Source organism: Spermophilus citellus (assembly GCF_964194105.1).
Source record: "Spermophilus citellus genome assembly, chromosome: 9".
NCBI lineage: Eukaryota > Metazoa > Chordata > Mammalia > Rodentia > Sciuridae > Spermophilus > Spermophilus citellus.
This window is the reverse complement of record NC_138191.1, coordinates 135,304,255-135,548,047: the sequence shown is the minus strand read 5'-3', so window position 1 is coordinate 135,548,047 and position 243,793 is coordinate 135,304,255. Positions and strand designations below refer to the sequence as shown.

General features: G+C 52.1%; 11 protein-coding genes across 26 annotated transcripts; 5 read left to right on the top strand and 6 right to left on the bottom strand.

Annotated features, from left to right (window-relative positions):
* Nucleotides 1–13,693: 13,693 nt before the first annotated feature.
* HES2 (hes family bHLH transcription factor 2) lies at nt 13,694–14,705 on the bottom strand (the record flags this gene model as incomplete). The annotated part of the gene is made up of 4 exons (XM_081308774.1): nt 13,694–14,000; nt 14,104–14,203; nt 14,480–14,575; nt 14,661–14,705. The coding sequence occupies 4 exons, from the start codon at nt 14,703–14,705 to the stop codon at nt 13,738–13,740; spliced, it is 504 nt and encodes a 167-aa protein (XP_081164900.1). The 3' UTR covers nt 13,694–13,737.
* Nucleotides 14,706–19,543: 4,838 nt separating this feature from the next.
* On the top strand, nt 19,544–47,783 carry ESPN (espin; the record flags this gene model as incomplete). 4 transcript variants are annotated; one of them, XM_081308598.1, is made up of 14 exons in its annotated part: nt 19,544–19,837; nt 22,640–22,833; nt 31,599–31,785; nt 31,896–32,078; nt 32,226–32,357; nt 34,807–35,008; nt 35,913–36,184; nt 38,672–38,833; nt 38,924–39,122; nt 40,451–40,477; nt 41,608–41,753; nt 41,830–42,093; nt 46,363–46,442; nt 47,550–47,783. In XM_081308598.1, the coding sequence occupies 14 exons, from the start codon at nt 19,544–19,546 to the stop codon at nt 47,692–47,694; spliced, it is 2,487 nt and encodes an 828-aa protein (XP_081164724.1). In that variant the 3' UTR covers nt 47,695–47,783. The 4 variants fall into 4 exon arrangements, with proteins under 4 accessions (XP_081164724.1, XP_081164723.1, XP_081164725.1 ...); XM_081308597.1 differs by having other exon boundaries at nt 35,913–36,217; nt 38,606–38,833; XM_081308599.1 differs by lacking the exon at nt 40,451–40,477.
* A 1,297-nt stretch (nt 47,784–49,080) lies between these two features.
* On the bottom strand, nt 49,081–53,691 carry TNFRSF25 (TNF receptor superfamily member 25). 4 transcript variants are annotated; one of them, XM_081308201.1, is made up of 10 exons: nt 53,476–53,691; nt 52,905–53,019; nt 52,571–52,705; nt 52,078–52,239; nt 51,908–51,986; nt 50,958–51,013; nt 50,768–50,875; nt 50,521–50,558; nt 49,695–49,875; nt 49,081–49,485 (listed from the first exon to the last, which is right to left on the bottom strand). In XM_081308201.1, the coding sequence occupies exons 1-10, from the start codon at nt 53,515–53,517 to the stop codon at nt 49,157–49,159; spliced, it is 1,245 nt and encodes a 414-aa protein (XP_081164327.1). In that variant the 5' UTR covers nt 53,518–53,691; the 3' UTR covers nt 49,081–49,156. The 4 variants fall into 4 exon arrangements, with proteins under 4 accessions (XP_081164327.1, XP_081164326.1, XP_081164329.1 ...); XM_081308200.1 differs by having other exon boundaries at nt 52,905–53,691; XM_081308203.1 differs by lacking the exon at nt 52,571–52,705.
* Nucleotides 53,692–54,166: 475 nt separating this feature from the next.
* PLEKHG5 (pleckstrin homology and RhoGEF domain containing G5) lies at nt 54,167–99,757 on the bottom strand (the record flags this gene model as incomplete). Of its 5 annotated transcripts, none has more annotated exons than XM_081305463.1 (22): nt 85,996–86,275; nt 77,519–77,595; nt 63,799–63,928; nt 62,720–62,825; nt 62,330–62,390; nt 61,884–61,975; nt 61,365–61,501; nt 60,934–61,079; nt 60,234–60,443; nt 59,971–60,162; nt 59,526–59,621; nt 58,812–58,862; nt 58,565–58,714; nt 58,104–58,214; nt 57,857–58,006; nt 57,636–57,773; nt 57,373–57,492; nt 56,664–56,796; nt 56,457–56,572; nt 56,193–56,362; nt 55,058–55,822; nt 54,167–54,681 (listed from the first exon to the last, which is right to left on the bottom strand). In XM_081305463.1, the coding sequence occupies exons 1-22, from the start codon at nt 86,126–86,128 to the stop codon at nt 54,672–54,674; spliced, it is 3,294 nt and encodes a 1,097-aa protein (XP_081161589.1). In that variant the 5' UTR covers nt 86,129–86,275. The 5 variants fall into 5 exon arrangements, with proteins under 5 accessions (XP_081161589.1, XP_081161592.1, XP_081161590.1 ...); XM_081305466.1 differs by lacking the exon at nt 85,996–86,275 and adding an exon at nt 78,235–78,576 and having other exon boundaries at nt 54,168–54,681; XM_081305464.1 differs by lacking the exons at nt 77,519–77,595; nt 85,996–86,275 and adding an exon at nt 69,152–69,427 and having other exon boundaries at nt 54,168–54,681.
* Nucleotides 99,758–102,074: 2,317 nt separating this feature from the next.
* NOL9 (nucleolar protein 9) lies at nt 102,075–121,831 on the bottom strand. Of its 2 annotated transcripts, XM_081305468.1 has the most exons (12): nt 121,302–121,831; nt 120,482–120,701; nt 120,055–120,182; nt 117,861–117,996; nt 117,649–117,745; nt 116,884–116,981; nt 110,882–111,043; nt 108,763–109,060; nt 107,887–107,998; nt 106,094–106,271; nt 104,494–104,627; nt 102,075–103,693 (listed from the first exon to the last, which is right to left on the bottom strand). In XM_081305468.1, the coding sequence occupies exons 1-12, from the start codon at nt 121,800–121,802 to the stop codon at nt 103,547–103,549; spliced, it is 2,211 nt and encodes a 736-aa protein (XP_081161594.1). In that variant the 5' UTR covers nt 121,803–121,831; the 3' UTR covers nt 102,075–103,546. The 2 variants fall into 2 exon arrangements, with proteins under 2 accessions (XP_081161594.1, XP_081161595.1); XM_081305469.1 differs by lacking the exons at nt 102,075–103,693; nt 104,494–104,627 and adding an exon at nt 105,101–105,954.
* A 1,058-nt stretch (nt 121,832–122,889) lies between these two features.
* Nucleotides 122,890–131,458, top strand: TAS1R1 (taste 1 receptor member 1; the record flags this gene model as incomplete). The annotated part of the gene is made up of 6 exons (XM_081305654.1): nt 122,890–123,080; nt 125,602–125,908; nt 127,883–128,644; nt 128,993–129,205; nt 129,522–129,642; nt 130,527–131,458. 6 exons carry the CDS (start codon nt 122,890–122,892, stop codon nt 131,456–131,458), a joined length of 2,526 nt encoding a protein of 841 aa, XP_081161780.1.
* A 449-nt stretch (nt 131,459–131,907) lies between these two features.
* ZBTB48 (zinc finger and BTB domain containing 48) lies at nt 131,908–140,122 on the top strand. Its single transcript, XM_081305744.1, has 11 exons — nt 131,908–132,045; nt 132,546–133,238; nt 133,687–133,928; nt 136,706–136,817; nt 137,428–137,520; nt 137,922–138,008; nt 138,172–138,326; nt 138,842–138,978; nt 139,049–139,213; nt 139,608–139,696; nt 139,775–140,122. The coding sequence occupies exons 2-11, from the start codon at nt 132,549–132,551 to the stop codon at nt 140,069–140,071; spliced, it is 2,067 nt and encodes a 688-aa protein (XP_081161870.1). The 5' UTR covers nt 131,908–132,045; nt 132,546–132,548; the 3' UTR covers nt 140,072–140,122.
* A 3,082-nt stretch (nt 140,123–143,204) lies between these two features.
* Nucleotides 143,205–153,286, bottom strand: KLHL21 (kelch like family member 21). The gene is made up of 4 exons (XM_081305745.1): nt 152,013–153,286; nt 149,766–150,171; nt 146,242–146,314; nt 143,205–145,190 (listed from the first exon to the last, which is right to left on the bottom strand). Exons 1-4 carry the CDS (start codon nt 153,031–153,033, stop codon nt 144,897–144,899), a joined length of 1,794 nt encoding a protein of 597 aa, XP_081161871.1. The 5' UTR covers nt 153,034–153,286; the 3' UTR covers nt 143,205–144,896.
* Nucleotides 153,287–161,988: 8,702 nt separating this feature from the next.
* On the top strand, nt 161,989–169,882 carry PHF13 (PHD finger protein 13). Its single transcript, XM_081308728.1, has 4 exons — nt 161,989–162,362; nt 163,945–164,046; nt 165,812–166,346; nt 167,188–169,882. Exons 1-4 carry the CDS (start codon nt 162,324–162,326, stop codon nt 167,412–167,414), a joined length of 903 nt encoding a protein of 300 aa, XP_081164854.1. The 5' UTR covers nt 161,989–162,323; the 3' UTR covers nt 167,415–169,882.
* Nucleotides 169,883–170,744: 862 nt separating this feature from the next.
* On the top strand, nt 170,745–176,684 carry THAP3 (THAP domain containing 3). 3 transcript variants are annotated; one of them, XM_081307772.1, is made up of 5 exons: nt 170,745–170,890; nt 171,987–172,179; nt 175,100–175,162; nt 175,539–175,643; nt 175,951–176,684. In XM_081307772.1, the coding sequence occupies exons 1-5, from the start codon at nt 170,817–170,819 to the stop codon at nt 176,233–176,235; spliced, it is 720 nt and encodes a 239-aa protein (XP_081163898.1). In that variant the 5' UTR covers nt 170,745–170,816; the 3' UTR covers nt 176,236–176,684. The 3 variants fall into 3 exon arrangements, with proteins under 3 accessions (XP_081163898.1, XP_081163900.1, XP_081163899.1); XM_081307774.1 differs by having other exon boundaries at nt 176,069–176,200; XM_081307773.1 differs by lacking the exon at nt 175,100–175,162.
* A 320-nt stretch (nt 176,685–177,004) lies between these two features.
* Nucleotides 177,005–236,926, bottom strand: DNAJC11 (DnaJ heat shock protein family (Hsp40) member C11). Of its 3 annotated transcripts, XM_081307768.1 has the most exons (16): nt 236,681–236,922; nt 218,429–218,558; nt 216,244–216,317; nt 205,678–205,779; nt 192,542–192,670; nt 191,477–191,599; nt 190,506–190,579; nt 187,734–187,923; nt 186,719–186,804; nt 186,220–186,336; nt 181,849–182,004; nt 180,750–180,819; nt 179,645–179,702; nt 179,393–179,535; nt 178,763–178,892; nt 177,013–178,405 (listed from the first exon to the last, which is right to left on the bottom strand). In XM_081307768.1, exons 1-16 carry the CDS (start codon nt 236,750–236,752, stop codon nt 178,380–178,382), a joined length of 1,680 nt encoding a protein of 559 aa, XP_081163894.1. In that variant the 5' UTR covers nt 236,753–236,922; the 3' UTR covers nt 177,013–178,379. The 3 variants fall into 3 exon arrangements, with proteins under 3 accessions (XP_081163895.1, XP_081163896.1, XP_081163894.1); XM_081307769.1 differs by lacking the exons at nt 216,244–216,317; nt 218,429–218,558 and having other exon boundaries at nt 177,005–178,405; nt 236,681–236,926; XM_081307770.1 differs by lacking the exons at nt 216,244–216,317; nt 236,681–236,922 and having other exon boundaries at nt 177,007–178,405; nt 218,429–218,560.
* Nucleotides 236,927–243,793: the final 6,867 nt, after the last annotated feature.

Sequence of the window (243,793 nt, the reverse complement as noted above, 5' to 3'; positions counted from 1 at the left end):
ATAACATTCCAATTTTTATGGAATGATACTTATAAAATTGCTGATGGTGGAAAATTTTGGGAAAAAGGTTCTTACTTTCACTTTATATATTTTTGTACCATTATCACCTGGTCATTTATTTTAGTATTTTTTCATGTCAATGTTGAGTATAGAATATGAAACAATGGGAACTCATGCACAGATGGTGGGAATAAAGTCAGTATATCCACAATGGAGTTTTATTAAGCCACAAATAAAAATGAAATTATGACATTTGCAGGAAAATTGATGGAACTAGAAACCATCATGTTAAGCAAAATGAGTCAAACTCAGAAGGTTAAGGGTTGTATTGTTTTCTGTCATATGCAGAAGCTAGAAAGGAAAAAAGAAAAGTGGGGAGGATCTCCTAAAAATCACAGGGGATCAGTAGAGAAAAGGGACCAGGGGTGGGATATAGGGCAGGAGGGGAGGGTTGGGGTGTGAGATAGCCAGTGTGTCGTTCTACCATGTGCACAGACAACTATGTGACAGCAAACCCCATCAATATGTACAGCTACAATGCATCAGTAAAAACGTGGAGGGGAAATCAAAGAGATAAAATGCATAAGTTCATAATTCCGCGTGTTAATTGACCAATGCTTAAAAATATGTACTTTTATCTTGAACATAATAAAACATCATGAGGAGATTCTCAAAGTCAGTATATCCTCTTTGCAAAGCCGTTGAAAATAAATTACTAAAGTTAATAATAGCCACCCCATTTGATCTGCAATTCCACAATTAGGCATATGTACTATATATTTAATATTGATGCACCCAGATATGCTTTAAAAAGGGTTTCATAAAACACTGTAATAAGCCAGGCATAGTGACACAAGCCTATAATACCAGTGATTCTGGAGGCTGAGGCAGGAGGATCATAAGGTCAAGGCCAGCCTCAGCAACGTAGCAAGGCCTTAAGGAACTTAAAGAGACCATGTCTCAAAATAAAAAATAAAAAGGGTTGGGGTTGTGGCTCAGTGGTCAAGTACCCAAATAAAATACAAGCATCTGACAAATGGGTCTAAATGGGTCTATGGACCATTTTTTCCTTCATATTTTTAGGAAAACATGTAGTGATGCCTATGGTTAAGGGTCTTGGACAGGCTAAATCCTGCATTCCCATTCTGGATTCACCACCTATGTGGACAGGTCACCTACCCATTCTGTGTCCATGTGCTTCCTCAGTGGGAGGGTACACTGTTGGGGTAACTCACCAGATAAGGGGTGAGATGAAGTGAGGCTCTCTTAATGCCTCAGCGATTAGCATAACCCATTGAGACCTCACATGTGCCAGGAGAGTGCTCCACCACTGAGCTGCACCCCAGCTCAAGAAAGGTCATGTTTTAAACTGAAGACATGGTTCTTTTTTTTTTGGAGGGAGGGGGTTACTAGGGATAGAATTCAGGGGCACTCGGCCACTGAGCCTCGTCCCCAGCCCTATTTTGTATTTTATCTAGGGTCTCACTGAGTGCTTAGTACCTCTCTTGCTGAGGCTGGCTTTGAACTCCCAATTCTCCTACCTCAGCCTCCCAAGCCACTGGGATTATAGGCATGTGCCACAGGAGCTAAGGCAGGAGGATCACAAGTTCAAAGCCAGCCTCAGCAATTTAGCAAGGCCCTAAGCAACTCAGCAAGACTCTTTTAAATTAAAATATATATATATATATATATATTTTTACTTAGGGGGATGTGGCTCAGTGGTTAAGCTCCCCTGAGTACAAGCACAGGTAGTAGGGGGCAGTAGGGAAAAGTCCTGATGAATATGGGGCACGTGACCCAAGAATGATCAGCCTGGAGTTGAGCACTGTCGGGGTGACCCTCTCCTGGATGTGGGGTGAGGCAGAAGGCCTGTACTTAACAGGAAAACTCCAGGTCCTGAGAAGGGCTTCTGAGAGGGCAGAGGCCATCTCCAGCTTGCTGCTGCCCTGGTGTGGAGAGCAGGCCTTTGAGCACAGAGAGGGACATCCAGCCACCTGGGTCCATGTCCCATCAAGGTTACTTCTTGGGCAGCCTCAGCCAACAGGTGGGGTCAGGAGCCCTTCTGGACTAGTACCAACCAGAGAGGCGTGGCCCGGTGCAGGACCAGAGCCACACGGGGGACCATGTGGCCTTAGGTGAGCACTCAGTTGTCTGTACATTGGTTCCCTTGCTGGAAAAAAAATGGGGATCCCTATTACCTGCCCGTGGTTTATCACAAGGAGTACATAAGTTGATGTTCTAAAGTGCTTGGAGGGTGGACTGCATGGTATGTGAATTCGATCTCACGAAAATCTTGCCCCCAAAATTATATATCATACAAAAGAACGAGCCTGGAACAAGGCCTGGCACAGAGAAAAGACTCTGTGACCCCACTGGTGAATCCTGGCTGCCTTGAGGTCTGGAGGCTGCAGGGAGGGGTTGACCAAAGAATTCGGATGGCCTCAGTCCTGGAAGAAGACTGAGGCATTCAAGCTGAGACACAGGAGAGAAGGACACGGCAGGGTTTCACAGGGTCTCTCTGTGTTCCCGGGAGTCAGGCAGAGGATGCAGCCAGCAGAGAGGGGCCTGACCCCTCCGTCCACACGACTCATCTGGGGTTTCCAATGTAGTATCCAACTTCTGTGCTCCACCCCAGAGTTGACGGATGGTGGAGATGCTGCCCCCGAACTGAAAGGAAGGACTCTGAGCATGTTACCTGCAGGGAACAGATGTGAATGCTGCAAGGTAGCCCTCTGTTCCCAAAGGGACGACGGACACCTCGGAGCCCACACAAGCACTGCTGGGAGAAGAGACCCCAGACCTCCTGCTACCCGGCTGGTTCCTATCTTAATATTCAGAGTCACGTGCTCTGCCCCCAGCACAAACCACTTCAAAGACACCTAAAACTAATAAAAGATCCACTTGCAAGCAGCACCTGTAATCCAAGAGGAAAGGCCCAGAGTTAAATGGGTCATTACACGGAGGAGAAAAACACCCACTAGTGCAGAGCAAGCATAGAGACCCTTTCCATTTCCCAGAAGAGGCATTTAGAAGTCGTTTCATTGGCTTTAAGTAGGTCAGACTTTCAATCTGGAATCGCAGCCCTGGCACCTGCCAATTAATAGGGTTGGTGAGAGGAGAGCTTCCGAGGGCCTCTTGCCCTTGACACCGGGCTTCTGTGAACTGCAGGGCCCTGGGTATGTCTGTGGCCCTGTGGCGCCACCTAGGGGCAAAGTAAATTTCCACCTGCTCCATGCAGCTCCATGAAGCCCCTTCCTCCTTGGGAGCTCTTGCTGCTAAGCAGAAGAAACCTTCCCCTACTCACCTTCATGTGTTTGTTTGTTTTTGGCGGGGGGCAGAACTGTTGGTCAACCCCAGGGTCTCACGCATGCTGGACACTAGCTACACTCCCATCTGCCTTACTCGAATTTTTAGCAGGAACTCCACGATTCTGACATAAACCACAGAGACTAGGGCAACTCTACATTCCCCCCACATAAAATGATAAAAAGCGGGAGTCTGATTATGTTTTTCTTAAGGGACTTGCAGAACCGTGGCTCCATGCAGCACCTGATTACGGGCCCTTCACTTGAGCTAGAGGCGCTTCACTTGAGCTCCGGCCAGGGTGCTGAGAGCAAGCAGGCTGTGAAGAGCAAGCCCCACCTGGAGGCGACTGATACTCCCAACCAATGAAACCAGCTCGCTTCTGCTGTCCAGGGAGCCAGCCTGCTGACACCCTGCAGGAGCTGTGTCTCCCACAGTCAAGCCCCAGTGAAAGTCCCGCCTGCTTGTTCACATGCCCGACTTACTGTTTCCATGGTCATCGTCATCAGAAGATCCCATGTCCAGCATCATCTTGACTCGGTCGTTTCCATAACTGCAACCTCTCCAAAGTCTTAGTGGCTGAGGTGGCTGTCTTGACCACACCCACCACTCCCTCTGTGCCCAAGCTGCAGACGCCCTGGACTCTACCAAACCTCTCCACTGCCCAACCATCTCTCCTCCCCTCCACCCCTTTGTTCTCTCTTCTCACCTGCAGACTCCATAGCAGTCCCTGCATCATTCCTGGACATGTACCCTCGAGTCCCTGGGCCCACTCCCAGTTGGCACTATTGGGACAGTGAAACACAGCCTCCCCTCAGTCATCCAACTGAGCACTTATTCCATGCCTGCAGCCAACTGTGCAGCTGAAACTCAGCTGGAGAGAAGCACAAAGACTGCCTGGGCTGGGGCTGCAGCTCCAGGGTAGAGCGCTTGCCCAGCAGGCATGAGGCCCAGGGTTCCATCCACAGAACGGGGCCAGAAGCTGGGAACGGGAAAGATCTGCTCAGGCTAGACTCATATTTTAAACCCTTTTACCAAAGTACATCATACCCCAGAAAAGTGCACGCCTTACAGGCACTTTTGAAAGATTTTCATAAAGTGAACAGACACATGTAACTAGCTCCCAGTTTCTTAAACAGAACAGGTCCCCGGGGTACAGCTCAGTGGTAGGGCGCTTGCCTAGCTTGTGCAAGTTTCTGGACTCCGTCTCCAGCACTGAAAAAAAATTCAGAACCTTGGCAGCGCCGCTTGTCTTCATGCCTATCTCCCTGACCAAGCGGCTGCCCTCTGGCTGCCAGTGCTAGATTCATGTTGTCTGCTTTTAAAAACTTTTAGTAAATGGAATCATATTATATGTACTTTTTGTGTGTGTGCATACGGTACTGGGGATGAAACCCAGGGTGCTCTATCACTGAGCTCCACCTGCAGCCCTTTTTATTTCAAGACAAGGCTGGCCTCCAACTTGAGACCCTCCTCCCTCAGCCCCCCCCCCCCCCGAGTCACTGGAATCACAGGTGAGTGTCACTGCATCCTGCTCCATCCTCTGTTCCCTCTTCCTCTTCTGCTCCCTTTTGGGTTGTGTGTACATTCTGGCACCTTAGCTATACCTTACCACGTCTGCAGTTCCCACCGTGTCCCAGAGACCCTTTCAGGGGATCAAAATTATTTCATAATTACACTAAAATGCTATTAGCCTTTTTGATTCCTGTTCAGTGTGGTGACTTTCCAGCTGCAGGCTGATGTGTGGCAAAAATGTATAAAAGGAAATAACAATGCTCAGAAGATCTGTATGATATAAAATACCGGGAGCCAGTCTTTCCCAGATGATCGCTGCAAGATGCTACACTGTAGTCATGCATGGGTTAAATAACCATTTAAATGCCAGGTAGGGATTGGGGGAGAGAGCACTTGCCTAGTATGCAAGAGGCCCTGGGTTCTGGGCCCTAGATTTGATCCCCAACACCCCAAAGAAAATAAAAAGGCAAGGTAGATCAATGGAGTTTAATGTAATAGAGCATAAAATACAACAATACGGTTTCATATTCTGCTCTGCAACTAACCTTTGAGAAACTAGCACTTTCGAGGAACTGTGGCACACACCTGTAATCCCAGAGAGTCAGGGGGCCAGTAAGGAGGATCACAAGTTCAAGGTCAGCTGCAGCAACTTGCAAGACCCTGTCTCAAAATAAAATATTAAAAAAAATAAAGTAAAGTAAAGGGCTGGGGACATAGCTCAGTGGTAGGGTATTTACCTATCATGGCTGAGGCCCTGGGATCGTTCCAGTACTGCAGAAATCAAAAACAAGAAACTAGTACAACTTGAGCTCAGGTGTAGTTCAAAGAAAAATATCTGAAATTTACTGAAAATATTATTAAAATATTCTTTCCTTTCCCAATTTTATTAGGCCATTTTTCTTCATCTCTTTTACCAAAACAACCTGCCATAACACACATAGGGCAGAAGCAGATGTGAGAGCCAGCTGTCTCTCATCACTCCACATGGTAGAGATTTGCAAAACAATGCCATTCTTCCCAAATATTTTTGTTTTACTTTTTTAAATATTTATTTCTCTCTTTTTTTTTTAGTTGTAGTTGGACACAATACCTTTACTTTATTTATTTTTATGTGGTGCTGAAGATTGAACCCAGGGCCTTGCACGTGCTAGGTGAGCCACGGCCCCAGCCCCTATTTTTGTTTTATTAAATGTAATATAATAACAATTATTACTATTAGCTTTGGTGCTAGGAATTGAACTCAGAAGTGCTTTACCGCTGAGCTATGTCCCCATAGCAAGACAGGGTCTTGCTAAGTTCATTAGGGCCTCACCAAGTTGCTGAAGCTGGCTTTGAACTTGTGATCCTCCTGCCTCAGCCTCTAAGTCATGGAATTACAGGTGTGGACCAGTATACATGACTGTAATTATTTTTAAAGTCAAAATGTTATTTATGCTGACATATAATTATCGTTTTTCATGAGTCAGTATATTCAAAATGTATGTCTTGATTGTTAATCCAGTAAATAGAAATGAATACATCCCACCATAGGGGTCAGAAAGTGTTTCCAGGGCAGGGATGTAGCTCAGTGGCAGAGTGCTTACCCAGGGTATGGTTGGATCTGGAGGGTCCCCCAAAGGCTCACGTGTTAAAGGCTTGGCCCCCAATGCAGTGACATTCAGAGGTGGGGTTTGGGGGAAGTAACTGGATCATGAGGTCCTTATCAGTGGACTGTTGGAGGTGGTGGAAACTGGGAGATGGGTCCTTTAGGTCCTGGGAGCACTATATCTTGTCCTTGGTGTCCCTCTTTCTCTCTTTCCCCACTTCCCGTCCCAGTCCCCCATTCCTTTCCCTCACCCTCTCTCCTTGTCTCTAGCAGCCATGGAGCCAGCTGACCATGGGCGCAAACCTCTTAACTATGAGCTAAAATACATCTTTTCTCCTTTGATTTGGTTTTCTCAGATATTTTGTCATAGTGACAAAAATCTGACTAGTGCAACCAGCCTGTGTGAGGCCCTGAGTCTACCCCCTGTATCACATAGAAAGAGAGAAAGAAATGTTCTCCAGCAATGACTGACTGGTACTAAGCACTCATTCCTTGTGGTGCTCGTAACAAATGACCATGGAACTTGGGGACCCTCTTGCTTTGTGTGCCTCTTGTCTTCTGTGTCCTCTCCTCTCTGGTAAGGTCAACAGCCGTTGGACTGAGGGCCCACCTAATCTGGTACGACTGCATTTAATCATACATGCAGTATGATTATTATGGCTGGGTAATAGCTGCAGTCCTCACCCTGGCTGACTCTATTTCCCAATAGGATCACACCCTGAGGTTCCAGTGGGTGTGAATCTGGGGGATCACTATTCAACCCTTATGCCTGGTGCACTAGTAGACAGGAACGTCCTAAAGAGTGTGACGATCTGTCAGGAAGCACAAGAGGATGGGGAGGGAAACTGGATGGAAGGGGTAACACTGGAAGACCAATCACTAGAGGTCAGGTGCTCCACAGCGGAGTCAGGGCACGCTGGGCCCTGTGACAAACGGCAGGGCCATGTCCCCTGAGGAGCCGCAGGTTCTCTAGAACACCAGTGGGGCTAGATTCCGAGGTGCTGAGTCGAAGGGAGTGGGAATGCATTTGGACAGGGGCGAGTGCTCTGCTTTGGCACTGCCCTCCTGGGAGGCTGGCTCCTGCCCTCACTAAGTAAGGCCACCGGTAGGAGGAGGGCTGCAGGGCTCAGAGAGGGACCCCCACTGCTGAGGATGTGCTGTATGAACCTGGAAACCCCCTGCTGGGACTAGGTCCTGCGCGGGGCTGAAGGGCACCATTTGCCAAATTAGTAAGGATGGCATGGCAAAGGCTGGTGGCATCACCAAGAAGCAGGGAAGCAGCAGACAGTAAGAGATGCCGCTCTAGAATCAGGCTCTGTCGTGCTGCCTGGTGGACTCCAGAAATGCAGAGGCCCACAGCATGCCCAGCTGTCAGAGCCAGGGGTCAGAATTATTGCCAAGACAGAGTGGCAGAGGGTGAGGGAGACAGCAGAGAGGGCCCAGCACTTTTAAGGGCAAAATGGATGCACAGCCATGGGGGCACTCACTTCCTGGTCTGTGCAATTAAAAGACACAAAGAATGGAGGCTCCAGGGACGGCCACAATTGTGAAAAGCAATGACTGCTTCTCCAGGTTCCACACTCAAGACCAGTTTCAGACCCAGAACCCACCGATGGAAGGAAAGCTGGGTCCCCAAAAAGTCCTTGCAACCTGTAGCAAATGGGTACAGTAATGATTTCCAGGATCACAGGATCTAGGCTCTGAGCTCATGTCGATCCTGAGAAACCCAGAGTCTCATACTGGGACCCTCTTAGACCGGAGGCGTGTGGAGGCTGGGTAATAGCTGCAGTCCTCACCCTGGCTGACTCACAGGGCCACTCACTGGGTTCTAGCCACTGTGGTTGACTGGTCCCTGGCTGTAGAGCTGCCAGTCATCTTGATACTGGCCCAGCCCCACATCCGTTCTCTGACTTGTGGGATGATAATAGTAGAGATCAAGTGTAAATTCTAAATGCCCCACCGAGATAATCAATAGTAAATCAAAACAATCTATGATTCCAGGAGGGCCAGGCTTGGTGGCACTTCCTGTAATCCCAGTGACTTGGGAGGCTGAGGCAGGAGGATCACAAGTTTGAAGCCAGCCTGGGTAATACAATGAGTCCCTGTCTCAAAATAAAAATGAAAAATCGCTGTGGCAGCATGCCAGGGTTAAACCTCCAGGACCACAGGAAAAATAAAATTAAATCCCAGGGGATGGAAAAATTAATACCATCTTAAAAGACCTAAAAGATGTGTTATATTGTCATTTAATTGACCATTCAGATCCTACAATAGCCAGATAACTCCAGGAGGGCTTCAGCAGACTCAATCAAGTCAGAAGCCCATTGCAGGGAGGGGCTTTTATTTTTGGTGGCAAAATAAATGTAAACTAAAATTTGCCAGTGTCACCTTTTTTTCTTTCTTTCTTTTTCTTTTTTTTTTGGTACTGGGGATTGAACCCAGGGCACTTAACCACTGAGCCACATCCCTAGCCCTTTTATGTATTTTATTTTGTTTAAAGACAGTGTTAGGGTTAGGGCTGAGTTGCTTAGGGCCTCACTAAATTGCTGAGGCTGACCTTGACCTTGAGATCCTTCTGTCTCAGCCTCCTGAGCTGCAGGGATTCCAGGATGCACCATACCGCCCACTCATTGTCACCATCTTTAAGCGCCGGGTACAGTGGCATTGAGTACACCCCTCATTGTGCTGCCATCCATCTCCAGAACTCTTTCCCTCTTGCTAAGTGGAAACTCAGTTCCCTTAGTGGCAAGCTGTCGTCTCCACTCTGCCCGAGCCCCTCAACCCCGATTCTCAGGTGGATCTTTGCTAGGCAGGCTCGTCCGGCCTCAGGTGTGGTGTGTAGTCCCACTATTGACTCAGACACAGGACAAGAGAACCTCTGGAGAAGGGTGTGGAAATCTCAATTTATCAAGCTTACCAGATAGATAGGAAGGACAGGGAATTAGAGAAGCCAAAACATCACCTCAATGATGTGAGTGTGTGTGAATGCATGTCACAGCCTGTGGGGGCGAAGCCACAGGAAAGCAATTACCCTGGTACTGCTGTCTGAGAAGTCCAGTCAGTGTTGGGCAGAGGTGGGTTCACCCCAGAGCTGCTGAGGCTCAAACCTGGGGCCCCTCAGGAGCACAGACATGGAATAACAGATGTTCCGGGGCAGAGGGGAGACCCGGCACGACACCAGGAAGAATTCCTATGGAATTTTGGGTGTCTGGTAAATTGCTCAAAGAGAAACCAAACGGATGGGACGTGCATCTCCAAGTACCACACCCATTTTATATGACATGTTTCTTTCATTCTGAATATTCATTTTCACCCTTAGGAGTTTATAGCCATCAAAAGTCAGTCCCCTGGATCTGCCTTTGAGTTTTGAGGTCTGGGGTGGTTCTTGAATTTTTTCTTTTTTAAGTCTAGCCTCGAACTCCTGGGCTCATGAGAGCCTCCTGCTTCAGCCTCCCGACTGCTCAGGACTGCAGGTGCGCGCCACCCACAGGCTGGTTCTTTGTCCTATGTTCCCTGAGATTTATTAAAAATCCTAATATACCGAACACCAAGATGACCGGCTCTGCTCTGGGCTCACTCTCCACAACCGGAGCAGCAGCGAGCACGTATTCTGTTTGGAATTTTCTTGCTTTACCGCCGGACTCCTGGGCCAGGGAACCCCTCATTCACGCAACCGGGTTCTGCGATCGGCGGTCCGGCCCCTGCTCCCTGCTGCCCCCCAGTGGAACTCGGGCGGCAGCACCGCGCGCGCAGGGTGTGTCCTCCGGCGCCTTTCTCACGCTCCTAAAACCATTCTTCACGTTTTATTGGAGCTGCTCTAAGCGCCTGGGGCCTTGCCAGGGCCTCCGAGAACCCAGAGTGAAACTTGTTACTCACTGGGAACCCCCGTGGGTGGCTGCCTTCTCCCCCACATCACAGGCCCAGGCAGCTCTCCGAAAGGGCGGTTCAGCCTCAGGGACACGCTCCCTGAGGCACACTCTGCTCCCCAGACACAGCCACCTTCTAGGGACCCACATAAGAACTAAAGCGGGGCGCGGGGTGCAGCTCAGCGGCAGAACGCTGGCTTTGCCTGCACCAGGCCCAGGACTCCTTCCCCAGCTCCAGGGGAAATAAGCCCGTGGCTGGATCTGTTCTTCAGGACAGCTCTGGCAACCTGGTATGTTTCTGAAAAGTAAATTTGCAAAAATAAGTAACTAAATAAAAAGTGAAAAGTCAATACGGGGCTGGGGATGTGGCTCAAGCGGTAGCGCGCTCGCCTGGTGTGCGTGCGGCCCGGGTTCGATCCTCAGCACCACATACAAACAAAGATGTTGTGTCCGCTGATAACTAAAAATAAATATTAAAATTCTAAAAAAAAAAAAAAAAGTCAACACGGGCTTGATGTAGTGGGCTGTGCCTGGGCAGAGGCTTCCAGACCCCTGAGGAGGGCAAGACCACCCCTGGACCCTGGCCAAGACCACTGACCTTTTCCACTCTGCCAATCTAGCTGTGGCCATTAACTGATATAGGCGTTGTGCATGAGGTGAGAAGGCCCTCTTTGCCACTGTCACCTCCAGAGGGGAGATCCCAAAGGGAGGGCTTAGGGGATGCCACAAGGCCTTGGGTTCTCCCGATTTTCCAGCAGACTAGGTTCATTCTGCTCCTGTCCCAGGTGAACCAGCAGGAGACTGACCTGCAGGAGCCTCCATGCACAGGTTGGCAGCAAAACCTGTAAATGCCTGTGGGAGGATTTCTCCTTAGCAATCCACTCTTTAGCCTCACACCCATAGAGATGGGACTTGACCTCTCCCAACTACCTGGTGCCAGAGGAGCAGGTGGGGACCTGTCTCCTCAGGAGTACATGTTTCAGCAAGATGAGTTCCCAGACACCTCGGTGCTCTGACTGTCCTTGGGTCACAGAATCATTTCTCCCACTGGTTTTATGAGAGAGAGAGAGAGAGAGAGAGAGAGAGAGGGGCGCTGTTCCTTCAGATGAGATGTGGGGATCTTAAAATGCCCTGTGAGCTCCATGCTCCTCTGTGGGCAGTGGAGATAGATCCCAGTGATAAAGCCCCTGCTTAGCATGCACAAGGCCCTGGGTTCAACCCCCAGTACTGGGGGCGGGGAGGGGGGAAGCCATAGAAAGAGCCACTGCCTGCACACTTTTGGCCATCAGAGGGGTCCTGCAGCTAGAGAGTTGCCAGGAAGAGGTGCCTGCCTGCCTTATGGAGGAGGCTGTGGGGTCCCTGTGCACAAGCCCAGCTGAGAGCTCCAGCCCAGGCCTCCCTGACAGCTCCTGCTCATTCCTGCTAAGAACCTCTGGCTTCTGCCTCCGGCCCAGAACTTTTCGTGCCTTGGCATGCCAGTGCCCAGCTGACTGCCCAACTCAGGTCCCCCAGAGCACCTGACCCTGTGCGTCACTGGTCTATCCACTCTCACCCCCCTCCCCAACTGCTTGTCCTGCCACCAGAGGGGACCGATCCAGTGCAGGTCATAGAATTGGGAGCCAAGATAGGTGTTCAGATGCAAGAAGTGGCAACAGAGAGACTTCTGCCAATTCCCACCTGGTTTAAACCCATACTGAAAGTTTTTATTTCTGGAGACAAGAACCCTGTCCTCTGCAAGCCTGAAGCAAAGCTCTGCAGCCAAGGAGGAACCTGGAGCTCACAGGGTGGGCATGGGCCAGGGGTAACCTGCCCCTTATGCTTAAATGAACTCTGGAAAGTGGGCCACATTTGTCCTTCCAAGAAGCACTGGCCTTCATGGAATAAATATTTAAAAGTGAACCCAGGGCTAAGCAACTCAGTGAAACCCTGTCTCTAAATAAAAATACAAAATAGAGCTGGGAATGAGGCTCAGTGGCTACATTCAATCCCCAATATCCCCCCCCCCAAAAAAAAAGAGTGAGCCCAGGGGCCCAGGGTGGAAGTTAAGCGAAAACCCAGGCTGGGCAAGCTTTAGCACCCTGCACCCAATCACACCTCTGTTCACTAGTCCACCATGTTTATTGAGCACCACTCTACACCCAGTGCCCTGGACACTCGGCCCCAGCCCTGCCCTCTGGGAGTTTATAGTCTAGTCATGGCCCATTGAAGCCTTTGGGGGCACCTCACCCTGTTGTCTTGATGTTCATTTCTTTTTCCAGTAATGCCCACAGCTTTCCCTACATCCTGTCACCCAAACCAGTGCCCAGATCCTCATGGGCTGTGTGGCCTAGGCTGACTTAGTGACTGCCCTTTACCCATCAGTTTTGCCTTCTTCCTCTTGTGCCTAGGTCCCTAGCACAGGCTGTTGGTCTGGGGGCTGGGGGAGAACTCCCTATCTTCCAGCAATGCTCAGCAAGTCCCCCAGGAAATGACGAGAGTGACTGACAGTGGGCAGCAAGTCCTCCAACCCCCTCTGGGGCACCATTACTGGGATCCACAGGTCCCCCCTGGGGTCCTCCCAGCGAGCCTCCTGCCTTTCATAGGGAAGAAAGAAACTTGTTCTTAAGAACAATTTGATTCCAGTAACCAGTCCCCAGGAACTGTAGAGAAAGCAGGCAGGGGTCTCCTGTTCCCTAACACATGCCATCTCTTGAATTTCTGTCACCCTGTGGCATGGACCCTGTTCCACTCACACCGCACCACAGCTGTGCTGGGCTCAGGCCCTCCAGAGACAAACTTCCTTCTCATCGCACCCCTCTGTACACCCCAAAACCACCTTATGCTTGGGGAAATAAATCCTTCCAAGACCACCTTAGGAAGCCCTCACCCGCAGCCACACAAGTAACTGGGGAGGACAGCCTAGGAGTGGAGGTGACAGCTCTCCAGCCCTACATTTCCTTCACCTTTTTCTGATGCTCTGCGGAGCCATGGCAGTGACCAAAACCCCAAAGGCCATCACCCTAGATTTCCAAGCCCAGCTGGGCAGGAAGTAGGCCCAAGCAGGACTGGGCAGGCAGTGCTCAGTCTGAGCAGATGGCTGCACCTGGCCAGGTGAGCTCCTGGCCCAGGCCTTGGTCTGGTGCCAGCCCTATGGCAGGTGTATCACTCTCCAGGCAGTTTGTGGCTAGCGCAGTTCCAGAGCCAACTGGGACAGGGAGGGTTTGTTCCTCACCCTACAGCCACTTGCCCTTCTCCTATCTAGACATGTCTAACCTGGGGGTGAAGCAGGGCAACTCCCCTTATTTGTTCCGGCTGAATCCTTGAGGGATGCAGTCTTCCACACGGGTCACAAACATCCCATTCCACCTTCATCCCATTCCAGCTGGTCCCTCTTTATGGGAACAGTGGCCACCACCAAGAGCTTCGTTGCCCTGCCTGGGGCCTTCCAGTTCCCTTGCAGTCACCAGGGCCCCTGGACTGGCCAAGGGACTACCACGGCCGCCAGAGCCCAGGGCCACCGGGAGGTGCAGGTGGAGAGGGCGCAGGAGCCTGCGCAGGTGGTGGCGCTGGCGAGGGGGGCCCATCAGAGTCTCCAGCCCGCCAGCCATCAGGGGTAACGCTTGATGCCTTTCGATGAAGGTGCTCCAGCAGGCGCGCGCTTATGGTGGGCTCCAGGACGCCGCAGGCCGGCAGCACACGAGTCAGGCGCGCCACACAGGCACTGTAGCCTTCTTGGTAGCTGTCGCGTGGCGCTGCGGAGGGAGAGAGGCGTGAGACACCCAGGGTGAAAGGTGCGGAGCGCAGGGGTCTGGGCAAAGGGTGTGGTAGGCGGGGAGTGGGAGCAGGGTCACTCACGTGGCACTTCCGGGGAGTAGGGGGACGCAGGCAGCTCCTGCAGGAAGCGCACGGTCATTTCCAGAATGTCGGCCTTCTCCAACTTTGAGAAGCGCGAGTTCTGTCCCAGGCCGCGATGGAGAGGAACAGAGACCAACAAACAAAACAGATCTCTGACAGCAGCCACCAACAGCACTGCGCTCTAGCCGAGAGCTGAGCTTCAGGCGCGCCGTGGTCCTCGGTGGGTCGGCTCCTCAGTGCCTGTCCAGCCCAGGCTTGGCCTTGGGATCCCTCTAGCCTGTTCCTCAGGCAGGAGCACTGCCCGCCCTTGGCGCCCCGGGGCCCTCCACCTCCGCTTCCCGGTTCACTGAACCGCGACGAACCCCAGGGAACTCACCTCCCTGCCCAGCAGAGGCAGGATGAGCCCCTTGAGCTGGCTCAGGCTCTCATTGATGCGTGCGCGCCTGCGCTTCTCCAGCAGCGGCTTCAGGGTCTGTGGGCGCGAGGTTGAGCGCAGCGGCTGCGGTTAGGTGGGTGGCGGTGCCGGATCCCTCCCGCCTCCAGTCCCCAGTTCCTACCTTGCGCAGCTCTGCCGCATCCCCTGCCCGGCGAGGCAGTCCCATGCTCGGAGGAAAGTGGCGGTGGCTGCGGGTCCCGCGCGGGGGGAGACCTGGGTAGGCAGGAAGAGCCGAGACAGAGACCAAGACCGAAGTCCGGGGCGCGGCCCGGGCCCGCGCCAAAGAAGTGTGCTGCGCCTGCAGCCGGGTTTAAGTCGGCGGCGTCACCGCCCCGCCCCGCCACTCCCACCTCTCGCCTTTGTTCCTACTCAGGATAAGGTTAAAGGGGAACACGGTGGTGCCCCCGGGGATGCCGCTCCCGGCCTTCCAACCCAGCTGCGGCAGGGGTCACGGAATCCGTGGGCGTTATTGGGCTCATAACAGCGCTGACCCGGTGGGCAGAAAGGGCGGGTGAAGCCAGGCTTGCCCTGGCTCTGGCTGTGGGCCCTCTCCAACGCCGCCTTTTTTCATTCACGCCCCGCCGGAGGACTCAGAGAGTTCTATGAGCCGGGGCAGGGACCCAGAGGCTACAGGCGTGCCAAGGTCAGGGTCTCAGGGAGAGCCCACGAAGATTACTAGGAGACACTCCTGCCACCAGCTTCTCTGAGCTGGGCGGGGAAACTGAGGCTCCGAGAGAGGTAGCGTCTTGTCGTGGCCCTAGCTGTTGGGAACGACCAAGTCAGGACTAGCGCGCGGGAGGTTAGACTTCTCTATAAACTCCTCCGCGGCTCGCCGAGTCAGGGATCAGCTGGTTCCCCACCCTCGGTTTTGGATAGGGAAATTAAGCCTCAAAGGAGGCAACCCAGAAGCCCCTTGGAGCTCATTTTTATTTCACCAGGGCTCCAGATTCCCCACCCGCAGGACCGTCGGAGCTCACGTGACTAGCAGGCGGAGCGTCCTAGGTGCCGGTTCTCAGCCACCCTCCTCTGGGAGTGGGGGACCGGTGGCGCTCCAGGGCACGCCTCCGGGACGCGTGGCCGTTGCTGCTGCAAACTGGCAGGCGTCCCCCGCCCATCTGCTACGGGCTCCCTTCCCCCGATGGGCTGGCGGGGCAACGGCCACCCCTGCGGACCACAATGCAAACTGCGGGGCAGATTGTTGAACGCGCAGTTGGCAAAACCCACCAAGCCAAATCCAGGAGGAAGTGAGATGGGGCTAAGCCAAGGCAGGCTCTGTCCAGGGTGCTGGATGGACCCCTCCTTTCTCCAGCATAGCCCAGCCCCCACTTCTAGCCCAGGTCCCTTTCCATAGTGTTCCTCCAACAGGGCAAAAGAAGACCAGCTACCCATCAGGAAGGGGACCCGAAGCAGCCTGGCCAAAAGGAGCTAGGGCCACCCACTCCTGTGTGTACCAAGCAGAGGACCTCTGGTCACAATCCAGGAGTACTTTTCTGTGTGCTAAGCTCAGGGCCAAACTCTTTTCCCCCTAACTTCCGTGAATCCTCATAACAGTTCCAATTATGAGAATAAAACATTCAATACGTGTGTCCTAGCAAGGCTTGGGGGTGCCCTGTGCCTCACTCATGGTTGTTTAGATGCCTATGAGCCAGCCTCCTCTAAGGGAATTATTATTTAAGAGCTTTGCAGATCACTCCACTTACGCACCCCAGGCCATATACACTGATGGCCCACCCTGCACCAAAACCTGCATCACTGAGGAGAGACCGATACTGAGGAGAAGGCAGTTCGTCCTGAGACACCCTCCTTCAGGCCTAGGAACACTATTTGAGGACAGGGGGCAGAGGAACACACTCTTTTGCAATGCCAGTTACTCCTGAATTTAAGTCTCTCCCTCACCACTCCCCCATGACTATAAAGGACTTTGGCCAGGTCACTCACAGTTTGCTTCAACCACAGGATTGTGGGGTCTTGTTGCTTATTGGAAGGAGTCCTTTAGAACTGGAGCAACTTAGGTGCGACAGCTGGGTGGACAGGATGTAGGGTGCAGGCTTTAAGTGAGCTAGGGCCTCCTACAGGGCCATGGGGACACAATCCATCCTGGTCTCCACTCCTGGGAAGTACATTGACCCGTGGGTGGGGGACAGGCCTGAACTTAGCTTGAACAGTTTTTTCCCACCCACCAGCTGGGCCCTCTCACTCTCTGGATGGGGCCTGTGGTCACTGGGATCTGGGATCTCTTCCCAGCAGTTTCTGGATACCTGACAGCCTCACTACTGTCTGTCATGGTATGGCAGACATGGCATGTCTGTCTCAGATTCCATCAGAGAGATGAAAGGAGAGAGTCCTCAAGTTGACACTTAGAAGGTGGGAGGCAATGGGGTGCTCTGGCCAGAGAACTTCAAGTACCAAGGGAAGAAGAGCACAGCCAGGTCAGTGGAGAGTGGGCTTTGTCATTTCCCAGATTTTTTGCAGGGGGGGGGGGATTGAACTCAGGGAAACTTGACCACTGAGCCATATCCCCAGCCCTATTTTGTATTTTATTTAGAGACACAGCCTCACAGAGTTGCTTAGTGCCTCGCCATTGCTGAGGCTGGCTTTTTAAAAAAGTATTTATTTATTTATGTATTTTCTTTTTTATTTTTAGGTGGACACATTATTTTGTTTTTTTTTTTATGTGGTGCTGAGGATCGAACCCAGCGCCCTATGCATGCTAGGCAAGCGCTCCACCACTGAGCCACAACTCCAGCCCCCTGAGGCTGGCTTTGAACTTATATCCTCCTGTCTCAGCCTCCAGAGCCACTGGGATTACAGGTGTGTGCCACCATGCCTGGCCTCCCATATGCATCATCTTAGGAGAGATGACTTAAAACAAGCTCCTGGTGCCTCATTTTCCTCTGCTCTGAGATCAGGATAACAGCTATACTTCCTTCAGCCTCCCTGTGTGAATTAATATCCAGGTGAAGCTTGGAACAAACCTGATAAGTGGCAAGAGTTCCATGCATGTGTCATGTCTTGAGGGGCCTCTTTGGTGTTGCTAGAAAGGACCCAGCAGGCTCAGTGGATGTGGGGGGCCCAGAGAGGACAAAAAGGCCTGGCAGAAAGGGCCAGGCTCCCAGTCTGAGTGTATGCTGTGTCCTCAGGGAATCTGAGAAACAGGTTAAGGGGGGTGGGTGCTCATGCCTGGCATTTGTATAGATGTCACTAGCAGAGTGGGAGGGGCCAAGGGGCATCTGCCTTATTCAGAGGGATGGTAGCAGTGCATATAATAGATGAGGTGTCCATGGCTGGAGGAGGGCACCTTGGGGGTGGAGGACATGAATTGCAGGGATTTGTACTCATGAAGGAGTCACAGCGGAACATAACTCAAGAAAGGCAATTTAGTCCCTCGCTCGGGCTACTTGCTGGCTGAGGGGCACTGCCTCTCTGGGCATGCTGGAGGAGGGCAGTCCGAAGGCAGCGAGTGCATGGCTCTCGCCACAACAGACATAGTAGTGAGGCTGTCAGAAATCCAGAAACTGCTGGGAAGAGGTCCCAGATCCCAAGGACCACAGGCCCCATCCAGAGAGTGAGAGGGTCCAGCTGGGCTGAAGTCGTTGGAAACCCACCTGGCCAGGGCACAGTGGCTCTGGTTTTTAGGTCACCAGCGAGCTGCTGAAAGCCACCACGCCTGGCGCCATCAGGTGGCGGCCCCAGAGAATGGTATTGGAGGCAGCCGCAGAGATCAGAACGAAGACTTCAAGTGTTCCTGGAAGCAGCTTCATTCTACAGCTTATCCAGAGCCGCCTTGTGCCGGCAGGTGCCAGGCGCTGGGTGAAAGTCAGCAGCGGACAGGGGCTGGGCTCTCATGGGTCTCCGATGGGGGTGGGGTGAGGTGGGATGAGAAAGGAAGGGCACAGGCTGTATCAAGGTCGCTCGATATGCTTATTGCGCTTCTTACAGCTACGCAGCCCCCACTTTCTGGCATTTCTGCTCGGGTCCAGAGGTCCTTGCCTCCTCCAGCTCCCACAACCGGTTTCTAGCCACGCCCGCAGGGTTTGGCGCACATGCGCTCCGCCGCCCGCCCCCGGGCGCCTTCCTGCGTCCTAGCGCGGGGTCATGGCATCTTCCTTCTGGATGACGGCGCTGGTGCGTCTCCCGCTGGCCCCAGCCCTCACACCCCCACTTTCTCTTCTAGCTTGGCAGCCCCAGGCCTTCAAGCCCATGGTCGACAGCGGCCCTGGGAGATCTGAATCTGCGGTGTCCAGACCCACAGTTCTGAGCTCACTGGCCACGCCTGTCCTTTCCTCCTTCTCTCTCTCCCTCCCAGAGGACCTGAGGGCAGTGCGTAGGTCTGAAGGCAGAGCCCTCGAGGGCTTGGTGGGCCTGTTCCTACTTCAGGGCCTTTGTCCTTTCAGACCTCTCCCCTCCACCGGGAATGGATGTCCCTTTTCATCCCCCTAAACCTGGACACCTCCTTCAGATGGATCTCTCTCTGGCCGCTCAAGTCGCCCCGACAAATCACTTCCTATTACCCCCTTTTGCCTGTTCTAATGACACGTGTCATCCCCTGGAACTGCAATCGTCGCTGGCTTGTGTCTCCAGAGCCCACATAGTGGCCAAGTGGGCAGATGAATGACTTCCTTTGTGCCTGGACGGCTCTCGAATTCTAGCCCAGTTTTGCGGTCTTTTGGGGCCTCAGTTTTTACGTGAGGCAAATTAGGAAAGAAGCCCTGAATGCACCTGTTTCTGTCACCGGAGTGGTCCCCGCGGGCGGGGGACTCTGGGCAGCGGAGGCGGGGCGAAAAGGGGGCGGGGCGGGGGCGGGCCCGTGGCTTAAGCTGGGCGCCCGCGGGGTCCCCGCCCCAGAGTCAGCCGAGGCGGAGCGGAGCATTAAGCAGTGCAGATCCAGGGCCAAGCAGACAGCCGCTCCGCCTTCCGGGTCCGCACAGCCCCGACGGCCCAGCCACGCGCATGGCACCCCGGGAAACGCACTGAGCGCGGGGTCGCGGCGCCGCGGGTGGCACAATGGCCCTGGAGCAGGCACTGCAGGCGGCGCGGCAGGGAGATTTGGATGTGCTGAGGTCCCTGCATGCAGCCAACCTGCTGGGGCCCTCCCTGCGCGACCCCCTGGACGCCCTGCCTGTGCACCACGCGGCCCGCGCGGGCAAGCTGCACTGTCTGCGCTTCTTGGTGGAGGAGGCAGCCCTGCCCGCTGCCGCCCGCGCACGAAACGGCGCCACACCGGCCCACGACGCCGCAGCTACCGGCCACCTCGCCTGCCTGCAGTGGCTGCTCTCGCAGGGCGGCTGCAGGGTGCAGGTGGGTCCGCTGCTCCCCGAGCGGCTTGGGGATTCCTCCCCAGAGAGGGTTTCCTCCCAGCCCCCCTGGCGAGAGGGTAGGTGGGATTGGGTCCTCCTGGCTTAGCTGAACCTTCCAAAGAGCTTTCCTTCCAAAGAGCTGTGGATGGGGTGGTCTTCCGGGATTGAGTCCTTGGGCAGATGCCCTAGCAAGCCCTGGCCCCTCCCTGGAAGAGCAGTGGGTAGTATTGGAGAAACCGAGGAGAATTGGGCTCAGTGGGCCAGCGTTGCATGGGAGAGACACAGCGCTGATCCTGGAGTCCTGGGGGTGGGGCAAAGGGCTTGGATGGCAGAACCAGAAGCCCATGCCCTCCAGGATCCGATCTGGAGGTGGGGATGGGCAAAGTCCCACAGCTCACTTGACGCTGAGATGCAGAAGTCCCTAAGCCAGGGTGTGGGGCTAGGGTGATGGGACATGAGAATGGGGTCTCCACAGGACATCAGCACGTTCAGGCCTTCCAGCTAAGTTACTTCTCAGCTCCCTCTGGGTCTTTTTGTCCCTAGGCCCCAACTGGTCACTTTGAGGAGTGACCTCCCAGGGGAGTCCTGGCTGATGAGAAGAAGCTAGCCAGGTGAGGATCAGGGAGTTCTGAGCATAAGGGACAGGAAGTACCAAGCTCTCAGGTGTACATGTCCTTCTGCTGGAGAACAGCAAGGAGGGAGCCTGTGGAGTGGGCCGCAGAGGGACAGGCCACCAGGGCCAGGCCAGAGGGTCTCTGGGCTGAGGTGAAGAATTTGGATGATGTTCTGGTTGTGGGGGCAGCCAGTGGTGGGAGGGGCAGAATTGATTTTCCACTTATGAAGAACACTGGCTTAACTGCAGAGAGAAGGGAGGAGGCGGGGCCTCCTTTAAGCTGGTTTGTTATGCCCTAAGGAAGGCCAAACCCACCCTAGTCTCATGTCCTCAGAGGGCAAGGCCCCCCTTCCCATCCTTCCTGGAAGGTGGAGCAGCCCCTTATCTCCTGGCTGGCCCTGCTATCGAGGGTTCCTGGCCATGTGGCCTATGCCCACTCTTTTGGGAGGTGCCTGCCTCCCTGATCCTGGTGTGCAGGCTTGGCTGGAAGCCTCCCTCTCCTCCCTGATCCCAGTGTCCAGCTTGGCCGGAAGCCTCCCTTACCACTGCAGAGGAGGTGGAATGAGTGAGTGGCCTTGTGCCCAGTTTATCAAGTCTCCTGCCCTCCATCCCCAACATACTTGAGTGCTAGGGGTGGAAGTGGGAGGAGGGGATGACCTCGATCCCTGGTTCTGCCCATCCCACAAGATAAGCAGCTTAGGGTGTGGGCCACAGCACAGGAGAGGCCCGAGGCCTGGACAGCTCGTGGCACTCTCTGTACTGTGTCTGTACTGCCATTGCCACCCAGAAACCCTGAGCCATCAGGACCCCCTGGAGCGCCAGACCTTTAGTTCCCAGGGCCAGTGAAGAGGGCCAGCCCTTCTCAAAATCTGATATCAGGACGTCTTTCACCATGGTCCTACTTGGGCCACCTCTAGCCAGCTCTGTCCTGTGAACTCAGGGGACAGACTGAACCAGTCTCCTCACACCCACGGCATACGAGAGGGGCCTCAGCATCTTCCTCAGCTTCCTGTGGGCCATTTATTCTCTGCCCCACAATCCTCGCCACCTCCTTAAGGGGACAGCCAATCTGTTCCTCTCGTCCCATGACTTGGCAGTGCCCAGTGCTCCCCAGTCCCCTTGTCCTCCTTTCCTTTCAGGAGCCTCAGAGGTCCTCTTCCCATCGAGATTTACCTTCACCAAGGTCTCTGGCCAATTCCTCCTACCTTAGCCACATCTGTCCTTGCCCTTGTCATGGGCAAGGAGGGACGAGAGGCCTCACTTTCCTGATCCTAGTGGACTGCATCCACTAGGATATCTCACTGCTGCCCCAACCCCTTCCCTGCCCTGCCTGTTGTCCCAGGTGCCTGGTGTGTTGATTCTAGAGTGGTGCCCAGTTTTTCAAATGTGTCAGCCTCTGAGTCCAGACGCTCGAGTTCTTGCCTGGGTGCTGTGAGCAGCCCCTTCCCCCGAGAGACACACAGTGGATGTGTAGTATGGATGTTCTGGACCCAGAGGTTCTGGAGCTCCTGTGGGGGTCTTGCCCAGCCCCTCCTAGGGACCACCATAGCCCACATATACACTGCTGGCTGACTGCTCCATGGGACCAAGAACACAGCCTGTTCCCATGGCCCAGCCCAGAAGAGTCTGGGGTCAGTTCCTGTACTGAGGTTGGGCTGTCAGAGGTATGCCAAAGTGGAGGCCTCCATCCTGTGAAAGATTTGGGAAGCAGGGAGAAGGAGAGGGCGAGAGGGGATGCAGGGTGTTCCCCCCAATCCCAGTGCCATCCTGACACAGCCCAACATCCCCCCCTTCCTGGCCCTGCCTCAGCCAAGCAACACACTTGCTCATTCAGGCGTTCGGTTGTGTCAGGGCTTTGGCCTGGGCCTGGAGCCAGGACTCCTGCTGTCACTCCCGGGTGCCGTGTCCCGGGAGCTGTGTGGGGGTGTCACCGTTGCATCCTGCAGGCCTCTGAAGACCACAGTGCTATGGTCAAAGCAGGCCACTCAGTTTTCCAAAGACAGAAGCAGGATTCAAACTTTTGGGATCAGCTCTATCCCAAAAAACCTGTTGAGGGAGGCCTGACCACAGCACAAGGGAGGACAGAGAGGACAGTACTGCCCCCCAGGCCAGGGGGAGGCTGGCAGTGGCCCAAGCCCGTGGCAGGGGCAGATCCAGGCCAGAGAACTTGAACCACCTCTCCTCCCACAGGACAAAGACAATTCTGGTGCCACGGTCCTGCATCTGGCTGCCCGCTTCGGCCACCCTGAGGTGGTGAACTGGCTGCTGCGTTACGGCGGTGGGGAACCCACCATGGCCACAGACACGGGCGCCTTGCCTGTCCACTATGCCGCCGCCAAAGGAGACTTCCCCTCCCTGAGGCTTCTTGTCGGGCACTACCCTGAGTAAGGACCCCAACCCTTTTTTTTTTTTTTTTTTTTTTTTGGTGCTGGGGATGGAACCCAGGGCCTTGCACATGCCAGGCAAGTGCTCTACCAATGAGCTGCATCCCCAGGCCAGGTCCTCCCTCTGCCACGCCACTCATCTTCTCTGGGTGTGATGGCTTCCTTGGCCATCTCATCTACAAAGCCTGTCCCCCTTAGCCGCAGCAGCAACTGGATTTGGGAAGCTGGACGTGCAACCCGTGGTCACCTGCCTGTGTTCATTTAGCGGACTGTTGGAAAGGGGGAGGGGAAGGCAGGAGCACCTCCCCGACCCTCATTAGTCAGGCGGAGGGGCCTCGCCAGTACTCAGGCAGTTAGGGAAGCCGCCCCTCCTAGCCCCGGAGCCCAGGCCAAGTTATCCAGAGAGCACGTGCATTCCTGTGGCCCCTCACTCATTCCCACTGCCAGGGGGGACAAGGCTCCCAAACTCCCAGGGTCCCTGGATTGAGTGACTGGTCTGAGAAAGCAGCTGGGTGGTAAGCTGGGGAGCCCCGGGGTGGGGTGGGGTGGGGGCATGTGGAAGAAAGGGGGGCCCTGCAGAGCCAGAGTCACATGAGAAGCTGGGTGAGGGCAGGAACCAGTTCTCAGGTGCGCCCGAAGGGTAGGGGTCCTGGGGAAAGCCACAGGCCCTTCTGAGGGAGCAGGACACCAATGGGAAGGCGCCAGAGTGGTGATTCTGGCCAGTGACTTTTCTCTTCTGGTGGGTGCCTGGTCCAGGAGCCAAAAAGTGGCCCCAACCTCAGGAGGGGAACACCTATGAGGTAAAAGGGTCTGGCCCATTCATGAGGGTGCCTTCAGGGCCACTGGCCACCAGGGAGCAGGCCAGAGGCCAGCTTAGCCATGTGACAACACAACAAGGTGTCTGTAGCTGGCAGCCCGTTGGGCCCCGGGCATCCTGACATGGATGTGGAGTGGCTGGACTCCAGTGGTCCCCCACCCAGGACAGGAGGCTGAGCCTGGTTTCACTGTCCTAGAGGAGGACTTCTTATCTGGTTAGTGGGAGACCCAGCAGGATCTGCCTGGGATGAGCGTTCTCCTCGCAGTCATTTGGTGGCCACTCTGTGTCAGGTTTGGGTCAGGTCAAAGTCAGTGGAATTTAGAGTAAGAGGGCCCCAGAGACCCTTGAGTGCAGGGTCTCCCTGTATCATTCACAGGTTTTAGCCCAGACTCCGGTTAGACACTCCAGGTTGGGGCTCTGGGAAGCCACATCTGTGACATGATGCCCCCACCTCCACAGTTACGGTTCTGATGCATCCTCGCACCCCCTTGCTTCAAGCAGATGACACTAAGGTCCCAAGCAGGAAGGTCACGCAGCAAGGAAGTGTTTCTGCCCCTGCCAGCCTGCCCAGTACACCTGAGGTGCCCAGAGGGCCAGGCTGATCCTGGGGCCACCAGAACCTAGCAGTGTGAATTGAGAGGGCTCCAAGCCTGTCCCTGCAAGTACTGATGAGACCTGCTGTCCCCGGGCCCTCTGGGGGCTGGATCCCAGGCGTTGGGGAGACTGGCTGAGCCATGGAATACTCTTGTGGGCTTCAGGTCTTGAGGACCCTGATCCCCTCCCAAACCATGCCAGATCTGGGCATTACCGGGCTGTGGTGCCCAGCTCTGTAGCCAGATGCCTTGGGCTGGTGAGCTGCCAGCACCCCCAGGAGTCACCATGAATCTCAGGGAGGTGGACAGAGGGCTTGGGCTCTATTCCCTGCAGTGGTGTGTGACCTGGCTGATAAGGAGGTGCTTTTGTGTGGTTGCCAGGCTGGGCTCAGGCCGGAGGGGATGGCTGGCGATTGGGACTGGGGGTTGGTATACCCACGTAGGCTCCCGTCTTGGGGCTGGAGACTCTTGCTCCCCAGGGCTGGGGAAGGCAGAAGCTGGGTGACCCTGACCACAGGCCCAATTGAGGAGCCAGGCAGCCTGGATCTGAAGGCTGTGACTCTATGCTCTCGTGAGCCTCCTGGGCCTGCTGTGAAGGCCTTTGAATTATTCACGAGGGCTCAGCTCTCTTCCTGGGCCCATGAGCCTGTGAGGGAGGAAGGACACCCCGAACTAGCAGTGGAAATTTGATACTACGCAGGTAGGCCGTGGGCAGCTCTGGGCTGCGATGGTGACAAGGTGCAGGGGAGGGCTGGACAGCCTGTGGGAGGCCTGCTAACGCCTGAGATGGCAGAAAGGGCTTGAGTCTCTGGGAACATCCTGCACCAACCACTCTTCCTCTAATCTATCCCAGTTCATTGAGCCGGATCTTACCAGAGGCAGAGAGCTGGCCATGGTGACCTCAGGGGTGGGCTGCTAAGCCTCCCTCTGAGCTCCCGCTGAAAAGGAGCCCCTGAACCGGGGCCGGGCAGAGCTGACTAGGGCTGTCCCAGGCCCTGGGTCTCAGCTGGAGAGGGCTACTGACCCTCCTGGACAGGAACATGAGTGGCCAGTGAGGGGATGAGGTGTCTCGATCCCCAGCTGGGGCTGCCTGGGAAGGGGCAGGGAGCAGGTAGACCCCTGACCCCCAGGAACCACCCACTGTGCCTCCACCATGTCTGCTTCTGACATCCCTGGGGACTGACCAGTCAGAGAGAAGCTCCGGGCTCAGCCCAGAACTCAAGGCCTGAGCTTTGGAGAGAGGAGGGAGGCTCCAGGTTCTTCCCGTGGGGGCCCCTACCTGTCATGGTAAACTAAAGATCACTTGGCCCACAGATTCTCTACTCCAGCTCCCTGCAGGGGGCTCCTTCCCTCAGCCCTCCCCCAGACCAGAAACTGCTCCTGCCTGCCCAGTGCCTCCCGGGGCCTGGCACCAGGTGGTATTCTCTGAGCCTCTCACCCACTCTAGACAGTAGCTCCGTAATCAGTTCATTTTATAGACTCACTCAACTCATTCAAATAATATTCATTCATTTATTTTGGGTACTGGGGATTGAACCCAAGGGTGTTCTCCTCCTGAGCTACATCCCCAGCCCTTTTCTATTTTTTGTTTTATTTTATTTTTATTTTGTGAACCTCCTATCTCAGATTCCCAAGTTTCTGGGATTATAGGCATGTGCCATCACACCCAGTTTTAACTAATGTTTATTGAGCATCTGCTATGTGCTGGGCAATATTCTAAGTGCCAGAGATACATTAGTGAACCAGGCAGATGTCTCTGTTTCGTGGAGCCGGTAGACATAGACATGGTGCCTCCAAGAGGTTTATTGACCAACTGCAGGCACCACTGGTTTGCTGTGTGACCTTGGGCAAACTGCATCCCCCACTCCTGGTCCAGGTCCTAATCTCTCAGTGTTCCAAGTTTGCCAAGTACTTCCCTTGGTTCCTTCTTTAGTAAAATACCTCATGGAGGGCTGGGGTTGTGGCTCAGTGGCAGAGCACTTGCCTCGCACATGTGAGGCACTGTGTTTGATCCTCAGCAGCACATAAAAATAAATAAACAAAATAAATACCTGTATCCATCTCTAACTAAAAAAATATTAAAAAACAAAATGAGAAGAAAAAAAAAAAACCTCATGGAGCCTGGCTGCTCACAGAGCTTCAGGCAGCCCCTGGCGGGGATGGGTAGAAAGGGGCTTCATGAGAGGGGCTTCCCCAGAGACTCACCTCTTAGGGAGCCCCAGGGCCCGTGGCTCAGCCCTCCCTTTGTGAAGCCCGGAGCTTCTGCCTGGGCTGGGGTAGCCCCTTACCTGCTGGGCACTTGTTTCTGCCTCAGGCAGCAAGGACTCACTCATTCTTAATTACTACTCCCAGGCCTACTCTTGGTATTTGTGGAGGTCACCTGGGCAACAGGGCCTGGGGCAGGGCTTGTGCTACGTGGTCCCAACTGGAAAAGGCAGCAGCCAGCCTTGCCCCGACCCAGGTGGCGGCTCTGAGAAAGGAGGGCCAGGTGGGATCTGGGAAGCCCCCGAAGTGAGGCTTCTGTCTCCACCCACAGCTCCTGGTCCTGGCCTGTCACCTAACTGTGGTCTCCCCACCTTGATCCTGGCCCTGCCAGCCCAGCTCCATCTGTAGCCTTTGACGGTGCGGAGAGACCACTAGGCAATGGACAGGCTCCTGGCTCACCGATGGTGAAGGCCACGCCTTACAGTGGCCCGGGGGCCCTCCCACCTGGCCCTGTTCCCTCTCACCTCAACCCTCCTCCCCATAACTCATCCGTGCTCCTCCCCAGCCTCACTGCCCCTCCTGAGGGCTGGCACCCTCCAGCTGCGTGGGTGGGTCCCTCTCCTGAACCTCTCCAGAGAGCCCCTGCCTGCTTGGTCCCCCTTCAGGTCTTCACTGGGTGGCCACCTTCTCAGCCAGGCCAGCCCTGGGTCTGCTCACATGGTAACCCGCCCCCACAACACGCTCGTGGCCTGGCTCTTTGCCCCTAGGGCTCTGATCAGGAGCTGGCATCGTGTGCCACGTGCTCTGTGTGTTTCTCTGTCTGTCCCCTTACCAGGCAGTGAGTGCTTGTTGGATGGAGGAGTCTGGGGCCATCAGACTAAGGTCGCCCCTCTGACCTTAGATGAAACTCCCTTTCTGAGCCTCCATGTGCCCATCTGGCCATGCACTGTCTGTCCTACCAGGCTGAGCCCTCTAACCTTCCAGCCTGCCTGCACCGGTGGCTTTTGAGAAGCAGAGGACAGAGTCGGGAGCAGGCAGCCCGTTTGGATGTGCGTTCTTGCTGCTCCTGGGTGCTGGTCTGCCAGCCACTGCCCCAGGAGGTCAGAGCTCCAAGAGGCCAAGGGCTCTGCCGCTTTCACGGCTCTGCCTGTCCAGCAGGTAGAGCCCTGGAATCTGCGTCTACAGAAAGAACACAATAAAGTAAAGAAATTGGGAGGAAATTCTCTAGGTTGAGGGGGTTGGGAAGGCCTTTCCGAGGAGCTGGGAGTGGACACTGAGTTAGAAGCAGTCAGCCATGCCAAGCTCTGCCCTGAGGGTGTAGCCACAGCCCTGGCACAGAGGGCGGAGGCAGGGTCTGGCTAAATGGCAGGTCAGAAGGAAGGTCTGGAAGGCTGGAAGAGTTGCAGGGATGTGCTGGCCTCTGGAACTATTCCAAGCTTGTCGGGGATTAGGGTGTCAATGGACTGTTCTAGAATCTTCCTCAAAACAGGGCTGCGCTTCTTCCCTGAACCAAGCCTGATTTAGGCTCTTTTGCTATAAGCAGGGGGTGTGATGCAATGTAGAGCCCAGAAGGCTGCGTGACTATTCAGATCAGCTCCAGCCACAACAAGATCTGGTCCTTGGGGTGCCAGCCGCTTTCTGACCTCTCTCAGGGCAGGAGTCTTAAGCAGCTGGGAGGGCCACTGGACATTTTGCTCTTTGACCTGAGTCTGAATCCGTGGGGGGACTGATCACTCCTTGTTCCCTGGGCCAGCATGAACGGTAAGCTGGCACAAATTTGGACAGAGAATTCCAACAGACCCTTACAAGCTTTCTACATTTCTTTTGTGCAGTCAGAGGGTGGCTTGCTTAATAGTTACAGTTTGTCCAGATCATCTTTTTCCCCTAAGTGAAAAGAAAAGCATGGTTTATGTGATCACGACCAGGAAGCTTCCAACCTATGAAAAGGATTTGGCTCAGGGTCTTTGAAGACTCCAGAGTTTGAGATCAAGAAGGAGGGTGGAGCCTGATGTGATGGCCCTGCCTATAATCCCAGTGACTTGGGAGGCGGAGGCAGAAGGATTGCGAGTTCAAGGCCAACCTCAGAGATTTAGCAAGATGCTGTTTCAAATATTTTAAAAAGGTTGGGTGAGACTGGGAACAGTTCAATTCCCTGAGTTCGATTCCCAGTAGGAGAAGGAGAAAGAGGAGGAGGAGGGGAAGAGGGAGAAGAAGGAGAAGATGAAGAGAAAAAAGAAATGATGTCTAGCCTAAGCTGTGCTTGGCCTGGACACCCCATGATAGCTGTGAGTGCCCTTGGTGGCTGGTCCTCCTGGTATGAGGAGGCACATAGTGGCTACCACTTCACGGATGGGGTTTGGAAGGCAAAAGAAGGGATACTGTGACACAGCTTGTGGGGGATAGGACTCACACTAGGCCCTGGGCCTTCCTGTGGAGTCCCCATCATGTCCAGTCCCACTCAGAGCTGAGCTCACTGGCAGTGAGGCTCCTGAATGCCCAGCAGTGAGCTCTGAAGAGAAGGACAGTTGTTTATGCACAAAGAGGGAGACAGACAGAGAGGACGGCTGTGGACACTGCACAGCTGGAGTCCCCCTCCAGCTCTCTGACCTTGTGGGCCAGGCTCACAAGGTTGGCTCTGCCTGCTCCACCTCAAGTGATGGTAGCTCTCTAGGGCTCCTTTCCTCGTCAGTAGAAGGAGACTGATACTCCCAGCCATGAACGCATTGTGAGGACTAGATAAGAGAATGGGTGCATTGCAGTGCTCGGAACAAGTAATCATTCAATAAATAGTAGCTGCTGTCACTATTATTAACCACTTTTTTATTACCACTGTTATTCATTATTCTTTCCAAGCTGGAGTTCTCTTTTGTTCCTTATGCTTACCCATATTTTTGTAATTCTCCCCAGTGAGTGGGAGGGAGCCCATATTTCTCTTGCCTCCAGGTCAAGCAGGAAGAGAACTAGGCTAGTCCTCTAGGCACCCCTGTGGCCCATCACGCATATGTGCCCTATGTCCCGGGGTCTCCTGGGCAGGAGGTTCTGACTGCACCATAGAGATCATGGCTGAAATACTAATAATAATGGGGACAGGCTACCTGCCACAGGGGGTGTTGGGAGGGCAGAGCTCAACACAGATCTGGTCCCCTTCGTCATTTACACTGCCTTGTGCTGCCTCCTGTCCCAGAGAGGGCCCCAGGCCCCAAGACCCCAGCACTTGCCATGCCTTGGTTACAGGGTGAATAATTCAGGCTGCTGAGTGTCAGTCATGAAATATTAAACAGGCTGTTCCTGGCACACCAGCATGCGTATGTGTGGGGGCAATGCCGGCACTGGGGCGTAGAGGCCAGGGCAGCGGGCCAGCATGTTTCTGAGGAGAGGTGCATGGCTGGGCCTCTGGCTTGCCCTGTGCTGATTGGCAGGACCCTCTCTGCTCTCAACAGGGGGCGGGGGTGGGGTACAGAAGGACAGCCAGGCACAGCGCCTCCTCCCCTCAACTTATAAAGCACCACGCTCTGCTTTGGCCCCAGTATTAGCAGATCTGTGTCAGGGAAGCGGGGTTCCCAGGCCAGAGAGTGGTGCCCAGTGCAGGCTGCAGATGACCTGGGGACTCCAGGGACAGGGAAGTGGACAGAGAACAAGAAGTCTACTGGGAGGCATGTGTGAGAGAGAGGAGAGTGCACACATGGCTCCGTCACATTGAGGTGACAGGAAGGTGGGTGAATGAGCAGATAGAGGAGGAGGGAATGGCTTAGGGCATGAGCTGATGGACAGATGGACAGGCGACTGGATGAGAGGCTTGGGGGGTGTGGGTTGTGCATGTGATTGCCACTGTGGGTGTGTAGATACGGAGGGCAGTTGAGGGTAAGGATGTGAAGAAATGTGTTCCTAGGGCGCCAATGTCTACTCAGAGCCCGGCAGGATATAGCCCCTATCTTGAGCTTCTAGACTTGCAGAGAACAAGGGGGATCTGGGAGTAGATTGTGGCTCCACCTAGTGTCCCACTGCGGTAACTGCACTCTGGACTGACAACCCATCCATCAGCCTAGTGGCCAGGCCAGCTTCTGTGTTCCCTAGCAGCACGTCACCAGTGGGGCTGGCTCACTGTTCCCCAGTTAGGACAATGAGCTGGGTGGAGAAGCAAGGATGAAGGGCAGTGACAGCTGAAAGGTAAGCTGTAGTGGAAGCACCTGGGACATGGGGCCCCTCCCCCACTCTGTCTTTTCAGGACCTGCAAACTTACTGCAGGGGAGGCCCTGCATCCCAGATATGTGTTCCCATGCCACTTACCAGCTGAGTGGCCTGTGGCAACACATGGACCAAGCCTCAGTTGCCTTTCTGCAAAATGGGAATGACAGTGGGACTTAAGATGAACCTTCCTAGCTAAGCATGGTGGTGCACAACTGTAATCCCAGTTACTTGGGAGCATCAGACAGAGGGATTCCAAGTTCAAGGCCATCTTGGGCAATTTGATTAGCCCCTGTCTCAAAATTTGTAATAATAATAATAATAATGACTGGGAATGTAACTCAGTAGTAGAGCATTCCTGGGCTTAATCCTCAGTACTAAAAAAAAAAAGAAAGAAAGAAAGAGAGAGAGAGAGAAAGAAAGAAAGAAAGAAAGAAAGAAAACCACCACCACCACCTTGGTGCACAACAAAACCCAGGATGTCAATGAACTTCAAATTTGAGATAAATATTTTTTGGTATAAGTATGTTCCATGCAATATCTGGGATATGCTAACACATTATTGATATTTATCTGAAATTCAGATTTAAGTGGCATCCTGTGTTTCATCTGGCAACGCTAACCCTCTCTGACCTCCAAGAACTCCCTCCTCTGGGTTAGGCCTAGGCCAGAAGCCGTTATGGCTAACCAAGCATGACAGGCCATCCACGGAGCTGCCCCAGGGTAGGAGGGGTCCAGAGCAATGTAGGACATTGGTAAAGGTGGGACTGTTCCCTAAGAGCAGGATGTGCTGTCAGATGCTTTATAAAAATCAGGCTGCTGTGGGTGGGACCACAGCCAAGGGGACCAGGAGGCTGCTGTGGGACCTAGTCCAACCCACTCTCCCGGTCCTCCGGGGCTCCCAGGATTGAGGCAAGGACGACCGCAGGCACTGAGAGACCATGGTGGGTGTTGCATATTCGCAGGGGAGTGAATGCCCAAACCAAGAATGGTGCCACGCCCCTGTACCTGGCGTGCCAGGAGGGCCACCTGGAGGTGACGCAGTACCTGGTGCAGGAGTGCGGCGCGGACCCGCACGCGCGCGCCCACGATGGCATGACCCCACTGCACGCAGCAGCACAGATGGGCCACAGCTCGGTCATCGTGTGGCTGGTGAGCTGGTCACAGGAAGGGAGGGGGCCTGGGAATGGGCACGGGGCGGTGGCCCAGCCAGGAGGGGCCTGGTGCCCAGTCCCCGCCCTTTTCTCCGCCCCTCTCTCCAGGTGAGCTGCACCAACGTGAGCCTGTCGGAGCAGGACAAAGACGGCGCCACAGCCATGCACTTCGCCGCAAGCCGCGGCCACGCCAAAGTGCTCAGCTGGCTCCTGCTGCACGGCGGCGAGATCTCAGCCGACCTGTGGGGCGGGACCCCGCTGCACGACGCCGCAGAGAACGGCGAGCTGGAGGTCAGGGCGGCCCGAGAGGGGCGGGGCCTAGGGGCGGGCGGGGCCCGGGCGGGGCGCGCGCCCTCTGCTGGCGCCGCGCTCTCAGCACAGCCCCGCCCGGGCGCGGGGCGCCGGTCGCCGCCAGGTGCTCACCCCATGCCCCCGCAGTGCTGCCAGATCCTGGTAGTGAACGGCGCGGAGCTGGACGTCCGCGACCGTGACGGGTACACGGCCGCCGATCTGTCGGACTACAATGGCCACAGCCACTGCACCCGCTACCTGCGCACCGTGGAGAACCTGGTATGACCCGGGTACAGCCTTCGTTGTCATCTCATCCCGCCTCCCACCCCAGGGGTAGAGGTCTTACCCCTTCTACCAAGGAGGGAGCTGAAGTTCAGGGACGTGCATCCCCTTGCCCAAGGTGACACAAGGAGTACGTGTCCTTGACCACTGTCAGACCTACCTCTCAGCCCAGATCCACTGCCCACTGGGGAGCAAGGCACAGTGAGGTGCAAGAGGACAAAAGGTCAAAGGAAGGGAGACAGGGAGGACCAGAGTCATTCTGACAAGAGATAAGGCTAGGAGAGATCAGAAGACTCCAACCAGGGGCCAGCCAAGTTCATTCACCCACCCACATTATCAGCTCATTTAACTGACAGCCACCCTCTGAGGTAGGTAATGCTAGTGAATCCATGTCACAGGTGAGTAAACTGAATCTCCTGGAGACCCAAGGTCATGCAGACAGTAAGTGGTGGAGGACCACTCTTTCTTGACCACAATACCACATGCTGGTGCATTCCTAGTTGATTCATAACCGGACACTTATGTGACTCTTGTAAATTATTTTATTATGGTTGCTCAGCCATGAAGTAACCCACTGGGGCCTGGACTCAGGTGTGGATGTCACCAAGTCTAGGGCCCTGCCCATCTGCTTTCTTGGAGAAATGAGGTAGGAAGAGGGTGGACCTCACTGACATCTGCAGAAATAAGCTGATAGTTCCAGAAGACAGCCAGGCCATGATTGGGGCTTCCAAAAGAAGCCCAGAGGAGAGACAGTGGATGGTCCCTGGCCTGACTACCCCAGTCCTGGGGTCTGCAAAGAGTAGCAAGGCCCAGGATCAGAGACTGCAGGTAGACTAGAGGATGAATTCCCCCCTGGAAAGGAACTTGCAAAGAGTGTGGGTGGCCGTGCAGCTAGTGAGTACCTTGTCACTGGGGCCTACAAGCAGGGGTAGACACTGTCATGGGCCATTCTGCCCCAAAGGTGAGTTCCTTCCAGCTGAGAGAATCTGTCTCTGTTGTGGGGCTGTGGGCACAGCATCAGAGCCCAGGACCTTCCAGGACCCTCCAGTACCTCCTGAGAGTTTGCTCCACTGCTAGCAATAATTTATTGAATTTATTGAATTTTGACTCTGGAGGGCTGAGTGCTTGGCAGGTGTCAAGTTCATCTTATAGTAACTGTTGGCACATAAGACATTCTCTAGATATCATGCCATGCGTGGCACTTAACTTTTAAAGTCTTTTTTGGCCACCCACTGGGCAAGGAACACTGTACTTACCCATTTACAGACGAAGAAACAGGCACAGAAAAGACAAGTGAGTGTCCAAGGTTGCGAGGCTAATAAGTGGAGGGGAGTGATTTAAAGCCATTTTCTCAGGCTGCAAAGCCTGAGTCCCAGCCTCTTGTGTCTGTAGCCCATGGGGGTCAGGACCAGGTGCCCTTGGTGCCCACTAGTGTCAGCCAAGAAAAGGGTACCTTCAGGCTGTCCCCCAAAGCCATTATCCTGGGCTCCCCTTTGGCTCTTAGGATAGTCAGCAGAGGCTGAACCTCCTGAATGTGGGTGGGTGGGCAGGAGGGCCTGACACTCTCACCCAGGCAGGTCCAGCTACAACAGTGACAGATACAAGCCACCAAGAATGCTGGCCCAGAAAAGGCAAACACTCCCAAAGAGCCCCTAATTACAGAGCCAATGAGCGTGGCTGCCGAGCTGTTACCTGGTACCAGGCTGCCTCTCTTTCCCAGGGGGCCTGTGACACTTCTCAGGCAGGGAGGGGGCATGGGGCAGGGAGGAGTAGGTCTGGGCAGGAGACAGCAGAGAGAGCAGGCTTGCCGGCAGCAAGACAGCATGGGCAATGTAAGCAGGGCCCCCAGCCCAATCCCAGCCTGTGGTCAGAGGCACAGAGGGCGAGAGGGAGGGGGACAGGCTTGGGAGCCTGAGCAGGGGCTGCCCAGCCCAGCCCAGCTGGGCCACCAGGCCCCACCCTTCCCCACCCCCAGAGCCCCATCAGGAGACTGGCTGGGTTGATGCTGGGAGCTGACAGGTTGGGAAAGGAGAAACAGGGGTTTTCAGCAGGTAAGAGGAGACGGCTCTCCCTGTACCCCACCCCAAACCCCCTCCTGAAGAAACACGAGAGCCCAGGCCCTCTGCTGGTTGATAAGGGAAGGCTGGTGCATGGCAGTCTCCCTGGGGTGCAGCCCAGGGCCCCTTCCCTTTGTGGCTTCTAGCCTCCTGAGCAGGGAGGGGCCAGGATGGGAGTATCTCTGGAACCCGAGGTCCTGCTAGGGGGCTGGATTTGAATCTTAGCCTCAGAAGAACCCAAGACCCTTTTGCAATGGGGAAAGGATCTCAGAGAGGGAAGTGACTTGACTGAAGTCACACAGCAAGGGCATGCCTGAATGGGACCTGGCCCAGAAAGCACAGGTCTGTGGAGGAGGCTTGCCCTCACAGCCCTCCTGCCTTCTCCTCAGAGTGTGGAGCATCGAGTACTGTCCCAGGATTCGTCCACTGAGCTGGAGGCAAAGCAGCCTGACTCGGGCATGTCCTCACCCAACACCACCATGTCAGTCCAGCCACAGAACTTTGACCTCAGCTCGCCTGCCAGCACCCTCTCCAACTATGACTCCTGCTCTTCCAGCCACTCCAGCATCAAGGGCCAGCGCCCTCCTCCTCGTGGTGAGTGGGCTGGAGGGAGAGGGAGGAGGGAAAGCACACTGCCTAGGGCATCCTGCCCATGGTCCACCACAGGCGGCCCTTCCCCCAGAGGGGACGCCCAGGGTCCTGTGTGCCCACCATACAACCACATGTACATCCACATGTATTCCCCCCAAAACTCACATGCGCCTCACCCATGGTTTATTGTCCTTGCCTACCCACACTCAAAAGTCACATCTGTATGTCTGTAAACACAGTATACACATACATAGGAATGCTCAGGCACACAAGCAGAGTCGTGTGCACCTTACAGGTCTGCATGCACTTACACAAGGACTCACACCTGGGTTTTCACTGGAGAGACACATGCACACAGTGTCTACAGACCAACACAGACACATTCACAAATACAAAGAGTTGTGTGCACAAATGTGAAAGGCTCAAACATACACAATTGCAAAGTCAGACATGGGTCTACACACTGACCACACCCTGAATGTGAACATGGTCCACCTGCAGTGCCTGTTTCCTGTCACCAGGTGGTGGACTGCAGAGCTGACTAGGTGCCCCGTAAGGTTGGGTGTGGCCATCCAGACTCCTGCCACCTGCTCTGCCAGATCTTCCCTGAAGAGCTGCCTCTCCCCTGTCCAGGTGGCCCTGCCCTGCAGGCACACCTGGAGCCCAAAGCCCCCTGCTGCTTCCCCTCCAAACCTGAGCACATTGTCCTCCAACCTTAGTGCAGGGCTGGGGAGCAGGAACCATCCAGCACTGCCAGAGGCCACAGTGAGCCACATCTAATAGCACCCAGAGACTGCTTTGGTGCTAGAAACTAGTGGTTTCTAGGTGGTGGGGAGTCTGGCAAGTTCTGGGGGACAGCCTTTCTGCAAACTCCCACACCTGGCCTTCCCTGCTGCCTCCACAGGACTTTCCAGCGCAAGAGCCGCAGACATACAGAACTACATGGATATGGTGAACCCAGAGCTGGGCCTGTCTCAGGGCAAGATGGAGAGATCTGTACCCCTGCCACCGCCCCCCAGCTTCCCTCCACCGCCCCCACCCCCAGGCACCCAGCTGCCCCCTCCTCCACCGGGCTACCCAGCCCCCAACCCCCCTGTGGGGCTCCATGCAGCTGACATCTACATGCAGACCAAGAACAAGCTCCGCCACGTGGAGACAGAGCCACTCAAGAAGGAGGTAGTGAGCCCTCCCCCTGCCTGCCTCCCAGGAGTGGGACTGGCCTGGCTAGTAGACACAGGTGGGGTCCCTGGGTCCAGGGCATGTTCAAGAGTCAAAGCTCCTGATCATTTCCATGAGGGCTCAGGGCTGCACTAGGCACAGGGAGGTGAGTTAGACAAACACATTGCCCTCCATGCCAAGTTGGGGTGAAAACATCGGGCCCCAGATGGCTGTGCCTCACCAGGAGCTGGGTCTATGCTGCCTCTTGCATGGAGTGGCAGGTTTTCCCTGAGTTGACAGAGAACGGGTGCAGATTGCCCTCCACTAACATGCCCATGCCACAGCCATGGGCTCAGGTGAAGAATGGAACCCTAGATGTCTTCCAGGTGGAAGATGCCATGTCGTAGCTTGAGGGTGAGGGCCAGGAGGAGGGAGTGTCAGGTGAGTGAACACCAGCAGGAACCAGCACCCGCTGTCCAAGTGGCCAAGAAGCTGAGGTTGGCTCCTGCTGAGGTTTGAGCTTCTGTACTTTGGAGGAGCCAGTGCTGAGGTGGGCACCCTGGGGGGAGAAGCAAGCACCGTGATCTTAGGAGGGTGGTGTGAGGGAGGACACAGTGATTGTGAGTGGTCCAGGTCACCAGGGACTGCAGGGAAGCGGGCAAAGGTCCTGTCTGGGCAGCTCTGGGACTTGGGCAGGGAGGTTGAGGGGGCCCAGCTGGTCTGAGAGGTGGAAAAAAAAAAAAAACATGAGACCACAGGTGGCCAGGTGTGTGGTGGCAGCCCCCCAGGGTCCTGTCAGAGCCTAGACCTTGCAGTTCCCTCCCCAGCCTAAGGCAGGCCACTCCAGGATGAAGCTGAATAATCAGTTTGCACTGGTGGAACAGGTCACAAGGCCACTGTCACAGAAGCATGGGAGGGACATTGAGCTCCACAAGAACTCCAACTGCCACCCCCTCTATGCCACCCCAGGCCAAGCTCTAAAATCAGATTCCCCTTTCATCTCTGGAGGGAGCTCTAGTAGGCTCTGCTGGGGCTGCAAGTGGCCTGGGCCCAGTCAACTTTCACAGCCTGGGCTGGCACGTGAGCCCTGCCCAAAGCCTGGGACAGGTGGTCTGACCAGCACCCAGTCCCCATGCCTGAGCCAAGGGCCAGGACTGTGCCTTCCCACACCCCTCTGGGGTGTGTGCGTGCTGAGCTGCAGGAGTTGGGTCTGCTCCACAAAGAGACCTTTGTGTGCCTGCTGCGCCCTGCACGGGTGCCTGAGCTGCGGGAGAGAGCAGGGTCGTGCCTCTGGGGCTGCAGGGGGTGTGGAGGGGGCTGGCTGGCCCAGAAAACAAATCCAGCGTGTCGCGTTTCCTGCAACGTGAGCCTGGACGGGCGGGGTGCAGAGGGTCCGAGGCCACCTCGAGGACGCACAGCCTGGGAGGATGGGGCCCAGGGCAGCCCCCACCACCTCGGGTCCTTCTCCCGGAACTGGGCTTAGCTGGGGGCATCCGCAATGGGGCAGAAGGCTGAGTTGTCACCTGAGCCCGCCTTGCTGCCCCTGAAACCCGAGACTTGTGCGTGGGTGTTGGTGTAGTTTAAGAGGATGGCGATGGTTTCCAGATGCAGGAGGGAAAGGAGGGGACGCGACCCGGAACCCAGGAGCCAAATGAGACCGCCAGCGGTCAGACCCTCATCCTGTCTCTGGCAAATAAGAGGGGCCTGAAGGTCGGGGTGCCAGGACCGTGTTCAGGGAGAAAGGTCCAGGGGGCGGGGCCACACCTGGCCGGTGCGACGGGTGCAGCATACCCGCCAGGTGTGGAGGAGCAGTTGGGCTTCGGTGGCATCCCTGACTGCTGGGGGGGTTCGGCCTGGGATTGGCGGGTCCTAGGTGATGTCAGGCCGACAGAGCCCATAGGCCAGCCGCGACCGGGCGGGCGCGGGCCGGGCTGTAACCTGAGAGGAAGGATCAGGTAACGCAGGTGTCGGATCCTTGCTGCCCCCGCCGCCAGGTGCACAGCGGGGGCCACCGGCACAGTCGCAGGTAGGAACAAACTCGGAGCCTGTCGGCCGGGAACCCTGGGCAAGCAGGAATCTAACAGGGCACCGGCTCTGGGCAGGGCTCCCTAGGGGCCGAAACCCCCCTAGGACGCGAGGTTGGCTGTAGGGTGCGGCCCGGGCCACAGGGCCACTAAGCTGAGAGCTGCTATCCCTTCTCCGGCTCCCCCTGGCGTCAGGGCTGGGCCACCCCGCCCCTGGACCCGCCCCTTCTGGCCTCAGTGGGAGCCCCTGTGCCCTTGGCCTCCGCCCAGAACCCCTCCCTGTAGGGCCGGTCCAGGCTTCCCTTCCAACGAGGCCCCCTTGACCCTAGCCCCGTGTTGCCCTGAGAACAGGGGGTTCTAGGGACTCGGCGGCTGCACCACTCGACGGCTGCTGGCCGTGAGCCCGGGAGAGAAGAGCTGGGGAAGGGGGCGTTGCGGGGTGTTGGGGACAAGTGGTCAAAGCCCATCGGTCTTCCCGCAGCCGAGCTCCCGCGACCACCACAACGGGCTGCGGAGGCAGGACTCCGGCCGCAAGTCCCGGACCTTCATCAAGCAGCCCAGCACGGGGGACTACTACCGCCAGCTGGGCCGCTGCACCGGGGAGCCGCTGGCAGCACGCCCGGGCATGGCGCACAGCGAGGAGGTGCGCGCCCTCCAGCCCGCACCCGCCGGCCGCCCCGGATCCGGCCCTGCAGCCCGCGCCTCACTAGCCAGCTCCTCCGCTCCCCCGCAGGCGGCTCTGCTCCCGGGGAACCACGTGCAAAACGGCTGCACCGCGGACTCTAAGCCGTCCAGGGAGCTGCCGCCGCCGCCGCCGCCGCCGCCGCCACCCCTGCCTGAGGCCCAGAGCTCGCTGCCGCCTGCCCCACCTCTGCCCTTGGAGGGCGCGGGCTCCGGCTGCGGGCAGCGCCGCTCCTCGTCGTCCACCGGCAGTGAGTCGGGGAGGGTTGCGGGTGGGGGCGGCGCCAGCCCCAGAGGGGGAGGGAAATCTAGACACCGCCCCCTCCCCAGTGCGCCCGCGGGTCCGCCCTCGGTCCTCCCGCTTCTTCCCGAGGGCCCCCACCCCACTGAAGACTTGACCCAAAGCAAAGGCTGAGTTACCTTCCCTCCTGCCAGAGCGGGACTGGGAAGTGTGGCCTCAGGCAGGTCCCCTCTCCAGACCTCCTCCCTTCCTCTAAGGAAGTCTCTCAGCTCTGGTGGCTGGTGTTTCTGAGGAACCCGTTTTACGGGTAGCGATGAGTGGACTAGTTTCGGGAGGCAGGACTGCTCATAGGCGTTCTTCCTGCCCCTGTCCATCCTCAGTTCCCCTCCACCTCTCCTCTGGTTCTTCCAAACTAGCGCAGACTTGAGTCCTGTCACCTACCCCAGGAATTCTTCCTGGTCAGATTCCTCCGGGGCCCTGGCCCCTCATGTGTTCCCCTTCTCCCTCTGGCTATCCCCCTGGGCAGCGTGTGTGGGTAAGCACACGCTCTACCATGAGCTACAAGGGCTCCTGGGCATCCTTTATTAAGAACTACTGGTGACCAGGATTCCTATCCTCTCTTCTGTAGGATGGGGCACTGCTCTGCCTGACAGGCTTCCTGGAAGGTGCCCCCAACCCAGACCAGCAGGTTGGCTTCCTCACCCAGTTACTCACTCAGTGCAGGGACCACGTTCAGTGGTCCCATCCTAAGCTTCATCTCTGACTAGGAGTGTGGTTCATATGGAGCCCCAGTCCACACAGCGTGGGCCATGGGAGCATGTCACTACTGGCTGAGCCTCCAGAATGTCCCCAGCCCACCCTACCTCTGCAGTCAGCTCCTCCGTTCTTCTGCATCCTGCAGCAAGGACAAGGAGAAATGGGGACAGGGGTGTAGCTCAGCGGTAGAGCTCTTGACTAGCATGTGTGAGGCACTGGGTTTGACTCTGCACCACATATAAATAAATAAATATTTTTAAAAAAAGAAGAAGAAATAGACTTTGGGCTGCCCCCGACACCCCTCCTATCAGAGCCTGGGCTGGGTGCCCTAGCCCAAGCAAATGCCAAGGCGGAGGCCTTGTGAACAGACCAGGGCCAGTGGTGACCCTGTGCAGCACTCAGGGAACTGGACATACCACCCTTATGGGGCCCCAGAGTGGACTGAGCCAGGGTCACAGGACAGGAAAGCTCCTCCTCTCTTCTCGTCCCTCCTGCCCTCCGTGGTCCTCTTGCTGTCCCCATCTTACCCTGGCCCCCTCTCCCTCCTAACTTTGCTGTCACTTTTCTTCTCTCGGTTCCTAGAAGTGAGAGTCCTGAGGCACAGGAAGAGTGAGTAGCTGCGCGCGGTTCCTGGCTGAGACTGAGGCGAGGGTGGGGAGAAGTCTCACCAAGGAGAAACCAGACAGAACGGGCTGGGACTTGAGGAAAGGGCAGACCAGGGGCCAGTAGGCAAGGGGGGACCTCAATGTCACAGAGGGGGTCTTGCACCCCACACCAACCCTCATACCCCCACCACACCCACATATGTGCCAAATCATTCTGTGCCTGGCTGACAGTTTTGCAAAAAAAAAAAAAAAAAAAAGCAGACTGTATGCTTGTCTCTCTTTTCCTCTCCTTGTGATGCACTCTGGGATCCCCATCCCAGGCAGCCGAGAGCTTCTGGCCTGTTTTGTTCACCTCCACCCCCAGATGTGACCCCTTCCTCAGAGTTCCAAAATCCCCAATCCCCGTTCACCTCCACCAGCCACGTTGGAAAATGCAAACTCTGCCCAAGCATTTGCATGCCATCTGCCTGGCCCTTCTTCCTCAGTGCCCTCTCCCATGTCCTTAGTAAGCACCCCTTTCCAGGGTCCCCGGGAGCTGAGTAGTGTATTGCCATAAGTGTGCTTCCTGCTTGAGTCAGTGTATCTGCTCATCTGTGGGTGTGGGGACAGGGAGGGTGATCTGGCTAGGTGCCAGTACTCCAGGGTCCTGAGTCCTTAAGGCTGTGGAAGCCCCAGCTGACTCAGTCCAAAGGTCACTGGGCTTTGCTGATGCAGGGAGAGGGCTGGAGAGAGACTCCACCCTGGTGGGGCTGAGCCAGGGAACCTGGGACAAAGGTCGGGTGGCTGGCCCCAGTTAGTGTTTTGGAGCTGACCGGCAGTGGCTGGGCGGAGACATACCAGAGTCCCCAGGGCCAGTCCAACAGCCACCATGAACTCCCAGGGGCCTCCAGGCGGGGCCCCTACGCCCCGTGAGTAGGGCTGGGAGAATGGTGGGGCCACCATGGGCTGGGAGCTGAGGGCCCACTTCTGGGTGCCCTGAAAGCTGCTTGAGGTACCCTGGGATCTAGAGGGCTACCTCTGGCCCCAGGGAGGGCCCCACCTGTCCTGGTTTGGGATGGGGGCTGCAGAGAGAAAGGTGGAGGATGGTGGGATCACAATCCTGCCCCCAATCAGTGATTCTCCTCCTGTGGGCAGGCACCAAGTCTTTCAACATGATGTCCCCAACGGGTGACAACTCAGAGCTACTGGCTGAGATCAAGGCAGGCAAGAGCCTGAAGCCAACACCGCAGAGCAAGGGGCTGACCACAGTGTTCTCAGGCAGCCGGCAGCCAGCAACCCAGGTAGGAGACTGACAGGTGCCCCTGCCCTGGCTCCCCTTGCCTGCCCAACACTCAGCCCCACTGCTTCTTCTTGCAGCCTGACACACAGGTGCCTCCTGTGTCACCTGCCCCATCTCGGGCCCGGAGCCCCACTCCACCAGCCGTGGGGCCTCAGCCACTGCTCAATGGCAGCATAGTGCCCGCACCACCCGCCACCCCTGCGCCAGGTGTGCAGCTCAATGTGGAAACGCTCGTCCCCATACACGACGAGCAGGGCCGGCCCATCCCTGAGTGGAAGCGCCAAGTGATGGTGCGCAAGCTGATGGTGAAGATGCAGGAGGAGGAGGAGCAGAAGCGGAAGGTGGGTGGGGCAGGGTTCCCCAGAAAGCCTTGGGGTCTGCGTTCAGCCTACAGTCCATTCCCTGTGCCACCTCTCCACCTGAAGGGGCCCTTCAGCCTCAGACAGTGCCCAATGCCTTTGGAGGAAAATGAGGTTGCAGAACCCCCCAGAACTGGTCCCAGTCTCTCTGCCCCAGCAGCTTGTTCTTAGAAGAAAGATGGCAATGTTTACCAAGCTCTCCTGTGCCCTCCAATCACCTGGGACCTTGATATTCTGTTTCAGGTCATCTTGGGGGTGCTGAGATTCTGCATTTGTAACAAGCAACTAGGTATGGCTGATGATGACACTGTCCAAGGACCACACTGTGTGGTCTAGAGGGCTTTGGTCCCAGCCAAACTGACTTGGGCTCTGCTCAGCCCTGCCACTGTCCAGCTGCTGGCACTTAGCTTTGTCCAGTCTCAGTATGACATCTGTGAGATGGGCTAATTAACACTAGCTGATGATTACCATCATTCATGAAGCAAAAGTTCCCTGAGTGCCATCTACATGGCACACACACATGAAATCTGGGAATTTGTGGTGAATATACCAAGGCCTGCTTCCAAGGGAAGTGTGTGTGTGTGTGTGTGTGTGTGCACGCGCATATCAACAAGCAAATAAATGTCCCCAAGGAGACAAAACAGATGATGTGATAGAGTAACAACTGGGGATACAAAGCAGTGATCACATCTGGCACTGTGAGGCCTGGCCAGCTACCTGGAAGAGAATGGGCATTTTCCTGGAGCAGTGGGGAGCCTGGGGCTGGTGAGGCTGGCAGCTGCATCGTCATCCCTGTATGTGGGAAACTACAGTGGGTCAGGACGGATCAGGAGGCCTGTGGGGAGGTAAGGTCAGCCACCAGCATGGAAAAGCTGGCCACAGAGAGCTGATCAAGAGGTAGAGGAAAGTAAGGAATAAATGAGAAGCATCCCAAATATTGTGTTAGTCCAGTGGGGTGTAGGAAGGGGTGGGAGTCACAGTGGGAGCTGCAGTAGAATGGTGTGGTCTCTCATTCAGCATGTAAAACTTTTCCACCCGGATAGAGAGAGCATGGGACACAGGAGAGCCTGAGAAGCATCAGTGGGCTAGCATGAGAGGCTTCTCTGGAATGTGGCTTGAAACTAGGGTTTGGATGGGGTTGTGAAGGGCCTCCTTGCCTCTCAGCTTCAAGGCCTTTCGCATGTTCCTTGAGTGGTGTAATGAGCAGCCAAGCCAGGCATGGAGATCCTCTCTAGCGGCCTGCCCTCCCTGCCTTGCAACAGTGACCAGCGACCAGGTGTGCCCCCACCATCAACCAAAGTGGACACTGTCCAGAGCCAGGAGCCGAAGCCTTTATGCAGTGTAATAGCCCGCCAGCTAGGCGTGGCCCATCCCTGCAAATGCAAGCCATTACACCACCCAGGACATGCAAAAGGTTCCCCTGCGGGAGCTGGGCCAGAGGGAGACGCGCCTCCCTCCCCTCTCTTGTCTTCCCCGCCTTAGCTGACTTCTGCTAGCTCCTGCTGCTACCCCCCGGAGGGCTGGAGGTACTCTCAGGAGCACAACGCCATCCTTGGGCCCTTCGGGGAGCTTATGACTGAGGCGGACATCCTCCGCATTGAGCAGCAAATCGAGAACCTGCAGGTACTACACAAGGCTCAGAAGCTGGAAGCGCGCCTGGAACAGCTGGAGCTGGAGCTGGAGCAACTGCTGCCCATCTCAGCCGCCCTGTCGGCTCCACGCTTCACCATTGACCCCCGCCGCATGCACGGCCGCGCCGCCAGCCTGCCTGCCTGGTGCAGCAAGATCTCCACGCTGCTCAAGAGCATGGCCACGCTACTGGCTGCACTGGGCGGACGGCCCGCACACCTGGCGGAGCTGCTGACAGCCGAGACTGGCCAGCCGCTAGAGCCACTGCCTGATGCACCCTCAGGACCAGGGCCGCTTTGCTTGGGCCGCTCGCACTCTCTCAGCTGGTGCCGGGAGGCGGTGGCGCGCGAGATCCTCGAGTGCGGAGTTTCGGTGCAGCAACTCCGAGCCACCTATGAGCTGCGTGCCCAGGGCACAGCGTCCACCAGCTGCCAGCACCATAAGTTCCCGCAGCCGGCCAGCACCCCAGACCGTGAGCCCATCCTGGAGGAGGACTACGTGGCTGCCGGCTCCGAAGAGCAGAGCGCTGCGGTGGCAAACGGACTACTGGACTCTGAAGAGTCCTTGGGTACCTTGGGCCTGCCTGAGGTGCAGGACCCCCAGGTGGCACTGCCAGAGCCCAAGCAGATGGCGCACAGGCCGCCACTCTCCGCTGAGCTGCCTGGCGTCCAGGACTACATCGACATGCGCAAAGAGCGCATCGTCTACCTTTTCCTGGAGCATTGGCGCAAGTGGACCTTCCGGGGCCCTGGGCACCACACCCAGGTGCGTCTGCGCAAACTTCTGCCTCGCATTGTGGCAGCAGGCGCTGGTACTGTCCCAGATGAAGAGGGAGCCTCCCCGCTCCCGGAGGGCGACAATGAGGCCTACGGTCAGGATAAGCGATTGCGGCACTTGCTGAAGCAGAGGCAAGTGGTGGGCAAGTTGCTGGGTCACTGGCGGAGTCTGCTACAGCAAGTACCCGCACGGCAACCACGAGGCCCAGGCCTGGCGCATGGCCTGTACTGGCCCCAGCACTTCCTGCCACCCCTGGACGGTGGCGCCCCTCGACACTACGACAGCCTCACGCTGGACCTCTTCATGCTTGGCTACTTCCAGCTGCTAGAGATGGGCCTCAGCCGCGAGGAGCGCAAGTTCCGCCACTTGCTGTGTTATGAGATGTTCGACCGGCTGGGCAGCCACCCGTGGGAGCTCATCCGCCTCTTCCACCGCGTTGTGATTGAGGAGGTGGAGGCCGGCAGGCGCAGCTGGAGCGACGGCTTCGAGGACCTCAGGTGCCAGTTCTTTGGAGACAGCCCAGAGGCTGAGCCGGCCAGGGAAGAAGAGAAGGAAAAAGAGGAAGAGAAAGAAAAAGAGGAGGAGAAGGAGCCCCCCGAAGAGGCTGTGCCAGCTGACATGGAGGACCTGACAGAGGAGCAGCCAGAGGCCCCTGCCTCAGCACCACAGCCCCTTCCTGCCACCCATCCCCCCAACTCAGACCCATCTTGTCTCCCAGCCCCTGCTGAGGACCCTTTGGAGTTGGTGTCTGAGATGGGCGAGTTCAGCAATGAGGACATCTGTCGCTACATAGACCGTAGCTTCTCTTTCTGGAAAGAGAAGGAGGCAGAGATGTTTGACATCTGAGCAGTGAATTCAGAATTTACTCTTGAGCGTCTTAACATGGGTCTGGATACCTGCATGATGCCCTCCAGAAGCCAGAAGCCAGCAGGGGCTGGAAGAACCCAGGACCAGTGAAAAGCTGCCTGCTCAGGACCAGGCTGCCTCAGCCTTCAAGGTCTCCTCCAGACAGGATATGGGGCATTTGCCTGTATACGCAAGGCATGGCACTTGGCAAAGCTGGGTGTTCCCTCTAGCCCCATTGCTGAGCTCTGTGGGGAGCCAGGTAGCAGAATCAGTCTCTCAGAGAGTGAGGGATCATGGAACTATCTTGGGGCACTGTGGCTGTGTCTCTGGCTTTTCAATGGGTTTGCAGCTACCTCCTTGGCCACCTGTGGTGTTCTGTGTGATGTGTGATGTGTACAGACTCTCCTCTGTGACATCCAAGGAATAAAGCCCTTTGCTGTAAGCTGCCTGTGTTGGATGCCCCTCACATACAGTGTCATTGCAGCCCCACAATTGTGGAGCAGGTGTCCACTCCTTTGGGAAAAGGGCAAGCATGAGCCATAAGGTACCTCACAGGGGAACCAGGGACACTCTGAGTCCTTGAGCTAGCCAGGTGGTAGTGGTTGGTGTGGGGGGAGTCTTCTGTACAGAGATTCTGGATGATGGACCTGGTACAATACATCTACCTGCCCCCATGGTAAATCAGGCTCAGGCCTCTGGGGCCCAGCTATCCGTTCTCCATCTCAACTCTGATCTCTCTGGCACCACCTTTAGTTCTCTGGCCTGGGTCGTGGTGGGGGGTGGAGGGCATGTGGAGAATGGGGCAAGAGGCACCCTCTGAGGAGACTATCAGGCACCTTCATTCATTTATCTCTTAGATGGACATCAAAAGCATCTCTTCCTGTGACCACATCTGTGTTCTGTTGTCCCTGGATCCCTTCAGGTGCCCTGGGTTGGGGGTGCACCCCGCACCCTGTCTTTCCCAGCCACACTGATCCTGAAGCTTTATGGTTGTTTCAGGAGGAGGAGGAGGAGGCCCGGCTGGCCAGCCTGCCTGCCTGGAGGCGAGACCTCCTTCGGAAGAAGATGGAAGAGGAGAGGTGAGCTGGGGGTCAGGAGGAGGCTGACCTGGCTGTATGTCTTGACTGTCCTCTTCAGGTGGCAGAATCAACTAACAGTGTCTCTTTCTCCTTCCAGGGCACAGAAGCGGTAAGTGCAGGTCTGGCTTGGACCTGACACCCTTTCCACCCAGTTACAGTAACTTAGTCTTTTGCCCCTTCATCCAACACATATGCTGTCACTCAGTTCTTGTAGCATGACTACTCTGCTTCTAATAATGCCACTGGACCCCTTTCTCCCAGTAACTGCTCACCTGTCCCCCAAAGTCTAGCTCTCATGCTCTGATAACCTTGTTCCGAAATGAGCCAGTGCCCATCTTCCACTAACCCAGCCTTTCTACCCTACAGTTAGCCCAACCCCATGATCAATACCTTGATCACCTGCCACAAGTAATCTAGCCCAGTGCCGTCCATTAGACATACAATTTGAACTCTACATGTAATTTAAATATTTCTAGTGCCCACATTGAGAAAATAAAAAGGCACAGGTGAAATTCATTTTAATAAAATTTAACCCAAAACATCAAAAAATATATCAACATATAATCAATATGTCATTAATGAAGCGTTTTACACTCTTACTCATGCTTAGGGCCTAGCCTGTCAACAGAACAGGTTACCCTTATGTCTCTGTGTGTGTGGTACTGGAGAAGCACTACCACTGAGCCACTGAGCTACATCCCCAGTCCCCTACCCCTGTGCTCTAATAACCTATTCCTCATTCCCCAGCCTCTGCCTCTCAGTAATGGGGTGTCTAGATGCCCAGCCCCAACCTGCAATAATTCACATTGACAGCTCTGGACAACTGAGATCCTCGCCCCAGTCCTCTCCCCTTTAAACCCTGTAACTCCCCTCTTCACACAGTGCCACTCCTGACCCATCACCTTCCTTTCCAGTAACACCGAAGCCCATACTAACCCAACCACAGCCTCCCACTCATACAGCTTCTCTGTGGCCCAATTACCCAGTCTGCCCCCAGTCCAGTCCCTGTCCTTCATAGCCCACTCTTCCCACGCCCATCCTGGTGCCTGGTTCGCCCTAGTTTCTGGCCCCAGGCTTCACTGCGTTCTGCCCTCACCCCATCTGCAGAAAAGAGGAGGAACGGCAAAAGCAGGAGGAGATTCAGCGGGAGAAAGAGCAGTCGGAGAAGCTGCGGACACTGGGCTACGATGAGAGCAAGCTGGCGCCCTGGCAGCGACAGGTCATCCTGAAGAAGGGGGACATCCCTAAGTAATACTTCACGGCCCCCTGCCCACAGCCTCCAGAGCTCCAAGAGGTGGGGGTCCCCCAGCCCCCGCCCTACTTGGCCTGACGGTGCGGAAGGTCTGGGAGCCGTGCGGCCCTCCTCTTCCGCGCCAGAATCCTCCCTAACCCCCTTCCCTGGTCCCGCATCCCCAGCCCCGCCAACGCTGGAGCGCGCGCCGCCACAGTCGCCGGGGAAAAAGTGCCCAAGCTGCTGACGCAAAAAGATGCTGCTTCTTTGCATGCTGACTTACATATATTTGCATGTTCGTTGAATGTCAACGTGTGCAGAGCTCTCCCCAGCCCCGTGGGTGGCGACTGTTTTCCTGCGGGGCTCGAGCTCAGATGCAGCCCCCTCCCCCGCACCCCGGAACCTGGGTCACTGGCGCATCCTGGGCGGAGGCAGGCCCCGAGCTCGGGGAAGGGGTTTTCCTCCCTCCTCGACCCAGATCTGCACCCGGTCCAGGCCGCATTTCTCATCAACCCCGAGGGTTTCCTCTCAGTCATTTGTTTACCAGAAACCGGTGAAAACTGCCTGTTGGGGCAGAGCTGGGGGCGGAGTTGCTGCTTCCCGGGGCCCCACCTCCCTATAGTTAAGTCTGCGCCCCGTCCCCAGCCAGGCCCCTCGCTTCCCAGACCTTTTGGTGGAGTGAGTGGAGGGCGAGGAGCCCTGCACTTATGGCTCCAAGTGCTCCCCGCCCCATCCTGCCACCTCGCTCGCCCATTAAAGCTCTCTCCACCGCCTGGGGCTCACGTTTACTCTCACTCGCCGAAGCCACGACTTTCTCTCCTTCACCGAGTCAATGGGCCTGGGCGGACGTGGGAGGGGCAGGCTTGGGAGCGCAGAGCTGCACTGGTCTCCATCACGGGTCCCTGCACTTCGGACCCTGCTGGCAAGACTCCCAGCGCCTTTACACCCCGCGGAAGCGGAGCCCAAGCCACACTTAACATTCCCAGCCCCAGAGAATTATCCAGAAGCTGCTTTTCTTCAGGGATTTAATACCAAGGCCCCAGCGAAACTCAGACCAAGTCTCTCCCGACAGTCATTCATCCTTCTTCGCCTTAACCCGAGCTCTGCAGGTGAGCAGGGAGGAGGCTGGCTGGCGCTGCTTGCTACACAGGGCCATGCCACCAGCTGAATAAGTGACATAAAATGTCTACACGGGGGCTGGGGATGTGGCTCAAGCGGTAGCGCGCTCGCCTCGCATGCGTGCGGCCCGGGTTCGATCCTCAGCACCACATACCAACAAAGATGTTGTGTCCGCGGAGAACTAAAAAAATAAATATTAAAAGTTCTCTCTCTCTCTCACTCTCTCTCCTCTCTCACTCTCTCTCCTCTCTCACTCTCTCTTTAAAAAAAAAAGAAATTAAAAAAATGTCTATACGCATAAGTAACTGTACTTAAGGCTTCTGCAAGGGTCACCAGAATGTCAAAGTGGCCGGTGGGCCCTGTGTCACGCTCCGCGCTGCAGGCGGCTGCGGAGGTCCTCGGCGCAGCCATCCAGCCCCATGCGCTCTAGGGCCGCGAAGACTGCACCCAGACCCGCGGACTGCTGCTGGCGCCAGCGCTTGAGCATCTCATACTGCTGGTCCCGGAAGCGGCCAATTTCTACCTCCACCGCCTCAATCTCTGCCTCTCGCAGGCCCAGAGTGCGCACAAACTCCTTCCAGCGCCGCGCTGGGACAGCGTCCATCACGTCATATAGTTGCGGGCCAGGCTGGAGCACTGCAGCCGGCGAGCCTGCAGAGGGTGCTGGTGAGAGCGGGGGTGCCAGAGGAGGGCCTGGGATGGAGCCAGAGAGAGCCAATGTGGAATAAAGGCTGTGGTCACGATGGGATCAGGTGCTTTCAGGCCTCAGCAGGAGGCTTGCTAGATCTCCCCCACCCATCCCAGTCAGGGAACTGGAAGAGGTCAAGTGTGAAACCCTAAATTCCCATCTTAGACTTAAGAAAATGGACTCAAGCCTACCTAAGGCCACTGAGGTCTCTTACCAAGATCTCTGCTGGGCAGCTGGTCCCAGGACTGTGGCACCTGCTGGCAGGGCACTTCCTGGATCTGAGGGCAGTCAGGGGTCCAGCTGTTGTCTACCAACTGGACGGTGCAGACCTTCCCACTGCTGCCAGGGGGCACCAGAAGGGTGTGGGCACTTTCAGAGGCTGAGAGTTGGGTGGCCTGGAAACCAAGAGAGAACCTACGTCAGTCCTGTCTGCCTGGAAATGCCCCATTATTGCAGTCTCTAGCCAGTAGTGGACATTCCTTGCCATAAGCAATGCTGCTTGCCCCAGAGCCTCTGACCTCTTGGTATGGCCCAGCAGAAGAGCTATTACCTCTGCCTGGAATACCCTGCCCTGCTGCCATCTTCTTGTTCCCCCAACTCCTTGCCCAGGTGTACTCCTCCAGACCCAGTAGATAACCACTTGAGGGCCTCACCCACTGAAAACAGCTCTTAGCATTTTTTTTTTGTGTGTGTGTATGTGTGTGTGTGTGGTGGTATCAAGGATTGAACCCAAGGGCGCTTAGCCACTGAGCCATATCCCCAGCCCTTTTTATATTTGATTTAGACACAGGGTCACTAAGTTGCTTAGGGCCTAAGTTGCTAGACTGGCTTTGAACTTGTGATCCTCCTGCCTCAGCCTCCCTAGCCACTGGGATTACAGGCGTGTGCCACTGTGCCCCACTCCCTCAGCATATTTGCCTATTAGTTCCATCTTGTGCTGGATGCTGTGCCCCTGATGCCTAATGCCAGAGATCAGGACCTATCCTCCCAGTTCCAGAAAGCAAACTTCTTCCCAGTGTATACTGGGATGTGAAGCTTACCTGCAGTGGGGTCGGGGCCTCAGTCCCAGCTTTTTCTGCTGACAGAGATACAGAAGATCTGGTCAGCAATCAGACAAGGTCCCTGGACCTGGGTGCTGGTCCAGCTCCTCTTGAGTTCCTCCCCTCCCCGTACATATTCCCTGCCTTAGTTTCTCTACAGGGTTGAGTTGCCTCTAGAACAACCATCCTGACCCCAGGCCCCTGGAAATTGTATTTGGGTATGTGTGCTTTGTATGTGTGGACTTACCAGGAACCACTGGTTTGTGAGGCTGGCAGCGGTGGTAAGTATAGATCAGGGTGCCCCCAAGCAGGAACAGGACCACCAGGCCAGCCACAAGCACCTGTGCCCAGAACACTGAAAGAACAGCTGGTGGGTACTGGGTGGTAGCCCCTTCCCAGCCACCCCTTGGCCCATCCCAGTTCTCCCACTTGCATACTCTGCCTCCAGCCACAAACAGCAGCACAGGGCTCAGGACAGCTCCCCAGGATGCTCCTGTAAAGAGGGACTAGATGAGGAGGTACACACCAGCAGGGGCTACCAGGAGTGCCCCACAGCTTCCCAACCTGGAGACCTTGCCTTCCCCAGCTTCTCTTGTGAGCTTCACCCTGCTTGAGAATTTCCCCAAAGTACTGCTGAAATGTCACTTGTGTCCTTAAAGCAATAACAATCACTACTGTTTTTTAAAACTCTAGACTAGATTAAGGGTCACTAGAATGTCAATTGCATAAGAACAGGGATTTTTGCCTCTTTGGTTCCCTGTGTAGTCCTGACACCTAGAATAATATCTGGGAACTAATAGATGCTCAGTAAAAAGACTCGGTGGATAAATGAAGGTGGCTTTCCCCTGATCACAGCCCTGAGAAGAATCTACTGGCACCCGCTGATTAGATGGAAAACCTCAGATCAGAGAGACTATTTCTGTGAATTTGCCCAAGAACTAGCAGCAAATCCTGATTTAAAGCCCAAGCTTTTGTTTTTGGGTACCAGGGATTGAACTCAGGGGCACTCAACCACTGAGCCTAGACCAGTTTTGTATTTTATTAGAACAGGGTCTCACTGAGTTGCTTAGCACCTTGCTAAATTGCTGAGGCTGGCTTTGAACTCGCAATCCTTCTGCCTCCATCTCCCAAGCTGAACAGATCCATTCTTAATACTTGAATGGAAGAATTACTAAGAAAAATTCTGGCAGAAAGTGAAGATGTACCCCCTTATTTACCTGGCATAAGGTGAACTTAGACTCATGTACTGTCCTGTTTGTCTAAAGTGGGGGCCAAGCTCCCCCCTCCCTGTCCCTTCCTATCTCTAAACTAGCAGCACCTGTCCCCAAAAGCCTCCACCCCACTACCAGTCTCCCTCCCCTCTGGCCCAGGACAGCTAGGAAGTTACGTGGGGCAGGACACGCAGCCATTGCCATATTCATAGAAGCCAGGCAGGCAGGGCCCACAGTCAGCGTCTCTGCTGGAACCTGCAGTCCAAGAGATGGCATGGGTCAGCATGGGAGAGGAGGGGGCTAGAAGAAGGGGACATGGGGAAGAGAGCCCAGGAGGGGTACTCACAGGGCAGCTCTGTGTACAGGGCCTCACAGTCTGGGCAGCGGCGGCAGAGGAAGGGTGAATTTTCCCTACAAGGCTTGACGGAGCAGTCAATCAGCCAGCCAGGCTCACAGCCGCAGCGGGTGTCTGCCACTGCTGAACAGTTCTCCAAGGCCACCTGGAAGGCTGGCAGAGTGTAGGGAGATAGTGCAGGGATGGTCAGGGGCTCCTACAGAGAAGCCAGAGACCCCAGAAAAAAGACAGGGCTAGGCCAAAGAGAAGGGTGTGGGCTATCCCCAAAGGGAGAGAATTTTGCCCAACACAGCAGAACAGAGGCCAAAGCACATGGAGACAAGGTGACCAGGAAAAGAAAGGAGCAGAGGCATCCTGAGGGGGGATCAGGTTGGAGGGGTGTGGGGAGGGTGGGCACAGGGTCCTCACACCCAAAGGTTGGGTCCAAGCCAGCCACTTCCTTCAAAGACTACCCCCCACACACTGAGCACCAGACAGCCCTCACCCTCCTCATCACAGGCCTGGCAGCGGGTACACTGATCCTTAAAGTGGTTATCCCTGGCCAAGAAGGTGCCCTGGGGACAGGGAAGGCAGGTGGAGTTCCCACAGGGCTCTGTGCAAGGGGCCTTCATGTAGTGCCCTGTGGGACCCAGACAGGGGTCAGTCAAGGCACGGCTCAGCACCTCCCAGCTTGCTCCAGTCACTCCCTCCCTCCCTGCTGTCTCCCTACTTCCCTCCCAGCCCACCCCCAGCTGCGGCCCAGCCCCCCACCTCATCCCAACCCCGCCAGACCCTCACCTGCCCCCAGAATACCCTCTTTTCCCACTGCTGCCACTTACCCACAGGACAGCCCCTGCAACAGAAGGGACCATTCCTCTTCTGGAAGTCACGTGTGCAGTCACACCTGGGGCCAGGAAAGCTGCCCTGGACACCCAGCAGCAGCAGGAGGACAGCCTGGAGGATACGTGCTACTGACCCCCGTGTGGCTGCACCATGAGGGGGCCCCTCCTTGCCCAGTCTCCTCCATGTCAGAGGTCCCAGCATTTGCCCTCGGAGCGGCCCACCTCTCAGGCGCCTGGGCAGAAGGGGTGCCCATGGGTGGCGGTGGGACCAGCTTCCTTCCCCCCCCCCATCCCGTGCAGGGCCAAGTTCGGGAAGGGCAAGCCCGGGCCCCGCCTCACACCCTTCCCTCCACCAGGGCGGGAAGAGGCCGCCCCACCGGTGCTGAGGGTCGCCCGCGGGCCCCCAGACCCCTGCCTCCCCGGGCGCGGTGCTTCCTCCCAGCGGAAGGGCCCCGCCCCGCCCGAGCGGCTAACTAGGTCAGAGAGGGGCCGACGGCGCGGCCCCGCGCTCGAGGCGCCGGGGCTGGAGGGAGGCTCTCCGCTGACCCGGCCTGGCGTCCCCACTCACCGCAGCCACGGCTGCCACGCAGCCCCCGGGCCGCGGCTCCATGGCGGTCGCGCCGCGCTCGGCCCTCCGACGGGCGTGCGCGGCCCGGGGCTTCCCCGCTCCGCCCGCGCCGGCTGGGCCCGCCCCGCGCCCCGAGAGGAGCCCGCGGGGCGGGGCCGCAGTTCCCGGGAAGCGCCGGGGGACGCGTGCCGCCTGCCCCGGCCGCCCGCGGCCCCGGCTCACCTGAGCTGCCCGCCTCGACAGGCCGCCCCCGCCGCCCCCAGAACCGGCGCTAGGAGGTGGAGCCCCGGCAACTGTCTGCCGGTCTCTGGGCCGTGGAAGGGGTTGGGCCAAAAACACCAAAGAGACCCAGGTGGGAGACCCACCTTTCCCAGAAGACCTGGGTGTGGGTCTAGGTGATGACTCAGTCCTGCGTCCTAGGGAGCAGAGTCAGAGGTGGGCCACTTGCCCTGATTTAAGCTCACAGGCAGGGCCCAGGGCCAGGCCCTGAGACATCTCGGGAGGACTCTAATGGTAGGCTTCTTTCCTGGCTGTGGCAGGGAAGAGGCCTGGTCTCCAGGTGCTGCCACATGACACCCCACCCCAGTACTGCAAGGCTGCTTCCCACTGTATCTTCCACTGGGCCCCCACTGAGGCTGGAGGGGCACGGAGCACAGAGAGGAACTACGGGGAGCTCAAGTGTGCTCCAGGCAGGAAGGGGTGGGCTCCAGAAGCACAGGACTCTTTCCAGGGGAGTATATACAAGTCTTTATAAAAGAACAAAGCTCAATAAATATGCAGCTTTACACAGAGCCAACCCAAGCCTGAGGTGGCCAGCAGGACTGGGAAGGAGAGAAAGAGGGGGTTGGGGGCTAGGGTGCATCCCATTTGAGGACAGATGAGGGTGGCCATGGGAAGAGGAGCCTGGGAGCCCAGCCCAGAGGATTAGAGCTGGTAACTTCAGGAGTAAGGGACAAGGGACTTCCTGGGCAGGTGTGCGGAGAGGGTTCTATTGCCCAGGCCTGAGGCTCTGCTGAGCCCTCCTCCACTTCATCCAGTCCGACAAAGTGCAAATTGGCCCTGGGGTGGTAGCTGGGGTCCTGACTGACACTCCGGCTCATGCACACATGAGGCAGCAGGTGAAGCAGGTGCCGCACCCCCAGAAGCATGCTGTCTGCTGTCCCTTGGTCAGTGGCACCTTGGAAGCCTCCATCTGCTCAGACTTCCCTGCAAGGGTGGGGAGACAATTTCCTTGGCTGCTGCCATTTGGAGTGGCTCTAGTCACCCTCTCCCCCCACCACGATCCTTAATTCCCTTTACTGCTGCCTGCCGGAGACACCTACAGGCAGTGGGATTACGTGGCTTGCCCAGGCTCCTCCATGTCGGAGGCCCCAGCATTTGCCCTCGGAGCGGCCCACTTCAGTGGGACCAGCTCCTTCAGTGGAGGAGAGAGGCAGTGGGATTAAGTCTAAGGCTCCTCTCCGTCCCATCCCCAAATGCTGATGTTCCCAGTTATCATCACCATGCCCCTACCCACTACCAGAACTTAGTACAACAACAGCACACTAAGCCACCTGTCCCATACGCCAGCCAGGACACTCACGAGGCAGTGAGCGTGGAATTAAGCAGCAGGGTGGTCCTGATTCGGTAGAGCTGGGCCAGAGTCAACTTCCTGTGCTGGACAGAGATCCCTGGTGGGGGCTCAGGTTGGACCCTGGGAGAGGGTGGCTCTCTGTACCTCCTCCTGGCAGGGCCTGCAGGCTCCCCAGGTGGACAACTGGTTCTGTCCCCAGGCTCTGGAGGCTCAGGGCTGCTGCCAGGTATGCATGCTGCCTGGCGATCCCAGCCAGGTCCTTTCTGAGCAGAGCCCTGAGTCCTAGTGCCAGGAGCTCCAGTGGCCAGGCAGAGCTCTGACAAGCTGCGGCTGGGAGCTGGGGGTCCTCCACAGGTGGCAGCCCCAGACAGCAGCTGGAGGAGGCTGGCCTCAGATTTAGACTTGAGCAGGCGAGGCAGGCTGGGCAGCAGCTGGACAGGGGTGCGGCGGCGGAGGCGGGGCGAGGGTGGGGGTGAAGGAGTTTGTGATAACTCTGTGGGCTGGGGCACTGGCTCCACCGCAGGGGCTGGAGCTGAAAAATCTTGCAGGGAGGTGGGGGACAGGGTGCCATAGGCAGAGTCCATGGAGCAAGAGCGGCCATCCACTGGGCCCAGCGGCAGCAGTTCACTGGTGGGTGTGATCGATGAAGCAGTGGAGCTAAGAGAGGGCTCATCCGACTGGGAACTTAAGGGGCCACCATCAAACTCGGAGGACAGCATCTCCCCAGGTTCCACCACAACCATGGCCAGGGTCTCAGTGGAGCCATCTGAAGCACTGTGGGGCCAGGAGGAAGGTCAGCCCAACCAGAGGAAGCCTAGAAGGCCTGGAAAAGATCTCAAGGCTCAGAGCTCCTCAAGCTCCTGGGTCCACAACAGACAATAATGGATTCCAACACTCTTTTCTGGTCTAAGAATCCTCAGCACAGGGCTCCAGGCAGCCACCACTAATAGATCAAAGCTGACACTCAAATTAGAAACTGTTCTCCCTGCCTGGACCCTGGTGGGGACTGAGCTGCCTCCGACATCCCCTTCCTTGTTTACCACATGCGGCTCTTCAGAAGGGGCCATGGCTGGGTGTCAATGGCTGAGAGCATGAATCCTTGGCGGAGGCACATGGCCTGCTGTGTGGTCTTGGGCAAACTTACCAGTGCTGGGAGTTGAGGCTGTTGCTGCTCCTGCGCAGGATGGTCGGGGAGCTGGCAGCCGAAGTGCTGCTCTCACCTTCCTCCTCCTCTTCTTCTTCCTCCTCTTCCAGTCTCTGTAGAGGTTGCTGGTTGCCTGGGTGCTCCTGTGCGCGCAGCTGTTGCAGCTGGTTCTGCAGGTAGGAGAGAGTGGGCACAGGGGTAGAATGGACTGGGACCAGCAGCCTCCAGTCTGGCCTGCCTACCCTCACACCACTCTGCTCTCACCTGAGCATTGTAAATGGCATCCACCCAGCCTCGGCACAGGGCCTGGCCACTAGCCTGCAATGTGTAGGCCCCCACGGCACTGTGGAACTCGTTCAGGTAGATGAGGAGGAAGGAGCCTGGTCAGGAAAGACCCACATCAATGTTGGTCGAGATCAGAGCCCCTCCCATTCCAGCCCCAGCCCAGGAGCAGGGGCCAGTGCTCCTTACCAGGGTCCCGCAGCTCCCGGCACACAATCCTGTCCACCAGCAGTGGTGGCCTGATGACCTTGGTCCTCTCGGCCTTTTTCACTGCCTTGGTCACTAAGAGCAGATCAGTGAAGAGGAAGCAGTACACATCCATCTGGGGTGGGGGGGCAGGAGAAGGTCAGAGTCCTGGGCTTGCTGCAGTGGCACTGGGAAACTGCAGGATGCTGAGAGCAGTGGAGTTCACCGGGAGCACCAGGTTTATGTCGGATACCTCTGCACCCCACCCCCCGCCCCTGTGAATCTTTAAAATTCAGAGAAAGAGGATTTTCTCTGAGACACACATTTCTGAATTATTTCAACCAGTTTACCTTAAAGAGAAGAAAAGGAAGGTGATTTTCAAATCACAATGTGTAGACTCTCAGCTACCCAGTGCCTAAAGCCTGAGCAGCACAGTAAGCAAGGCCCTGGGCAGTTCCTGGCCTTTATAGACCATGCCCCTCCTGCCCACCTCTATGGCTATGACCCTGCTGTTTATGTGTAAAGAGTAAATTGCTTGCAGACCATCATCCATCACCATAGCTACAAAAATTGCTAGTTCCTGGGTCACCACTGAACTGACTATGCAGCTGAGAACCACTAGCTGCGGCCCATGAGGTCCCCAAGAAGGGTGGTCCACACCAAAGGGGCAAGGAGGGTGGGGCAGAGCAGGGGGTTGTGGCCCCTAAGTCACCTTGCTGTCCTTCCCCTCCTTCATCTTTAGGCTCCCCTCCAGCAGCAGCTGCCGTGTCTCTTCTGGGGAGGCACCAGGGATGGGTGCCGTCAAGTCCAGATGCAGAAATTCCTTCAGGAGCTGGGGATGGGGGTGTGGGTGTAGGGAAGGTTAGGATCTGAGTGCCCACCTCAGCTAGGAGGCCAGCATCACCCCCGGCTGCCATTTGGCCCTTCCTTCTTCCCAGCAGGACGCAGGCCCTTTCCCAAAGACACAGTGCCCACCTTGTCCACCTCGTCGTTGCTGCCCTCCACCACCTCATAGGCATCGATGCGGCTCACCACGGCTGCCAGCCGCTGCCGCTCCTGTCGCTGCCTCATGCATGTGTTCACGTGGTGGATGAAGCGCTCCACGGAGCTGATCTGGGGACAGGCAGTGTGGCTTCAGGCCCCGGGACAGGGAGGGACAAACAGTTGGAGGAGACCCCACCCACTGTTCGGGTTACCATGGTGGCGATGGCCTCCCGGTCGCGGGGCTCATCAGTCTTCCGCAGCACCGACTTGAGCAGCAGAGGGTATTTGGTGAGCCGCTGGTGGGGCTTGGCCAGCATGTCACTCAGCTTCAGCCGCTGGCACTGCTGGTGCTTCTCAGCCCACTGCAGCCAGAGGGGGCGGGACTCAAATCGGGCCCCGCCCAGCCAGCGGGAGCCCACGGCCCAGCCGCAGCACCCCCAGCGCCCCGCCCGCTCTCACCGTGATGTAGGCGCGGAACAGGTCGTTGTCCCGCAGCAGACCTCGCATGTACTCCATGCAGCCCTCCTCCTCCATGCAGTATCGGACGTACGGCTTGAACAGCGACCCGAACTGACCCAGGGGAGAACAACCACAGCACCTGTGACCCCGCGCTCCCTGTGGACCGGCCCAGGCCTCACAGTGCTTTCGGGACCACCCAGGGGGTGACAAGCTTATTATTCCAGGTGAAGAAACGGAGCCTCAGCGAGATTGACTACTGAGAGACTACCCTGGCCAGGTGCATGGGTGGATGGCCAAGGGGGGTTCAAATTCAAAAGCCCGACACATACTTCCCACAGGGGTCACCCGGGGTCACTGGTCAGAGGGAATTGAGGGCAACAAGGACACGGGATTAGGCCATGGAGTCTTGGATGCCCCAACCCTGCCTCAGTGGCCTCGCCTGCGTCCGACCCTGCGCGTACCATCTTGAAGCCTTTGAGGAAGTCCCCAGGCTGCAGCAGGGCCCGCGTGCGCCGCGCCTTCTCCAGCACCGGAGCCATCACACCGCGCCAAAATGCGCGGTGCAGCCGAGCGATCTCTGGGATGTTGCAGAACAGACGCTCCGCCTCCACCTGCGCAGGGTGGAAGGTGGGTCGGCCCCGCCCCACAATCCTGGCCCCGCCCCCTTCCCAGTACCTCCCCCGCCCCCGCTCCCAGGCCAGGCCATACCTCGCACAGCAGCCCAGACTCTTGCAGGTTCAGAAGGCAACACAGGAACAACTGTGGGGACAGGGGACACTGCAGCGGACCTGAAGCCCCACCCAGACTCAGGCTCCCTTCCACGAAAGCCAGAATCAGGGATAAGGAGAGAGCAGGAGCACCATTTGGTCTTCTCATTTGGGAGCTCCAAGGCCCCCCTGGCCCACCTGGGGGTCAACCTGCCCTCGCCCCACCTGGAGGAGAGCGGGGAGACTGGCCCTGCAGCATCCCCTGGATCCTCTCCTCTGCCCTGGCCCAGCCTCAGGTTTTGCCTTAGAGGGTGAATCCTCTTTCCAGGAAGACTTCTTGAACCCCCAGGCACAGGGCAGGCGCTCCCCTCCCTGAGCTGGAACCCCCACAGTGCCTATACATCCTGTCTCATGTAGGGTGTGGGCCCTGGCACCTGGCACATACCAGTGTTCAGAAGCAGCGTTGAAGGAGAGAATGAGGCCTCACCTGTGTTCACTCAGCTTAACCTGCCCAATCTGCCTGAAGCCCCCTCCCAGGTGCCTGTGGAATCACCTGTTCTTGGGGGGGGGGCAGCCCTTCTCTGATTTTCCTGTTTCCCTTTGTTGTTGGGTACCTGCTCTTTCTGCAAAACCCGATTCAGCTGAGAGTCCACCTAGAAAGAGACCAGGGCGGCAGGTAGGTGAGGTGGACGCTAGGATGGAGGCCCCCACTTACGTTGGTGATCACTCGCAGTTTCCTGATGTAGGAGGCCTCCGTGTGCAAGAGCTCCCACACTGCCTCCTGCTGGTGGCACTGCCGCCGGGTCAGCTTCTAAAGGGAGGGCAGGGCAAGTCAACTAGGAGCCCAGGGCTAGGCAGGGCAAGGTGGGGTGGGCAACCCTGCATGGAAGTCCTCGATTTCCTGATGGGGACACAGAGGTCCTGGAGGAGGCAGGCCACTCTCACCATCACATGGATCTTCACAATCAAGACACCCACGACTGGGTCTTCCTCTGCCACTAAAACAGCCAAGCCACGCACCATTTTCACACAGCTTATTTCCCCCAAAGTGGGGACAGCCTCTTGGGGCCATTTTATGGAAGATCCTGTCACTGGGTCCTCATAAGGGCTATCCCCCTTTCATACGCGAGGAGGGACGGGAAGGCTACAGCTGCACCCACCTCATGCCCTTCAATGAGCTCCCTCCAGCTGTCCTCCAGCCGGAGGCACGGGGTATCCTCATCCTCGTCCTCATCTACCTCTTCCTCCTCCCAGGAGTCGTGGTCAAAGCGCAGCCTCCGGGGCAGCCGGGGCAGCCCAAAAAGGCCATAGGCATGCAGCTTGCCCTCCAGCTGCTCCATCTTGTCCACCTCCTAGGAGGAGACCCACGGTCAGGGTCAGGGCCAGCAGCTGCCCTGCCCCTGGAGCCCACAGGGCCACATACCCTGCCAAAGGCGCTGGTGCTGGGGCTTGAGCTGAAGAAGCCACTGAAGCGACTGGCTGCCCGGTTCTTCCAGCTGTCACTGCCCCCACTGCTAGTGCCACTGCTGTTGCTACTGGGTAGAGAGCAGCTGGAGGGCATGGGGGGCTCTTGCCCCGGGATGCTGGACTCCCCCAGGAACTCTGACATGTTCTTGCGACGGCGGCCAGGTGCCTAGGGAGAGCACGGAGGTCAAGGCCAGCCTGACCCGCCTCTGTGACCCCACCTCACAGGGATTCCCAGGACCTCAGGCCAGCTTGGGATGTGGGAGGGTCTCTAAGCCTGGCCCTGGTGTCAGCTCTCCTGAAACCTGGACTTCTCAGGGCTGGAAGGTGCAGACAGATTCGCCCAACTGTCTTCCCCCAGCCACAAGCACAGAGCAGGTGGGAGGAAGAGTTATACACACACTCAAAGGAACCAACAAGTACTGCTCCAAATGGGGCCCGTGCCATGTGAGGTCTCATGAACACACACACTCTCCGACTCGCTGGGCAGCAGAAGACTCAGAGACAAGACCTGTCGCTAAATTCAGAGAGGAGCCCTAGGCTCACAGCTGGCTCCATCTTCCAGAAGGGGAAGTTAAACCCCAAGAGCGGACAGTGAGGGACCCAGAGTGACTTCCCTCTAAGCTGTCCTGCTCCCAGCGCTGACAGCCCCTCCTCACCAAAATGTCGAGGCTCTCCCGGCGGCTCTGGGGATCCACACGCTCCAGTGCGGGGGACCAGGCCCCGGCCGACCGCAGGATTGGCAGGCTCAGGGACTTGGAGTCCTTCACACCCTGCTCCACTTTGCCCTCATCCCCTGGCTTGGCTGGGGTGGTGTGGGGGCAGAAAGAGGTCTTCAGTGCCTGGGTCTGAGGGAGGTGAGGCCCCAGTCCTCTCTCCCCAGAGGATCTGAGCCCAGGCCCAGCTGCCCTCCTCCCACAGCCCCACCCTGACAGCACCCGCCACCAGCCCGGGCAGAGACACCTGTATGGTAATGAGCCTGCTCAGGGCCACAGCCAATGGGAAGCTGAGCCTGGAAAGGGCTCCCATCTCCGGGAGGAGGCACCACCAGGTCCTAGCAACCCGGCTACCTGTGAAGCCTGCTGCTCACCTTTGACCCGCAGGTAGTGTCCACCAAACCTGTAGGCCTCGAAGGTGAGGGACAGGGGCGTGTTGGACTGGTCGAGGTAGATATCCACTTTGCCCAGTGCAATGCCCTTTCTTTCGAACACGGGCAGCAGCACCTCCCTATCCCCAAGAGGGAAATGTGTGTGTTGGGACAATTTATGCAAGACCCCTCTCCACCCACCTCCCTATCAGAAAAGGGAGGCATGGGCAGAATCTGTCCCCAGGGAGCACACAGGCCAGCACACGCACGCCTTCACAGGTACGCTGGGACCAGGCCCTGCACACAGGATTGGAACGCAGATGCACAGACCCTGTCCTAGTCTCTTGCACAGGTATGTACATCCGCACAGGACTGCCCAGAGGTGGAGACTCACAGCCACCTCTCTCTCTCTCATACACACACACACACACACACACACACACACACAGACCTGGAGCCTCCAGCTAGGGAGGCCTCACTGGCCCCAGCCCCACTTCCTCCCCCAGCAACACTGAGCCCTACCCCAGCGACTTCTTCTTTAGAGCCGGCACGATCTCTGTCTCTATATCCACGTTTAGGTCAAATTTCAAGGTGAAGCACTCCTTGCTTGGGTCCTGTGATAACAGGGGTCTGTCAGCTTCTCCACTGCCAGCCCTCATCTCCTACCAGTCCCATCCCAGGAGGGAAACCCCAGCAGGCAGGTGAAGGCCAGGGGTCTCCCAGCCCTCCTCTGTCCCTGGGAGGCCACAAGTGCTCTCCTGCCCAAGGAGCTCCTGGAGAAACCTCAGCCAGAGCTAGGGGAGTACTGGCTGCAGGGTACAATGGCAAGGAAGGGGCACGCTCACTCCAGACCCCATCCCGCATCCTAGGGTTCAGAGTGGGGAGGCCCCGCCTAGGGGAAAGGAAAGGGCCTGGGAGGGGCAGGCCCTGTCTGGGCACCCCCTCTGCCAGCCCTGGGGGCTCCTCACATCTGTGTGTCTCCTCCTTGCTTTCTTCTTGGAGAGTCTCAGTCCTGTACTCTTCCGGTCCCTTCAGGGAAAAAGTGAAGGCAGATCTGGGAGGTGGGGGTGGGCCCTCACCAGGAGAGGATGTGAGTGGGGCCTTGGCAGGTCCCACATGGGACTGTGCGCCCTCTGGTGGCCAACACAGGCTCACACAATGCTACCCAGTCAGGCATGGGAGTAGGCTCCCAGACACCTTGCAGGCTGGCCCAGGCTGGGACAGGCTCCTCCAGGAACCAGGGTATCCACAGGGGTGGGAGGAGTTTGCCACTCGGCCCTTCTGAGAAAGGTGCCAAAGCAGCTGGTGCCTGGGGCTCTCCCCCATGGTCTCTGCTCTGCCCACCCCCCCTCACCTACCCCTTGCCATCTACAGAGCTTTCCTCCTCCTCCTCATCCAGGTCCACCGCAGGGCTGGTACGTGGGGGGCATGACCGGGTGGACACATTCCGGGCTAGGACAGAGCCTTTGAAGAAAAGGGGTAGAGGGTTGCACCTTCTCCCTCCCTGACCCCTCCTTAGTCCTTGAACTTGGCTACCTCCAGAGGGACAGTCTGTGACCCCTGGAATCCCTCACCAAGTTGCTAGGGTCCTTCAGGTCTTCAAGGAGATGGAGGGTTTGTGTGTGTGTGTGTGTGTGTGTGTGTGTGTGTGTGTGTGTACCAGGGATTGAACTCAGGGACACTCGACCACATCCTCAGCCCTATTTTGTATTTTATTTGGAGACAGGGTCTCACTGAGTTGCTTAGTGCCTTGCCATTGCTGAGGCTGGCTTTGAACTCGACATCCTCCTGCCTCAGCCTCCTGAGCTGCTGGGATTACAGGTGTGTACCTCCGTGCCTGGCAGAGATGGATTGTTCATTATCATCTATCCCTCAGACACAAAGAGGTACCCCAGGAGGACACCCCAGGTGCTGGGATCATTGCAGGCAGGGACCAAAGTCCATGGATCTTCCTTTCAGGCATCCCCTCACCGCGCTGCATAGACAACACCTGTGGTCATGTGGGAGGGAGAGCAGGGCCAGCACTGCTGCACAGGCCTGGGACGGCCTTCAGTGGCGGGGCGGGCAGGCCCTCTCAGCCAGAGGGGTTCCTTGTTTCCTACCACAGGTCCTCTGACCTGCCTCCACCCCACCTGCCTCTGCCTGGAGGGTCTGCCCGGAAGTCCCTGCCCTGAGGACCACAGAAGGAGAAGAAAGGGGACTTTCCCCAGCTGGTCTGGGCCACACAGCACTGGGAGACACAGGCCTGCCCTCGAGATGGGCACTGGCCCTGAAGGGTCTGTCTTGCTAAAACAAAAGAACTGCCACATATTTGGATTACAGATGACTCTCTTCCTCCTGATGACCCTGTCAAGGTTCCAAGGGTTACCAAAACACTGTCCCCACCCCAGAGCTGCCCAGGAACTCTCGGGGCCAGCAGGGGCCCTCTCCTGCTGACCTTGGGAGGGCAGGTCGAAGCGGACGTGCCCATCGTAGCGCACGGCGCTGTGGAATTTGCTGTCACAGGCCTCGCAGAGGTTGAGTGGCCCCTGGCGGTGCAGCTGCTGGCAGTCTGCGTGATGGCACACCTGCAGGTGGAGAAGGGGAGGGTGGGTCAGGGCTCCACGGGCAGGCGCAGGTGCCGCCCAGACCGTGGCAGTGCCCAGCTGTGGCTGGCCCTCTCACCCAGCCAGCCATTCCCACGAGCACCTGATGCTTTGCCCATGTTGATTCATTTGGCAAACCTTCCCCAAGCACCCGCCAGGTGCCCATTCCTAGGAAGGCAGAGAGAAGCAAGGCCTGCCCTGGAGGAGACCCCAAGCAACAAGCATGAGGCTGGGCAACCAGGGCCTCTCCCTGGGGCCCGGGCAGGAAGACCCTCAAGATGGAGCTTGGGAATGCTCTTTGGTTTGGCCAGTTTGGTGTTGGCGAAGCCCTCCACCCATCCTGCCTTCTGTCGTTAATTCTGAGGCCCTAACGGCACAGGGTAGAGCTGTGGAGCAGTCACCTGGAGGTGCTGTGGGCGTCACCTGGGGTCCACACACCACTGCTGCTGACTGGCACCTAGATTTACTGGGCCTGCCTCCTCCATCCTCCAGGGTGACTGTCATGTCTTCTCTGCCCTCTAACCTCCAATGGCCCAGCCTAACCTACTGTGGTCACTCTGCTTCCTGCTACTCCAGAAAAACAGAAGCCAGCAGCAGGAGACCCGCATGTCCGGTCCCTGCGTGACAGTCCCACTCCAGTCTCAGGCAGCCTTCCTCCAGGCCCTCCCCCAGGGATGCAGGGATGCTGCTCAGATTTGCCCTTCTCCTCCACAGCCAAGTGTCCCTCCACAACACAGGATCACAGTCTGGCACAGCACCACTGGGAGCCCTCCACCTCAGGAGCACTGCTGGACCCGGCCAGCCGCACTTCCCCGCCAGCCCCTGCTCCTTCCCTCCACAGCGCAACTGCACACCAGGTGTCTGTGTCCACACTCACCACAATCGCCACTTCCCAGTCCTTGCCTCCCATTCTGTTTCCTAGTTTTCATTTTTAAATATTTCAAACCTCATTGGGCACGGTGGCACATGCCTGTAATCCCAGTGACAAGGGACGCTGAGGCAGGAGGATCACAGTTCACTGCCAGCCTTAGCAACTTAGCAAGGCTCTAGCAACATGGGGAGACCCTGCATCAAAATAAAAAATTAAAGGGCTGGGATGTGGCTCAGTAGTTAAGCACCCCTGGGTTCAATCCCTGATACCATTTTTTTATGAGAGAGAGAGAGATAGAGAGAATTTTTATATATATATATTAGTTTTCAGCGGACACAACATCTTTGTTTGTATGCGGTGCTGAGGATAGAACCCAGGCCGCATGCATGCCAGGCGAGCGCGCTTGAGCCACATCCCCAGCTCCCCCCAAAAATTTTTTTTCAAGCCCACTGAAAGTTATAAGAATAATAGCACAATGGCATCCACACAAGTGTCAATCACTGTCACATCTGACTTCATGCTCATCACTCCTTGCTCTGATGCAGAAACATGGCATGGCCTGAGAATAAGAATTTTTCTTTTAAACAGGCTCTCACCATGCTGCCCCTGATGGTCTTGAACTTCTGCACTCAAGCAATTCTCCTGCCTGAGCTCCCCCAGTAGCTGGGGCTACAGCTGTACGCCACCCGGCAGCTCAGGGATGTTTCCCGCAAAACCCCATACAGTGGACACCCTTGAGAACCAGGCCCTGTACGGATACTCCTTCTGATTCCCTCAGGCTCTCTGCTGTCTAAGGTAGCTCCTTTGTGGGGCTTTCCTCACCCAGAGTCCAGATGAGGTCTGCTCAGGGCCACGCTGTCTCTTCACTCCTTTACCAGTGAATGCTCCAAGGGCTTTTGTTTTGTTTTGTTTTGGCAGGGAGGAGAAGGGGGTCTTTCATAACCTGACATTTGTAAGTGTCCAGCTAGTAGCCTGGCAGGAAGCCCCCTGTGGATTGGCCTGGCTGTCCCTAGATGGTGTCAGGCTGAGTGTCTGGATTGGGACTCTACTGACTCCGTGCTCCCTGACAATTGATCATTTGGGGATTTTTGTTGTTGTTGTTGCTGTTGTTTTGGTACTGGGGGTTGAACTCAGGGGCACTTGACGAGCAATAGCCTCGACCCTATTTTGTATTTTATTTAGAGACAGGGTCTCACCGAGTGGCTTACTGCCTCACTTCTGCTGAAGCTGGCTTTGAACTCACAATCCTCCTGCCTCAACCTCCCGAGCTGCTGAGATTACAGGCCACTGGGGATCTTACTGCATCCTCTAAAGTCCCTTTTCCTACCTGGCATGTTGACACATACCTACTACCCTAGCTACTTGGGAGGCCAAGGCAGGATCATCATAAGTTCAAGGCCAGCCTGGGTGACAAAGCCAGATCCTGTCTCATAAAACAGAAATAATTCAATAAATTTCTCGTGTTTTTTAAAAATATTTATTCTTAAGTTTTAGGTGAACACAATATCTTTATTTTACATTTAAGTGGTGCTGAAGATGGAACCCAGTGCCTCGGGCATGCTAGGCGAGCGCTCTACCACTGAGTCACAACCCCAGCCCCAAACTTCTCTTGTTCTAAAGCCAGATGTGCTAATTTGTTACAGCAGCTCCAGGAAACTAATACATTGGGCGAAAAATCTTGGGGTTACTCTGGACCTCCACCGAGTCAGTCTGAAAACTCTGTTGGCTGTATCTTTAGTTTCTATAACCTCAACACCCGCCGATGCCCCTGTCACTTAGCCAGATGGCATCAGTGGCCTCCCAACTCTTCTCCCTGGCCCTGTCCACCACTTCTCCATGGAGAGCCAGAGTGAACATGTGCAAAGAGGAGTCACATTCCATCCACTCTAAACCTTCCAATGGCTCCCATCTCACACCCACAAAAGCCAGACGTGCCCTGTCCTACACATCTGTCCTGGCTTGCTCTGCCCCACCTGCCGGCCTCCTGTCTGTGCTCTGACCTGGCATTTGCTGGTCCCCCAGATGGCAAAGCACATACCCCTGCCTCCTCTCCTGCAGATCTTCACTTGCAAAGCCACCTCCTGCCCTTCTGCCCCTGACCTTGCTCCGGTTCTCTCCTGACCATCTCCTTACTCTACTCTGTTGCCTCCACACCTACGCAACTGCACGTCTTCACCCATCTGACTCACAGCCCTCAACTACACTTGATTAATTTATTAATTGGGAAAGTGGAGAGGCACTGAAGAGTTTTTGGCTGGGGAGAGCCAGATCAGAGATTTCCAAGATAACAGACAGGGCAAAGGTGGCCTGGACAGCAGAGAAGCTGACCCCAGGAAGGAGATGGGAGGTTAAGAGGAGGTGGGAAAGGTTGAGGTCCACTGGTGATTCCATCCTCATGTGTCTGGGGCTACCCTGAGGGTCTTACATGTGTCACCCTCTCCTCCTGGGAGAGGGGGTTCTTAGACCTATTTTATCTAAGAGAAGAGTAAGGCTCAGAGAGATTAAGTCATTTACCTACAGTCACATAGCCAATGGAGTCAGGACTTGAAGCCAATGTATGTGACTCTAGATCCCAGATTTTAATCACACTCATACCATTTCAGGCATCTGAGAAGAGAGATGAGTGGAGGAGACAGGACACATGTCAGCCCTGGGGCCTTGTGGACAGGAGAAATTCATCTTCATTTGATGCTCATTGTTTGGCCCTATGTTCCTCGCTCCTCCATTACACAGAAAAGGGTACAGGGCACAGAAACGGTGATCACTGGGTGATCCTGCTTAAGGGGTCTACCTTTTGTGGAGCTGGGTCCTGGGTGGCAGCAATGGACACTATAACTCAGACTGCTGCTGGCAGCCCAAGTGCCAGATGACCCCACTCCTGTGCCCCTCACAAGTGGCTGTCAGGGCCTGAGGCAGGGGTGTGGGTCTCAGCCACTACAGCTGTTCCTGGCTCCTGCTTTAACTTACTGTCTCACTCACCCACCCCACCCCACCCCAGGCACTACTGCCAAAGCCTGGCTCTGCAGACTCGGGGCCCCAGGCTCCCAGCGTCTCCTCTTGATAAAGACACTACTCAGCCCCTCTTCCCAGGAGGTCCCCAGTCTCCCAGCTCAGCAGCCCCTGCACTGCACCCAGCCTGGGCAGCTAGCCTGGCACAGGCTCCCCCTCTAACCTCTTCCTAACCCTAGCAGCTTAGGTGCCAGTGTGGGTGGCACTGCAGGCCAACCAGGCCCCAGCCCCAAGGTGGGTGTGTGGGGGCAGGAGATGGCTGGCAAGTGCCTTGCTAGGTTGTAGGGTCCTGAGGAGGGTCCCTGGGATCCTTTCAGCCCAAGTCTCTGACTCTGTGCCACAATCATGTTTTTAAACCAATCCAATAAACAGCAGATTTCACACAAAGATCCACTCCTTAAAGCAGATTCAGTGTTCAACAAATATTTATTGAGCACCTACTATAAAGCACTGGGCTCCCTTGAGGGCCTGGAGAGTCACTCCCCAGCCCTGCAATGAGCTTTGGTGACCACCACCACCATGGCTGCAGCTACAATGCACCAAAACCTCACCCCTCCAGTCTTGTGGGCACCCCCAGGGTAATAAACACCAGCTACACCATGAAGCTCAAGACTAGGACCTGAGCCAGGTGTTTCCAGACTTAACCATGCAGATCTGGCTGAGGACCAAGCTGCAAGTTGCAGGAACACACACACAACCCTGCCAGGGAGAACCAGGAGCCCACTGAGGGGCTGAGGCTGGGGTGGGCAGAGCTCCTGTGGATCATTTCCCCTCCCCACTTCCTCACAGCCCATGTCCAAACCACAGGCCTCCCCAGCTCCAAAAAGGGCCAGGAGTCTCCCCAACATTTAAGCTGAGTTGCCTTGTCCTCCAAACCAGGTTCTTGGACCCTTCTCTCAGACATGGGTGCCCCTCCCCACCCTTCCTGCCTGCCCATCAACACCCCTCAGGTAGGCACCTCTGACAGCCCAGGAAGAGCCCCAGGTGGGGTGCAATAAGTTCCCAGGGGAGACCCCACCCCCTGCAAACCACGGAACGGGCAGGTCCCACACCTCCAAAGGTGAAGGCCTTCCTAATAGCAAGGGAGGTGGGAGGGTGGCGGGCCTGGGAGCACAGCCAAGGCCGCCCAGGGGCACCGGGAGCCAGGCTCCCCATCACCTAGGACTGGCCAGAGGCAGAAGGGAGGCCTGTGTGCCCAGGAGGGCGCGGGGCTGGGACCCGTCCAGGGCCCGGGAGGCAGGTGTGTCCGCACACAGGACGGGCACAAGGGGCCCGCTGGGCAGGGGGAGCCCTCCTGCTTGGGGACCGCCCCGCCCCCGCCCTACCTGGCCGACGCTGGCGCGGGCGCGACCCCCGACGCACAGGGACTCGGGCTCCCGGGAAGGCGGCGCGGGGCCCGGCCTGGAGGCCGCTCGGCGCCCGGAGACGCCGGGCCCTGTCCCCATGGCGGCCGGAGGAAGCGGCGGTCTGTGCCGGACGACGCGCGGAGCCCCGCTTCCTGCCATTGTGCGGCCGCGCCCGCCCCGGCCGAGCGCGACGCGGGGACGGGGCCGGGCCACCCCGCGGAGCTCGCGCACGGCCCCCCGCGCCCCCCGCCCTTGTCCCGGAGACGCCGCCCCCCGCCCAGCCAGGGCTCCCGGAGGGTCCGTGTCCGCGCGCAGCCGGGGACGCCCCTCCGCTCGGACCCCAGCCTCCCGCCGCCACATCCTGCGCTCAGAGGCCTTCCCGAGGGTCATCCCAGCCCCGCGCGCAGCGCTGGCCGAGCGCGGGGCCCCGGACCCCTGGGGGTGGCGCGGAGGGGCGGGCCGGGAGTAGGGGCGGCTGGGGGCTGCGGGCCCGCGGTCAGGAAAACCCACAGCCCAGCTCGGCTTTGCCAGAGGTCCCTCTGCTCCAGGCGGGGTCCCCACCGCCAGGGGGCGCGAGCAGAGCCTGGATGGGGTGCGGGGTTCCCACTAGGTGCCCATTGAGCGCTTTCACACTCAGTCCCAGGAAGCGGGTAGGCACTATTATCCCCACTCATCACATGGGGATGAAGTGACACAGAGACCTAAAAGGGTACTGGCAGGGCCGAAAACCAGACCTCAACTCCAGGCCTGTAATGGCCTCCTCGGGATACTCCTCAGTACCCAGTCAGGGCCACCCAGCCCACCCAATCCTAGACAGCTCCTCCTCCACCTGGATACATGCAGAGAGTGAGGAGCAAGGGTCTGTGAGATGGTTTGGAGGGGGCAGCCGTTTATCAGGGGCCAGGAGGCTTCAAGAGCCACCCCCACTCCCAAAGGCCAAGTCATCCATTGTCCACACCACAGGCAGATCTCTGTGTGTGTGTGTGTGTGTGTGTATACCTTCTTGGGGATTGAACCTAGGCCTTGCATGCGCCAGGCAAGCGGTCTACCTCTGAGCTACATCCTCAGCCTTTAAAAAAAATTTTTTTTTTCCCGTGGCTAGCTGGCTCACTGCTAAATTGTCCTGGAACTTACAACCCTTCTGCCTCAGCTTCCGGACTAGCTTGGATTACAGCCACTGTGCCCAGCCAGGCAGGTCTTTGGAAAATTGCTTAGAATAAAATCCCACCATGGCTTGGCTCCCACTTTGCCTCCTAGGTGGGCCCAGAGGATGGTCACCGTGGCTGGCCTTCCTGCTGGTGGTCCCTAACAATTCACCTAACTCCGGGCCTTCACCCTGCACGCTCCATCTAGAACTCCATGCACCCCTGATCTTCAAATGACTGGTGCCGGGCTCCAACTTAATGCTACCTCCCCAAGCCCCCACCCCCCCAAAAAAAAAAAAAAACTGGGGCAGTGGCTCAGTAGTAGTGTACTTGCCTGGCATGAATGAGGCACTGGGTTCGATTCTTAACACCACATGTAAATAAATAAAGTTCTATCAACAACTAAAAAAAATTTTTTTTTAAAGCAAAACTGTCACTTTCCTTTTCCCAGTCACCTGAAGTTGAATTCATTCCTTCCTAGCCTCTTTTTTTCCCCTGTGTACCAGGGATTGAACCCAAAGGTGCTTAACTACTGAGCAACATCCACAGCCTTTTTTTTTTCCCCTTTCTTTTAAATATTCTTTAATTGTCAATGCACCTTTATTTCATTTATTTATATGCGGTGCTGAGAATTGAACCCAGTGCCTCACACATGCTAGGCAAGCGCTCTACCACCGAGCCAAACCCCAGCCCCAATCCCCAGCCCTTTTTATTTTTGACACAGGATTTCCCTAAATTGCTTAGGGCCTTGCTAAATTGTTGAGGCTGACCTCAAACTTGCAATCTTCCTATCTTCAGCCTCCTGAGTCACTGGGATCACAGGCATGTGCTACTGCACACTAGGATGTCCTTGACAGAGGCCAGGATCGTGGCTAGCTGGCTCACTGTGTCCTCAGGTCTTCCCATGGTACTGACCCACAGGGGTGTTCTCCATGTAGATGAGATCAAAGAATGGATGAATGAAGGCAAAAGAAGGTTCTTCAGCCACAGCAGAACTTAGGGATAGGGTCATCTCAACCAGGATATCACTTTCTGACCATCAGTCAACACAGCGTCCCCCCTGCTAGACCAAAGGGTCTCTCCCTCCTCTTAGGATCTGTGACCTCTGGCCTGCTGGGCCTGGACAGGTAAATTTCCATTTCAAATTCTGGTGATCTTGCCCCAGCCCCTGGCCCCTGCCTCACAGGCAGACAGCTACCTTCCACTGAGCACTGCCAAGTGCCATCACACCTGTTCCAGGAGTTTGTGCAAAGCCCATTCCTCCTCTCAGAGACTCCAGGAAGAAGACACGTTACTACCCCAACTTGACAGAGGAATAAGCTAGGGAGAGTGTGTGGGACTTGCCCCAAGGTCAGCAGCACTTAAGTGGGGAAATGGGTACCTGAGCAGGCCCAGGAAGTCCTGGCCCCTGACTCCCTGGGGAGGGAGCCTCTCCCCAGCCCAGCCCAGGCCAGCCAGGGCTGGCTTGCTGAAACTGATACTCAGAAACCAGATGCTAAGGCTGAGGAATCCTGCTCTCCAAGGCATCCCCCGCCCCAGGCCATTCTCCCCTAGCACCAGCTCCTTGGCCCCCAAAAAGCAAAGGGCAACCCAGAGCATCCTGCCCCATGATGGTTGGGATCCAGCTGCTCAGGGGTGGGGACAAACAGCAGCTCCTCATTCCACCCACAGCAAACTAGCCTACAACCAAGAGCCGGGGCTCCCTGGTGGAGGGGTACCCCTGTCCGGGGGTTCTCCAGCAGCAATAAACTACCCTGGGAGCCTGCTGGCCCCAAGGCGCACCCACCACCTCAGAAATCCAAGGGTGGAGCCCACATGCACGGGCAGGCTGGCCAGGCAGGGCATCTGTCTTCACTGCACAAGGCCCACGGGCTCCTCCCTCCCCTCAGCCTGGGCCTCACTCTTTGTCCTCTGGGTCCCAACACCCATTCAGAGGCAGAACATTTACTAAGGCAGAAGGTGGGCCCAGAAGACCTCTCGGCAGGCTAGGCCACCCCACAGGCCCGGTCCTCTGGGGAGGTCCCGGCACAGAATGGAGGCTAAGGGAAGAGGAAGGGGCTGTGAACTCTTCTGCTGAACCCTGTGGAATGTGCCAGACCCCTGAGAGCAGCATGTGAGCACCTGGTACCCACTTCCCCAGGGCCACCCAGAAGGCTTCTTGAGAGGGAACTGAAAAAAGGATCTGGGGCCCACCTACCCTTCCCTTCCCACACTGGGCAGCAGTTTCCATGTGACCAGAACACAGGCCATTTTTCCAGAATTTACTACATAAGGGTGGCTGATAGATCCTGGGATGTCCCTGGCCAAGGGACAGGGACTAGGAATACACACCAGGGAACTGCCACACCAAGCCTGAGAAAGGTTATTGGGGAATTGTAGGGCCAAGGACCCTTTTGGCCCCCATTTTCCGGTCTTCCACAGGCCAAGGTCTCCCTTGGGTTCATGGATGCCCCTCCCATCTCCCCAAACTATCCCAGGTGCAGCCTCTTGCGCCCCCTGCTGGCTTCTAGAGGACTGACATGGGTCTTCCTGATGGAGCTGGGTAAGTGGCACAGGACTCAACCACCAGACAAGACTAGGCGGCCCCAGGATCCCCCACTGCGCCAACAAGGCCACAGTCCCACAGACTCCTCATGACCACACCACTGGGCCGACTACTGGAGTCGGTGGGGCAGGAGTGAGACCCTTCTGAACTCAAGTAAATGGAAATGGAGCCAGCGGGGGCCCTATTAGAACCTGGTGGGGCCCTAGACTTGGGATTCTGACCATTAACTCAGGGGATCATGGTGCCCAGACCCTCCCCCACCATCCAGGGAGATTCACCTAGAGACGCAGGTCACCTGCCTGTGGTTGGGGCTGGGCGAGGGTACCGGAGTGGCCACAGGACTAGGGACACAGACCCAGGGAAATCGCAGTAGGCCACAGGTAACGTCGGGGTGCACAGGAGCCCCAGGAAGGGCCAGGCGCCTGAACCCTGCCAGATGGTGGCAGGAGGCCGGCTTGGGGGAGTGGGTTGGAGGCACCGCTGTCCCAGAGGGGCCCAGCCCTTTACAGATCTCCGGAAAGTTAAGTCCCTGGTCATTAACCTGGACTTGCAGACAGATGCTCACCCGTGCAGGGGCGAGGGCTGGCGAAGGCAGCTGCCCTAACCAGCCAGAGGACTCCCCAGGGGCCCAGGCGAAGGGACCCACAGGCCAAACCAGGCTCCTTCTGCTCCATCAATGGCTGTTCTCTGACCTGTCCCTCCGCAGTGCCCCAGAAACGCAGTCCTTCTCGGGGGCCCTTCCTTTTTAACTGGCCCTCGCCTGGCATGGCTGGCAAGGGGGCCGTCAGTCCTTTGAAGTTCCGCTCTCCCTGCAGCCAGAGTTTAGAAAAACCAGGCTCAGGCCTGGGGGAAGGGCCCTCTCCCCGCACTGCTCCCAGGCGAGGGGGCGAGGCGGGGGCGGGGCGGGGCGAGACTCAGTCCCCAGCGTTTTCCTGCACTTTGAAGCCTCTGCCTTCCCTCTGGCCCCTTCCCAGTTCAGGACCTCAGGCTGCCAGGGCCCTCCTAGCACACGCTGACTCTTTGGGGCTGGACCCCAGAAGGGCAGCGGTCTCCTCTGTCCCTGCTTGATGAGCCGGGTGCCCCAGGCCTTCCTTTGTTCCCGTTCCCCAAAATTACCTAGGCAAAGCCCAGCCCCTTCAGAGGTAGATAAGACCACAGCCTGTCTACAGCTGCCGGGCATCTAGAGGGACCAGCCACTCCCAAAGCTCCCCAAACCTGGCTATTCCCAGGGGCACCTGGTCTTCTGTCTTTTCCTGGCAAAGCACTGTCGGGACAATACCCGTCCTGTGCGGCTTCTCTCGATGACCAGCCCACTCCTCCCCTCTGCCCAGAGCCCACTGGCCTTCATCTGACACCCCGTGGACCCCTCTCATCCCTGCCCTTGCCCTATTGTGCTGGAAGGGAACTCCCAGGCCTCTCGGTGCCACCTGCTTGAGTGTGCCTAGGGGCAGCCGCAGGCAATGCTGGAAACTCCTCCCCATATCAACCAGAACTAGTGCCCCACCACGACCCCCTTGGGAGCCAAGGAGGAAAAGTCACCTCCCTTGCCCCCTACTACTCCCTGGGAATGGGAACGCTGAAGGCCGGCAGACCAGGTAGAGCCTGGTAGTCGGGCACTCCATCCAGCTGTTGGGGTCCTCCATTATAACGTGGTGAAGGCATGGTCCCTCCTGCCTGGGTGGGAGGAGGCCTGGAGGTGCTCCTCTGGTGCCTCGTGGTGGGCACTGAACAACCATGGCTGCTAGGATCTTACCTTTGTGGGAGCACTATGCCCGACAGGGCCAACACCCTCAAGTCTTTTGTCCCTTCAAATGTGGTGACCCCAAAGTCTAGGGGTGACTCTCTCCCTTGCTGAGGATGAGCTCTGTGCTCACAATTGGTGCTCCGTGAATATCGATGGCATGCTCTATGCAAAGCCCTCTCTATGGGTCTCTCTTAATCCTCAACACAAAAGTTTGATGCCTGTTTCCAGATGAAACTGAGGCTCAGAGAGGTATAATGAAGTGCCCAGGGCCACACAGCTGCAGGGTGTAGGGCTGATCCTGGAGCTCACAGGTGTGACTTGCTGTACATATCTTCATCCTGGAGATGGGCAGGGACACCACTTTTCTCCTGGGGTCTCTGGAGCATGCAGGGTGCTCCTGGTCCAGCCTGCCTCCCTCTCCTCAAGTCCCTCCCCGTGGCCCCTGGCTTCACCTGCTATTTATGGCCCCCGGTCCCCATCCCCTACTCTTCTCGCTTTCCTTCACCTCTTTACCTCCTTTTCCCAGGAATCCAGTTGCTTCCCCCAGGAATCCCATCCTGGTTGCCCATCCCACCCCACTGTGAACTCCAGGGGCAGGAGGTAGGGGTGGGGCAGCTGATTCATCTGAGAAGTCCAGGCCCGCTGGAGAGTCCAACAGAACCTCCAGAGTCCCACCCTGTTTGCAGATGGCCCTTCCTGCGAGCCATTCCTTGAGTGGCTGGAGAGCGTTAAGAATGGTTCAAGCCTCCCTGTAGGTGAACTTGCTAGTCATGCTGTGCGGGTGGGCAGGTTCCTTCCCCTCTCTGGGCCCTGGTTTCCTCACAGGTACAAGGTAATAAGGGTGATGCTTCTTCCCTGAGTCTTTCATGAGATTCATACAACCAGTTCAAAGGCCTAACACCCTGCCTGGCTATAAATGTGCTGGGGCAGTAACAGGTTCTATGGTCAATGGTATTGATGTATATATTTATCTCTTGTACTGGGCATTAAACCCAGGGGTGTTCCACCACTGAGCAACATCCCCAGTCCTTTTTATTTTTTCATTTGAGACAGGGTCTCACCAAGTTGCTGAGGCTGGCCTTGAACTTTCAATCCTCCTACCTCAGCCTCCCAAGTAGCTGGGATTACAGGGGTGCACCACTGCACCCAAAATTATTCTTTGCTCTTCACAAAACCCCAGTGTCCCTGGCCTCCTTTCACCCTCCACCTGTGCATTTGTGGCAGCTCCCCCACCCCCTGTCCCCCCCTTCCACTCTGCCTATCCCTGTTCCTACTACCACCAGAGGCCCCATCCTCCAAGATGTCCTCCCAGACTGGCCCCCTGACTCTGATCACTCAGGCATCTCTCTTCTTGAAATCAGTCTGTACCAACTGGCTCATGGGGGTCGCAGAAGTGACAGGGCTCAGACTCCCCCTTTGCAGACTGGATGACCCTGTGGCTGCTGCTGCTGGGATCTAGAGGCTGCTGAGCCCCAGGTCCCTCCAAACATCTCTCTTCTCAGAGGCCTCATCTCTTCAGAGCCTGGGTCCTCCCACCCTTATCCCTGTCCACAGCCTCCTGGGGACCTGCCTTGGAAGCAGGGCCCAGGGGAGGAACTGGAACATTGTGCCTCTGCCCTATTGTCACCCCTGAGGTCAGGCAGAGGCCTCAGGGCTTTGGAGCCCTGGCAGGAGGTCTGCTGTGGGGAGCAGAGCCAGTGTGTTGCCAGGAGCCCCCATCTGGGGGAGAGGCAACCAGCCAACCCCAGAGCCCAGTGCCAGGCACCATCCCAGCCAGCAGATTGTATCTGACATCACAGCCGCCCCCGTGCCCGGTGACCACGGCAACTGGAGGCAACCCCCTCCTCTCCCCGCCCCCAGAACAGTCCTCCATGTTCCTTCTAACCGTGGTCCTCCTGTACAAGATGAATGTGCATGTGTCTGGTGGGGGGGTGGGGAGGGGAGGGTGGCAGGGGTGGCATTTCAGATTTCCTGCAGCTGGCAGGGCTAAGCTGCAGAGTAGTTAGGCACATGGGCTCTGGCATTACAGACCTAGGCACTGGGTTCAAGTCCCACTTTCCTGCTTGCTGACCATCTGTCCTTGGGTAGCCACTTCACCTCCCTGAGCCTCAGTCTCCCCATCTCTATGTGGGAATATGGTTAGAACCCATCTCAGAAGAGAAAATTCAGTGCGTCCTTAGAGTCTGGGCCCAACACAGTGGGTTGCAGCAATTATTACTATTGTCATCAAAACGTGGGAGGAGGGTGCCTAAAACATGGTTCAATGGCTGGCTCCATCTCTCATGAGCTATGAGGCTTGAGCCAATCCACAGGACCTCTCTGAACCTTGGTATCTTCATCTGCAAAACAGGGTTACAATACCTTCCTGCAGAGCTGCCACAGCAGTGCATAGGCACAGAAAGCATGTGGCGCAGAGCCCAGTGTGGGTAAGCAGAAGCACCCAGGCACTATGTTTGCTCTTACCCCTCTTCCTGGCCCCCTTTTCCCTGATTCACATTCTGCACCATCCTGAGCCCTCAAACTCCAAGACCAGTTGTCCCCCTCTTCCCTTTAGCATCCCCATGGCCACAGTCATGCTCATCAAGTCCCTTAGTGGTCACTGGAACAAAACTTGAGGACCACTTCTGTGACACAGGGCTACAGCCCCTCAGGTCGGCTGCAGGAACCCCAGTGCAGCCAAAGGCTGCTCTCTGTTCTTCAGAAGTCCCCCGACTCTGCTTTTCCTCAGCCAGGAGCAGCCCCTCTGCCCTATTAGCAGCCCCTGTGGCCCTACCACCTCTGAATCCAGAGGACAGTGCTGCCCAGCTGCCGTGCCCTTGCCAGGGCTCCATGGACATCCGGGGCTTGGATGAAAAGGGCAGTGTGAGCCCCGTCCCCTCTGCCCCAGTACCCCGGCTGTCCAGCCTCCCTACCTTGGCGGCCCGCCCCTTGTCCATGCAGGCCGGGTGCTGGCAGCGCAGTCCCTTCTCCTCGGCTGGGCTCTGGTCGTCTGGGGAGGAGGAGCAGAGGGCATCTGTCAGGCAGGGACACCCAGGCTCTCCTGGGCTTCTGTGGCCTCCCAACCAGGGGACTGGTGGGGCGGTCTCCTCTCTCCTCCCTTCAAAGGAGGTCAGTGTCCTTTTCTCTTTTAAATGCCAACTTATCTGCCTGGAATCTGTTTGCAGAGACCTTCTCTTGCTGCAGCTCCCCAGGGAAATTGTCCAGATTCCATGGGGAGAAATGTCTTTGGAAATAAGCTACTCCCTCCCTCTGTCCCACGAGTGGAGGGAGGGGGCAGCTCGGTGACCTCCGGGGCCCCAGTTCCACCGGATCCCAGCAGCGCTGGGGGGAGGGGCACTCCAGGGGTCCGAGATGCCCTCTCGCCCCGCCCTCCACATCACTCTCTCCAGGGATGGCCACCCCGCAGAGTCCTGGGGTGACCCCCTTTCCCTGCTGCCATCTCTGACCCTGAACTTGGCCCCTCCAAGCCGCCTCCCCTCCCGGGGGCCGGGGCGTCGCGGCGGAGGGGGCAGGGCCCGGCGGCAGGACGCAGGGGGAGGGGAGGCCCGCGCCACCCGCCGCCACCCGCCCGCGCCCCTGGCCCCTCGCCGGCCTGCGCGCGGGCCCCGGGCCTCCGCCCCGCACTCACCCATGGAGCCGGCGCCGCGCCGGGGCGCCGAGAGCGGGAGCCGAGCGGGACGAGCCGGAGGCCGAGCGCCTCGGCGGCGCTGGCGGGAGGCGGGGCGGGGCAGGTGGCGGCGGGAGGAGCCGCTGGGACCCGCACCGCGCCTCCCCGGAACCGCGGGGTGTGTCCAGGTGCCGTCCCGCCCACCCCGCTCCCGGCCGCTTCTCCAGGCCCGGAAGGGCCTGCGGGGGCGAGGAGCTGCACCCCGCGCTGCAGGCTGGACCCGCCCGCCCGGCCGCCCCCCGCGCCGCGGCCCAGGGAGAGGTGGGGTCGGCGCCCAGAGCAGCCGCTGCGGCCCCGCGCCTGTCCTGGGGTCTGCATCGTTAGAACTTTATTGGAGGGCAAATGCCAGGAGACCACAGCTCAACTCGTCCCCACAAAACTAACTTTCACAAAATAACCAGCACCCGGCCAAGCAGCGGAGCATCCCCGAGCCCCGGGAGGCCCCCACGTGCCAGCTGCTTCCCCAGGGGCGCCCCTGCTTCCCCAGGGGCGCCTCTAATTGCCGGGCTTAGTTTTGTCTGGTCTCCGACTTAAAGTGGAATCGCCAATCCTTGGAACCCTTTGCAGTACAGAAACAGCCTAGGAGAGGTGGCCAGGACTCCCAAAGGACACAGCCAGTGGTCCCGAGCCTGCGTGCCGCTAGCCCACCCCACCCTGTGCTTTGGTGCTAGGAGGCTCCAGGAAACAGACCTCAGAATAGAATGCCTGTTTCCACTGGGCCACCTCCAGCATCCAAAGCCCAGCATGGGGTGGGCTTCCCGGCCCTCTCCCCTGGAGACCTCTCACCTGCAGCAGGATGCTGCACAGATTCCCTATGTGGGCTGAGCCCTCAGGGATGACCAGGAGGACTCTTGGCAGAGGGAACTGTGGTGGGTCCTGGACCTTGAGGGCTCCCTGGAGGATCCCCTGAAAGGCTCCCTTGTGCCAAGCCCTGGGCTGAGTGCATGGAACCCACTGGTGACCTTGACTTAGGGAGTTTGCCATGGGCAGTAAAACAAGGTGGCCCCTTGGGAGCAGCACATCTGCGCTGCAGCAAGGAGGAGGCTCAAGGGGAAGGGGCTGTTTGGAGCATCTGCACCAAGAGCTGGCACAGGCTTTATGAGACCTGGGGGCTAGGAGGGAGGGAGGTGCCCAGGGTCCCTTTGCAGGATTCTTGTGCAGCTATTGTCTACTGTGACACTGGCAGTCCAGAGAAGAGACTAGCATCTTCCCATGGGCACTTGCAGGACACTCGTCAGCCTGGTCCATCCTCATACCCACACAGGATGGTCTTCCCTCCCAGAATCTCTGCTTCCTCAGCTTTCCAACAAACCAACAGGGAGGAGGCAGAGGCAGCCAAGGTGGGGACAGATGGCTCTGCATGGACCCTGACCAGGTCCTTGGGTTGGTTCAGTGGTCCGGCTGGTCCCAGCCCTGCCTGCCAGGAGGTAGGGGACCTGAGGGTGGATGGGCTTCAGGGCTCTCATTCTCTACAACCAGCAGCCCCGTCCTCGCCATCTGGGTTTCCACGGGGATCTCAAACCCTCAGCTAGCTCTGGGGAGTTTCCCACACACTGTACCGGGAAATGCCTACCCTTGGCTCCAGGAAGGTTCCAGGTCCCTGAGTCCTCAAAACCTGAGGTCAGGTCCTAGCCCTTCTGCCCCAAGACCTCAGAGTTCTGGCTCCATATTCTGTAGGCTCCAGGTCATCCTTCACCACTGGGGTCCACCTGCATCAGCAGCCCTCTGATTGCCCTCAGTAGCCACAGGGCTGAGGACGTGGGCTCTGGAGTTCTTTGTTACCATGCTTCCAGGTGCGGTCTACCTGTCTGAACCCTGGCCTCGTGGCCCTTAGCGTTAGTGTGATCGCGCTGGAGGCATACATCTGCATGCCAGAGCCACGCTCCGGGCTCTCTGTCCTAGCTCGCCAGAGGGACGTCTCTCCCAGCTCTGCTCCAAGGCTGTGACTTCCTGGGTCTCAGGAAAGCCTCTCTCTCCTGGTGACTGCAAATCCAGAAGAATCGGTGGAGACCCTGGCAGCTTTCGGGGCTTAGGACTGGGGGTGCGGGGACAGACTCCAGGACAGGCAATCCCCACCAGGGGCCAGCCACAAGCTCCTCTCCAGGCAATCTGCCCACCCACAGCCCTCACAGAAAGGGTGGGCCTGGTGTGGGGGACATATCATTCTAGGTGGTGTCATGCCCTGGACGTAGCCAGCTGGGCCAAGTGTGGCCACTCAGCCCAGCTTAGCCAATCAGATTTGCTCTCCTGAGAGTTGCAGGAGAGGCAGCAACCCCTATGGGGGCCTGAGGTCATGTAGAGTCACTTAGCAGATCTCCTTGTCATGTAGAGCAGGGACAAGGAGATCTGTTAAAGCAACCAGTCAGTGGAGAGGACCCCAGAGCAGAGCAGGAAGGCAGGAGGCAGGCTACAGGGCAGCTTCCCATGCAGAGCGCTCTACTGCATGCCTCAGTTCCCCAGGGACCCTTCCCTCTGACCCATCTGCTCCTCCACCTCAGCCAGGCCCCAGGCAGATCCCAAGCCTTTGCTGGCCCTCTCTCTGTCCCAGCTCAGTGCCACAGGCTGTTTACCTGGGCCTGAGACAGCCCAGCCGACCTCCTGGCTCCCTGGTATCCCCTAGCTGGGGAAGCCTGGGGTCCCTCAGCCAGGCACAAGAGCCCACTAGCCAGGACAGCCCTGCCCCCATCATAGTCATAGGACGCCTTTGGCTTCCTCCCCAACACACTCTCTACCAAAGCAGGCAGCAGTTAGCCCGCACACATGTTTTGTTTGGCTGAGCACAGTGTTTAAAAGAATTTGAATGGGTTGCCAATTTTGAGAAGTCAGGAGATTTTACATAAAAATCCAGATTTCTGGCTTCTCTTGACAAACCAGAGGAGCCTGGAGGCTCTGGAACCGTGTTCCTGAAGGCTCCAGTTCCTGAGCTGTGTCCATCCTCGACCAGCACAAAGCCAGCCACCAGCCGCCAGCCACAGTCTCCACCACTCCCTACAGTTCACACCACCCTGGAGACAGTTGAGTTTCTGACCCCAAACCAGCCCTTCTGGGATTTGTTCCTGAGGACACCCTCCCGTTGCTGACATCTCACCCTCTTTCCAGCCCCCAGTTGATGTTGCTTCCTTCTGGAAGGCTCCCTGTTGCAACATGTCCAAATCCCAGAGGCACCACCGCTCCACTCCCCCATCTTGGGAGAGGCCTTTGAACTGCCTTATCATTTTCAACTCAGATGGCTTCAGGGACAGGTGATGACCAGAGCTCTCACTTGCTGAGAGCTCTGCTTTCCATAGCTGGTCTCACGTCACCATCGCACCCAGACAGCAGTGTCCAACCCCAGATGGCAGCCACTGGCCACTGCCCCACATTGCCCTGGCAATGTGACTGGTCCAGAGAGTGCCCTTAGGCTGCATAAGTAGCACTCACACCTGACCCTGAGGACTTAGTATGGGGGAAACAAGGTAAAATAACTCACTGATTTTTTTTTTTTAAACAGTGATCACAAGTTGAAATGGAAACATGTGAAATGTTGGGTTAAGGGGCTGGGGTTATGGCTCAGCAGTAGAGCACTCGCCTAGCACGTGTGAGGCCCTGGGTTCCATCCTCAGCAACACATAAAAATAAATAAATAAAGGCATTGTGTCCAACTACAACTAAAAAATTTAAAAAAAAAAGAAATGTTGGGTTAAATAAAATACATTATTAAATTCATTTCGCCTGCTTGTTTTTAGTTCTTTTGTTTAATGTGGCTACTCAGAAAGTTAAAATAACAAAAGACCTACGGCAGAACTTTTCTGAACAATCATTGTCCCTATTCTATTCTTTTTTTTTTTTTTTGAGAATTTTTCAATATTTAGTTTTTAGTTATTGGCGGACACAACATCTTTATTTTATTTTTATGTGGTGCTGAGGATCGAACCCAGAGACCCGTGCGTGCCAGGCAAGCGCGCTACCGCTTGAGCCACATCCCCAGCCCCTAATTTTATTTTTGACAGTACCATCTCCTTGCATGTATTCTTAACTGCATCGCGCACATGATGTACATGGGACACACAGTGTTATTCCCCAAAATACCAAGGGGCTGTGCAGCGGATGGGCTCTTCCTCCCAGATGCTCTTTAATCGTTGGGCCCAAGATGCCACCATTGCTTTTCTTTCTTCTTCTGATGAAAACTCAGGAGCAAAAATATGGAGCACTTCACGAATTTGCGTGTCATCCTTGCACAGGGGCCATGCTAATCTTCTCTGTATCGTTCCAATTTTAGTATATGTGCTGCCGAAGCGAGCACCCTATTCTATTCTTTTATTGGTCCTGGGGGATGGAACCCAGGAAGCTCTACCACTGAGCTACATCCCAGCCCTTTTAATTTTTTTTTTTTTAGTTGTTGATTGTCCTTTATTTATTTATTTACTTATATGTGGTGCTGAGAATCAAACCCAGTGCCTCACACATGCTAGGCAAGCGCTCTACCAACTGAGCCACAACCCCATTATTTTTTTCTTTTGAGAAAGGGTCTCGCTAAGTTGTTGAGGCTGGCCTTGAACTTGGGCTTCTCCTGCCTCAGCCTCCCAAGTACCTGGATTACAGGTGTGCACCACTATTGCTGCCACCATTGTCCACATTTTATAACTGAGGATACTGAGTCTGTCTCGGAGGATAGAGAGAATTTCTGAAGGTCAAGCAGAGGTGACAGGCCTGGAACGGGATCCCAGCTCCATAACCCTCCAAGGCTGTGTCCCCAACCACCAGGCCACAGCACCCCCATGGTACCTGGCACAATAACATGAATCAATCCTGCCCTTCGTGACCTAAGTGCCCCCTTGCACCTGCCCTCACACTCTCCAGGGGCGCCCCTCTCCTGAGAGCATCCCACTCAGATGACCCTTCTGCTGGGAGAAGGCAGAGCCTCTCTGCCCACTGCCTCCCAACCCCAGGCCTGGCCACAGAAAGGCTGCCCCTCCCAGGAAGCAGCTGCAACCTTGAACGCCCCCTCCCACGTAAGCCCAGCCTTCCTGGGAGCCTTCCAAGCTCGGGCAGCTGCCTAGGCGCTGCTGGGGCTGGACCCCCTCACAAGTGGTCTGGGGAAGGGCAGAATTTGGCCTAAATCTGGTCAAATGACTGTTGGTCCTGGGACATTTGTCACTCCCTGTACCAGACTCTGGTTGGAGCATCCCAGGAGACCTGCGAAAGAAATGTGACCGTGGCCCCCTTTCCAAAGCACCATGGGGCAACTTAAAAGGTAGGGCAGCTAAGAGGAACCCTAGCTGGAGGAAGGGGCATGTGCCTCGGCCCTGAACCATGGCTGGTGGTGTTCCTTGGGGCCTGAGATCCTGACCCTGCCCTGTCCACCCACACCCCTCAGGCTCAGAAAGAAGAGGTGGGAGGACACATTCAGAATTCCTTCCTGGGGCCAGAGAAACTGTCCACACAGTTCCTGGAGCAGGCCTGGGGCCAGCCGGCCACTTCCTCTGGCTGAGGCTGCCGTGGGCGCCTGCCCATCTGTCTATCTGCCTGCCATGGCTTCCTCCCAAGGCTCCTCAGAGGAACCGAGAGTGGCCCATGGAAGAACAGAAGTGGGTTTGAAATTCCACCTCTGGACAGTCATGATTGACACAGGAGGCCCACTCCCATCGTGGGCTAGGCCAATGCGGTGGCCCAGCACCCTCCCTGTATGGGCCCAGGCCAGGGGCTGGCTGGCTGGCAGCAGAGGGCTGAGCCCACACAGACAGCTGCGTGCCCTGGCTCACCCACCCGGGATCTGCTCACGTGCTGTTACCCAAAGGCCCTGTGCCACCCAGGGCCTCTCTGCCAGCCTGGGGAGAACTGGGCATGGGCTCATATCAGTGGGCAGAGCCTCAGTCCTGGGGCTCAGACAAAAGATGTATCTGAGTGCCACCATTCACCCTCCTACCAAACTCTGCCAGAATAAAGGGGACACCAAGAAGGCCCTGCCTCGGAGGGTGGGCATGAAGATTCCAGGAGCCAGGGCTTAAAGAACCCACTCCGCAGGCCGGGCACGTGTGATCCAAGGGGCCCCAGAGCCAAAGATGGCAGTCACTGTGGAACCCCAGAGGCAGAAGGGATGGGGCTTCACAGAGGTAACTCCAGGCTACATCAGCAGTGGTGAGGACTCCCAGGCAGAAAATAAATAGGACAGCTGTGGGGAGGGAGGAGCTGCAGACTGCAACCTCCACCCCACGGGAGTGCAGTGTGCTGGGGGGCAAAGGGACATGGCTCCCAGGGGGCTCTCTGGCCTTAACTGGGATGGGTTGAATGAACTGAGGCAAGGCTCTGACCCGGTTGGAACCCCTGCCACCTTACCTGCCTCGGGCAGGCAGGAACCTGCCAAAGTAGCATAAGCAGACAGGGCTCCCACGACCTGCCCCAGCCCACCTCTCCCTCCAGGTGGCTTTCTGGACGAGGGACAGGGGAGTTTTGCCTTGGCATGGCCCACCGCCACACACTCCCTCTCCCCGTGCATAGCCCTGCATAGCCCTGCTCTCCTGCACACACCTCCAACGGTGCCCGAAGCTGGGAGGGTCCCAGTGGGCACCGCGCCTGTCCCTCCCTGCAAGCAGCCACATCCCCAGTCCACCACAGCCAGGGGTGAGTCTAACAAAGGCGCCTGTTGTTCTCCATTCTCCATTCTGGAAGCAGCGTTTCCCATCTCCCTGACCAGACCACCCCTACTTGGTCTGGGGACCCCCTCCCACTTGCAGCGTGGACTTCAGGCCTAACAATCACTCTCACCCCCTCTCGGGGTGGCCACAGGCCTCTGGGTTTGGGGAAGGGCCTACATCAGGCTGGGGAAGCTCCATCCTGGAGAGGCTCCTGCTCCTCTGGGCTTGCAGCCTGGAGGCCAGCGCCCAGCCTTAGCAGGAGGCCCTCGGAGAAGGGAGCCAAGGCCAGGCCCAGGTGCTGTGACCTGGTGGTCACTCTGCTCAGCCTCCGCGGGCCAGGCTTGGTTCCCCTCACTGTCCCAGAGCAGTGCCAACAACCAGGCCCACAGCTGGGACCAGTGCAGCTCAGCTGAACCAGGCTCAGCAGCAGTGACAATCACAGCTGGCATGGACCAGGCCCCTCCTCTCTGCCCCTGTCTGGTCAGACAGGGAGCTCTGGGGGGAGTGCCCTCAGCCCCTCCTGAGAATGGTGCAAACATCATCCCCGTTTTCTTCACACTGTCCTGGGAACAGCTGGGGTAGAATCCGACCCCAGGACCCCCACAGCCTTGCCCTGCCTTCCCTGTGAGGGGCTCAGTGTCACCATGCCTACATTTCTTCATCTGTAAAACGCAGATAATAGCAGAAATGCCCCACGTCCTGAGGCTGGACTCTGAACATTCCAGAAGGGCTCTTCCCACCACATAGCCCTGAGAGAACCCTGTGGTCTGATCTCCGAGGTGGGGTGGGCAGAGGCAGAGTCCAGTCCCGAACCCCAGAGCTGGCCACTGTTGCCACTGTCCTCCAGCTGCTAGTCCCAAGCCAGGGGCAGGGCCACAGGCCCAGTCAGACCACCTCAAGGAAGGAGAGCTCCTTGGGCTGCCCTCTGCCCTCGGGGTCTTCACGCTGGGGCCCCTCTCCCCTCATCAGCAGCTTCCAGGAGGGGCTCTGGCCACTGGGGGGGCTTGTACCATCCCAGCGACATGGGCGTGGTGAGTGGGCTGCAGCTCTGGCCAGCGGGACTGCCAGAGCCTCTTGGAAGTCCTCCTGGGATGTGACCCGCACCTACCCCCGAGGTCCTCGATGATGTCCAGGGTGGAGCTCCAGGAGAAACGCTCCACGGCCCCTAGCTCCAGTTCAGCCAGGTCTCCAGGCAGGGCCTCCAGCTCATAGGCACCCCGCTTCCTCCAGTAGAGAAACATGCTGGGGCCGGGGCTCCCTGCCTGACCTGCGCCCTCCAAGGCTGGTTGGCCCCAGGGACCTGAGTCCCTGAGGCCGGAAGCAGCAAGTGCTAGGCCGTGGAGGGGCCGCAGGGACCACTGGAGCTGGCCTCGGGCAGGCCAGCACAGCCCTCCCCAGGGAGGGGAGCATTCTGGGAGCGGCCGGGGGCCTTGCAGCTGACCAATGACCAGGGCCCCTGCCCCACACAAAGCGCCTTTCTTCCCCTCCCACAGACATTTTATAAATTTCGCCTTCCCGGCCCCCTTGGAGCCCCCGCTGAGGAGATGGGCTGGCCGTCTGGGACAGCACAAGCCAGGAAAAGAGTGCGATTGTTTCGTGGTCATTTTGCTAAGATAAGTTTTCAGAGGAGAAAAATGTGCTGCCCCAGGAGCAATTCCAGCTCCTCCCCTGACCTCTGACCTGTCAGCCCCAGCTGGCCCACAGGTCTCTCAGTGAGGAATGGAAGCACCTGTGGGGTGCCGGGGGATGCCCCCAGGCAGCACCCAGCTCCTTGCCAGGAAGCTCAGACAAGTCCCCAAGCTCTGCTGGGCCAAGTCCCCAAGGGGAGCTTTCAGGGGGTCAGGGGGCAGGAGCTTCTGGACAGGTCTTTCCTTCCAGCTGTCTGGGGGGCCTGGCTCTGCCCACTGGGCTCTTACCTCTCTGGGCTGGCCCCTCTTCACCAGGTTGCCCACCTGTCTGCCTCTCTCCTCAGACTGTCACCCACACCAATGGTGGTGTCATGCATGAAACCCTGGGTGGGCTGAGCCTGGGCAAAGGGACTCTGGCCTTGTTAGGGAGCCTCTGTGCATCCTCCACGGTGGATTTGAGGGCAGAAAAGGCTGGGGAAAGGCGGAAGGGCTGGGGTTACAGAGCCATCCACAAAATAAAAATGGTGAGAGAAGTGGAAGCCAACCAGCCACTGCCCCATCTATCCACGGGGTCTTGGGAAAATCACACATTTTTCAAGCTGAAAATAACAACCGAGAGCCTATACTAGGTCTTGGGTGCAGAGACTCCTACATCTATTCCAAGTGACCTTTGCCCTGCCCAATCATTGTGGCTCTCTCCTGGAGGGGGACAGTGTTCTGGTGGCAGAGGAGGACACCGAGGTTCAGCTTAAGGATAGAGCTCACGTTTGGACCCAGGACCATCTCACTTCAAAGCTGGCTTGAGGAACCGGAAAGCCATCTGAGGAGGAAGGCCAAGGGCTCAGAGAGCAGTGGAATGGCCCCTTGGAAATCCAGACTGGATGGGGCCAAGAGTGCCCTGCCCTGAGCTCCCACCAGCCTCTGCCCTGTTGCCAGCCTCTTCTGTATGACTTGGTGGGTGCATCTCCATCCGTCTACCCTGTACCCCAGCCTAGGTAGGGGCAGAGCAGAACAGAGCCAGCACCCCTCTGACCAGACACCTGGGTCACCGCAGGGCTGTGGTGGGGCTACGTTGGCAGGAGGGCCATCTAGGCAGACAGTGCACCCCCAGCTGAGGGATGAGGTGCCAGGAGGCGTCTGGGGTAACTGGAACCATACGCCTGCTACCCCCACCTTCAGCGGCACAGGGCCAGGAAGGACCAGCACAGCAACCTGGGAGCCTATGGAAGGTCAGGGTACCCCAGCTTGTGTTCAGCATGGAGGGTCAGACTGAGGCTTGGGGCACGAGGCCACCCACTGCCTGCCATCCACTGCCAGCAGAGGCCAGGGCTGCAGAAAGGGGAGGCGTCACCCAACCAGACCCCTCTTCGTGTGACAGGAGCCACACCTGGTTATGATTTCGGGACAACCAATCCCAGAGCAGCCCTGCCCCGGTGAGGGCCAAGGTTTCTTCCAGTGTCTCCTCAGCTTTGGCGTGGACACAAGGAGCACCCCTGAGAAGGCCCGACTCCCACGGGCCCGTTTGGGCCCAGATCCTGGAGCCTCCTGGGAGCAGGCCCTCTGGAGTGCTCGGTGCTGCAGAGAAGGGGGGGGGCAGGCCACACTCAGATCTGAGAGCCCCAGTCCCACCATGCTGGCAACCTCACCCCCTAATTTTCTGTCTCCAAACACGCCTCCTCCTCCCGCCTCCCTGCTGCCTCCATCTCCCGCTCTCGTCCCATCCAAGAAGGAGCCTCCCCACCTGGGAGGGCAGCAGGCAGCCTCTGTGGTCAGGGCTGGCTCCCCCAGCAGTGCTCAAGAACAGAGCTCAGTGACCCTCAGGAGAGGCAGTGGACCCTGGGGGGCTGCTGACCGACGTGGGGTAGCTCTGTATCCTTCTGACGGCTGGGCTGGGGCTTGTCTTGCCTCTGCTGTCCCTGGCCTGGTAATACTGACAACTGTGCTCTGCAGGGCCAGAGGCCACACTGACCGCAGCATACAGGTCTCACTGAATCCTCTCCTCTGTCATCCCTGTGACAAAGACAGAGACAATAAGGACACAGACCTGAAATTTGTCCCAGGCCACACAGTGCTAGGGCAAGGGGGAGCCATGGCTGAATCCCAGTGCCTGTCACACTCCAGAACTGGCCCTCACCCACTCTCAAGTGCATCTTGGGTCTCATCAGAATACAGCTGGGGAGATGGAGGCCCGAGAGCGGCAGCGGCTGCGGGCTGGAAGGTTGTCCTCCTGCAGCCCTGTCCTGCCTCTCCAACTCAGTCCTCTGGAAGCCCACAGGCTCTGGGAGGGAAGATCCCAGGGGACAGGGACCAACTGGCTCATGCCTGCCCCTGAGGCTGTCCTTCCGGGGCTGGAGGCCTCGCCCCAGCAGGGAGACCCCAGGGATTGCCTCTTATTTCCACTGAACATGGGCCAGGCTGGGGGAGCCGGAGGCAGGGGCTCCCTCTTCCAGTCCCTGGCAACAGTTGGGACATGGGGAGGGGTTGGGTCCTCTGCCAACCACAGCTGTTTCCTTGAAAGCAGAAGTACCTAGTGAGGGCACGGCAGGATCCTGCCGACTAAGGAACCAGAAGAGGAAGAGGAGCAGGTGGCACGAGCTGGCCAACGGCCCCCCCACACTCGCTGTCTCCCAGAAAGCTCCCACTGAGGAGAGACCTTGGCCCTGGCCCCCGTCCTGCCTGAGCTCACAGGCCAGGGCCCCCGGGACGTCCTTTCTCCTTTCAGCCATCTGGATGGCCCCTTTCCCACTGTGCTAGGCCCCAGGCCCCCCAGGGCAGCCCTGCTCAAGGTAAGAACTGGCTCAGAACTCTGCCTCTGCCCCACTAACTGGGAAGCCTTGCTGTGATGGGTCTTGAAGCTTCAGATTCTGCATCTGTGAAGTGGTTGGGAACCCCCTCATGTCAGCTCTGCGAGACCCTGAAGAGGGCTTTGAAAGCAGACTGGCAGAAGGCAAAGTCTCACCAGAAGGTGGTGAAGACTGGTGGGGATCCTGGCATCTTATCAAGCGGCCCCACCTTCCTAGGCAAGGCCCATTGACTGTTTGTGGTCCCCTGAAACCTCCAGGGGCAGGTGGCCGCATGCCTTCCTCCCCCTCTCAGTGTCTGAGGAAGCCTGTCTGGACCTCCAGGGCAGCTCAGAAGAGCCAGCTACCTGAGTGTTGGCGGGGGCCATGCCCAGCGCTAACCGCCCAGCTTGCGTGAGAGTCTGCTCCACAGGCTCCTTGCGGCTAGTGCCCCAGGCCAGGCTGCAGAGCTGCTAGGAATGGTGTCCTGCCAGAGCCCTGTCATACACCAGCCACCCGCCTCTGGCTCTCCTGCCTCTGTCCCTTTGGCCAGGCCCCCACAGGACCCCAAACAGATCCCCAGCTCCAGGTAAAGAGTGGAATCCACCTCTACATTCTGGAGACCTGTGCCAAGGGCACTCCAGGACTGACTCGCTGGTGACCCTGGTAGAGTCTGGGTGGGTGGAGGCCAACTCCATCCAGCAGGCAGTGTGCCCAGGCTCGGCACCTGCAGGAGGGGTCGAGAGCAGAGCCCTCCCCTCCAATTCATTCAGACGCTTGGGCCTCAGGCCTCAGTCAGCTTGTGGTCTCCTCAGTTTGGAAAACACAGGTAGAAACCTGGCCACAGCGCCTGGCCTTGAGCCAGCCCTTCCCTGCAGCCTCAACCATTCCCTGGCCCGGCCCCATCCCCTCCCTTCCAACAGCCTCCTTCCAGCCTCCAAAAGACCCATTCTAGCCCTGGATGTTGTTGAGGGTGGACAGACAGAGGGCAGCAAATGCCACCTCGGAGCACGGTCACTGACGCACTCAGTTTCTTTCTCTGTAAAATGGGGACAGTCCTGAGACACCTGACCAGGGCAATGAGAAATGAGGCCCCCACCTGGATCAGAGGAAGCCTGAGGATCTGAGAGGGGGGCCCTCATTCCTGCACTGCCCAGATACCTCTGCCAACCCCGGAACTGAGGCATGTGTGGTGGAGTGCAAGGGCCACAAGACCCAAGCTGGCAGGTCTGGGTGGGCTTCTCTGGACTTCTGGAGTGGGCACCACAAGCTGCCTAACTGCAGTGCCCCAGGTGGCACACCACACTGCAAGGTGTGACCATGTGGCCCAGCACCCCCGTTGGGAGAGGAGCAGGTGAGGGTCTTACAGGTAGGGAGCCAGAGCCAGGCCAGGCGGCCAGCCTTCTGCTCCTGAACAGTCCCATCTGTGTGTGCCCTCAGAAGCAGGGATTCCTGCTGGGCCAGAGACCCTGTCTGTCCTCTTTCTTTCTTTTAAACATCATTTCCACTCTTTTTAAAAATATTTTTTGAGCTGTAGTTGGACACAATACCTTTATTTTATTTTTATGTGGTGCTGAGGATCGAACCCAGCGCCTCACACGCAGGAGGCAAGTGCTCTACCACTGAGCCACAACCCCAGTCCCTGTCCTCTTTCTTGACTCCTAGCTGGGCACATGCCAGGGATACTAACATTTGCCGAATCAGTCCCTGGAACAAAAGCCTTTGAGTGGCATCTCCTTTAATTTGCCTAATGTTCCTTTAGTTGGGAGCCTATCACCCCATCCCATAGACCAGGAAGCTGAGGCTCAGAGGGACCTAGAGACTGCTCAGGTCAGCTGGGAGGGGGTGACGGGGCACTGCAGTTAGGCAGCTTGTGGTGGCAGAGGTATCTGGGCAGTGCAGGGATGAGGGCCCCCCTCTCAGATCCTCAGGCTTCCTCTGCTCCAGGTGGGGGCCTCATTTCTCATTGCCCTGGTCAGGTGTCTCAGGACTGTCCCCATTTTACAGAGGAGGAAACTGAGCTGGGACCACACAGTGGGTGGCCCATCCAATTTACCTCAGTGGCTGGAGGTCTACATAGCTGCAGGGTCCACCCCAGGCTCAGCCAATGGCCCTTCCTGCCCCTCCCTGATCACTTCCCTGACCCTGGAGGCCTCAGAGGCTCAGGTGGCTCCTCCCTTCCCTGGGTGCACCCCTGCCTTGGACTCTGGGGACACTTCAGGCTTCAAGAAACTTCCTGGCCTTTGAGTCCACTGGCCAAGGGCTTCAAGGAAGGTGGACCCCTCCTGACCACCTGACTGGGCATGGGGGTTGGGCAGCTGTACAACAGACCCCTCAGACCCAGGAGTTTCCCCAGAGGCAGTAGGGCAGGCAGGCAGTCACTGTCCAGGGCTGGCTTGACCATTGTCACCCACCCATCCACCCACTACAGCCTGGGGACAGGTGAAGCCTGGGGCAGGCTGACTGTGCTTCCAGAATATCTCCACTCCAGCTGCTGGCTGCCCTGGCCCAGGTTCAGGCTACCACTACCCTAGCCTCACTCTTGTCCACTCCAGAACCAGGCAGATCTCCTGGGCTCAAACCCCACCTCCCTCTGGCTACACCCTCTTGGGCAAGTTGCTTAACCTCACTGGGCCTCAGTTTCCTTATCGTACAGTAGAGGTACTCACAAGGCCACCTCAGAGTGACGCTGGGAATTGAGTGATTTAATACAGAAGGGCGACCTTTACACTCAAGGACACACATGGTGGAGGCTCCAAGGACAACAGACAATAATCACAGCAAGGTCAGAATGCAAATCTGAAAACATCTCAGCTTTGGTTTAAAACCTGCTCCTTGGGGCTGGGGATGTGGCTCAAGTGGTAGCATGCTTGCCTGGCATGCGTGCGGCCCGGGTTCGATCCTCAGCACCACATACCAACAAAGATGTTGTGTCCGCCGAGAACTAAAAAATAAATATTAAAAAAAAATTCTCTCTCTCTCTCTCTCTCCTTTCTCACTCTCTCTTTAAAAAAATAAAATAAAAATAAAAATTCTCTCTCCTCTCTCACTCTCTCTTAAAAAAAAAAACAACAAAAAAAAACCTGCTCCTAGCCAGGCGTGGTGGCGCACACCAGCAATCCTGGCTGTTCAGGAGGCCGAGACAAGAGGATCACAAGCTTGAGGCCAGTCTCTGCAACTTAACAAGATGCTATTTTAAAATAAAAAATAAAAAAAGGTTTGGGTGGGCTGGGGTTGTAGCTCAGTGGTAGAGCACTTGCCTGGCATATGTGAACCACTGGGTTAGATTCTTTTTTTTTTTTTTTTTAGAGGAGAGAGAGAGAGAGAGAGAATTTTAATATTTATTTTTTTTTTAGTTCTCGGCGGACACAACATCTTTGTTTGTATGTGGTGCTGAGGATCGAACCCGGGCCGCACGCATGCCAGGCGAGCGGCGCTACCGCTTGAGCCACATCCCCAGCCCTGGGTTAGATTCTTAGAACTGCATATAAATAAATTTAAAAAAAAGGTCCATTGACAACTTAAAAAAAATATATATATATATATAAGTTAAAAAATATATATAAATCTTTTATATATATATATAAAAGATTTGGGGATGTGGCTTAGTGATAGAGGGCCCCTGAGTGGAGACGATGGCTCCTCCCACCAGTCCCGAGAAGTCCTTGGGGTCCTATCCACTCCAGATGATGGTAAAGAGGGTTGTGCTTGCTCCATCTGGTGCAGGAGCCCCAGGAACGCAGATGGCTTCCTGCTCTCCTGAAAGTGGGGCCCAGGACCAGTCTGGCCTGGAGCTGATGCTTGTTGATTTGAGCTTGAATCTGTTCACAGTTAATGTCTCTGGCTGGGCTGACCTTCAGATTCCTCAAGGCTCGTCCAGCTGGGCTCTGCCCCACCCTGGTGGGTGACGGTAGCCGGGCTCCTGTGACCTCCAGGGCGGACTCTGGCCAGAGGGCATCTCACGGGCCTGGACACTGGCCTGGCCCGGTCTGGCCGCTTCCCCTGGAAGATCTAAGACCCAGCACTGGGGAGAAATCCTTGGGCACCAGAGAGCCCTCAGCTTGGGGTGGAGGAGAAGAGGAGAGTGGGGCCTGCTCCCCAGGAGGGCCACGTCCCAGGCTCGCTGCCAGCTTCCAGCCATGCAGATTTTCAAACCTGGCCAGACAGACTGAGAGCCTGGACCTCGGGAGGCCAATCCGTCCAAGGAACAAAGGCTTCTGGGCCAGGCTCCCAACCACAGAAGAGACTGTCCAGACTTAGGCCAGCTGGGATTTCAAACATCCTCACTGCTGGTGCCCTGGCCCTGCTGGTTGGAAACTGTCCTTGCTGTCCCCCAGATCTGCCCAGGAGAGACCCAGGATCCTCAGATAGGCCTTGTCTTCCTGTCGGCCCACAGAAGTCAAGGGCCCTCCTTGCCTCAAGCCCAGGACACAGGTCCAGCCTGTGGAGGCAGTTTCTGGGCAAGGCAGCTGCTGGGCCCCAGCCAGTCTTGGCATTGCAATGCAGGCAGCCCCCATGGCCTCAGCCAGACTCTGAGAGGTTCTGCCTGGGTCTGTTCATTTATATACCTCAAGGGATACAAAGGGGTTAGAGGGACAGAATGGGTCTTTGTGTGCACGCACGTGTGCTTGCACATTATTCTAGATATTGCTTCTCTGAGAGAGGTGACTTTGGCAGAGCCTGGAATGACATGAGGGAGCCAGCCATGCATATATCTGGGATAAGCACCGCAAGTTGCAAAATCGGCTTGTGCAAAGGCCCCGAGGCAGAGCTGTATATTGTGTTTGAATGCAGATGACCGATTGTTGCAGTCTGACCTGGACCAATAGGAATTCCAGAACACAGGATTTCAGTTAGAAAACCAGGGTGAGTTTTGGTCACCCTAAAGAAGGAAACACACAAAAAATAAAATAAGAGCCAGCACTGTGACACATGCCTGTAATCCCAGCAGATCAGGAGGCTGAGGCAGGAGGATCATGAATTCAAAGCCAGCCTCAGCAAAGGCGAGGCACTAAGACCCTGTTTCTAAATAAAATACAAAATAGGGGGCTGTGGCTCAGTCGTAGAGCCCTCGCCTAGCATGTGCAAGACCTTGGGTTCGAACCTCAGTACCACATATAAATAAATGTGTTGAGAGCCACAGTTTAGTCCGAATGATGCCTGGCATTTTGCTAGAGGGAACGGTTGAAAGGTGGGCGCCCGCTACTTTGAAGATCCCGGTGAGTTCTCCTGGGGTTCCGAGAGAATTGGGGTTCCCGAGAATTGGTGGAGGGAGTGTGTTCCCGGGAAGTGTGTGTAGAGTGCCAGTGAGAGTTCAGGAATAAAGAGTTGCTGTTTGGGGCTGGGGATGTGGCTCAAGCGGTAGCGCGCTCGCCTGGTGTGCGTGCGGCCAGGGTTCGATCCTCAGCACCACATACAAACAGAGATGTTGTGTCCGCCGAGAACTAAAAAAAAAAAATAAATAAATTTTTTTATTTATTAAAATAAAAAATAAAAGGCAGACTGCGGCACAAATGAAGTGAGAGTATTGGGTCCAGCTACAAATTAAAAATATATATATATAGATGGGAGGGGAGGGGAGGGGGGATAGTAGAGGATAGGAAAGGTAGCAGAATACAACAGTTACTAATATGGCATTATGTAAAAATGTAGATGTGTAACCGATGTGATTCTGCAATCTGTATTTGGGGTAAAAATGGGAGTTCATAACCCAGTTGAATCTAATGTATGAAATATGATATGTCAAGAACTTTGTAATGTTTTGAACAACCAATAAAAATATATATATATATATACACATATATTATAATATATATTTTTTAATTAAATACAAAATAGGGCTGGGGATGTGGCTCAGTGGTCGAGTGCCCCTGAGTTTAATCCCTGGTACCCACAATAAATAAATAAATAAATAAATAAGAGGAAACATGAGGCCCAAGTGACTGTAACAGAATATGCAAGGACAAAATTCAGTTAGAGGTGAGGGTACCAGGGCCGGTGAGGACTTTGACCTTTATTTGGAGCGAACGGAGAAGGGATGTGGTCTCGGATTGGACTCAGAGGTGCTGTGCCACTCAGCCTCATCCCTAAGCCTTTTTGTTTTTCGTTTGAGAGAGGGTCTCATTAAACGTTCCGGCTGTCCTTGACTGGTGATCCTCCTGCCTCCAAAGCAGCCAGCATTACAGGCACTCCCTCACGCCCAGCTCCGACTGAGATTTTCAAAGCCGCTATCACAGAAGTAATTATGGGTGGGAGCTTAGAGACGTGGGGAGGACTAAGTGGGCACAGAGGCTTTATGACCCTGCTGTGGCTCTGGGTTGGTTGGTCACAGAAAGCCTCTCTTCTGTCTTGTCCTAAGTTACGAACTTTAGTTCCTTCTCCTGAAGGTTTGGATGTAACACCAACCATGGCAGGAACTGGGCTAAACGCTTCAGACAGGTGACCGTTCAGTGAGGCCTCCGCTTCCCATGACGATGGATTAAGTGACTCAGACCCTCTTCCCACTTGGGACAACCAAAATGCTGAGTGGGAAAAAGTTTTTATTAAATATTAAAAATATCAACTCTGGGCTGGGGTTGTGGCTCACTGGTAGAGCGCTAGCCTAGCATGCGTGAGGCACTGGGTTTGATCCTCAGCACCACATAAATGTAAAATAAAGAGATTCTGCAACCTGTACACTCAGAAAATGAGAAATTATATCCCATCTGACTCAAATGAATGATATATCAAAGTCATTGTACTGTCATGTATAACTAATTAAAACAAATTAAAATAAATAAATAAATAAAAATAAAGACATTTTGTCCACATAAAACTAAAAAATAAATATTTTATATATATATATATCGGGCTGGGGATGTCTCTCAAGCGGTAGCGCACTCACCTGGCATGTGTGTGGCCCCGGGTTCGATCCTCAGCACCACATACAAACAAAGATGTTGTGTCCGCTGAAAACTAAATAATAAATATATATCAACTCTCCCAGCAAGCCAGAGACCCTGGGTTTAATCTCCAAGAGAAAAAGAGAAACCAGCCAACCCGGCTCAGAGAGATAAAGCCTGATGATTCCGCCTTCAAGGTGTTTATTCTGAAGAAAGTTGGGAGATTAGCTTTATTGTCCCCACTCCCCATACTGGGGACTAAACCCAGGGCCATTCTTCCACTAAGCTACATCCCCAGCCCTGTTTTGGGGGGGAGGGGTGAAGGGAAAGCGAGGAAGGAGAGACCAGGCAGAGATACCCAGGAGAGTCTGTCAGAGCTGACAAATAAAGGCCGGTTCTCTGTAGGAGAGAGAGGCAAAAAGGCTTGGGTGCCGCGACTTCTATGGGGCAGGCTCAGGAATCAGAGCCGAACGGGTCCTAATGAGGACAGTTAGGGGTTGGGGGTTGGTATGAGGGAAAGGTGGGCCTTTCTCAGAAAGGCCCTTCCTTGGGTGGGAAAGTGAAATTTTTTCCTTAAAATGGCTGCTGTCACTTAAGATGGCCCACTTAAGATGCTAAGCAAGGACCTTATGTTGAGGGTACTGGGGATTGAACTCAGGGGCACTGGACCACTGAGCCACGTCCCCACCCTATTTTGTATTTTATTTAGAGACAGGGTCTCACTGAGTTGCTTAGCACCCTTGCTAAGTTGTTGAGGCTGGCTTTGAACTGGTGACCCTTATGCTTCAGTCCTCTGAGACACTGGGATTACAGGCATGTGCCACCGCACCCAGCCCATCCCCAGACCTTTTAATCTCTATTTATTTATTTTTAATTTGGAGATAGGCTCTTTCTGAGTTGCTAAGGCTGACCTTGAACTGGTGGCCCTCCTGCCTCAGTCTCCCTAGTCACTAGGATTACAGGTATGGCCACCTATACCCTGAGGGATTTTTCCTTTAGATAGGCCTATGATTCCTTTAGATAGGCCTATAAAGCTCAAAGTTCATGGAACCACAGTTCTTAAATTTGGATTTAGGTCATCCTAGTCTATTGCAGAAGCATATAAAAATCTACCGATTGAGCCACATCCCCAGCCCCTGGGTTTGATTCTCAACACCACATATAAATAAATAAAACAAAGGTCCATTGAGACCTAAAAAATATTTTAAAAAGAAAGAAAGAAAGAAGAAAAGGGCTGGGGATGTGGCTCAGTGATTAAGTGCCCCAGGGTTCGATCCTCAGTATCAAATACAACAACAAAATATAATATTAACTGAAAAAGGCAATTTGGAAACATATTTTCTACCATTTTGTTTAAAATACTTTCCATATACACATATACATAGATATGTGTGTGATTCATAAAAAAAATCTCAACAAACTGGAAAAGGACATATTGTATTTATGTACTGTTTGAAAACATTTACAGTGAACATGATTACTTTTACAAGCAGAACAAAAAGTACATGTGTGTATTTATATTTATCTCTTAATTTGAAGGATTTAAAGCCACATGCACACACTGAAGAGGAGTAGGTGCCACTCACGAGGCAGGGACACTCCCAAGGCCTGTAGCCCCAATTCTGCCCACACCTGGACATGCTCTGCCTTTAGCAAGACAAGCCATGGGGGGCTGGGGATGTGGCTCAAGCGGTAGCGTGCTCGCCTGGCATGCATGCAGCCCGGGTTCGATCCTCAGCACCACATACAAAGATGTTGTGTCCGCCGATAAAATAAAAAAATAAATAAATATAAATTCTCTCTCTCTCCTCTCTCTCTCCCTCTCTCACTCTCTCTAAAAAAAAAAAAAAAAAAAAAAAAAAGACAAGCCATGGACCTGAAAGCGACTGGACATCGTAGGGCTCACGTGTCGATGTGACTAGCTGCCAACATGGATCACACAACTCAGTTGGTCTTCTGGACCCCCAGCAGGGCCCAGTCTGGACAGCCTGAGTTCTGCCTGTGGGTGAGACAAAGGGAGCACCAGAAGCTTGGACCCTGCCTGGGATGAGGGGCCCGTGTAGCACTGGGAGGGATTCTCTGCGATTGCTTCATAAATCTGTCTTGGCCATGCCACAGGGCAGGGGGCAGGGAAAGGTTGAAACAGAGGCTCTGATTTGGATACTAGAGGAGAAGTCAGTGGCCTGTGTGCCCCAGGCCCATCTCTCTTGGGCTGGGATCAGGTTGCTTCCCAGGCCAGGGCCCCAAACATGCATTGAAGGGATGCTATTGGATTCCAAGGACATGACTCCTGACCCTCACTCCCCAAATATGTCATGGCATATGTTGAAAGTGAACTTGGGGGCCCAATTTTAATGCACAAAATGTGACAGTCTGCAAAATGTGACAGATTGGAGGTTCTGAGGCACCTTCTCATTCTGCTTTCCAAATCAGAGCTGATAGCCGAGATTTGAAATTTCTGGGCTGGGAGGCCTTTGACCTCTATGCTCTGAAGTCATTGGTTAATGAGAACAAGCTGTTTCAGCCGGCAAAGCGTTTTTTTTTTTTTTTTTTTTTTTTGTGTGTGTGTGTGTGTGTGTGTGTGTGTGTAGTGCTGGGATGGAACCCAGGACCTCGCACAGGGTAGGCAAGCCCTCTACCACTGCACTGCACCCCCCAGCTCTACAGAGTAGTTTGTAAGGGTCTAGGCTAATTAAGCATGGGGTCTTGGTGGTCCCTTCAAGACCTGCACAGCTTCTGCTTCTTGCTCCACATCTTCAATCTTTCTTTCCAGACAAACCAAAGAGGGAGAAAATGCACTCACTGCTCCCGGGACGAAGGGTGAGCCAGTTTCGAGATGGTGGCCCATGTTTTGTCAAGACTGAGTTCATGCTTGACCTCCAGGATGGTAGCACTCTGCCTGGCCCTCCAACCACATGCCCACACCACAGGTCTCTCTGATCAGCCACTTGAGTCTCTGTCCCTCTGCGCATCGGCAGTCCTGGCTGTGAAGGACTTCTCCCAGCAGGAGCTCCAGTCTTAATTTCTCTAGCTGAATCTGTCTGCACAGAAAACCCCAGAGCCCTCAGCCCTGCCAATTTGCTTCCCTCCAACACTGGTCTCTTGGGCATTATATATTTAATGTACCGCTTCAGAACCATGGCTTGCACTTTCCATGTTGGTTTCTCCCCCTTGAACTTCCCATTGCCAAGCCCAGTCACCCCCGGAACAGAGCCTTCCCTTTTTCCTGGGAACACAGAGCCATGGAGGACTTAGTCCTGCGAACCCAAGTCTGCAGCAATCCCTCTGCTAGATTCCTTGGTGAGAAAGGCCTGAAAGTTGAGTGGCTTCTGCCAAGCAGGGACAGTCTTAGCCTGGTCACAGATCAGACTATGGGAGCTCCAAAGCAATAGAAAAAGCCAAGCCACATTCAGTAGAGCCACCAAGGTGGTGGCATCAGGGCCGGTAACCATGGCAACCTTGGGCTGCCCAGCTCAGCTCTATTTATGGATCTCAAGACTGCTTTACTCTGCACCTGGTGTGAGCGGACTAGGCCTGTGGCACAAGCCTCCTGCCCCTCCCTGGCAAAGGACTTCCTGAGAGGGTCCTGCAGGTCCCTCCCTGGCAAAAGTCTTCTTGAGGGGGGCCCTGCAGGTCACATGGGCCTCTCCTGCGGCAGAGATTGTCACTGTCTCCTTCTCTCGCCCGCCCAGCCTAGGAGGGGAGACTTATGAGCAGAACTCATGCTGCACCTCCACCAGCAGACCCGTGTTCACGTCTTGCTTTTTTTTCCCTTCGTGCTGGGAATTAAACCTAGGGGCACTTAACCACTGAGCCACATCCCCACCCCACCCCAACCCTTTTTTAAAGACAGGGTCTCACTTAAGTTGCTGAGGCTGGCTTTGAACTCATGATCCTCCTGCCTTAGGCTCCTGAGCTGCTTGGATTACAAGTATGCCCCCGCCCCCCGCCCATGCTGGGCTGCTGCTTGTTCTCTCCAGCGCTTTCCAAGGCAGCCCAGAAGTGATGTGGCTCCCTTAACTTACAAAGGGGCCCACACAGTAAGACTAAGATGAACCCCAGGCAATACTGACAGAAAGTGAGCACAGGAACCTGCTGGGTGGCGGAGAGTCTCCTGCTTTGGCACCCTAACTCATTAAGTTCCTTCCATTTTTTGCCACAGTACCTTATAGGCACTTAACTACCTGGAATAAAATGGCTTATTTACATAATAAAATCACACAGTTACATTCATGTTCTCAAAAATCTTTAATGACAGAGTTCATGTATAAATAGACGAGTTAGGTGGAAACCATCTGTAACAGGGCACAATTTCATAAGCGCACAGACGTGACACAGCAGCCTCTTGGGATCCAGGGTGCTACCTACGAGAAGGGGTTCTTCATCATCCTCCACAGGTGTAAATGGAGGCAAGCAGTGTCCGTATCCTTCAACACAACTGTGAGGGACATAATTCGGGGTCTGCTGCCTAGCTCATAACCTAGTCAGGCCACACACCAGGAGTTTGGACCATCTCTTGCATGCCAGAGACTGGGCTAGCCCCTATACCAGGACCTCACCTACTTCTCTCCCAGGAGCCCAGATGGAAACTACCCCAACCTCAAAGGAAGACCTGGTCACTCAACTCCTTCAAAAGGTACACTGCTCAGAGGCCTGGTGTAGTGGCACATGCCTGTAATCCTGCAGCTTGGGAGGCTGAGACAGGAGGATCATGAGTTCGAAGCCAGCCTCAGCAACAGCAAAGTGCTACACAACTCAGTGGTTGTGACCCCAAGTTCAATCCCCAGTACCCGCCCCCCCCCAAAAAAAGGTACACTGCTTGGAAGGAGTGGGGCTAGGATCCCAACCTACCATCAAAACGTGCTGCCTTAGTCACTATATCACCATGTAATCAAAAGGATAAACTAACCCCATCAGATGACTTTTTAAACCTCACCACCAGAGGCTGGGATGGTAGGTCTGTGGCACAGCATTTGCCTGGCAAGCACAAGGCCTGGGTGTGGTTCAGCACCGCCCCCCAAATCAGCAATGTGGTACAAGAGGGACCCCACATCCCTCAGTCTTCACCCCATTTAGCAGGCAGAAACTGAGTGTCCCCTGGGTTAAGTACCTGCCCATCAGAGGGGTCCAAGTAGAGAAGGCAAGATCCCTGAGCCTGTGTGGCCTGGCCTGCTCCAGCATGCCACCTCTGGCCACATACACACATAGCCAACCCCCAGGCACTCCTAAGGCCAGTCATACTGCCTTCTCCAGTGGCTTTTTAAAAAGTATTTAAGATGGCTGCAGAGGACACACTGATAAACTGATTCACAGGAAGTCTGACCTTAGAACAAATGGAAACAACTTGGACCATCTTTATTTATGAAGTAAGTCCTAGATTTTGAGAATCTTCTCAATTATTTTCACGTCTATTTTTCCCATGGATAGATTTTCGTAAAAGAACTGATTTTAAAACCATAAAACTGACATTTAACCAAAGGTTTTTTACTTCCCAAGTCATATTCATCTATAAGCATGTTCTACTGTGGAAATCACACTTAAGAAAATGGCCAAGGGCCTGGCAAAGATGCCTCCCCCCCCCCCAGAGCCCCTTGTTGCTGAATCTCCTCAGGCCTGCCCAATCAGAGGACCAAGTCCAATCTGACCCTTTCTGAGCACCCTGAAGGCCACTGACAATGAGATCACAGGAGGATGTCTCTATTGTGGTCTAAGCTGACTAAAGAGCCACCCCCAGAACCTCCAAATCCCTAGAGAGGCATGCCTGGGTCCCCTCAACGGCACCCCTCCCAGCCCCACCGCAGGCTGGCAGCGCCCCCTAGTGCTGACTTGGTTTCTTTATGGATGGGACTGACATTTCAAGGTCCACAATTAAAGGCTAAAAGCAAAGTTCCATCTTGAATTCTTTGCACTGACAACCCAGAAAGACACAACACAGCTGCCTTCAGATTAAGGTGAAGGCTAATAAGGGAGCCCTTCATGGGTCTGAGTATCCTGCCCCGAGGCGTCCTGTGCTTATCTGTGAGCCCTGCTACAGGCGTGCAGGTTGCCAGGGGCCACAAAGGCGTGACCACAGGACAAACACTGGAAGGGAGCTGGTGTCCCGCCTCTTGGACTGGGAGCTGGAATTCCTCACTGGTCCCCATGGCAGTCTGAAATGCTTCTTAGCACCCACCCCAGGGCAACAGGTGCAGGAACAAGCTGGTCCCACTTCTCAGAGGATGGGGACTGCCACCTCCAGGGAGAAGGGAATGTGATGACAGCCGCCCCAAGGGCAGGGTCGGAGTTGCTCCTAGGCAAGGTTTAGGTGCAACTGTCCCAGGCTGTGACTGGATCTCTTCACAAGAGCTGTGGGCCAAGGTTGGAGCTCGCCGTCTCTTTGACCTTCAAGAAGGTGAGGTGTCACTGGAAGCAGGTTTAGGTTTAAAGAGTCATCAGGAACTTTTTCAAATTTGAGGACAATTTGAGTGACGCCTCAGATTAAAAGGGCTCTTGATGCCAAATCTTTATCTATTAAAGCAACAGACCAAATACAGTCTTCTAACTTATGATCCACATGGCTGGGAGAAGTCTGAGGACGTTGACAAAGAGGAGACTCCCTGCCTGCACCTGCCCACCAAGGCCACAGGCACTCCCAACCTCAGGCTAGAGGTCCTGCCCATCAGTTTCCAACCTTCTTGGCGCGCAGGCTTGCCCCCAGTTTATCCTGATATTCCAATAACCAGATCCTAGAATAATTTTTTGAGGAACTGACCCAATTCTTCCCATTTTAATAGTGTACAAGCTTTTCCCCACTGCTTGCTTGATTTGTTTTTTGTGGCACTGGGCACTGAACACAGGAGTGCTCTACTGCTGAGCTACAGGCCCTGCCCTCCTTATTTGTTTCAATACTTTTTAGGTGTTGATAGACCTTTATTTATATGTGGTGCTGAGAATTGAACCAGGGCCTCACACATGCTAGGCAAGCGTTCTATCACTGAGCCACAACTCCAGCCCCCCCTTCTTAGTTTTTATTCTGAGACAGGGTGTCCCCTAACTTGCTGAGGCCGGCCTTGAGCTTGCAAACCTCCTGCCTCAGCCTCCTGAGTTGTTGGGGTTACAGGGGTGTGGCATGACTGGCTCATTGCCTTAAATTCCTTTAGAAAACACCAGACTGCAAGTATGATCAACCATACAAACATCAGGGCCATGTTCTAGGCCACGTAGCGTTGAGAGAGAAACTTGCAGCTTTTCAATATACAACCCTCACGAGTTCCACAGGAAACCTGTACGTAACGGCATCATCATTAGCCACAGAACCCACCAGGTCTGCTGGCATCAGGCTCCACACCAAGCCTCCTGGTACAAACTTCTCTTCCCTTGTTGAAATTTGTTTACTTTTTCTGATAGAATCTGGGTCTTCGATTCACTTGCCCTTCCTGTGTCTCATCGAACTCTCTTGCTCCAATTTTCCCTGATGCTCCAGGAAGTTTAAAATTATAATCTGTTGTGACGTAGGGAATCGTCCCTTCAGGTCCTCGCTGAAATGGAAACACAAAGAGAACACATGGAAACCTGTTCAGCCTGGGCCTCGAGAGTGTGCTCTCCGCACCTGGGAGCCAATGTGAGGAGAAGAGGGGTCTCAGCCTGGTGCTGCAGGCACTGCTCCCTCCCTCAGGGGCCTCACCACTCTCACTGATTTGTGGTACTGGGAACTGAACCCAGGGGTACTTTGCCACTGAGCTGCATCATTTTTATTTTGAGTCACAGTATTACTAAGTTGTCCAGGCTGGCCTTGGTACTTGCCATCCTCCTGCCTCAGCCTCCTGAGTGGCTGGGATTACAGATATGCACCACTATGCCTCTGGCTTCAAAAGGCCTCTTGAAGCCACAGGCCTACCTACAAATGTGCAAGTGCCTCCTTTCTGTTTGATTTGGCCCCCCAAACACACCAAACCCCAGAAGAGGAGGTGGGTATGCTATGCATTTGCATCCCTAAGCAGGTGAGAGCAAAGGAACACCCCAGCTCTATTGGCCTTTTGCTCCTATATTAACTGTGGGCTGCATAGATGCTGGGTGCCTCTGAAGACTGTTCACAAGAGGGACAGTCCTGCAGAGGCCACCACTGTGCTTCCCAGGACCCCTTCCTGTGGTAATGGCTCCACCCTGGGGCTTCTGACCACACACACCATGGCTGGCATCCCTGGGACTCTGAGGATAACATGACACTCTAATTGGCTCCACTCCCTAGAGAGCTGCCCCAAGTCAGCTGCTCACCCTCTGCCATGGCCCAATCAGGCTCCCTGCAGGGCTGCCCCAGGGTGGGGCAGGGAGGAGTTACCTGGCTCTTGAAGATGCACTGTGGAATAGAAATGACCCCCACCAGGAGACAGTTCACAGTTCTCAATTCTTCTGGGGGCACGGGGGTCAGGATGTGGTACAGCCGCTTCTCCATGTCAATGCCTCTACAGATCCCTTTAAGACAGTTCACAACACTAAAATCAGTCTTTCCAGAGACATCAAAGCTCCCTGCCACTAAAAATTGCAGAATGGGGCCAGGCACAGAGGCATATGCCTGTAATCCCAGCTACTCTGGAGACTGAAGTAGGAGGAGAGCAAGTTTGAGGCCAGCATGGGCAACTTAGTGAGACCTTGTCTCAGTTTAAAAAAATAAAAGGGTGGGGCTGGGACGTGGCTCAAGCGGTAGCGTGCTCGCCTGTCATGTACAGGGCGCTGGGTTTGATCCTCAGCACCACATAAAATAAAGACGTTGTGTCCGCCGAAAACTGAAAAATAAATATTAAAAAATTCTCTCTAAAAAAGATAAAAAATAAATAAAAGGGTAGGGGCAGTACTGCAGGTATTACTCAGTGGTAGAGCACTTGCCTAGCAAGTTTGAGGCTCTGGGTTCAATTCCCAATACCAGGGGGGAAAAAAAAAAAAAAAAAAAAACTGTAGAATGGCCTTGAAAACAAGTTTCAGTTTTAAGTGTATTAAGCTTTGAGAATACAAAGTGCAACTCAAAAACTCTGCACCTTTCCCTATTCAGCTGTTAGGAACCAAAATGAGCTACTGCAAAAGCCATGGACTATTGTAACCAAGCTGAGAGAAGCACCCTGAAGATGAGATAGGACTCTACCTTTCCCCATCACTGCTTTCTTCCCTGTACTTGGTACCAAACTGTATGATTTCTGTGGAAATGCTTTTGAGAAGTAATGCTGGACAGACCTAAAATGTACATTTAATTATTTAAGGATTTTGATAATTGTGGGTTACTTAGCCTTCCAAAACTCCATGCTGACATCATCAACCTCTGAGCTGGAGCATTCCATGAGGTGAAGATGGAGAAGGGGTGGTGGCATCACCTCTGCATTCAGGTCACCTGACTTTGGGGAGGGCTTGAAGAGAGGAACTAGGAGACTCCAGCTAAGCTTTCCCAAGAGCCCCTGTGGAAATGCAGTGCCTGGCTGGCATTGGGGAAAGATGGGCAGGAACCACACATATTTTGAAAATAGAAACCGTAAGAACCGCCAATGGACTGGAGGTGCCGGATGCGGTGAGGGGAGCCCAGGTAGGGCAAGGGGTCTGACTAACACCAGAGCCTCAGTTGGACAGAAGACCCCCATAGGGAGGTGTCTACTTGCAAAGGGGTTTGGAAGGCAGACTAGTCATGGTGGAAGTGTAGTGTGGGAGCAGTCAGTCCAAAGATGGAGAAGTCCCAGCAGTAGATGGGATGGCCTTGGGAAAGGTGTCCAGGGAGAGGGCCAGGTCAAGGCCAGTGGGAATTCTAGACACAGAGGAGCTGCGAGGAGAAGGAAAAAAATGCAATGTTTTTTCAGACCTCTTTAGCTGAGAGACAGCTACAATGTCAAGACCAATCATCTATGGCTGAAGTAGGACCTTTATAGCAAGGTTAGGGACAAGCTTTACTCTGAACTCACCAAACCCCAAACAGTCACAGATGGGAGTCTGTGCCAGCAGGATGGGCCCCCTTGTGTAGCCTCTGACATCATCCAGGATCTTGCAAAGGCCAACCCAGCTGGCATTCACAGCATACAGTATATGAGTGGGGGCGACATCAGCATGAGTAATCCGGAGGGCAACTGCATTGAAAGGGACCTGGAAAATAAATGTGAACGCTTCTATTAATTTTTATTTCAAAAAACTATTTTTAACTTTCACAAGCTGACTTGCCATCTACATCTGCCAAACTGCCACCAAAATAACAAATGAAGCACTAGCCAGTACTTGGCCATGGCTGCACGCTTTAATAAAGACCCTAACATACACACAGTGCTTGTGCAACCAGCACACCTGCTAGAAATCTAAACTGAATCCCCAGCACTTTCCTATCTACAGATACAAATAAATTCAAACTTGAAGATGTCCTAAATCAGTTAAAGCAGAGGGAGACTTCCAGCCAAGTGTAAGTAAGATCTATCCACTGAGTGTTCTGATGTAAGAAAGGGAGAAGCAATCCCGAGACAGGCTCCATACGCTTCCTAACCTAAACACAGTAGATGAAGTGGGATGGACCACATTCCTAGAGCACAAGATAAATGAAAAACATGCAACTTTCTAGGTAATTTCAAATTTTAAAGTAGAAAAGTTATTTTCTTACATGTATTATTTAGACTTCAAAAGTAAACCTGTTATCCTAGCTCTTTGGGAGGCTAAGGCAGGAGGACTACAAGTTCCAGGTCAGCCTCAGCAACCTAGGGAGACCCTGTCTCAAAATAAAAAATAAAAAAGGCCGGGGATGTGGCTCAGTGGTAAAGTGCCCCCGGGCTCAATCCCTAGTACCCACCCCCCCAAAAGAAAAGTAAATATAAAACAAAAAAGTGATAAAACTATTGGCAGGTAAGTTTCAAGTTCAGTTACAGAGTCATCTCCAAGCAAATAGATGACCCCATGAACAGAAACCCCATCAAACCACCTGCCTGTCTAGTGGAGAAGACTTGGAAGCCCACCCAGGTCTGCCAACACTCCCTGTGTGACCTTAGGCAGGGCCTCCACCTGGCTAAGCAGCTTTTGGAGCTATTAAGTGGGGACACTAAGGGCAATTTCCTCTCAGGCTACCATGTAACCACAGTCATTCCATGTGAGGGGCCCTGTAAAGGACCTGGCACAGAGCAGTTGCTCCAAAGCAGACAGGCCACTCAACAGAGTGGACTCTGGGCTCTCCAGGCATGTTTGGGCTTGAGGCCCACCTAAACTTGTACTAGGCTACTGTGGGCAAGCTAACTCAAAGTCCCTTGGTCTCACAATCTGTAAAATGGGGACAGGAACAGGAGTTAACACAGGCTTAAAACAAAGCAGAGCACAAAGCATTCCTTTAAGAAATGCTGCCTACAAGCCTTCTGTGATCTGACACTGCCCACACACAGCCACACACAGCTGACGAATGCAAGTGTTGGAACTGACACTGGATTAGGAATAACACAAGAACACCAGTACCAGGCATGGAGCTGTGAACGCCCAGCACCAAGCTGGCTGCAGGGGTAAAGTGCCAGCTTTGCTAACTTTCTGCTGGGTCCCCTAGTCTCTGTACACCTTAGTCTCTCCACCTGTGAAATAGAGATGATTATAGAACCTACATCACAGGTGGTTGTGAGGATTAAATGAGCCAAGAGTTAAGGGGTTAACTTAAATGAGTCAAGAGTTAAGGGTGCACAGCATGTAGGAAGTCACGAGAAAAATGAAACAGACAATTTCTCCCATGTGTCCCAAATACCTGATAGGGCGTCAGGCCATGTAAAGGACTGAGTGGTTTTGGCACTGGGGGCAGCAGCTGGCTAAGATAACCTAACACTGCCAGTTCTCGAAAAATTCTGTTATGTGACTCCCTGCAAAGGTAAATGAGAAGGATATAAGTAACTTCTTCCATATCCACTGTCCATGCAGAGACTCAAGTGTGATCACCACCTAGGTGGCTTTTCCACAACACGCTGAGCTGTGCTCTTCCAAGAAATGCCCTCCCTAGGGCTGGGGTGTTGCTCAGTGGTACAGCAATTGCCCAGCACAAATGAGACCCGGGGTTCAAGCCCAGCACCACACCCACAAAGACACCCCCACCTTTACATCCTCAGTCTTGCCTTGATACAGCCCTGCTAGAAAACATAAGCTTCAAGATTCTCCTTAAGCTAAAGCTACTGGCACAGAGCTGGAGGACATCAATGGATGTTTCAATTGAGAAAATAAGGATTCTCTTGGGCTGGGGATGTGGCTCAAGCGGTAGCGCGCTCGTCTGGCATGCGTGCGGCCCGGGTTCGATCCTCAGCACCACATACCAACAAAGATGCTGTGTCCGCCGAGAACTAAAAAATAAATATTAAAAATTCTCCCTCTCTCTCTTAAAAAAAAAAAAAAAAGAAAAGAAGGATTCTCCTTAGTAACTGCAAAACTATGATAGATTTGAAAATATTTTGCTTTTGTAATGCTGAAGATAGAATCCCACAGGCTCATGCACGCTAGGTAAATGCTCAACCACTAAGCCATACCCTCAGGCCAGATATGAAAAGTTTTTGTGGCCTTATCCTTCTAAGGAAGTGAAAACAAAATGCCTCATTCAATTAAAGGAAACAGCTCTTCAGCCAGATGGTTTACTTACCTATTCCTTGAAGATTTTCTGGGTGAAAATTCTGAATAAACACATATAAGTTTATGTCCAGTAAAAAGAACTGAACTCTCTTTATCTTCATCAGCAAATTCCAAATTATCTGCAAATTCTGGAAGTTCATAGCCACGGTTCCTAACTTTGGACTTGCTTTTTGTATACAAGCCATCCATGTCATCCACATAATCTGGGGTGAGGTTGGCCATCTGTTTACTCCGGGCAGAGCTGAGCTGAATGACGTGGGTGGGAGCCAGCAACCGGATCAGGTCAATGAGCAGCAGAAGCCCTTCGTCTGTGAGGAAGGAGATGATGTGAGCAGAGCTAGGGATTAGAGGGGAGCCTCATTCCAACCAGAAACAGAGACAGTCACCCTCAGGCAAAGAGACCATCAGCTTGCTGCTGAGCACAATGGTGTATGCCTGCAACCCCAGCGATCTGGGAGGCTGAGGCAGGAGGAAGGGAAGGGAAGTTCAAGGCCAGCTTATAGTGAGATGCCATCTCAAACTAAAAAGGGGTGGGGCTCAGTGGTAAAGGGCCCCTGAGTTCTATCCTAGTACCCCCCCCCCAAAAAAAACCCCAGAAAACAAAAAGATGGATAACTGGATATTTTTTTTATCTAGAATATATAAGGAGCTCAAGCAAAGAAAAAGAAAAATCCCCAGGTAATCTGATTACAAATAAGCAATAGTGGCTGGGGATGCAGCTTTAGAGTGGCTGCCGAGCATGTGTGAGGCCTTGGGTCCAATCCCAGTGCAGCCAAAACAAACTAAAAATGGGCAAAAGGGCTAGGGGTGTAGCTCAGTGGTACAGCAGCAGCATGAGTCTAGGGTCTAGTCCAACTACTGCAAAAAACAAAAACAAAACAACTACAACAACAAAACAAGCTAGGCATGATGGCACACGCCTCTAATCCCAGTGGTCAGGAGGCTTAGACAGGAGGATTGCAAGTTCAAATCCAGCTTCAGCAAAAGTGAGGTGCTAAGCAACTCAGGGAGATCCTGTCTCTAAATAAATACAAAACAGAGCTGAAGATGTGGCTCAGTGGCCCCGAAAATAAACAAAAAAATAATTAGACACTCCTCAAATGATATCCAAATGTCCAACAGGTGCAGATGGAAGAATGCATAACATTACCAGTTATCAGGGAAACGCAAACCAAAATCACAGTGAGACATCTCTTCTGACAGAACAGCTATTATCCAAACAACAAAAAAGGCAGGCAAGGTGGCACACACCTGTAATACCAACTACTCAGCTACTTGGAAGGCTGAGGCAGGAAGATCTCAAGTTCAAGGCCAGCCTGGGCTACTTAGTGAGTCCCTGTCTCAAAATAAAAAATAATAAAAAGGGTTGGGGATGCAGCTCAGTGGTAGAGCATGTCTGTGTTCAATCCCCAAACAAAAACAAAAACCTGCCAAAAATGCTGGCAAAGATATAGAAAAAAGGGAACCCTGACACACAGTTGGTGGGAATGCAAATTATAACAGCAGGGGCTCAGCTGGTGGAGTGCTGGCCTTCCATGCACAAGACCCTGGGTTCAACCCCCAGCACCACAAAAAAAAAAAAAAAAAAAAAAAGGCAATTCCTCAAAAAATAAGAACGCACACCTGTAATCCCAGTGGCTCAGGATGCTGAGGCAGAAGGATCACAAGGTCAAAGACAGCCTCAGAACTTAGTGAGACCCTGTCTCAAAATAAAAAATAAAAAGGTTGGGTATGCGGCTTAGTGGTTGAGGGCCTCTGGGTTCAATCCCCAATACCAAAAAGAAGAAAAGTTGACAGTGGAAAGGTGGTGACAAGAGGCTGAGGAGAAGAGGGAGGAAGGGACAAGGAAGGGCTCGTCAATAGGCATGTTCCCTCCATAGAACAAATGAATTCTGACCTTCTATTGCACAACAGGGTGACTATTAATAAGGACAACGTACCATGCATGTATTTCAAAAAAGCTGGAAGAAAAGCTATTAAAATGTTTTCAGCACAAAGAAACGCTGAGGTCTGGGGAGGCAGCTAGGCCACCCTGGCCTGCACGTGCACAGCATGTGCTCATCGAGCACCCACGGCACCCACACCCATGTGCTGCTCAGGCTGGTCACGCTCCCCGTGCCACTCATTACCTGCCACCCAGCCCATAGTGTTGATGATGAGCGGGCACTCTCTCTTATAAGAGCTGAACACGTATTTTATTATCTCAATATAATTCTCGTAGTTGTTCTCACAAGAAGGTTTCCCATAATATACCATCTTCTGTGGTGTCCTCTGGTGGGTGAATGGTGGTCCTGGAAGATGAAGAGCAGAGTAACAGGCCAGGTTAGGGACGCAGCTAGAGAGCAACCATCCAAAGCACACAACAGGAACAGCTGTGGTTCCATTTTTGGAAGAGTAAACTTTCATCTGAACCTGAAGACAGGCTCACTTTTACCATATAGTTATCAATGATGCCCTCCGTGGCCATTCCTTCACCCAGCTGCTGAACATCTGCTGCCTGCTGCCCTGGCTCCCCTCACTGAGATGCCCTGTGGGCAAAGAGAAGCCTTCCCTATGCCCAGGGATCCCCTCCTGAGAGGGTGAGGATGGACCCCCAGCAATGCTCCTGGATACACAGCTGACTGCTCTGTTCATAGTTCCCCAACTTTCACAACAGCCCTGCGGTGAGCAGTGGCAAGATCCCCACTTTTAGATGAGGAAACAGGAAGGGATGAAGAGACTGAAATCAGAGAGCCGGCGATGCCAAGCTGGGCGGGAACTCAGGCAGCTCAGCTCCAAAGCTCCACCACAATGCTCAACAGTCCAGCTCAGTCACTTTGTCTCCTCTGCTCAGGGACAGAGAGTATAGCCAATGAGGCCAGGGCCAGTATAGCCAGCCATCAGCTGGTGACCAGGAGCACATGGTGCCCAGGTCAGGACTAAGCCCTGGTTCACGTGGGTAATACAAGGCCACCTAGGACAGAGATTCTCCATCATGGCTGTGTAGCCATGATGCAAGAGCTGGGATTCAGCGGGTGAGGCCAGAGTGCTCACAGCCCCAGCTCGGGGGCACTGTGCAGTAGAAGATGAAGACACAGAGGGACTGAGTGTGACACACTGAGAGTAAGCGCAGCCAGGGTTCCTGCCACTAGAGGAAGAATCTGCAAATGTTAAAGGGGTGAGCCTACTGAGAATGAAGCCCGAGTGTCAGGCTGGAATCAGAATGCCAGGCATAAACTCATGGCTCTTCACACACACACACACACACACACACAACAGAGGTCTGTCTGTACATGTATGTACATGTATCCACCTAGAACATGTTGGGGGCTCAGACACACACACACCTATGTCCACTGGTGACAAGCAGAAGCAATGATGCCCCAGAGGCAAGGAGCAACCTGCCAGAAAGACTTTGGTTCCCTTTTTTTTTTTTTTGGTACCAGGGATTGAATCCAGGGGCACTCTACCTCTGAATTACACCTCTGGACTTTTTATTTTGAGAAGGATCTTGCGGGCTGGGGATGTGGCTCAAGCGGTAGCGCGCTCGCCTGGCATGCGTGCGGCCCGGGTTCGATCCTCAGCACCACATACCAACAAAGATGTTGTGTCCGCCGAGAATTAAGAAAAAATAAATAAATATTAAAATTCTCTCTCTCTGTCCCCCCCTCTCTCACTCTCTCTTTAAAAAAAAAAAAAAAAGAGAGAAGGATCTTGCTAAATTGCCAAGGCCAGCTTCAACATTGTAATCCTCCTGTCTTGATCTGCCAAGTCTCAGGAATTACAGTTGGCACCACTGTACCTGGCCAAACTCTGGTTTTCAAATACCAGTCTCCATTAAAAGGGTATAGGCCAGGCGTGATGGTGCATGTGTGTAATGCTAGCAGCTCAGGAGGCTGAGACAGGAGGATCAAAGAGTTCAAAGCCAGGGCTGAGATTGTCGCTCAGTGGTAGGGTGCTTGCCTAGCAAATGTGAGGCACTGGGTTCGATCCACATTAAAAGAATAAAGTATGGGGCTGGGGATGTGGCTCAAGCGGTAGCGCGCTCGCCTGGCATGCATGCGGCCCGGGTTCGATCCTCAGCACCACATACCAACAAAAATGTTGTGTCCGCCGAAAACTAGAAATAAATATTAAAAATTCTATCTCTCTCTCTCTCCTTCTCTCTCTTTAAAAAAAAAAATAAAAATAAAAATAAAAAATAAATATTAAAAATCCTCTCTCACTCTCTCTAAAAAAGAATAAAGTATGTCCATGTACAACTAAAAAATTGAAATAAAGAGTTCAAAGCCAGCCTCAGCAATAGCGAGACGCTAAGTAACTTAGTGAGACCCTGTCTCTACATAAAATACAAAATAGGGCTGAGGGATGTGCCTCAGTGGCCGAGTGCTCCTCAATTCAATCCCTGGTACCCCACCGCCCCCCCCAAAAAAAGGTATAGGAATTTTTGGTCCTCTCATTCTAAGCCTAGGATAGAGAAAAAAAAGCTCACCTCTGAGGGCTGGGGGTATGGCTCAATAGCTTACCAAGCTCAAGAAGATGGGTTCCACCCTATCATACGGTGTGGGGGGAGACACCCTGGAACATTTTGTTTTCCAAGAAAGTAAGGAATAGCTCAGAAAAGTATAGGACCAAGAGCTGGCCTAGAGTCAGCAGGGTGTGGAGCCTAGACTAGGGAGGCAGTCAGGTTGGCAGGGAGGGGGCGCTCCAGAACAAGTGAGTCCAAGGAGACAGCCAGAGATTAGGGAGGTTAGGGGCTGGGTTGTGGCCCAGTGGTAGAGCACTTGCCCAGCATGGGTGAGGTACTGGGTTCAATTCTTAGCATCACATATCAATTTCTTTTTTTTTTTTAATTGTAGATGGACACAATATCTTAAATATTTTATTTATTTACTTGTTTGTTTTTACGTGGTGCTGGGAAACTAACCCGGTGGTGCTTGAGAATGAACCCAGTGCCTCACAGATGTGAGGCAACTGCTCTACCACTGAGCTATAACTCCAGCCCCTCACAAATTAATTTCTAACAGACTTTCCCCCAGAAATGAAAAAGCTGATCTTCAAATTCATTTGGAATTACAAGGAACCTCCAAAGGCCAAAACAATCTTAAAAAGAATAAAGCTGGGGGTTGGGGTTGTGGCTTTGTGGTGGAGTGCTTGCCTAGCATGAACGAGGTGCTGGGTTTGATCCTCAGCACCACATAAAAATAAATAAAAGTATGATGTCTATCTACAACTAAAAAAAGTATATATTAAAAAAAAAAAGAATAAAGTTGACTCATACTTCTTGTCTACACAGCTCGGGGGGTCCTAGCTCTGATCATCAGGCACCCAACAGGAAAGGAGGAAGTGAGGCTGTCTCTACTTACAGCTGACTAGCTGACTTGACCTTATACACAGCCATGATCTTACATGTAGAAAACCTACAAGATTCCACCAAAAGGCACCATCAGAAAATAAATCCAATAATGTTGTGGGACACAGAATCAACATTAAAAAAAAAAAAAATCAATAGCATTTCTATGTGTTAATAAAAAACCATGTAGGGTCTGGGGATGAAGCTCAGTGGCAGATGGCTTGCTCTTGCTTTGCAGATATAGGCCCTGGGTTAGATCCTGGCACCAGAAAGGAAATTTTCTTAAATGGATAAAGGACCTGACCCAACTTCAAAACCTACTAGAAAGCTATAGTAATTAAAGCAGTGTAGCACTTGAAATAAGAACAGACATACAGACCAACAGAATAGAACTTATAAGCCTGAAATATATAGTCAGATGATCTTAGAGACTGTTCAGTGGTGGAAATCTGTAGACATACAAGAAACAACCAACCTGGACCTGTTCCTTATACTATGCAAATACGAATTCTAAGCATAACAAAGATTTTAGACTTGAGAGTCAGAATGAAAACATTCTTAGAAAACAAAAGCTTCATGACACTAGATTTGACAACTTCTAAATGCCATAGAAATAAAGAACCCGGGGCTGGGGATGTGGCTCAAGCGGTAGCGCGCTCGTCTGGCATGCGTGCGGCCCGGGTTCCATCCTCAGCACCACATACAAACAACAATGTTGTGTCCGCCGATAACTAAAAAATAAATATTGAAAAATTCAAAAAAAGGGCTGGGGTTGTGGCTCAAGCGGTAGCGCGCTTGCCTGGCATGCGTGCGGCCCGGGTTCGATCCTCAGCACCACATACCAACAAAGATGTTGTGTCCGCCGAGAACTAAAAAATAAATATTAAAAATTCTCTCTCTCTTTCCTCTCTCACTCTCTCTTTAAAAAAAAAAAAGAAATAAAGAACCCAATTGAAAAAATGCAATATTCAGCTGCCTGTAATATTCAGGGGGCACAGGAGGATCATGAGTTCGGAGCCAGCTTCAGCAACTCAGCAAGGCCCTGAAGAACTCAGTGAGACCGTCTCCAAATAAATAAAATACAAAAATAGACTGGGGATGTGGCTAAGTGGTTATAAGTGCCCCTGGGGTTCAAGCATTGGTTAAAAAAAAAAAAAGAAAGCTGTATTCAAGGACTTCAATAGACATGTACTCAAAGATATACAAATGGTCAGGAACAGTGGCACAAACCTCTCACCCCAGTAACTCTGGAGGCTGAGGCAAGAGGAATGCAAGCTCGAGGAGAGCCTCAGCAACTTAGTGAGGCTCTGTTTCAAAATAAAAAGGGTGGAGTCCAGGTGCAATGGCGCATACTTGTAACCCCAGTGGCTTGGGAGGCTGAGGCAGGAGGATCATAAGTTCAAAGTCAGTATTAACAATCCCTCAGCGGGCTGGGGATGTGGCTCAAGTGGTAGCGCGCTCGCCTGGCATGCGTGCGGCCCGGGTTCGATCCTCAGCACCACATACCAACGGGGGTGTTGTGTCCGCCGAGAACTAAGAAAAAATAAATAAATATTAAAAAAAAAAAAAAAAAAAAAAATCCCTCAGCACCTCAGTGAGACCCTACCTCTATTTCTAAATATATATACATTATATATATATATTTATATAATATATACATATATTTTTTTTAAGGGGCTGGGGTTGTGGCTCAGTGGTAGAGCGCTCGCCTAGCACAGGTAAGGCACTGGGTTTGATCCTCAGCACCACATAAAAATAAATAAATAAAAATAAAGGCACTGTGTCCACCTACAACTTAAAAGGGGGGGGGGGACTGGGGATGTGGCTCTGTGCTAAAGTGCCTCTAGGTTCAATCCCTGGTACTCCACCTCCCCCAAAATGATACGCAATTGGCTAATAAACACAAGATTAAATATAAAGTCACAAAAAAAGTGAAAGCAGAGCCTTGAACGGGAACCAGTGCCTCATGTTCCTAATGGCACTCTCCACAACAGCCAAAGCATGGAAACAACCCAAGCGTCCACCCACCAATGGCTGCATGGAAAAACTAGTAGAAAAACACGTGGAATGGAGTAATATTCAGTTGTAAAAAAGGATCTGAATTTTGATACACACGCCAACATGGAAGGACCCTGCAAACACAATGCTGAGCAAAATGAGCCAGACGACAGCAGGACAGGCACTGCAAGGCTCCACTCATACAGGGTCTGCAACAGGAGAATTCATGGACAGGAAGTAGAGGGAACCTATCAGAAACTAGGGGACAAGGGAGGAGGGGATTTCTGTTCAATGAGTATAGCATTTCACACTGAAATAATTAAAAAGTTTGATACACAGAGTTGAGGGTCACAAAACATTGTATATGGACTTTATGCCCCTGAATTATACATACCAATGGCTAAAATGATGAACACATTTGTATATTTTATTAAAATAAAGCAACAAGGAATTCCATACTGGATTCTGAACCAGGTAACTGGTGAATTCTGACTGAAATCTGCACTGCACCACTGTGCATTTCATGGTTTAGAGAGTTGTAGAAGGTCCCATAAAACATTAATATCAGGACAGGTGTGCTGATATTAATTTACACAAAGCAAAATAAGGAGCAATTCCACTTCCCAAACAGAAACTCGCCCTAGTGGGTGTGTGGAGGTTGGAGGTGTGGCTATGCAGAGACCTGGGTTTGGTGGAGTGCGCTCACTTTCTCTAGTCTATATGTAAGACTGAGTTTTGGGCAGGTATCATTATTTTTGAATTTTACGAAACCAAGACAATGAAGAATTACATAATACATACCCAGAACTGGTTCCGTAATATTAAGCAAAGAGATGCAACCCGGAGGAGTGAATTCGGTCTGGCCCAGGTCACATTCCAGATAGTCAAGGCAGGAAATACTGAAAATGTTTAAAAAGGAAAAGAAAGAAAATCTCAACTCGTTTTACTCTGTGGAAAGGAGAAATCAGATAGAGTTCCACATGATACAGTCGTAATGCACGCCACGCAGCAATTTCAGGCAGAATGCTCCAAGAGACAACCACCAAGCGCAGGCCTGCCAACAGTGACCTTGCACAGCAGATGTGCGACCTGGCCTCTTCACGATTCCATCTTCAAAACTACTCATCCCCACTCTGACTCTCGGCATCTGTACCTCAGCTCCACAAACATCCAGAGACCAAGTGCCCGCCCTCGCCAGTCACCCACAGGCCCTAGGGCAGTCCGAGCCCAGCCTGCAGCCTCAAGGTCACTGCATTCCCAGTGCATCACTGTCAGCAAGCAGCTCTGCACAGCCTTGTACAAATCTCCATAGAGAAGGCAGGACGAGGTTCCCACATACTGTTCCAATAAAAAATCCTGCCTAGGGCTGGGGATGTGGCTCAAGCGGTAGCGTGCTCGCCTGGCATGCGTGCGGCGCTGGGTTCGATCCTCAGCACCACATACAAATAAAGATGTTGTGTCTGCCGAGAACTAAAAAATAAATATTAAAAAAAAAATTCTCTCTCTCTTTAAAAAAAAAAAAAAAATCCTGCCTAAACTCTAGCAAGAGAATAAAGGCACTCTTACCTATTTAACAACTGGTTAATCAGGTATCTGTTAAATGTTGACTTTCCAACGTCCTGGGCGCCACAGACCAGAACAATAGGGCAGCCATCTGCTTCTTCTGGAGATGAAACACACAGGGCTGGAATTAGTAGTCTTCTTCAGTCCTTTAATCACAAGCAGGAGTCCTCTGAAGCTTCAGTGGACAACGCCCAAATTTACCAAAACATACTCACCAGAAGAAACGCTGACCAACTCCTCCAGGGCTGACAGGGCACTCACACTTAAATTAAGTGACCTTTTCTTTTTCTCTTTTCTGATGCCAACAGATTTCAAGGCAAAATATTCAGCATTAATCTGGAAAGTTGAAATCTGAAATATAACAATTTAAACTTTAAGAAACAGTGAAAACTATGTACATTTTTCATCATTTCTAAATTTAGAAATCCTAACACAGTTGTAAAATATGAAAGGTAAGTTTGGTCCCTCCCTTTCTCTCACCACCCCAAATCCAACCCCCCGCAAGCCCATCAACCCCTCCTGAAGCCGTCCGTGGTCGGCACCAAGGCCCCACAGCACATGCTAACTCCAGAACTGCCAGATCTCTGCAGAAGGCTCCTTAGAATACAAAAAGGACTGGAAACCTAAAAATGATCGTCATAGGAAAAATTCAACACAGGCCCACAGCCGTGAAACACGCTGGTGATAACATCAGTGGATGGGGAGGCTGAGGCAGGAGGACCATGAGTTCAAAGCCAGCCTCAGCAATTTAGCAAGGCCCTATCTTTACATAAAATATAAAAAGGGCTGGATATATGCTCAGTGGTTATATACCCCTGGGTTCAACCTGGGTATGGGAGAAATAAAAGAGAGCATAAGGAACAAAACAACAGTGGACGTTAAGTCCTGGGTGGGGAGCTGTAAATAAGTGAAAAACCAGTGCCCAATCCTAGTGATTCGGAACAGTCACTCCCCAGTGGCAGAGGCTTGGACACACGTCTTCCGGAGGCTCCACCAAGCTGCTGGATTCTACAGTGGATCAAAGCTCAATCACGAAAGGCCGCACTGCCCACTCCATGTAAACCTCCCCACCCAGTGACTACCCTCGTCCCATGTCCACTGTGGGAGAAGACATTTGTCAGTGGCCTTCTGACTGCCCCTGGCCCTCCCTGGACACCTATTCCAAATGGACTGTTCCTCCTCAGGCCAAGAGCCTGGTAGCCAGACCCTCCCAGTGGGGCGGAGGGGCTGATAGTTCTGGCTACTCTCTCACCCCCCCATCATCCCCACCTGCTGTGCAAGCATGGAGTTTTAAATTTTCATCTTTTTTGTTGTTTTTTGTGGTATTGGTGATTGAATCCAAGAGTCCTCTACCTCTGAGCTTCATCTTTACCCCTTTTCTTAATTAAATGAGATCAGGCCTTGCTAAATTGATCAAGATGGCCTTGAACTAGTGACTCTCTTGCCTCAGCAACCCTGATTTAAATTCCATCTCACCAAGAACAAAACTTTCCTGATCATACTTACCCTGCTTCACTCTCCCCCTTCTCTTTATAGTAAAGTCCTTTGAATCCCCTCTGCTGTCCAGTCCTAAATTTACAGTCCAACCTCTTCCCTCAATTCTGGCTCACATACTCCACTGCCCAGTTGGCATTTCCAGTTAGACGCCTCACAGGTGTCTCCAACCAGCATGCCCTGGCTGGTCACCACAGTGCCTGCCTCAGTCAGAAGCAACTCTACGTATCCAGATGCTGAGGCTAACAAGCCTGGTTCTACTCCATGATTCTTTTCTGTTTTGTTTTCAGTGCTAGAGATCAAACTCAGGCTCTCACACATATCAAGGACATGCTTGACCAATGAGGTACACTCCAGCCTCTGTGATTCTTCCTTACAACTCACATCCAGTCTGTCCACTAATCCTATGGGCTCTGATGTAGTTCAGTGGTAGATCATATGTCTAGCACATGAGAGGATTTAGGTTCAACCTCAGTACAGCAAAAAAAAAAAAAAAAAGAAAGAAAGAAAAAAATTCACAAATTAAACTCACTTCTGGCTCATGGGAGACATTTATAGTAATGGAACTTAACTTCAGAAGATTAATAACACAGCCAACAAAAATTTAGAGATGAGAAGGAGAGATGGGTGTGTAAATGATTTAAGTCATTCTTGCATTGTTTAGAGAAAGTAACCATTAACCAACTACAACTTGAAATGATGGCCTCTGCTGGATGATGAAACTGAGGAAGGGAGGAGAGACATTTCTCATGATAACCCTTTCTATACCGACAACTTTCTAACTATTGGCACACATGACATTCTGCAGGATCTACCACACTAACAGGACAGATCTTCAAGAGCATCCTACATAGTCATTTGATGTGACAACTTCGGTGCAAATAATTAACAAAACTCTGGATGAACTGGTTATACCTCTTGCGTGAAAATGTAAGATAAACCTGGATAGCTGGTTAGGAAGTTTACAGTGGAGTTTTTCACACGTTCTAGCATCACAATGGAACACAAAGGAGAAAAATTCTTCATTGCCCAACATCTGTCCTCTGTAAAGAGAAAAACAAACCACTGTAGAAGTAGCAATTCATCTAAATTCTCTGCTCATAAGGCAGCATCTCTTCAAACTGTAAACTTTTTGAGAGTTGGAATTATGGCTTCAGGCCTTGGCAATTATAATCATTTGAAAAATCGTGAAAAATAACAAAGTTAACTCTTCTAACTCCTAGGACCCTTGGGAGGGATTTAAAAAAAGTATTTAGCACAATATGGACACCATGGTAAGCAGCAAAAATCGTTAACTTTATGATACTAGGCCCTCAGTAAATTACCCAGTTCTTTTCATTACCCAAGTTAAGATGAGATCTGAGCAAAATCCGGGCTTCCTTTCTCATCTCCTTCTCTCTCTTCTCAGACATGGAGTAATGAACTGCATTAATGTTCAGGTACGCATGGGTATAGGTAGAGAAGATATCTTGGGCAGGCTGGCCTTGGCTGATGAGGAAACCAAACACCTCCACCTGGCCATAGAGGCAAGTCAAACGGCAGATCCCGCTAAAAGTAAAAGTCTAATGGGGAAGGGAAAAAATGCGGAAATGATTACTGACCCTCTTACTAATGATAGAGAAATTCTAAAATCTTAACTTGCCATTTACATATCAAAAGGCGGCTGATGTTTTACACAACAGAACACACAGTACAAGGTGCCCCCACATGCCTTATTATTATTATTACTATTATTTGCAGTTGTACATGGACAGAATGCCTTCATTTCCTTGCTTTGGTGGGATGCTATGCTCCCGCCCCCGGTCTTAACCTCAGGTCACGCTCCCCGGCGACTCCAGAGAAAGCCTGGGAATTCCACAACGCCAAGCAGAGGGCCCGCGCCGCGCTCAGCCAGCCTTCCACCCGCTCCAGGCACCCAGGTACCCTCCTCACCAGGCCACCGCCTGCTAAGCCTTTCTCGTTCCCGCCAGTGCCAGGTCTGAGTGGACCGGCAGCTCTCCTGCCCGATACCGGGAGGTCACCTGCTCCTCGGTGCGGAAGCACGTGCAGCAGAGGACGGTGACCGCTCAGAACCGGGTGGGAGCGCCAAACGCGATCGAGCACGACCCACCGGCACCCGCGGGCGCCCGGCCGCAGGGCCACCGGAGGGAGGCGCCACCCACCTGCTCCGCGGGCAACAGCATCAACGCGCGGCCCGGGCCCAGCTGCCGCACGGACCAGGCGGGGGGGTTCTGGGGGCCTATCGTGGAGACAGCCGATTCCGGCTCGGGGCCGGGCTCGGGCTCGGGCTCGGGGTCCGCGGCCTTCGGCCTCCGCGGCGCCGGCGCGCGCGAGCACTGGCCGGAGTCCTCGCGCCAGTCCGCGCCCGCCGCGTGGGCCTGCAGCAGGCGTCGTCGCAGGCGCCGCCGGCCGCTCCAGCGCAGGGTCCAGAGCCGGCGGCGGGGCCGGCGGCTGAGGATGAGCTGGGGCCGGGCCTTGCGGACCCGCAGCCAGGTAGAGCGGCTAGGGCCGCGCCGCACCGAGTCAGCCATGCCGTCCGTTCTGTGTCCGCCGCACGAGAATCTCGCGAGATCCCGTCGCTCCCTCCGCGGCCCTAGGGGCGGCCTGCTGGAGCGGCCTCGGGAGTGGCTGGCGCCCTCTGCCGACGACCTCCGGCAGAACATGAGGTGCCCCAAGGCCTCAGGAGAGGCTATTGCTGGCCTGGGGGCCTCTGTGGTCCCACAGTGGGCCCTATTTACATTATGCAAAAGTTCAACCCCGGGCCGGCTGGAGAGGGAAAGCCAGAAACCACCAGGTCTCCTCCGGAAATCCACCTGGGATTTATTTTTCCTTTAGAAAAAGCTCCAAGATTGGCATTTTAAACAAAGTCAGCCTTTTTGCATACCTTTTGTTTGCATGTATTTGTCTTTGGGCTGAAGGGACCAACCCTGGATAACAAGGCTGAACTATAATGATTCGGTCAGTGTCAGAAAATTGGGAACTGAGAATGGGCATGTCAATTCAAAGCCATATCTCAGTTGACTGAGGCACAGCTAAAGGATTCTAAAGCCTGCTGCTCGTCAGCTCAGTGGTGCACACCTGTACTTCCAGTTTTTGTCAGGCTAAGGCAGGAGGATCACCTGAGCCCAGGAGTCACAGCCCAGCCTAGACAACACAGCAAGACCCTGTTTCCAACCAAGCATGGTGGAGTACCCCTGTAATCCTAGGGGCCCCGGAGACTGAGGATCACGAGTTGAGTTCAAAGCCAGCCTCAGCAACTTAGTGAGGCCCTAAGCAACTTAACTATACCTTGTCTCAGAAGAAAAAAATTAAAGAGCTGGGGATATAGCTCAGTGGTGAAGCGCCCCTGGGTTCAATCCCCAGGACCCCCAAACAAAACAAAAACCCCCAACTCACTGATAGAAGCCCACAGCACTCAGGAACCGTGTTCCAGCTTCCCTGGTGCTCCCTTTCAGAGCCAGGTGAAGCCACAGGCACCAGAGCAAGGACAACACCCACATCGTCCAGAGGAGGGGTCACTGGGTGCTGCCTGGTTTGCATCCATGCCCTGGTCCTGCCCAGTTCCTGAGTGGGACCACAGGCCAGGAAAACCAAAAGAAGCACCCTAGCTTCTACAACTGGACTCCAGTCCCACCCCTTTCAGGAGCCTCAACTTGTGAAGTACCTGGACAACTGCCCTCTCTTCTATTTAAGGCAGGCTTTGGCAGACGCTGCTGCTTGCCATGCTGGGCACAGGGGCACCTGGCCAGTATGTCACCATGGGTGGCTCACCTGGCAGGCTTGCAACTCTCCATCGCCTGCTGCTGGGCTTTCAGCTGCCACAAGACCTGGTTCTCCCCTGACTTCAGCCTCCCAGGAGATTTCCTCCTTGCAGGCCTATTCCCTCTCCATACTGACTGTCTGCAGGTGAGACGCAGACCCCAGGTGACCCTGTGTGACAGGTAAGTGAGGGACCAGCAGAGCTGTCACTTAGTGTGACCTGTGGCTGCAGGGCCCTTCTACTGGCCTCTGGGCTACTCCTTGAGCTCCCACCCCCAGTCCCTCCCTCCACAGTTGCCACCTCCAAATGCTTCTGCCAGCTTCCATTTTGTGATGGATTCCTTTGTCCTTGCTGTTAGAGGGAGTCCATTCAAGTTTCCTGACTTTTCTCCCCGAGGGAGAAAGGACTGAGGCAGATGCCCCACACAAGAGCCTCCCTGGGATGGCCATCCAGGTAGAGAATGCTTACTACTTCTCTCTGAAAGAAGACAGCTGCTTGTGAACTGTCACAGGAGCCTGGGGAATGCCTCTGGTCTCCGCGGGAGGCTTGCACTTGAAACGCTCCTGACTGCTGGCCCAGGATGCAGGTTCTGAAATGTGGACCAGATCAGAACCTGCAGGCAGGAGCTAAGAAAAGAAGCCCAGACTGGGAGAGAGGCTGGGGGAGGACCCCAGGAAACTGGCTTCAGGTAATTGAAGGAGTTTGTGTGCAGGAAACAGTGGGCCTCCTCTGAGGAACTTGGAGTAGAAGGGATGCGAAAGATGGGGGAATCTTCTAGGAGGTCAGGATGCTGGAAAGCACAACAGGCTAGCATGCCCTTCAATCAGGGACCAACCACATCCTCAGCTTGTCCCTGTTGTGACAGCAGTTCCCAGAGTAGGGGCACAGAGGCTCACAGGCCCTCAGCAGTTTCCTAAGGTCCCTGAGAAGCACTAGTTAACTAGTTAACCAGGTGAAGCGGGTGTACTGGTTATTTATATATATGCATGTGTGTGTGTCTACCACGCGGCCTGCGCAGTGGTTTCATTAATGAGGTTCTAGGCATTAAGTTAGTTAGAAGAGATCAAAATAAAACACACAGACAGTACCTTATTTTACATTGCTAGGTCCGAGACGGCTCGCCTCCCTGGTTCCCGCCTCCAGCTGCCCAGGAGGGCAGCGAGGATTACTCTGGGCTAGCAGGAGAGAGAGAGAGCGAACACGCCAGGGAGTAGCCTTTTATTTGGGGGACAAGAGATTCAGGGGAGAATTCCATCCAATGAAGGTTGAGGGGGGGGCTGCACTCCAAGGTCAGGGCCAGTGATTGGGTCTCCGGGGTCAGTGGTCACGCACACCCCCACACGGATGGGCTCTCTCATCAGGAAAGGGTCGGGATAGCTCCGACACAGCCAGAGTGCCTCAGGCCCTTAACGGGAGTCACCCAATCACGTGTCAGAATGGCTCCCCACGTGTGTGTGTGTGTGTGTGTGTGTGTGTGTGTGTGTGTGTATTTGTAGATGGACACAATACCTTTATTCTGTTTATTTTTATGTGGTGCTGAGGATTGAACCCAGTGCCTCACATGTACAAAGCAAGCGCTCCACCACTGAGCCACAACCCCAGCCCCTGTGGTGGTTATTTTTACATGTCCGTTTGTCCAGCCCTGCTGCCCAATGTCAACCTGGGGTATGAGTTGTCTGATGTGTGCTCGGAGTCAGCCAACTTTTATGCCACATTGAACCTGTACTAGTTCAGGTGTTGCTGTGAATATTTTTTGGATGTGATTAACTTTTAAATCAACAGACTGAGTACAGCCAGGAATGGTGTACTCAGTACATGCCTGTAATCCCAGCTACTTGGGAGACTGAGGTAGGGGTTGTTAATTCAATTTAGCAAGACCTTATCTCAAAATAAAATTTAAAATAAGGAGGAGAGAGAGATGAAGCTCAGAGGTAGAGCACTTGCCTAGCATGGGCAAGACCCTGGTTTCCATCCGCACTATGGAAAAGAAAATAAAAAGAGACAGATGACCCTCCAAACCGTAGGTGGACCTCGTTTAATCAGTCGAAGACCTTATGAGACTGAGTCTTGGCTATATCCCCAGCCCCTGGCAAAGAAGGGAATTCTGCCTTTGAACTCAAGATTACATTATCAGCTCTTGCCAGAATATCCAACCTGGTGTCTTACCCTACAAATTTCTGGCTCACCATCCCCCATGATCATGAGAGAAGGTCCTTAAAGTGAACCTCTAGTACAGCAGGTTGCTCTGCTGCAGGACTCTGGACCTCTGATGCTCACATGCTTACCCAAGGTGGTGGGGCAGGCCACATTCTGTAAGTCCGGCCCTGCCTCTCCTCAGGCCTGCCAACACATCCTGAACTGTGTGTGCTGCTGGTCCCATGCTGAAGTTATATCAGTACAGGCCTGGGCAGATGACCTCAAAGGTTTTCTTTCTTTCTTTTTTGTTCTAGAGATTGAACTCAGGGACACTCAGCCACTGAGCCACATCCCCAGTCCTATTTTGTATTTTATTTAGAGGCAGGGTCTCCCTGAGCTGCTTAGTACCTCACTTTTTTGCTGAGGCTGGCTTTGAAATCATGATCCTCCTGCCTCAGCCTCCTGGCTCAGAGTTGTTTTCTACCCCACAAGCCTGGGACGCTAGGAGGCTGGTGGGTCTTAGAGGGACCTTGACCTTCTCAGCTCTCACTCTGCTTTCCCTGCAGGCCTGATAGCTTCAATGGCCATGGCTACCACCTCTTCCAGGCCATGAGGTTTGGTATTGAGGAGATAAACAACTCCACAGCCCTGCTGCCCAATGTCACCCTGGGGTATGAGCTGTATGATGTGTGCTCGGAGTCAGCCAACTTTTATGCCACATTGAACATGCTCTGCCTGCCGGGGACGTACCACATAGAGATCCAAGAAAACCTTTCCCACTACTCCCCCAAGGTGATGGCAATCATCGGGCCCGACAACACCAACTACGCTGTCACCACTGCCGCCATGCTGAGTCCCTTCCTGGTGCCCCTGGTAAGCAAGGTCCTCAGTGGTTTGGCAAAATCCAACCTGAGCTAGGACAAGTGGGTGGGAGTCGCTGCGCTCTCCAAGGCTAGTCCAGCCCTTGGGGATCTGGGGCTGGTCCCTGTTCTTTAGTCACACTGCAGAGGTCCCCACCTGCCCCAAAGCCCCCTTCCTTCCTCTCCAGGGGATGCTTCCAGATCCCCTGCCTTGGCCCTCTTGAAACCCATTCCCCTTGGGAACCGCTGCCATTTTGATGGCTCCCTCTTGGCTCCCCCCCACTGCCCTCTCTCCATCCAAAGGCTCCATCTCCTTCAGTGACAGCTGAAAACCTTTCCTTCCTGTGCATAACCTTCACATCCTCCTGGCTCCTGGCCTCTCCTCCTCCTGGCTCAGAGGTGGGGTGCTCCTCCGCTTGTTGGCACCAACTCCTGCTTGGGCCCATCAGTCTCCCACCCTGGGCTGTAGGCATGTGGGTCTCCCTTTGCCCTTCCAGGCTCTTCCTGTTCCTTCCCACTAGAACTCAGGCTGGGAGTGCTGCTCACTTGCTCCGCCCTCTTGTTTGCTGCTCTGCCTGTGGCCCAGAATTCTGCCCCACCACTCTTGTTCTTGCCATTAGGGAAGGCACCTTCTAGATTTCCAAAGCCAACGAGCACCTCTCAGTCCCCTGTCTTCTGACTTGCCCACAGACTCTGCCACTTACGCATTGACGGGTTCCATGTGGAATGCACCTCTCTCCTCACAAGAGACTTTTTTTTTTTTGGTATGAGGGATAGAATCCAGAGGTGCTTAACCACTGAGCTACATCCCTAGCCCCCCCTTTTTTTTTTAGAGAGAGGAGGGAGAGAGAGAATTTTTTTTTAATATTTATTATTTTTTAGTTCTCGGCGGACACAACATCTTTGTTGGTATGTGGTGCTGAGGATCCAACCCGGGCCGCACGCATGCCAGGCGAGCGCGCTTGAGCCACATCCCCAGCCCCCCAGCCCTTTTTTTATATTTTATTTTACTGAGTTGCTAAGTGCCTCACTAAGATGCTAAGCCTGGCTTTGAACTCTCAATCCTCCTGCCTCAGCCTCCTGAGCTGCTGGGCGCCACTGCACCCTGCTCTTCTCTTCTTGTAGCTTCAGCCCTGGCCCTGTAGGTCCCCCCAGGCCAAGATGCTCAGCTGTCCTACCCATTAGGGCTCCTCTGTCCCTGCCCTCCACTTTTCATCCATTGCCTCAGCAGCTGCATTCTCCCTTTCAAAACTGCCATGCCCAGCCCCCACTCTGCACTGCCCCAGCCTTCATTCAGACCATGACGACTCCTCACCTGGTCTTGGGGCTTTTCTAACACTTTTCTCACTGGAATTAGATTTGTTTACCTCAAACACTCTCAGGGTCTCCCCATGGCCTAGAGAATGAAGACCAAGGCCTCAGATCAAGAGTGAAGGCCTCTAGCCAGGCGCAGTGTCACATGCCTGTAATCCCAGCAGCTCAGGAGGCTGAGACAGGAGGATTGTGAGTTCAAAGCCAGCCTTAGTAGCGTTGAGGCGCTAAGCAACTCAGTGAGGCCCTGTCTCTAAATAAAATACAAAATAAGGCTGGGGATGTGGCTCAGTGGTCGAGTGCCCCTAATAAAAAAATTTAAAAAAAAAAAAAGAGTGAAGGCCTGCAGCCCTGCCTCACTCATGAAGAGGAGCCCTGGCCAGGCGGAAGCCCTTGTTGATGTCCAGCCACACCACACTATTCCCCTCCCTATAGGCAGGGTTCGTTCCCTGAGTTTGGGATGCAGGGCTCCTCCAGCTGGCCCTCCAGGCAGATTCCACTGCTCCCCAGCACCCCACTTCCCAATGGAACCTCCACAGTGGGTTCTCTGACTCCATGGGTCAAGCATGGCACTGCTGTTCTCCTTCCTCTTCATGTCCCCACACCCAGCACAGGGCTGGCACTGGGGGACCTCAGTTGAGGTCGCTGCTGATCTCACTGAATGGGACCCCCACAGATCAGCTACGAGGCCAGCAGCATGGTGCTCAGCTCGAAGTGGCAGTACCCCTCTTTTCTGCGTACCATCCCCAGTGACAAGTACCAAGTGGAGATTATGGTGCTGCTGCTACAGAAGTTCGGGTGGGTCTGGATCTCTCTGGTTGGCAGCTACGGTGACTACGGGCAGGGGGGAGTACAGGCACTGGAGGACCTGGCCACAAAGCGGGGCATCTGCATTGCCTTCAAAGGCATCATGTCTTCCTCTGCCCAAGAGGGCGACAAAGAGATGTGGAGCATGATGCGCCACCTGGCCCTAGCCAGGACAACCGTGGTGGTGGTTTTCTCCAGCCGGCAGCTAGCCAGGGTGTTCTTCAAGTCCGTGGTGCTGGCCAAACTGACTGGAAAGGTGTGGATCGCCTCAGAAGCCTGGGCCATCTCCACACATATCACCAACGTGCCTGGGATCCAGGGCATTGGGACAGTGCTGGGCGTGGCCATACAGCAGAGGCTTATCCCTGGCTTGAAGGAGTTTGAGGCGGCCTATGCCCGTGCTGACAAGGGAGCCCCCAGGTCCTGTTCTAAGGGCTCCTGGTGCAGCACAAATCAGCTCTGCAGAGAGTGCCAAACTTTCACAGAATACACGATGCCCAAGCTTGGGGCCTTCTCCATGAGTTCTGCCTACAACGTGTACCGGACAGTGTATGCTGCAGCCCACGGCCTCCACCAGCTCCTAGGCTGTGCCTCTGGAACCTGTTCCAGGGGCCAAGTCTACCCCTGGCAGGTAAGAGCCCAGCCCCAGGCCCCCTGTATCAGGGAGAAGAGCCAATCCTGAGACAGAGTAGGAACTCTTGGTCACCCCAAAATACAGTGACTTGAGGGGTGGTGTTCCCTTAGACAAATCCTCTCCTCTCTGAACCTTGCCTTCTGCAAGGTGCTAAAAAAAAGAAATCTCTGCAAAGGAATCCTTTGCTGGAGGCCTTCTCTGGGAGGGCTGGTGGGAAGGGCTCCAAGGAAGGGACAACAGGTGTTCCGGGGGTAGAATCACCGGGTTGGTAGACCCCTGGCACTTGCTTCTGGCAGTCTGTGTCTACGTGGTCTGCCATAGCTTTACAATCTCTGTTTGCTTTAGCTTTTGGAGAAGATCTATAAGGTGAATTTCCTTTTACATGAGGACACTGTGACATTTGATGACAATGGGGATCTTCTCAGCAGCTATAACATCATTGCTTGGGATTGGATTGGGTCCAATTGGACCTTCAGAGTCATTGGCTCCTTCACATGGTCTCCAGTTCGGCTGGACATAAATAAGACCAATATCCAGTGGCACGGAAAGAACAATCAGGTAATGGGGATGTGGTGGCTCACCAGGTAACTGCTTCATGGGGGCCAGGAGCTTGAAAGTGGCACTTACCCAGGGCAGGAAGCAGGCCCCTGGTAGCAGACTGCCATCATTCTACCCAGCCCTGCCAGGGATGCTGGCTTCATGTGCTAATAGACAGATGCTCACTGGGATGCCATAGGTTTACACCACCAGGGGCTCTGCCTGGGAATGATCTCCGAAGGCACAGGCATGGAGATTCTGCCTCTGTCTCACAAGTAAGCTGTCCTTTGACTTGGGCCCCTCCATGTGGCTACAGGACACCTGTGGCTTCTTACAGGTTCCCGCATCTGTGTGTACCAGAGACTGTGTTGAAGGGCACCATCGGTTGGTCATGGGTTTCCACCATTGTTGCTTTGAGTGTGTGCCCTGTGAGGCTGGGACCTTCCTCAACAAGAGTGGTGAGTGAACAAAGTGAGTGGGCCAGTGATCAGCACTCCCAGGGGCTATCCAGCAGGTAAAGAATCTCTCCCAGGCCCCGTGTGTACAGTCAGCCCCAGGATAGTCATGGGCTGCCAGTTAGGTGCAGGTTGACAGACACCTGCCTCCAGATTGAATTCTGATCAAGCAGACAGAAACAACAGAAGGAAACCTGTAGACCACGGTGTGTCCTCTATCAGAGAGCTCATGTCACATCTGCAGAGGAATCTTATCCTGAGTTCAACCTCTTCATCCCACCGGATGTAGCTACTGTTTTCTTTGTACTCTCCCATCCTATTTGTGAGAAGTCCCTTCTGTTGCCCATGCTGAACTCAGCCAGCTCCTAGACACCTGGTAGAATGTCTGCCGTGGGAGAGTGTACCACCCAGTGACACAAAGTGGAGGCCAGAGAGCAACTTATGTAGCTAAAGGCTCAGCCCAGAGCTGAACACTAGGGGCCACATTCTTCGCTTTTACTTCTCTGTGGTGATGTGGGGATGGGACACTATGCCTTCTGTCCCCAGAGAGTCAGGACTCAGAAATCACAGAGCAGAAGCCTAGGAAGTGGATTCGGCTAGTGGAAGTGCTGGAAAGAGATGACCACATCCTTCCTTTGGGGCTGGCTGCTCGTACTGGAGCTCAGCCTCACTGGCATGGGGGCAGAGCGACCAATGTAAGGCCCTCTGGGTTTGCAAACCCCTTTTTGGATCATGAGCCACCCAGAACTTATCCATGTTTCTCCAGAGTATGTAACTGACACAGACACTTTGAGGTCTCGCAGCATCTTGCGGACCTGCAAGCCTCCTTTCCCCAAACCTACTTTGTTCAACTGGCTCTCAGGAACCACCTTTGTTTTCCCTTCCAGACCTCTACAGATGCCAGCTTTGTGGGAAAGAAGAGTGGGCACCTGAGGGAAGCCAGACCTGCTTCCCACGCACAGTGGTGGTTTTGACTTGGCAGGAACCCATCTCTTGGGTGCTGCTAGCAGCTAATACATTGCTGCTGCTGCTGCTGGTTGGGACTGCTGGCCTGTTTGCCTGGCACCTAGATACCCCTGTGGTGAGGTCGGCTGGAGGTAGGCTATGCTTCCTCATGCTGGGCTCCCTGGCAGGAGGTAGCTGCAGCGTCTATGGCTTCTTTGGGGAACCCACGCTGCCCGCGTGCTTGCTGCGCCAGGCACTCTTTTCCCTGGGTTTTGCCATCTTCCTATCCTGCCTGACAGTTCGCTCCTTCCAACTGATCATTATCTTCAAGTTTTCCACCAAGGTGCCCAGGTTCTACCGTGCTTGGGTCCAACGTCATGGTGCTGGCCTGTTTGTGATGATCAGCTCAATGGCCCAGCTGCTCATCTGTCTAATCTGGCTTGTAGTGTGGACGCCACTGCCCACAAGGGAATATCAACGCTTTCCTCAGCTGGTGGTGCTTGAGTGCACAGAGAGCAACTCACTGGGCTTCCTGCTGGCTTTCACCTATAATGGCCTCCTCTCGGTCAGTGCTTTTGCCTGTAGCTATCTGGGCAAGGACTTGCCAGAAAACTACAACGAGGCCAAATGTGTCACCTTCAGCCAACTCCTTAACTTTGTATCCTGGATTACTTTTTTCACCGTGGCCAGCGTCTACCAGGGCAAGTACCTGCTCGTGGTCAATGTGCTGGCCTTTCTGACCTGCCTGAGCAGCGGATTCAGTGGTTACTTCCTCCCCAAGTGCTACGTGATCCTCTTTCGCCCAAACCTCAATAACACAGAGCACTTTCAGGCCTCCATCCAGGACTATACTAGGCGTTGCAGCCCCTCCTGAGCAGCGGGTCAGGCAGAGCCAGCTGGGGCGGGGCGGGGTGGGCTGTCAATCTATCCTGCCCTGAAAGCTGAAGTTGGTTAAGCTGGGTGGAGGGCCTGCAGTGTCCGGGAGACCTTTGGGCGTCTCAGTCTTGGCATGCGATGTGTCACCGCACGGGTGAACAGACCCCAGGCTCCCGGCTGCCAATAAAGAGGTGAAATGCGTGTTTACGTCCCCTTGGCGCATGCTGTCAGGAGAGGGTGGGGCCTCGCTGGTCCTAGTCTGAGCGCCTAGCAGTCCCGGCCAAGCGTGGCGTTGCCAAGCAACTCCGGAAGGTGGGCCCGTCGCTGGAAAACTTGGCTCGGCCACGCCCCCTACGTCCATTGGCGGCTCGCAGAGGCCCCGCCCTCAGGGCCGAGCTGAGAACCCTACGTCTCGGAGTCTTTCCACCCGGGCCGGCACGCCCTGACGTCACATCCGGCGCAGCGTCGGCGGCGTCTGCGCCCGGTGGGCAGGGCACGTTGGGCCGGGGCAGTTGGTCCGTGGGCTGTGGAAGGGAAGAGACGGAAGTGGGGCCGGTGCAGCGGGCGCAGGGAGGACCGGTCCGGGTGAGGAGGGCACGGGGCACGGGAGGGGGACTGCGGGCCGCCTTAGCCGCCGACGGTAGTGTGACCGCGGCCGCCATTCGCCCGCCGCTCGCGACCTGCGGGTGCGGCGTGAGCTCCGCTCACCTGTGCGCGGCCGCCGCCCTCCGCGGCTCGGGGTCCTCTGGCTGAGCCCCGCCGATCTGTTCGCACTCCTCTGCCGCCCCCTTCCTTCAAACTTCGTTATTCCCAGCCGCACCTCTCCACGACCCTGTCCTGTCCCCGCCATGCCCTGCCCGCACCATCCTCTGGCCAATCCAGTATGACCCCCTCTCCCTCCGCCCCCGGCTGTCAGTCCCTTCCTGTGCTCCGCGTGCACCCTTTAACCTTGACCTCGGCCCTTTTCCTGATTAGTGTGCATGAGTAGCGTCCATCCTCCCTTTTCCATCTTGTCAAAACGAGGGGCTTTCTCTTATTCTCGGTTGGGCTGGCCAGGGTGTCACTTCCGCCTTCTTCTCCTTCAGACCATGGACGGCTCCTTCGTTCAGCACAGTGTGAGGGTTCTGCAGGAGCTCAACAAGCAGCGGGAGAAGGGCCAGTACTGCGATGCCACCCTAGACGTGGGGGGCTTGGTGTTCAAAGCACACTGGAGTGTCCTCGCCTGTTGCAGCCACTTCTTCCAGAGCCTCTATGGGGATGGCCCAGGGGGCAGTGTTGTCCTCCCTGCTGGCTTCTCTGGGATCTTTGGCCTCCTGTTGGACTTTTTCTACACTGGTCACCTCGCCCTCACCTCAGGGAACCGGGATCAAGTGCTCCTGGCAGCCAGGGAGTTGCGAGTACCAGAGGCTGTGGAGCTGTGCCAGAGCTTCCAGCCCAAAACTTCAGTGGGACAGGCATCAGGTGGCCAGAGTGGGTTGGGGAAACCTGCCCCTCAGGATGTGAACAGCCACTTCAAGGAGCCAACAGACTTGGAGGAAGAGGAAATTACAAGGACTCTTGGCCTAGTCCCCAGGGATCAGGAGCCTAGAGGCAGTCGCAGCCCCCAGAGGTCCCAGCTCAGCTCCCCTATTCAGAATGAGAGCCCCTCCTTCCTTGCTGGAAAACTCAAGCAGGCTCTGAAGCCTTGTCCCTCAGATGACAAAGAGTCTGAGGACTGCAAAGTGCCCCCAAAGCCCTTTGAGGCTGAAGGTGCCCAGCTGCAGGGCGGGTGTAATGAGGTACTGTGCCCAGGGTGCTGGAACCAGGGAGGCAAAAGTTGGGGAAAAGATGGACAGTTCTGGGGTGCTCTGGACCCCAAAGTAGAATCTCTGTTTTAGTGGAACAGGCTTTCTCTGAACATAGGAAGCCAGTGACCTTAGCTGACCATTCTGTAAGTCACAGCTGTCTACGATTGCCAACTTCCTTGGGGGTGCAGTGGGCAGCATCAGGGTTATAGGTGTTTCCCTCAAGTAGTGAAATCTGGCCAGGCTTCTAGTGTCTTATAGAAACAGTCACTTCTCCCCATATCCAAGATTCAGATGTCTGCCCTGGGCTCCTGAAGGGACCAGTCCCTGATGAAAGGACTCATCTAGGTTGGGGTTTGGGATGGAACTAAAGCTGGGTCCCCACAACCCCTGCTGATTAATTTGGTGACCCCACCCCCTCCTGCTGCCTCTTCTACTCTAGTGGGAAGTGGTGGTTCAAGTTGAGGACGACGGGGATGGCGATTACGTTTCTGAGCCTGAGACTGTGCTGACCAGGAGGAAGTCAAACATAATCAGAAAGCCCTGTGCTGCAGAGCCAGCTCTGGGTACAGGTTCCCTAGCAGCCGAGCCCGCTGAGAACAGAAAAGGTACAGCGGTGCCGGTTGAATGCCCCACATGTCATAAAAAGTTCCTCAGCAAATATTATCTAAAAGTGCACAACAGGTAAACACTGTTTTTCTACTTTTTTTTCCTGTCTGCCATTCCCATGTTGGGGGAGGGGTCCTGTACTTCCCACTTGTGGGCTTTGTAGGGGCTGGGGGCTTTAGCTCAGACTAACATAGTGCCTGGTGTGGGCATACCTCTGTTTATCAGGGTGTGGGAACCTGGTTTGGGTCAGATTTTCCTCCCCCTTCTACTGTGTGTCTTTTGGTTAGAGATGGATTAGTAGACACCTTGTCAACAGGTTGTGCCCACTGTGGACTTTGACCTTCTCCTGGCTTCTGCTGTGGGGAATGGAAAATCCTGTGGACTCTAAGCTGAAACTAGGGCCTGACCTTAGCAATTTCTAAAGCCTGGCAGTGTGGGCTTTGGGCTAGGTGCTCATCTTGAGGATTGGTGCTATTTCCATTTCTGGGGACATTAGCTTTGAGGTGTAGAGCATAAAAGACCATTTGTCTAAAGCTGGAGTGTCCAGTAAGGTAACCAGCAGTCCCCTGGTCCATTTTTGTTTTTGTTTTATTTTTAATAAGTTGTAGATGGGCACATATCTTTATTTTATTTACTTATTTTGTGTGGTGCTGACGATCGAACCCAGTGCCTCACATGTGCTAGGCAAGCACTCTACCACTGAGCCACAACCCCAGCCCCTGTGAATCCATTTTAATTTAAAATTAGTTAATTCAGTTTCTCAGACACACTACCCCCATCTCAAGTGCTTGGTAGCCGTGTGGCTCCTGGCCGCCAAGCAGACAGCGCAGACATTCCACTGTCCTAGAGAGTCCTCTTGCACAGCGCTGCTCTGGAGCGCCTGCAAAGCCTCTGGGGATAGCAGGTAGGTGACAGGCTTTCCATTCCTGCCACTCTCCAGCCCAAGACATCACAGTGTGCTTTCTGAGCAAGCCAGGTTGTGTCACTTAAGTGTTCTCAGTCTGATACTCTGGGAAGTCACCGATGATCCTGGAGCTGGAGCTGGATCTGGGGTTGAGAGCTTTTGCTACCCCTGTGCTCGACCTCAGGGTGGTTACCACTAGTGGAACCTTTGGGTAATCCCAGTGTGTGGGGAACCCTGGGCCTGTGTGTCCTGCCCAGACACTTAGGCTGTCTGCTACTGAAAGATTCCAGTGCAGAACAGTCTCCATTCCTCTTTATCTCGGGGTGTATGTTGCTGGCTGGCCCTGAGAGCTGGGAGGGGAACAGTGCTTTCAGGAGGCCACTGCAGCAGGGCCTGAGGACCGCTGATAGTGTAGCAGGGGATGAGAGAATGGGCCTCTGGCGGGTTGTGAGGTAGCCCATGGGCTCTTTGGTCAGTGTTCATTAGTTCATTCCACAGACTGACTGACAGGGCTGGCATGTAGCTCTGCGGTGGAGCACCTGCCTAGCACAAGGCCCTGGGTTCAATCTCCAGCACTGCCCCCCCCAAAAAAACAAATTGCCAGATAGCTGACAAGACTTACGAGCACTCAGGATACACCAGTGGACTAAACAGAGGCCATTATTGAGGGCTTACCTTCTTGTAGGACAGTGCAGATGAAAGCATAAAAACCTAATGAGTAAATGTGTAGTGTGACAGTGGGTCCAGGGGCTGGGGTCAGGGTGGGGACAGTTGCTGTCTTAAATAACCATGGTCTGGGTGACTTACAGGGAAGGATTTAAAGAACAAAGATTTAAAGCAGCTAAGGAAGCCATCCATGGGAATAGCATTTGGGCAGGCACAGGAGCCTGCGAGAAGCTCTTGGTTAGGAGTGAGAATGGCAGGTTGAGGTGCTGAGAAGGGGTGAAGGGCGAAGGCCTTTCTCGGGGCTGAGTGGGAGACATCACAGCCAGGCTAACAAGGTACGGGGCAGACCAGCTCATGGAGGGCTACTAAGGCCACTTGTCTTTTTTTTTTTTTTAATATTTATTTTTTAGGTGTAGATGGACACAACCCAATGCCTTTATTTTTATGTGGTGCTGAGAATCGAACCCAGATCCCGCCCCTGCTAGGGGAGTGCTCTACTGCTGAGTCACAATCCCAGCCCCAGGCCACTTGTCTTTTTTTTTTTTTTTTTTTTTAAGAGAGAGAGAATTTTTTTAATATTTATTTTTTAGTTTTTGGCGGACACAACATCTTTGTTTATAGGTGGTGCTGAGGATCGAACCCGGGCTCACGCATGCCAGACAAGCACGCTACTGCTTGAGCCACATCCCCAGCCCCGAGGCCATTCATCTTAAAAGGGTTCCTCTGGCTTCTGAATTTAAACTTGCCTGGGAGGATGGTGTGGAGGGGAGGATGTGTGTTAGCTCACGCGGGGCTCAGATCTGCTGTTGGACTGTGTGGTAGCAGCGAGGTGCATGGTCCGATTTTGGCCACAGTTTTGAAGATGGAGCCCACAGAGGCTCTGGAAAGACAAGTATTCCTCCAGGTAGTCAGAACCCAGGGATACTACTGCCTCAGAAAGAAGACTGCTAGCCGTCAGCCTCTGTGGGACCACGTAGGGAGGCTGGCAGAGGTGGGGCTCAGGCTGGTTCCCAGCTGTGACCTCAAGCACAGAGCTCTGTGGGCTTATGGCCTGGGGTGCCTTCTCCTGAGAGCCTCTGTGCTGGAAGGGGATTTTTGGGCTTGTTCTCTGCGTGTTCACCAGCTGGGGTCTCAAAGGTCATGTGGTGAGCCATGGCCAGTCCCAGGACACATCTTCATCTCTGCTGTGCAGCTCTCATCAGTGGTGGTCAAAGAGGGCCTCCGGTGAGGGAGAGCTAGGAAACCCTCTCAGCCCCCACACCCCTGTGGCTTCTCCTGGCAGGAAACACACTGGGGAGAAACCCTTTGAGTGTCCCAAATGTGGGAAGTGTTACTTTCGGAAGGAGAACCTCTTGGAGCATGAAGCCCGGAATTGCATGAACCGCTCAGAACAGGTACTTGGGAGCTGACCCAGGTACTTGTGGGCAGGGGCACGCTGGCCCATGTCTTGGTGCTATCTGGGAAGGGCCCAAATAGGAGACCATCTCTGATGATGACTCTAAAAATAGCTGCAGGGTCCTTGGATGTCGTCAGGTCCACACTCTGGTACAAGTGGAATATAGGCCTCCAGGGAAGGAGGGACAACCCCTGAAAGGACATTTTGGGTTTACCTGCTGAGGCCCCTGGCCCAGCTCTACCCTCAGTTTTGGAGAAGGAACGGCTCCTGGGAAGGCCCTTCCGGCCACCTTGCCCACCCATCCCACAGTTGTCCCCTGTGGATGGGGTCTGGCTAACTGCTACGCTTATCCTCCCAGAGGCCTGTTGGTTGCAGCTGAGGCCAGGGACTGTGGGTGAGGTCGTCTGGTCCCTGCACCCAGCCTGTCTGGGCCTGAGGTGGGCAAGCCTTTCTCAGCACATGGTAGTTTGCAGTGCCCAGTGATGGTCAGGGCAGGTGGGTTACATGTTGCCCTCTCCCACCCTAGCATCCCCCACCCCAGGCAGAGGCTGCTGTCACAGGCAGAGGCTCCCCCTGATGCTGGCCCTGCTTGCCCCTCACACTGCCAGGTCTTCACATGCTCCGTGTGCCAGGAGACCTTTCGCCGGAGGATGGAGCTGCGGGTGCACATGGTGTCCCACACTGGGGAGATGCCTTACAAGGTCAGGCTCAGTCTGTTCCCAGAGCCGAGGGCCTGGGTGGGGTGGGTGCTGGCCCCAGGATCCTTCCTGCTGAGCCTTTGCCTGGTGCCCTTATCCTCCCAGAGGCCTACCCCTTGACATGGGTTCAGAAGCCTACCTTCTCTCCCCATCCACTGACCTCCATCTGTGGGTGGTGCCCCTGGCCACAGTCTCACCTCCAGGGTCTTTTTGTGCCTGTCTCTTTCCATAGGGGGCATGGCATGGGCAGCTCATGACAGCTTCCTTCCCCTCAAGCCATCTTTCACACCAGATCAGGGACCCTCCTTGATCTTGGACTGGGCCCTGTCCATATCATCCTACCCAATGGCCAGGGTTCCCTTGGTGCAGGCTGCCCTGGAGTTGACTGTGGGCCTGTTTTCCAGTGTTCCTCCTGCTCCCAGCAGTTCATGCAGAAGAAGGACTTGCAGAGCCACATGATCAAGCTGCACGGAGCCCCCAAGCCCCATGCAGTAAGTGTCAAGACAGGGCTGGGCCCAGCAGTCTCTGAGGTGGGATGAGCAGAAGCATGGCAGCTGTGGCCATACAAAGTTGGGGGGCCTGTGGGAATCCTAGGCAGCCCCATGCTGTTCTCACCTGGTCCTGGGCCCCTCTGCCTGTCCCCCTTCCCCACAGTGTCCTACCTGTGCCAAGTGCTTCCTGTCACGGACAGAGTTGCAGCTGCATGAGGCTTTCAAGCACCGTGGGGAGAAGTTATTTGTGTGCGAGGAGTGCGGGCACCGGGCCTCAAGCCGCAATGGACTGCAGATGCATATCAAGGCCAAGCACAGGTGTGGGTCAGCCCATCTTCTCCTGGGGTCTGGCCCTGCTGCCTGCAGCTGGGCCAGGAAGGTAGCATTTGCTTACATTCACAGGGATGTGTGTGCTTCTGCCCTGAGTCCAGTGCCTGCAGTCTTTCTGGGGTTGGGGACCTGTGGGACAAGCAAGAGCTTGCTAAGGTGCAGGAGCTGGGGAGGGGCTTCAGGCCAAGATGAGGCACTGTATCTCTTGGGGCAAATTTTTAGTTTCTTGTGACGCCCTGCTCCATAGACTCCTTTCTTTTCTTTCCTTTTTTTTTTTTTTTTGGTGCTGGGGATTGAACCCAGGGCCTTGGGCTTGCGAGACAAGCGCTCTACTAACTGAGCCACACCCCCAGCCCCTTCCATAGACTCCTTTCTGTTGGACAGTGGTGGTGTCCCTTTCCTGTACCACCCAAGCCCTCCTGCTCAGCATATCCTAGCTGGAGCAGGGTGAGGGGGGCCTCTTCCCTCTGTGATGGCCTTGCCTTGTCTCCCTACCCAAACAGGAATGAGCGGCCATATGTCTGCGAGCTCTGCAGCCACGCCTTCACTCAGAAGGCCAACCTCAACATGCACCTGCGCACGCACACGGGCGAGAAGCCCTTCCAGTGCCATCTATGTGGCAAGACCTTCCGCACCCAAGGTGAGGCAGGCCCATCACCTCCTTGTCTTGGGGCTAAGGCCAGTGCTGAGCCCCTGCCTTGTCCCCACAGCCAGCCTGGACAAGCACAACCGCACCCACACAGGTGAGAGGCCCTTCAGCTGTGAGTTCTGTGAGCAGCGCTTCACCGAGAAGGGGCCCCTCCTGAGGCACGTGGCCAGCCGCCACCAGGAGGGCCGGCCCCACTTCTGCCAGATCTGTGGCAAGACCTTCAAAGGTACTTGGGGGTGCCAAAGGCTGGGCCATCTGTTTCTTGCTGACCCAAGTGGGAGGGTGTCCATAGAGGTGGGGGGCGGCAGAGGCCTAGCGACGCTCCTGAGCTGCTGAGCCTCCCTGCCAGCAGACATCTTCTGTCTTCGAGTGCCTACCAGGGCGAGTGGAGCTGCTGACAGTGCAAGTCGGGCTGGGGCTCCCCAGGGGCCTGGTCAGTTGTGACCTCAGGGAGGTGTTGTAGAGCCTGGCGGGGCCTGGCCCCAAGTAGTGGGGGGACTCTTGCCCAGGGCCTCCTGCTGGGTTTCCTCCTGGGCCCTGGGATCCTGGCCTGCAATCTCAGGCATATCTCTGCCATGTTTCCCCGGCTCCTGATACCTGTGGCCCCGTCACTCCTGCAGCCGTGGAGCAGTTACGTGTGCACGTCAGACGGCACAAGGGAGTGAGGAAGTTCGAGTGCACTGAATGTGGCTACAAGTTCACCCGGCAGGTAGGTGGCAGGGGCGCCCAGTGTCACCTCTCCCTCCCCCAGGCTCTGCCCCCATCCCTGAGCTCTCACTCCCCGCAGGCCCACCTGCGCAGGCACATGGAAATCCACGATCGGGTGGAGAACTACAACCCACGGCAGCGCAAGCTCCGCAACCTGGTCATTGAGGATGAGAAGATGGTGGTGGTGGCCCTCCAGCCACCTGCAGAGCTGGAAGTGGGCTCGGCTGAGGTCATCGTGGAGTCGCTGGCCCAGGGCAGCCTGGCCTCCCAGCTCCCTGGCCAGAGACTGTGTGCAGAGGAGAGCTTTGCTGGCCCCGGTGTCCTGGAGCCCTCACTCATCATCACAGCTGCTGTTCCAGAGGACTGTGACACGTAGCCCACTTGTCTGCTTGGTCCCAGCCAATAAACCACGTGGCTTTGGACTGGATTGTTTTGGCCTGCCCAACTGTCTGTTTCCTGATGCCCTGGAGACAGTCAATGCTGCTTTCTTCACCTGTGCCCCTGCTGGTGCCCTGTCCCGTCCTCTGGACTTAGCAGCTTCCTCAGCTCCTCAGCTTAACAGGACATCATGGGGGCAGCCTTGGGTGCCAAACCCTTGGACTCGGTTTTTCCCACATCTGTCTTCTGCCCTTTATTTTTATTTTTTTATCCTGCCCTCTGTTCTTTCAGGATTTTAGAGCTGGTAGCATTGGCCAGAGTTGGTAGTGTTCCTGTTTTAGGGGTGACATCAGGTAGAATCCATTCCTAAACTTCTGTGGAGTAGTGGCCCATGATGACGGCCTCACTGGCTGGAGCCAAGATACTGGCCCAATTCAGGAGCATCCGAGCTTGCCTGGGGAACCTGAGGAAGGCCAGGCTCCTGGCTAAGCAGGCTCAGCCTGGCTGGCAGCGTACCAAGCTAGGAGGGCCCTAGCTTGGTCTAAGAGGCCTGGGTTATAAAAGAGGCCAGGTTCTGTAGCCATGGGGTGCTGAGAGCCATGGAGGACAAGCCCTCAGGTGCTCAAGTAGATGGCATGTGTTAAGTTTCTTCCCAACTCCTTTTTATAGCCCTGTGACCCTGGGCAAGTTACTGCTTCGTCTCCATCTTTTAATGGGATTAGTATCACGCTACATACTTCACAGAGGATCAAATGAGAGCTCACTGGATAATAAACCACTGCAGAATGTACCTGGGGGCTAGGGGATCTGCTTTCGAGATGTCTCACAGAGGTGCAGATGGGCTGGGTCCTCTCCACTGGCCACTTGGGCTATCACACAGCCTGGTGGCTGGGTGCCAAAAACATACATCCCAAAGGCCAAGGCCACAGGGTCCTTCATGCTCTAGCACTGGAAGTCACATGGCTTCACCTGTGTTCATTCTGTTGGTTAAGGCAGTCACCAGTCTGCTCCAAGACTGAAGAGGAGGGGACATGTACTCCCTGGCCACTTACAGGATGGGTGTCAAACAATCTGTGGACACCTTTATAAACTGCCCCACCTACAGAGTAGTCCGAATCAGAGGTCACTGGTTCAAATGCTCACGACCCCAGTGACCAGAGGTGGGCACTGCTGAAATCCCATCACAGGAAGATTCCTGGAACACAATCCTCTTGAGAGCCGGAGACTAGGGAAATGAGGTGCTGGGTTAGAACTCGGCAGTAGAGTGCTTTCCTGGCACGTGTGAGGCACTGGGGTTGATCCTCAGTGCCACGTAAACATAAAATAGGCTTCAAAAAAATTTGGGGTTGGGGTTGTGGCTCAGTGGTAGAGCACTTGCTTCACATGTGTTAGGCACTGGGTTTGATTTTCAGAACCACATATAAATGAATACAATAAAAGGTACATCAACAGCTAAAAAACATTTACAAAAAGTTTTAGATTCAAGACCTGGCTACCTTTATTTCTATTTTTGTACTTGGGATTGAATCCAGGGGCACTTTACCACTGACCTACATCCCAGCCCTCTTATGGCCTTGATATATTGCTGAGGTTGACCTTCAACCTGTGATTCTCCTGCCTCAGCCTCCTGAGTAGCTGGGATCACAGGCATGTGCCACTGTACTTGGCCCACTTCCCTTTTATTCCTCGACCATTGGGACCTCAGAATAAAGGTAGTATTCAAGTGTAGTAATTACACTCCAGGTCTGCCTCTTTCCTATGTAGGTTATAAACCGCTTCACATCTGTTCTGGAAAGGGGTGTGTTGGTGCACACCTGTAATCCTAGCAACTCGGGGAACTAAAGCAGGAGGATTTCAAGTTTGAGGCCAGCTTGGGCGATTTAGTGAGATTCTGTTTCCAAAAGGGCTGGAAAATAATAAATAAGCAAACAAACAAACAAATAAATAAATAAAAAGGGCTGGGGATAGAGCTCAGTGGTGGAGCGCTGGCCTGACATGTGTGAGGGCCTCTATTTTAAGGCTTCTGTCTTCCCAGGCCAAGTTATCCTGCAGAGAGGAACTGCCATTCTGCACTACCCAGGAGGGTGGAAGAGCTTTGGAACAGGAGGTGGCCAGTCCTGGAGATCAGAGATGAGTCACCCCTGCCCTCTGCCTTTCTTTGGCTTGATCTCCTGTGAACTGAAGTGGGAAGGGCCGGGAAGGCTCTGTAAAGGGCAGCCACCCCTCAGACCCCTGGCACTGGGACTCTCCCTCTGCTCCTGCTCTCTGCACTGCTGGCTTCAGTCCGGAGGTTCCCCAGAGCAGGATAAAGGCAACGACGCACCAAACATAGGAAACAGTTTTATTTCAAAAAGTATCGAAGGCATCCTAAAACCTTAGACAGGTTTCTCAACATTCATAAGCCTAGAGAACAGACAAAAATAAATAGCAAATTGTTCCCACCCCTGGGGCAGGACTGGAAGGAGGGTGTTCCTTACTGTGAGTCTCTTGAGTCATATAAATATAGAATATGTTCTAGATCAGCATTAAATACTAGTCACTTTACTTTTCATAACTTAACGTCTTATAGACAGAAAGGTTCTATACATGTAACACATGGGGACAGCCCCATAGCCAGGTGTCCCAGCCTCTGTCCCAAAGTCTGTGTAGAGACCTCTGGTGGGGACCACCCAGCCCAGAACCGTGACAAAGGGAAAGCAGGAACAGAGGGTCTGGTGCTGGACCCCCGCTGGGTCCACGGGTGGGAGGGGCCTGCTCCTCGTCACCACTCTTGGTCTTTCTCAACCCACACTCCTGATGGTGGACACCTGGCTATCTCTGGACCAGGCAGGAGAGGGACACAGACCAAGCCCCCTGTCTCCTGCACAGGAGCCCCAGACAACGGGGTAAGCCAGCCACCATGAAGCAGCAGTGAGCAGGAGTCGAGAGCTCTGCCTTGAAGGCTCCATCCCAGAAGATGACTTGCGACAGGAGTGGCCGTGTCTCCAGGCAGAGTGGACTGGGCACACTCTGGCACTGAGTACGTACTCGGGGCCTTCTCTGCTGACAGACAAGCCACCTCACATGGGAAGGACAACCCTTGGGCTCCTCAGCAGCCCCAGGGAAGCCAGGCGAGGGCCAGGGGGAGACAGCTCTAGAGCGGAGGAGGTGGGAGCTCAGTGAGGGGGTTACTTGGCTGGGGAAGAGGAGGCCAAGGCACGAAGCCAGCACAGAGCTTCAGGGGTGTGCTGCCTGCCTGGCAAGTGCTCAGTAATGACTGGTGGTGGCTTCCCATGGTCAGGAAGAGCTCTGAGCTGCGGCCACTCCAGCCAGGGGATTCCAGAACATAGCTTTCTAACCCAACATGAGGGCACCTGCAGCACGTGACACCGTACAAGGGAACAGGCAGGCCGGGCCAGACAGGGACTTCCCAGAAGCCCTGCCACCTGGCCAGCAAATGGTCTTCGGTACCACTCGCTAAGAGAAGGTGCCAAGGCTGTTCCTGGCAGGAACCTGCTGCACAGCCAGGCCACCAGGGAAAGGCAGCCCTGGAGCCTTGCTTCCTTCCACCTCCTGAGGGAGAGTCTTGATCCCCTTCCTACAAAGGGAGGGGAGTGACAGACCCAAGCACAGGCCATGGGGGCTACCTGAAGGGGCTCAATCCCCCAGTCCATGGAAACATATCACTTCCAACAGAAAAAACGGGGCCTTCCCAAGCTGTGGTGTTTCCCAGGAGCTCCTCAGGGGTCCAGGCGGCCCCCATTCCTGCAGAAGCTCTGGCCAAAAAATCCAAACAAAACTGACCAGGGACTGGGTCCATGGCTCAGTGGCAGAATACTTGCCTAGCATGCAAAGCCCTGATCTCAACACTGCAACCCCCACCCCAAAACAAACCCTGACCTTGTCTCTCGAATACCCGCCTCCCACTGCTTTTAACCGTCAAACTTGGAACCAACTGCTGAGGCCACGGTACCCAGGGCTTCCTTAGAAGCAAAAGGACCTGACTCAGGGCGAGCTAGGGCTTTGCAGCTGTCCATTCGGCCAGTGTCAGCAACAGATGCCCAGGGCCTCCCAGCAAGGAGCTACAACCTCGCACTGGGGGCTTCAGTCCACTTCTCCAGTTTCCCCTCCGCCAACCAGGACAAAGCCCTGGAGGAGGACACACAGGCCAGTGGAGCAGGGAGACCCCGCGTCTGTCCCACTGTATCCTTGGGAACAGCTCAGTGTGCTGCTCTGGACCCCTCTGGGCTCCTACTCTGACTCAGTCCCCAGACCCTGTGCTCACCTGGAGGCAGCCCACCTCCACTCTGGTGTGAGATCCCAGTAGGGGCGAGGAGCAGACCCCCTCTATCTGGGGAGGTGGCCCACTGGGACACCCAGCACCGGTCAGAGTGTGGGACCCTACTACAACCATCGTCTCCTGGTTTCTGATGCTACAGGCCCAGATAGGGCCTGCAGGAAGGCAGGGGCCATTCCCAGACCCTCACAGGAAGCCCCCTGGCCCTGTGCTCCCAGGGTGGGAGAAGCGGTGCAGGGAGTGTGTAGGCCGCACGGGTGAGTCGGAAGCCACGGGGTAGGGATGACCTCTGGGAGCCACAGGTGTGCCAGCAGGGTTCTTCCTGGACCATGGGAGGGGCATTCATGACGGGCCTTGGCCCCAGCAGCCGTGACTTGGGTTCCAAGTGCACAGAAATCCTCCAGGCAATGGATCCTGGCTTCAGTCAGTGCTCAAGAGCCCGTGCTCTGCCTGGTGAGACCACCCTGACTTGGGCACAAAGGAGGGGCTGCTACCCCTGCGAGGTGCTGGGTTCCCTGCACCAAGGCCCTCCCGGGCCAGGCCAGGGCTAGTGCAGTTCTTCAGGGTTCCGCAGTGGCCGAAATCGGCCCGCATCCACGTCATTGCTGCCACTGTCCAGGTCAAAGCCGCGCCCACCCAAAGGCGTCTGGGGCATGAATTGGCGGAAGATGCTGACGCTGCCATGCCAGAAGGTGGGCTCTGGGAGCCGGCCCACCACACTCCACGCCCGAGCCTCTGGGTCATATGCTTCCACCACGTCCGAGAGCTCAAATGTGTTGTCATACCCCCCGGACACGTACAGCTTCCCTCCCAGGACAGCCAGGCTGCCCCCTACGTGTACCTGTGGGCCAAGGGGGATGGGTGAGTGGAAGCTGGCAGCCCAGGCAGGGAAGACCCTCTACTTCATGCTCCCCTCTGCCAGGAAGGTATGGGGACCTGGGGAGATCAGCAGTGCCCCACCAGCCCCTCACCAGGGGTCGCTGGGCACTTCCTAGACGCAGTTCCAGGAGCTGTACTCGGCCAACTTCCCAGGAAACGCGGTTGGGACAGACCAATGCCCTTCCACACCTCAACTAGGAAATAGGGCTCCCAGGGTCACATGCAGTGACCTGGCCTGGCAGGTGGTCCTCTCCACAGTGGCCAGGGCAGCGGCCACAGCACTGCCTCCTGTGTACAGGTGGCAGGAGCACGTCCTCCGCTCTCTTCATCTGGGCAGCAGAACCTCTAGGGCCGGCCCTACTCTTCTTCCCATCTCTAAGACAGGGAAACTGGCTCATGTGGCTCACAGTGGCAGAGCCGGGACTTGACCCAAAGCCTGGACAATACCACTGAGCCTTCCCAGCACCAGAGTCTTAGTGCTTCTCTTCCTAACGAGCAGAGAAAGAAGGGACGCCTTGACCAGGAGTGGCAGCAGTCTGGGCGTCCCATTCAGAGTGCACAGCAGTTGTCCAATTAATGTATCCTAAGGTCGGCTCCTCAAGAACCAGCTGAGGGAGGCTCGGCCTCCAGAAGCCTCCTATCTGACCTCACCCTGCTCTAGCAGGGCTGCTGGCGCCCCATAAACACACCAAGCACTCCCTGCTCTGGGGCTTGTGCACCTGCTGTCCCTCTAAGGTGACCCTGTTTCCGTCCCTCACTTCCTTCTGCTCTTTGGCTCAGAGCAGGTACTCAGCAGGTCTAAAGGACGAACTCGGTAAAGGGTGGCCCTGGGATCTTATCTAACACCGGTCTCGGTGAGCCTCAAGTGCCAACAGCTTCTCTGAACTGGGATGGTTCCCAGAGAGGGCCGAGCCCCACCCACATGGCTGCTCCCCGATACTCATCCCAATGACACGCGGGTTGCAGACCCAGGACAGCCTGTGCTCACAATGCTGGCACCGCTTCAGAGTTACCTGATTCATAGACGGGATCTTGTCCCACTCGTTCTTTACTGGGTTGTACACGTCCACCTCGGCAGAGTCATCCCTGTGGAGGGAAGGAGGGGGCGGACAGCTGGTCAGAGCAAGGAGGAGGCTCCTAGGGTAGCAAGGGACAGAGTCCACAAGGCTCCTCTACTGAATTTCGTTCCCCATCCCACTCCTAGTACTGGACATGGAACTGAGGGTGCTCTACCACTGAGCCACATCCCCAACCCTTTTTATGACCATCTTGAGATGGTCTCACTAAGTTGCCTCAAACTTGCCATCCTCCTACCTCAGCCTTCTCTTTTGCTGAAGTTACAGGCATGTGCCACCTACCCAGCTGTGACTTGGAGTTGGTTTTTTTTTTTTTTGGGGGGGGTGTACTGAGGATTAAACTCAGGGGCACTCAACCACTGAGCCACACCCCCAGCCCAATTTTGTATTTTATTTAGAGACAGGATCTCACTGAGTAGCTTAGGGCCTTGCTTTTGCTGAGGCTGGCTTTGAACTCATGATCCTCCTGCCTCAGCCTCACGTGCTGCTGGCATTACAGGCTTGCACCATTGTGCCTGGACAACTTGGGAGTTTTTGATGCCATATGGCAGCTCTCTCAGTGGGAGACCCCATCCCCACTGTCTCAGAGAGTGATTTCAGGCTCCAAGGCTAGAACCCAGTCTTGCTCCCTAAACCCAGAGATCACACCCTGGGATACCTGCAGCCCTTTGGTGAGTCCTACCAGCCAGCAGAAAGCAGCTGCTACTCCCTTGTGACAGTCCTGGTAGGTTCCTTCAGATCTTTCTTTTTTAAAAATATTTTATTAGTTGTTGATGGACCTTTATTTATTTGTATGTGGTGCTGAGAACTGAACCCAGTGCCTCACACATGCCAGGCAGGCGCTCCACCACTGAGCCACCATCCCAGCCCCTCTTTCAGATCTTGAAGTTCCTTCCCACCCTGGGCTTCCCAACCACCCCACCCTGCCTCGGTCTCCTCACCCTCCCAATTCTGATCTGAGCCCCGCTTTGGGGAAGGCCTTCGCCTTCTGCCCTCAACATCACTGTGAGCCTGACCCTGTCTTATTCACTGCTGACTAAATCCTTGGTGCCCAGCTGGACCAAGACAGTCACGGAGATGAGGGCATCAACACCCTTCCTCCTGTTTGACACTCCTACAATCGAAGGTGTGAAAGCAAGGCCTTGGACAGCAAAGGTGGTGAGAAGAAAACCAGCAGCAGTAAGAACAGAGGTCAGGGGCTGGGCTGGGCTCAGCGGGAGAGCGCTGGCCTCACATGCACGAGGCCCCGGGTTCCATCCTCAGCACCACATAAAAATAAATAAAGATATCGTGCCCATCTACAACTAAAAAAATGTTAAGCAAACAAACAACAAAAACAAAAAAACAAAGGCTGGGGGTCAGCAAAAAGGCCAGACAGCAAATATTTTAGAGGATCAAGCTGTCACTGTCATGCAAAACCAGTCACAGAGGTTCTGAAACAGAAGGGCTGGCCGTGCTCCAGTTAAACGCTACAGAACAGAAACTTGAACTTCATACGGGTTTTCCTGTCTGGAAAGCAGGACACTTGTGTTGAGTCCTCCCCGCTACCCAACCATTTCAAAATGGGAACCCACTCAAGTTTGTGGGCCCTAGGACGATGGTCATTAAATATGGGGACCTGCTCAGCTGTCCCCACCTCTCACCCCCTTTTCCAGCAGAGACACAGGACCTGCAGACAGAAGGGGCTGGACTAGACGGGGCTCCCCGGCTCTTGCACTGCACCCTAACCAAGCAGCCACCTTTTACAGGACCGCTGCAGGACAGGAGCCACAGGGCAGAACCCCCTGGTCACAGAGGAGGGAGGAGGAGCCGCAGCCTCTACACAACACGGGCTGTCTCCGTGGGGATGGCAAGTGGCCCATAGGCACTACCCAGAGATAAGTGGCATTTTGGGCCAGGGGTTATATGGTCCACGAAGAGCCCAAGTGTATGAGCAGGGCGTTGGTGGGTGGGAGGAACAGGGCGCAGTCCCTGGGCCCCAGGTCTTGCCCCACACCCAGGTCCTTCTCTTTCTCCTTCCACAGCCTCTACTCAGGCCCAGGCCAGCTCCCAAGCCTCCTGGCAGGCCACTCCCCTGTTCCGCACCCTGGGGTCGGGGCTGAGGACTGCCACCTCCCACATGCCCCCAGCCTGAGTAAGAGCTGGCAGAGGCCACGCCCTCCCGGTTGCCACAGGAGTGGCCCAGCCAGGGGAAGGGGAAAGCGGGTGGGTCTCGGGAGAGAGTAGCACTTGGGTACTTCCAGTTCTAGGACCACAGGACAGAGAGGACATTCTCAAAGGCACTTGGCCTAGAACCACTGCCGAGGGGCTGAAGGGAAGTTTCTGGCATTCTGAGAGTTGTATTTATAGCCATCCCTACCCCCTCTTTGAAGACACTTCCAAGATGCCGGGGAGGGAGGAGGGTCAGGCAGTTTTATAACAGGACTAGACCTGGCTGAGATTCCAGGGCTTTCTCAGAGTAGGCCTTTGGCATATGTCGACGCAGGCCCCTGAGCCACTGTATGACCAGCAATGGACACCTTTCCCCTCTGTTGCTCACCTTGAACGAGAGTCTCCTGTTTCCAGGGTGAAGCAGACAGAGGCCAGTGCTGTTCAGGCCTTGGGCATTTACCCCCTGTTCAAAATCCCAGGGGGAAAGGGGGCAAAGGGGACTGTCACTCATGCTCCCTCCTTCCTTCCTGGTCCCACAGTTTCAGGTAGGCTCTAGGCCAGGAAAGGGAGCAGCAAATGCAGGAACGTACCCCATGTGTGCGTGCACACACACAGTACTGTGCGCATGCAGGGAGGCCATTCAGCGGCCAGGAGGGCCATCTGGCGTAACCAGTGGACAGAGCTGGTGATCTCGCTCACATGTGCTAGACTAGCAGATGCCCAGTGACCCAGTGACTGCCTGTCTCTGCTCTGAGCTGCCAGGGCTGCAGCTCTTTTTCTAAAAGAACCCAACTCACCACCCATTAAGAAAACCAGAGCTGGGTGCGGTGGTGCATGCCTGATTCCTAGCAGCTCGGGAGGCTGAGGCAGGAGGATTGCGGGTTCAAAGCTAGCTAGCCTCAGCAAAAAACGAGGCACTAAGTAACTCCGTGAGACCCTGTCTCTAAATAAAATACAAAACTGGGCTGGGGATGTGTCTCAGTGGTCGAGGGCCCCTAAGTTCAAACCCCAGTACCAAAAAGAAAAGAAAACCAGGCCAGGCATGGTGGCATACACCTGTAATCCCAGCAACTTTGGAAACTGAGGCAGGAGGATCGCAAGTTCAAGGCCAGCCTCAGTAACTTAATAAGACCCTAACTAACTTAGTGAGACCCTGTCTCAAAAAATTGTTAAGAAAGATCTGGGGGTGCAGCTCAGAGGGAGAGTGCTTGCCTAGCACACTCAGTCCCTAGTAGCGTGTAGTGCATGTGCACACACATGCACACGCACACATGCCAGACACACAGGGCATTGGGCATGTGGGGACTCACCTGACGAAGTACATGAGTCCATTCAGAGTCACAGTCTTAGGCGCAAAGGACCAGGGTGGGAGCTGACCGCAGTCCACCAGTGACCACAGGTCGGTGTCTGGATGGTAGCACTGCATCACCATAGTCTCCTTGCCCGCCAGGGAGCCGATGGCGTAGAGACGGCCACGGCAGGCCGTAGTGGAGCAGTTGTCCATGGGGTAGGTCATGGGCTGCAGGGCCTCCCAGGAGTCAGTGGTGTGGTCATAGCGCTCCGTGCTATCTGCAGCCACCACGTACAGCAGCCCATCCAGCACAGAGGAGCTGTGGTACTCCCGGGCCTTCAGCATGGGTGCTACCTCCGTCCACTCATTCACACTGGAGTTGTACCTCCACACACAGTCATAGAGCCGTGAGCCATCCGAACCGCCTGCCAGGACGCACAATGGGCAGATGGTCAGCTCACTCGGGGCGAGTCACCTACCTGTGCCTTCCTGAACTACCAGGGCCTCTCCCTGGAGAGGAATCAACCTCACTGGCCTTCACCCGAGAAATGCAAGTGGCCAAAGGTCAGAAGCTCTGGGCTTTGGTGGGGACCACTGCCACAGTGCACACCTAAGCCCTGGGGCACTCTGCTGAATATGCAGGCAGCCTCTGTCAGGACCCCCGACAGAATCACCCAACACCAACAGGTTATCTGGTACTTCTCCTGGGTGGCCACAGAGCATAGAGCTTGCTCACCAAATTCTACCCTTCCTGGGCACTCTCTAACCAGGGCTCTGCCAGAACAAGGTGAGAGGAAATCCAGGCTGTGAGCCAAAGACCTAACCAAAGATCATGCTATCAGGGCGCTTCAGGGTTCTGGTTTTGGGGCAGGTTACAGGGATGGGTTTCATTTGAAAAATTCATCAATCTGTACAAGTATGATGTATGCTCTTCTAAGGAATTCTGGGGACTGCCTCCCCTGGCCTCGGAGGCCGGTGCCACAGGCAGGGCAGGATTAGAGACACCTTCTGTTTCACAGCCCTGAGCTTTGGAAGGGAGAAGACATTCTTGTAAAGCTCCATCTGGGCCTGTACCTTCCTCCCAGGTGCTGTGGCAAAGGCAGCTGAAACTAGCTTCCTGGCCCCCAGGAAATTCCCAACTGCCAGGCCAGCTGAATGGAATGACCCAGCCACCTGCCTGAAACCCAAAGGATTAGCTGCTCAGCTGTGACATTTGTGGAAGGGCATGCAGAAGCTGGGGCAAGTCTGGCCAGTTCTTGGAGGGAGTTCTCTGCTCAAAGCCACATGTCAGACTTCAGAGGGGATGGAGATGGGTGGCAGTTGGGGACATGGTCCCCAAACAAAAAAGGGCCAACCTCAAATTGGAAAGAAGGATATATTCGAACAAATATCAACAGAGGGTCAGCTGGCTGCCAGACATAGGGCCAGAAAGCGTGGTCAGACCCCAGGACATCCCTGGGCTGGGGCATGGCTCAGAGTAAATTCTCTCCTGAACGTGCCAGGCTGGGGCACAGCCACCATGATAAACCAGCCAGAGCCTCCCTGCCTGATAACAGCCCAGAGGCCTGACCTAGTCATTTCTTTCCTTATATAGCAGTCACAGACCGCCCCTGCTTGCCCCACAGAAAGGGGTAGACTCCCTCCTGTTTGAAAAGGGATTCATCCTTAATAAAAAATGTGGTAAAAGCCCAGGACTGGGTCAGGCTGGGGCCCGCCCACCATGACTCGGCAGTGTTTTGGGGTTTGAGCCAAGTAACTGGAAGAAAACCTAACACGTGATGGTGTTTACAGTGGCAGGCCAGCTCAGCCTAAACACCATGTGACCCACAGCCCCGTGGCTAGGTGCAAGTCCCAAGAAACCTTGTCACTGGGGATAAAGCCAAGGAGTCAGGGGGCCCTGGTGGCACAGCAGGGCAGAAATGTCCTGGCTGGGGAGAATGGGCGCCTCACCAGGAGTTAGCCTCCTGTGTGTCCCCACATTCCTTGCAGAGAAAAAGAAAGCATTCATTGTGTGGGTGAATGGCCATCTCTTCAAACAGGAGGGAAGCACCTCCCGGGCCAGGCAGGCCCTACCGCACCAGGAACTGGGCCCACAAGCAGCTACTTGTCTCTGCTCACGTAAGGCGCACTTTTAGGTTGAAAGTAATTGGAGAAACGCAGTTGTCCAGGCTCTGGCTTGGACTCAGGTGGGCCCTCGAGTCCAGGTTCTGCGGCTGTCTCCTGGAAAGATGGTGGGCTTCCCCTGGTCAGCCCCCAGCGCACTCACCCGTCACATAGATGTCATTGCCCAGAGCCACGATGCTATAGCCCCCGCCCAGGTGGTCGGGGAACTCGGCCAAGTAGCGCCACTGGCCCGTCTGTGGGTTATAGCAGTCAACCGTGACCAGTTCGTCGCAATCCTGGTCACAGCCGCCCACAAGCACGAGGATCTCAGCAAGGCCGGTAGAGGGGCGCGGGCGCATGCGGGGACAGGGCCCGCGGTCGTGGCGGTCGTAGCGCGCCGCCTGGAAGTCGCGCGCCTCGCGTAGTAGGCGCAGGCAGGGCGGGCAGCGCGCCACCAGCGGCTCAGCCTCGACGTGCGCCAGCAGGTAGAAGCGGCGCACGAAGGGCAGGCGAACTGCCTCCAGCAGCTGTGGCCAGTGCGCGGCGCGGCGCGGTGGGTCCGCGCGCACCCAGCGCAGAGCCAGCTGGTAGGCCGCCTCCTCCTTGGGCACGCAAAGCCCGTCGTCGCGCAGGTAGCGCAGCAGGCGCGCCAGAGGCAACCGCTCCAGCTGCTCAGCACCCAGCTCGCCCACGTGGCGCAGGATGAAGCGCTGTGCCGCGCTCGCCAGCCCCGCGCAGCTGAAGGCCTCCGCGAAGTCCTGCATGTCCAGGCAGTTGGCCAGGTCGAGCTGCTGCTGCAGGAAGGTGCCGCACGCCTCCTTCACGGCCGGGAACTGCAGCAGGTCCGCAGCGCGCAGCAGCGGCTCGGCGTTGTCGCCGCTCACCGCCACGCGGCCCGTGTAGCTGAAGTCCAGCAGCAGCTGCAGCATGTCGGGTGGCACGCCGTGCAGGCGCACCCGCTCTGCGCGGCTCTCGCGCAGCTGCCCAGCGAACATGGCGCGGAAGTAGGGGCTGGCGGCCGCCAGCACGGCGCGGTGCGCTGGGAAGTCGCGCCCGCCCGCCGCCTCCAGGGTCACGTCCAGGAACTTGCGCTCTGCGCGGAGCTGGCTCAGGCCGCGCAGCAGGCTCAGGGCGTGTGCGGGGTCCGAGAAAGGCAGCACGGCCAAGGGCGCCGGCCGCTCCATGGCACCTTCACCTCGGGACTCTGGGATGCCGCGGCCGGGGCCTGCGGAGGGACGCGACGCGCTGGGCACCGCCGCTATAAGTACAGCCGGGCGCGGTGGCCTTAGTAGGCGGGGCTTGGGGGGCGGGACGCCGATTGCAACGCCCAGTTAACCCCTCCGGGTTCGGTACGCCTCCCGTCAGCAGCCCGCTGGCGGCGCGGGCTTGCCACCCCCGCGCCGCGCCCGCCCCCGGCCCTCCAGGCTGAGTCACCGCCGCCCGCGCCCGCTCCCTCTCTCCGCCCTTCCGGGGCTTCCTGCAGCCTCCCGCCGGCGCCGTGCCGGGATCGGCGGGCGGCAAGTGCTGGCCTCCTGCGGCGGCCTTGCGCGCGCGCGGGGGTTGCTGACCTCAGGGTCCTGCCCACCACCCACCCTGGCTGCGGAGCAAAATCCCGGAGGCGAGCTCGGCGCCCGGATTTGCGGCCACTCCTCTGACGCCCATTCCTAACTGCGCTTCCCGCGGGTCCCCGGGAGGCTTCGTTCCCAAGCCTTTTGTTGTTTTGTTTTCGTGAGTTCCAGTAGTTCCTAGGATCGCTAGTTAACTCCGTCAAAGGGCAGATTTAAAACGATAGGATTTATACAACTCAGGACCAAAGCACCAGCAAGCCTAAGGGTTTTAGGTGACTTTTTTTTTCTTGGCGCATTTGTAAATGACCCGGGGCCAGATTTCAGGAATGTGCTCCACCGAGTTCCTGCCTGAGTTTCAAACTCAGCAACGCAGCCCTGAACTGTAGGCAGCGGGGAGGAGTAGCTTTATTTTCCCAGGAGACTCTAGGCTCCAGAGTCGCCCTCCCAAGGGAGGGCCTCCTCAGCGAAGACGCCCTAGGGGTCCAGAGACAGCTCAAGGTCAGATGAGGGAAGTGCCTTAAACACCGCCTCACGGTCACCTGAGCGGTGGTGGGCAATGACAGAGAAAAGGATCTCCCTTATTTTAGTCACTTCCACAAATACAGTACCGCTTTGAACGGTAACCTAAAGGGGGGGGGATGACCCCTCCCTTGGAAACCTTTTCTTTAGTTTAAGGTATGCATGCTTGGTTTCAAGAGGACCCTATTCAGCCTCCAGTTCTGCGTTTTGCAGAGGAAATTTTGGATTTTTGTTTACCAGCCCCCAGCCCCGCTTGGTGGGCCTTAATGAACGCTTTCCTGCTGAAGGCAGCTGCGGGGGGGGCCCCCTTGAGCCCCAGAGCAGGCCAGGCACCCTGGAGCCATCTGTCAAACCTAACTGCCTGCTGGGTCAGCACAGCCTCTTCCTGAGGAGACTGTATTCCATCTCTGAAATGAGACCCTTAGGGTTTCCCTTCTATTCCGGAACCTCTGTCACTTTGCCCTAAGAATGCTTCTGGGTCTAAATTTCAGGTCAGGTCTGGAAGCTGAGGCCTAAGTGAAAAACCATTCAGGTGCCCTGGCAGCTGCCTGTTGCCCATAGAAGGACTGTTCACATAGCTTTTGAGGGCAGCACAGCATTCCTGGGCCCAGGAGCCCAGCCAATAGCTAACTTGCACAGAATTTGTGACAGTTTCCAGCAGCCAGGAAGTGGGATGTTTGAAGGGAAAAGAACAACAGTCCCTCTGGGTCAGCTCTTCCACCTTGCATCAGTCTAGTGATTACATCAGTGATCTGTGGTTGAGAATTGTTACAGTTCCTTTTGTTTGTTTGTTTTTACATTCCTAAACCTGAAGTTTTATTCAAATATTTGGTTATACAGTTTTGAAGATGAATGATGTACATATTTATTGAAATGGAAAGATGTTCATGCTATAGTGTCTGTGAAAAACATGAGATTACTTGTGGTATGATCCAATTTGCTATTTGTGTTCTTTTTTAAAAAAATATTTTTTTTAGTTGAACATAATACCTTTATTATATTTGTTCATTTTTATGTTGTGCCAGAGATTGAACCCAATGCCTCACACTTGCTAGGCAAGAGGCAAGAACTCTACCACGGAGCCACAACCCCAGCCCATATATGTGTTCTTGTACTAATGAAAAAATTGTAAAGGTAATTTTTTCTCAAGGTAGGTAGGTTTGTTATATTCTTTTTTTTTTTAATTTTTATTTTTTAGTTTTCGGCGTACACAACATCTTTGTTTGTATGTGGTGCTGAGGATCGGACCCGGGCTGCACGCATGCCAGGCAAGCGAGCTACCGCTTGAGCCACATCCCCAGCACAGGTTTGTTATATTCTTGCTTGGCTGCAATTTGTCTTTCTATACTAAATATACATTACCTGTGTATTAAAGAATACATGTTCATTTGTGTACAACCAGAGAAATGAAAAGTTGTACTCCAAAAAAATAAAGCTGCAATTAAAAAAAAAGAATACAAGTTCAAAATAAAATTAAAAATTCAGGGATGGGGCAGGGTGTAGTGGTGCACACCCGTAATTCCAGCTACTTGGGAAGGGTCAATTTGAGTCCAGCCTGGGCAAATTAGAAGGATCCGCTCTCAAAGTAAAATATAAAGGGCTGCGGGTACAGCTGAGTGGTAGAGCCTTTTCCTATAATGTGCCAAGATTTGGGTTCAATCTCCAGTGGGGGAGATTTTCAGTTTATCACTGAGCCATATTCTTTTTTTTTTTTTTTTTTTTTTTTTTTAAGATAGGGTCTTGCTAAGTTGCTAAATTGCTTGGAGCCTCACTGTTGCTGAGGCTGGCCTGAACTTTTCGATCCTCCTGTCTCAAGTCTTGGAATTGCTGGGATTGCAGGCATGTGCCACTGTGCCTGGCTAAAGAATCAGTTATTGAGGAAGAAAAAGCATATTTCTTGATTTCCAGGATCTGACACCTAACAGGCAAACGCTTGAAACCATGTATGTATGGAAGTCAGTAAAGGCACATGGTTAGAATAGAAAGGCACAGATTTAGACCTATCAGCTGTGTTTGGAATTCTGAATAGCCTACCAACCCAGGCATGCTATTTAATTCCTCTTTTTCCTGTCAGTTCCATGAGTTCAAAATGAGAATGTGAGAAATTTATTCACTATAGTGTGACAATACCACCAATATATTCAAGCTATATTAATTATAGAGAAATTTATAAGCAAACTATATTTATTAAAGTGATTTAAATTCCTGTGAGATCATACAACAGTGTCGTGTGGTGCAAATTCTATTGTTTGTGAGGAAGATTTTAAACTGCCAGATAAGCAGTAGTTTGTGGGCAATGCCTTTGTTTATAGATTAAACTTTAATCATGAAAATTCTACAAGTTCACATCTTCTTTTTTTAAATTTTATTTTATTTATTTGTTTATTTTAGAGAGAGAGAGAGAGAGAGAGAGAGAGAAAATTTTAATATTTATTGTTTAGTTTTTTTTTTCCAGTGTACACAATATCTTTGTTTGTATGTGGTGCTGAGGATCAAACCCGGGCCGCACACATGCCAGGTGAGCGTGCTACCACTTGAGCCACATCCCCAGCCCCATATTTAATTAAACATTTAAACTGTTAATTTTGGTGTTTGAATTTCAGTTTAGACAAACAGGACAAGGAGTGACTAAGATCATTTTAAAAGCTATTACCTTTTTCAGGGCTGGGGTTGTGGTTCAGCCGTAGAGCGTTTGCCTAGGCCCTGGGTTTGAGCCTCAACGACATGAAAATAAATAAATAAATAAGATAAAGGTATCATGTCCAACTATAACTAAAAAAATAAATATTAAAAAAGCTATTACCTTTTTACTTTTTGGCATTTCTTAAAATTTATTTTTTCTACCTGGGTTTGGTGGTACACCCCGTTAATCCCAGTGACTCAGAAGACTGAAGCAGGAGGATCACAAGTTCAAGGCTAGCCTCAGTAACTTAATGAGACCCTAAACAACTTAGTAAGACCCTGTCTCAAAATAAAAAATTATAAGGGCTGGGGGTGTTGTTTATTGGAAGAGTGACCCTGGATTCAATCCCTACTGGGGGGGGGGAATATATATATATATATATATATATATATATATATATATATGCATATATATATATACATACACACACACACATACACATACACACACACATACATACATACATACACACACACACAAAACAAACACACATATGTGTATATATTCCTTTTTTTGTTCCCTATTTTACATAAGTGTATTTAAGCACCCCAATGTAGAACTTGAAGTGGGCAGGCAGGTTAGGGACGTGACTTTGTGGTAGGACCTGATTTTTTTTAAATATTTTTTTTTAGTTGTAGATGGACATAATATCTTTATTTTTATTTATTTTTATTTTATGTGGTGCTGGGGATCAAACCCAGGGTCTCAAGCATTCGAGGCAAGCATTCTACTATGAGCCACAACCCCAGCCCAGGACCTGATTTTGATCCCCAGCACGAAAGAAAGAGAGGAAAGTTTCCAGGATTTATTTTCTCCATAAGAGTCATTTATCCCTACTCAGGACAGATGTGCCTCATGTATTAACAGCAGACACTGGAAAAAGTAATCAAACTGTTCTACCCTGCTACACCACCACCTGTGAAAGAGGTTGAGCTTCTCTAGTGGCACAGTGTGTGGGGGATTACATTGTTGTTTTGTGTGCTGGCTGTTGTCTTTCTCATTGTGAAAGGGAGAGCCAGATGAAGTCTTGCTGTGCAGGCAGGTAACTCCGGTCTCATTCATCTCCAGGGAGCACCCAAATCTGAACCAAAGACCCAGAACACAGGTGCTGGCTACATTTGGGTGTAGACCTCTCAGAGCTTGAACCCTGGCTGGCAAGCCACCAGGCCTGAGTCTCCAGGAGCACCGAGTCTTCTTAGCATGCTAGAAGTGGGGGCAGCCAAGTGGAAGGATTTGTCTTTCTCTCTGCCTCTAGTGGAGTTGGAAGTTGACCTTCCTGTCCCTAGCGCCATTTAAAAAAAAAAAAAAACTTTCAGTAGGAACACTCAGGAATATATAAGCCAGCATTTGGAGTCAGAAACCATTGTGCCTTTTCTCCTGTTACAAACCCTGAAATTTTTTTTTGATTCCTTAAGATGTGGCTTATCATAATGCTCTTAATCTTTTTCTTTAAGGAATGTCATAGTAATCTCTTAATTCATTGCATTTATATATGTAAATGAGATACTCTAAGACTTTAATCTGCACTTGCTGTAATCCTTATATTCTACCAGTAGGAACCATAACAAGAAATTCAATTGATGGGGCTGGGGTTGTGGCTCAGCGCTTGCCTAGCATGTGTGAGGCCCTAGGTTCAATCCTCAGCACCACATAAATTGATTAAAAAAAAGGTTTTGTGTCTGACTACAACAAAATAATAAATATATTTTGTAAAGAAATTCAATTGAGGGGCTGGGGATGTGGCTCAAGCGGTAGCGCGCTCGCCTGGCATGCGTGCGGTCCGGGTTCGATCCTCAGCACCACATACCAACAAAGATGTTGTGTCCGCCGAGAACTAAAAAATAAATATATATATATATAAATATATATAAAGAAATTCAATTGATTTCTCTGTTCATAGCAGTTTACATTTCTCTGTGAAAACCTGACAATACAAAGTCTAGAAATTGACTTAAAATCATTCACACACATATTGGTCCAGTTGTCAAGGCAGTAAAAGTTGAAGACAGTATGATTTTGAGGAAGTTTCACTTTTTTCTCATTTTCGGAAAATGGAAGTGAGTAAAGGCAGCTTAGGAATTGAGTACTAAGGGCAGGAAAAACCCATGAATATGCCAGGATAGGCTGGTGCAGGGGAGCTCACCTGTCATCCTAGCCCCTTGGGAGGCTGAGGCAGGAGAATCACACGTTTGAGGCTGGCCTTGGCAATACAGGAGGCCCTGTTTCAAGACAGAAAATAAAAGCTGCTGGGGATGTAGTACAGTGGTAGATTGCCTCTGGTTTCAACCCCCAGTTATGGGGGCCAGAGGATATACCATTTACCTGAACAAAAAAACTAACATCAGAAACATCAGAAAATTGTTCTGGGAAAAACACTCAAGTACACAGTTAAAAAGGGAAGCAGAAAGCATTCCTCAATGTTCCCCCAAATGAATGTAGTGGAGCCAGTGAGACTTAGGAAGGTGAAGCTATATTTGGTAACTCAATTAAAATAACTACATTCTCAAGTTACTAACTGGGAACCCAGGGTATTGTGAGTATTTTTAACTTGTCACAACCTGTGCTAATGTTGGCTTTTCCCCCCTCCTCTTTTCTAAGCAACTTCAATCATCTGAGAATTAGCATTCTGCAGCAGGCTTTTTTTTTTTTTTTTTTTTTTGTGTGTGTGTGTGTGTGTGTATTTTAATAGAAAACAAAGAATCATAGATTCCAAGGATCTGACTACTGGGGCTAATGCTCTTGAATTACTCAAGGAATTCTAGATTTGCCCCCTGGAGCCCAGGAGTAGTACAGTACACCTGAAAAATAAAGGAGATACAGCACAAACCCAGGCCTGTCACACTCTATAGAGCCCTGCATTCTATCTATCACTTTGTTACCCCACAAATACTTATTCACCATTGAAGTTGGGTCAATTACTGCTGCTATAGTCCTCTCCTCTTCTTCTTCTTCTTCTTTTTTTTTTTTTTTTTGTATTCTAAAAGGCTAAATTTCTAAGGGAAATTGAAGGGGAGACCAACAACAATAACAAAACCCTTCTCTACTAATGGAGTGGCAGGAAGAGAGACTAGTAAAGAACAGCACTCAGTATTGGCACCAAGAATCACTGCTGCGGGCTTGGGATGTGGCTCAAGTGGTATCGCGCTGGCTCGCCTGGCATGCGTGCGGCCCAGGTTCAATCCTCAGCACCACATACAAAGATGTTGTGTCTGCCGAAAACTAAAAAATAAATATTAAAAAATTCTCTCTCTCTCTCTAAAAAAAAAAAAAAAAAAAAAGAATCACTACTGCCAGGCGCATTGGGTCAGGGCCTGGAATCTGCTACTCAAGAGTAATCCTAGGCCGGGGCTGGTGGCATACACCTGTAATCCCAATGGCTCAGGAGGCTGAGGCAGGAGGATTATAAATTCAAAGCCAGCCTCAGCAAAAAGCAAGGTGCTAAGCAACTCAGTGAGACCCTGTCTCTAAATAAAATACAAAAAAGGGCTGGGGATGTGGCTCAGTGTTTGAGTGTCCTTGAATTTAATCCCTGGTACCAAAAAAAAAAAAAAAAAAAAAAGGAATACAGATGTAGCTTGGAACTAGAGTGCAAAGTGCTTGCCTACTGTGTGCTAACATGTACTGGGTACTGCAAACAACAATAATTACTGTTTACTAAGGCCCAAATTCAAGAAACACCTATTGCATTAAAGTGTTGAGTAGGAGGGGTTATCACTTGGAACTGGGGTTTTCCTTCCTTGTGGCAACCCTGGGGTCCTCTATAAAACCCTGCATTCTATCTTCAGGTTTTTTTTAAGGTGCTGGGGATTGAATTCAGGCACCCCAGCATGACAGGTGGAAGCTCTACTACCTTGCCACATCCCAGTTGGTTTCTTGACCTGTGTTGTATAAGACATAATGCTTATTATGTGTAATATTTACCATAGGGAATAAATCAGGTGTAACAAAACAAAAAAACCAATTCTCATGTTTCATTTGGATTTCGCTGTAATAATTATTCTTCTTGGTGTATCTTTTAAGCTACCAAAAGGATAATATCTTCAAAGTCCTTTTTTATTCAGGCAAAACAAGTTGCTCCTGGTGCCTCTGGGCAATACTGGCTAACCTCAGGACATTGGCTTTGGCCATAGAAATCAGATAGCATATTAAGTCTATGGTTAAATCATCTACATAAGACAACTCTATAAGTTGTTGAAGAGACAGGCTAAGTGCCCAGTCCTCCTTTTCATCTTAGTAATTTATCTGCGTATCATCATCCTGTAAAGCGCCTCAGTTTATCACCTCTGGGGAGCCCTCCTAAGGGCTGCCATACTGCACAGATAATAAAGCAACAATAAGAGTAAGCTACCATTTATTGAACCAGGCACTATGCTATAAAATTTATGCTTAGGAAGTTGAGGCTAGACGTATTTCTAAAGCAAGCCCATTCTCTTAATCACCAAACGTTTCCATTAGAATCATTTTAACCACAGAATTAGCAATAGCCATAGGTACAGCACACACGCCCTCTCAAATAATCTCATCTTCCTAGAGCGTTGAGGAGTTCCTTTTCTGATTTGGATTAAAATTTTTATGTCATTCCCTTTTAACAGTTCGTCTTCGAATCTATTAAATATGTCGTTAGGGGCTCATCTGCATTTTGTATATAAACACTTTTCCTTTCTACGATCCTTAGTGCTACAGAACGCCAGGCCTGCTCCTGGTCATTTCACGAGGGCAGTCCACGAAGTCAACCTTCAATATCCAAAGTTGTCCAGCACCTCGCGGTCGGTCCCGGACGTCGCCAGCTGCTCCGGCAGCCCGGCCAGTGCCGCGAAGGGCAGCGTCCAGCCGGGCCCCGCGCCGGTCCTCCCGGCAGGAACACGAGCCGGGAGGGCGAGGAGGCCGCGGCCCCAGGCAGCGCGAAGGGCAAAGCACAAAGCGCGCCTCGCGAGCCCCCGAGCGCCAGGGACGCGTCCGCGGAGTTCCGCCGGCTCCACAGTGCTAGCCGGCCCCGCAGGAGTCCCGCCCCGCCGTCCTGAATCGGCGGGCTCCGCCCGACGGCCGCAGCGGCCCGGCTCGCCCCGCCGTGCCTGGGACCCCCGCCCGCCGGGGCCACCCTGAGTCCTGCGGAGGAAGGGCCGCCCTCCGTCGGCGCCCCTCCCCCACCGACCCGCGACGCCAGTCCCCGCCCCCGCCCTGCTCCGCCCGCGCATCGGCGGCAGCCGCGCAGCCCCATGGGGCGTGGAGTCCCCCAGCGGCCTCTGCGCGCCGCGGAGTCGCTACACGGACTACGACTCCCACAGTGCCCCGCGCCGCCAGGGCCACGCCCCCGCCGCGGCGCCCGGACTACACTTCCCGGCAAGCCTCGCGGCACTCCCGCCCTCCCTCCCGAGACACGAGCCGAACTGGGCGTCAGGTCGGGGAGCCGGTCGGGTTCCCGCTCGCCGCCGCCGCCGCCGCCGCCCCCCGCAGCGCCTCTCCCGCCTCTCCGCCGCCCCGGCCGGGGAAGCTGCATCGCCCACTCTGCTTGGTCGTGTAGCCGCCAGTCCGTGAGCACCTAGTCCGAGGCACGACACGCCGAGCCCCCCGTCACCTCCTGCCGGGGCGACTCCTCCCGGGTCCCCCCTCGCCCTGCGCGGTCGCCGGAGCCCACGGCCGCGAGCGGTCCCACGGCCGCGGCCGGGCCTCTGCACCCCCGCAGCCGCCGCCCCCCACCCGGAACATGGACTCCGACTCCTGCGCCGCCGCCTTCCACCCGGAGGTGAGTGCGGGCTGCGCCCCGATCGCCCCCGGCCTCCTCTCGTCGATCCTGCGCCCCTCGGGGCAGGCGGACCCCCGGGAAGCCGCCCGAGCCGGCCCCCTCCCCCAGCTTTCCCTCGCCGCCCCCGGAGCCCAGCCCCCGCCCCCCGCCTGGGCCCTCGCTGGGTCGTCCCCGGACGCCCGCGTTCGCCCCGCACCCCTCCCGGGACGCCGCGCCTACCCCCGCCCCCAGGACGCCCCTCTGGCCTCGCAGAGCCGGGGGACCGGCTGCGCCCCCGCCCCTCTCCTCCCGCCCTGGGACGCGGCCGTCGCCGCCCGGGCCCCGCTGCCCGCGGCGGCGGCCCCTCCCCCCGCCGCCCCCCCCCCGTGGGGCTCGGGCCCCTCAGACCGGCTCGGCGCCGCCCGCCCGCCACCCCCTCCCGGCCGGCCGCGCCCCGCCCCCTGGCCCCGCGCGCCGCCCGCCGGCCCCCGCCCCCTCCGGCGCTCGGGGGCCGCGTCCTGCGGGGTCCCCCGCCCGGTCCTCCGCCAGCCCGCCCGCGCCGCGGGCCCGCCCCGCCTCGGCGCGGCCGCCCTCGGCCCCTGCGCGGACCCCCGCCCCGGTGCGGGTCCGCCGCCCGCGGTGGGGGAGGGGCGGCGCCGGGCGCCCGCGGGTCCGCGGTCCCCCAGCGCGGGCACCCCCGCCCGCGGGCTCTGCGCCCCCGTTCCCGCCCCGCGGCTGGGCCCCGCACCTTCCGGGCAGGCGCCGGCGGGGTCGCGCGGCCTCGGCCCCTGAGGGCGCGGCGCCCGCACTCGCGTCCCGGCTCGGAGCGAGGCCCCCGCCAAGTAAAGTTGTCCCTGAGTTTGCGGTCGCGCCGAGGCCTGGGGCGGGAGGCGGGGGCCGGCGGGGGGCGGCGGCCTGCCCGGAGCTGGAGGGCGCTCAACAAGTGGCTTGTTGGGCGCGCTCCCGCCGCCCCTGCCCCGCCGGCTGCAAGCAGGGTGCCGCGCTACCGGGAGGCCGGCGTCCCCTGGGTCCCCGGGGGCCCGTGTCCGGGTCCAGCCTTTCGGCGTGCAGCCGGAGTGTACCTGGTTCCCTGTCTGGGTTGCACCCGACCCTGAGGATTGTGGGGGGCTCCTGACTTACAGAAACTTGGTCCTCACCCGCCCTGGCGGAGCAGGGGTCAGCCTGGAGAGCAGGGCCAGATAAGTGTTGGTTTTCCAAGTCCCAGCACTCTAGTTACAGCAGTAGCAGTGGTTTACTTTCAAAATGGAAAACCTGTAGCAAAAAACATAGTTAGAGCTCCCGATATGTGCAGGAACCAGAAGATAAGGTCATAAAATGCCACATGAGCACCAAGAGGTCGACTTTCCTGCCACCTTTTATCTCTTAGTCAGATTCCCAGTGTTCTTGGCACAAAATCTTACCATTTTGGCTCTTCTGAAAACTGTTTTATTTCTTAACCTGAACTTACCTCTTCTGTTTTGTAGGCTGTAAATCCAGCAGTGTGTTTGTTAAGTGGTTGACAGTAGAAGCTCAGCTTCCTTGTCTGTCTGCAGTCCCACCTAGAAGCCTTTCTTTCCTTCACACTCCCTTTTCTCCCTAACAGGAGTACTCCCCGAGTTGCAAGAGGCGCAGGACTGTAGAGGACTTCAACAAGTTCTGCACCTTTGTCTTGGCCTATGCTGGATACATCCCTTACCCAAAGGAGGTAAATATGCAGGCATTTGAAGTTTGGCTCCCTGTGCAGTTGCACCCCAGCACTTGGTCCAAGTGCATTTGGAAGGGCTTGCTTGTAGTGATCTCAGGCAGTGGTCTGGTAGGGGTTCATTTCTTGGGAGTTTAGACCAGCCAGTGGGTGGTTGGTACCAGGGATTGAACCCAAGGGTGCTAAACCACTAAGCTACATCCCCAGCCCCCCTCCCTCGCCTCTTTTTTTTAAGTTGTAGATGAACACAAAACCTTTATGTGGTGCTGAGGATTGAACCCAGTGCTTCCCATGTGCTAAACAAACATTCTACCACTGAGCCCCATCCCCAGTCCTTTTAAAAATTTTTATTTTGAGGCAGGGTCTCACTAAGTTGCTTAGAGTCTTGCTAAGTTGTTGAGGCTGGCCTTGAACTTGTGATCCTCCTGCCTCAGCTTCCTGAGCTTCTGAGATTACAGGTGTGTGCCACCATGCAGAAAAGTGGTTCTTAAAGCTGTGGTAGAAAATATAGACTTGTATAGAAATGATTTAACAAACTTTCAAAATTTTTTGGAAATAATGTATTTGGGATCTGTCTGCTCTTAAGAATTTCTTGTCAGTATTTTCTCTTTACAGTGACTGGACACTGGTTTTGGCCCTTAAGGGTGAGAGGTCATTGAGGCAGACAGGGAAATACCTTGCCCTAGGACCCAGGGTCCACACTTGTCTCTCAGGCAGCCTCCTGGTGGCTGTGAATAGCACATAACGAAATCTTCAGAGACTCATCCCCCCCCAGATCCTATGTAAATGGAGAAAAGGACAGGATTGTGGGACAGAGCTACTGTGGTGCTCAAACTTCAGGGGCCTCATTCATATTATATTAAGCTACAAATAAAAGGATCTGGTATTTTCAGGAGGCAAAAATCATAGCATTGGTTTATTCTTTCCACTGGCTATATAGGTGGGTTATGTGTGCTCTGTACCACGTCGAATGTTGCCACTGTTTGCAGATAATATGCTTGAATGATCTGAATAACTGTAGAGTTTAGTTTGCTGCTTCAGGGCGGTAATTATTTACTTTGATTTTGTAATATTCTAGGATGTCTTCAGTTTCTTTAAGACTGTAGGAAATTCTCAAAACTAATTTATTTTTATTATTATTTTTTTTTAAAGAGAGTGAGAGGGGGGAGAGACAATTTTTAATATTTATTTTATTTTTTTAGTTCTCGGTGGACACAACATTTTGTTGGTATGTGGTGCTGAGGATTGAACCCGGGCCGCACGCATGCCAGGCGAGCGCGCTACCGCCTGAGCCACATCCCCAGCCCCCTCAAAACTAACTTAAATTCACTTAATTTAAAAAATACATCTCTTGGGAGGAAAATGGAAAGAGAGACCTTAAAAGAAAAAAAAAAAGGATATGAGAGTGTGTCTGCAGAGGTCCTTTCCTCAATTTTTAATTTTTCCCCTTGGGGCTGATATGCTAGGCAAGGCCTCTACCACTGAGCCACACCCTCAGCTCTTTCCCGGGGCATTTGAACATCAGCTCGCTCTGGGGCAGGGTCTGAGAGTTCAGCAAGGGCAGACCGTTCTTCCACCAGAGGCTCATGTTAAAGTACTAATCTGGTGTGTGCTTCTGAGAAGCGCCAAGGCTGAGGCTGTGCTCGCTCATTGCTGGAGGGGAGGCCCAACCTGGGTGATGGGTGAGCTGGGGGAGCTCTGCTGGGGGCTGGCTCTTGTCACTGGGGTCTCAGTAACCAGAATTTGTTTCCTTTACTTGTCTTTTCAGGAGCTCCCTCTGAGGAGCAGCCCCAGCCCTGCCAACAGCACTGCTGGCACCGTTGACAGTGATGGCTGGGACACTGGTTTCACTGACATCGCGTCCTCTGTGCCCTTGCCAGTGTCTGACCGCTGCTTCAGCCACCTGCAGCCCACCCTCTTACAGCGAGCCAAGCCCAGTAACTTCTTGCTGGACAGAAAGAAGACGGACAAGCTGAAGAAGAAGAAGAAGAGAAAGCGCAGGGACAGTGATGTGCCTGTGAAGGAGGGGTACAGAGGGGGACTGCTGAAGCTGGAAGCTGCAGATCCATATGTGGAGTCCCCCACAAGTCCTACCCTGCAGGGTATCCCTCAGGCTCCCAGCGACCCCTGCTCAGGCTGGGACTCCGACACTCCTTCAAGTGGCTCTTGTGCCACTGTGTCACCCGATCAGGTCAAAGAAATAAAAACTGAGGGCAAACGGACTATTGTCCGGCAAGGAAAGCAGGTGGTGTTCCGAGATGAGGACAGCACCGGCAACGATGAGGACATCATGGTGGATTCAGGTAGTGATCACAGAAGGGTAGAGACTCGTGGGCTGGTGGACAGAAGAGGGGTTGTTTTCTTCCTCCTCTTCTTTTTTTTTTTTTTTTCTTAAGATGGGTTGTTTTAGGGGCTGGGGATGTGGCTCAAGCGGTAGCGCGCTCGCCTGGCGTGCGTGAGACCTGGGTTCGATCCTCAGCACCACATACCAACAAAGATGTTGTGTCCGCCGAGAACTAAAAAATAAATATTAAAGATTCTCTCTCTCTCTCTCTCTCTCTCTCTCTCTCTCTCTCTCCTCTCTCACTTTCTCTTAAAAAAAAAAAAAAAGCAAAGATGGGTTGTTTTAGTAATCTTTTCCAATCAGAGGACCTGGGCCCTTCCTTGCAGTGTGGTTGCAGAGTGCCCATTGTCCTTGGGGGAGAAAGTGCAGGAAGGTGGGCAGAGATGCTTAGCAGTGTTGAAACAGCCCAGGTGCCACAGCAGATCTCAAGATGTAGAAATGGTCACTCCACAACTGAGTGCCCTCCTGATACACTTACTGCACATTCCTGTAGAGAGAATGGCATCATATGGAAGTTGGGCTTGTTTTGTGGGCTGGGTAGTGGGTTGCAGCCATGCGCAGCTGTTCTGCCTGTCAAACGATCAGTTCTTCTGGGGGAAAGTGGCTGTCAAAAGGGATCCCAGTGCCTCAGGAGACTGAGGCAGGGGGTCACAAGTTCCAGGATAACCTCAGCAATTTTGACCTTGTTTTAAAATAAAAAATGAAAAGGTCTGAGAACATAGCTCAGAGTTCCCCTGGATTCAGTTCCCAGTATCACCAAAAAAGTTTTCCCCTCTTCAAATGTGTTTCTTTCCTTCCAGATGATGATTCCTGGGACCTTGTCACCTGCTTCTGCATGAAGCCATTTGCTGGCCGCCCTATGATAGAGTGTAATGAGTGCCACACCTGGATTCACCTGTCCTGTGCGAAAATCCGGAAGTCCAATGTTCCAGAAGTGTTTGTCTGCCAAAAGTGCCGGGACTCCAAGTTTGACATCCGCCGTTCCAACCGTTCCCGAATGGGTTCCCGGAAGCTGTTCCTAGACTGACTGCGCTGGCGAGGAGACTCCAGGCGAGGGACTGGAAGGAATTGGAGCTCTGTGGCCCTCCCTCAGTTGAGCACAGAACTCCCAGCTCTGGTACAGGCAGATCCTGCCATTCAGGTGCCTAAGCAAAAGGACAGGCTGTTCGAGGTAGAAACTGTACATAGCCAGTGAGCGAATAAAATCTTTGTTGGCCAAAGCTGCTGCCAGAGCTGTGTTCTCTGCAGTGGAAGTGGACTAAACACCCAAGTATGGTGGGTTTGGTTCAGCTGAAAGTGAGGGTATGTGGTGGTTGTGAATTTTTGCTATCATTGTTAACAAATTCCCACTGTTGGAACAAGTGCTAGCTGTTATTCCTGCTTCCACTGTTGGGGAGAGGAGATGTTTGGTTTCCCCAGCCTGTAAACGAACAGCCATATGTGTACGTTTCTTCTTGAGTGTCAGTCTCTCACCGTAAGTGTCTGTACAGCAGCCATCCAAGTGTCCCCTTCCCTGTGGCCTGCACTCAATACCTGTTTCCATGGCCCCTGCCAGTCCAGGGAGCTGCTGCTGGCGTCTTCTGATGTCACCAAGAGGAGTTCTGGGGTGTCAGGTGAGCTTGTAATTCTTTGGTTTCCCCTGTTTGTTGAAGGGATTATATATGGTCACTGCTCTGTGGAAAGGGTTGCTTGGGGGGTGAGATAGCCCACATTCATAACTCGGTTTCCTGTTTTGCACGATGTGAAAAACCTGTCTTTGCACGATTCAGCCAAAAGTATTGGCCGATTTCTCGCCTGGTGCCCTTCCTTTCTCTCCAGTTGGTGTACAAGGCACCTCAGGTGGCCCAGGCAAGCTGTTTTCAAGCATGGGGAGTGCTTAGGTTTTCTAATCTCTTCCTCTCACTTATTCCAGTAGCAACCTAAACATTAGGCAATTGCTAGGACATGAATGGTGTTCCTTTAAATGATGGGGTACCGAAAAACAGGAGGTCTCTCTTGTGGGGGATTTAAGTATGCCCTTTGAGACAGGCTGGCCTGCTGGTTCCACCAGGGCAAGGTTAGAAGGACTTGAGTCCTTTTGGTTTGCATTGGTGAGTGAGTGAGTGGTACAGCAACACTGGTCTTTAGAAATATACTATTGAGGGCTGGGGCTATGGCTCAGTTGGTGGAGTGCTTGCCTTGCATGCACAAGGCCCTGGGTTCAATCCCCAGCACCACACACAAAAAAGAAAGAAATATACTGTTGAACTATGATGTGTTCCTCAGATCCCAGCGGGGGTCCTGGACTGGAGAGGCCCCTTTGTAGCCCAGATCTGGAGAAACTAAGCCCTGAAGCCCCTGCAAATTGTGCTCAAGGGCAGTATACCTGGTACACTGGTGGTTCTGGGGCTCAAGGAGAGAAGAGGCCTCAGTTTTCTCTGAAATCGACCTTACTCTTCAGTTCAAGTATATGTTCTCAAGAATGTTTTGTAAAGTGGTGGCTGTGTTCTCATTGCATTGTTTCTTGTAAGGCATGAAAAGGGAAGAACACCCAAGTTATATTTATTTGCATATTATTTGAAGCAAGATGGGCCCACAGTCTCCCTGATGGGAGTTTCCCTTCTCTGTGGCACATTTATGCCCAGGCCACCACCAGCCATTCCCCATGTTCACTCACTGAAGCACCAAGGGGTTGAAATGTTATTTGGCTAACCAGAGCCTTTTTTTTTTTTTTTTTTTTTTTGTGCTGATATCCTTCACACTTGTCCAGTCAACTGTCTTAGTTTTTAAAAGTCCTGTTGCTTATAATAAAGTATGAAAGTAGAGAGAAATAGCTTCTCAAACTCAGTTTACTGTGGAGATCCCAAGGGAGAGTTCTGCTGCAGAGAAATAGCTGGTTGAGAAACTTGCTATTGTCTGACTCTGACTGGGGCAAACATCTAGGACAAGTTGGGGAGGAATTTGCCAAAGATCTGCCCCATGATGATGCCTGTCCCCTATCTTCACCATGAGAATAACCAAAGTTCTAAGGTTTTTTTTTTTTTTTTTTTTTTAAACTCACAAGATTTTTTAAAGTGCATTTAAGAATATGTGTGGTTTTAGACTGGAACTGCCAACCCTGGTGATGGTTAATGTGTGCTAGAAGGTTTGATGCTTCTGGAACGTGTTTGATACTCATCTCAATTTATTTCCTTGATTTTGTTTGTGTTTTAACAAATCTATCTCTGGGTGGTGTCTGCAATGGTAGGCACAAACCTTGGTTTTTGGGATAGATTGAGCTGGGCAGCTGCAATCAGCTTCTTTATGCAAATTAGGCATGACCAATCTAGGGGCTCCTGGTTGATCACAAGTGAGGGGAGGGAAAGGTGTCACCCCCAAAGTAGGCCCCTCATGGGCTTTGGCCAGGCCAGACACTAAATAAACATCGTTTACATGGTTCTGTGTAATTATAAAGTTTATGTGTATAAAGCGAGCTGTTTCTGTGAAACTGTATATTTTGTAAATAAAGATCATTGCTACTTTGTGGGTCTGGTCTAGCTTCAGGTGTTTGTTCTGTGCCGAAGGATGGCAGTGCTTCTAACTGCCTCATGCCAGAATTACAGGGGGATTCTGGCGGATTAAAGCTGGAGTTGGCATTTTAGGAGTTTGAAAAAATGCCCACAGCCCTTAATACTCTCCCGCGCCCCCCCCCAACACACACTGCGGGGGGGGGGGGGGTCCTGTGTCACTGAGCCACATCCCCATCCCTTATTTTTTAGTTTGAGGACTTGCTAGGTTACGTTGGTGTGGAACTTGTGATCCTCCGGCCTCAGCCGGCGCCACGTGCCCATCTCCATAGCTTTACTAGTGAATCCCTCAGAGGGGAAGGCATCCCGAGCACCCTCGAAAGCTTTCTCGCTGTTTCTTGGTCAGACTGGCTTGCTGGACGCCAGGGAGGCTACCGAGGTTCCGCAAGCCCGGATGGAACCTCCCCTGGGTGCTCCTTTTGTCCCTTTATCCTGGGGAATCCCCAGTACCAAGTCTGCACTATCAGGCCAGCCGCTGGCCGGCTGGCCCCTCCAGTGACGTCAGATCCCAAGCCTACCACCTGAACGGAGACCCGCACAGCCGAGCGCACTGGGCTCGAGTCTGGTCCTACCGTCCAGGCTGTTGGCGGGCGAGAGCCTCGGAGGCCTAGGGCTTGGCCAGCTGGGGCTGCGCACCCGCCGGTGGGTGGCTGACTTTACGGGTGCGCTGGGGCCGGGGGCACCCCGATCTGGCGGCCCGGAGCCCGTCGACTCCTGGGGACAGCAGGAGCAGCGCGCCGGGCCGGGCTGGGCTGGCCTTGGCCCGCGGTGGCCTGCGGCCCCGCCCCGCCCGCGGCCCCGCCCCGCGCCGCCGCCCCGCCCTGCGCCCTGCGCCCCGCAGCCCCGCCGCCATCTTTGTTGGGGGCAGCGGGCTCGGCTCCGAGATGCCCAAGTCGTGCGCGGCCCGGCAGTGCTGCAACCGCTACAGCAACCGCAGGAAGCAGCTCACCTTCCACCGGTGAGGGCCGGGCGGGGCGCGGGAGCCGGGCTCGCAGGCCAGGGGCGCCGGCGGGGCCGTCACGGCCGTGGGGAGGGGCGGACCAGGAGGGGCCGCGCTGCTCTGCCTGCGCCGGGACCCCCCAGAGGGCCGCTTGCCCGGGACCTCCCCCCCCCCCCAGGGCCGCGGCGGGTCGCTGCGCTCCTGCCCAGCCGGCTCCCGACCCGTCTTTGGCGAGCAGGGATGGGAACCCTCGGGGCCGGGCGGCGGGCAGGGACCGCGCGGTCATGGGAGGATGGCGGGCATTTGAAGGGGTGCTGCAGCCCAGGACCCCTTTTCCAGCACGCCAGGGCCCCCTGCCCAGGAGAGCACTCCTCCAGGGCTCCGCCCTGCAGCGTCTCTAGAGGGTCGACGGCCTGTGCTCTCTGGCCATGGCACTGTTTAATGTTTCTATTGATGTATAACGTAGGTGTAGGAAAACGACACCTTCGTACACAGACCTGTTTTCATCTAGTGAAGGCTGCTGAATGAGCTGCTGCACCCCTTTCCAGTCGTCCTCCTCCCATCTGCCCTTGGGAATGTCCTGCCTTCTATCAGAATGGATTGATTTGGCCTGTTTTGAACTTTACAGAAATGGAATCGCAGCATGTATTTTTTCTGTCTTTGACTCAGGATTGTTTCAGAGTCATCCTTTGCCATGTGCAGAAGCTGTCCATTCCTTTTCTTTGCAGTATAGTATTCCATCAAATGTATATACCAGAGTTCATCTACCCTACAATTGAAGGGCATCTGGGTGGCACCAACTCCCACCCTCACCCTCCAACAAATACTCTGCTCTGGACAGTTTGCAAGAGACCTGTCTCCTGTCTCCTCACATGTGCTGGGCAAGTGCTCTACCACTGAGCTTCAGTCCCAGCCCCTCATTTGGGCTCTTTGACCATCTCTGTCCTCTCAGGTTTCCATTAACAATGCTGTTAGCAGCCATGCCAGACCCTTCCAGAAATTAGATGTGATCTAACAAAGTGAGATTATGAATTTCCAAAGCTGTACAATAAAGTACCCTGCAGTAGTGCTGAACTCAGCTTTGCCAGACCTCTCACCTCTGTCTGCACCTCAGGTTCCCATTCAGCCGGCCTGAGCTGCTGAAGGAATGGGTGTTGAACATCGGCCGGGCTGGCTTCAAGCCTAAGCAGCACACGGTCATCTGCTCCGAGCACTTCAGACCCGAATGCTTCAGTGCATTTGGAAACCGCAAAAACCTGAAGCACAATGCTGTGCCGACAGTGTTTGCCTTTCAGGACTCCACGCAGGTAGGGACATGCCGGTGGCCGCCTTTGGTCTCTTCAGATTCAGCCCAATGGGTTCCTCCAGCAGTTGGGGGTGGAGGTAGCATTTGCAGGAAAAGCAAAGGTCAAGAACTATTTGGGGGTGGTACTGTCAGGGCTCTGGACCCCAGAGGCTGGCACTGCTGGCTGTGATCTTTGCTTTAAAATAAGTTGTGTGGGGTGTATTGATGCACCCTTGTAATCCCAGTGACTCCAAGCTGAGGCCAGAGGACCACAAGTATGAAAACAGCCTGGGCAGCTTAGCAAGACCCTGTATCAACATGAAAAACAAAAATGGCGGGGATGTAGCTGAGTGGTAGAGTGCCCTTGGGTTCAATCCCAGTACCAAAAATATAAAAATAAAATCATGTAACGCTGGGCATGGTAGTGTGCACCTGCATTCAGGCTAGAGGATTGCTTGGGCCCAGGAGTTCGAGGCCGGCCTGGACAGCATAGCTTGTCTCTTAAAAACAAACCCAGCCTCTTCACCACAGTTGTTGTTGGAGCAGCTGACTGGCTGAGTTTGGTCATTTGCCTCTTGCTCTGCCTGGGTCTCCCTGGGCTGGGGACCATGCAGGGAAGATCTTCCTTCCCCTTGAGGCAGTAGGTTTGGTGCTGCAGACAGGCACAGTGCTCTTTGTCTTAGTAGCACCAGGACTGTGCAGTGTGCACCACTGAGCAGTCCTACTGTGTGCTGTGCCACGAACTGCTGGGCCTGCAGTGATGTGAGGGAGAGGAGCTGGGCCAGGGGAATGGAATGGTGTTGCAGGGGGAGCAGTAGAGGGGACTCAGGGACAGTGGGCAGAGCCTGGCAGTCAAAAAAATTTGGTCAGAGTTGGGAACAGTTTTTGGAGGGTCCCAGAAGCTGGGGAGAGGAGCTGGGCCTAGAGGATGGGAGCATGGACAAGCTATGGGGTTTTAGGATGTCTTAGCCAGCTCAGGTTGCTATAGCAGAGGACCTACCTAGCCTGGGTGGCTTGAAAGGCAGCATTTCTTTCTCAGAGTTCTGGAGGCTGCAAGTCCAAGACTTGCAGAGCTTGCAGGCCCCTGGAGCAGGTGGTTCCTGGACTCCCTGAGGTTTTTTTGGCATGGCTGTTTTCAGTGTATGCGTGAAGGAGTTACACTACTACAAGTTACAAGCAGATCTCAAATGGTTAAATTTTATAAGCTGTGAGGTTTTTGAACTTGAGACAAGGGACTCATTGCAGGGAGATCCTCACTCGAGCTTCAGTGAGCCACAAACAGTTAAAACCTTCAGCTGATCGCCCTTGGTCCAGTCTCTACCAGGAACTGGCACATGTTCTTGCGCTGGTCACCCAGCAAATGAATTACTTCTGCATCTTCTGGATGCTCAGTGGACAGTACCATTGCAGGCCAATTTCTTCTTCAACACCTCCACTAGTTTTTTATTGTCATCATCATCGATCCCTTGGACAGTGGTTAGGGTCTTCCTGCTGTCTCTGTTGATTTCTCATATGGATATAACCCTCGGGGCCAGCAAGAAGCAGGTCACCACCCTTACTTGCATTAGCTAAGGGGTCGAAAGAACAGAGGTCCTGGGTAGCGGACATAGGCTGCTATTCCTCTTCCTCCGTGGAAACTGCTAGGGGAAGGTGGGCAGTGGGGATAGAACATCTGGAAGCGAGGGGGCTCAAGGGTGAGGCTGCTAAGTCCTTGGCAGTGGCTTGAGTTTGATTTTGTGCAGGTGGAGTTTGACATTCCCATGGGACATGAAGGTAGACATGTCTTAGTGGGGACAGGAAGTTCAGGTTCTGCTTGGGAGGGAGTCCACAATAGCTGGACATGGCAGCCATGGAGACTGAGTTGACTCCTAAACTCTTAGGTGTGCCAAGGCCAGTGTATGGGGGCCCCTAGGGTGCACCTGCTTGAAGCGGGAAGGCAAAGTGGTGTGGGACAAACAGCAGGCCCTAGGCTGGCTGGTACTGGGAGCGAACGAGTGATGGGCCTGAGCTCAGGAGTGGGAAGCTTGCCCTGGCTCTGCCCTTCACGAGGCCTCCCCTGCCACCCCCACCCTTGCTGCTTCATCTCCAGGTCTGTCTGTCCCTCTTGCTGCTTCATCTCCAGGTCTGTCTGTCCCTCTTGCTGCTTCATCTCCAGGTCTGTCTGTCCCTCTTGCTGCTTCATCTCCAGGTCTGTCTGTCCCTCTTGCTGCTTCATCTCCAGGTCTGTCTGTCCCTCTTGCTGCTTCATCTCCAGGTCTGTCTGTCCCTCTTGCTGCTTCATCTCCAGGTCTGTCTGTCCCTCTTGCTGCTTCATCTCCAGGTCTGTCTGTACCCCTTTCTTGCCCTTGGTCTTCCTAGTGTGTACACCCACCGAACCATGGAAGGACCATGACGGCAGGGATAGGCTCAGTGCCGTACGCCCCGCACCCAGGGGTCTGCTCAGTGCATGCTTGTTAAGAGGTGGAGTCGTTTTATCATGTTCACACACGTGTGGAATGTTTGCCCCAGGAATAAGAGGTCAGTTACACAGCTGGCCAGGAGGATATGTGTGCTTCCTGCCCACATCAGATTGGTGAAGAGAAACTGGTTATGGTTCCTGCGGGCACGTCCGCTGGGCAGGGAGTGCAGATTGTGTCTGTGGTGCCAGGCTTTCCATTGTGAGCTGTCACACGGCAAACAACTACTAATGGCCAGATGGCAGCCCTGGGGCAGCACGTGTGTATTGTTAAGTCCTGGCTCTAAGGGACCTGTTTAGGGGCCTCCAGACCATGACTTGGGAACGTCTTTGGAGAAAGGGAGCACAGGCTGAGCAAGAGTGGTTGGGTGTGCCCTGCATCAGGCTGAACACTGGGGTCACAGGAGCCCAAGGCCTGGCTCCAAGGGACCTTAGTGACGGGGATCTCATCATGCCCTGGCTGCACCTGCTGTGTCCTGTCTTGCAGCCTGTGAGGGAGAACACAAACCGAGCCAGGGAGAGAGGAGATGCCGGCTCTCAGGGAGAGAAGGTGAGTCTGCGCTGGCTGTTCTTTGCTCATCTCAGTGACGCTGTGGCATCTACAGTGTGGGCAGCAGCTTCTTAATATGGCTGGCCTGCAGGGGTTTGTTCCATTTCCTCACAGCTAGAGTCTGGGTCACTTCATTTCTTGTGAAGGGAGAGCCATCCCTCTTTCTGTTCAGCGTGAGAGACCTTGGGGGGTTCCACGGCTGGTGCCCTGGTCTCAGGTTTGTGGCGTAAGAGGCAGGTTGTTTCTACTGTTGTGCAGGCCCTGTTGCCATCCCTGGCTATAGCTGCTTATGCAGGGATTGCTCAGGGACGGACGGTGGCAGCTATGGTGTCTGGTGTCTCCCTGCCTCGCCATCCTGCCTGCCTGCTGTTCCCAGGTCTGCCCTGAGGCAGGGGCCGAGGAGGAGGGCCCAAGGAAGAGCATGGACATTGCGCTGGAAGAGCTGCAGCTGCCCCCAAACACTGAAGGCCCCCTGCAGCAGGTAAGACATGGGTCCCCACAGAAGGCAGCGTGTGGTCAGTTGATCTTGGCATTTCATTTTGAACCTTGTTCCCCCCAATAAGAGAATGAGAGGAGCAGGATCAGTGGCCTTGATTTTAGAGCTTCCCAGTAAAGGTGACCAGCAGGACTGAGGTACACTGTGTATCGGCAGAGCAGTGGCAGGGCCCTGTTGGCAGGGCCGGAGCAGAACTGGACTGGCGATGGGTCACCGGTGGCCCCAACTGGGATAGTCTTCCTGCTGGGGACAATCTAGGCAGCTCATGGCTCTTGCTCAACTCTGTCCTTAGGTTTTGCCACAGAGATCAGAAGCAGCAGAGGCTCCTGGCTGGCCAGCCAGCCCCACTGAGCTGAAGAGGGCCCTCCCCATGCAGGCTTCTGACCACAGCTATGCCCTTTTGGATTTAGATGCCCTGAAAAAAAAACTCTTCTTCACTCTGAAAGAAAACGAAAAGCTCAGAAAGCGCTTGAAGGCCCAGAGGCTGGTGATGCAGAGGATGTCCAGCCGCCTCCGCACACACAGAGGGGGTCAGCAGGGACCCCAGGCCAGGCCACGGCCAGAGCAGCAGAGCTGAGCTGGAAACAGCACCCAGGGCAGGCAGTGATTTGGGGGCTCTGGTCATGGACACTTGGGTTTGCTGCTGACACTGAGGAAGGGGCCACCTGGTCTACTGAGAGGCCTCTGCCGGGGGAGCAGGGGCTGGGACCGATGTGAGCCAGAGCCACACCTGCTGGGGCACCAAAGTGCCAGGGTGAGGCTGGTTTCTGTGCAAGCATGGTTGGAACCCCAGCTTGAAGAACTGACCCGACAGTGTCACAGGCACTCCCCGAGGAAGGGAACCCACTCTGCCAGTGCCCCTCCTTTAGGGACGGCCTGTGGGGCCCTCCCGCCCCCATGCAGAGGGAGCGATGGCTGAGACCCGTGAGTGGGTCCCCTCTGTCATCCTGGACAGTAAACTGGGAGAAGTGCCTCCTTTCCACCTGGTGTTGGTGAACACCAGAATAAAGTGTCTTTCCACATGCAGTGTTCTCTCCTTCATTTCATTTTTTCTCCTGCTATCTTGTCTTTCCCTGCTGCTAAGAGGATCAACTTCCTGTTTCCCATTAAAGAATAGGCTGGGCGTACCTACCTGTGACTACAAAAAAAAAAGCTGTGACTTAGTTAATCAGATATCCTAGCTGAACTGACTTCCTAACTGGAGGCCAGTGTTTGATGTAGAAAACAGAACCACATCTTCAAGGCAAAGGGAAAGATAAGCTGTGGTGTAAAATGTGGCTCAACAGTGAAGAATCAGGACAAGAACCAGGCCTCTGGGGAAGAGGCAGCCACTTATTTATTTTTTGAACTCCTAAAAATGAACACACAGATCAATTAAAGAACTACCCTCAGCTCTCAGGACATCTTTATTGTGGGCAGAGTGCCCTTGAACAGCCCGCTTCAGACAGACAGCAGCAGTGCCCTGGGGACGGACCACCAGGCTGCGAGCTCAGGCTCATTCAGGGGGCAGCCACAAACTTCCCCTTTTAAAATTGAGATATTACAAAATTGGACAATCAAAACCACTTTTAAAAACTGGAGAGGGGTCATCAGCAGTTACCTAGATAACAGTGCTGGGGAGTGAAGCCTGATCTTAGCTGCAGGGGAGCTGGAGGCCAGAGTGACCTCAGCCTTCAGGGCCAGTGGTCATCACCACTGCCAAGGCAGCATCTGCTTGGAGGCCATGAGCAAGTGACCACTGCTGGCTCCAAGGCCCAGCTGACAAGTCTCTGATCACCGAGAGCTATTCACGGTGGCACACAGCAAGTGGGGCACACCAAAGGGTCTCAGCAGACACCCCAGAAGGAGCCGGGCTTGGGATAACAGTGCCACCTGCTGGGCACTCACCAGAGGCACAGGTGCTGGGGCCAGCCTTGGGGTCCCTGCCTCTGGTTGGGTGCGTAAGGCCCTTCTCATCTGCCTTTCCCGTGCAGACCTCCCCTAGTTCCAGCACCGAACTGTGGAGGGGAGCATGTGTCATAGGGTGAGATGGACACAGCTAGCTTCTGTCCACTGGTGGCAGGGCCTTTTCCCACAGGGACAGGCTCTGGGGATACATCAAGTTCCAAGCCAGGGGCAAGAGGAATGACTGAAGGAGCTCTGGGAGTGGGGAAAAAGAGACCAGTTTCCAAACCCATTTGTTCGCAGATAAAAAGCAGTTTTATAAACCCGCAGCCCTCTCCACATTCACTTGGTGACATTTCGGCAGAGGAAGGTGGCTTGTGGGGTGGCTGGGCAGATCCCTCACCTGGAGGCCTTGGCTATGGACGCCTCCTTCCTTCCCACATTGCCCACGTGCAGTGGGCACTTAAGGAGCAGCTGTCCCGTGTGAGGACAGAGTGGCCCACAAAGGCCTCCAGACCCCAGAGCTGCTGGATGCCAGGCTGCAGGTGTGCAGAGAACTGGGGTCTGGTACCGTGGGCCCTGCCCTCCAGGAACATGGTTCTTGGTAAAAGCCGTGGACCATGCTGTGGTCTGGCCTGTGTGGGGCCACCTCAGTCCTACCACCAGCACCCACAACGGTGGGCGACTGCGTGTCCCTTCACGTAATTGATGTGGTTCACCTTCTAGAGGAATAAAATAAAATAGAAACATCTGGGTCTGGGGCTTCCCTGCTTCCAAATTTGTAGACTCCCAGGAAAAGATTTTTGCAGCCTCTTCTTAGTTAGGTTCTGCAGCAGTTTATCCATCTGTGTCGATCCTGTGAGCTGAAAAGAGAGAGCCACCTCAGGCTAGAAGGGCATCCATTTCCATGCCTTCCTGGCTGAGGAGCGAGCAATGCTCAGGCCACAGATGGCCACAGCACAGACTGCCAGGACCTCATTGGTGCGCAGAAGTTTACTTTCACTCCCAGCCACTCATACTGCAGGTGCTGGTCAAGAGCTTACTCCCAATTTCACCTGTGAAAGGGCTGACACTGCTTCCTGGGGCACAAATCACAGGCTCTGGGCAAATCACGAGGCCAGGGTCCAGCTGCCCTCCCTGCTCCTAGGTGAACCCAGTGGGAAGGTGGCTGTCACCCTGATGTGCTACCCCACGTACAGGTGACTGGAGGGGCTACTCACACTGCTTTGGTATCCTAAGGGCCTCGCTGTCAGGGACCGTCACCTGGTGCAGCACACCTCGGAACTGGTAAAGCACTCTGAGGCTCTTCTCCTCCCCCACACACGGATCATAGAACCCTGGCAGGCCCGCCTGTAAAGAACCACGGTGAGTCTCGGAGTCTGCGCTGCCTCCCTCTCCCCTCACTGTGCACGTGGAAGGAGACGTGCACTCTGGAGGTGGAACCAGTGTGACTATCAGAACCGCTTGTCCCACAGAAGCCTGCCCCAGCAGAGCACCCCGCTTCCCCAGGAAGCGAGGTCTTTGGCCTGAGCTGATCTGCCCTGGAGTTCTGGAGAGCTCACACCCCAGGCTCCGAAGGCGACTCACATGTGCTCCAAGTGGCTTTGCCCTCTTTCTGGAGCACAGCAGAGGTGAACAACACAACTGCAGGGGAGTGTGTGTTCCATTTGCTGCCACTTGCTGAGCAAACAGATTCAAGAACAAACAAATGAAGATGGCCCACAGCTCCAGCACGGGCATTACTTGGTGCACGGAGCGGATGCTGGCAACACGAAAGCCACGGCAACCAGCTGGCCAGGCGAGGCCAGGGTGCTCTTCCTCTGGTGGGAGGCCAGGGCCTGGCACTGCACCTTGGAGGCCTCCGTGAGGATGAGCTTCGAGTCTTTCACCAGGCACTGCAGGGGCACAGTCACGTCGATCACCTTCACCTTCTCACTCTTCTTGCTCTTGTCATTGACAAATTTCCCGTACCAAGCGTTCACGACGATGAGCCCTGAGGACAGACCAGTCAGTGCAGGGACAGGCCTTCTCTGGATACTTCCCTTAGGATGTTTGAGATCCCTGGAACCCACCCCAGCCCAAGAGAGGACACGCCTACTCACCCATTCTGGACTCTTCGGCCTCGATTATCCTTCGGACAGATTCCTGCATCAACCGAACCTGCCAGGAAAGACGAGAAGCACATCAGAGCCCGCTGGGATTGCTCCCCTGAGCTGGTCAGTCCCAGGCAGGCAGTCCGTGTCCAGGCCAGCACAAGTGCTCAGGGTCTGTAAGGGAAGGAGCGGATGCCTTGGAGCTCAGCTCCCCACCAGCAAGGCTCTCAGCCCTAGAGTAGGTGGCTCGGGTAACTGGGAGCTGCCATGGCAGGACGCACACAATGACCCCAGTGGGAGCAACGGCACTCAGCTCCCTTCCCAGGGATCCTGGACGAGTGGGTAGACTACACTGTTGGCATTTACAGAGATTTCACCCAAGAAGTGAACTCCCAGTGCCTCTGGAGAAATGAAGCCCCTGTCCGTGTGGGGCACCATTTAGCTGGGCTGGACTGCACTTCCCCTGCGATGGCATGTGCTCCCCCAGCTGCACACACGGGCCCTGGCCTGCTCCAGGTGTCTGCCTGCTGCTGCTGATATCCTGTACATGCCAGCCCTCCTCTGACCACCAAGAACCCCCTGGTCCCCTGCCATTCATACAAGATATCTACTCCTTCATGTCCCAAAGAAGGCAGTACAAAATGGGAAGGAAAAGAGGAAATACCAGCTACTTTTGTGTGTGTGTGGCACTGGGGATTGAACCCAGGGGCTCTCTACTCTGAGCTACATCCTCAGCCCTGGTCTTGCTAAGTTGCTCAGGGAGGCCTTAAACTTGTGATCCTTCTGCCTCCCTCCTGAGTTGCTGGGATCACAGGCATGGGCCACTGCACCTGGCTCTGGCTATTTTTTAAAACCCCGTTACGCCTTTGGAGAGCTGTCGATATCTTCAGGACAGGGAACTAAGTCCCCAGGAGGGCATCCCACAGCAAGCATAAAGGCTACACAGTGAGGCTGCTGGGGAAAAGACCAAGGCTCCGAGTCCACTGCAGGGTGCAGTGCACCCTGAAGCCAACTTGACACACAGGCTAGAGAAGAGGGTCTTTCCTGTGTTCTGGGCTCTGTGTGGCAGGAGGCTCATCCGAGGGGGTGGGCCTGCTGGATGCTGAGCACTTACGGCCGCTTCTGCCTCTTGCTTCTTCTGCAGGATGTCTGTGGCAGTGCTCTCCCTCTGCTTCTCCAGTTCCCTTTTGTGAGAGAAGCACAAGCCACATGTGAGTGCGGTGCTGCTCCACAGTCCGTCCACAGGGGCCCTTGCTGGACCTGAGCCCAGCACACAGTCTGTGATCTCACTGGATTGCTGGTTCTGGTGCTTCAAGAAATATTTCCCAGGTAGTCTCAGGCGGGCCCGTGAGCTACAGGACTGTGCAGCCTTCCATTAGTTACTGTGTGGCCCTCGCTCCCTCCCCTCCTCCTCCAGGGCCTCAAGAGCCCACTGGCAGACTCCTTGGAAAGAAGACCTCACCTGGCAAGAATCTCAGGAGGTTCTGCCTGACTCTGGGCTTATTATACAGCACTTTGGGAGGAACAACTCGCACTGCTTTAGATACACAGAAACATAAAACCCACTTTCCTGTAGCAAAGCACAGGGACCTGGGGTCGGCATACTGCGTCCTGTTAGAGGACTTGACCCAGCACACTCATAGTTCCAAGCCGCAGGCCCCCAGGGGAACTGGGAACCTGGATGGTAGTAATCCAAGGCCAGAGGTGCCCAGAACAGAGGGGTCCTCTGTTCTACAGGTTTGCTAAGTCTGGGGCTCCATTAAACAACATTGTTAAAAAGTGCCACAGCCCACACCCCTGGGTTTCTGTGGGGATGTTCTATGAGTTCAGGTTTCATACCGTGCCGCGTGCCCCAGGAGATCACCCACACGGACCCTCCCAGTAAGTTCCTTCCTGTGACTTCCCAACTACAGTGAGCACATACATATCCCCTGCAGGAGAACAGAACCTGCTCCTCTTAAATGCTATGCCAGGAAAAGAAATGGCTAGAGGAAAAAGGAGAACTTTCTTTTTGGTCATGGTTTAGAGTACCGACTTTATACACCAACTCTAGCCCTTCCTGAAAGTAAGAATGACAAATCAAGGGGACAGTTCTGCTGCTGCTGGGTAGGGTTTACTGTAGACCTGTGAGGACCCAGATGCCATGCCAAGTACTTTATATGCGTTAACTAGTTTAGTTTTCCTAATAACCCCATGACATGTCTGAAACTCACTTTTCTTTCTGAGCCCTGAGGTATGGTTTGATGATCAGACGGTGCATAGCAAAGTAGATAATGAGAGGCCCCACAGTGGCATAGAACACGGCGCTGGGCAGCAGCTGGTCCGTCAGGTGGATAGGGAAGAAGTAGGTCTGACTGGCCCTGTTTAGCCTGGGGAGAAACAAAACCAAAACACCCAGGATAAGTCAGGTTTTCTGGTGAAGGCTGATGGGTCCCAGCCACAGGAAGCAGGCCTGAGGTACCACAGCACCAGTTCCAAGGATCCCAGTACCTACTGGCTTTACCCTCCCTCTGCTGGTTCCATTCCAATGGTTAGTTGCCAGATGTGACAGATGTGGCAGAAGAAGGGACTGTTAGGTGCGGACCTCAAGACGAAGCCCTAGAATTAACAATCAGAGCAACTGTCCCCTGTGGCTGTGCTGGGTCACAGGACCCAGAGGACAGGTGTCTTGGAGAGACATGTTCTAAGAAAGTCTGTGAAGATTTCAAGTTAGCGAATTAAGGAGGCTTTGCTCCCAGTGATGGCTGAGTAGTTTGGGCTAGATTGATGGTGCTAACGAGAACACCCATGAACTCAGCCACATGTTACAAAACAAAGGTGATCAGATCCATCCATTCTCCCATCCATCAGTCAAGAGTCTTGCTCTGTAGCCCAAGCTGGCCTTGAACTCCTGGGCTCAAACAATCCTTTTGCCTCAGCCTCCCCAGGTGCTACTACACTGGGCCTGTTTTTGTTTTACTTTAAACCAAAGCTTTGCTGAGCATTGTGGCTCATGCCTATAAACCCAGTGATTCAGGAGGCTGAGGCAGGAGGATTGCAAGTTCAAAGCCAGCCTCATTACCTTAATGAGGCCCTAAACAACTTAGTGAGACCCTGTCTCAAAATAAAAAATAAAGGGCTGGGGTTGTGGCTCAGAGGTAGAGTGAGCCTAGCATGCATGAGGCACTGGGTTGGATCCTCAGCACCACATAAAGTGAAATAAAGACATTGGGTCCACCTATAACTAAAAAATAAATGTATATATATATTTTTTGGGACTGGGGTTGTGGTTCAGTGGTAGAGCGCTTGCCTAGCATGTGTGAGGCACTGGGTTCGATTCTCAGCACCACATATAAATAAATAAAGGTTCATCAAAACTAATAAAATATAAATAAATAAATAAATAAATAAATAAATAAATAAGGCTGGGGTTGTGGCTCAGTGCTTACCCAGCATGTGTGAGAAACTGGGTTTGATTTTCAGCACCACATATAAATAAATAAAACCATAGTAATTCTCAACACTGGGGTTGGGGTTGTAGCTCAGTGGACATGTGAGGCACTGAGTTCAATCCTTATCACCATATAAAAATAAATAAAATAGAGGTATTGTGTAAAAATAAATAAATAAATAAAAATAAAAAAATAAAAATTCTCAACATTTTGTCATCTTGATTTAACTGGCATTTGTGAAACACTATATGTAACAACTACAGAACACACATTCATTTCAGCTGCACATGGTATATTCATCTGGATTAATGTTGGGCCATAAAACAACTCTCAATAGGACTGAGCTGGGCATAGCTGTCAACCAGCGACTTGGAGGCTGAGGCCTTATCTCTAAATAAAATATAAAAAAGAAGTGTGTGTGGGGGGGCTAGGGTTGTGGCTCAGTGGTAGAGTGCTTGCCTAGCATGTGTGGAGCAGTGGGTGTGATTCTCAGCACCATATAAAATTAAAAAAATAAGAAATGGATAGGGATGTTTCAGTGGTTAAGCGTTCCTGGGTTCAAACTCCAGGACCCAAAAGAAACAAACAAAACAAAACAGGGCTGGGGATATAGCTCAGCTGGTAGAGTGCTTGCCTAGCATGCACAAGGCCCTGGGTTTAATCCCTAGCAACACACACACACACACACACAAACACAAGAAATACAAAATGTGTAAGTAAGAGAAAATTAACCAGGTTCTTCCCAAAGATAAGTTCTTGCTATACTAAGAGAAAGTGGGGAGGACACACGTTAGGAAACAATAGGAAAGAGGGCTGCGTGCAGGTGACCAGAGGGAGAAGATGGGCTGTTAGCCTACTTCATGCTGTCAGATCTGACACCTGGATGAAATGGATGCACTCCTTGAGAAACACAGAATAACACAGTCAAGGTAAGATGAAACAAAAGGTACAAAGTCCTATATATTTACAAAAGTAATTGAATTAACTACCAAGAACCTTCCTACATAGAAAATTCAGACTGGGATGATCTTACTGGTGAATCTTTACCAAAAAGGAGGAGGAGATAACACCAATCTTATGCAAATTCTTTGAGAAAGCAGAGACGACATAATTCTAACTTACTTTATGAAGCTGGCACAACTGATCTTGAAACCTGACAAGTACATAATAAAAATGGAAAAACCATAGCCCAATACCCTTCACAGCATCCCTAGTAAGATGCAGTAAATCACAATGAGCAATGTATAAAGTGATTATCAGGATTACAGGGACTCCCTAGGAACATGGTGATGTTGGTTTAAAACTAAAACATTTATGTGATTCCTTCAATAAACAGAATATAAGAGCACACTTAGCAAAGACAGAAAATCTGCTTTGGTTGAAAATATGGTGCCTTCTGACAAAACTTTGGTTCATACAGGTGAGGCATCCCTAATATGAAAATCCAAAAAGTTCCAAAATCCCAAACTTTTTTCCCAAGTGGAAAGTTCCACACTGGCTTCATGTGCAAAAACAGTATATGAAATTACCTTCAGGCTATATGAATCAGATGCATATGAATCATACTTTGATCCCACTCCTTCTCATTAGGTCTATGCAAAGGTTCCAAAATCTGAAAAAATCCTAAGCATTTCAGATAAGGGATATTCAACCTCTATACCAATTCAGTTGGAACAATTTAGCTGGAAAAACTCAGATGAATGTAAATGTTTCTTTCCAAAAATATAGGGTTATACTCTTGGGGTGAGAACCCAATTTGGATATGTTAGATGTCATTCAGCATCTGCACAGGAGCAGTGTTGGAACAGACTAAATCACAGGCTACTCTGTCGGGCTTTTGTTTTTTTTGTGTGTGGGGTTCTAGGGATTGAACCAGGAGTGCTTTACCACTGAGCTATATCCCCAGTCTTTTTAATTTTTTTTTTAGCTGTAGCCAGACACAATACCTTTATTTTGTTTACTTTTATATAGTGCTGAGGATCAAATGCAGCGCCTCGAACATGTTAGGCGAGTGCTCTACCTCTGAGCCACAACCTTAGCCCCTATTTCCAGTCCTTTTTATTCTTTATTTTGAGACAGGGTCTTGCAAAGTTGTTGAGGCTGGCCTCAAATTTGTGATCCTTCTGCCTCAGCCTCCTGAGTTGCTGGATGAGCCCAGTTCCTTACATATACTTTAAATCATCTCTTGATTACCTACGATATCTAACACAATGTAAATGCTGTATAAATAATCATTACACTATACTGTATAGGGAATAATAACAAGAAATAAATCTACCCATGTTCAGTACAGTGCAATTTTTTTCCTCCAAATATTTTCCACCTGACATTGCATAAATCCATAGAACTGGAATTCCTCACTACAGAGGGCTCACTGTGAGTAGGAGCTAGAGATTTAGGAAGTGGTCCACACTTGGGCTCTTGAGGTGTGAGTCCTTGGTACATGAAGCCATGAGGCCAGAGGAGCCTACTTGACAGAGTACCCAGAGAGAGGACTGTGTTCCACGTGATGTCTCCAAGGAGAAGTTTGGGAGAAAAGGAGAATTTGCTGGTCAGAAAAACCAGAGAAAGAACACTATATCCCAGGATCCCAGGGCAGGGAGGGTGTACAGGAGCGTGGAGCAGCCATAGGCAGCAGCTGCAGAGACCAAGCAAGACGAGAAGAATTGCCCTCTGGTCTGCTGTAGGAGGGAGGGTCCCCATGCTGGCTGCTTCTGGAAAGGGCTTGGGAACAGCGCCCAACAGGAGGAGGTTAGAAGGAAAGCAAGCAAACTCAGACAACACTTCTGAAAATTAGAGTCAGGGTAGGGGCTGGCATGGGGAAAAGGGTGTTTGTGCTCATGGTGCATCCGGGGAGATGACAAGCTGATGCTGCAGGTGCTCGGGTGGTGCCACTCCATGCAGGAGCTGCAGGCAGCATCAGGCCGCCTAGCAGTCAGCCAGTACCTTCAGAGAAGGAGGCGCAGAGACCCAGACCTTCCTAACTCACTGTGAGACTTCTGCACTCCCTGACCTCTACTTATGCACCCAAGGCAGAAGTCAACCACATCTATAAAACTGCAAAGCAGAGGCTAGCTCATTTTGACTCAGGTTAGCCCAGCTGAGGGAAGCGGCCAAGTCTTCCCTGGCCAGAAAGACAGGAGTTCAACTTACTTGACTTTGAGAGAAACGCCCTGTGGGACTCCAACACTGACAGCAGCACCCAAGACGCTATGCCTGGAGATCTTCCTCTCGGCTCCGTACTCTACCACGGTCCCGAAGAAGCCTGCCCTGCAGGATGCAGAGGGCGGTGGTCAGTGCCCACGTCCCTCCAGCACTACCTGATGGGTAGCTACCATTTGAGAACAGAGACTGGGCCCCCATCCTGCCCCGCCACTACCCACAGGAGAAGATTCCTGACTGATGTTGAGTTGCTAATGGAACAGCATCAAGACACTGGGGAGGTTCTCCTGCAGAGCAGCCAGGGTACTCCAGGCTAGACCAAGGAGCAGCAAAGCCCTCCCCACGTGGCAGGAGGCACTCAAGGAGCATCATGGACAAAGAGGTCAGAGGTCACACCCTTCTGCCTGGGGCTCTGTCAACCCCCACCACTGGCTCTACTGAGACCCTCCTTAGAGCCTGAGGCTTCCCCAGTGGCCAGGTTGGGACTTACTTGAGGGACCCTTTCACACGTGTCTGGTCATCATCTTGGAACTTGTGCTGATAGCTGATCAGTGCAAAGGAGTGGGGGATCCCCAGCTGAGGAGACAGGGGACAGAAATGGACTCAGTGCTGGTTCTCATGGATCTGCACAAAGGTGGCATCTACCCTCGCAAGAGTAGCCGGGCGTCCACTTGCACAGGTCTTTATGTAGTCATGCAAGTAATATGAAAATTTATCAGCAGCCAGTATGGTCAGCAGTCTTGTAGTGACCGGTACATTCCAGAAACGCGCTGCCAGGTGACTGTTGTTCTGTGGACATTACTAGTGTATTCCTTCATCTGACAGTTAAGACCTCACTGAGACATTCTTACAGGGCCACTGACGTATGCGAGCTCCGTCACTGACTGAAATATTACATAGCATGTGACTAGAGGAGCTGGGAGAAGGGCTGGGATAGCTCAGCAAGCCCTTGTTGAACATGCACAAGGCGCTGGGTTCCATCCCAGCATCATAAAACCAAATCAAACCAGGAGACTTCACATAAAAAAAATCTAGTTTTCTGGCTTCTTTTGGGGAAAAAGAACAAAACAAAACAAAACAACACCCTTTCCCTCAATTTCTGGCAACACCAAGCCCATGTTGCTGGTAGCAGCAAGAGGTGTGAGCCAAGGAGCAGCTGCCCAGGGCGCCTCTTCCCTGGAGCCTCTGAGTGCACCCTTCTGCCTAGGGCTCTATCTGTCAATCATGGCTCCTGTCCTAATGCTGTGGGCTTCTGATGACGATGTCAAAATGCTATTTTGCTTTTTGATGATCTGAACAGGACCACATGGGCCACCTGAAAACAGAGTCCTTACGCCGGGAATTCTGAAAGAAGGTTCCTAAGTGTCTGCAGCCCTGCCCTGCAGGTCCCCTGGTGTTAGACGTGAGGAGGTGATCAGGGTGCAGGACTGAAGGGCACAGTGAGTGCACAGGAGAGGCAGTCCTTTGGAGCTGTGTCCTCAAGAGACTGCAATTCTTTGGCTCACCTGCAGGGCCACAGTGAAGTGGCTGGTCTTAGTGTCTCGGACGATGCTTGTGTTCATGGCTGACTGGATTCCCCATCGCCACTGCAGGTAGCCCACTGTGTTCTTGTCCAGGTTCCGAGCTAGGACAGTGGTAAGGCCAGGACGGATGCCACGGGATGAAAACTGCAGAGCACAGTTTGTCGTCACAAAGCTGGGGGGACACAGAAAGGGTCTGGATGACACCTGCTCTCAGCTGTTCTCTGTCATTTCCTAAGACCTCACTCATAATCACTCCGTGAATCCCTGGACCAGCTCCCAGCAAGGATGGTGGTGGACCACAGGACATGGGACGGAGGCATGGTGGAACCTTCTAGGACTTTGCCTAGCAACCTGCACTACCCTGTCCACCCTAACTTTAGACTGCTGTGTCCCCACACTAATGGACAGCAGTCCTGCTCCAGGTCAGTGACTGGAGGGTGCTCTCAGAGGCAGCCTGGGGCAATGTTTCTGAATGCTGCTGCACACTCACTGGAGCTGGCGCCTGTGCCAGGCACCTGGCTTACAGTGCAGGCCGGAGGGTGAGCAGTCTTCCCTAGGCCATGGATGTGTAGCAGAATCTTCCTGGGGCCCAGGCATCAGTATATTTTTAAAAAATGCCCAGGTGATCCTGGTGTACACCTGCATTGTGAACTCCTGACTTAAGCTACCGGAAAAGCCATCATCTGTGAACAGCTCTGAGGTTTGCTTCCAAGGCGGTACAGCCCCATCTTCTGGTTAAAAAAGGGTATTTCCCTAACTAGCAGGACTCAGAGCTTGGCTGCAGAGCTAGGATGTGAGCGGGGAAACAGCCCAGCACTCACTCTGGCCACTGACAGCAAGTCCTACCAGCATCACTCCCTTACCCACTGCTGAGGCTTCCTTTGGCCAAATGAGCCAAGAGCCCACTCTTCACTCTCCACAGGTCCCAACCCAGCCCTCCTGTCATTCTCAAGCCATGCTGAAGAAGGGCCACACATTTTTAAGCTTTAGCCACACTGGGTTAAGTGAGCAAGAAGAGAGAAGACAGAAAGTGATCTCTAGAATTCCAAGAGGAAGTGACTACTTTTTCTTGGGATAGGGTCTCACTCTGTTGTCCAAGCTGGCTTCCTGCCACGCCCTCTAGAGCTGGGATCACAGGTGCCTGCCACCACGGCCCACTTCACAACCTCTGACTGTGGCATGGACATGCAAATAACTTAAAGCATGGGGCAGGAAGTCTGTAGAGTGGACTTACCTTGTCTGGTCACTGTACAGTAATAAACTGGCACTCCTGTTTATAAACCATCCCCACTATTTATACACAAGTCACCCTTGTTCATAAATCAAGATTCTCAGTCTGATAAACTCTGGTGCTACAACACATTCTATTTCCAGACCTGTAAAAGCTGACAACCAGCCAGATTCCTGGTGACCACTTTGGATAGACACTTTGAGGCCAAACCAGAGCAAAATGATAAAAAAAAAATTTTCCTCAGTGATGTTTCTAAGTCTGTCTGAAGACTTACCTGAGGAGGCCTTGAAATAACTAGATTCCTAGTTCCCTCCTTCAGAGGACTGAATTCGGTTTTTCATCAGCACCGGGGTGACAATTCTAAACAGACAAGGTTAGGCCAACACTGCCATGCACATACAGGTAATCGCCCCACATCCTGGTTAATGGTTTCAGCCCTGTCCCCTTCGCAGACCTGTGAACCCAATTTTGGAGCAGTGGCCTGCAGGGTCTTGGTCCATCTTTTTTGTGGGTGTGTGGCTCTTGGGACTAAACCTTGGGAAGCTCTACCATTGAGCTAAGTTGCCTAGGTTGCCCAGGCTGGCCTTGAACTTTGACCCTCCTACCTCCATCTCCCAAGCCGCTAGAATAACAGGCATGGCTACTGGGCCTGGCCATGACCCCTCTATCTTGTGTTCTCTGCTTATACCACATGCCATGTGCTCCCGGGGGGCTCTTGCACCCAAGTTCTCTCACAACACTTCTTACTCTGTGTGCCAGCCTGATTCTTGGACCCGCCTTGCTCCCTATCTACAACACACTGACCAACCAGCCTGGCTAGCAGGATCTGAGTGATCCTGATAGGCCCAAAGACACACCCCAGAGGAAATGGAATAGCTTTCTCATCAACACCTGCTCTGCCCCAGGACACCTTCAGCTCTACTTTCCTCAGAGGAAAGAGATGTGATTTACCTCCCTCCCAAATCCTTGATCTGAGCTTGCAGAGATACCTGTGACCCCATCACATGGGAAAGGAGGACACTGTGCTGTTCTACAAGGGACAACGGTGCACAGTCCTAGGAGTATGACATTGCTGCAGCCACAGAGATAAAGAAAGCAGGGGCTGGGCAGAGCTCTGGCATATGTGAGTCCAACTGATTACCAGGCAGTTCAATATCTCCTGGGACAAAGAAATGACCCACATGTCGTAAGCATCTCAGACTGCTGACTTACAAAGGTATTTTTCATTGTCTTGTGGTTCTTAAAGGACCATGAGGTCAAAGGTGGGGAGACTTCTTAGCACAGAGGAGAGGCCTGGCTGGGGCTGGGGCCAGAATTAGCCTCCCACCCCCAATCTGGTGCCCTTTCCAACCTGCAGGCTGCCAGGCTGCATGTTGGTGCCAGGCCTCTGCCTCATGGTGCTCAATAACCTTGTAGGATGATGAATAAAAGAAGTCCAAATGACCTTGACCATGAGAACACACAGATTCTGGTCTTCTAAATGCAGACCACCAAAGAGTAGTTATCTCATCTCTTATATTTACCATCTTGGTGTGAGATTACGGAACAGCTTGAGACCAAATAAAGGCCCCTGGAGATCTCCAGCTCCAAATTCCAACTGTTTGAAAAAGAAAGAAATAATTAATTAATAATTAATTAATAGTGACCCAGGTCTCAAATGTGTACCCTGGTCAGAATTCTTTTGTTTGCTTCAATGTTCTTGCCAGGGCTCTAAATAGAGGGAGCACCAGGTTCATGCTGCTCTACCCTTACCCCTGCCCACTGGAGCTGATAGCTTCCCCAGGCCTGCCTGGAGGCCCAGGCAGCAGTAGGGGGTTCCTCAAAAATAACACTGCTGGCCTCAGACCCACCTCCTGCTCAGTCAGAATAGGAGAGCAGTCTGCTCCTCTTGACCCACTGATGTTCTGCTTTGGTCAGGTGTGCCACCACCCCTACGCCACGGTGCCAACTCCTTTACTCTGAAGTTCCTACAGGACTGGATGTGGGCCTCAGGGGTCTGATGTTAAAGCCCAACAGCAGTTCTCCGCTTGCAAGGCCTTAGAAGTCACAGCTAGCAGTGGCTGCCTCATGTACTCGCATAGGTGACTCTCAAGGCAAGTCTCAATGTCAATTTGATGCAGCTTAGGACTTGGCAGAGCTGGATGCTACATGATCAACTAGCAGTGGGCCAGGGCCCCAAGACAGGCATGGCCTACTGTCCCTGAAGGAATTGGGGTCAGCCCACAAGGACTGCTAGAAGGAAAGATGCTGAGCTTCTATAGAGGCTGGATTTCTGGAATTGGCATCTGAAGGACATCTTATCCTAGCTTTAAACTGTTCAGCAGACTGGCAGGACTCTTCAGATGGGACCAACATCTAAAAGTCTGATATCCAGTACCTGGCTTCACAACGACATGGTCACCCCCTGCCACTGTGAGGGTTAACTTTTAGAGGGCACATATTAAAAAATAAGGCTTGGCATGGACAATATGATCCAGCCTCATGGCAGTCTTACCTCTCCCCAGCCCTTTGCAGAGGTGACACGGCGAAGTGCGAAGTTAATGGAACCCCCACCATTGCCATTCTGAGTCGAGAGGCTTCCAGAGAGGATGGCTGTGTCTGTGGCCGTCAAAGGTGCCTAGAAAAAGACACTGGCTGTAACAAGTGAGCCCAAGCAACAGGAAGCGCAATGCCAGCAGTCTGATGACTCCTCTGTAGACACATGGCCAAAAGGCACAGAGACAGCAGGTCCGATGTGAAGAGCCCTGCGGCCACCTCAACCACTGCACTGTTATTCGAACTGCATGTGGCCATGAAGGTGAAATGTTTTGCAAAAGCTTAGTGGGGAAAATTGAAAAAACCACAGAAACCCAGGGTTAAATGCTGGGTCGTTAGTGTGCCCATGTGTAGAAGTGCACAGTGATTCTACATTGTGTCTCCCACTGTAGGCTACCTGAGCCTCTCCAGTACCTGTATGCCATCAGGTTCTGGAAGGGACTGAAAAACCTTTCAATAGCATGTGCGAAGGCACAAAGCTCTAGGAGAGGGCAAGTGTCCCTGTGTCAATCCATGTTGCAGGCTGATGTACTTGAGAATCAATAAAGAGCTAAGGAGGTGGAGACCTGCAGTAGTCCTCAGTGGAAAGGCCCGGCTTTGTCGTATCCAAATATTGGGCAAAGGTGACATTTCAGTGACCCCAGGGCTCAGGAGCAGAGATGCTATAACCTGCCAGCACATAATGGCATGTAAGAAAACCAGTTCTTAGAATTATCCACGGAGGTCTGCCTTCTCTCCTAAAATCATCAGGACCTTGGGCTTCTAGGTCTCCCAGACCATTAATGTCCCTGAGACCCTGCAGCCTGAAAGCCCCAGATTAGCACGAATGCTGGCTTATGTGTGGACAGAGCGGTAACAGACATGGCTGTGACTGCAGCTGGCTTTCCTTTAAAGTGGCTAATTGCATGCTTTCATAAATAAAGATGAGAAAACCCCAGGCAAACTCTCATTCCAGCTGCTGGGGGTGCTGTGCCTCATTAACTCAGGCCTGTGTGGTACCAAGAGAGGTGTTTGTGTGCTTTACCTCAATGGACTGGGATATGTGCATTTTATTGATTTCAATCTGTGGAAAGCCACTTCCAGATACATCTTCATACTCCTCATCATATCGATCAAAAAGGTCAGTGGCATCTACTCCAACGCTGATGGTTCCCTGGGGCAGAAAAATAAGCAGTCAGCATGAAGGGGTGGTATCTGTGGAATGAAGGGCAATTCAAGCACAAGCTCAGTTTAACTGAACTGGGCATCTGGCTTCACAGTCCCTGGGCTTGGGCATGACACTCCACCATGCAGCCACGCAAGTGTGAATGTCACAGTTTATAAACCACACAGCTGCAGGGTACCAGGGACTTCCAGAACTAGGAAGTAGTGTTGGACCAGGAGAACCAGTCTGCAGAGCAACTACATGCCAAAGACAAGTGTTAGTACAAGGAAAGCGAGGTTAGCTGGGCACAGAGGTGCACACCTGTACTCCCAGACACTCGGGTGGCCAAGGCAGGAGGATCACAAGTTCAAGGCCAACCTCAGCAACTTAGTGAGACCCTGTCTCAAAGTAAAAAAATTAAAAAGAGCTGGGAATTAAGCTCAGTGGTAAAGTCCCTGGTTCAAACCTCAGTACCAAAATCAAAACCAAACCAAACAAAAAGAAAAGAAAACTTCGTGAGTATGGCCTGACCTGAGCTTCAGAACAAAACGGGATTCCTGGATGCTTGGGACCACCTAGAAATTAGCTACTTGGATTAACCATTTTTTTCCTAAACACTCTTATACCATAGAACTACCTTAAAAACTCTTTTCTTTGGCAGATTTTAAAATTTCTCTGCCTTGGGCTGGGACTGTAGCTCAGTGGTAGAGTGCCCGGATTGCACGTGTGAGGCGCTGGGTTCAATCCTCAGCACCACATAAATAATAAAGATATTGTGTCCAACTACAAAAAAATAAAAAATATATATATTTTAAAAAATTGCACTGCCTTTTAAAGTAATTTGAAAATTAAGTTAGGAGGGGCTGGGGTTGTGGCTCAGTGGTGGAGTGCTCATCCAGTACATGTGAGGTACTGGGTTCAAACCTCAGCACCACATAAAAATGAAATAAAGATATTGTGTCCACCTACAACTAAAAATAAATATTAAAAAAAAAAGGTTATGAGAAACATAAGACCACATTCTCTCAAGAAATACTAAACTGACAGGCATGGTGGTGCCTTTCTGTAATCCCAGCAATTTGGGAGGCTAAAGCTAGAGAATTGCAAGTTCAAGGTCAGCCTCAGCAAATTAGCAAGACCCTGTCTCTAAATAAAAACTAAAAATGGCTGGGGATGTGGCTCAGTGGTTAAGCTCCTCTGGGTTCAATCCCTGGTACAAAAAAAACAAAAACAAAAACAAAAAACAACCCAACCAAAAACCAAAAAACTAAAATTTTGTTGACTGATAAAAATGCTCATTACTTAGAAAAATCAACAGTCATTATTTTCTTTCATAGTCCAAAGACTTTCCAAACAGGTATATATATTAATTAACCCATGTACAGAAACATGACCACACATATTTTTATTAAATTCTCTGCAGCCCATTTTTAAAAAGAACTTTACTAAGGTAAAATTTAATCTAATATAAACTGCACATATCTGAAGTGCATACTTGAAAGAGTTTTGACATATGAATACATTTGTGAAACCACATCTGAAACTTGAGACACAAGCCAGGTGTGGTGGCACACACCTGTAATCCTAGCAATTTAGGAAGATGAGGCAGGAAGATCACAAGTTTGAGGCCAGCCTTGGCAACTTAGCGAGGCTCTGTCTGGAAATTAAAAAAAAAAAAAAAAAGAAAAGAAAAGAAAAAGGAAACAGGATGTAGCTCACTGTACTGCTTATGTAGTAAATGCAAGGCCCTGGTATTAATCTCTAGTGCTATGAAAAGAAAAAAAAAGATAACAACAACAACAACAAAAAAAAAACAGATGCAGAACATTCCCATCACTCCAAAGGTAGCTGCTGACAGTGTTTTAATTTTAAACAGTGAAGAAAGGCACCCCTGAAAGGGGACGTGTGGACAAAGTCGTGAGAGGAGCGAGGGCCAGCCTCTGCGGGCAATTGTGCAGGAGCCAGAGGCTGCTGGGGCGAAGCCAGAGGGGAGGCACAGCTCAGACACAGGGAAAAATGTTTGTGTGTGTGGTACTGCGGATTCCTTACCACTGAGCTATACTTTCAGCACTTTTGATTTTGAGATAGGGTCTTGCTAAGTGGTCTAAGCTGGCCTCAGATGTGTGAGCCTCCTGAGTCACTGGGGTTATGGGTGTGCACCACTGCTCCTAGTTGCACCCCAAAGTTTGTAATGCAGAAGTGAAAAGAAAAAGCTGCTTCTGGGATGGTCCCAATTGGGACTTCACGAGCCACAGTGCTAGTCTCCTGTCAGTGCACAGACTCTTCAAGCAGAAACTCAGTCAATCCTGATAACCACTTGATTTCTGAGGGTGAAACACCTGACACCACACATGCTTCTGTGAACTTGGGGAAGAGGGTCCACACTGAATGTGAAACTGTTTCTGTGGGAGTGAAGGGCAAGGGAGGAAGCAGGGAGAGCAGGCAGGGAAGGACATGACTCAATCCTTCAGCTCAAGACAGCAGCACTGGGGAAACCAGTGACCTATGTGTGCATTTCCTAACTGGCCACCTCCTTCAACTCACGAGACCCAGCAATCTTCATTTGATTCTTTGGAGAAAGGCAATCATGTTGTATGCATTATTTCAATTTTTTTCTTTTGGTCCCAGGGATTGAACCCAGGGGTGCTTAACCACTGGGCCACATCCCCAGCCCTTTTTATATTTTATTTAGAGACACAGTCTTGCTGAGTTGCTTAGGGCCTTGCTAAGTTGCTGAGGCTACTTTGAACTCACAATCCTCCAGCCTTAGGCTCCTGAGCTGCTTGGATTTCGGTGTGTGCCACTACGCCCAGCGCATTATTTCAATATTTCTCTTACTATGTACCTAACTGTATTGTAATTTTATTTCCTTTCCCAAACAAAATGTAAACATTAACTATCTGTTTTAATACTATGTGGACAATCAACTGATTTACCAGGGGATGGCATAGGTGTTAGAAGTTGAAAAATATTGTCCAGTCATCACTTTTTCAACTTCTCTGCTTGTTCCTTGCAAATGGCCACAATAACTGAAAACCTCCACAAGCCAGTGACTTTCAACTAGACACCTCTGGTGCTGAGCCAAGCCTATGGAAAGCAACTAAGCCAGAACAGTACCAGTGAGCCAGAGAGAATGTAAGGCTCAGGTGCCAACTTGCTTGATGAAATTAACTGTCCTGAAGATGAACCATCAAGTCATTTTGAGCTGACAAGGACATTTCTTTATTTTAGAGTGGTCTAGATGCCACCTTCTGCTCTTCTTCCTTTTCAGGGAAACAACCTTTAGAAATGGACTGGTCACAGCCTCAGAATAGATGGATTTCTTCCCTTGGTGTCAAGTACAGCTGGACTGCAAACTGTCATTCATTTTCTTTTTAAAAATATTTTTGTAGTTGTTGATAGACCTTTTTTTTTTTTTTTTTTTTAATTCATACACGGTGCTGAGAATTGAACCCAGTGCTTCACACATGCCAGGCCAGTGGACTACCACTGAGCCCCAGCCCCAGCCCCTGGCATTCATTTTCACTTGCAAGACAATATACTTTTGTATAATGAAAACTGACAAGTTTGAGAGTAATGAAATCAGATTTGAATTCTGACAGAAAATCAAGAATATAAAGCAAAGATAAACAAATCTAATGCTGGTTAAATCAAATGGGTTAGATTTTTTTCGACCACTTCTAATCGAATATATGCAAGCTCATGTCCTTTTATATCCAACTGTTACTGAATCAAACTTTGCAAAGAAAAAGGATTTACAAAAGAAAGTACTGCTGGGCATGGTGGAATAGGCCTATAATCCCAGCAACTCAGAAGGCTGAGGGAGGAGGATCACAAGTTCAAGGCCAGCCTTAGCAATTTAGTGCAACCCTATGCAACTTAGGGAGACCCTGTCTCAAAATAAAAAATTAAAAGGGCTGGGGATGTGGTTCAGTGGTTAAGCCCCTCTGGACTCAATCCAAAATCAACAAAACAAAACCAAAAACCAAAAAAAGGTAACTTCTCCTCCTCTTCTTTTTTTCTCTCAGTGCTGGGGATGGAACCCAGGACCTTATACATGCTAGGTAATTGCTTACCACTGAACTATATCCCCACAGGGCTTTTTTAAAAAATTTGAGGCAGAGCCTCAATAAGTTGCCCAGCTTGGCCTCAAACTTGCAATTCTCCTGCCTCAGCCTCCTGAGAATAGCTGGGGTTACAGGCCTGTGGCATTCTCTTTAAGTAACCTCTGCCATTAGGTCCAAATCACAAACCTTTATCTTGCTTCCCCTTATTTTTCTACAGCAAGGCCTCAAATTTCTGTAAAAGGTACAGTAAATATTTTGGGTATTGTGGGCAACTATTACTGAGACTTCCCAGCTCTACTGTTGTAGCCCAAAACAACTACAGATAAAAGCAATGGACTTGTCCTGCTGTGCTCCAATAATATTTTATTTACAGACACTGAAATATGAGTTTGATATAATTTACATGTTCCACAAAATATCCTTCTCCTTTTGATTGTTATAAAAATTCAAAATGTGAAAAACATTCTTTGGTCATGGGCTAATTGTGGCCATGAGCAGCAAGCGGTCAGTTTGTTGACACTTAGAGAGAGCACCTAATTCTACCCTCCGTGTATGGAAACAACAGCCCTTCACTAAAAGGATGATGCCTCTGGAAGGTTACCAGAGGCACACCTGGCAGCTGCAGACACTTGACTGCAACCTTTGTGCCTCTGGAACTAGAGGATCCCACTTGCAGTGTGGAGTTCTGTCTTCTGTATCAGTGCTACTCGACCACAGGGCCTGTCAGTCTGTGGTTGCAAGTCTTCAACACAAGTCATCAAAAAATCCCCAAACAAACAAACAAATAAAACAAACATGATCTAGTTTCTCAATTTCTGAGCTACACAATAAAAAACAAGTTGACAAGATTCACAGGTCCGAGGAGCAGCTGAAGAATCTACAGGAGGTGTCTCAGCCGGCCAGCTACAAGCCCACAACAGCCACCTTCATGGCCCACAGGTGCTCCATTCACAAGCTAGCCCTTTATCTTAAAGGGTAGAGAACAATAAGCACCTTTTTAAACCCTCCCCGCCCCCACCACTGCACTGATTCAGCCACAATCTGAATCTCCTGCTTAAGCCAGGGCCTGAGAATCTACATTTTCATAAAAATAATATTATTATATAGTCGAGTTCACTAACTGGCTTTTGGTAGCATAAACTAGTTGATATTCTCTCTCTCTCTCTCTCTCTCTCTCTCTCTCTCTCTCTCTCTAGTTGTAGATGAACACAATACCTTTATTTTTTATTTTGAAGTGGTGCTGGGGATGGAACCCAGTGCCTCACGAGTGAGAGGCAAGTGCTTTCTCAATGAGCCACAACCCCAGCCCCTGATATTCTTTTTTTTAACTGAAATTTTTACAGAAATTAAAAATTAGAAGTTCATATGCAGTTATGTAAGAATAAGAAGCAGCAGCTTGGGAAGCTGAGACAGAGGGACCTCGAGTTCAAAGCCAGCCTCAGCAACAATGAGGTGCTAAGCAAGGTGAGGCACTAAGCCACTCAGTGAGACCCTGTCTCTAAATAAAATACAAAACAGGGCTGGGGATGTGGCTCAGTGGTTGAGTACCCAAGTTCAATTCCTGGTACTCACCTCTCTCCACAGAAAAAGAAAATAAAAGAGGCTAGAGATCCTGTCTCAAAATAAAAAGGGCTAGGACTGGGTATGGTGGTGCATGTCTGTAATCCCAGCAGCTTCGGAGGCTGAGACAGGAGGATTGCGGGTTCACAGCCAGCCTCAGCAAAGGCGAGGTGCTAAACAACTCAGTGAGACCCTGTCTCTAAATAAAATACAAAATAGGGCTGGGGATGTGGCTTAGTGGTCGAGTGTCCCCTGAATTCAACCCTTGGTACAAAAAAAAAAAAAAAAAAGGGCTGGGGACATAGTTCAGTGGTTAAGTGTCCCTGGGTTCAATCCCCAGGCCCTACTCTCAAAAAGAAAGGAAGAAAAATAAAAGGCAATAGAAATTAAACATGAGAGGAGACATGATACCTGCCGGCCTGCTGAGGCTGAGGAGAGCTAGCTCTAGCAGGGAGTATGGAGATGCATCTGTGACTGAAGTTGATCAAAGGGACCAAAGGACAACCACTAGTACCATACCACAGATGAAATAGGGCTGGGAAATGCAGGTGTGCTGTCTGAGCATCCAGCCTCCATGATGTAATCCAACCTAAAGGGGCCATAACCAGTTGGGCAAGGACTATGTGCCCAGTTTAGGAAACTGGGCCTTATTTCTCTGGGAAGTTGCCTTAGTTACTAAAACTGAAGAAAAGAAAAAAAAAAAAAAAAAAAAAAAAAAGAACACTATGAACACATGATTCAGAAGAGAAGAACTCAAAAACTCAAAGGATGGGGTGGCCACTGCTAGGAACTACAGACTGGAGGAAGAAAGAGGGTAAGGAACTGGGATTTTTCTGCCTAAGTCTGGTAACTATTTGAAACTTTCCAAGCTATTTACAATATTACTTTGATGAAAAATATTTTCCCCCATACCTTTACAACTTCCAAACTAGAAACTGCTTAAAAATGATTACCATCCCCAAATGGTCTTATATGCATATTTTAGTTTTTATTTAAAAAAATTTTTTTTTAGTCATAGATGAACACAATGCCTTTATTTTGTTTATTTATTTTTATGTGGTGCTGAGGACTGAAACCAATGCCTCACATATGCTAGGCAAGTACTCTACGGCTGAGCCCCAGCCCCAGCCCTATATGCTTACTTTAAATTAGTAGACTACTTGTGTCAGTAAGCCTCAGCTGTTTCTTGCTCAGAAGGACCCAACATAACCACAGGACACCCTTTCTGACAAGCAGGGCCAGCAACATGAGAGAGCCCTTCCCAGCTAGCCATCTGACATCATCAGTAGGCCAACCATGCCCAATGCCAGGGGATCCAGCTCAAATGGCAGTACCAACTACCTTGGCCTGGGGTCGCTCCTGCACTGGCTCTGTGGATGGCCTGTAAAATTTAGTTTTTTTGGGGGGATGGGGGTGGGGTGGGGGTGGGTACTGGGGATTGAACTCAGGAGCACTCAACCAGTGAGCCACATCTCCAGCCCTGTTTTGTATTTTATTTAGATATACAGCACCTCGACGATGCTGAGGCTGGCTTTAAACTCGTGATCCTCCTGCCTCAGCCTCCCAAATTGCTGGGATTTCAAGCGTGAGCCACCATGTCCGGCTAATTTTTACCTTAATTACATAGCCCATCCTCCCGATGTCATCTTCTGGAAGACAGAGGTCCTCACCACATAGTGTTTTAAGATGAGACAGTGCGACAAAAGCTTTGTTTCCATAAGTCTACAGCAGCCTCATTAGCTCAACGTTCCTGATACTGAGCTCAAACCATTTCCTGAAACATTCAGTCAGTGCTACTGGTTCTGGTCTCTCGGTCTCTCTCTCTCTCTTTTTGGCACTGGGGATCAAACCCAGGGGCACTTTTACCACTGAGCTACATTCCCAGCCCTCTTTATTTTTTGAGACAGGGCCTTGCTAAGTTGCTGAGGCTGACCTTGAACTTGCGGTCCTCCTGTCTCAGTCTCCTGAGTCGCTGGGATCACAGGTGTGGCCACCATGCCTGGCTGGTTCTGGTCTCTTGGGTCATCATATATTAAGCCTGGTCCCTGCTTCACTGCAGAGTGAGGGGAAACATACCTCTTAGACTTCAACCCTACAAATCCCCCATCATTGTTCTACACACATCTTGGACACACCAGATTCACTTCCCCTCCACTGGAAAGTTCTTCCCCAGGTACCTTCTTCTCATCTTTGTCCTAGCATCACTTTCTTGGTGAGGCCTACACCCTCTTTGAGCCTGCTGACCTGCCCCTTACCTTGCTCCAGTTGCTCCATGGCATCAGGATGTGACTTATGCACCGTGCACTGTGCATAACCTGTCCCCCAGGTAGAATGCTACTCCATGACAGCTGGACTTCATCTATTTTAGTCTCTGCTGAATGTATTGCTTTGTTTGTCATAATGCTGGGGATGCAACCCAGGCCTTACATGTGCTAGGCAAGTGCTACCACTGAGCTACACAGCCCTGATGTCCACTCCTTGAATGACGCTCTGTAGGGTATTGGCATCCAATTCAAATTACTTTGTGAAAAATCAACCCTCTTTACCCTGCACCCCACAAAAGATGCTAATTGGCTGCTAATATTCAGCCAATGAGTCAATTAAAGGCTACCATTTCCTCCTTCCCTCCTCTTCTAAGCTAGCCTGTTGTTGCTGCTGGTAGTTTTTGTTTTGTGCTTAGCCCTTTCATCCTTGTTTGCTGGGCTGGTAGGTACTTGCTGCTGTCCTCTGGCCTGGGTCATCTGTGGGTGTGAAGCATCTTCACTACATCCAACAGGGAATGGAGCTGAGCCCCAGCCCCAGCCCCAGTCCTATAGGGAATGGACCCTTGGCTACAGAGAGGAAATGCTGCACTTTTTAAAAAACAACTTTTTAAATGTTTAGTTGACAATGAAAACTGCACACATTCAAGGTGTACAATGTGATGATCTGATGAACATGTGCATTTTTCGATTCTCACAAACTAATCAATGCATCTATCACCATCTGCACTCAATTATTTTCATTTTCACGATTTTATCTGATCATTAGGATGAAACAAGGAATTTCTGTCAAATGCAATCTCAACAGTAACTCTTTACTAACTGCAAATTCCCCCAGAAGAGACAACAAGAGGCAATGTGAAATTTGCCCATTTTATCATTGACAAACCCAGATGGCTCCCATAGTCAATGACTCTCAAGCATTTTATCTGTGATCAGAGAAAGAACCTGTACTTGCTAATTTCATGGGGGATAAAACTCAAAACCTACTAGGGTTTCAAGAACTAGTCTGGCCCAATTACCACCAGCCCCTACCAACCGTCTTTACCTCTGATACAAGATTATGTACCTACCGGGGACAATGGCCCTCCAGGTAGCACTGATTTAGCAACAGCTCTTTGCCTTTGAACCCCCCTGTGCTCTCCAGAGTCTCAGCTCTACATTGGAGCCATTTCCAGCACCACCGACCGGGCCTAACCATTCTCCTTCCGCAACTCTCAATTTCAGCAGCAGCCCATTTCTGCACATGGTAAATGACTCCTTCTTGCTACTAAGCACAACAAACATGGGCTCAATAGGCTTTTCCTGTACTATTATCCTGCAGCCAAGTAGAATCAGCTTTATGACATCAAAGCCATTTCCACAGAGCAGACTTAAGTCATGACCACAGGCTCCCTCTGACAGTTATAATCATAGGCCAAGGCAAAACAGGCCAAAAAAAAAAAAAAATGCTTGAGTAACATACTTATATATCTTTATAAAAACATTTTGAGATTTAAGATATTTAAGCCTTCTTTGATATAATATTAAGCTTTTTCTGATAAAGCTGAACTATGTTTCTAAGCTATTACATGAACCACACTCATAACGGAGCCTTCTTAAAACCAGAAAGGAGATCTTGCCAAGTTTATATCAACCTTCGAGAAAGAATGGAATAGACCAGGAAATGATGTAACAACCTCCATGAAATATATTTTTTTAAAAGAGTAAAGAATAAAGGCATATATACCCTTGGAAACAGATAGTCAGGCCCCCAGGCACTCCAAGCTGAGTCCTTGGCGGCACGTGGAACCCCAAAAGGTTCAGTAGCAAAAGTCAGACAAGCTGCCTGTGATCCAACTGTCTTCTGAAGATGCCTGAAGTAGCCACTGTCCACAGAGCAAGAAGACTTATGGGTAGTGAGAGAAGAAAAGGAATTCAACTAACTATCCAGTGTGAAGTGACCCTGTCCTATTATCTTAGCCTCTAAAAGGCAAGATGTGGGTGGAGTATACAAATAAAATAGAAGCCCCCAGATGGAGAGAGAACGGTCCAATCCGATTCCACAGCCACACCCATCCTCCTGGATGAACCCAGGGCCTCCCCACACTGGCTTTCTGTGCAGGGCCCCAGAGAATACCTGAGCTGGGTGTTTTCCAGCAGTAAGTGCAGTCAGAGGACTTTTTCCATAGGGCAAAGTGAAAGCCCAAACAGAGGTAGTGAGAACTAGGGACTGTGGGGTCCAAGGACTTGAGCTTACATGACAGCTCTCACGGCAAACCTCACCAAGGGATAAACTGGGCTGAGGCCAGAGAAGGCACCTAATCAGCACCGATTGGAAAGGTGGAGTCCAAATCTGGATCCTGGGTTCTTGTGTCCAAGCCTAAGGCTCTTCCATGCTGTCTCTAGCATGTGCTTGTGTGTGTGGTGGGGGGCGTGTGTGCCGCCACCGGAAGGAGAGGTGTGTGCTGGAGGCTGGCACATGACCTTCTCCTTCTGCACCCTACAGCACTTTTCACACTGCAAACAGCGAGGGCCTGACCACAGGAGGAGGCTGAGGGTGATGTTAGGAGCCATCTCACATCCAGCCCCAGCTTCCAGGGGGCAAAAACTGGCCGAATGAGCCATGTGAAACACCAAAACAAAATTAGGGGGTGAGGGTGTGGCTCAGTGGTAGAAGAAAAAAGGAAGAGCTATATGGCTAAAATAAAATTAGGCTCCAAACCTCACCTTGGTACCAGTGTCACTTGTATTTACAAATGAGGGTTATCTTTTTCTCATAACATCAACTTCATATTTACTCAATCTTTCAACTTGGAGCGGCAGGCATGACGGATGTCCTAATTTTACCCACAAGAAAACTAAACACAGGCCAAAGAGTATGCTGGGTCCTGCTTTTTTGCATCAGTCATTTCTCATCTCCCTATTTCCACTTGAACTTTTTGCTCTGTACACCCATCCTGAGGCGAAATCCTAATGACTCCCACTGATGAAGACAGACACACCCTCCCAAGAGTCAGATGCAAGATCACACATGGCATCCAGCCTGCCACTCCCCTACAAGCTGGAGTCCACTGAGGGGACCAGTGGACAGGTGGATTCCTACGATTATCAAGTGTGGACCTGTTAAGAGAAGAAAACCCTTTTCTTCTCAGAAGGAGATGTTCCAAATCTTTCTGCTCATCTTGAAAAGAAAAACAAAACAAAAAAAAAAAAACCCACCAAACCAAAAAAACACTTTGGAAATGGAACAAAAGATCTAGCTCCAATCCTCTCCACAAAATGCCTCAGAGCCAACATCTGGTTATCACTATTTCTGGTTAGAAAATGTTTTATTTATTTCAAAGCAGTTTATGGAAGTAGCAAAGTAGTGGAAATTTTAAAATAACTTGCATGCCTGCAGGAAATGGTCCCAGCTGCACTCTCACTCCACAGAAACAGGGCCCCCAGGCACATGTGCACAGAGTCCCAGTACACAACCACCACGCACAACCAGGCACTCCCAGATGTCTTCTGTGTTCGCAGGAACACAGCTCGGGACCCTCTCTTCCCTGTTACTGCTCAGACTGCAGCACAAATGCAGCCAGGACAGTAAAGCCACCAGGGCAACTTTCTGCCCGCCTCATCCCAGCTGCCAACACTGGTATTTTAAGCCAGACACCCCTAGAATGCTGGTCTGGGCCCACCTGGGGATCACAGCAGGGAACTGCTGGAACACCTCAGAGACTTCTGAGTCTCCCACTGCCTCAAGTTCCCTGGCTCAGTTCAGCTGGGGTTCACCTCCTACCTCCTTCTGATTAAGAGATAGCTCCACACAACTAAAGCTGTTACCTGCTATGAGTTAAGTGTGTGTGGACATTTACAAATACCATTAGCCATCTGTATCCATGGCCATGCATCCATGGATTGAAAATGTTCAGGAAAGAAAATTCCCACTGGTACAAACAAAGGCGTTCTTCTTGTCATTACTCCTTTAACAATACAGCATAACAACCGTCTCTACGGCATTTACACTGTGTCATTGTAAGTAATCTAGAAGCGATTTTAGACACACAGGAGGAGGTGTGCAGGTTATATGCAAACACCATGCTATTTTATACAAGAAACTCGAGCACATCTGGAATTTGACATCTTTGAGATGTTCTGAAACCAACCTTTCTAGGACCCTAGAAAGGATAGGGATAACTAAAATATATACACTGGGGAATGTAGGGTTCAAACATACAGGCCTGTTCTGAAAATAAGGTCTTTTATTAGAACGAATTTAATCAGAGGTTCACTTTACTCTCTGCTTCCCAGTCTAAGCTGTCATTGTTTCTTTTTTAGAAGATTTAAAGAAAAATAATTGTTTGTTAAATACTTTATTTGGCTTAATTTCTCCTCCTACAATGCAATTGAGTTGACAGATTATGGGAGTCCTGGAGAAAAAAAGCCAGGAGAAGGCTTCTAGCCCTCATCACAGGCTTTCTGCATGGCCATGCTGGCCACAGGGAGGGGCCTGGCTGCCGAGTCCTCTGACCACATAGTTGGACAGTACACCAGGCCACAATCCCGTCACTCGGCACAGCTGCCATCCCACACTCTCAGGACAACCTCCCTAAGAAATGTAAAGAAAAGAACATGGTACTTGGACTGAAGAGTAACTCTGCCTCTGTAGTGCTCTTTGGGGACTTGGTCACTTACGCTGCAGAGACAGTCTGGTGACTTGTGTTCATGGCTCCCACGTCCTGGGGTGAGGAAAGCAGAGACCCCTGCTTATTGGAATCTGGGAATGCCCCACATCCTCTGCATCATTTGGCCATCCCTGTCCTGTCAGCCTCATGTTTGAGCGGTTAGGTGCCTGTCCCTTCCTGACACTGTCTTGTGCTGATTTTTAATGCCCAGGAGTTGGGCAGCACTGCTGCAAGAGAACCAGCCTGAGTTTCTGCTTGGGGATCCTGGCTTCTGGGAGAACTGGGGGTTGGTTCTGTCTTCCCTCCATCTGGCTGGAAACTCTTGCTCCAGGTCAGCAGTGGCTACCAGAGCCACCTTTCGGAAGAACCCACTGTGAGGCAAGTGTTTTGTCCCACCCCGTTGGTGCACGGTTACCATAAAGCCTACCCGCCCCTCAGTCCTTGAGGCTTCCCTGTCCCACCACTGGCCGGGCTACCTTGGGGTTGGTTCGCTGCTGCAGCCTCCTCTCCTCCCGCTCTTGCTGTAGTCGCTCAAACTCTTCTCTAATTTCTGCTGGAGTTCTCCTCCGCTCCACAACCTGTGGGCAAAGCAAGGCAGCCAGCTGAGAACTAGGACTCGAGGAAAATAGGCAAAGAATTTCTAAATGACTTCATTTTGGCATGCACAGGCAGCTGGGGAGCCTACCATGCTCGCCCCTGGGACCCCAGAGGACAGAGAGTGCTGCCACCCTCCCAGGACTGTAGTGTGTGACTTCCCTCAACTCTCCACAGTCTGACATTCTTTTTTATTATTATTTTTATTTGTTCTACTTAGTTGTACATGACAACTAATGGAGCACAACATTCCGACTCTCTGGTTGTTCACAGTGTAGAGACGCAACATTCGTGAGATCATACACAGACCTAGGGCGATGATGTCCATCTCATTCCACCATCCTTCCTGCCTCCATGACCCCTTCTCACCCTCCCCTCTGCCCAATCCAAAGTTCCTCCATTCTCCCCATGCCCCATCAACCCCTGCAATCATAGATCAGCATCCACTAATCAGAAAACATTCAGCCTTTAGTTTTTTGGGTTTGGCTTACTTCACTTAGCATAATATTCTCCAACTCCATCCATTTACCTGCAAATGCCATGACTGTATTCCCTTTTAATGCTCAGTAATATTCCATTGTTTACATATACCACAGTTTCTTTATCCATTCATCTATTTATGGGCATCTAGGTTGGTTCCATAGTTTAGTTATTGTGAATTCAGTTCTATAAACATTGGAGTGGCTAGGTCACTTCAGCATGCTGATTGTAAGTCCTCTGGGTATAAACTGAGGAGTTGGATACCTGGGCCAAATGGTGGTTCCATTCCAAGTTTTCTGAGGAATCTCCACACTCCTTTCCAAAGTGATTGCACCAGTCTGCAATCCCACCAGCAGCGTATGGGGCACCTTTCCCCGACATCCTCTCCAACACTCATTACTGTTTGTATTTTTGATAACTGCCATTCTGCAGTCTGACATTCTTTACTTTAAGCCACCTCTTTGAGGCTGCGTGAATCTTACAAAGAAAATCTCACAGTTTAAATTTTCTAATTGAGTCCCTGGTTATAAATTCTGGCTATGAACTCAGACATGACTCTGGCTGGTCACTACACTCCTTGTGGGCTGACAGGACCAGAGGATCTCAAGCTATGAGGGTCGGGTGTTCTAGACTTCTGGGACCCTTTGCATGGAACATCCCATGACATTCTAGTCTTAGCTCAAGATGAGATTTCAGAGAGGTGACTGTGGGGAGAAACACAGGAGGACACGGCACAGGGTCTCTGGTGCCTCTTCTGGAAAAGGAAACTGCACCATGTGACAGCTCAGGGTCCCACTTATGACTGCACAGTCCTAAGCACTGCAAGAAACGGTTTGCTGGGAGAAGGACAGAAAAAAGATTGTTCTTTTTCAGTTGTGGACAAGGGAGCACATCCAAGTGCATATTCCGTGTTGGTGGAAGAAACACAGAGAGTCTGCAGGTGTAGCTGACAGAGTATCTAAAGTGGTAGGTGACAGGAGAAAACGTACCCAGGGAGCTCCGAGTTTGAAACATATTTTTAAAAAATATATGCCCATGGGGGCTGCGACTGTAGCTCAGTGGCAGAGTGCTTGCCTAGCATGTGTGAGGCACTGGGTTCGATCCTCACTCAGCACCACAAAATAAATAAATGAACACATACATACAGAAAATAAAGGTATTGTGTCCATCTGTGACTAAAAATATTTTTTTTTTAAAAGAGAGAGTGAGAGAGGAGAGAGAGGGAGGGAGGGAGGGAGAGAGGGAGAGAGAGAGAGAGAGAGAGAGAGAGAGAGAGAGAGAGAATTTTTTTTTTTAATATTTATTTTTTAGTTCTCGGCGGACACAACATCTTTGTTGGTATGTGGTGCTGAGGATCCAACCCGGGCCGCACGCATGCCAGGCGAGCGCGCTACCGCTTGAGCCACATCCCCAGCCCGACTAAAAATATTTTTAAAATTATTCTTATAGCAAAAAACCAATAGTACAGAGTATATAAAAAAGTCACGTTTCTCTTCTCTTTCTTTTTACCACCCCGCCTTAGTACTGGGGACTGAGTCCAGGGGCACTCTACTACTGAGCTACATCCCCAGTCCTTGTAATTTTTATTCTGAGACAGAGTCTTGCTAAATTGCCAACTTGTGATCCTCCTGCCTCAGTCCCCTGACTTGCTGGGATTACAGGTGTGAATCACTACACCCAGCACACATTCCCTCTTATCGTAGGTAACCTACACACACAAACAAACTTTTTTTGGTAGTGCTAGGAACTGACCCAAAGCCTTGTAAATGTTAGGCAAATGCTCTACTACTGAACATCCCTAACCCAATCATATGTTAATATTCAATTATTTATGTCTCTTCCTAAAAATCTTTACATATGTATGTGTTTGCATTTATGTATATATGAACATTTTTAACATAAATGTGACCATATTATAAGCTTTGTTCCATTTGATGGAGAAAATAAACACAGACACTAGCTTATCCAAAAAGGCTGAGATATTTGTCCACCTCTACTTGTAGAAAGTGAACAGAAAAACAAACAAACAAACAAATAAATAAATAAGGAAAACCAGCCCACTGGTATATTCCTGTAATCTCAGCTACTTGGGAGGCTGAGACTGAAGATTGCAAATTTGAGGCCAGTCTCATCAAAATATAAATAAATAAATAATAATAATAAAAAAAAGGGTCAAGGGAAAAAAGCAGCGGCAGTGCTTGCCTGGCATTGTGCAAAGCTCTGGGTTCAATTCCTAGCACATTTGGTGATGGGGTGAGTAACATTCTTTTCCCCTCAAATAACTCAATATTATAAATCAATTGTTAAAAAGGAAGAGGTGATTCTTTTTTCTTTTTTTGGTACCAGGGGCACTCGACCCCTGAGCTACATCCCCAGCCCCTTTTGTATTTTATTTGGAGACAGAGTCTCACTAAGTTGCTGAGCACTTCGCCCTTGCTGAAGCTGGCTTTGAACTAGTGATCCTCCTGCCTCAGCCTCTTGAGCTGCTGGGATTACAGGATTGTGCTATCACTCCTGGCAGAGGTAATTCTTTTTTAAGGAAGCTTTAAAATAAAAAAAAAGATTAGCTAGGCACGGTGGTGCATTGTCTGTAATCCCAGAGGCTCTGGAGGCTCAGGCAGGAGGATTATGAGTTCAAAGCCAGCCTCAGCAATTTATCAAGGTGCTAAGCAACTAAGTGCGACCTTGTCTCTAAATAAAATACAAAAAAGGGCTGGGGAATGTGCCTCAGTGATGAGTGCCCCTGAGTTCAATCCCTGGTTAAAAAAAAAAAAAAAAGATTATTAAGATCACCCAAGAAAAATAGAAAGACCTAAATGGCACGACAGAGATTGCTTTGGGACCTCAGGAAACATACTTGGTTTTACTAAATGGACAGGACAGGTCCCTCGCCTGAGTTTGCCAACACCAAGGGCCCATGAGCCTATCAGTGGATACCCAAAGCCACCACCTTGGCCGGAATGAAAGCCAGGCACAATCTACAATTTCCATTACCTTCTAACCTGTCAGTCTCTCCCTTCATTGAGTGAAGGAAGAAAAAAAAAAAAAAAAAAAAAGCTTCAGGGAAAATATGTAGTCAATTGTTACATTTATCTTTGAAGAACCATAAAAAATGATTCAAAATACTTTTTTTTTTTAAATTTTTTTAGTTGTAGACAGACCCAATATCTTTATTTTTATTTCTTTATTTTTATGTGGTGCTGAGGATCGAACCCAGTGCCTCACACTTGTGAGACAAGTGCTCTATCACTGAGCCACAAACACAGCCTCAAAATACTTTAAATGTTGTTTATGAGGTTAAGTGGGCTATGGCTGCAAACACAATTTATCTGGCCCCTGCCAATGACTTAAGAAACACATCATGAGGAACAAGAGGGTCTGGGTGTGAAGCCAGGAGGTCTGGAAGGGAGGTGGCTCCTCCACATGGCCCAGGGAATCAATACAGTTCCAACTTGGACCAAAGGTTCCATAATTGTTCCATTCAACAGGGCCTGGTTTTAAAAACAGGTTAAACAAAAGTTTTTTGTTTTTTGTTTTTTTTAGTTGTAGATGGACACACAATACTTTATTTTATTTGTTTATTTTTATGTGGTGCTGAGGATCAAACCCAGTGCCTCATGCATGCAAGGCAAGCGCCCTACCACTTAGTCCCAGCCCAAGCAAGTTTGCTTAGCCATAATTTTAACCAGCAACATTAACAGACCCCATCAATGTGTGCATACACCATTTAAAAAAAAAAATAAACCAATGTGCAACTTTCTAATAATTTAAATCTGTTCATATCCTGCAGGAAATCAAAATATTAGACACGCCAGGCTCCATAGAGGTCACAGCAAGAAAAGATATGTTTTCAGGAATTCTAGATGTTTACTCTTTGCAGATGGAATTAATAGCTACAAATTACTTCCTGTTGTACTCTGTGATAAGCTACAGAAAAAAATAATCCAAAAAATGCCAGATTTGGCTCAGCCCTCTGAGTAGCCTGTATTACGGGCACCTGCCACTGAACTTGGCTTCTAGTCATATTTTGAATAATTTTGCAAATAGTTGGTACATAATCAGAGCTAACTGCCAAGTCAAAACGGCTAGTCCCTCCAGAGAGTGGAGGACACTTTGCTAAGCAAGCATCTCACTCTTGGCTCCCACAGGCCTTTGCCATCCAGGATGCTTCACATCCTCTGTGAACAGAGGACATGATGTTGGAGAGTAGATGGGGACTAAGATGGCCATGGGCCACTCTTCCCCACTGTGGCAGTCCTTAGAAGCATCCAGGAATACAGCACCCTGTACACTATTGCAGCTGGTAAAGATCACATATTCTCTGCTTCTCATGAACAGAGAGCATCACATGCAGCCCAAGAATCTACACAAGTGTGTTGTTCCCCTGAACCACTTGCCACAGGTCTATCCCTAGACTAGCCAGGAAGCCTCACCTTATGGAGAGAGGAATACAGACATTTTGGAGGGGAGATGGCAAATGGAAAGAGAACAGAAACCTAGCCTCCGTCTGACACAACTGCTAACCTCCAGGCAACCTGAGGCAAGTCATTCCTCTGTAAGTTTCAGTTTCCTGCTATGACATGAGGACAGTTAAAATACCCAATTCTGCCTGGTGCAGTGGCACACGCCTGTAATACCAGAGGCTCAGGAGGCTGAGGCAGGAGGATTGCAAGTTCAAAGCCAGCCTCAGCAACTTAGCAAGGTCCTAAGCAACTCAGTGAGTCCCTGTATCTAAATAAAACACAAAAAAGGACTTGGGATGTGGCTCAGTAGTTAAGTGCCCCTGAGTTCAATCCCTGGTACCAAAACAAAAAACAAAATAATAAAATTCCCAAGGTGCCATCTGGTTTGAAAATTCTATGATATTAGCCAATTTCTTATTTTGGAATACTTTTAGAAATTTAGAACTTCAAAATAGTTGCAGATAGTTCAGAAAGTTCTAGTATACTCTTTATCTAGCTTCCCTTAATGTTAACATCTTACGTAATCATGAACGTGTGTCAAATCTGAAACCAACATTAGTACATTTCTTTTTCTTTTATTTTGGGTACCAGGAATTGGACTCAGAGGCATTCGACCACTGAGCCACATCCCCAGCCGAATTTTATATTTTATTTGGAGACAGGGTCTCACTGAGTTGCTTAGCGCCTCACTTTTGCTGAGGCTGGCTTTAAACTTGTGATCCCTCTGCCTCATCTTCCTGAGCCACTGGGATTATAGGCATGAGCCCTCATGCCCAATTCATTATTTTTTTTTTTTTTAAAGAGAGAGTGGGGGGGGGGGAGAGAGAGAGAGAGAGAGAATTTTTAATATTTATTTTTTAGTTCTCGGCGGACACAACATCTTTGTTTGTATGTGGTGCTGAGGATCGAACCCGGGCCGCACGCATGCCAGGCGAGCGCGCTACCACTTGAGCCACATCCCCAGCCCCATGCCCAATTCATTATTACATTTCTATTAACTAAACCCAGATTTCTCAGATTTTACTATTTTTTTCACTAACATCCTTTCTTTGTTCTGGGTTCCAATCCAAGATGGGAAAAGTGAAACAGAGATAATACTGTGATTGCAAAATGCAGATAACCCAGGCCAAAGGATCCAACTCTAACTATAAATTTTGTTGTGATTCTGTTGTTGTTTTTTGTTTTTGGTGCTGAGGATTCAACCTAGAGCCTTGTGCATGTGAGGCAAGCACTCTACCAACTGAGCTATATCCCCAGCCCTAAACGTAAGTTTTGAAAATGACATTTGTAGGTTAGCTGAGTTATGTGTTTTCCATTCCACTTGCCCCTGCTATCAGTCAACATCATCAAAGCACAGTTCAAAGTTAGATTTTCATTGGGCTAAGAAAAGAGCTTAGCTGGTAGAGAGCTTGTCTAGCGTGCACAAGAACTTGGGCTCAATCTCCAGTACCATGAATAAATAAATTGATTTTTGCTATTTATTTATTTATTTAAACTTATTTTTAGATGTTAGTGAACCTTTGTTTTATTCATTTATTTATACGCAAAGCTGAAAATTGAACCCAGTGCCTCACACATGCTAGGCAAGCGCTCTACCAGTGAGCCACAATCCCAGTCCTAGATTTTTGCTATTTTAAAGAAAAGACAAATTTTGTTTTCAATGTGGATATTTGTACCAACACTGTTAACCAACTCCAAGCACTAACATGGGTGACTTTTCAAGCTAGAAATGATTACATCTCATTGGTTTGGAATCCTGCCAGAGAAGGAGAACGTCTTGAAGGTTAAGGAAAAAAGTAAAAACTTATCTAATGGATATTTCATGGAAGCCAAAGAAGCTCCAATTTCTCCTCCAGCATCCATCATAAAATGGAAGTGGTAGGACTGCTGGGAGCAGACTGCCAGCCCCTCCCCGGGGGTGCTGAGATCTCAGGACACCAGCAGCGCCCTTCACCCTTCACCACCCACAGGTTCCATATTAAACAGGTACAAAGTGGGTACCTCAGTGACTGGTGAAGTCTGATAGCCTAGAATACTCAGAGCAGGAAGCGGGTATGGCACCCTGCTGGGGTGACAGCTACCACTGCAGAAGGAGAATCCAGGTTGGGAACGGTTCACCCAGCTGGAGCAAGTCATTGAGGACTGTGCTGGAGCCCAAGGTCACTGCAAATATCTTGGGTGGCATCTTCATGTATCCTGCCTTGAAAGCATTTTTGTCTTGCAGTGAAGGCTTAGTATCACTATGAAAAAAGCCAATTCTGACCAATGAGAACTTTTTTTACTTGAAGTAGTTTACTAAAGAATACAAGTACAGGGGCTGGGGTTGTGGTTCAGTGGTAGAGCGCTCACCTAGCATGTGCAAGGCCCAGGGTTTGATCCTCAGCATCACATAAAAGTAAATAAAATAAGGTATTGCTTCCAACTACAACTAAAATAAATAAATAAATAAATAAATAAATAAATAGAATACTAGTACAAATCATCCACTCACCACCTGTGATGGCCTCGTTGCTGTGTGTATGGTTTTGCCTTATTTCTAATTGGGGAGATGACACTAGGAAATCATGCAGAAGACTCCAATGTCTCAGGAGACTTGGAATGGTTCTCCTGGGAACTAAAACCCTAGACTCTGAAGTGGGAATATGTAATGGGGGCCTACAGCTCTCACTTCTGCCTTTCAAACTTTCAATCAACTTATGTCTTAAAACATTAAGGAAATTTTAAAGTTGAGAAATTTAATAAATACAACAGGATTCTATGTCCTCTTTTGGAATAAAAAAATGCTAAGCTACCAGACTTTACACTGAGTCATGATGCACTACTGCAGCACAAGGCACCACTTTTTCCATCAAACCAGAGACCACAAACCCACTGCTTTTTGAAGCCAGGCAGGAGAAGCAAAGGAGCGAACGGCCTAATATAATGACTGACAGGGAGTGGTGGGGCCTGTTGGGGGTGCACAGCACAGCCCAGTCTAAAGGGCTCAGCTCCTCACTTCAAGTTGACTGCTGCCTTTCAGGGCAATTTAGATCCAGTATGACTAATCTTTTGGTGCTTCAAGAAGACAGAAAACTGAATTTCCATGCAAAAACTCCCAAAGGGTGTCTATCTATCTATCGATCAACTGATCAATCGCTGGGGATGGAACCCAGGGTCCTAATCACGTTAGAGAAGTTCTCTACCTCTGAGCTACATCTCCAGCCCTTTTTATTTTGAGACAGGGTCTACTAGGTTGCTCAAGCTGACCCTTGAACTTGCAATCCTTCTGCCTCAGCCTCCCGAGTAGCTGGAATTACAGGGGTGTGCCTGGGTGCCAAATACCTCTCAAGTTTTAAATGTTAGCAACTACAATTCACTGTACAGGGCAATAAAAACATGGTCACAGGTGGGTTGGGCATGGTGGCATACCCTTGTAAAACCAGAGACTCAGGAGGCTGAGGCAGGAAGATCACAAGACCACAAGTTTGAGGCCATGTGGGAGGCTGCCATACTGTGTGACCAGCATTTTCCTTTCCTGATTGGTGAGGCTTGTTGGTCACTTCACGTGATAAACCTTTAACATTGTTGGCTCTAAAACTGCCTGCTCTCTCCGTGACCCTTCAAAAAATTCCACGGTCCAATAAATTTCTATAGCACACTTTCTCAATCAACCTGGAAATTCTCCTGGAGCAGCCCCGATGTTCTGGGCAACAATTACTGCCCCCGACCAGTGTGGGCAGCTAAACTAGAGGTTGTTTGAGTGAATTTCCTAAGGTATCAAATAAAACACAGACACACATTAAATTTACCATTAGTTAAATTTACCTTTAATTCAAGCCCTGGGACGGCTCCTCTGCCCTCAGCCTCAAACTCCCCAAATGGGAGAGCGAGGAATGTCATGAAAGGCAGGCAAGAGAGCTAACACATTTGGGAGTGGTCTTTTATTGGGGGGACCCTGATTCTTAAAAATTTCCATCCAAAACAGATCAAGAGGGGCAGGGTTACAAGTTCAGGTAAGGCAACTCGATCCCTGGGTATGTAGGAAGGCACGGGCACGCATGAAGACACATTTGGCGACATTTTTATGACTCTCAAGATCAGGGCTACCATCTACGGCTACTTTGATGTGGCAGATCACAGGAAGTGACCCACAGAGCCTCACCAATCAGGAAAGGAAAATGCCAGTCACATGATGTGGCAGCCTCCCACAAGGCCAGCCCCAGCAACTTAGTGTCAAAATCAAATAAAAAGGGCTGAGGACACGGCTCAGAGTTAGAATGCCCCTGGGTTCAATCCCCAGTACCGGGGAAATGGAAACGGGAGTGTTCCTTGCCCATACCCTCAGGCTTGAGCGGTGTCCTGCTAGAATCTGAAGAGACAGGCACACATGCCTGAGGTCAAATACTAGAAGAACTTCAAGGGAAACATTATATGATGATGGAAAAAGGCGGCACAAAACCTCAGAGAAGGTGAATCTGATGTTATTAACTAACAGCTTGCCCAAATTTCTTGGGCATCAGAACCAAATTTCTTTAATGGAATTAAGTCATAACACCTATACATTCCTGCTGCAATTTAGTTTGTTTTTTTAATATTTATTTTTTAGTTTTAGGTAGACACAACATCTTTATTTTGTGAGCCACATCCCCAGCCCTGCAATTTAGTTTTACAATTAGTTTCCATGTCCACTTTTCTTCCTGAGCCCCTCATGCTCCTCTGTTGACAGCAATATGGAAGCACACAGCAAGAAACAGGGGGGCTGCTGAGATTGTGGCTCAGTGGTAGAACACTTGCCTAGCATATGTGAGGCACTAGGTTTGATTCCCGGCACCACATAAAAATAAAAACAAATAAAGGTATTGTGTCCATCTAAAACTAAAAAATAAATAATAATAATAAAAAAGAAACAGAATCGGAAGCGCCTGCATCTCAGGGATCTCCTCCTGTACCACAGCTGCCAGGCGACCTGTTTCACAGATAGTCGCTGCACCTTTGGTCTCACGTATCACAGTTGATGACATCATGACATCATCCATCACACCTGAAGAGGTGATTACAGACAATACTCTCAATTTTTCTGTTCCACGCTCTTCACATGCCTAACTCTCCCAGCAGGGACACTTCCTAAGCGCAGTTACTCATCGTGAAGGTGGAGAAAGGCATGGACAGACAATGGAGGGGGAAGGGAATATGTGCAGGCAGACTTGCACCCCCCACCAAGCCACCGTCTTCCAGGGCTCCCCAGCCCCATCCCAGGCTGAACACCTGGGGTGCCATGCATCTCTTCCTTTTCACTTGACAGGTTAGGAAACTACAGACACCCCAGACTGCAGACTTGCCAAAGTTCAGAGAGTTACAGAGTGGCAAAATGAGGTCTAGAATTCCACCTCAGACACTAAAATACAAGATGAGGAAGGGACCTGTGGCACCTCCAATATTCTCAAAGGCCTTATCACAGGTTGTGGGGTGCTGTTTTGTAGTTGTTTCATGACTTTTCTGGGACGCCAGGTGTACAGTTTCTCTTACCTCCCATCCTTCCATTTCCAGTCCTCTCTTTCCATATATATCATAGATGGCCCTCGTTTGGGGGTCACTAAGCACTGCAACAAGAAAAATGAAACATGTTTACCAAGTACAAAATTCTCTTTTCAATCCTTTCTGAAAACACTGGCAACAATGTCCTTGGTGCCCGACCTGGCCACTCTACCTCTTTTCTCCTATGTGCTTCCTTGCCAACCCAGGCTGTGGTTTAAAGGTGGCTACAAATGAAAGCAGTCCACCTGCCCGGTCCAGGATTCTCCTCACTGTAGGGACAAACGGCACAAGGTGCACCTGCAGGAAGCCAGGATAAAGGGCTGCTGTTCCTGAAATAATCTGGCCAGTTTCTGTCACAGTATATAAAATATGCTGGTCTGACAGTTGATTGCATTTTCTAAAGAAAAATCTGATTTATAATTTACTCTAAAGAGTGTTAATATCTCCTGAGACAGTCTACACTTTTTGAGTGTCCCTCTCTTTTTCATCTGGAATTATTTTAAAAGGTACCAATCCCTCTTACTGTTGTTGGTCACACCAGGTAAAGGTAAAGCACGTCAGAAAGATTTCTTGGCAAGGATCAGGGGCCCTCAATGGCCAAGAGTAGTCACAGTCTGCCCACCACTCTGCCAAGCTGCTCAGGACCTTTGCATCTTTTCTCCCCTGAGAATTCTCATGTATTTTTAGGCCTAATTAAAAAACAATGTAAATGAGTCCATCCATATTCAAACCTTATGGGGAAGAAAGAAATGCTGACCACTGGAAAACATGGGATCGAGAATTCTTGAGTTAATCTCTAGGATTTAATAAGAAAACATGTATTCACTATTTTATTTTCATCTCCTTTTAGGCAAAATTTGGGGACCAGGTCTGCTGCTGTGGCATCTTCACAAGCATGGGCGGGTTTTTCTGTTAACCTGGACAACAGTAAAATCAATGCCACCTTCTAGACAACAGAATGCAATAAAAAGACTTTGGGACACAGCCACATAAATGGCTTGAACAGCATGAAATTTGGTAATGACACAAGACCAAGTGCTCACATTTGTTATTACCAGGCCTGATTTTTTTTATTGGTCATTAAAATCTAACTTCCTGATAAAAAGTAAAATAACATATGCTATTATGTCTGCAACAAGAAGTCTTTATTATTGTGTAAAGAAACATATCATCTAATTTTTGGTCTCTCTCTTTTTAAAAACCTTTGTTTTATTTATTTATTTTTATGCAGTGCTAAGGATTGAAACCAGGGCCTCTCGTGAGCTAGGCGAGCATTCTACCGCTGAGCCACAACCTCAGCCCCCAATTTTTGGTCTCTTTGAGTAAGAAGCAAACACCAAGGGGTTCTGGAATGAATAACTTACTTTATTTGCCATATGTCCTCATACATCAAGTGATTTAATTTGTGTGTGTGTGTGTGTGTGTGTGTGTATGTGTATGTGTTGCTGGGGCCTTGTACATGCGAGGCAAGCACTCTACCAACTTAGCTATATCCCCAGCCCAATTTGATGTATTTTGGCTTTTATTGTAAAGAATGTGATAAAATGTAGACAGTATACGATTTACCCATTCCAAGTATGATCTTTGGCAGCAGTGAGCACACGTGAGTTGTTAGGCTCTGTCACTGCATCCAGAAGTTTTCATCACCCAAAGAGAAACTCTGAACCCACCAGTGAACTAAATATTTCCTAAGCAAACCTCACAATTCTTCTTCCTGACACCTAAGATTTAGGGATGAAAGCCTGAACCACCCGACTCTCTTTCCTATTTGCCTTCTTAACAACATTTTCTTTCTTTTTTTCAGAACCTTCTTTAAGGGAATGTTGCAGAAGCAATAAAACTGCTTTCAGATAAAAAAAGAGAACAAAGAAAGCTTCCCTGTAATGATGGTGCTTCCCTCCAAAGTTCCCCCTGGAGGCGGCCAGTAAGCATGCACACTGATTCACACCACAGTCGCTGCTGCACCTGGGCTCTCATTTTCTACTCACTGGACACATATCGATTTCCAAAGCAAGATGCAGCTCTCACAAAGGACTCCATCAGTAAGAAGCACTCAACTAACCACTTCTTTTACACACCTCCAAGGACTCTCATTTTCTATCCTCTATAAATCAAGTCTCTTAAAAATCGAGTAACTACTACCAGCGAGCTTCGGGACGCCGAGCCCTGCACTGACCTTCATAAGCCTGGTGAACAAGGTTAAAGAGTTGCTCCGCCTGTGACTTGAGCTCTGGGTCTCTGTGCTTGTCTGGGTGGTAAAGCATACACAGCCTCCGGTAGGCAGCTTTCAGCTCTTCAGAAGAAGCCTGAAGAAAGAGAGATTCCATTTGAGAACAGTTGATGGTACTTAACGTGATGATCAGCACCAGCCTTGAACAGGAGCCTTTCAGTCACCTTCCAACCTGTTTGCTCTCCACATACAGGATACAGTGAAGTATGCTTTACTGCCTCAGTAAGCCTCCTCCTTTCAACAGTTAACAAAGTGATCAGGGGCTGGGGATATGGCTCAAGTGGTAGCGCGCTTGTCTGGCATGCGCGGGGCACTGGGTTCGATCCTCAGCACCACATATAATAAAATAAAGATGTTGTGTCCGCCGAAAACTGAAAAATAAATATCAAAAAATTCTCTCTCTTTATCTCTCTCTTAAAATAAATATTCAAGGAGGTTATCTGTAGCTTTTAAAAAAATTAAAACAAAACAAAACAAAGTGATCAATTATGTACATCAATAGCTATTGTGTCTTGCTGGGGAACCTACTACCAGAGGGAAGGAAAGCCCCTGTCCTTACTCTGGCACATGGTGTTTTGAGCTGAGACTAAACGCCACATAAGCCCACTTATCTAGGTTCACAAAGAAGAAAGCCATGTGACCTGCGGTCTGGTGGTGCACACCTGCAATCCCAGTGACTTGTGGAAGGCTGAGGCAGGAGGATGACAAATTCAAAGCCAGCCTCAGCGACTTAGCAAGATTCTGAGCAACTTAATGACACCCTGTCTCAAAATATAAAAAGGGGTAGGGATGTGGCTCAGTGCTTAAGCACCCCTGGTTTTAGTCCCTAGTTAAAAAAAAAAAAAAAGCCTTGTGCTATTCATTAGACAGAAATGACACCCACTGAACCAGTCTGACAAAGTCTTAATAAATATTAGTTCTTGAAAACCAAAGATAAGTAATGGTATAAAAACCAACAACACACACTAATTTGCCCTCCAATTTTAAAACTGGCAAAAAGGCCCTACTACTCTGTAGTGACCAGGCCATTAAGACCCAACCAGGGGGCTTCTTCCAACAGACACATCTGTCCCTCTCTCCAGTGTCCTGAGGGGAAGCCCACTCTGCCTGACAGTGCAGACGACACCCAGAGCCACATGGTGCAGAGGCAGGGGGCCACCACAACATGATTCCTTCCTGGGCTTCCTTACAGCCACCAACAGGCCCTCACCCTGAGTCCCTTGGCCCTAGAAGCCTGTTCAGCCACAGGGCTGGCCCTCCAGCTGCTGGGAGTTCTTTTCCACGTGGGCACTGGCCTCCATGCCATTTGGTCTGTAGAGGAGAAGGGCAGGGCAGTACTTTGCAGGCGGTGTTGAGCAAACAGCGCTTTACTGTGGGAGGCAGCCCCTCCACACAACTGAAGTACGTTTCTGAGTCAGAGACAGCAAGACAGGGGCCATCTGGGTAGAAGAATGAGCCAAGGTCCCCAATGAGTTTGCCAGGGACTGGGATGCTCCAGGATCTAGTTCTGCCAGGTGGGTCCTCAAGGAGAGAGGCCACGGGGAACTAATGAGTTCCACGGACCAAGGTGACAATGGAAAATGCTACACTGTATTTCTCTATAATTTCCACAGCATCTGGATATATTTGAATTCCAGGACTATTAATTTTTTTTCACTCTTAAAGGTAAAACTCTTCCGCTTTACTTATAATTATTGGCAAGAAATTTACAACTTTTCTATAGGACTATTGTTCAGACACTGAGCAGAGATTCTAAACAAAGAATTCCAAAGATCTCCAAGAGGGAGATGGTAAATAGGACAGGGAAGGTGTGCAGAGGACACAGCTGGAGAGAGGCTTGGGGGCACCTCCTCACCTGCCCTCCAGCCCGGGCTTCTCTGTCCCAGCAGGTGGCTGGGGATGTCCTGCTCCAACCAGCTTGGATTCTGGTTTTCACAGAAGCAGCAGCCAGACTCAAGCCACATGCTGTCCTCTAGGCCAGGCCTGCACAGCCTGGCTGCCTGCTGGACTGAGACGCAGCTTCAATGCTGTTGCTTTAAATCAGGAAAAACTGCTCCATCAGAGAAGGGTCACGGATCTTGAAACAGAGTGTCCCTCTGCCTGCAAGAATTTAGACTTTTTGCCCCCACCTACCACTAATCTCTTTTCCCATCTTGTCCTTGCGGTAGCCTTGGGAATGACGTTATTAAACAGCTCTTAGTTGACCGCCTTCCCTGCCCTCCCCAGCTGGTTATCTGCGTGATTTACGCCATGCTCTACACAGACCTTCCATTTTAGTGGTGGAGAATGCAGGCTTTGGAGTCAAATGGCCTGTGTTTGGATACTGGGTCCCTCATTTCCAAGCTCTGTGACTCCTGTAAGTCAGTTTTCTGATCTTTATCTCCCACCTCTGAGAGGGGACAAGATGCCTTCAGGGAAGGTGTGAAGATGAAATGGGCTGGTGACCAAAGAGTGCTTTGCACACAGCAAAACTTAACAACGGTAGCTCTTTTAAAACCTGTTTCCAGAGGCTCTGGTAGTGGCTCAGTGGTAGAGCGCTTGCCTGGCATGTGTGAGGCACTGGGTTCAATTCTCAGCACCACATATAAATAAATAAAATAAAGGTCCATTGACAACTAAAAGATATAGATATATATATTTTAGAGACAGTGAGAGAGTGAGAGTGAGAGAGAGAGAGAGAGAGAGAGAATTTTAATATTTATTTTTTAGTTAACGGCGGACACAACATCTTTGTTTTGTATGTGGTGCTGAGGATCGAACCCGAGTCGCACGCATGCCAGGAGAGCGCGCTACTGCTTGAGCCGCATCCCCAGCCCCCTAAAAGATATTTTAAAAAATAAAATAAAATAAAACCCGTTTTCAAAGCCAGGCATGGTGTAGTCCCAGCTACTGGGAAGGCTGAGGCAGGAGGGCCTCAAGTTCAAGGCCAAGTCTCTCCAATTTAGTGAGACTCGGTCTCAAAAGAAAACAAAAACGCTGGAGGATGTAGCTTAGTGGTAAAGTACCCCAGTGCCACAAAATAAAACACCCATTCTGCTTCCTCATCTGAAGACTGTGGACAAGAGCATGCCTCATAGGGTTATACGAGGTATGAAGGAGCTAATGCAAGTAAAAGAACTCAGCAAACCTTTGCACACAGCAGGAAGGTAACCACTTTAGCCACCAACATCATCACAATTCAAGTCCCACAACTCTTTGGCAATTCTGAAGCTGCGACAATTCAGAGAAAGGGGCTGCCCCGTACACAGGTGATGGTGAGTGGTGGGAACGTGGGGTTAAGGAAATAATTCTACATACTGGCTCCCCTGTGCTGATGCCAACATGCTTTCTTTAAAACAGCAGCTTGCCTGAAGCCCTTCCTGCCTCAAGCCATCAGGACAGGTTACATTCCTCAACAACCTGTTATCTGCAGGGGAACCAGGGGCCTGAAATGCAGATAAGAGGGGACCTCTGTGACCCTCACACAGACCAGATTCCAGAACTAAGGGAGGTAAGGACAATTCCCCCTAGCCATTAACTCTTAACCTGCAAGAACAGGTTCTAATTAGAACTGGTCCACAGGGTCCAAAAGTGACGGAGTTGCCCTGGATCTTTACCATGTGCAGTGGGGACATGGATGTTTGATGGCATCCTGCTTTTAGTCCAAAATCAAGAGTTAAGCTGGGTGGGACTCTCTGGAAGGTTCCTTGGGACTCCCCAATAAGACTGAAGGACAGGAGGGGAATGTTGTCCTTCTCTCTGAGAGGACCTGCTCGCTCCCTTGAGAATGTCCCCTTATCCCTTTCCCATCCCTTCTAATAAACTCATGCCTGATACTCTGAGAGGCTTGTTTGAAATCTTCTGGTGTGACTGACTCTAAGAATCAGTGAGAGAGGGGGGCTGGGCTTGTGTGGCTCGACCTGTAGCGCGCTTGCCTGGCATGCGTACGGCCGGGGTTCAATCCTCAGCACCACATACAAACAAAGATGTTGTGTCCACCGAAAACTAAAAAAAAAAAATATATATATATAAAGAATCAGTGAGAGAGGACCACCCTACTCCTAACCCTGTAGCAACAGGAACCTTCATTCATGAAGTAGTCCTGGCTGTGAAAACTCGCCAAGCCATGTGTTAGGAGATGGGTACTCTTGTGTATGTACTGTTTCACTAGAAATAGAAGGATCAGAGCATGTAACTGGACATGTAACTGCTTGGCAGAGTGATTGCCTAGTATTTACATGGCCCTCAGTACTGCACTGAGTGAGGGGGGTGGGGAGAGGGAGAGAGAAAAGAAAGAACAAATGAGAAACTCAAGGCTTTGGGGATATTAGCTGGGTGGTAGAGTGCTTGCAGAAGGCCGGAAGGCAGGCAGGCAGGGCTCTCTGGAAGGGCTAGGCCTCCATGTTTCCAACTCTGCATTTCTCCTTTTCTTTCCTGTCACAGTCTCTTTCCCTGCCAACATGAGTTACATGATGCATTTCTTGCACTCTTACCAACAAGCCACCTATATTAAACTGCTTAAACAAATATAAATAATAGCAAATAATGAGCAAATAAATAGACCTTCTCCTGGTAGGTTTACTCATGTAATAATGTAAAAAAGGTCTTGCTCTTAAGCCATTACAAATTATTTCCTTGCTGCACTTCTTTTTGGCAGTGCTGGGAGTTGATCCCAGAACCTCATATATGCTAGGGTTAGACCCTCTTCCTGCAAATTTTAGTCATTCTTTCCATCACAAGTACAGGATGAGATGAATTTGACTGATTCAGTTTGAATGCAATCTCCTAGTTATTAAAATTAAACTAGATGACAAGGGAACAGACCTAGTCTGCAAGACATCCTTTAATCATATTAATAAATGGCTTAATGTACTATTGATTAAGTAATGGAAACGAGAGGTTTCATTTTTAATAAATATCACATTCAATAAAAGGTTGGATTGGGCCTTTCATCACAACTGAAGAGCTAAGGTCACTGGTTTGACAGTTCATAAATAATAACCTCTTTTACTATCATAAAAATAGTGATACCATTTCAAAACATAATGAGCTATCATTAAGAACGATACCTAAAATTTCATACTTACTTCTAAGTTTCTATAGTAAAATTAAAAGGTGTATCATTTTTCAAGTCTAAAAGTTTTATCATCTTGACATCTGATTATATTTTCACTGGACAGACTATATGGTAGGCCACAAATTAAGTGTCAGTAAATTTTAAAAGACTGACATCACACAAAGTGTAATCAGCACACACAGCATGAAGTTAGAAATCGGTTACAGAAGGAATGCAGAATCCAGAGTCAGGAAATTCAACCATCTACTCTTAAATAACCCAAAGATCAAAGAAGAAATCAAGGAAATGAGAAAATACTTATGACAAATGAAAACAAAAACACAACATTCCAAACCAAAACTTATGTGATGAAGTGAAAATAGCATTAAGGGGGTAATTTACAGCCGTAAACACATTAAAGGCAAATGGCTGGGATGCAGCACAGTGGAGGAGCATGTGCCCATCATGCACAAGGCCCTGGGACCAATCCCCAGCACCACAAAGTTGCAGCAGTGGCAGCAGCAAGATGTCACACCAACAACTCGACTTCACAGTTCAAAGATGCTACAGCTCAGATATGGCTTAAGCACGGTCCAAAGGCTCAAGCACTGACAGCTTGACTCCAGTGTGAGGGTTGAACTTCCTGATTCTGGATTCTGCATCCCTTCTGTAAGAGGTAGTGGAACTTTAAGAGGTCATTTGGTAAAAAATAAAAATAATTAAAAAAAAAAAAGAGGTCATTTGGTCATTGGGGGCATCCCCTCCAGAGGGATTAACAGCTCTCAAGGGACCTCAGCATGCTAGAGCTTTGATGATATCTTCCTCTGCACAGGCTGCCCCCACTGTGATGCCACCTGCCATTAGCCTTCTACCAGAGCCAAGCAGAACTAGTATCTGTGCCCTTGAGCCTCCCAAACTATAAGTTAAATAAACCTCTTTTTTTTCTTCAATATTTTTTTAGTTGTCAATGGATCTTTATTTTATTTATTTATATGTGGTGCTGAGAATTGAACCCAGTGACCCACACATTCTAAGCAAGCACTCTACCACTGAGCCACAACCCCAGCCTCAAAGAAACCTCTTTTTAAAATGAAGTACCTAGCCTCAGATATATTGCTATAGTAATAGAATATGAATTAAGACTATGAACTAAAAAAAGAAAAAAATATGTCCCAATACTAAATCACAAAGAAACAGAAAACCTGAATAGTACAAAGATTGAAATACTAATCAAAAACCTCCTAACAAAGAAAATCCTTTGACCTCATGGCTTCAATAATGATTTTACCAAACATTTAAAAAAACAAATATTATCAATTCTTCTAAAATTTTTCAAAAAAAAAAAAAAAAACTGGAGCCAAAACTTCCAAATTCATTTTATCAGGTCAGTATTAACCTGATACAAAAGCCAGACAGATGCTCTGAGAAAAAGAACCACAGATCAATATCCCTTATGAACAATGAAGCAAAAATCCTCAAGAAAATACTAGCAAACAAAATTGAGCAGCATAATAAAAGGATTTTATACACCACGACCAAGTGGGATTATTCTTGGAATGCAAGGATAGTTCAATATATAAAAATAACACACCATATTGACAGAATATCAACTGAAACCCCACCTTATCAACTGATAACCCATCCATCAACTGATCATCTCAATGATAAAGAAAAAGCATCTGACAAAATTCAGCACCATTTCATGATAAAGACATTGAATAAACTAGGAATTAAAGGAAATTACCCGGGGCTGGGGATGTGGCTCAAGCGGTAGCGCGCTAGCCTGGCATTCGTGCGGCCCGGGTTCGATCCTCAGCACCACATACAAACAAAGATGATGTGTCTGCCGAAAACTAAAAAATAAATATTAAAATTCTCTCTCTCTCTCTCAAAAAAAAAAAAAGTTTAGAAAAAAAAAGTTCTTAAAAAAAAAAAATAAAATAAAGGAAATTACCCCAACATAACAAAAGTCATACATGAAAAACTCAAAGTAGAAAGATCGGGAATAGGCACTGAAGTTGCTTTTAGTGACTTCTATTCAACATAGTACTGGAAGTTCTAGTCAGAGCAATCAGACAAGAAAAAGAAATAAAGGCATCCAAATTAGAAAAGTATCTCTGTTCTTAGATGATATAACCTTATACATGTTAGAACTAAAAAATAAATTTAGCAAAATAGCAGGATACAAAGTCAACCCACAAAAGCCACTTGCACTTTATATATTAATAATGAACAATCTAAAAAGGAAATTAAGACATACATAAAGTAGAAGCATATTCATTTTTAAAAAAAAATTTTATGTTGTGCCGAGGATCAAACCCAGTGTCTCACCATGTGCTAGACAAGTGCTCTACTACTGAACTATAACCCCAGCCCTAAAAGCATATCCTATGATCATGAATTGAAAGACTTAATATTTTAGAATGTCAATACTACCCAAAGCAATCTACAGACTTATCACAATCCCTCTCAAATTTTCAATGATGCTGGGCACAGTGGCACATGCCTGCAATCTCAAGGCCAGACTGAGCAGCTTGGGAAGGCCCTAGGCACTTCAGTCAGAGAAAGGGATGGGGATGTGGCTCAGTGGTTCAATCCCCAGTATGAAAAATCCCTGGGTTCAATCCCCAGTATGAAAAAATAAAAACAAACAAAAAACAGAAAAGATGCTCAAGGTCACTAATCACTAGGGAAATGCAGCAAATCAAAACCAAGAATATCACTTGTACCCATTAGGATGGCTACTATAAAAATTTTAAAAAATAAAAATAAAAATAAAGAAAGAAAGCTGGCATGACTGCCCACTCCTATAAATCCCAGCAACTCAGAACTTGAGACCACAGGATCTCAAATTTAATGTCAGACCGACTAGTTAGGGAGACCTGTCTCAAAACAAAAAATGAAAACAAAAATTACAAAGGACTGGGGACATAATTCAGTGGTAGAGAGCCCCTGGGCTCAATTAAAAAAAATAATGACAACAAGTACTGACCATGTGGAGAAAGTGGAATCTAGAAGTTTATGTTGGGCTGGGGCTCAGTGGTAGAGCACTTCTAGCATGTGTGAGCCCCAGGGTTCCATCCTCAGCACCGCATAAAAATATACAAACAAAATAAAGGTATTGTGTCCAAGCATAACTAAAAAATTTTTTTAGAAGTTTATGTTTAGTCTACTATTTATCAAGTTTAAAGGCGACTATATGAATATTTGGAGATAAGGAAAGTCTAAAATATTTTTCCTCCTAACAAACCTTTATAAGGAAAGTTACTAGAAGCTGAGCGCCACTAAAATAAGGAAGAAAATCAAGAAACAAAAAGGGGTGGGCTTTAAGTAAGAGGGGTCAGTCCTAAAAAGATGACGATGGGAAGTCGGAGGAGCTGGCCTGGCATTTCTAACCTCTCCATCAGTGAGCTGGGGTGTGGCAGAGTCCGTGGGGGAGGGAGAAAGAGAGGAACAGACGGACTCCCTGGGCTTTGCAAGGTGGACAGGCCTGGCTACCTGGTGGGCTCCTGTGGTGGGGGACTGCAAATCTCATTTGGTGGTCTCTTCTCTATGACAGGTTAGTGTCTTGGGAAAGGGCCTGGAGAACAGATAGAAAAGCTGCAAGTCCCCCACCAGCCTCGGGGAAGCTCTGAGCACACTGGTTCAGCATCCCCAGAGAACAGACCCGCGTCTCCTGGGTGGCAGGCGATAGCTCTGTCCTCAGCACCAGCTCACCATCACCTCACACACATACAAAATGAAAAACACCCTTGTTTTAATTTGTATTTGTTTTGTTTACGAGTGAGGAGAAACATTTTCTCATGTTTATCTATTTGCATTTTAGATTCCTGCTTTTATGAAATAACCTGTTTCCTCTTACTAATTTCCTATTAGCATGGTCATCTTTTCTTTTATTTCAGTCTCTTTAATGTTTGTGTTTTTCTTAGGTTTTAGTTTTTTTTCCTTTAACAACACAAAAGTTTCTCATTTTTAAAAAATATTTATTATTTTTTACTTGTAGTTGGACACATTATCTTTATTTCATTCTTATGTGGTGCTGAGGCTCAAACCCAGGGCCTCACACATGCTAGGTGAGCGCTCTGCCACCGAGCCACAATCCCAGTCCCAAAAGTTTCTCATTTTTATTATCTTTTTGAAATCAGATTTCAGTGTTGACCAGGTGGCACAAACTCCTGGGCTCAAGGGATCCACCCACCCCAGGCTCCCAATTGCTAAGACTTACAGGTGCACGCCAGGTGCCTCACTAGGTTCTCGTTTTTTAAAACTCAAACCGATCAGTTCCTTTTCCTGAGCTCTAGGTGATGCCATGCTCAGGAAGGTCTCCTGCCTCCAACTCCACCACACCTGCTTCCCCACAACCCCGCAGCTGCAGTTGTTATGTTTTCACTTATTTAAATTCTAGCATCCCTGCAATCAACCTCAGGACACATTAAATGAATCTGCTGCCACTCTGCTTTCATTTTGTCTTTGTTACCCACCCTGATCTTGTACTGCCTAGGTGACCTTGCTGAATTTCTAGCTTGTCCCATCTTGCTCATCTTTGAGGATAAGATGCCCGGAGGCCAGAAGGTCCTTTTCAGGTGGGCTAGCCAAAGCCAGTTGGATAAAAGAGGGCTGCCAGCGACCACATCTGCATGCTGCATGACATCCCCCAAGGCCACAACCGCCTGGAGGACAGCTAAGAACCAAAGAAGGAGTGAGAAGAAGGAAACCTGTCTCTGTCAATGCCCAGAAGAGCCCGGAGGATTCTTCCCTGTGTGAGCTCAATCCTCCCTCTTTCCTGCACCCTGTCTATGACTTTCCAACCCCCAGTGGTTGAGAAGCTGCTTTGTGAGTTTATCTCCTACTTCAGTTCGTGGCCAAGGATAAACCTTCCTTCAGTTCAAGAGGCACTTGGTCTTGTTATTGGCTCCACAGTTGGAGGGGGGAAAAAAAAGGGACCCTTTTTTTTTTGGTACCAGGGATTGAACTCAGGGGCACTGGACCACTGTGCGACATCCCCAGCCCTATTCTGTATTTTATTTAGAGACAGGGTCTCACTGAGTTGCTTAGTGCCTTGCTTTTGCTGAGGGTGACTTACAACCCGCGATCCTCCTATTTCAGCCTCCTGAGCCACTGAGATTACAGGCACGTGCCACTGCACCTGGCTAAAAGGACCCAGTTTGGGGTCAAACATTGGTACATCTTCATTTAACAAAGCTATCACATGGCACTCTGTGGGTCCAAAGTCAAAATGATTTTCACACAAATCTAAACTGCTGACTTTCCCAGTCATTCTCTCAGCAGGGGGCAGTGGAACTGTCTTGAGGTTACATGATGTGTGCTGATATCACTGTTCTGATGGCTGATGGAATGCATACTTGAGTCTTATGTTTTCTAGAAATTTCTAAGGTGAGATTAACTGGTTCTCAGTTCCTTGACTGTGCACCTACCATCTTTGGTTATACCTGCAATGACATCTGGGCACCTGTAATCTCACTGCTGTCCAATACAGTGATTTAAAGTCCTTGAGTTTTTCTTGTGCCTATACTGGAATATAAGAAGTGTATTTGTGTCTTGTTATATGATAATACTTCATCAATCACCCAGTTTTTTAATTTCAATTTGAACATCAGATGAGATCAGCATGTTCAGGGTGGTGTGGCCATAGACTCAGATTTAGTATCAAAAGTCAAAAGCCACACACAGAAGCTCTGTGGGATCCTCAAAAATTTAAGAACGTAAAGGGGTCTTCACACCAAAAAGCCTGTGAACTGCTGGGCTAGGAGATCCTGTCCTGAGGCACTATCCAGGACTCCCCTAGGTTTGCTTCTCCCTCACTTTCCATGCCCACTTCAGGTCAGCTGGTACTCTGCCTGGCAAGGTCCTCACCCAGGATGGACAGAGCAGTCACCCTTGGGCCTGCCACCCATCTCCAAGGCAGAGGGATGCATTGAATGCTCCATCTGGCACTCAGGCCCTTCAGCTGGGAAGTGACACATACTCCTCCACTCATGTCGCCAGCTGGAACTAGCCGTAGGGAGTCACTCCACCACAGGAGATCAGGAGTGCAGCCCGACCATGTGCCAAAGGTGAAGAGCCCACGCGCTCACTGTTGCCCTAATTACACCACCCGGCTCACACTCTGAAGACTGAAGAGCCCCGACTTAATGGCTTAATAACAGCCACACTTCAGCAATAGGAAAGCCCTAGTGTCTTCTTGCCAATCCTTTCCTTTCAAACTCAAACTTCCAGGCCGTTATCTCTGGGTCTTAGCAATTAAATTGAATATTGTGTACTATATTCTACTAGATTGGGGGAAGTTTGCCTAATTACCACAATTGAAGATTCATGACTGTCCATATGTTCCACAATAATCTGACTGAAACAAACTGCATCAGTTAATAAAAGTCTGCACTTTTTAAGGAAATGATACTTGGTGCTCATACACTTTAAAGGAAAAAAGCAGATTTCAGAGCTAATTAACACCAAGCTAGCAAGATGCTTTGCGCTGAGTAAGGGTGTTCCATGGAGAACAAGAGTGCCACATGTTATCTGCTGTCATTAAGTAAATAGTGATTATACTGAGATGAGGCCACACGCTCATCAGGCACTAAAAAACAACCCTGTAGCTGGACTTGGTAAAACACTTCCTACCTCACTTCATAAAGGTTTCAGCTACTCAGCCTGATGCGATGCAACCAATCCCTTCTGCACACTGCCCTGCCACATTTTGACACCACTCTCCCTGCTCAGCACAGCCATCTCCCATCTTCTTGGACACATGCAAATCTTTGCAGGGTCTAGAAATAAGGTCCTGTACGAGGGATTCGTCCTCAACCAGGAATAGACCCCAGTAATGTACCTGGGATCAGCCTACAAGCCCAGGCACCAAGAAGACTTGCCTGACTGAGCCCTAAAGGGGCACTTCTCGGGGGTTCACCTGTATTTTCTGCAGAAATTCAGCTGTTTAGTGGACAAAAGAAACACTGTACAAAAATATGTCTGACCCATTTGAAACTTATTTTCTTTTACAAACATTATTACTGGTGCTAGTAGGAGAGATGATAAACAGGCAACCTTTCCCACTGCAATAAAAAAACATAAGAGGAAGATAATCAATATCTGCCAGATGAACCAGCTCAGCAAGGGAAAAGCCACTGTTCCGTCTTCTAGCAGGTACGGATGCCAAGTCTGAGGCACAACTTACCCTGGGGCCTATGCATCATGGCCCCTGTTTGGATTTGCTCTTTACCTCTTGTACCTGACTTTATTTTCTTAAGTGAAAAATTAGATGAACTAAACTAAAAATTTAAAAATTCCTTAAAATAATCAGCTCCTCTAGAATTACTTGATTGCAAAAACTGCAATGTGCTGCTCAAGAACACAGGGATTCCACCAAGTAAAGTGCACCTGGACAAGGTAGGCAGGATGCTGGCAAAGGTGCACAGCTTTAGCCAGAGGGCTTACTGAGGGGTCGGCCAGGCTCCAGGCACAACCCGAGGTAAGAGAGAAACAGAGGGCAGTCCCCGGCTCCAGGAGATTGCAAACTAGATGTACCTTTGACCCCACAGACTTCATTAAGCAACCTAAAAAGGAATGCTAACAACATTCATGGTGCAGAGATGAGTTCCGGGCTGTCATAACACAAAGAGAGACCACACAGGAATACAAAGATGTGTTCTGGCTTCTAGTACCTGCTGAGGCATTTCATGGGGAAAAAATACCCTAGGGAACAGCCAATGTTAGGGACAGAAAGACAGAATGCAGGTGCACTGGCAACAGTGGAGAATGAGCAGGCGAAAGCTGACCTTGACATCCCTGACTGCTCACTCACTCTGCAAACACCTGTTAAGTGTAGTCACTCGCTGCTTAGCAGCAGGGGCATGATCTGAGCAACGTGTCGTTAAGGTAACCATGTTCTGGTGCAACGTCACTAGAAGTCCTGTGGTTGGTGGAAACCTTGTTCCATAGCACATTGACTACCTACTGTGTGCCCAGTGCAGGGAGTGGATACAAAGCTGAAGCACACATGGTCCTGGTACCGGACCACACAGAGCAGAGCTTCCCCACCAAGCAGATGGAAAATGCACAGAATATATGACTTGCAAGGGCTTAAAAAATGGAGCCAAAGAGTTTGACCCTTACCCAACGAACAAGAAGAAGCCACACATGGTTTCTGGGTATAGAAATGACAAGCCCAGGCTGGGTCAATCCTCAGCAATGAGGGAAAAAAAGAAGAAACTACGTACTCTGGACTGTTTGCTAATGTTGACTTGGTATAGCTTCACTAAAACCAAAGCTGGAGAGACCTGCAGGAAAGAGCAGGAGAAACCCCTGAGAGGATTCGAAAAGCCAAGGGATGATGGAAGGCTACAATTTCTGAATGTCGGTGAAGAAGAAATAAGAGTGTTCTGAATTTTTGGCTGAAGGTATGGGTTAAGGAGAAAGTGGAAGGAAGTTGGGCTTGGGGAGAAATATTCAGAAGGCAGAGATTCAGGGATAAAGCAGATTTTAATAAGAGCCAAGGAGGTGAGGACTTAACCCCAGGAAAGTAGTACCTGATGAGGACAGAGAATGAGCAACTGGCAAGGCGGGAGACAGCACCCCGGCAGCAGAAGAGCTGAGTTGTCAGAGGTGTCACAGAAGTGCTGGTAGCTACAGCAGAGCAAATGCCTTCACTGCTGTCCCCTCTCATTGATACCTTAACACTCACTAATCTTGTGCTGGGATCAGAACCCTCATTTTCACAGATAAAAATACTGAGGAGCAAAAAGAAACGACTTGTTCAAGATGGAGGAGAAAGTTTATCTGGGTGTGGATCCTTGACCTGGAAGCTGGCCAGACACTAATACGTGTGGCCTGCCTGTAAACAAATTTCATTCACGAAAGTGAAAAGAAGTCTGCAGAGAGGGGACAGACATACACACTACACAGAGAAGACCAGGGACTCAGCCAAATTATTTACACAGTCCATAAGAGCACTCCTTACTAACTCCCACACTCATGAGACTAATAAGAATAAACTGGCACTTGCAGAGTAATGTGCCCACAGCCCTGTGGACAGTGAAAGTGTCTTGGATTTTATGGAAAGAAACAGGTTCAGAGAGGTTAAGTAACTGCCCTGATGAGGCTGCTAGGAGGTCAAACTGAGCCCTGACTCCGAAGGCTGGGCTCTTTAAGGCCATGGCTGTCACAAGGCCTCTTTGCACTCAACCACTGTCTGGCCATTTCAATAAATGTCAGAAATGCTCAATATATAAGGTGCTGAGTTGTCATTTCAGACATCCTTCCCTATGCTGAGGCCAGATTGCATTTCACAAGATTTTGGAAGTCTGACTCCTACAGTTGTTTTGGGACTCTTTGCTGGAAAGGTAAGAGCTTAGAAGAGAAACAATCAAATCATGAGTCACAAAATGAGTCAGAAAAGCTAAACAGGGGATTGGGCAGACAATTCCAAGTTTCTACAACCAGGAAGAACCTTTGACACTTAAGTAACTTCTATTTAACCTTGATTTCTACTTAATCTAGATTAAAAGAAAAACTCACAAATAACCCCAAGATGGTAATATAAATTCTAAAAAAATAAATAAAAATTAGGCAATCAGTAGTGACAAAAATAAAAAGGCAGAAAAATAATCTTTAAGATTCTCAGGCAAAGGGGAATCCCGTCCAGCATGGACCTCTGAAGACAAGAGACTGAAATTCTGATACCCCATTAGAGGTCATGTCAAGTACTTAGGGAACATTTTTCTACCACGAGGCACCTTTCTCTCTGGCATGTCCACCTGCACACATCCTGCCACTCAGGCAAGTCTGACACTCCATCTCTACTGAACTGGCACTTTACCGAGCAAGGGTTTCCTGGCTCTCATCAGCTACAGAAGGCTCACTGCACACTCGCCACACGCATAAGTGGCTCCCACAGCCCAGCAGCCTGACGGGAACTTTTCTACCAGGCTATCCTCCCAGGGGAGGCCCCTGAAAGGTGGGGGCTTCTCCAGGGAGTGGGATCAACCTCAGTGCCACCCAGAGGCATAAAACAACACTATTCCCACAGCCATCTTTTTAGAAGTATGTGTCCCCTTTAAAAAGGCATATTATCATTTTATCAACTGTTCACGTCTTAACATCCTTTCTTATACAAGGCAGTGTATAAATAAAACAAGTAGAATTTAAATGAAAGTTTAATAAAATTGAACACCCAAATTCCATAGCCACATAAAACATGCTGTTTGTTGGTCTTTTCTACTGTTTTATTACCAAATTTGTAATACATACAAAAAGCTTTCAACTGAATTCCTTTTAAAAAAAGAAAGTGGGGGAGAAAAGGCGAGGCCCTGTCTCTATAAATGTGTTTTGGTAGCTAATGCAAAACTAGAGCATAGAAATTTCAAGAAGCAATTGCTTGAAATGCCCAGAGCAGGAAGGTAGTAAGTGGTTCATGGTTCATTAAAGAAGCACATTTTTAAGTTTAATCTCTTGTTAATCACTCTGTGATGATGTTGGAACTGGCTGTTTCTCTGCCCACAGGCAAGACTACAGGCTGCCTCTCTGAACTCTGTATCCTAGTCACCCTGGAGACCCCAAGCTCCTTGTTGCCTCCCCTCCCTGCATAGCCCCTTCAGAGTCAACAACTCAGAGCTTTATCTTTGGGTTTACCTTTATCCCAGACACTGTTCTGTTTGGTTGCTTGTTTTTAATTATTCCTGAGCTTGTACCCTACTCCCTGTTTAGCCTCAACTTACAGCAAAGTCCCTGACTCACCCAAGTCAACTATGCAGGGAGATAGATACACACATACATACATACACACACACACACACACACACACACACACACACACACTTACTTTTTTTTTTTCTGGTACTAGGGATTGAACCCAGATGGGCTCTATCACTGACCTACACACCCAGCCTTTTTTAATTTTTATGTTGAGACAGGGTCTCCCTAAATTGCCCAGGTTGGCTTCAAATGTGTGATTATCTAGCCTCAGCCTCCTGAGTCAGGGACCAGATCTTAAAACAGGGTATAAACATAACACACTGTAAAAATGAAATTCTTACAAAGGCAATAAGGATATTGCTAAAGAAGGTATGAGAGCCAGACATGGTGGCACACATCTGTAATCTCATAGACTTGGTAGACTGAGGCAGGAGGATCACAAGTTCAAAGCCAGTCTCAGCAACTTAGCAAGACCCTGTCTCTAAATATAAAAAATGTGTATCTTTTTTAAAAAGAGTTGGGAGGCTGGGGTTGTGGCTCAGTGGTAGAGCACTTGCCTAGCATGCGTGAGGCCCTGGGTTCAATTCTCAGCACCACATAAAAATAAATAAATAAAATAAAGGTATGCTGTCCATCTACAACTACAAAAAATTATTTTAAAAAAATATAAAAAAAGAACAGCACACCAAGCCTGATGACGACATTTAACACTATGCCTGTCAACAAGGGCAACAGAAGCACGTTTCATAAAAACTTCACCTATACCTAATTATAAATATGGGAAACGCCTCCATTCACAAGGACAAGTTAAAAAAAATTCAAATAAGTATTTCCTTGGTTCCTCGTTCATCAATCCAGTAACAAAGGCAACCCCTAAAATTCTAGCAGTTTCAAGTTATACCTTTGGCAAATGTCTTTATGATCCCCTACAGCTGCTTTAGTTCAGTAAGCCTGGAAAACAGTAAGTGGTTGGTCAATTGCTGAAGACTATGAATGAGTGGTTAAGAAAGGCTGTGAGTGCTTTGCTCCCAAGAACAGGAAAAATAGCTTGCCAGACAGCTCATTCCACAGGAAAGAGACTGACAGGCCAAAGAAGTGATTTACCCAAAGTCTCAGCTTTGATTTGTTACATACTGAGAACAGGAACCCGTAGATGCCTCACAGTAGCTTAACAAGATCCACTACTCCCCCAAATATTTTGTCAGACTTTCCATAGTAGTGACTAAGACATTTGGAGGATGCTCAGGTGTGGTGCCCAAGAACACAGTACCAAAACCAGCGGCTGTGTTGTTGGAGACCTGGACAACTGAGGTGGCAGCACAGAACCGTGATCAAGGCTGGGGCTCCTCAGTCTCAGTGTCCAGAGTTGAAGTTTTGCTTCTGCACTTGCTAGTGGTGTGACACTGTGTGAGTTGTCTCCCTATGCCTAGTTTCCTCAAGTACAAATCATGGGGATTGCCTTAAGTGCAGCCGTGAGAATTAAGTAAGACAACGTAATAGGAAGTGTTCATCCAGAAGTGTGGCCCTGCACAAAGCGAGTACTCAAGAAACATTACCAAACACCACATACAGCGGACAGGCTTTGCATAGGGCCAGAAAACTTGAGATGTAATCAGGGATTCTCCAGTAGCGCTGTCAAGTCTAGACCCAGCAGCTTGGGATAACCGGTGCACCCTATGACCTGACCTTGGAAGCCTTTCTGCCCTTCAAGTCCGATCTGAACTGCAGTCTAGTCACCAAGGAAAGAAATGCTCTGCAAATGCATGCCCGCTGGACAGTGAGATACCCTCGCACTCATTTCTGCTCGCGAAGGATCAGCACGTGGCCTGGGTGCCGAAGTCGAGGCCCGGGCCGCGGGCTCCAGCTCTCCCGCGGCCTCTGAGTAGCGGACAGGAGGCTGACCTCCCCTGTCTTGACAGCTGCCCAGGGGCAAAGCCCGCCCGAGGTGCCCGCTTCCAAGGCTGCCCTCGCTGCAGGGGCTGCACGTTCCCACTGGGGCGGGGACAGAAGCCTGGAGAGGCCCCCTGGCGGCCGTGACCTTGGTGTCCGAGCCTCAGCTCACCGTCCTGTGGGCTCGGGGCAACAACAAGGCTCCAGGGCCAGCGCAGGTACATGGGCCGGGCACGCACCCCGGGGCTCCCGAGCCCGTCCCTGCGCGCCCCCGGCCCTGCCTGGAAGGGCGCACGCAGCGTGCGGGCGGCCTGGGCAGTGAGGCAGGGACAGGGGCCACCAGCTCCGCGGCGGGGGCTTGGCGGGGGTCGGCGGGGGTCAGCGGAGATCGGCTGGACTCGGGCGGGGCTCGGGCTGCGGCCGGCGGGAGCGCGCGCGGCGGCGGGGTCACGCGGGCTCAGGCCAGGCCGCGGCTCCGGGGTCGGCCGAGGCGGGCGTGGCCAGCGCGGCCTTCCAGAGCCGCTCAGCCAGCCGCAGCCCCGACGGCGTCGCCCCGCGGGCCTCACCTCCCTGCGCACGTTCAGCAGCGAGTAATAGTCTTCATTGTCCAGCTCCTCCTCGCCCAAGGCCGTCGCCATCTTCGCAACCTTTCACCCCCCTAAACCGGCAGGGCCGTGCTCAAGAGGGTCCCGCGCGTCGTGGCGCCGCCCGCGATTCTGCCCGACTGCGCCACAGCGGCCCCTGGCGGCCCGGAGTCGCCGCGCGCGATCGCGCCTGCGCCCTTCGCCCCCGCGCGGCCGGATCCCTCCACGTGCTGCCCACGCGCTGTGGCCGGAGACCCGCCTTGCCATCGCGGGGCCGCTCTGGGACTGAAAAGGGAGTCTGTAGCGTCACATCACCTAGGTTGTCACTCTCTGGGTGCTGCGGAGACACGCCCAAATCCGGGGGAAAGCTCAGGGCGCAGCCAGAGCCCAGGCGTCCCCCTCCTGGCGGCAGAGCCCATCAGACGGGCTCACGGTGGCCCCACTCGCTGAATTGTGTTTGCACAGAGAATCTCCCAAACCAGACTGTGCCTCGCTCCGTCGCCATCACCCTGCTCTTGTACCCAGCCCCATGGTCTTTTTCTTGGCCACTCAGAAGCTTTCCTGCCCAGAGAACGGGCTCCACGTTAAAAAATAAAAATAAAAAAAATTATTGCCCTATATTTAGGAGCACCTGGCCGTCTTTTCTGCTGTGTAAATGGAGGCAATACCCATTTGCTTCCTAACGTAATCGTCTCTGGCAGGCGTGTGTTCCTACGGTTTCTACCCCAGAGCCATTCTGCTGTAAATTTCTCCCTTGTAATTTAGCAGTGGAGTCTAATTGATTTTAACCTGGTGCCTGCTGTTTGGTGCATTATTAGAGATGTCTTGGTCACAATAATTTAAATAATGTAAATGTCTTAGAAATGATGCTATTATCAAGAGAAGGTGGGCGGCAGGCATACTCTTGCCACCTGTTTGGTTGCTGTACCAGTTCTTTGTCATTTTCCAGGGGCCTTTGTTCTTCCTTAACTAACCATCAGTTTGGAACCTTCCCGGTTGCCCTTCATAAGCAGGTCTCCTGGGAAGCCCCAACACCTGTCTGTGGATTTGAGAAGTTGATTTCTTTCTCTTCCTAATTTTTGACCAGATGTGCACCATCTGGGCCTGTGTATCATCCCTTCCAAGTTGCCCAGTTCTCTTAGGACCTTGTGGTGTGAGATGCTCAGGTGTGCCGAGATGGGATGTTTAGCAGCAGAGAGTCAGTCTGCAACCAGCTGTCAGCTCAGGTCGAACCCAGGGCCTTGTGCATGTGAGGCAAGCAGTCTACCAACTGAGCTCTATTCTCAGCCATCAGTAGTTTTTATAGACTTCCCTTTTCCTCCTTTTCAGAGCTGTGATTATGGCCAAATTGCATGCTGACATTTGCTGGTCTTTCAGAATTTCCTACAGAGTATGGAGAAAGAAAGCTATGCTGTTGACCTTCTTTTTCCCTAGGTTTGTGGACAGTAATTGGGTGCAGTGCTCCCTGGGGTAGAGGAGTTGGTTGCTATCCTTCCTCTTGCTTTGGAAAACAGCTAGAAATTACACACAGAGAACATGACATACATTTCACTATGCCCAGGTCTGTGTTTCTATGATTGAGAATGACCTGATTTTTATCACCACTCAGACAAAATAGTGACCAGGGTGCTCCGTGTCGGTCCCCTCTTGGGCCCACAGTGTTTCATATGACCGTTCCTTGAAAAGTGGTTGTGATAAATGTGAAGGTAACTTCGACATGTCGCAGGCCTCAGGAATGTACTTAATTCAGAGATTGGCTCTCCGGCTTCTGCCCTCCCAGAACCCTAATCTGTGATGGGCAAAATCATGGAGACCATGGGCTGCACAGATTCGTAAGTTAAAAACACATATCCAACACTCTCCCCGAGCCAGAGCAACGGACAAAACTCAGCTGCTTTCACTCAGGCCTTGAGCTTGTGTTTGCTTTTACGGAGAGAGCATAAAGCAATTTGTAACTTAGCTGCAGAGCAAAACCTAATACACATATGTAATATATTCACGTAACTATAGATACATGTGTGTATTTTATATATATGCACATATATAAACCATGCCTATCATAGGTATTGGATAATATAATGTATTTTATATGTATATGTAATACAACTGTTTTGAATTCTCTCATCTTTTTTCAGTCCCCAGTATTTTTTTTTACATACAGCAATAATAATGTCTATTTTATTCTGCTGTCTTCCTATCCCCCCTTTATTAATTTTTTTCAGGTTTTTTTAATATTTATTTTTTATTTATAGGTGGGCAGAATATCTTTATTTTATTTTTATGCGATGCTGAGGATCAAACCCAGTGCCTCAGATGTGGTAGACAAGCACTCTACCACTGAGCCACAAACCCAGTCCAAATTCTCTCATCTTTAAGTAGTTGATAGGATGTTTATCTCTCTTTCATATTCAGAATGACCCTTGAAGATTTTGGCTTTCTGTGCAACCAACCACTCTGTGTAGACACGAGGGAGCTTCCTCTGTTAAAAGGCTCAATCCAGGCGGGTCCTCCTCTCTAGTGTGTACTCGAGAGCAGATGGCCAGGTGAGGTACAGGATGCCCAGTTAAATTTGAATTTCAGATAAAAAGTGAATATTTTTTTTTAGTATAAATATACTGATATTAAACATCATATGCCTATCACTTACTCTAAATAATTGTTGTTTATCTGAAATTCAGATTTAACAGGGTGCTGGTTTGGATTAGAAATGTCCCCGAGGGCCCTGTGTGTGAAGGCTCACTTCCCACTGTGGCACTGGGAGGGGCTTAGAAACTTTAAGAGGTGGGGCTTGGCGGGAGATCTCAGGTCTTCACTGGCAGGACCTCAAAGGGGTTGTGGCATCCTGTTCTCTTCCTCTTTTACTTCTTGGCTGCTGTGAGGTGAATGGGCTTCTGCTCCACATTCCTGCCATGATGTGCTCTTATAGGCCCAAAGCAGTGGGGTCCATCCATCAAGGACTAAAGTGTAGCCCACGACCCGCACCGGCTTCATGAAAGAAGATTCGAGTCATGAGAAACCGCTAGGGAGTTTTAAATTAAAGAAACAAGACTCTAATTACCTTTAAACCAGCTCCAGGACGGCTCCTCCTAGCTCCAGCCTCCAGCCACCAAATGCAGTAGAGAGGTTTACTGAAGAGGCTAGCGAGAGAGAACACGCCAGGGAGTGGACTTTTATTGGGAAACAAAAAATTCTGGGGAAAATCCCATCCAATGAAGGTTAAGGGGGCAGCATCCCAAAGTCGGGGAGACGATTGGGTCTTCGGGGTAGTGGCTAGGCATGCCTCTGCATGGACAAGCCCTGGGACCTGGGAAAGGGTGGGGAAAGCTCTGACACAGCTGTGTCTAGCCTCTCACTCAGCCAGGGAGGGAACTCAAATCACGTGCGAGGATGGCTTCTCACACTAAAGCCTTCAAAATTGTGAGCCAGACTAAACCTTTCCTCTTCCTAAGTTTATTTATCTCAGTTGTTTGTTACAGTAACAGAAAGCTGACTAAGGCACTGGGAATCCTATAAATAAACAAATCCTATTTGTTTGCAGCCCCAACTGGAGGTTTTTCTATCTTTTCTCTTTTTCCCGAGTAATAGTCCTGAGAAAAGAGCACAGCAGCCCACCCTACCTCCTCTCAAGCCAGTCTGAATCCACCCTCCTCTCTATAATTCAGGGGCAAAAAATTAACTGTAATCGCTTAACTATGCCTGTGTCACTGAGTGGGGGCTGGGATTTAGTGCTTACTTGCCTCCAGGGCCCGTTCTTCCTTTCCCTCACAAGAGCTGCTAACCCTGTTAATGGAGATGGGGAAGAGCCTTAGCTAAAGGAAAGGTGAGAGAATTTGCAGGCTCTTAAGAATTACATTCTCTTGATGTCATCTGCTCCCTGAGCAGTTAGGTGACTTGTCACTGACATCCTTAGCCATGATGATAACTGCAGAGGGACACTCAGAGGGAGAGCTGCACCTGCTTGTGCTGAGAAGGCCGCCCAGAGATAGAGCTGGCTGAGAGCCCAACCAGAGGGCAGCCTCAGGTGGCAGTGGAGACACAGTGGCAGTGTGGGGACACACTAGAAGCTTCTGGGACTCACTGTCATAGACCTCACCTCCCTTTCTCTGTCCCCGTATTAATCCACTCAGCCTATCAGCTCCCTTGGCAGGGACCCAGTTGGATCCCACTGTGACAGACCCTCTCTGACATTTGGTGACCGTCACGCTTTGACCTTGGCTCGACCCACCACATCCTCCCAGGTTCACTTGTCTCCAACACCTGCCTTTTACGCCCCTTCCACACTGTCACAAGTAGCTGGAGCAAATTCGAAGTTCATGCTCTCTGACTTCCACTGGGCTCCCGTGTGACATGGCGGGGCCTTCAGTGTCCACCTTTTTAACATCCTATCAATCCCTCCCTCCACACTGACTAGTCCACAATCTTTAAGATTGAAGACAGAGTCCAGGAGTGAGCATCGGAGTTTCCGCAGTTCACAGAGAGAAACGGCTTCTGTGCTGTGGAACACTTGAATGGGTGTGTGTGTGTGTGTGTATGTGCGTGTGCGTGCTTGCACGCGGGGGTGCAGACAATGAAGTGCTAACACTCAGGTCCAGCATGGTGGCTCCGTGGTGGAACAGCCCAGGTGGAGGAACTCACCCTGCACTTGTTGGTCAGGGAGGATCTACCTGGGGAGGTAATTTGGGCCTCGAGGAAGACCTCGAAGAAGCAGCTTCCAGTGCAGAGGCTCGGGCCAGGCAGGAGTTGGTGCTTGTGGGCCAGGGCGAGAGCCACTGACGAAGGTAGGGCAAGTGCTAGGAGAAAACGTTAGAGAAACCACACTGGGCGGGATCGCGGAGGGCTGCAGAGGCAGTGATCGGAGTTTAATTTTTGTTCTCACCACAATGGGGAGCCATAGAAGTATTTTTAAGTTGGGGAAGAACATGTCTAATATTTTTCCCCCCAAAAAATATTACCTCAGGGGACACTGGGTGAGAGGGGCCAAGAATGGTGCTTACCCTCAGTCTTGGTCCCTTAGAGGTTGCCACAGTTTTTCAGAAGAGAGAGCTTGGTGGCCTTGGACCATGACAGGAGCAACGGGGAGGGTCAACATAGACCACCCCTGGACTGCTGCTCTGGTTTGGCTGTGGCCTGTCCCCCCAGGGCTCATGTGTTGGAAGTGTGGTCCCCCTGGGGGGGTGCTATGGCAGGCAGTGTGGATCCTCTTAGAGGTGGGGCTGGGTGGGAGGTGACTGGGTCCTTGGGGGCGTGCCCTTGTAAGGATGGCCTTCGGACTGAGCCTAAACAACTCCATTTTAAAACTCCAGTTTGAAACCTGTAGTCTCCCATTCAGCCTACAAACAAGTCACTTCTCCTTACCCTGATAAATACGAGGGAGAGGCAAGAAAATCAGGGTGGGGACCACCAGACCAGATGCTTTAACCCCAGGGCAAATGATGTCACTGAGAAATATGGTGGCAGCTGATAGGGATTGAAAGGAGGGTCAGAAGTCCAAAAATTTCGTATAAACCACGGAGCAAATGAACAGACATTCAGCCAGCCGACACTGATGCCCACACGCCGGAGAGCCTGATGAGGACCTGGACTGACATCCAACTCTTCTCATCGTTTGCCTGATCCTCTGCCTCTTCCTCATCGCGCTCAAACTCTACAGCCACATCCTGGGTCTGATGAGAAAAGGACTTCTCCTCAGCCAGCTAGCCGTCAGCTCCACCCCAGGAGAAGCCTGCCTTGGTCACCGAGGTCTGAGTGAGTGTGCATCTGCTGGACTTGGAGCCTAAGGCTTGAAACTTTTGATCTGACATTTGAGCTTAGCATGCCGAGGGAATGTCTGTCATGAGCCTGTCATGATTAAGTGAGTTTCCAGTGCTTAGAATTAACCTAGAGTTGTTTGCTGTGAATTGATTCTGTCTATTGCAGTGCCTAGCATTAAGGATTGTCATTTTCTTGATTAAGAACCTATAGAGTGAAATTGTACTGAGTGATTTGAGGGAATAAAGCATTGAAAACAGCAGAAGTGCTTGGACATTCTTTATTTCTCCCCCTTGACGTCATCAGTCGCACCTTTTGCCCGTCACGACAGCCCTCTGAAGGAATTGAGTCGTTCTCATGGAGCCTCAGTTGTTATACAGTGAGCCTGGCGCCTGCCCGTTCTCTGGCTTCCTGTCTCCTTACGTGATCTCTCTTCCTGCCATGGTGCTGTCTCCATGATATAACGTATCCAAAGGGACCCTCACCAGAGCCAGTGCCATGCTGTCTGGGCTTTTAGCCTCCGAAACTGTAAGCCAAGTCAACCTCATTTTTTAACACATTATCTGTCCTCAAGAGTTTGGTGATACAAGTGGGAACAGACTAATACACCACTGGACTGAAATCACCAGGGATTGCTGATAGACTGGGGGATGAGGAAGAGAGAAGAATCAGTGGTCATTCCTGTATTTTGGCTTGAGTTACTAAGAAATACGGCCACTTGTGGAACTGAGGAAGGCTATGGAAGAGGCAGGCTTGGGAGGGAGGTGACCAAGATCATGGTTTTGAAGTATTAGAGCTCGGTCTTTGCTAGGTTTCCAAGTGGAGGTGGCACCTACTGCTTCTGCTTCCTTCCCTGCTCACGTTTTAGTCCCTTGCACTCAGGAGCTCATCCCCGACATTTAATTAAAATTTCCTTCTAGCTGGAAATGGGGGTAGATGCTTGTGGTCCCAGCTACTTGGGAGGCTGAAGTGGGAGGATCATTTGGGCTGGGCAATGTAGCAAGACCCCGTCTCAAAAAAAAAAGGATTATTTTAATATTTCTATGACTTTTGAACCCCAGATCCAGTGGCATTTGTTCAGCTGCCATCTGACTGGACACAGGCCGTGTTTTCCGATGTCATTCATGTTCTTCTTCGTCATGGCCTTTTCCTCTGAGTGCTGTGCCTTTTCTCTCTTCCATATTTTCCCATTTATGTTCCTCTTTGTCCTCTGACCTGTCATTAGGGATGCTTGGAGGTCTGGGTTTGCCTTATAACCCCTAGTTTCCCTTTATGGATCTTTGGTTCTAGTCAGAAAAACATTGTTTTCTGAATATTTCACTGTTTTTCATCCTGTGCTGCATCCCT

What these genes read in the sequence shown, in the direction of transcription:
- TNFRSF25 (XM_081308200.1), bottom strand. Translation starts at nt 53,109, where the DNA reads ATGCTGGGACCTCTGACATGGAGGAGACTGGGCAAGGAGGGGCCCCCT. An exon ending in TTGCAGGGGCTGTCCTGTGG is followed by an intron (nt 52,706 to 52,904) that starts GTAAGTGGCAGC and finishes TGGGTCCCACAG; the next exon opens with GGCACTACATGAAGGCCCCT. An exon ending in TGTTTGTGGCTGGAGGCAGA is followed by an intron (nt 50,876 to 50,957) that starts GTATGCAAGTGG and finishes CTGTTCTTTCAG; the next exon opens with TGTTCTGGGCACAGGTGCTT.
- NOL9 (XM_081305468.1), bottom strand. Translation starts at nt 121,802, where the DNA reads ATGTTCTGCCGGAGGTCGTCGGCAGAGGGCGCCAGCCACTCCCGAGGC. An exon ending in CAGATCTCATCTTAACTTGG is followed by an intron (nt 120,183 to 120,481) that starts GTAATGAAAAGA and finishes TTCTCTTTACAG; the next exon opens with AGGACAGATGTTGGGCAATG. An exon ending in GTTGGTCAGCGTTTCTTCTG is followed by an intron (nt 117,746 to 117,860) that starts GTGAGTATGTTT and finishes TTTCATCTCCAG; the next exon opens with AAGAAGCAGATGGCTGCCCT.
- ZBTB48 (XM_081305744.1), top strand. Translation starts at nt 132,549, where the DNA reads ATGGACGGCTCCTTCGTTCAGCACAGTGTGAGGGTTCTGCAGGAGCTC. An exon ending in TGCAGGGCGGGTGTAATGAG is followed by an intron (nt 133,239 to 133,686) that starts GTACTGTGCCCA and finishes CTTCTACTCTAG; the next exon opens with TGGGAAGTGGTGGTTCAAGT. An exon ending in TATCTAAAAGTGCACAACAG is followed by an intron (nt 133,929 to 136,705) that starts GTAAACACTGTT and finishes TTCTCCTGGCAG; the next exon opens with GAAACACACTGGGGAGAAAC.
- KLHL21 (XM_081305745.1), bottom strand. Translation starts at nt 153,033, where the DNA reads ATGGAGCGGCCGGCGCCCTTGGCCGTGCTGCCTTTCTCGGACCCCGCA. An exon ending in CAATGACATCTATGTGACGG is followed by an intron (nt 150,172 to 152,012) that starts GTGAGTGCGCTG and finishes GCGTCCTGGCAG; the next exon opens with GCGGTTCGGATGGCTCACGG. An exon ending in GGACTCATGTACTTCGTCAG is followed by an intron (nt 146,315 to 149,765) that starts GTGAGTCCCCAC and finishes TTCCCTCCACAG; the next exon opens with GGATGACTCTGCCGAGGTGG.
- PHF13 (XM_081308728.1), top strand. Translation starts at nt 162,324, where the DNA reads ATGGACTCCGACTCCTGCGCCGCCGCCTTCCACCCGGAG. An exon ending in CCGCCGCCTTCCACCCGGAG is followed by an intron (nt 162,363 to 163,944) that starts GTGAGTGCGGGC and finishes TCTCCCTAACAG; the next exon opens with GAGTACTCCCCGAGTTGCAA. An exon ending in GGACATCATGGTGGATTCAG is followed by an intron (nt 166,347 to 167,187) that starts GTAGTGATCACA and finishes CTTTCCTTCCAG; the next exon opens with ATGATGATTCCTGGGACCTT.
- THAP3 (XM_081307772.1), top strand. Translation starts at nt 170,817, where the DNA reads ATGCCCAAGTCGTGCGCGGCCCGGCAGTGCTGCAACCGCTACAGCAAC. An exon ending in AAGCAGCTCACCTTCCACCG is followed by an intron (nt 170,891 to 171,986) that starts GTGAGGGCCGGG and finishes TCTGCACCTCAG; the next exon opens with GTTCCCATTCAGCCGGCCTG. An exon ending in CTGAAGGCCCCCTGCAGCAG is followed by an intron (nt 175,644 to 175,950) that starts GTAAGACATGGG and finishes CTCTGTCCTTAG; the next exon opens with GTTTTGCCACAGAGATCAGA.
- DNAJC11 (XM_081307768.1), bottom strand. Translation starts at nt 236,752, where the DNA reads ATGGCGACGGCCTTGGGCGAGGAGGAGCTGGACAATGAAGACTATTAC. An exon ending in TGTTCACCAGGCTTATGAAG is followed by an intron (nt 216,318 to 218,428) that starts GTCAGTGCAGGG and finishes TTCTTGTTGCAG; the next exon opens with TGCTTAGTGACCCCCAAACG. An exon ending in CGTAATCTCACACCAAGATG is followed by an intron (nt 187,924 to 190,505) that starts GTAAATATAAGA and finishes GTGTCCCCCCAG; the next exon opens with CTTTGTGACGACAAACTGTG.